Source organism: Pelodiscus sinensis, chromosome Z (genome assembly GCF_052426305.1).
Source record: "Pelodiscus sinensis isolate ZL-2025 chromosome Z, ASM5242630v1, whole genome shotgun sequence".
In the NCBI taxonomy this organism is placed as follows: domain Eukaryota; kingdom Metazoa; phylum Chordata; order Testudines; family Trionychidae; genus Pelodiscus; species Pelodiscus sinensis.
The window spans coordinates 32,655,660-32,898,214 of NC_143085.1; the positions used below are offsets into that span (position 1 = coordinate 32,655,660).

At 45.6% G+C, this 242,555-nt stretch overlaps 8 protein-coding genes and 1 non-coding gene across 12 annotated transcripts; 6 read left to right on the forward strand and 3 right to left on the reverse strand.

Moving 5' to 3' along the window:
• Positions 1-248: 248 nt before the first annotated feature.
• On the reverse strand, positions 249-24,510 carry BRAP (BRCA1 associated protein). Its single transcript, XM_075898735.2, has 12 exons — positions 24,378-24,510; positions 22,788-22,949; positions 21,847-22,051; positions 19,995-20,184; positions 18,307-18,420; positions 17,354-17,502; positions 14,090-14,165; positions 9,768-9,906; positions 9,153-9,262; positions 7,323-7,412; positions 5,845-5,948; positions 249-3,531 (listed from the first exon to the last, which is right to left on the reverse strand). The coding sequence occupies exons 1-12, from the start codon at positions 24,457-24,459 to the stop codon at positions 3,174-3,176; spliced, it is 1,779 nt and encodes a 592-aa protein (XP_075754850.1). The 5' UTR covers positions 24,460-24,510; the 3' UTR covers positions 249-3,173.
• Positions 24,511-24,518: 8 nt separating this feature from the next.
• Positions 24,519-75,912, forward strand: ACAD10 (acyl-CoA dehydrogenase family member 10). Of its 3 annotated transcripts, none has more exons than XM_075898733.2 (21): positions 24,519-24,651; positions 26,057-26,254; positions 29,312-29,460; positions 30,284-30,478; positions 41,672-41,830; positions 42,632-42,791; positions 46,492-46,633; positions 48,321-48,389; positions 50,780-50,961; positions 52,154-52,304; positions 58,080-58,225; positions 59,814-59,987; positions 64,065-64,453; positions 65,751-65,891; positions 68,272-68,409; positions 69,082-69,172; positions 70,133-70,291; positions 71,504-71,676; positions 73,358-73,501; positions 73,842-73,919; positions 75,043-75,912. In XM_075898733.2, the coding sequence occupies exons 1-21, from the start codon at positions 24,528-24,530 to the stop codon at positions 75,175-75,177; spliced, it is 3,297 nt and encodes a 1,098-aa protein (XP_075754848.2). In that variant the 5' UTR covers positions 24,519-24,527; the 3' UTR covers positions 75,178-75,912. The 3 variants fall into 3 exon arrangements, with proteins under 3 accessions (XP_075754848.2, XP_075754847.2, XP_075754849.2); XM_075898732.2 differs by lacking the exon at positions 24,519-24,651 and adding an exon at positions 24,945-25,139; XM_075898734.2 differs by lacking the exon at positions 24,519-24,651 and having other exon boundaries at positions 26,113-26,254; positions 29,312-29,393.
• Positions 75,913-84,379: 8,467 nt separating this feature from the next.
• ALDH2 (aldehyde dehydrogenase 2 family member) lies at positions 84,380-106,969 on the forward strand. Its single transcript, XM_075898738.2, has 13 exons — positions 84,380-84,605; positions 88,788-88,892; positions 91,938-92,078; positions 93,111-93,190; positions 95,517-95,628; positions 97,242-97,370; positions 98,531-98,644; positions 100,394-100,496; positions 101,731-101,915; positions 102,756-102,920; positions 103,271-103,428; positions 104,999-105,113; positions 106,326-106,969. The coding sequence occupies exons 1-13, from the start codon at positions 84,474-84,476 to the stop codon at positions 106,356-106,358; spliced, it is 1,572 nt and encodes a 523-aa protein (XP_075754853.2). The 5' UTR covers positions 84,380-84,473; the 3' UTR covers positions 106,359-106,969.
• A 5,538-nt stretch (positions 106,970-112,507) lies between these two features.
• Positions 112,508-155,362, forward strand: MAPKAPK5 (MAPK activated protein kinase 5). 2 transcript variants are annotated; one of them, XM_075898739.2, is made up of 14 exons: positions 112,508-113,259; positions 118,520-118,593; positions 121,433-121,508; positions 127,685-127,782; positions 129,634-129,742; positions 134,141-134,230; positions 135,408-135,503; positions 135,932-136,012; positions 139,235-139,422; positions 142,327-142,447; positions 143,130-143,260; positions 150,038-150,159; positions 151,038-151,142; positions 151,503-155,362. In XM_075898739.2, exons 1-14 carry the CDS (start codon positions 113,224-113,226, stop codon positions 151,595-151,597), a joined length of 1,422 nt encoding a protein of 473 aa, XP_075754854.1. In that variant the 5' UTR covers positions 112,508-113,223; the 3' UTR covers positions 151,598-155,362. The 2 variants fall into 2 exon arrangements, with proteins under 2 accessions (XP_075754854.1, XP_075754855.1); XM_075898740.2 differs by having other exon boundaries at positions 112,511-113,259; positions 150,038-150,153.
• Positions 155,363-155,507: 145 nt separating this feature from the next.
• LOC102444800 (disintegrin and metalloproteinase domain-containing protein 20-like) lies at positions 155,508-163,239 on the forward strand. Its single transcript, XM_006114434.4, has one exon. The coding sequence runs from the start codon at positions 158,766-158,768 to the stop codon at positions 160,980-160,982; it is 2,217 nt and encodes a 738-aa protein (XP_006114496.3). The 5' UTR covers positions 155,508-158,765; the 3' UTR covers positions 160,983-163,239.
• Positions 163,240-163,248: 9 nt separating this feature from the next.
• Positions 163,249-179,484, forward strand: LOC102445040 (disintegrin and metalloproteinase domain-containing protein 9-like). The gene is made up of 3 exons (XM_075898737.2): positions 163,249-164,611; positions 170,967-171,024; positions 178,750-179,484. The coding sequence occupies exons 1-3, from the start codon at positions 163,249-163,251 to the stop codon at positions 178,880-178,882; spliced, it is 1,554 nt and encodes a 517-aa protein (XP_075754852.2). The 3' UTR covers positions 178,883-179,484.
• TRNAC-GCA (transfer RNA cysteine (anticodon GCA)) lies at positions 171,035-171,106 on the forward strand. Its single transcript has one exon. It is a non-coding gene; the product is annotated as a tRNA-Cys (tRNA).
• Positions 179,485-182,545: 3,061 nt separating the features above from the next.
• On the reverse strand, positions 182,546-216,769 carry TMEM116 (transmembrane protein 116). The gene is made up of 11 exons (XM_006121773.5): positions 216,566-216,769; positions 215,842-215,888; positions 215,212-215,275; positions 210,364-210,495; positions 200,476-200,580; positions 191,719-191,768; positions 190,795-190,878; positions 190,557-190,695; positions 187,706-187,850; positions 187,514-187,587; positions 182,546-182,876 (listed from the first exon to the last, which is right to left on the reverse strand). The coding sequence occupies exons 1-11, from the start codon at positions 216,626-216,628 to the stop codon at positions 182,676-182,678; spliced, it is 1,104 nt and encodes a 367-aa protein (XP_006121835.2). The 5' UTR covers positions 216,629-216,769; the 3' UTR covers positions 182,546-182,675.
• A 13,273-nt stretch (positions 216,770-230,042) lies between these two features.
• Positions 230,043-237,863, reverse strand: ERP29 (endoplasmic reticulum protein 29). Its single transcript, XM_006121775.5, has 3 exons — positions 237,674-237,863; positions 233,474-233,612; positions 230,043-231,122 (listed from the first exon to the last, which is right to left on the reverse strand). Exons 1-3 carry the CDS (start codon positions 237,797-237,799, stop codon positions 230,620-230,622), a joined length of 768 nt encoding a protein of 255 aa, XP_006121837.2. The 5' UTR covers positions 237,800-237,863; the 3' UTR covers positions 230,043-230,619.
• Positions 237,864-242,555: the final 4,692 nt, after the last annotated feature.

Below are 242,555 nucleotides of genomic sequence, written 5' to 3' on the forward strand. Positions count from 1 at the left end.
AGCAGCCAGTGGAGACATAGCCCTAAGGTATAACATGGCCTCTGGCTACAAAAGACTGAAAAAGGCAATTGAAATAAATCTGGACTCTGCTTCCAGGTTAAATTAGTGACAAAAAGAGACAGATAAGAGGAATCCCCTCCCTTCAGCTTCATTTAGTTCCTTCAGGCCACATTAAAAGATTTTTCTGGAACATTAGCTCGATACCACTCCACTGTTACATCTTGTACAAATGCAGAGAGACCATTCACCCGAGTTCCAGCACTTTTATTTTTCTCTTCAGAACATAAAAATCTTTTGTTTCAGATATTACAGGACAGAATCAGTCTTAGTAAGAACTACATCAAAGGCTGTATCTCAACTATTAAAATGTAAAGATGAGGGATTCTAATTTATTCATTTACAAAGGCTCATCTCATTCTGTGCAAACACTTGGCAAACTACCTTAAAATGACTGAGTGCCTCTGAAAGGTGCTATTCCTTGTTAGCTATAGAAATAGAATAGAGTGAGCAGTAACATGCAAGCTTCCCATCTCCCTGTTAGCTGCCAGCATGCTTGTAGATAGCTGGAACATGGTTAGGACAAAGAATAGTTTAGCCCCTACTTCTATTACAAGAATGTTAATTCAATTGCTGGCCTTGCAACTTAGACTTGGAGAGAGGTGATTGTCAGATACAGATATCTAGCCAGTGATATCAACTAGTTTCATAAAGGCTCCTGCACAAGTCTTAGATACAAGCTAGAATTAAGTTGATTTTCTTATCTTTTACTTTACTAATGCCATTTCCTTAGTTTTACTGCCAACACCATTCTGTTTCATAGTTCTTTTGCTCAGGTTTCCCCAACCAACTCCTCCTTCCTTGATTAGAGATTTTCCCCCCTCAATAGTGTGATCAGCTACAAAAGAAAAAACAAAAACACTGCACACTTAAAATTAAGTCATTTTCTAAAAAAGAATGCGAGGATACAGTGTTCTACACACAGCAAGCTTTCAGCAATAGGTAAGAGGATCCTAGCTGGTGTAAAAATATATTTTAAATAAAATAGATTTTCTATAGGAGAGTAAGCTACATTGTAGGTCTCTAATCCTTTAGGACTATTTTACAGCAGCCAGAGGTGCGAGTGTACAGTTTATATCCCACAGAAAGATTCATTTACATCATGCTTCAGAAGACAGGGTCAAGTCTATAGAGCAAAGAACTGGATGCATCTGGTACATCAACAAAAAGTCACTTATTTTACATGTAAGAAAAATGTAACCTTCTTCCTAAAATTAAGCCTGACAATTAGTAAAGGCATGAAGCAGATTTAATGGAATTCTAACCTTACTCCTATGGACATGGCTACTATAACTCACTCATTTCTGAGCTGACCAAAAGAACAATTTAGCTTCATAAAAACCTAATGTTAGTTTCATTTTTTGGTTCTGCTTAGCGACTGGATAAGTCCCAGCTTCAGTTGCATTGGTTTTGGCCTAAACTGGTGAAAGAGCTGTAGCTGAATGCTGAACAGGAGCTTATCCAATGGCGAGGACAGCGTCACAAGATCCCCCTTACTCCTTCTTGGATTGTGTAAGTCAGCATTTTTAAATGCTCCCGACAAGTCATCGGACATATTCAGGTCTTCATTTAAGGGAGACATTGTGAAGTATCAAGTTTAGTGTGTTCTAGAACAAAAAAAGCCAGATTTGAACCACCGCTTCCCTAAGGTTGCTTGCATATAGATGGCTGTAGGGCAAACTGGTTTCAATCCTTACTCACCAAAAACAAGAGGGAGGTTAAAGGAAACTAAGCTATCCTAGGAAACGCGGGCAGGAGGTGCACCCAGTGTGGAGAGCTTATACTACATCATGACACCTCTCTGTACAGACTGCCTGTGGAGTGTTAGCAGCTCCTGAAGTGTATAGCAGCCTTAAGTGGTAGCAAGCTGGCAACTAGCCTGAAAGCTGCGAGTATTTGGGCCATCTATGAGAAGTGACAGTTTTCAGAGAGGGGGATGTGAACATGTGGCTTTCACACAACACACATCATTCTGCCTCACTCTGGGGACTCAGGTTCCTAGTGCCTGCACGACTGAAATATGCAGAGGGCAAATGCATAATGCATCTTATTCTGCGAGCAGAATAGGGTGACAGTGTTAATTTGTGAAACAGATACTAGTCTGTGCTATATTGTTGCTACTTAATTAGGAGGAATGCTTATAAATAATTATGGAGACAAGGGGGTGTGAGAAATTTTATTGGACCCACTTCTGTTGGCAAGACAGGCTTTCAAGTTTACCAATGCCTGAGGAAGAGCTCTGTGTAAGCTCAAAAGCTTGTCTGTCAGCAATAGAAGCTGGTCCAATAAAAGGTATTTACTGCCCCCATCTTGTGGCTCTAGTCACCTGGGGCCAACACGTCCATAACACTGCACATAAATAACTATGTTCAATTATTTCTATAGCATACTACTGTCACATTTCCTTGTACTTTTAAGCAGTTAGCCCTGCACAAGACCACCTTCAAAGAGGACCGCATGTTAACTGTTTAACGTGTACTCCCTTATAGCAGTGGGCACCACATTAATTCTCACTACCATTTACATGGTTTATTATTTTTAAATACTTCAGTCTGTTTCATTGTCCATTCTAACTTCTCTATTACTACCCTAATTCTGCACTGGCAAAATGCTGCAGTATTTAAGTTGTACACAGTAAGTGGGATGGGGATGTTTACCTCTGAATCAAACTTGCCATTTAAATAAAAACTCTTTAAGAACATTTAACATCTTGGTTAGTAGGAAGAGGCTTAAAAAAAAAAAAGACCTTAAAAACTTTGGGTCACGACCCTTTAAGGATAAGATTCATTTTGTGTTTCAGATGTGTCTAAAACTGAACATAATCTAAGGAGAAAATAATGTGTAAAGTGGAATTTAGAGAAGGTAGGAAGGCAAAATGGTGTTTAAAGTCAGCCTATGATTAGCTATCTAATGCCGTGAAATGCTTTTAAAATACTGTAATTTCCCCATAACTGGCAGCTAGCTTTATGAATAGCTCAGAAAACAACTTCTAGCTGAGCCTCACAGGACTTGATATTTAGTGTTGAATCTAACATTCAGCTTGAGTCCCAAAACATGTGCTCGGTCACTCAGAAGTGGCATCAGTTGCAGTGAGGATGATCCACTTGTCTCAACCTTCACTTGCCCCTTTTGCTCCGGCCTCTCCGAGGCGGCTTTCCTGTGCTGCCCGCAGGGGAACTTGCAGAAGATGCCACTGCAATGTTGATCTGTCCTCCCTGAATTTCCTGCCTGGTCTCAGCTGGGAGGTGGTTGATTTTCTGTTGTGTTTCTAAGTAGAACATGACATCCCGCAGCTGCTCCTGTATCTCTGTGATCTGCAGGTCCTTCTGCTCACAAGTTTCCTTGAGCACCTTCTCTTCCTCCTTTAGTTTGTTCTGCAGCAAGACCTGGTTGGCTCGCAAACATTTGTTCATTTCCTGCTCCTCCTCAAGTTCATTGGAGAGCTTGGCCACCTTGTTATTCAGCTGCATGCACCTTCCACACAAGAGAAGTGATTAGGACAAAGCAAATCAGACCATGCTAAAAAAAGGGAATAATGCTCACATATTGTTACTTTACTTTCTACCAGTTCTGGAAGCATGCGAGCTGTCCTGAATTCACAGACCTTTCCTTGTACCACCACCACCCAGCACCTATCAATGCACACTGGCAGCAGGCTTGGGTCTTGGCAGCAAGCATGGTCAAGAGGTGGTGTTGCTTAAGCCAGGTCTACACTAGTGGGGGGAGGTTAAATTTAAGATATGCAACTCAAACTACACTAATTACAGCAGGAGGCAGATGGGAACACTTCTGTTGGCTTCCCTTACTCCTCAGAGGAGCAGGAGTATCAGCATCAAGGGGGCATCCTCTGAGTTTGATTTAATGGGTCTTCACTAGATCCACTAAATTGAATGCCAGAAGATCGATTGCAGCAGTATTAATCTTTCACTTAGTGAAGACATGGCCTAAGAGAAGAAGTGAAGTTCTGATGAGCAGCCACAATCGACTAATTATCAGAGGAATTAAGCTATTAGTGGTATTATATGAAAGTTTACAGAATCTCAGCAGTGTAGAGCTGGAAGAGGCCCAAGAAGGCAAGTCAAATCCTCTGTGCTGAAACAGGACCAAGTAAACCTAGCCCATTCCTGACAAGTGATCTCAAACACCTCAAAACCTGTTCCAGAGCTTCATTAGCTTTAGCATTAGAAAGTTGGATAGTTGGAAGCAAAGTCTCCCTTACCACAAATAAAGTCCATTATTTCTTGTCCTTGTCCAGTGGGCACAAAACAATTCATCAACTGCCTCTTTGACAGCCCTTAGAGTTGAAGGCACAGAAATCAGATCCCTGCTAAGACTTCTCAGAACTAAAGGTGCCCAGTTTATTTACTCACAGATCAGGTTTTCTACCTCTCTCATTTTTCTTGCCCTCTTCTGGACATTTGCCAATTTATCTATAACTTTCCTGAAGTGCAGTGCCCAAACTTGGGCACAGTATCAGCTGAGGGACCCTCACCAGTATTAAGGAGATCAGGACAATTACTGTTTATATTTTACATATGGTACTTTTGTTAATAAACTCTAGAATGATATTAGCCCTCTTCTCAGTTGCATCACATTCCTCTATAATCCCCACATCCCTCTTCACCACTACCGAGCCAGTTATTCCCCATTTTGTAGCAGTAGATTTGATTCTTTCTTCCTACGTGAAGTATTTTGCGTTGGTTTCATTGAATTGCATCTTGTTGGTTTCAGATCAGTTCCCCAATGTATCATTTTGAATTTTAATTGTCTTCTGAAGTGTTTGCAGCTGCCCCCTCCCTGGCTTGATATCATCAGTAAATGTTATAAGCATACTCTCCATGCCATTATCTAAGTCATTAACCTGAATATTGACCAGTAATGCAGCAGACAGCTTAATTTTTCCAGATTTCTTTTCCTTTATTTCTATATGGCAGGAAAATACTCTTGGGTTAAAACTGAGATCTAGGCATTAACTAGATGTTAGATACAACTGATATCTCCATTAACTAGATGTTAGATACAACTGATATCCTGGCAGCAAGCTGTAGTGCAGAATAGAAGCTTCACGGGTTAACAATCTTGTCACATAGGTTTTCCCATCCAGCCTATAGTTTACTGGCAATGGGATCACCCATTTGTCTATAGAAACACATTATGGTACAGTGGCTGGAGCAGGACTCCAGCTTTGATACTGACTTCCAGGATTATTATGGGATAATCACAACCTTTGTGCCACAATTTAAATCAAGTGTGTATGACAAGGGTAATGCTTGTCTAACTTCCATGGATGACCGGCGCTGTGCAAGAGTGCCAGGGATCGCTACTGAGGAAGACACTGCTAGACATTAACTTAGGTGCTTCACAGTTTGTTTGAATAATGCATTGTTCAAGTGGAATGACTCCTTGCAACTGACTTCCTTCCTTCGCAGGTTGTATTCCTGCTGTCTCCACAGCTGTCTGGCTTCCACTTAGGTGTGGGCTTGGAAGAAGAAAGATTTAATGAACACTAAGCAGGCAAACTACGTGGAAAGAGCAGAAGCTTGAAAGCTGCTTTCAATGCTACAGCCACTTCAGCTATTTAAGACACCCACAGAGATGGGACATAGGATTTTTAAAGTTAGGGTCCTTACCATACCAGTTGAGGATATTAAATATTCATATTCAAGAAGTACTGAAAGCCTGATGAAAAGGGTTTTATAGGTCAGCTACAATTTGAGTCTTAAAGTTGCATGTATAAAAGAGTTAGGATACTTGTTAAAAATTACTTTTGTTTAGAGACAAACATACTTTCTTTCCAAGGATTGTTTCTCTTTAAGTAAGTTGTTCAGCTTGTGCTCCAAACTATCACATTTCTCAATGGTTTCTTTAAATTTAGTCTTCATGTTGTTAATCTGTAAAAACAAACAAGACATTTCAAACAGATCAAAGTCCTGTGCACTTTCATTATTGAGAGTCACATTTTCTAGGGCATTTACTAAACTTTGACCAATTACTGAAATTGGGTGAGCAAAGAGTTCTAAAAGCTTTAAACTAGCAGAAAAAAGCCTCATCCTCCTTTAAAAAAAAAGAAAAAAAAAAGAAAAAAAATCCCCCTATATCAGTGATGGGCAACCTAGGCTAGTGAGTTGGCCACATGAATGGCCCTCCCATCTCAACAGGCCACCAGACCGTCATAAGCAAGATGTTCTCCCAGGATAGGGTAGTTTTGCTAACTGTGTTTGTGTACCTAAAATTTGTGGGGTGGCTGATTGAACAGCAGAAGCGCTTTGATTGGATGTAGAGGGAGTACATGGTTCTCTCAATGTTGTGTGCAATCAGCACGTACCTCACTTCATGTACTCTTGCATTAAATGCATGTCACTAATACTGGTAGGAAAAAAACCTACACAAATGAAAGCAAACAGACTATCATCATACAAAATTGCCAGTACTAAACAAAATGTCTTGTGGGCCACACATGGACAGCCTGAGGGCTGCATGCCCAACACTGCAGTAAATGCTGCTTGCCAGAAAAAAAAAATATAAGAATGAACAAAAACACTGACAAGAAGCTGATTGCTATGGCATTTGCTTTTAGAAAACCATGACTAAGCTTGTAGATAGCATGGGGACACCATCAGTGGACACTAAATAAGCCTGTATCAAATCCCTAACTTGCTGGCTTCCCTTTTTGCTTTAAGTTTAGATTTAGAAAGCAAGTTAGCTTAGCGATTCACACTCAGCTGTTGATTTTGGCAGCTATTTGATTTTAAATAGATATAAAATTAAGATTTAAACCTGCATCTTTAACCACAGTGGCAAAAAACTTTGAGATCTACCAACAGGAATAGAAAAACAAACAAAACAAAAAAAACACGTACTGAAAGCTTGACGTGGTTTAGAATTATTTCCTGCCTGATCAGAATTTGAAGACAGACACAGATTGGGATAGTTCCATTTCAGTATTACTAAGCAGCTGCAGACCTCTGACATACAACAGTGGCCTCCTGACATTATCTCCCAATCAAACATAATACCCAGACTCAGAATGTTGTATAGGCCAGGGCAAGGATCTCAGAGCCAATTCCCCTGTAAAGAAGAAAAGGACCTCTCCCTCATACATCAGTGCAGTTCTCCAACACTAAAAGCACAGTAATGGCCTGGTTTTTCCAAGGTGCTGAGCAACTGCAACTCCTTCTAGAGTCAATGGGACCATGGGCATTCAGCACATTGAGAATCAGGTCAAGTGTTCAATTAATAAGATCAGAGAAGAAAAAGAAGCTTACTTCTTCAGCTGTATCCTTTTCTATTCGAACTATCTTGTTTTCCCAGTAGATGCGCTGAGATTCCAGCTGGCTTGTAAGCAAATACGAGTACTACAATCATATAAGACAGATGGGGAAAAAAAAAAGCAGCATAGTTATGGCAGATTACCATCATTTCAAAGATGCCAATAAACCCAAAGGGCTCCAGAGGTCTAGGAGGCACTCTAAACATTTCACAGAAGGGTACAAACTGCAGATTCAGTGCACAGACGATGGGGGTGGGGGGGGAATCAATTGTGAAGTCTTTACCGCACACTCATGGGGTTACCCCTGAGTTTTAGATGAGACATCACAATAGTATTTATCACACAGGAAAAGGACAGTAAAAGGGTAAGCCTTTAGCTTTTACCTTCAACAGGAACATGCACTTACCAATCACACCCATTATTTGCATTTGATCTCCTGAGGCAGCAGCTCAGCAGCCACGGACTGCAGCAGTTGCCAAAGCTTAAGTCAGCTGTTTACAGCAGCTCAGCTCTGGCAGCCATGATGGCTGATGCACAGCAGGAGGCGGCAGAGCAGGAGAGGCCTCCCTCCCTACACTAGGCTCAGGGAGGAAGGAGGTGCAAACAAGGAGGGTGCATGTGCACTGTGAATGGCTGCTCCCCCTGCCCCCGTAATCACTCTTGCGAGGGTGGTACTAGGGCTGAGGCAGCACCTCCCCCTACCTTTCTCCCTCAATGGCAGCCAGCCGGGGCTCTGTACTCTGTCCACGTGGCCACTTTTGCTGCCAGTGGCGCTGAGGCAGTGGCAGAAGGTGGTGTTTCACCCCCTTCGTAATGGTGGCCACGTGAGGGTGCAAGACACGATTGGGTAAAGACGGGGTGCAAAGGAGGAGGGAGCGCACATGCTGCCAACAGCCACTCCCCCTGTTCATGCAGCAATAATATCCATGCTCCCCAGGGGGGCAGCCTCATTCTGCGGAGTGATGGGGTGGGAGGGTCAGGGGGTGTTGGGATCACAGGGCAAGAAGGTGTTGGCATGGGCTGTAGGAGTCAGAGGTTAAAGGGTCAAAGGGCATGGGGCATAGGAATGGGAGGGGAGGGTTCAAAGGATGTTAGGCACTATGGTCCAAAGGCTGGGTTCGGGCTAGGCAGTCAAGTAACTTTGTATCTGAATACATGAATATTCTGAATTTACATAATGAATATGCAAATGAAATGTTGCCATTCCATCAAAAGAGTTTGGGAATGGGTTTGCCGGCATAAAAAAAAGTTTGGGAACCATGTACTGAAAGATCCCTGAGTCAGTCGCTGTGTTTTCCATTTTCAGGTTTAACTCTACAATTGAAGAGGCATTTAAAACTTTAAAAAAAAAAAAAAAAAAAGGATGAAGTGCAAATCTCATATGATCTGTACCTTTGGGGGAAGAACTGATCTTCAGAGATCAATAAATATCAGCCCAAAATACCTGAGTTCTGACCAGGAATGCTTATTACCAATGCTATTTTGGTGCTTAAACAAGGACTTACTGCTTTACATCTCATCTTTTCCTATTTGACTGTCTAGTAAATTTATAAACAAAGAGTCTGGTAGCATTTTAAAGACTAACAAAACATGCAGATGGTATCATGAGCTTTATAAATTTATAACGAGGATCTGCAAAATAATCTGATCATTTGCTTAGCTACACACTCACAAACCCCAAATTAGGATATAAAGTGCAGGATGAAGCAGGAAGACAAAACCCTTAAACATTTTCAATAATATTCAAGAGACTTTTTAGTCCTGTTTAGAGTTGATGTTTACATAGCCCATCACAAGTGTCTCTGAAGGAAGCTAAAATATTTACCTCTAGCTGTAAGGAATCAATCTTTTCCTCCTGACACATATCCCCCTCACACTCATACTGAACTATCTTCCCATCAGTTTTACTTGCAACCAGTCGATGGACGTAATTATCTAAAGAGAAAAAAGCAACAAAATCAAAGAGTTCCAATTTGAGAAGTCTCAGGTGTTACAACTTGACTGGAACTACAGGAAACACTTTAGACAGCACAGTTAATCATGCAATTTAATACCACAGAGTAATACCGAGGCAAAGAGGTTAGTAATTACTTCATGTATTACCCACATTTCACAGAATCTGCACCAACGCTAGCTAAGATAGTTATAAAAGTTCAGTCATAAGTCAGGGTGAAATGATCAGCAGACAGGAAGTTCTCAATTTCACCAATGCTACAGAGCTGCCCCATGGCATTATGGGTTTATGGCCTCTCTGATGCATCTGCAATGGCTTTACTAGAGAAGAGAGATGGTCCTGGAAGATGAGATATTAGCACTGTAACAACTCTCTTCATGTTAAGTTTATGACTAGGACAGAGTTAAAAATGCCACAGCAGAAAGATTCAGAGAATGATGTCCAAGCAAGCAAGGTTACTAGGAAGAGCAGAAGGGAGAGGTTTACCTCCAGCATAATCCCAAACTCTGTGGTTGGTTAACTGCATTGCATAAGTGTGTTGAGTCTCCTCAAAGTGCTTGTAAGCGTGCCGGCTCACATAGCGGCCACATCCAATGTGCCCACATATTAAACAAATCCAAAGGTTCTGTCAACAGAAAGAGATTTTGCACATATGTAAAAGTACCACTTGTCAACATGAAAAGGGTGCAAATGTAGCTTCAGAGGTTGGAGAAAGCACGTAGCAAGGACAACTGCTGGCATCCTCCCTCAACAGCACACTCTACTGCTTGTATTTCCAACCACCTACCTACAAAATCAAAAGACCAGAGGAGATTTTAACAGGTCATCTAATCAAGTACCCTGCACTCATGGCAGGGCTGAGCTCCACCTAGATCAGGGCTGGGCAAGATGTGGCCCAAGGGACAGATCTGGCCTGCCTAACACTTTGATCTGGCCCTTGACTGCATCTGGCTGCTTTCTATTTATATCCTGCTGCCCATGCCACCAAATTTCCAGGCAAGGTGGGATCCTATTTAAATGGCTGCTGCCTCCAAGTTACAGTGCTACCCCAGCAGGGGCCTGAACCATGACCTTTTTAAATACCTGTAGCAACTCCAGGCCAGCTGCAGTGCCAGGAGCTGTGAGCCTTTTGCTCTGTTTACTTTGAAAGCCTCCAGCCCCAGAGAACTGTGGGGGCAGGCTAGTTCCCAACCCCACCCCTTCCTCCCCAGGCCCAGCCCTTTCTGGGAGGGAGCGGATGGTTGTGAGCTGGCCCATGACCATATACCAAAATTCATTAAGTGGCCCCCTGTGAAAATTATTGCCCACCCCTGACCTAGATAAATCCTAGTATGTTTTTGTCTAACCTACTCTCAATCTCCAATGGTGGAGATTCCACAACCTCTCTAGGCAATTGATTCTAGTGTTTAATCACCCTGACAGCTAAGAAGCTTTTCTAATGTCCAACCTAAAATCTCACTTGCTGCAATTTAAGCCCATTGCTTCTTGTCCTATTTAACCGGTTAACTGATTAAACAAGATTTCTAACCCGCTAATTGCTCAGGGATATGGGGTGAAGGGCCGCTTAAGCTGGCTGGGACAGTGGTTAATGGGCAAGCATCACCCAGTAAGAATGATAATTAACAGTTAATCACTGGCATCCTGTGTCATATCCTCAAAAGTTAAGAACAATTCTTTTCTCTCCTCCTTGTAACAATCTTTTATTTGCTTGAAAGCTATTATTGTGCTCACTCTCAGGCTTCCCTTTCCCAGACTAAACAAACCCAATTCTGTCAATCTTCTTATTTTTTTACTCTTCTCTGGACTTTTTCAGTTTGTTCACATCTTTCCTGAAATGAGATGCCCAGAACAGGACACCGAACTCCAGGTAAGGCCTAATTAGCCCATAATAAGAGTGGAAAAATTCCTTCTTGTATCTTGCAACACTCTTGCTAATGCATTCCAGAATGATGCTTGCTCTTTTTGAAAGTGTCACGCTGGTGACTCATTTAGCTTGTGGTCCACTATGACCCCTAGATCCCTTTCTGCCGTACTCCTTCCTAGACAGTCACTTCCCATTTTGTATGGCTGTCTAGACTACAGTGTTTTTTCATAAAAAGTGTTTTTTCGAAAAAACTTCACCTCTGTCTAGACTGCTGCCGTGTTTTCTAAATTAAATCAAAAGAATACGGCGGTTTTTCTGACAGCAACAACCTCTTTTTACAAGGAAGAATGCCTTTTTTCCCCAAAAAGGGCTCTTTTGAAAAAAAAAAAAAGCATTCTTGACAGCAAACAGGGTTGGTTTTTTTTTTTTTTTTTGGAAAGAGTGCATCCAGACTGACTGGGTGCTTTCTTTTGAAAAAGCAGATCACTTCTTTGAAAAAAGTTGCGGCTCTCTAGACCAGTGGTTTCCAACCTTTTTACACCCAAGATCACTTTTTAAATGACAGAACAAGCCAAGATCTACTGCCCCACCCTCTGTTCACCTCCTCTCCATCACTTGCTATCCCCAACCCTTACACTGCTGCTTCCCTCCCCCCCCCCCCAATTCTTCTGTAGGAAGAAGTTTTTCCAACCTTTGGCTTGTCTAGACTTGACCAAATGTCAGAAAACCCCCTTCTTTTGGAAGCCCCCTTATTCCTCGTGGAAAGAGGAATATAGGGGTTACCGAAAGATCATGTTTGCTCTTCCACGAAAAGAAGCAGAAGAACAAATGCATCTCCGGAATCCTGAAAAACTCCTGGGCTGCATCCCGACTGGCATGATTTTGCGCAAAAGTGGCTGCTTTTGTGCAAAATCTTGCTACCTATCTAGACTGGCCACGAGTATTTGCGCAAGAACACTGACTTTGTACTGTATAAAATCAGTGGTTCTTGCGCAAATACTCCAACGCTCCTGCTCAGGGATAAGCCCTCTTGAGCAAGTATTCTTGTGCAAGAGGGCCAGTGTAGACAGACAGGTTGATTTTTTGCGCAAGAAAGTGTCTACACTGGCGCGGATGCTTTTGCGCAAAATCATCTGTGCCAGAAGAGACGCTCTCTTGCGCAAATACTTTTAACAGAAAAACTTCTCTGTTAAAAGTGTTTGCACAAAATCATGCCAGTCTAGACACAGTCCTGCAGTCTAGACGTAGCCTCGATGGGTTGAGACAGGATGTGTAGGCTCCGGGGTGGGAATGAGGGATTTGGGTGTGGGAAGGGGTGAGAGGTGCAAGCTCTGGATACAGGAGGAAGTGGATAAGGGAATGCTGACTTGGGGAGGGAGTTCCAGGCCGGGCAGTGTTGGGTTCAGATGTAGGGTTAAGGTACTAAGTAAGCCACAGACTTCTTGATGTGAGGGTTCAGGAATTTGGGTTGGGGTATGTGAGGGCAGGGGGTTCCGGTGTAGGATAGGCTGAGATGTAGAGTCTGGGAGAGAGGGGAGTGCAGGAGTGTCACAATGCTGTGGCTGGATGGGGGTTTGGCCCCAATTGGGGGTTTGGCCCCAATTGGGGGTTTGGCCCCAATTGGGGGTTTGGCCCCAATTGGGGGTTTGGCCCCAATTGGGGGTTTGGCCCCAATTGGGGGTTTGGCCCCAATTGGGGGTTTGTTGGCCAGGCTTCCTTTTCAAATAAAATACTATGTCAAACACAAAAAGTTTCTGCATTGTCTTTATTTATGAGATGGGCAGGGAACCTGTTTGGACAGGGTACCAGGGGGAAGGTTTCTGCGGCTGGGGATGGGAGAGGGGACAGGGAGCTGGAGAGAGGGGACAGGAAAGGGGGGAGGAGGGGAGTGGCGACAGAGGGTCTCCTGCTATCGCCTCCTCCCAGGATTTTCCCCTGCACGCCCGAGGAAGCCGGCACGTGCCTCCTGCAGCGCAGCCAAACCCCCGCAGGCGCCTGCCCCAGGGCCAAACTGCCTCTCCCGTGGCCAAGCCAACACCCCCCCTCTTCCCCACCCACAGCATGGCCAAACCCCTGTGGGTGCCTGCCCCGGGCCAAACCCCGGGGCTGACCCCCACTCCCACAGCGCAGGGAAACCCCTGCACTCAACTCACCCCTCCTGCGCCAGGGAAGCTGCTCCAGGCCCGATGCCCCCTCCCCCAGCACGCAACAGAACTGTGGTAGGGGAGCAGCCCACGCACTTCTGGAACCCTCGGAAGTGACGTGGGCTTCAGAGAGGACTACCCCACAGGAAGCCAGCACTACAGTAGATGTAGTTAGTGGGGCTTCTCGGGGGTAGGAGGAAAATGGGGATGAGGGGGTGCCCGAATGCTTCGCGGTCGATGGATTTGTGACCACGGCTCTAGACAATCTTTTGAAAGAACCTTTCAAAAACTTTAGAAAAAAAGCGTGTAATCTAGATGTACCCAAAGTGTAAAACTGATTGTTCCTTCCTAAGTGGAATACTTTGTATTTGTCCTTACTAAATTTCATCCTATTTCAGTCCAATTCTACAGGTCATCCAGATCATTTTGAAAGCGTATGGTATGCATGTTGTGAACCACCTTGAAGACTAATGGCAAAACAGCAGAAATACAGTATAAGCCTACTGAAAGAGGTCTCAATAAATCAGATGCAAGGGCAGCCAGAAGAGTGATCTTTAAACACAAGTGAGAATATGGAAAGCAATCTCTGAACATCTGCTATGCTTCTTAAAGGCCCTGGGAAGATTTTTCACACATTGGGATATCTTTGTGGGACAACATCCCATCACAATGCAAAGTGTGTGCATTAATCCAGCCAGAAGATGGATTAACAGCAGCATTAGGGATTTAGGAAATGACAAAAAGCACCATTGAGATGAAAAATAATACATCTGGATCCATCTCCCAGCCCACCAACTTACCTCTTGAACTCCACATTCAAAGCATTTATTTTCTTCCACAGGCTCGGGTGTTTGGCAGTACCTGCAGACAGGACACCTATAACCATAAAAATCAAGCAAACACTGTTAGATTCATGGAACTTGATGGTTACTGCTAAAACTGAGGAGTTTGTTGCTAACTAGACATGAAGACAGATGTGGCACCCTGGGATTTTGTGGGGTAGTCCCTCCAAAAAACCCCACAAGCCTTCTTTTGGCTTTTTCCTCACTAGTCTGACCTAAATTTGCTTCCCTCCTACACAAGCCAGCAATTCTCGCATTATTTATTCCTGTAAAATAGAATTCTTAAACTGAACTCAAGTCTTTTCCATGGAAAATGCAATACAAATTAACAAATGTCTGACATTTGTCCTCAACATTAAAAGAAAAATCATCCAACACCACACTTCTGGACAGTTATTTTGGACTGGTTATAACAATCCAGTTATTTTGGACTGGCTTATTTAGTACTTCCTTCAATTGATCATCATGATGATTTTGATCTCTGAAGAGAGCTGGAAAACACAAGGCTAGCACTTTCACACACCAGGAGTGGGGCTAGCCCCCTAGATCATCCATCTCACATTTCATGTTTAAATTTGTAATGCATCTTGATTTAGGTCTGTATCCCGCCTGTGGCTCTTGCGAGAATCAAGAACTATGTCAATAACTAGGTTATCACTAGTGGTCTGTGACAGTCTGGAAGATGGGCCATGGGCTTGGAACTCGTCCTCCCTGCAGTGGGGAGCTTGTGCAGATGTTCTAGCCCTGAGCACCCGCACTCTGCTGCAAGGTTGTTGGACCAGCACCGGCTTGCTGCTGTAGGGACGGTGGGAGGCGTGAGCTGGGGAAGTCGGGCCAGTCGAAGGAATGGCAGCTCATGGAACTGATTGCCTGGGATCTCCCCTGCTGCTCCCATTAGCTGAAATCAGGGCCAATGGGAGCAGCAGTGGGAGATGCATGGGAGCAGTGGAAGGCACAAAGCCAGGCAAGCGCCTTCTATCCCCCTCATCCCCAGAAACCTTTTCATCCCATCCCCCTCAGACTCCATACCCACAGTCCTCTCCCCGCACCTTCCGTTGCACCTGGACTCTCCACCTCACTCCTACATTCAACCTCCCTCCCAGTCAGATCCCCACACCCTCACCCCACTCTTACACCATCCCTCCTGGTCAGAACCTCCCAGCCTCCTCCTGCATCCTCCCTCCCAGCTAGATCCCTACCCCACTCCCTCCTATACCCATTTTGTCATCATGGGTTGGCTGGTGGTTTGAGAACCACTGATAGAGTGAGAAGCAACCTCCTGGTTGGAGGCCTGTCTCAGAATCACCTGGTTGGTTACATGTAGAATTTTCATTTCAAGGAAAGAAAAAGCTACCCTTCTCCCTACAGGCACTTCCTAGTTAGATACTCAATTTGAGACAGAACATAGATTGCCTTAAAACCTGCAACAGGGTTCCATGGAGAGTTGCACATTCTCATGGGAGGATCCTATGAGTATGCATTACTGAAGATATTCTAGTCTAGCAAAACAATGTAGTCAGAAAAAATAATAATGAAAGAGTATTAGTTTTACTGATGAGATGTTTTATGCTTTGATACTGTGCCAGGTTTTGGTTAAAAAGGAGCCAAGAGACGTGGATTAGTCAGTTTTTGGCAAAATCCCCTTTCTTTAAAATTTAAAGATTTTGTGATTGATGAGGCACCCAGCTATTTTTATAGACTAGTTATTAATTCAGTCTTGATGAAATTCTGTAAAGAATTCACTTTTGGACAAGACCAACCAACTCTGCTGAAACATGACCTGCAAAAAAAGGGTATGTGTGAAATGTTAACTGTAACAAAGGAACTATGCCTTTCTTTTCTGTAACATTTCAGGCAATCCCAGTTATTGCAACAAATGGCAACTAATTACTAGGAGGAATGCAAAATATGTATGATATATAAAAGTACTTTGTTCTCATTGGGAGATTCTCTGAAGAATTTGACTGCATTATCTAAATGGAATGCATAGAACAAATAAGAGCAAAAATACTCTAAAGGATTAAGGTTAAGTAATTAAAGGCAAGAATGCACAAGCTTTAAGATCTTTGGAAATCTTCAACAGCACACATTTATAATAATAAATGGCAGTTATGAACTACTTCACTCTTTAGTGAAAATCTAATAAATTTGGCACTTAATTTTGGGTGCAAGATTCCCTGCAAAGCCTCAAATGCTACGCCAGCATAAGTAACTGTAAAGGAATACAATTATGACTCGCTCCATCTCCGATTACTGCCTGGGCATATCACAGCCTCAGCCTCCACTGGATTGAGCAACAAAGGAGTGGCCAATATTCTGTCATGATCTTATGCTTCTATTCTTAGGTCCTACTCTCCCCTCACACTTTGTGTTTTTAGAAACTGGTAAGTAAGGGGTTCAGCTACAGTCAGCTGAGTACAACTTTAGTTCACACACAAAGTCTCTAGAAAAAACAATGTGGTAAAACCCAGTGATTATTATATGGTGGAACTGATGGCAGCTAGCCGTGCTGCATGCAAGGGATTGGTCTGAGTCTGAAGCTTGGTCCTGTACTCCCCAGTTAGAAACATGAGTGCATACCCTCTTGGTCTCAGTCTAGGCCATGATTTTTCCAGCTTGGTGCTATGACTGAAGCAGCCTCCTATTTCCCATTTGCCAGGAAACCTTATCGGCTTGAGACCCCTTTGCTTAGCATTACAGCAAAGAACTCTCTTTGGACTCTCTTTAGAGAGCAGGCCCAATTCTTTGTTGTTACTGTAATGTCTAATTTAGATTGCAATGGCCTGAGAGCAGAGTATTGGAAACATCAAAGATAGACATCTATGGCACAACACTTCTCCTACAGCCTCAAGTTATCCACATGTCACCAGAGCGGACACTGGTCAAATGTAGATAAGAAGCTGAGCCATATAAAAGTGAACAAACTATGGGGCCTCTGTGTCTGAAACAGTGATAACTGACATCTCTGTCCTAAGTATTTTTAGTTCTTCCGGATGCTCTGCAACAAGCTCAGGCCTTGAGGAGCCAGAGGGAGCTTTATCCAACTGTCCTAGCCAAGGACAGTTATCTTCTGCAACTCCTAACAGAGAAGGTGAAGATCACTTGAAGCAGCTCTCATCCCCTCATTAGAGACAACGAGCTGGTCCCATCAATATAGACAAGAGCTCGACCACACCTTCTTAAACACACCACTTTGAATCAGGGGAATAAAAAGCCTCTTACGTGGTGTCTTCCCAGCGCTGCAGACACTGGCTGTGAAAACTGTGGTTACACACCGTAGTAAGGATCCCGTTCACAGACTCATCCATTCTTTCCAGGCACACTGTGCACTTTGGAAGCTCCGTCAGATCCATTACGGGAAGGCTGGCTCCCTTCACAAGAAGAGGTGCACAAGCTTATTGCTGCACACACCATATTCTTCAGGTAAGTTATATTTTGCTACACAACTTCTTACTCCCTAGCCCCAGCAGTAGGGTAAATAAACTGTTTAATATTCCAGTAAGATGAAATGCAGACAAAAAAATTAACAGTGGTTAATCTCATTCACTATTTTTGATTATTCGTCTTACCCATGACAGTGCAAAACTAATACCCAGTTAGATGCAGGGCAGGACATTTCAATGACTTCTAAACATCTGAGACAAGCTATGCCAGAGATATGACTAGGAGCGAGGCCCTCAGTTCTACTCCCAGTTCTGGTACAGTCTGTGATCATGCACAAGTCACTTAATGATCCCTAGGGGGAAGCTAAAGCAGAGCAATTAACTTGTAACACCTCTCTGTGTTGGAATAAGGATGAGGGTGAAGCATCACTGTAAAGATACCAGTTTATAAATACGAAAAGAAATTAATTAGTTTGGGGAAATCCTTTGCTTATCTCTAGTAGGCCCAACATTGATTCCAACTGCCTCAAAAGCACAGACGTGACATGGTAAATTTATCTGCACTAGGCCCAATTTTGGGAATCAGTAATATCTACTGCAAGAATGAAAAGTTTGGATCTGGAGAATTTTCAGTAATTGCTTATTAGGACTAAGCCCCATTAGTTCAACAATCAAAGGCAGAATTGGGTTTATGCAAGTAAGTATCCTCCAGGCCCACAGACCTACCTGCCCTGTCCACTCCCAGATAATCCTATTAAACCACTTGTAAAAATATCAGAAAAGGAAACTCACATCTTCTGATTTGAAGACTTCAGCCCTCTCCACATACACCAGCTGGCATACATCTTCCTCTATCGAGTTGAATTGTCGACCATTGCAAGCCATGTAAAAGCTATCAGCATCAGCCTATGCACAAACCAAAGGAAGACAGTTGAAGAGGATTTTCAAAGTACCATTATGCTACCAAAAATAAAGATATTTCAAACTCTCTCCTGCTAGTCAGGAACCTTTCATTTCCACATTGGTTTCAGCAGAATAGTTTTCTGCTTGAATTGTCAGGACAAACTGAAGTGCATTGAGGACAGCTATTAAGATTTTAATATTCAACAGGAAAAGACAATTTCTCTCTCTAGCATCAGTTTTGTCCCCAGATCCCAATTTCAGAATAGGTAGGAAGCAAATATTGTATCTTTACAAAAAGATGAAGGAAGAGGCTTGATGAAGCTAGTGCTATTCAAAAACATACAACAGTCATGTAAGTGAAAAAGATGGCATGTAACTTAACTACTGAATTCATTTCACTCAAAAGCAGCTCAGACATTTGAGCCACTAATGCCAGAGTAGAAAGAGGCACTCCGAGACCTCAGGCCCAAAACTGTACCTGCCTTTGAATGACTAGCTAAGCCACTTTCTCAATGGCAACACCAGCGGGTGTTAAGATTTTAACATGCTGAAATATTCCAGTGAGTGATCCTAACATCAAGTGAGGTGAGCTAGATTTCTTTATCCCTCAGTGCTATGAATGATAAAATATAAAGTTATTCTTTCCAGTCTGTCCATGTGACTATTTCAAGTCACTTCATATATACAAGTCATACAGCTCCATAGAACAAAATTACGTAGTATAATTCAAATGTGCTTTTGCTGCATGCAGCAATTGCCTCTGAGGGCCTACTGAAGCAGAAATCAGCAGGTTGATAGACAAATGAGAAGTTGCCAAGTCAATTGATTCTAGACCTTTCTGCTAAATTAGTGCAAGGTTGCTCAGAAAACGTCTAGTGCAAACAAAGCAAGTTGATATCAAGTGGGTTTTTCTGCCTTTCTGGGTACATCTATAACATGTACACAATACATATAGGGATTTTATCCATGTGACAGGCATAGAGGAGAACTACAGTATTTGGTCAACTAGTGCACCTCACCCAGTTTTGAGAGAAGGAAAGCTTAATAGACAGTGTATGTTTAGGGGTCCTGTGGATCTTGACAAACACCCCACTCATGAGAACAGTGGACTAGATGTATTAAAGGGTGTTCTCAATTCTTAATTTATATTAAACTACTACTGCCACATTAATCAGGCTCTTTCTGCTGTGATCATGAAGATATCAGATTATTTTTATAGGCATGCTATGCACTTCTCCTCCATCCTTGTCTATTTACTAGAAGTACAACCATTTTTGAAGCACCAGCAATTTCACAACACTGTCTGCTGTGATGAAGTCAGGATAGAGAGACGCTTGCATAGCAACCATTCAAGATGCAGGCCTAATTCCAGGCCTGTTAGCCCCAGAGACACTTTAAAGGAAGCATGAATAAGATATTTCAATTTACACAAGAGCATAAGTTGTGTATGATTTCAGGCAACAAAGTAGACTACTAAAGCTGGATAACACCTTCAAATAGTATCTACAGAGCAGTATGCAAGCCAATTCTAAAGTACTTCCTACTAAGGCACAGGAGTCTCATATCTTAGGTTTTACCTGTGTACTAAACTTTATCAGCACCATATACTGATTTGGAGTGGAATCTCTGATGATTTTCATATGTTCTATTACTTCATAGAATGAGGCCACAAACTTCATAAGGTCATGACTGGTCATTGTAGCAGGGACTGTGAGAATACACAGCATAGCACTACGCCTTACATCTTCTTTTAAGGAAGTCATCTTACTAAGAAGACAATAATTAGACTGTCAAGCTGAGGTCAAGTTAGACATCCTATTATAAGACAATACCATTTTACATAGATGTCAAAAGATAAGTCAGTGCTTCTTGGTTCAAATGGTTCTATTAACATTATTTTAAACACTAACCTCACTGCTTTGTAGCTATTTGCAAGCATTTAAGAATTAAGAGGTTGTGGTAACACGTATACATATGTCCAGGCAAGTTTTGTCATCTTCAGCAAACAGTTCATATGTGCAGCTCTGAAGAGACACACGAGCCCTTTAAAGGTACACCTGTAGTTCCAGGAAAGTAGTTGGAACTTGAAACCACAAATGCTCAAAATATTCCTAAGAACAAGTGAGCAACTGTTATCACTAAAAATGGAAAACGCATGCAACATGTCATTGTGTCCTGGTAACTTTCACAATGAATACTGAGACTGAAATTTTCATTCTGCTTCCCAATGTATACAATAGTGCTCTCTCAAAAACAAAAACCCAATACATTTGGAATGAACAGGTTTCCTATTTTCGCTGTAGCAATTTAAATCCTGGGATATCCTTCAACAAAGTCTTCTCAAACCCAGTCTTTGGCAGCCACTATTTTTAATTTCTCATCACTTCTAACTAGGTATGCTGACAGGAACTCCATGCCCCAGGACAACACATTAAAGAGCCCCGTTCCCCCCCACACCCTTCACCTTCCTTGGCAGGGCACAAGCCAGCCCTCTCCTTGTCCAGAGAAAGAGGGTTGGTGGCAGAGCACCGCCACTCAAGAGTACCCTCTGGTCGGCCACTGTCCCATTTCTCACCTGCTTGGATGTGCCCCCTTCTCCTCTCTAACCCCCTCTCCCTCAACAGTCCTATGCCTCCCCGCCAGCTTCTCTTCCTACTCCTGCCTGCATCTTTCTGCACTTTTGCCTTCTCAGGCTGGTTCTCCCCCCCCGCCCCCAGCCCTTACTCTTTGGGAGTCCCATCTGTGGCTCTACCTCTAGAGCTTGGCTTCCTCACTCTTCCCAGTCCAGCTCTCCCCTCCCCACTTCTCCTAGCCTTGCTGCTCCACAGATCTGGGCAAGGGTTCAAAGCAGCAAGAAGCTCCTGCCCTCTCCTCCTGGTGGCTGCGCTGCCACCAACCCCATTCTGCTGACCTGATCAGAGCTTAAAGCAGCAGGGAGTTCCTGCTGCTCTTCCCCTGCATTGCCACCACCCCTCTGCTGATCTGAACCCGGGACTTAATTCAGTCAGGATCTCTGGGGGCTCACTCTACCTGGCTGCTGAATGGATCTGAGCTCCCCTCAAGTAAGGATTGCCGAGCAGCAGCCCCAAGTTCCCTTTAATTCCACTGGGCCCCTGTGCAATTGCGCCCTTTGCCCCCCCCCCCCCCCACTCGCTTCTAACCTTGGCACAAACAAGCACTACCAGAAGTGACCTTACCCCATGGCTGAAAGTCCTGGACCTGCCTCAGATTCTACCATTACTACAGCTAAAAAATTCAGATGGCACTTCAATTTTTTCTGGATGCAAGTATATTACACTACCAGGCTGTCACTGCTCTGCCAGTCCAAAGAGCAGCAGCTCCAATGGTTACTGGCTCACCCTTCTGGATGGCAGCTTAATTCAGTGGCACTGTTCCCACTAAGTTTATAATTAGTTAAGCATGTCTTACTTTGTTTTGTACAGGTGCATAATGCCATGAACTATTTCAACTGATGGGTTCCCACTGAAGAAAGAAATCTGGTCAGGAAGTTGCTTAGATGGCGAGTCTGGAGCAGCTTCAACGCATTCTTTAGTTTGCCCATCACATTTACTTTTATCATCAACAGGTGAAGCCTCTGGAGTTTTTCTTCCTTCCATTGCAGCTTGTGTCTCATCTTTTTCAAATCAAAAGCTTTCAGATTACATGTCACGCAACAGAAAATGTAACCGTCATCTTAATGTACATCAGAGCCAGACATCAAATAGTTTCCCTCAAAACAGAATTAGACAATGTCTACAGAAAACAGCATTAGACAAGACTTTGCGCAGCTAAAAATACCCCCACCCACCACATTTTATAAAATAAAACTATGTCGTCAGGACAATTTTCCTTGGGAATTGTTTTGATATAGAATTTACCACCACCTAGTTTTCATATTTTTCCTCTATTCTGAAGTCAAATTTTCCCCAAGCTATAGAATTTTATATTAAACAATTGAGAGTTTCAGTACTGCCTACTAATCGCAGCAAGTAGGCAGTCGCTCAAGTGACTATAGGGAACACTGGTAAGCACAAGGATAGGGTATTCTGAGGCGCATGCACAACAGGTGTATTCTTTGCATTTACTGCCAAGAGGCTGGCCTGCTTTGCCTTGGCTTGGCTTGCCTTGCCATGCCAAATAGGTTTGCCTACTGTCCCCAAAAAAGCTAGTTTAATATTTCATGCCCTTATTTATTACACAGTAGATTTTGGTCAGTGGACATTCCTGCATGCCCAGCAGTTGGGAAAATCAGCCCAGTTATACATACTTCTGAGAGACAACTTAAGCAACAAGGTGTAGCATAGCCACACAGATGTACCAGAGAAATAAACAGGTCTGAAATCCTCCTTTGAACGTTATGGAATAGGTACCTGGATTGGATTTTATGGTCTCTATGATTATATCTGTCATCTCTCTGCGACCAATATGCTGGTGAATAATTGCTGCTTTTTCCATAGGTGCCTTTCCTTCCAAGCAGGCTGCAGCTGAAGCCAATGACTTATCTTTGATTTCCTCATCAGACATTTCAGTGGCTAAGTGGAAACAATGATTAATGTAATTGCAATAGCTGCCCAGAAGCAGAAAAACAACTCTACCCAAGCAAGGGCAAAACAGACCTGTGTAACAACAGCAATTAGGGCATTATTAGCTTATTAAATTAATTATTGAAACTGCTTTTATTACTTCTTCTGGCCAGCAAAAACATGAATCAGAAAAGTATTGTTGAGAGTGTACTTTATTTCCAATACAATAAACATGTGGTCTGTCACTCTTTAAAACAGGGCTACTCAACTTTGGAAGCCTCAAGGGCCACAGTGATACTCACAGCATATGCCAAGGGCCGCAACTTAAGTGTGATTGCATATGCATGCAAATAGCTTCTTTTACACTGGTGGGCATGAATACAAAAATTAAGGCAAGACTACAAAACACACAGGCCCCATTTAAATCAGTTCTGCTGATATTAATACAATGCAATATTTATCTGATTTCCACCCATATGACAGCACTTTTAATGAGCAATGACAGTCCAGGAATTTAACTACTAAAATGCATCTGAATAGAAAGCCATTATATTAACTACTTTTTTGTTTTGGCTTCACAACTGTCCAAGAATTTAACAGTCCATATCAACCTAACCTGCACTATAAACCCAAAATGCACCATGGGCAGCATGAAGCCTGAGGGCCAAGTGCTGAGTAGCCCTGATTTAACAGAATTTCTGTATCTACTTAAAGTTAAACAGATGTGAAGCTAAAAAAGGTCAAAATAGGGCTAGATATCAGGAAGCATTAATTATGCCCCCATTGTACTTTAACTCTGGAGTCATATAACTGCCATCACTGCATATACATTACTGGCAGCATATCCAGATCAGATTTCACAAGAGATTTTAACTGGTAACAAAGGGAGTCTTGATTTATTATCTTTTATACAGGAAAATGGTTCCTTTTTAGATGACTTCATTTATCTGCCTTCACCCCCATGCACTGGGAAAATACTTTTAATAACTGTAGTAGGTGCCTGCTCTAAGAATCACTGAGGAGATGGGTATGGAGAGGGGCACCCCCCCAACACACGGAGAGGGGCACCCCCCCCACCCTCACACCCATTTGCAGCTACCTCAAATTTTAGTTTCTTCTGAGCAAAGTTTTGTTTTAGAAACTGCAAAACAAAGTGAAGCAGCTTTAAAAGCACGTGCAAATGCCCCTCCCTCGAAGGGCAGCGAGGCACCTGCTTTTGCACCCACCCCACCACCCTTCAGAGACGGGCCGACACCCCGCTCCCTCGCGCCACCCACCCAGACCGACACACGGGAGGGGGCGGGCGCCCTGCTCCCCTCCCCGCCCCGCCCGACACACGGGAGGGGGGGCGGGCGGGCGGGCTGGCGCCCCCCCCCCCCAGCCTCCTCGCTCCCCAGAAGGCGGCGCGGGGCCCCCCAGGCCTCCCTCCGGACTCACCGGCCGCGCTGTAGGGGAGGCCGGCGGGCGGCGCGGAGTGCTCGGCCAGCTCCAGGCGGATCACCACCAGGGACACGCTCATAGGGGCCAAGGGCCGGGCCGGCGGGGCCCGCGCGGGACCGTGCCGGGCGCAGCGCAACGCCGGGGATTATGAGCCGCTCGCTTCCGCCCCGAGACCTTTGCCCTCTGACGTGCGGGGTCACGCAGGCGTACGCGGGAGGGGGCTGGTCACGTGAGACTCAAGCCGACGGCCCGCTGCCTGCTGGCGCCGCAGGTCAGAGGTCACCGGGGGTTTGGTACCTGCGCCCGCGGGCCTAGGCGCGTGGGGGGCGGGGCGTTGGGGGGAGGCTGGGGGCAGGTCTGGTCTGGGGGGGGTGTTCGGGGGTGGGGCGTTGGGGGGAGGCTGGGGGCAGGCCTGGTCGGGGGGCGGTTTTCGGGGGGCGGGGCGTTGGGGGGAGGCTGGGGGCAGGCCTGGTCGGGGGGCGGTTTTCGGGGGGCGGGGCGTTGGGGGGAGGCTGGGGGCAGGCCTGGTCGGGGGGGGGTGTTCGGGGAGCGGGGCATTGGGGGGGCAAGTCGGGAACAAGCCTGGGTTCCCTGGTGGGATGCTGGGTGCAAGGCGGGGCAGGGAGTGGAGAGGTCTTCCGTAGCGGGAGGAGCCCAGGGTTAACTTCTTGCCTGGGTTTAGCCTGGGCGAGGGCAGGACCAATCAGCATGACCGAGAGATGCTCAGACTAGGGATGTAATAGTGTAGTCGATTAACTGGTAAGCAGAAACGTACTGGTTAATGCTACAGGCTACACGCATTCCCTCCCCGCCTTCCCTAACCAGGACATTTTTTAGTGGGCTGGCCAGCAGCCCAGCTCGGACCTGGCTCATGTCAGGTCCCAGATCTAACCTGCTGTAGCTCTGCATTTAAAGTGTCTTAGGAGCTAGGCAGGCAACCAGTCTCAGTTCCAGCTTGCACCATGTCTGGTACCTAACTCCACTGCAGCTCTGCATTTAAAGTGTAATAGTTGCAAAAGGGCAGGCAGCCTGGCTCAGTTTCCCTCCCCCCTGGATAGGGGCTGCTGCCTCTATTAGAGGCAGCTGTGTGGGGCGACAGGCAGCCAGTCCATGGTGGGGGCTGGTTTTTAAACTGGCTCCTCATGGACTTGCTCCCATGTGGCACTCTGTGTTGCTGCTTCTGATACAGAGGTGGCAGATGGCTCCTCTGGAGTGGGGCCAGAATACACTGTCTGCCGTCCCCACCTCTGAGGATTATAAAATAGTCGAGTAACTGATAAGAATTCATGAGGTTAATTGACTATTCAGTTAACTGATATTTAACATCGATAGCTGAGACTATACAATGAAGGGGAAATTGTATCTACTGTTGCATCCCATTGATGAGGGGAAGGGGGTCTCTTGCTTGATTGAGATTCCTTCTCACATCTCCCATCTGTTTCCCATTGGTTAGAGCTGAAGGGCAATATGGTTTTCTGTCGGGCACCTATATGTTATATGTGCTCAGTGTTGTACAGGGTGCCTTTGAAAAGTGCACAATAAAACTGATATTAATAAAACTCAGTCCAGAGTGAAAGTCATGTTCTGCAAAGAGCTTAGTACAAATACTTATAATCCAAAGAAGAAGCCAGAGATCCCTAAATATGTACATCTAAAACATATTCCCTTCTTCACAGAGTTTTGCAGAATGGGCCTTAGGAGATTTATCCAAGTTTCTTATTTCCGATGTGCCAGAACATCAGGAATTCTAAAGCATGTACGATACAAGCCTCCAAGTTTGGTACAGTGGAGGCATTCTGGATCATGTCTCTATAAAGCTGTGATCTTTGACATGGGAGGAGTTCTTCTCCCTTCCCCTTACAGAGTGGCTGTAGGTGAGTATTTTTGACTGCACATATTGACTGGAGTAGCTGATCAGTGACCTCCTTGTGCATTTAATACAAGTATATTTCACATGTGTTTTATCTTTCTCGCGGGTGGTTCCAATTCCCAGTGAACACTTATATACATTATAAAAATTAGTAGAATTGAAATAGTTTGCAGGTGGGAGGTCCGGGTTTGAATGGGGGTGAAAATTAAACTGTCCTGGATAGGGATGTGAAGAGGTGGGTAATTGACTGACTAATCATGTGGTAGATAATTTGTATCGACTACATGATTAGTCAATAAGGGAAGGTGCTCTGTCCTAGCTTGCGCCGGTCCAGGAGCTACCCCTGCTGTGGCTCTTCAGTTTAAATGTAGTAGGAACTGGGCATGCAGGCAGTCTAGATTCTACTACATTTAAACTGCAGAGCCATAGTGGGGGTAGCTCACGGATCCAGGACTGTCCAGTCCTGGATTGCGTTGGTCCAGGAATGCTGGAGCTCTGCATTTTAAATGCGGCGAGGAGTCCTGTGGCACCTTATAGACTAACTGAACTAACTTTCAGTTAGTCTATAAGGTGCCACAGGACTCCTCACTGCTTTTGCAGATTCAGACTAACACGGCTACCCCTCTGATACTTGCATTTTAAATATAGTAAGAGCTGGGCAGCTTTGCGGCTGCCTTCCCTACCTCCTCACTGCTGCTGCTGCTGCTTCTGACTTTTAAGCCAGATACCCCTGCATCAGCTCCTGTTTCCCCCCTTGCTGCCTCTTACCCAACTACCCAATAAGCCAGCAGTAGGCAAAAGCTTTGGACTTTGATCCGACTGCATTGGGCTTTGATCTGGCCCACGAGGCAACTACAACTCAGCCCCGCCCCTCCACACAGCTGCTGGAAAGGAGACACCACTGGGGATGAGGCTCCTTAACAGGAGTGCCTCCAGCCTCTGGGGCTGGCCCCAGACTGTATAGCTACAGTAGCGGCGCCTCCAGAGCCAGCCCTGGGCCAAGTGCCCACGGTAGCAGCACCTCCCAAGTCCAGCTCTGGGCTGCATGGCTGCGGTAGCGATGCCTTTGGGGCAGGTACCAGGCTGCATGACTGTGGTAGCAGTGCCTTTGGGGCCAGCCCCAGGCTGCCTAGCCGCAGTAGTGGCATCTCTGTGGCCAGCCCCAGGCTGTGGTAGCGATGCCTCCAGGGCTGGCACCAGTCTGCTTGACTGCGGTAGCGGCGCCTCTAAGGTTGGCACCGGGCTGCGGTAACGGCGCCTCCGGGGGTGGCACCAAGCCAAGCCATGTGGTCATGGCGGCTCCAGGGTGGCCTGTGGCTACAGTGTCTTCAGGGCCTGCCCCAAGCCACATATCTATGGCAGTGGCGCCTCCGGGGTAGCCTGTGGCTGTAGTACCTTGAGGCCAGCCCCAGGCCGTGTGGCTGCGGCAGTGATGCCTCTGAGGTGGCCTGTGGCCGCTGTGCCTTGGGACCAGCCCCAGACCATATGGCCGCGGCAGCTGTGTCTCCGGCCTCCAGGATCGTGTGGCCACGGCAGTGGGGCCTCTCGCTGGGGTGGCCGGGACAACATGGCTCCAGTCATTACTGCAAGAGGGCATGAAGCCAGGTTGGTTCCCCTCATGCCCAGAACCCCCACTCTGTGAGGCTTGGGCACCAGAGAAATGAAGTGTCTCAGTTGGGGGCCACATTAGTGAGTGTTGCGGGGTTTTGGAGGAGTTTTTTTGCTTCTCACTTGTGTGGTCCCCAACGTTTTTTAGTGGGTGAGTGACTGCTGACCCAAAAGGGGTTCCCCACCCCTGACATAAAGAAAACTTTTAAATCTTTTGTGTTGGACATAATTTTATTTTATTTAAAATGAAGTTTTATAAACTAAATGAGAAAGTTAAAATGCTTAATCTGTTTCATGATTTAAATTAAACTGTTCTTACTAGCTGCAGCTGGTTCAGAAAATATGGTCACTGTACCCAGCAGGGTAGTTCTCAACCCTGCCTCTTCTGCCCAAGACCCCACCCCTTCTGGGTTGGCTCGCGGCCACATCTGAAATTTGTGAAGTTTCCCCCCTTCCAAAATTATTGCCCAGCCCTGCGATAAGGCTAGGCTTATTGGGTAGTTGAATATTTGACTCATTGCTTACATTACTAGTCCTGTAGCACTTCCTACTACAATATAAATATGAACTAATTCTCTAGTGTAGAATTGAGGCACACTGGCAGGATGGCTGCAGGAAAGCTGTTACTGTATCTCTTCTGTGGGTGCAGAGGACGTCTGTTAGTTGGTCTGTCGGTTCAGCATCTTTTAAGAATGCTAATATTACCTCTTTTGTACTATAGTTCATAGTAATGCTAACTGGTGCTGAGGTATTTCAGTTCAACCAGTAAGGCTCAGATTTAGTCTCAGATATTTTAGTAGAAGTCATGGATAGATCACAAGAAATAAAAATTAATATCTCATGACGTGCCCATGACTTTTATTTTAGTCCAGGACCCCTGACTAAATTTAGCAGCTCCTGAGGTCCCTAGGTGCCACTGTCACGAGTTGCCTGGGGCTGATGACTTGCCTCTGCACTGGCCCTGGGGGCTGATTGCCCCAAGCCACCCACTGCTCCATAGCCCTTAGGACTTCTGCTTGGGTGCTTCCCAGAATCAGACACCTGAACAGTGTCTGGTGTGGCTAGCCCTGCCTGGACTGCTGCGTGGGTGCTCCATGGGGCCAGACACCTGGGGTCACCTGAGCTGCAGGTCGCCCTAGGGCCACAGCCAACAATGCTTGGATGCTCCCCAGGGCTAGCCACATTGGCTGCTGCCTGAGCATCCCGGGCACCTGGACTTTGGGCTACTTTAGTAGCAGTCAGTGCGGCTGACTGTAATGCCTTGGAGCTAGCTGCTCTGGTGGCCCTGACATCAGCTGCATCAAGTACTATAACTGCAAAAGTCAAAAAGTTACAGAAAATCACAGAATTTGTGACTTCCATGACACAATCACAGCCGTATCCATTAGAACTTTCCCATTCTTGACAACATTATAAGTACTGTCTCCTCACTCTGTTACCTTCTTTTATTTAGAATGGGAGGTGCGGAATCGTATTCCACCTGGCACTATCAAACAGGCCTTCATATCTGGAGGGATGAACAGGCCCTGGATGAGGTACATGAGAGGGGAACTGACATCTGCAGAGTTTTTGCAAGAATTTGGACAGCAGTGCTCTGAGATTGTAAGCGAAGCTTCCAGCTTTCCTACTTGATTCTTGCTGACCCCTCACAGGAGAACTGGGTCTCATTAAACTGCATAGAAATATAGTGCTAACAAAAGCGCAATTTTTAAAAGAGCCCTCTCTGTAGAAGGTTCTGTTACTGCTTCCACTGTTGCTTTATGTGCAGGGTTGCGGTGGGTGTGGATTTTCCTAAACCGACTTCTCATGCATTTAAGAGCCATAGGTGTTTGCTTTATCTGCCTATTTAGATTTTTACATTGCAGTCATTATTCTCATACTTTACTGGAGTACATTTTATTATGTGTACCAAGGCAAATGCAGATGTGCACCACCAGTAGAAACACCAACAGGCAGTGGGTGCTCTGCTGATCAGCTGGGCAGCATTTGAATCTCTCATGGTGGCTGCCCAAGTGCCCAGCTTAAAGGGAATACAGGTCGCCTTCCTTTAATCTTTTCCATCCACATGTAGACTTTTTTCCATCCATATGTGGAACAATTTTTTCTATGTGCTCCTAGGCATGTGCAAATGTGTACTACCAGTAGAAACAAAACCTGTCTGTGGGCATTTTGTTAATCAGCTGGGCATCATTTGAATCTCTCCTGGGTGGCCACACAAGCACGCAGCTTACAGGGAACCACTGGACCCTTCTGCTTTATTTATTTAAGTTTTTCTACTTTTCTACTTCCACTTCCATGAGAATTATTGCAGATATGTGGTATCTGTGTCTGATGAAAGGTCAGCAGGGAGAGAAAAGCATAAAAGTTTCACATTTGCTTCCATTTGCTAATGATGATCATTACTGGGTTTTCTCTCATTTCTTAGGCAAACTTCTCTGTTCCAGTGGACTCTTTTCTCTCTGAATTAACCAGCAGTCAGATGTCGAAACAGCTCCCCATTATGACTGAAGCATTAGCGTGTATCCGGGCAGAGGGTCTTAAGACAGCTGTTCTAAGCAACAACTTCTACCTTAACAGTGGGATGAGCTTTTTGCCCCTAGACCGAAACCAGTTTGATGTGGTAAGCCTAAACAGATTAAAAATGTGTTTGTGTAGCTAGATTTATAAAAAAAAACAACTCAGCAGAGTTCTGTAAGTGCAGGTACAAATTAAAGACTGCAAAACAGCAATAAATATACTGTGAGGTAGTGTAACACATGGTGTGACTTCAGCTACATATCTCTGTAGTGACTAGTCCATAGCAAGGTTCAGAGTGTGTTGCAGTCACTTGTGCATTTTGTGGATTCATTTCAAACGGGCCCACAGTTAGCATACATTACATATATAATGCCTGTAAAAGACTTAGGAGATTGAAGACCCAATACACATTATTTTTAAAAGCCCCAAAGTTCATTTCATTTCAAAGGGGCCCAGAGAGCACTTCACACATAGCCCCACTGAAATGCTGTCATATCTAGGGACGTGGATAGCAGCCAACCAGGTACCCATCTCAGCAAGGAGGGAGGGAATATTAGCCAGGAGCACTGGGCAAGCCTTTGGTCTTATCAGAGGTTGAACAAGGCAAGCTGGTGCTGATTCAGCAACATATTTATTTGTATTTATTATATGTTTTTATTTTTTTATTGTATTTAGTTTAAGATGCTGCCACTTGGTGCTTTAGAATCTAAGCTTAAAATAGTGGGGAAGTTCTTGCTCTGCCACGGACTTACCAAGAAGGATGGATTTTAATACAAAGCATTTTAATTATTTTTGATGAATGTTCTCTCTCCTGTGCTATAAACTAACACAGATGCTAAGTGTGAGCAAGGAATGTGGACAGCGCTATGAAGTCTGAGCCCTCTGATATTAGATGTTAAATCTGTTCTATATGACATAATTAACCTTTTCTCTGCTATTGAGTAGTTGGTGGAATATTCAGTCATTGAATATTCCAGACAGAATAGCTTCATTTTCAGCTCTCAGATACACATTTTCTTATCATATACATAATTGGCTATTTACTTTGGGACTTTTCTTTTAAAATATAAGTAAATTATCAGATGTTTTGCTAATCTATTTTTAAATGTGGCTGAGTTTTCAGCAGATTCGAAACTATACAGTAAACAGTATACTCCCAGTTTCCTTGCATTTGCTTTAGTTACCAGGTGTCTCTTTGTTTTGCATATTAAGTGTGCAACAGTCATTGCTGCAGCCAGACTTAGAAACAATGCCAGTTTAAGTTGTACAAGATTTCACAAAATCTACCGTGAATAGAACTCTTTATATGTATATATTGAATCCTAACCACAGTGTTGATGTATATGGAGACCCAGATTATGAAACTGACTTCATAAACAGATAAATATAGTGTCCCTAGCCTGCCTGAGTGACACGCAACACTGAAGCAAATAGGATAGAGGAAAAGGAACTCTAAACTGTACAATTCTCTGGCTTTCAGTCCTCTAAGATGTTGTTTTATAAATAAGGAATTTCTTTTTAAAAATTTTCTGTTTAACAATACACTTTTCTCTATGTGCCAACTCACATTTTTGGACTGACAAGTCCAGAAATTCACTCATGACTTAGGCTTGTTGTGTAGACCTTACTGAGGAAGGAAAAAAAAATCATACATGAAAATAATCAGATTAATGTTTTTAAAAGTTATGGCTATTTAAAATCATTTTGTTAAAATCTGGATATTAAATAATTTTCTATTTACTTTTCCTTGTATGTGTTTTACTAGCAAAACTGGACTCTTTTAAGATACCTTTACTGTTACAATAATATATTATTTTGCTAAAGTGCCTTTCATCTCAAAGCATTCTCAAAACATTTTAATAGCAATATACCCTCTATATAGGATACACCTAGCTGTGAAATGTCACCCCCTCTGGAATGTGGTTGCTATTTAACAATGCATAGCACTATGAAGCAATAATTTAGGTCAGAAAATGAAGGAAAATGTCTGTGTATGTTGAAAGTACCCATCAGTGTGGTATCTAAACTACTACTGTATCCTGTTGTAAGTGAAATATTTATGTAAAGTGTTTGACCTTGTCAAAATTAGAATTTGGTCAGGATATTGGGGTTAACATCTATACTGTTGTGAAAATTGACTTGAGTTTGATGATGAGCATAACAATCAAGACCTCAGTTTTGCATTTCAGCTGCAAGAAGAAACCTCCAGCAATTCAGCCTCACCTGCCTTTAGCACAATATCAAGCTATTGGGCTAGTATCGACTAGGAAAAGAGTATCACCTATGGAGCCACCTGTACCATGAGTATTCCCTGAAAGCCGCCCATCCAAGTACTGATGTGACCACGCTTAACTTGGTTGATCTGAGAAGATCACAGCTGAGGCACTATGTTTGCATAGGGGGAGGGATAGCTCAGTAGTTTGGGGTAGATGGAAGGGTAAGGAAGAAGAGAAGAGTGGCTAGTCCCATAGATAAAGGGGAAAACTTAATGGAGACAACACCAATAATGAGCATTAGGATTACAAGGGAAAATAGGAATGGCAAGGACTTGCAGCCAGAGGAAGCTAGAGATAGACCAGAGAATTGCACTATCACTAGGAAAAGGCAGGTCTATGTGATTGGGGACTCCTTATTGAGAAGAATAGATAGGCCTGTAACCAGAGCTGATCCAGAGAATAGAAGGGTGTGCTGTCTGCCAGGTGCTAAGATAAAAGATGTGGAACTGAGGTTGAAGAGAATTATTAAGGGAGCAGGAAGGAATCCATTGATCATCCTTCATGTAGGAACAAATGATACGGCTAGATTCTCGCTGGAACGAATTAAGGGAGATTATGCTAGGCTGGGGAGGATGCTCAAGGAAATTGAGGCTCAGGTGATCTTTAGTGGAATTCTGCCTGTTCCTAGAGAAGGGCAACTAAGATGTGACAGGATTTTGATGATCAATAGATGGCTTAGGCAGTGGTGCTATAAGGAGGGCTTTGGGATGTATGGTCACTGGGAGGCATTTATGGACAGAGGACTGTTCTCTAGAGATGGACTTCACCTTAGTAGGGAGGGAAATAGACTTCTAGGATGCAGGCTGGCTCAATTTATTAAGAGAGCTTTAAACTAGGAATTTGGGGGAGACGCCCAGGTAATCTCTGTGCCAGATTTTAACACTGAGAGGGAGGAAAACGAAGTAAGAAAGGATGTAGCTGGGGGTAGGAGAATGAACATGAGGAAGGGTGGGGTGGATACTAGTCTAATAGGTCATATTGGAGGTATAACATCTGTGCCAAATTGGGTAAAGAATGTGAATGAGGCCAAACAGCAAAAATTAAGATGTTTGTACAACAATGCGAGGAGCCTAGATAACAAAAAGGAGGAACTAGAGCTATTGGTCCAGGAAGTGAAACCAGATATTATAGGAATAACAGAAACATGGTAGAATACTAGGCATGACTGGAGTACAGGTATTGAAGGGTATGTGCTGTTTAGGAAAGACAGAAATAAGGGTAAAGGTGGTGGAGTCACATTGTATATCAAAGATGAGGTAGATTGTAAAGAAATAAAAAGTGATGGAATGGAGAAGACAGAGTCTGTTTGGGCAAAAATCACATTGGGGAAGAAAACTATCAGATCCTCCCCTGGGATAGTGCTTGGGGAGAGTTATAGACCACCAGGATCCAATTTGGATATGGATAGAGACCTCTTTAATGTTTTTAATGAAGTAAATACTCATGGAAACTGTGTAATCATGGGAGATTTCAACTTTCCAGATATAGACTGGAGAACAAGTGCTAGTAATAATAATAGGGCTCAGATTTTCCTAGATGTGATAGCTGATGAATTCCTGCATCAAGTAGTTGCTGAACCAACAAGGGGGGATGCTATTTTAGATTTGGTTTTGGTGAGTAGCGAGGACCTCATAGATGAAATGGTTGTAGGAGACAACCTTGGCTCGAGTGATCATGAGCTAATTCAGTTTAAATTAAATGGAAGGATAAACAAAAATAAATCTGAGACTAGGGTTTTTTATTTCAAAAGGGCTAACTTTAGTAAATTAAGGAAATTAGTTAGGGAAGTTGATTGGACTAAAGAAATTATGGATCTTAAAGTGGAGGAGGCCTGGAATTATTTTAAGTTAAAGTTGCAGAAGCTGTCAGAAGCCTGTATCCCTAGAAAAGGGAAAAAATTTATAGGCAGGTGTGTTAGACCAAGCTGGATGAGCAAGCATCTCAGAGAGGTGATTAAGAAAAAGCAGAAAGCATATAAGGAGTGGAAAGTGGGAGGGATCAGTAAAGAAAGCTACCTTATTGAGGTTAGAGCATGTAGGGATAAAGTGAGAGAGGCTAAAATTCAGGTAGAGTTGGACCTTGCAAAGGGAATTAAAACCAATAGTAAAAGGTTTTATAGCCATATAAATAGGAAAAAAAAAACAAAAAAAAGAAGTAGGGCCGCTAATTACTAAGAATGGAGTGGAGGTTAAGGATAATCTAGGAATGGCCCAATATTTGAACAAATACTTTGCTTCAGTCTTTAATGAGGCTAATGAAGAGCTTAGGGATAATGGTAAGTTAACAAATGGGACTAAAGATAAGGAGGTAGATATTACCATATCCGAGGTAAAAGCCAAACTTGAACAGCTTAATGGGAGTAAATTGGGGGGGCCCAGATAATCTTCATCCAAGAATATTAAAGGAACTGGCACATGAACTTGCAAGTCCATTAGGAATTTTTTTTAATAAATCTCTAAACTCAGGGGTTGTACCATTTGACTGGAGAATTGCTAATATAGTTCCGATTTTTAAGAAAGGGAAAAAAAGCGACCCGGGTAACTTTTGGCCTGTTAGTTTGACATCTGTAGTATGTAAGGTCCTGGAAAAATTTTTGAAGGAGAAAGTAGTTAGAGACATTGAGGCTAATGGCAATTGGGACAAATTACAACATGGTTTTGCAAAAGGTAGATCATGCCAAACCAACCTGATCTCCTTTTTTGAGAAAGTAACAGATTTTTTAGATAAAGGAAATGCAGTGGATCTAATGTACCTCGACTTTAGTAAGGCATTTGATACAGTACCACATGGGGAATTATTGGTTAAATTGGAAAAGATAGGGATTAATATGAAAGTTGAGAGGTGGATAAGCAACTGGTTAAAGGGGAGACTACAGCGGGTCATATTGAAAGGTGAACTGTCAGGTTGGAGGAAGGTTAATAGCGGAGTTCCTCAGGGATCAGTTTTGGGGCCAATTTTATTTAATCTTTTTATTGCTGATCTTGGCACCAAAAGTGGAAGTGTCCTAATAAAATTTGCGGATGACACAAAGTTGGGAGCTACTGCCAATTCAGAAAAGGATCGGGATATCATACAGGAAGATCTGGATGATCTTGTAAATTGGAGTGATAACAATAGGATGAAATTTAATAGTGAGAAGTGTAATGTTATGCATTTAGGGATTAATAACAAGAATTTTAGTTATAAGCTGGGGACACATCAGTTGGAAGTAACGGAGGAGGAGAAGGACCTCGGAGTCCTGGTTGATTATAGAATGACTATGAGCCGCCATTGTGACATGGCCGTGAAAAAGGCTAATATGATCTTGGGATGTATTAGGCAAGGTATTTCCAGTAGGGATAAGGAGGTGTTAGTGCCATTATACAAGGCATTGGTGAGACCCCATTTGGAATACTGTGTGCAGTTCTGGTCTCCCATGTTTAAGAAGGATGAATTCAAACTGGAACAGGTACAAAGAAGGGCCACTAGGATGATCCGAGGAATGGAAAACCTGTCTTATGAAAGGAGACTCAAGGAGCTTGGCTTGTTTACTTTAACCAAAAGAAGGCTGAGGAGAGACATGATTGCACTTTTTAAATATATTAGAGGGATAAATACCAGGGAGGGAGAGGAATTATTTAAGTTTAATAGCAATGTGGACACAAGAACAAATGGATATAAGCTGGCAAGTAGGAAGTTTAGACTTGAGATTAGACGAAGGTTTCTAACCATTAGAGGAGTGAGGTTCTGGAACGGCCTTCCAAGGGAAGTAGTGGGGGCAAAAGATCTATCTGGTTTCAAGATTAAACTAGATGGGTTTATGAAGGGGATGGTTTGATGAGATAACATGATCTTGGTAACTAATTGACCATTCATTATCAGTGGGAAATAGGTCAATGGAGGGATGATAGGAGTTACTATAGAGAACTTTCTGGGTGTCTGGCTGATGAGTCTTGCCCACATGCTCAGGGTTTAGCTGATCGCCATATTTGGGGTCGGGAAGGAATTTTCCTCCAGGGTAGATTGGCAGAGGCCCTGGAGGTTTTTCGCCTTCCTCTGTAGCATGGGGCACAGATCACAGCTGGAGGATTCTCTGCATCTTGGGGTCTTCAAAGTATTTGAAGGCTTCAATATCTGAGATATAGGTGAGAGGATTATTCTAGGAGGGGTGGGTGAGATTCTGTGGCCTGCACTGTGCAGGGGGTCAGACTAGATGATCATAATGGTCCCTTCTGACCTTAAAGTCTATGAGTCTATGAGTTTGAGCATTGGCCTGCCAAACCCAGGGTTGTGAGTTCAGTCCTTGCGGAGACCATTTAGGGATTTGGGGCAAAAATTGTCAGGGATGGTACTTGGTCCTGCTGTGATGGCAGGGGACTGGACTCGATGACCTTCAAGGTCCCTTCCAGTTCTAGGAGATAGGCAATCTCCATTAAATGATTTGTCAGGTCAGGTCATATCCTGTCTACCAGCACAGCTCTACCACTGTTGGGATCACAGAATCATAGATTGTGCATTAAACATTTAAATGTAATCACTGACCTCACTGTCATACATAGAATCATAGAACACTAGAACTGAAAAGGACCTCAAGAGGTCATTGAGTCCAGGACCAAGCACCATCTAGAATGATCATCCTTGATAGATGGCTATCCATCCTTTTTCTTAAATTTCTCCAGTGATGGAGATTCCATAACCTCCTTAGGCAATTTTTTCCAGTGCTTAACCACCCTGACAGGAAGTTATGTCCCACCTAACCCTCCCTTGCTGCAGTTTAAGCCTATTGCTTCTTTTCATCAGAAGCCAAAGAGAACAATTTTTCTCCCTCTTCCTTATAACACCTTTATAGATACTAGAAAACTGCTGTCATGTCCCCTCTAAGTCTTCTCTTTTCTAAATTAAACAAGCCCAATTATTTTAGTCTTCCCTCATAGGTCATGTTTTCTAGATCTTTAATCATTTTTGTTCGTCTTCTCTGGACCTTCTCCAGTTTCTCCACATGTTTCTTGAAATGTGATGCCCGGAACTGGACACAGTACTCCAACTGAGACCTAATCACCACAGAGAAGAGCAGAAGAATGACTTCTCGTGTCTTGTTCACAACACACCTATTAATGCATCCCCCAGACTCAAGTTTGCATTTTTTGCAACGGTGTCACACTGCTGACTAATATTTAGTTTGTGGTCCACTCTGACCCCTAGATCCCTGTCTGCAGTACTCCTTCCTAGACAGTCGCTTTCCATTCTGTATGTGTGAAATGGATTTTCCTTCCCAAGTGGAGTACTTGCATTTGTCCTTATTAAACTTCATCCTATTTACCTCAGACCACTTCTCCAGTTTGTCCAGATCATTTTGAATTATGACCCAATCCTGCAAAGCAATTGCAACCCATCCCAGGTTGGTATCATCTGCAGACATAATAAGCGTACCCTCTAAGCCATCATCTAAATCAGCAGTTCCCAACCACTGGTCCACAGACTGCTGCTGGTCCATGACCCACTGCTTGTTAGGCCACAGTGGCTGCCAAAGCTCAAGCCGGCTGTTCACAGCAGCTCAGCTCCAGCAGCCATGGTGGCTGAGGCATGGCAGGAGGGGATGCCTTCCTCCCTCCTCAGTAATGGTGGCCCAGCCAAGGCTCTGGACTCCCTCACCACACCCATGGGGTCACAAGATGCGCTTGAGGAGGGAGGCTGTGCATCGTCAATGGCTGCTCCCCTTTTCCGTGCAGCAGTTACAGCCATGCTCCCTAGGAGGCCAGCCTCACTCTGAGGAGTGTTGGGGGGGGGCAAGGGTATTTTGAGTGAGAGCGTGGTAGGTTAATGGGGCAAGAGGCTGTTGGCATGAGCTATAGGGGTCAGAAGTTAAAGGGCATGTGGCGTAAAGGTGGGGGTCAAAGGGTGTTAGACTCTGAGGAGCAAGTGGCTGGATGGGGTAAGGCAGTCAGATAACATTTCATTTGCATGTTCTTCATTTGCATAATGAATATACAAATAAAATGTTAAAGGTCTGCCAAAGTCTGTGAATGGGTTTGCCAGTCCCCGGCATAAAAAAGGTTGGGAACCACTGATCTAAATCATTATATAAGAACATAAAAATGACCATACAGGTCAATCTAGCTCAGTATCTTGTGGCCAGTACCAGATGCCCCAGAAGGAGGAAACACAACAGGTAATCCTCACGTGATCTGTTTCCTATCACCCATTTCCAGACAGAGCCTAGGGACACCATTCCTACCCATCCTGGCTAATAGCCATTGATGGACTTAACCTTCATTAATCTGTCTAGCTCTTTTTTGAACCCTGTTAAAGTCCTGGTCTTCACCACATCCTCTGGCAAAGAGTTCTACAAGTTGACTATGTGCTGAGTGAAGAAAAACTTCCTTTTCTTTGTATTAAACCTGCTGCTTATTAATTTCATTTGGTGACCGCTAGTTCTTATATTGTGGGAATAAGTAAATAACTTTGCCTTATTTACTTTTTCTATACCAGTCATGATTTTATAGACCTCTATCATATCCCCCCTTACTCTCCTCTTTTCTAACATGAAAAGTTAGTCTTTTTAATCTCTCTTCATATAGAACCCATTCCAAATCCCTAATCATTTTTGTTGCCCTTTTCTGAACCTTTTCTAATGCCAATGTATATTTTTTGAGAAGAGACCACATGTGTACACAGTATTCAAGATGTGGGCGTGCCATGGTTTTATATAGTGGCAATAAGATATTCTCTGTCTTATTCTCTATCCCTTTTTAAATGATTTCTAACATTGTTTGCTTTTTTGACAGCCGCTGAACACTGAGTGGATGTTTTCAGAGAACTATCCACAATGACTCCCAAGATCTCTCTCATGAGTAGTTGTAACTAAATTAGTCTCCATTATACTGTACATGTAGTTGGGATTATTTTTTCCAATGTACATTACTTTACATTTATCAACATTAAATTTTATTTGCCGTGTTGTTGCCAATCACTAAGTTTGGTGAGATCTTTTTGAGGCTCTTCACAGTCTGCTTTGGTCTTAACTATCTTGAGCAGTTTGGTATTGTCTGCAAATTTTGCCACCTCACTCTTTACTCCTTTCTGTAGATCATTTATAAATAAGTTGAATAGGATTGGTGCCAGGACAGACCCTTGGGGACACCATTGATTACCTCTCTCCACTCTGAAAACTTACCACTTATTCCTTCCCTTTGTTTCCTGCCTTTTAACCAGTTATCAATACATGAAATGACCTTCCCTCTTATTCCATGACAACTTAATTTACTTAAGAGCCTTTGGTGAGGGACCTTTTTAAAAGCTTTCTGGAAATCTAAGTACAGGCAGTCCCCGGGTTACGTCAATCCGACGTAAGTCGGACCCCTAGTTACGAACGGGGGGGGGACGGGGCGCAGCTAGTGCGGGGTGCCTCCCCCACTGTCGCTGCCTCCGGCGGCACGGGGGGGCCTTCCCCCCAGAAGACCAGGGAGACGCGGAGCTAGCCCCCCCCTCCAGCAGACCAGGGAGACGTGGAGCGGCTTTTCTCGCTGCGGAGAACGTGGGCAGCGGGACCGCGGTGCGTCTCGGCGGTCTCGCCGCCCGCGTCCTCCGTGGCGAGAAAAGCCGCTCTGTGTATCCCTGGTATGCTGGGGGGGGGAGGGGCACAGCTAGTGCCCCTTCCCTCGCCCCCCCCCCCCCCCAGCAGACCAGGCTTTTCTTGCCGCAGAGGACGCGGGCGGCGGGACTGCTGAGACGCGCCGCGGTCCCACCGCTCGCGTCCTCCACGGCGAGAAAAGCCGCTCTGCGTCTCCCTGGTCTGCTGGGGAGGGGGGCGCAGCTAGTGCCCCCCCCCCCCCCCCCAGCAGACCAGGCTTTTTTCGCCGCTGGTCAGTTTCAACAGCGGCTGAATCTGGACGCCAGTTCCGACTTACATACAAATTCAACTTAAGAACAAACCTACGGTCCCTATCTTGTACGTAACCTGGGGACTGCCTGTATACTATATCTACTGGACCCTCCTTTTCCACACTTTTGTTGACCCCTTCAAAGAATTCGAGTAGATGAGTAAGGCATGATTTCCCTTTACAGAAACCATGTTGACTTTCCTCCAAAAAATTATGTTCATCTATATGTCTGATGATTTTCTTCATTACTATAGTTTCAACTAATTTGCCCAGTACTGACGTTACATACACCGGTCTGTAATTGCCAGGATCCCTTCTAGAGTCCTTTTTAAATATTGTCGTCACATTAGGTGTCTTCTAGTCATTAGATAAGGAAGCTGATTTAAAGGATAGATTACAAACCCTAGTTAATAGTTTTGCAATTTCACATTTGAGTTCTTTCAGCACTCTTGGGTGAAAGCCATCTGGCCCCAGTGACTTGTTACTGTTAAGTTTATCAGTTTGTTCCAAAACCACCTCTAATGACACCTCAATCTGGTACAATGCCTCAGATTTGGCACCTAAAAAAAATGGCTCAGGTTTGGGAATCTCCCCAAAATCCTCAGCCATGAAGACTGAATCAAAGAATTCATTTAGCTTCCCTGCAATGTCTGATTGCTCCTTCAGCAAAGGGCCCCTTCATTGTTGAAGAAGATATTGAACAGAAATGTCACAAAACAGTCCCCTGTGCAACCCCACTTCTTATGCCCTTGCAGAATGACTGTGAACCATTAAGAACTACTCTCTGAGTATACTTGGATCTGGACTGTTTATACTCCGGTCATCTGAAGAAGTGGGTTGCGCCCGAGAAAGCTCATGATACCATCTACGTGTTTTGTTAGTCTTTAAAGTGCTACTAGTCTATTTGTTGTTTTTAGATTTTTCTCTGAGAATGGTTATCCAGCCAGTTATGCACCCACCTTATAGTAGCCCCATCTAGGTTGTACTTGCCTAGTTTATGGGAGACTGGAATGTATGCAGCAGATTCATGGTCCTTTGTTTCATTGATTGCACTGCATGCCAGTTACATGCTCATTCATACTTGTGTCCTCCATGTCCAAAACTTTGCTGATGTTCATGAATGAGAATTACAAGGGCTTTGTGCTTTTCATGTTGTCATAGGTAATTGAATCTTGCCGGGAAGGGATATGCAAACCAGACCCTCGTATCTATATGCTATGTTTGGAACGCTTGGGTGTTCAGCCAAATGAATCCATCTTCCTTGATGATATTGGGGAGAACTTGAAAGCAGCTGCCCAGCTTGGCATTGAGACTGTGAAGGTACAAAGCAGAACCGTCAGGGTTGAATGGGGACAGTTGTTGGTAAAACATTTATTGTCTGATTTATTTTGAGTTTTTAAAATCCAAATTCTGCATTTAATGTGAATGTGCTTAGTATTTTCACATAGCGGCATTAGATACAGATTGCCATGCTTCAGACATTGAACATGTCCATTGTCCTGTCTGACACCAGTAACCCAAATAATCACAGGGTTAATGCAGGGGGAATTGTGGATGCCAAGATTGCAGGGTTCCATGTTCAGACCTGCCACCAGCTCCTTGTAAGCTTTGGGCAAGTCACTCCTCCCAGTGCACTTCAGTTCTCCGTCTGCTAAACAGCAGTAATGTCATCTTCCAGACATGGGATTGTGAGGTTTCATTAACCAGCCCTGTGGAAGTTAGATAAACCTCATGTACATGTCTCCTGGGGGTTGTCTAACTTCCAAACCCCAGGGAGGAGGAGGCAGGGTAGAAGGTTAAGGACAGGACTCATTGATGGACTGAGTCCTGACCTCCTTCTGCCTGTCCCCGTGGGAAATCCCACAGTCATCACAGCCTGGGCTTGCAGTATGATCATCCTCTCACCATTGGATTTGCTTCCCCTTCCCCTTGGACAGAAACCAGACAAAATGTAGGGGCTTAGTTCAGGGGAGAGAGGGCAGTGTTGGTGCTACCTTCCGTGTAGTGTCATGGCAGATGTGACTTGAGTGTTGCAAGGATGCGCCTGAAGAGCCCTGTCTCTGCCAGGAGATCAGGACCTTATTAGCTATTTACTGTACAACTTTTTCTCCCTGGTATCAGGTTGATGACCCAGAAACAGCTCTCAAAGAATTAGAAACCTACTTGGGCTTCCCTTTGCGGGGATTTGTTCCGCACACTTGCTTAGTGAGACCAACAATGGAAATCCCAAAAGATCCCCTACAGCAGTACCTTGAGGAGGTCCTAGGTGGCCCGAAAACAGGTATTTAAGCTTTTATACTTTACAACTTTAAAGGACACTTGTTCTGGGTCAGTTGGCTTTTCCTAGCATAAGATTGTAGCAGGGTGCTAGTGCAAGAGCACCTACTTAGGCCCTGCCCTGTCAGCTCCAATCAAAGGAAACAGATTGAGGCTGATGGAAAGGCCTGAGATTGGCAATACCTGCAGCCGGATGAGCCAAGGGCGATATAGGCTGGGAAAGAGATAGAAGTGGGGGTTGTCAGTAAGGGAGAGGTTAGTGAGGGAACTGGAGTCCTTCTAGCTGAGGACTGACTTGCTGCATAAGAGAGAAACAAAATCCTGTTAAAGACTGTAGATAGTTTGGTACTTGTGGTGGGACAAACTTGGGTGAATAGAGACATAGGTGTTGCATAACACTTGAGGCCTTTCTCAACCTAATTTGAGAGGGCAACCAGCACCTAAGTGGGGGAGAGGACTGGTCATGCATCCTGTTACAAAGACACATGGATTTTAAACAATATCAATAGTATTTACTGCTGCAAAGCCACTCGCACAACATCAGTGTCTTTCCAAGCTCTTTGTGAAAAGCTGAGCTGTTTAAAACATTATTAGCATTTACCTGGATAGTTAGAGGGGAAACCTACTCTATGACTGTCCTGCATACTGTGTGCATGCATCTACCTATACAGTGACTAGCTGTATTGTGTAATATTGTGCTCCCTAATCAAAAACTTTTAGGCATTGCATCTCTCTTAAGAGGCATCTGTTGTTTATATATGGTGGTTCTTCTCCAACACTTGTAAATTTGGTAATAGCAGGAGGCCACTTCTCTGCTAGAGGTTTCCAGCTGCTGCCTCAGCCACACAAGTATGACATTGCCATTTAGGAGTACAATATGAATACCTCATTAGATTAAGTTTTAAAGCAGCCATGTCAACGTTAAAGTCATGTTTTAATACAAGCAGTTACCTTAGCTGGACTATTAATGACTATTAAAATTATTTGAAGAGTAAGAATTAAATGTATCTGCTTTCCTTTTCATTATTCGTGCTTTCTATTTACTTGCATACTTTGTTCTTCTTAGACAGTGAAAATAGATCAGTTAACTTTGCTTTGATTTCTAGTCAGTTTCTTTTCTCTGTTTTCTTGCACTTTGTGGTTCTTTTTCTTGTGCAACTTTTGGCATTGCATGGGTAATGTTTAAGTACAGGCAGTCCCCGGGTTACGTACAAGATAGGGACTGTAGGTTTGTTCTTAAGTTGAATCTGTATGTAAGTCGGAACTGGCGTCCAGATTCAGCCGCTGCTGAAACTGATCAGTATCAACAGTGGCTGAATCTGGACGCCAGTTCCGACTTACATACAGATTCAACTTAAGAACCCCAGGCATCCCCAAGTCAGCTGCTGCTGAAACTGATCAGCGGCTGATTCCAGGAAGCCCGGGGCAGGGGCTTCCTGTAGTCAGCCACTGGTCAGTTTCAGCAGCGGCTGACTTGGGGATGCCTGGGGCAGAGCAGCTGGGGTGCTGCTGGGTTGGTCCAGTAGCGCCGCCGCTCCTCGGCGCTACTGGACCAACCCAGCAGCACTCAAGCTGCTCTGCCCCAGGCGTCCTGATTCAGCCGCTGCTGAAACTGACCAGCAGTGGCTGAATCAGGACGCCTGGGGCAGAGCAGCTGGGGTGCTGCTGGGTTGGTCCTGTAGCGCCCAGAGCGGCGCTACGGGACCAACCGGCAGCGCCCCAGCTGCTGTACCATAGGCGTCTGGAGCAAAGCCGCGGAGCACGGGGGCAGCGGGACAGCCTAGACACGTCTGGGCTGCCCGCGTGCTCCGCTGCTTTGCTTCCTCTCCCTGGTCTGCTGGAGACCAGGGAGACGGGCCCCATTCGTAACTGCAGATCCGACGTAAGTCGGATCCGCGTAACTCTGGGACTGCCTGTACATTTATTAAAAAAAAACACCAAACCCTCTTTAAATTAAAAAAACATGAAAACGTTTCCTTTGACATTGGTCTGGAAAAACTTTATATATTGAATTTCTGCTTCCTGACAACCTTTTGAGTACCACTTGGCACATCATTTTACAGAAACCCAGAATCCATTTGCGTGTCTAAACCAAGCCTGATATTTTTTTAAAGCTTCGTATTGATTTGGATTTTAAAAAGCAGTATTTTTAAAACCTTAAGATAGTGCCTGTTCATTGAGTCAACTTGCAACTAGTGCATAACTAATATTCTACTTTGCTTCTTCCTTCTACCATTCGTTTTCCAGAAACTCCCCTCTGTTTCAAGCCAGCAGAGGGCTATGTTGTTAAATTAATGGTATCATTGACTTAGAGGCCATGCAGGTCATACTATGTATAATATATTGTATGAATCCAACAAAGACAGCATTGTTATGAAAATTTTACCGAGGTGCTTTTATATGGTATTTTGAAACATGAGTCTCAAAGACTGAAGATCACATGTGAACAGTTTGTAAGAAAAAGGGATGATTTTCTAACTGCAATCAGACCCTGAAATCAAAGCATCAAATGGGTCTTTCCAGCATGTGTATTATCACCTTTAATAAAGATGTTGAAAATAGATACTAGTGAACAATTCTGTTGATTGAGACAACATAGAATGCCTCTTACGTGTTGGCTCTGCAGGAGTAAAATGCAGTAAAAAATGATTTTTGTCACTAAAATCAGCAGCTGTGACTCTGAAAATGCACAAGGAGCAGATTTGCTGAGCCAGAAGGGACCATTTTTACACATTTTTTTAGCTGAAAATTGAGAAGAATTTGGGCTGTCAGTTATTACTGTAGTTTACAAACTCAGATTAATCAGATGACTGCTAATTAGTAGTTAAAATGATAGTGGAGTGTGTTAGTGAATAAAAGCCAAATGTGCTGCTAAGAGACAGGATCAGAGTTCATGAGCAAGCTTACACCTCTGTGCTGAGGCCCATCTCTTGTGAGACAGGAGTGGTGCAAAGCTGTGTGGAGTCCCCAGCTGACCTCAGATTCTGGGCATATGCCACATGGAACCAGGGTCAGCTGAGGAGTTCCCAGCTGACCCTAGGCTCTGCGTGGCATTTCAAAGCAGCAGCACAGCATGGAGCCTGGGATCAGCAGGGGATTTAGAATCCCCACTGACGCTAGGTTCCATGTGGGTGCTTCCGCTTTGAAATGCACAAGAGCCCCCACTAGGGACTCCTGTACATTTCAAAACTAGCAGGCCTGCATGCAGCCTGGAGTCAGTGGGACTTCCCGCTAGCCCCAGGCAGCACATGGAGTTCTGCATTCCTCCAGCAGGGGCTCTTATACATTTCAAAGGAGGAATGCGGAAGTGCCTATTGCCTAGTCAAGTAGTCAATGGAAATTCCATCAACTACTTGATTAGTAAATTACTCGATTTTTAACATCCTTAGCCTGGTGATTTAGAATAATAGCTCCTATCTCTTGCTTTGGGAAACAATCTTTGTATAGAACTTTCTGATTGGGGAGGGGTGAGAGAAAGAGGAATACTGGGCAAAAAATATAGAGCAAAGGTCAAGCAGATTTCTGGCCCTCTGCCATCCTGGAGTGACCGTGATCACTGATCCCAGAACAATGGAGCAATGCTCAGGCTTCTGCTGAGGCAAAGGATAGTGTCTAGCTTTGTCCATTTTAGAGTGAAATTAAGCATGGAAAAGAGATGAGAAATAATTTTGGTTTCTGTTCTTTTCTCTACTTCCAACTTTAAGGTCCTCTGATAGTACGGCAGTTCAGTCATGGACAATCTAACCCAACTTACTATATCAAATTTGGGGATCGTCACTTAGTCCTGAGGAAGAAACCTCCTGGCAAACTACTTCCATCTGCTCATGCTGTGGAGAGGGAATACAGGTGAAAAGGCACAGTGTGCTATAGCAGCATTACCAGTTCTGGCTGGTGTTCTCTGATTATTATAACATAGTTCCAAAGGAAAGGTGCACAACATATGGACAGTGCTGTTTTCCGGTCTCACCTTTCCTATTCTGAACCCTGCTGCATGAGAGTAGCTGTCAGTAGGAACCTGGAAGGCTTAGGACACAGGAAGGAGGGGAGGGGGGGCGCATATTTCTCTTATCACATTTAAGGAAGTGCTGCATGTGCTTCAAGAGGTGACCAGGTTCAATATCAGTTAATACCGCATCATGACTCAGCATGGCATTACAAGGCACTGTGTGGCAGGAGTTGTTCCCTTTGGATGATGCATAAATCTAAGCTCCACTAATTAGAGCCGTCATAGTGCATATTGCAAGCATTGGAGGGCGGTAACCTCTTTGAGTTAGTCTGCTTCCATCAAGGATCATTACATTCTGTTTTGTTAAACTCATTCTGCAACTGCAGTAGGACATAAGATGTCTTCACTTCATGATGATTCTGTGGATGTGTAGATTTCACAGTCATCAAGAAGCTGCCAGCTTCTTATTTACAGCGTCATCTGAAAGTGAGAACAGATATTCACATGGCACTTTTGTATTAATTGCAATTATTTTTTTAATTTAATTGTGTGACTTTACTGCAATTAATCTACAGCCCTAATAGAAAGGGAACCATGCTAACATTTAGCATTCATCCCCACTTTATTACTGGCTTCCCTGAATACAGCACCTTTCACCTTGCAGGATCTCAATGCACTTTAGCATACACATATAGAAGAAATACTTCATCCCCCATTGAAATTCAGCCACCTCTGGAGTGGAACATAGCTCTTTAACAGCACAGAACATTACCTAACCAATATACTATAATTCTCTGTCTAAATGGTTAAGTGTATATGTGTTCCTCTTCCCCTCTGCTAGACTTGTCAGACTTGCATCTGAGTTTAAGGATTGAGTGAACTTGTAGACTCTAAAGTTTTACATTGCTTTGTTTTTGAATGCATTTATTTTTTGTACATAAGTCTACATTAATAAGTTCAACTTCTATGATAAAGAGATTGCACTACAGTACTGTATTAAAATGCTATTTTATTTTTACATTGCAAATATAAAATAAACACTGTTCATTTTGTATTCTGTGTTGTACTAGAAATCAATATATTTGAAAAGATGATAAGCATTCAAAAATATATGAATGGTATTCTATTATTGTTTAACACTGTGGTTCCCAACCTTTTTCGGTCCCTGTACCTTCTTGGCTTTTAGTAAACCTTCCCGTACCCCCTATTCAATATGAAAGGAAATAAATTCTAGACTCTAGAATCCACAATTTTTTTCACTAACAGTACTATTTTCGGAATATTTCAGTTAGGACAATCTAGTTATTTACCACATATTCCCCGTACCTTCTTGACAAGCTTCTCATACCCCCTGGGGTTACACGTATCACAGGTTGGGAACCCCTGGTTTAACAGCATGATTAATCTCAGTTAATCTTTTGAATCACTTGACAGCTCTCTTTTCTATGTGTCCATCTAGCTTGCTACATGTGTATGTTAGTGATTGATTGATGGGAGCGTATTTTTTTGAAATCACAATATGGCAGGCAAAAGTTACCCGTCTTTTACTTTCCTGACAAATTCTCTCTGGATTGTTTGTCCTGGCAGGATATTGAAGGCTCTTGCTGAGGCCGGAGTTCCTGTTCCTAAAGTACTTGCCCTATGTGAAGATTCAAGGTAACGTTTTTCCTCCAGTTTTCATCAAAAGTATGTAACAGTTGTTGCTAGATACTTCCACTCCCAGTTTAGAGCTGAGCAGAAGAGAAGGCAGCTCTCACACTCAAAGGTCACATAAGCTGTGGAAGAACATAGCTAGATAGAACTGTTAATGTGGAAAGGAGCACCAAAGGTGCAGTAACTTCAATGATTGCATAATACCTGCATAGAAGTATTGAAATTAACCCAAAAAGAAAGAGCCCTGTCTTGGCTATTTGAGGAGGAGACATATAAAAGGCACAGTTTGTGGTGGTCGGTGGAGAATGTTTGATCTTACTTACAGATATGCTGAAATATGGGGCATTTGTGTTTTAGATGGCCCTGCCTGCTTGTGGCCTCAAATGATTCACTAGCACTTTTTGCAGGAAAAGTGTTAACTAAGTGTTCTGACCAACTTTCCATTCAGCCTAGCAGTTGGGTGTGTGTGTGACAGGGTTTGGTCACAGATGACCCTTTGGGGGTGCTTCCCGGGATGCTGACATGACCACTGCCACTCGCCTTCCTGCTCTCTGGGGCTTCTCACCACCTGGTCCTGCTGGGCCAGTTCTGTTGGTCTCCCCCAGCCAAGGCCCCAAGCTGAGATCCCTGCCCCTTCACCCCCTGATAAGCAGTACAGACACTGAACCTCTTCGGGTCCAAGGAGAGTGCAGTTTAGGACCCAGCTTGCTGGGATACCACTCCCCCAGTGGAATCAGACCCCAAAGAATTAGGTAAGCCACTTTTATCAATGAAAGGTGGAATGTATACACAGGTTGTCCCCCCAGGTAACAATTACTTTCACTGGGTTTGATTAAAAAATAAAAATGATGTTATTAAGTTGAAGCAGTAGGATTTAAGTGGTAATAAGTGAAAACAGGCAGAGCAAAGAAGATTACAAATCAAAAGAAACAAAAATGCTTGGCTAATTCTACACTGAAACCTCAGAACACTCTTTAAACTCACCTTAAACCTCTTTTCCAGCTGCTTCTTCACACCAGGGCTGTCTCCTCACCCTGGGGTCTTCGGCTCCTTTCCTTCAGGTGCCGCCCAGCCAAAAGACCAAGTCCTCTGCTTTTCTATTCTTTTTGTTAAGGAATTAAGGCTACCCCCTTCCAACCACTGCTCAGACTTAAAGACAAAAGAGATGGTTTAACAATCAAAGATAACACCTTCCGTGTCTCTCATTCATACGTTTGAAACCCACAAAGTATTCCCCACTCCATATGTCTAACTTTACACATAAAAATGATACACACAGCAAAGTAAGATAAACAGCACCAGCGGATCGTGACATGAAGATTGATGGGTTATATGAAATAATTTGCTCAAAGCACCTTTGAGTTATGTATATTCATGTCCATAAGTCCATTTCATAAAGCATTGGGGGAGGGTGTCCCATCACAGCATGGATTTGGTTTCCTACTCTAAACTGTAGCATTGCTCTGTGTTGGTTAAACAGTTGCCATTATGTGCTCTGGATCTTGCTGCAGTTCAGTGATGGATAATGCTTTACCTGTGCATTGCTTGCTCATACATCACTAATGCCTTTTGAAGATTAACTAATCATTATTGTGAAGCACTTTGAATTCTCCAGATGAAAGAGGGTTTAGAAGTGCAAAGCACCATAACATATTATTATTCAGCTTAGTTTGGGTGTGTCTTTATTATTTAATTTTTTCAGGTAGTTAAAATTGCTCTTAGGCTCTGAAAAGAAACTGTACAAGTACTGGAGCTCCCTGTATGATTCCCTTGGATGGTCCCAGATCAAATATGCTCAGATTCCAAGTAATAAGATTATTTTTCTAGCTGCCAGGCCTGCAAATTCACCCTGAGAGCTAAAGCTAAGTTCTTGTGGGCTTTCTCATGATCATCAACAAAGATTCTACAACTGGAACTTGGTTAACAATTCTTACAGGTTCTTGCATGAGAAGGAATAGAATCTCTTTTCCTTGACTTGGCTGACTTTGAAGGATTAATTGGTGTCAACAGTAAAACAAACTGGCTTCTGATCCTAAAACCAGCTCCTCTGTTGAGAAAGGTGTTATTCTTACATAATCCTGTTTCATTTTAATCTTAACTGTACTTTTGTTCTGTATTGATATTTACATACAGGAATATTCCACTGATCTGAGCAGGGCTGGCTCAAGCCATTCCTGCGCCCCGGGCAGCAGGCGCACGACGCATGCGCAGCTCCGCTCCTGGGTGCATGGCGCATGCGTGGCCCCGGCGCACTGCGCACCTTACAGCTGCCATCAGACGCCCCCCCATAGGTTGGCGCCCCGGGCAGCTGCCCGGCTAGCCTCCCTCTTAATCCAGCCCTGGATCTGAGATCTGTCTCTGAAATATCTGCTGTTTCAATCCCATCATTCTAGTATCATTGGCACCCCATTCTACCTGATGGAGTACTGTACTGGCCACATCTACAAGGACCCCTCTCTTCCTGGGCTGGAGCCTGGCCAGCGGAGGGCTATTTACATTGCTATGAACAAAGTCCTCTGTAAAATCCATAGCGTAGACCTCAAAGCGGCTGGACTGGAGGATTACGGGAAGCATGGTGAGAAGGAAATCTACTGTCATGCTCTTCCTGTGTGTTAGTTTTTAAAGGGACATGGTAGCATAAATTCTTAAAGCAGTAGTGGGAAAGGGGAGCTGTCCAACAGCATGATGGCTCCTCAGGCCAGACAAGGTTGCATAGAACAGATTTTAGGGATCTTCCAGAGGTCAGTGTTTTTGGAAATATTCTCTAGAGCAGTGATTCCCAACCTTTTTCGCATGGAGGAACCCCTAAAATAATTTTTCATATCCCGAGGAACCCCTACCTATGAAAACGTTTGCTTGGCCAGAAAAAGTTGACAGCGGGGAGCGCAATTCAATTACTGCTAAATTATTGTCAAGAAAATGTATGTGTAAAGAGCTGTTATATATGTGTATATATATACATCAGCTTACATTGTAAGACTTTTTTTTTAATGTATTTATTCCACGATTTCTTGCGGAACCCCTGACGATGGTCTGCCCTGGTTGGGAAACACTGCTCTAGAGCTTCATTTCTTTGGCTCTACCTGCAGTCCTTTCTGCCAGTAACTTGTTTGCTACCGTCATGATTGGTCTTCCTTAGATCCTGTCCCGCAGAGGTTCAACAGTACCCCCGGCAGAGTCGCTTTGGGGGGCCAAGGTGTCCTTGTGCAGCTGCACCAGGATTTGGCCTTTGTTGGAATTAGATTTTCGTTTAGAATCCCGATTATCTGTAACTAATCAGAATATCTAATCCACTCCCCTGCAAGGAAACAATAAGTGCCCAGCTAGAGAATTTATTGGGTCCTTAACCCATACCACAGGCATATCACTAGTACAGGAGGAGACTCCCTTCTTGAGACAGCAATAAAACATTACCTGAGTGACCATCTTATCATAAGCCACTACCATGATGCTCTCCTTATCTGCTCCTCCTAAAAGCTGCTAGCTGTAAGAAGAGGTGATATATTTCTGCTTCAACAGATTTACAGGACCAAAGGCAGCCTGAGCAGAACCAGGCAAATCTCCTGGGCCGCTGGGAATTCTGCCCAGTTATTCTGGGTCTGAATGTGGCCCAGGGCTGTAGCAAAGTGCTCTTTTAGAGAAGCATACATATGTCTGGTTGGGTGGAAACAGGCTTTATTTTTGGCTGTTAGACCATTTTCGGATGCAGCTGTTTTGTGGTTATTTTCAAAGGCCTCCTTGTATTTGTAACTGTACCCCTGCTTTAGGTAACTATGTTCAACGGCAAGTTCAAACTTGGACCAAGCAGTATCGAGCCACGGAAACTCACGCTATTCCTGCCATGGAGAGACTCATTGAGTGGCTCCCATTGCATCTCCCCACAAGCCAGAAGACCACAGTTGTGCATGGAGATTTCAGGTACAGAAAACTTGCGATAATCCGGCACCTTTAGGACCCAGGGGGTGCCGGATTATCAGATATGCCAGACTATCGGAAGGGGGGGCTATCAGGGCTCTGGGGTGGGATGGAGGGGATGCCACCCCAGACTCCTCATAGCCCCTCTTCCGATAGTCCAGCCCTGCCCCAGTCGTCCCTGATTCAGCTGCTGCTGGTCAGTTTCAGCAGCGGCTGAATCAGGGACGTCTGCAGCAGAGCAGCTGGAGTGCTGCCGGGTTGGTCTGGTAGCACCGACCCTTGGCGCTGCGAGACCAACCCGGCAGCACCCCAGCTGCTCTTGGGGACGCTTGGAGCAGAGCAGCTGGGGTGCTGCCTCAGCGCTACTGGACCAACCCGGCAGCACCCCAGCTGCTCTGCCCCAGGCGTTCCCAAGTCAGCCACTGCTGAAACTGATCAGCGGCTGACTCCAGGAAGCCCGAGGCAGAGCTGATCTGCCCCGGGCTTCCTGGAGTCAACTGCTGGTCAGTTTCAACAGCAGCTGAATCGGGATGCCTGGGACAGAGCAGCTGGGGCGCTGCCGGGTTAGTCCCCGCAGTGCTGCACCTCGGCGCTGAGGGGACCAACTCGGCAGCACCCCAGCTGCTCTGCTCCAGGTGTCCCCAAGTCAGCTGCTGCTGAAACTGATCAGGGGCTGATTCCAGGAAGCCGGGGCAGAGCAGCTCTGCCTTCCTGGAGTCAGCCGCTGGTCAGTTTCAGCAGCGGCTGAATCGGGGACAGCTGGGGTGCTGTCGGGTTGGTCCCACATCCCCTAGGGGCAGCGCTACGGGACCTACCCGGCGGCACTCCAGCTGCTCTGCCCCCGGCTTCCCCGATTCAGCCGCTGGTCAGTTTTAGCAGCGGCTGAATCAGGGAAGCTGGGGGCAGAGCAGCTCCAATGGTCCGGCTGCCTGGAGCACTTCCGGGTTCCTGATGGTGCCGGACCATCAGGAGTGCCAGACCATCAAATGCCGGACCATTGGAGTTTTACTGTACTAGTGAGCTGCCAGTACTCATTTGGAAAAGACTTAGAGAAGAAAAAAGGGGAATCACAGTAAAGCCCCCAGCACTATGGATAAATGCTTTTTAAAAGGAAGTTACAGCTCTACTCTGCTCAGCACCCTGAGAGCTCACAAGAACCATGTTGTTGGGAGAAAGTCAAAATGGTTTCTGTAAAGGGAAATCATGCCTTACTAATCCACTAGAGTTTTTTGAAAGGGTCAACAAACATGTGGACAAGAGGGGGTCCAATGGATATAGTGTACTTAGATTTCCAAAAAGTCTTTGACAAGGTCCCTCACCAAAGGCTCCTAAGTAAAGTAAGTTGTCATGGGATAAGAAGGAAGATCCTTTCATGGATTGTTAACTGGTTAAAAGACTGGAAGTACATGGTGGGAATAAGTGGTAAATTTTCAGAGTGGAGAGTAGTAATCAATGGGGTCCCCTAAAGGTCTGTCCTGGGACCAATCCAATTCAGCTTATTTATAGATGATCTAGAGAAAGGGGTAAACAGTGAGGTGGCTAAATTTGCAGACAATATCAAACTGCACAAGATAATTAAGACCAAATCAGACTCTGAAGAGCTTCAAAAAGATCTCACCAAACTAAGTGATTGGACAACAAATGGCAAATGAAATTTAACGTTGATAAATTTCAAGTAAAGCACACTGGAAAAAATAATCCCAACTATACGTACAGTATGATGAGGACTAATTTAACAGCTACTACTCAAAAGAGAGATCTTGGAGTCATTGTGGACAGTTCTCTGAAAACATCCACTCAGTGTGCAGCGGCTGTCAAAAAATACAAATAGAATGTTAAAGCAAAATGCAGGACAATGTAGCACTTTAAAGACTAACAAGATGGTTTATTAGATGATGAGCTTTCGTGGGCCAGACCCACTTCCTCAGATCAAATAGTGGAAGAAAATAGTCACAACCATATATACCAAAGGATACAATTTAAAAAAAAGTGAACACATATGAAAAGGACAAATCACATTTCAGAACAGGAGGGGAATGTGGGGGGGAGGGGAAGGAAGGTAAGTGTCTGTGAATTGATGATATTAGAGGTGGGGAGAGTGGGATGTCTGTGAGCTAATGGTATTAGAGGTGATAATTGGGGAAGCTATCTTGGTAATGGGTAATGCCCACAAAACAGATATCAGACAAGATCACAAAGAAAAAACAGTTTCTTGCCATTTTAACCAGAAAGGACACTCTCTCAATGACTTAACCACCTGCATTCTGCTACAAAGACCTTTTACATCTGCACTTGAAAGGGAATCCTCTGAACTGTCATTCATGTTAAAATTCGACACTCTCCGGGAAGGAATGAACAAATACTGGAACTATCTTACCCATTACCAAGATAGCTTCCCCTATTATCACCTCTAATACCATTAGCTCACAGACATCCCACTCTCCCCACCTCTAATATCATCAATTCACAGACACTTACCTTCGTTCCTTCCCCTCCCCCCCCCGCAACCCGCTCCTGTTCTGAAATGTGATTTGTCCTTTTCATATGTGTTCACTTTTTTTTAATTGTATCCTTTGGTATATATGGTTGTGACTATTTTCTTCCACTATTTGATCTGAGGAAGTGGGTCTGGCCCACGAAAGCTCATCATCTAATAAACCATCTTGTTAGTCTTTAAAGTGCTACATTGTCCTGCATTTTGCTTCAGCTACCCCAGACTAACACAGCTACATTTCTATCACTATTCAAATAGAATGTTAGGAATCCTTAAAAAAGGGATAGAGAATAAGAAAGAGGATATTTTATTGCCACTATATAAAACCATGACACGCTCACATCTTGAATACTGCATACAGATGTGATCACCTCATCTCAAAAAATATATATTGGCATTGGAAAAGGTTCAGAAAAGGGCAACAAAATTGATTAGGGGTTTGGAATGGGCCTTATATGAAGAGAGATTAAAAAGACTAACTTTTCATCTTAGAAAAGAGGAGAGTAAGGGGGGATATGATAGAGGTCTATAAAATCATGACTGGTATAGAAAAAGTAAATAAGGCAAAGTTTTTTACTTATTCCCACAATATAAGAACTAGCGGTCACCAAATGAAATTAATAAGCAGCAGGTTTAATACAAAGAAAAGGAAGTTTTTCTTCACTCAGCACATAGTCAACTTGTAGAACTCTTTGCCAGAGGATGTGGTGAAGACTAGGACTTTAACAGGGTTCAAAAAAGAGCTAGACAGATTAATGAAGGTTAAGTCCATCAATGGCTATTAGCCAGGATGGGTAGGAATGGTGTCCCTAGGCTCTGTCTGGAAATGGGTGATAGGAGACAGATCACGTGAGGATTGGAGATATGGTAGAGGTCTATAAAATCATAACTTGTGTAGAAAAAGTAAATGAGGAAAAGTTATTTATGTATTCCCACAATAAAAGCACTAGGGATCACCACATGAAATTAATAGGCAGCAGGTTTAAAACAAACAAAAGGAATTTTTTCTTTACTCAGTCAACCTGTGGAACTCCTTGCCAGAGGATGTTCTGAAGGCTTTGCCTTAACAAGGTTAAAAAAAAAAGCAGACAGATTAATGAAGGTTAAGTCCATCAGTGGCTATTAGCCAGGATGGGTAGAAATGGTGTCCCTAGCCTCTCTTTGTCTGGAAATGTGTGACAGGGCAGGGATCATGTGAGAATTACCTGTTGTGTTTGTTCTCTCTGGGGCACCTGGTGCTGGCCACTGTGGGCAGACACGATACTGGGCTAGATGGTCCGTTGGTCTGATCCAGTATGGCCGTTCTTATGATCACATGCAGCTTTTCACTCCCCATTTCATCTGCCTAGTGCATCTGTAGCCATTTAAACCAGTGTGCAGTTTAGTGCAGAGGAATTTTAATCCAGTAGTCAGAGTAGGAAACTGGAAGTCAGGACACCTGTATTTTAGTCATAGCTTTGCTTTTGAAACAGCGGCTTGCATTCTCTTGGGCACAGCCACATTGCTGATCTCAGCTGAATTGAGACCTAACATTGTGGATTATAAAAGTTTTTCTGATCCACTCTTAGCAGTTAGAGAAAGAACCTTGGGATGTGAAGTTTAAAACAGTGAGGCTGTGTCTACATTGGCATCCCTTTCCGGAAAAGGGATGCTAATGAGACACTTCGGAATTGCAAATCCGTGGGGGATTTAAATGTCCCCCGCGGCATTTGCATTTACATGGCTGCCGCTTTTTTCCGGCTCGGGGTTTTTGCCGGAGAAAAGCGCCAGTGTAGACGCGATTCTCCGGAAAATAAGCCTTATTCCTACTTGAATAAGTTCCTTGAAGGGATCCTCCGGAAAAGGGTTTATTTTCCGGAGAATCGCGTCTACACTGGCGCTTTTCTCCGGCAAAAACCCCGAGCCGGAAAAAAGCGGCAGCCATATAAATGCAAATGCCGCGGGAGATATTTAAATCCCCCACGGATTTGCAATTCCGAAGTGTCTCATTAGCATCCCTTTTCAGGAAAGGGATGCCAATGTAGACACAGCCTGAGTGTTTAACTAGATCTGTGTTTTTGATGGAGCCTTGCCTGACAGTGGCATTTAGTTTACCTGCTACCAGTATTACAAAGTAATTACCTTCAGTAATACGTTGGCTGCATGTGGGGAGGTCAAAATCCTGAGTGGTGAGAATTATTTTTATCCTGACCTAAAAACTGTGCATGGAGGAAGAACTTCATTTGTCTCATGGGTGGTAGACAAGCTTGCAGATAGGTGACAGGGGAGTGATCATGTGAGGATTACGTGTTGTGTTCCCTCCTTCTGGAGCATCTGGCATTGGCTACTGTGGGCAGACAGGATACTGGGATAGACGGACTATTGATCTGACCTAGCATGGCCTTCTTATGTTCTTGCAGATCTGGGCACCACATTTAAAAAGCAGTGGTGCATTGTCTAGGACTTGAGCGCGAGCTGGGAATCAGCTGATTCCTGGCTTGTGCCAGTCCCCTGCTACACCTCTGCCTAACCTGCGCGGCCCCCTCCTCCCCCCAAGATGGTGATGGGGGAAACTGGCTTTTAATCTGGCTTCCCCCAGAACTGGCTTCTGCTCCCCCCCTTGCTGCCTCTGAGGCAGCAAGAGGGGGAAAGCAGCTAATCGAGTCACTACTCGACTACCCGATAATACTTATTTGGTAGTTGATCAGTCGCTTACATCCCTAATCCATATGGCAGATCACTATCACAGTTTCCTTTGCCAATAAAACTCCTATGTGGAGTGGAGCAAGTAGGTTCTTTGCATCTCAGTAGGAGCGCTTCAAACTTCCGTATCATAGCCAAACTCCATGCAAACTTTTGGAAGACTCTACACCCCAGAAAAAGTCAACAGACAACTGTATGGGATCCTGAGCTACTAACAAATTATAAGCATTGAACATAAAATTGCCAATAAATCCATTATGAAGCTGATCTGGAATATGTCATTTTCCAGTTGGCACATGCCATATTTTCTATTAATGATTTGAGACCCTAATCTGTCATCTTTTTTTTTTAAACCATATGTCAGTTCACAATCAGCCAGAAGGTTGAACAATATAAGCCTCTTCTGTGCACTTCCCAGGGCTGAGCTCTGACTTTTACAGCCCTCCAAAGGGAGCTAGTTATAGGGAATCACTCCCACAAATAGTACAGCACTCCAGGTCACTTGTTCAACTGAAACTAAATGATTGTCAGGAAACCATCTCCTTGTAAGTTTTTTTTTTTTCTATTAGGACTTTTTTAACACCCTCTCCTCTCTGATCCAGGCTGGATAATCTGATTTTTCATCCAGAGGGTCCAGAAGTCCTTGCTGTTCTCGACTGGGAACTTTCTACCTTAGGAGATCCCATCTCAGATGTGGCATATAACTGCATGGCCCACTATCTACCTTCTCACTTTGATCTGCTGAAAGGTACAGTGTATCCTCCTGGGGAAGGCACAAATTGCTTCTTGTTTTGAATGACAACGAGTTGGAAAACATTGTTTAGAAACTGCCAAGATGTTGTCAAGGGTGCTCAGCTAGAAATGTGACTCAGTGCTCTGGAAAAGGACTCTCTTTCTTATCTCATCCCATCACTCCCACCTCTACCTTTTCTCACCTCATAAAAGAATCCTTTTCTCTCCTTAGTGTTGACATCTTCGGATACATGTAGTTGATTCTTATGGCCAACTGCGTAGCATCACTGAAATTATTTAGGCCCTCTAATCTTCTCAGCACTCAGTTCTGAAAAGTGCCATTTTGAGAGGGCTGGGAGGCTGGCTGCAGCTGTGCATACTGGGATGCTGCTTGCTTTTCTTCCTCTTCCCCTCATGATCAGGGAGTGAGGAGAAAGCACATGGTGTGCATGCATTCCTCTCACTGCCAGCTGGTGAGAGGAGGGAGGCAGAGAAGTAAGCGATGCTAACTATGTACTTTCCCCTTACGATCAGGGAGTGGGGGAAAGAGGAGCAAACAGCATTTCCCCACCCACCCTCCTGAAATGGTGTCTTTGTCAACCCTCTAGAATCCTAAACTTCTTTGTTACTGTTCTTTGAACTTCCTCCTGTTTGTCAATATCCTTTTGGTATGAAGGTGCTCAGAACGGAACACAGTGATCCTAACATTGTTCTGATTGTGGAGTCATTGAAAGAGCAATTGTTGCTATTCTGCTGTGTAATGTAATGTCTTTGTATTTAGCCCTAAAGCACTGTGGGACTAGGGATATTCAGGTGATAGGGCCAGCACATGGAGAGTTTGAGGAAAACCTTAGTTTGCAGATTGTAAGTTCCACATCACAAAACAAACCAAAAAAAGTTTTGGTTCCCCTCTCCCCCCACACTGCTTTATCATCATCAGAAACAAAGTAATCTTAAAACTCTGGAAGTAATTTTCTGCAGAAATATAGCAAGGCAAAAAAAAATTTCGGTCTGAAATTCTGCAAGTCACACTTAAGACTGAAAGGATTTTTATCTCATTAAACCCCAGGAATTTAAAGGCTTTTAAAAGTAGTGGCATCAGTAGTGGTATTGCAGAGCCAGAGATTAGAAAGATCAAAAAGTTACTGTTGTGTAAAGTAGGAAGATTAACAGGAAAAATGGCCCCTGGTTAAATTCAAAACTGCCCAGACACATCCAAACTAGCTAGTGATTAATGGAGGAAATTGGTTCTGTATGTACTCAGAGTCCGTAGAAACCACCATGACTGGCAGTGGTTTTCTTCTTTTACAAGAAGAGTGGTTTTGGATAAAGGTATTGCAGTCACATGCTTCCTGCCTAGGAAAAAGCTAAATCGCTAAAGACACTTGTCTGTTTCCTTCTGCCTATGTAAATTCAAATATTTGTTAGAGAAAGAGTCATTCACCCCATTTTAGCTTAATCTTAGGTAGGCTTGGATTCAGGCACATCAGAGTTTGGAACTAGACAGCAGAAAGGCCGAGCATATGTGTCATGAAACTCATACTGTTTGAATCCCTTTAAGAACACTGCCCGCTTACCCATTGTTATGCTGGATTCTCTTTCAGGTTTGAGGGAATGTGATGTAATCCAACTGGGAATTCCCACAGCAGAGGAATATTTTCGGATGTATTGTGAGCATATGCGAATCCCACCCATTGAGAACTGGAATTTCTACATGGCCTTTTCCTTTTTCAGAGTTGCTGCTATCCTGCAGGGCGTGTACAAACGCTCACTCACAGGTGAGAAAATGAAACAAGCCAGCCCCTGAATGTTCAATTGATGCCACATGTTTTAAAATGGAGGTTTATCTATCCTCTGTATGCTGCAGCTTTGAGAGTTGACAGGAATACACACGCTGTCCATCTACAACCCCACTGAAGAGATGTCAGTGCTGCACCTACTGTGGTATTGATTACAAAAGTGATCTCAGACTTTACAGATATCTATACAAACAACAAGGAGTCCTAGGGCACCTTGAAGACTAACAAATTGATTAGGGCATAAACTTTTGTGGGCTGCAGCTCGCTTCGTCAAAAGCGTGAAGTGGAAGCTTCAGTTTGGCAGGGACTTATACAGAGATGGGGGTGCTACATTGTATTAATGTCGCTAATTTAGTCAAACTGGAAGTGGCCAGTTTTCCCTCTAATTTTTTCCACCTATGTGCAGATTTTTTCATCCATGTGCAGAATAAATTTGTATGTGCACTGAAGCATGTGTGAATGTGCACCACCAGTAGATACAAGAGTCCTAGCTGTGAGTGCTGTGCTTATCAGTTGGTTGGCATTTGAATCTCTCCTGAGTGACCACATATGCACAGCTTTACAGGGAACACTGGATGTGGCCTGTTTCCAACAGTTGATAAGAAGGTGAACATATCTGAAGGAGATGTCAGTACAGTAAAGGGCACCATAACTTTATATTTTAAGAAGCTCTGAAATTCTGGATCATAGAAGGCAATAGTGACTTACACAGTGGGTATGTCTACACTACAGAGTTTACTTCCACACTGCAGTCACATTCTTCAGAAAGTAAATCAAAAGAACAGATGTTTTTTCTGGCATTGGTAATCCTCTTTCTACGAGGAAGAAGCCTTTTTCCAAAATTGCTCTTTGGGAATAAGGCGTGTGTGGACAGGGAGGAGGAGTTTTTTTCAGAAGAAGCCTCCAGGAAATAACACAGGTGCCCTGGTGGACACTCCATCCAAAGTAATCAAGACTCTATAGTTCCTGTGTCCTGGCCCTTCTTAAAGCTTCAGGCACCCTGGACAAGCCTTGTGGTAGGAAGCCACCTGAGAGCAGCACCTTACTGTGCTGCTCTCCCTGCCACAGGCCTTGCCACTCATGGCCCAGCCTCAAGGCCCCCGCAACCTGCCTGGCCTTTGCAGGGAGCAGTCCCAGGATCCACCCACGGGGACCAAGAGGCGCGCACCCTCCTGGTCCAGAGCAGAGATCCTGTTCCTCCTTGAGTGGTGGAGTGAGGAGAAAATATTGCAGGATCTTCTCTCCAAGCACCAAAATGCTGACATATTTGAGTGCATGGTCAAGTCCCCGGTGGAGCACGGACACCCACCATGGACCTTGGAACAGGTCTGGAGTAAAGTAAAAGAGCTCTGTCAGGGATATGTCCAGGCCAGAGAGTGCAGCTTGCGCTCAGGGGCAGGACCCACACTTGCCCCCTTAGCTGGAGCTGCACCAAATCCTGGGGGGTGGAGAAACGTGTCTCCCCCCCATCATTGTGGACTCCAGCCTCGAGACCCCCGTCATCACCTGGCCAGAGGTCACAGCAGAGGAGGAGCAGGAAGACCAGAGCCAGCCAGAAGAGGAAGGGGAGTGTGGGGAATGAAGCAAGTTCTTTTAGAAGGGCTAAGGTGGTATGTGGCCCCAGCATAGAGCTGGGCATTAGATCTGGGTTCAGATACCAGTTTTGTGTCTGAATCTCTTTGTGAAGCTGAGCAAGTCACTTGGGTAAGTTTACAGTCAGATGGAGCACTGGCTCTACCTTTTATAGACAAAGTACATACCAACAGAGCCTACCCCTGCAAAAAGAACGTAATTGCAGGAGCATATCTTCTGCTTTGGCTCAGTCTGCAAGGCTCTGCCCCTTTGGGATTTGCTTTGATGATGATACTTGCATTTCAGTTGTGGGCACAAAAGGTTTCTTGAAGGAGTGATGGGGGACTTCATTCCTCACTGTTTGTGGAGTGTGACTGGGGGAAGGTTATTATTCAAAGAGAAGTAGTTAAGCCTAAGAACAGTATCACAGAACAAATCCTTGCATAGACCTCAGAAGGCTTTGGAATGGAGGTTAGCTGGAATGCCAGTGGGCTGTGTTTGCATAGATATGCATCCGTAATAAAGGAGTGGTTTCTGCAAACAAACACAGAGCTGGAGAGAACAATGTGTTTTACTACCTGTTGCTTTTTGCTGCATTGCAAAGCCTGATCTGGTTACTGAGCAGAGCTGCTAGGAGGTGCCTGATTGCTGCCCTTTACTCCAGAGTTGGCTGCTTTTCAGCTGGCCTGCATGTATATTGTGAGGGGCTTTGGGACTAGTATTAACCAAATCCTGAGCCACACCCAGCACCTGGCCAGTCATTATCAATGAAGCACATGCCAACCAAGTGGAAAATCAGGAAACATAACTCAAAGCTTGCCTAACTTACTGTGCCATGGAGGAAGGGAAGTGGGGTAACTGCTACTGCAGATCAGTAAACAAGAGGAGAAATGTTTGATGGCTTTGCAAGAGCTCACAGAAGCAAAGCCCAGGACTTTTGTACATGTGCTAAAAATTTAGTACCCATACTGGGTATTCTTGCATGTTCAATTGGTACAAGGAAACTATGGAAAGTGATGGAAATGATTAAAAATAATGTGCAGCCAAGCCTGTTAGTCTAAAAGAGGATTCTGTAACCCCCTTCACTAGAGCACTATGCATTCTCTGCCTGGGCTTAGCTCGTCCCGCTGCCAGAGAATGTGCCACTTGTTTTACTCATTCCAGGCTCACTAAAGGAGTATTTAGGGCTGATTCTAGGGACTTTGTCCTCCTCATAAATGATCTGGAGAAAGGGGTAAGCAGTGAGGTGGTAAAGTTTGCAGATGATACCAAACTGTTTAGGATAGTCAAGACAGAAGCAGACTGTGAGGGACTCCAAAAAGATCTCACCAAACTCAGTGATTGGGCAACAAAATGGCAAATTAAATTTAATGTGGATAAGTGTAAAGTAATGCACATCAGGAAAAATAACCCCAACTATACATACGGGGCTAATTTGGCTACGACAAATCAGGAAAGAGATCTTGGAGTTATCGTGGATAGTTCTCTTGAAAACTTCCACACAGTGTGCAGCGGCGGTCAAAAAGGCAAATAGGATGCTAGGAATTATTAAGACAGAGATAGAAAATAAGACCCAGAATATCTTACTGCCCCTGTATAAAACTATGGTACGCCCACATCTTGAATACTGTGTACAGATGTGGTCTCCTCACCTCAAAAAAGATATTTTGGCCTTGGAAAGGGGTCAGAAAAGGGCAACTAAAATGATTAGGGGTTTGGAACAGGTCCCATATGAAGAGAGGCTAAAGCGACTGGGACTTTTCAGTTTAGAAAAGAGGAGCCTGAGGGGGGATATGATAGAGGTCTATAAAATCATGAGTGGTGTGGAGAGGGCTGATAAAGAAAAGTTACTTATTAGTTCCCATAATAGAAGAACTAGAGGACACCAAATGAAATTAATTGGTAGCAGGTTTAAAACTAATAAAAGAAAGTTCTTCTTCACACAGCATGTAGTCAACCTGAGGAACTCCTTGCCAGAGGAGGCTGTGAAGGCTAGGACTATAATAGAGTTTAAAGAGAAGCTAGATAATTTCATGAAGGTTAGGTCCATAACAGGTATTAGCCAGGGGATAGAAATGGTGTCCCTGGCCTCTGTTCGTCAGAGGCTGGAGAAGGATGGCAGGAGACAAATCACTTGATCATTGTCTTCGGTCCACCCTCTCTGGGGCATCTGGTGCTGGCCACTATTGGCAGACAGGCTACTGGGCTAGATGGACCTTTGGTCTGACCCAGTACGGCTATTCTTATGTTCTTATGTTCTTAGGCCAGCCCTGCTCAAACTTTACCCTAGGGAACAGATAGACTTGGTATTTAATCCGAAAAACTGTGACATCATCATATCCCTTACAAAATAATTCTCCTGCATCCTGCAGTGCCATCACTGAGCACTAGGGTATGCTGGTGTTTTGGGCTTTTGCTGGAGTGGTTTGCAATGTAGACTCTCTAAGAAGATGGGTGATAATTAACCACCTTCATTTCATGTAGGTCAAGCAAGCTCAGCCACAGCTGAAAGTGGTGGAAAGCAGGCAGAGCGCATGGCCAACTTAGCATGGAACTTTGCTACCAAAGAAGGATTTCGAGTGTTTAAAGAATTTCCAGATGCAAAACCTTTAGCAAGACCTTACAGTACCTGCACCCAGCCTGGGGCATTCCCTAGAAGAAACTATGTCACCATGGCACCTTCTTCACCAGCTCACACTTCCAAAGCTCATCTGATTCTTTCTCCTAATGACCTTCCAAGGAGAGCCCAGGATCTTTACCACAAGTTGAAGAAATTCATGGATGTCAGTGTCTATCCTGCTGAGCAGGTTCTGAGAGATCATCAGGTTTCACAGACTAGATGGACTCCACATCCTCTTATAGAAGAGCTGAAGGTAAGTAATGTTTCTTGCTTAAAGTAGCAATGCCTCCGTAAGATGGTGTGTTGACTGTACATGTCAGCTCCCAGGGAGTCTCTGAGCCAGACTCTCAAATATCAGCTTCTGTTAGAAAATAGATCCAATACAGCAAGAGAGGGGAAGCTAAAGTGTGGCTTGCATGCCATCAGCTCAGTTCTAACTGCAGAATCTTTATTATGGGAGGCAGTGATTGAAGTGAGGAACCAGCTTGACTCCCAGATCCTAAGGAAAGTTTACAGGGCTGGGAATGAAATCATGGAGAGAGACAGTAAATACAGAGGCCATATCATCATGTAATCTGACTGACTAAAGCAGCATTTTTCAGGGAAACATTTGTCCTGGGTGTCTTCTAGTCTTTTTCTTGTGTCTCCACCTTATGGATAAAAGCCAGCCCCAACTTCTGACTAAGTTGTCTGGCCTGCATGAGCTCATTGACTTGCTCTCTTAGAATCCTATTAACCTGCCTTTGTCCCTACACAGTTCCTGACCTTACGGGTGTTGTCTTCCGAAACATGTCACGTTGGCTGTCTCCTGAGTTTGCTCTGGAGCTGTGGGAGGAGGGTTGAGGGAGGGAGTTTTATCAGCACAATGTAACTGTGATCTTCACTTTTGTACCAGAGGGCCTGAACCTCAGGAGGTTTGTCTTCGGGTGTGAGTCTGATCTCTCACTGCTGTGTCCCCATTAAAAGGCATACACCTGTTATGGGGCAGAATCAGGCCCTTCAAGTCCAACTCATTCTTTACTCCAGTGCCATCTCTCTACCGTGACACTAGCGTTTGTCCCTCTTATTGGCTGCAAGTGATGTTTCCATAGATCTGCTGGACTAAATTCCCCTCTGGTGTAACTCCATTGATCTCATTAGGCCAATGCCAAGCTGAGTCTGATGTAGGGATGTACATGAGTAACCAGTTAACAGTTTACCCGGTAAGCATCACCCTTACTGAGGGATGGTTATTGGTAACCAGTGCCTGGCCACACCTGTAGCTGTGATGCGGTGGGCCAGTTAACCAGTTAAACAGATACCAGTTAACATTTTAAACGGGATTTTACATCCCTAATCTGCATGACATTCAGTTTGTTTCTTCCTCACAGCTTTGGGTGTTTGTCAGTCTATGAGCGGGAAAGGCAAAATTTGGGCCTCAGATCTGCTCAGCAAATCCCAGCACTACTGAATTCTCATGCCCATTGAGGGGTCTTTTTGGGCAGAGAACTGGCCCCTTATACATGAGAAAAGAATTGTGCCCCAAGTGTCATGCTCCTCTATTCTTTAAGGACAAGGCGAAGTCTGAAGGACTCTGGAATCTTTTCTTACCCCTGGAGAATGACCCAGAAATGAAATATGGAGCTGGCCTCACAAACCAAGAGTATGCCCATTTGTGTGAGCTCATGGGAACTTCACTGTATGCACCTGAGGTACGTGCTTTAAGCCTTTGCTAAGTCATTGGAAGTGGCAGAGGGAAATCATGCAGTCCAAGTATGGGATTCTTAGCTAGACTTCCATTACTGGAATATTTATAGGTTTCGCCTCTCCCTGCTGTACTGCTGCCTCCAGTACATGTCCCCCTCCACTCCCATTGCGCCTACCCTGGCACCTGGCTGTTTTGAACCAGAATGCTAATGCTGTTTTGCAGTGTGTATTTATGCTATTTGGGGAGAGCTCTGTACTGGCAAGAATGTGGCCCATTGTGTGCTGTGCTAGTCAACCTGGCACCAGCCCCTGATGGAATAACATTTGTGAGGTTTCCAGGATAGTATGCATCTATTTGTGGTGGCATCCTGTGCTGTTGAATTTACTTATAGCCATGCCTACACAGACTTTCTTGAGCTTTGCGTTACCTATGGCTTGGGGATAGGAGTTTTTTCTCTGCTCCTGTATGCTTAAATAGGATACTCACCAAATACTTAAAGGAAGAGTTGGCTGCCGCACAGACCCCACACCCAAGGAGGTTGCCAGTAAGGAAACTTGGTCTGCCAACTCCAATGTGATATGCAGTCCTTCGATTTGTGTAGGTTTCCACTTAGTAGCTTTAAGATAACAAATTCAGCTGGGCTGTATGCCTTAAGGTTTGAGTCTCCAGGGCAATTGTAGATCATTTAATTGAGTAGAGGAGTGTGAATGACACACCAGGTGATTAAAATTAAAATCTGTATTTATAGTTGGCCAAAGTCAATAGGCCTTACACTTAAACCACTCTGCATTGACACTCGCATTCTAGGTTGGATTAATGACTCTAGGGTGTCAGTCCCCTGGCTGGGAAGAACAGGTTTAACCTTTTCTCTAAGGGTATCTGGATGGTGGATGGGCAGGCCTAACATCAGCTTGCTGCCCTTTTTATAATCAATTATAATAATGGCCCTTAATTAATGACCATTCAATTCATCTTGTTGCTATAATTACATATTTTCTGTTTTCTGACTGTTTAACATTAGGCATCATCTCAATTAATGTGTGTAAATGCCAAATCAGACACTATAGAGAGAATTTTTTTTCCCCCAAAACAATAACATTTGCTTTAAAACTCTTGTCAAAATCAGTTAAGACCAAATCATCTTAACATGACCTAAGGGGTCTGCCATAACTCATCTCCAAGACCAGATCGACTCTTCTGTGGGCCCAAGGTGGGGCCAGGAATAAGGGGTTCAGAATGTGGGAGGAAGCTCCAGTCTGGGCAGAAAGTTGGGATGTGAGAATGTGTGAGGCTCTGGCTGTGGGTGGGCGCTTTGGGGTGGGACCAGGGTTGAGAGGTTTGGGGTACGGGATAGGGCTTCAGGAGGGGGCACAAAGGTTTGGAGTATGGGAGGGGTTCGGGGGGTGTGGTGTTTGGGTGGGAGTTAGTTATGGGAGGGGACTCAGGGCTGGGGAAGGGGCTAGGATGCGGGATCAGGGCAGGAGTTAGGGTGAGGGAGGGAGCTGGGGCAGGGTGTTATGGGGCTGGGTGTTTACCTGAGGCAGCTGCCCTTACGTGGCACAGGCCTCAGGGAGCAGAAAGGGCAGGTGGCTCTGCGCACTCCCCTTCACTTGCCTGCAGACACTGCCCCCCACAGCTCCTAATGGCTGCAATTCCTGACCAATGGGAGCTGCCAGGGCAGAGCCTGCAGGTGAGGGAAGTGCACAGACAAAGCTCCTGCTAGTTGCACCTCTAAGCCGATAAGGAGTGGAGGTAGCAGCATGTGGAATCACATCCCCCTTCCTACAAGACAGGCCTGGAACTTAGGGGCTTTAATGGCTGCTGCCCAGCCCGAAGGGGTCCTACAAAAAGATCTGCATTTTTGTTGGCCCAGAGATCTTTTTGCTGCATCTCCCTTAACTACGAACCTGGGCTCAAGCCCTTAATGCCCCCTTCTTAATCCAGCCCAGTTCATCTCTAACTGGCTCCTAAACTGGCTCACTTCACTTTATCATTTTACCAGGTCTCACTTGAGTATCATCAAGCCTATTTTAAGTAAATGGATTTTGGGGCACATTTACATTTCTGTGTGACATAAGCAGACGTTATCTGTATAGGCTGCAGTAGCCCCAGGTGCCCATTGCTTCCCTTCAGCATTCTTCTCCCTGCTCGTTCAGAGACTTGTCTCTGTAGTGCAGCTTCCTTCCACTGCAAAGGCAAAATCTTGCCTGTAGCCCTGCCTTTGGAAACCAGCATGAGCTTGTGTTGTCTTCACTTTCCCCATGCTTTGGAATGGCTTTTGGCAGTCAGAAGTAGCTGTGCAGTTCAAGGCTGACCTACAAATTCCCTTCCCCAGCAAACATGCCTCTCCTGTGCTGACTGGGGCTTGGCTTTCCCCCTTTCAGATATTCAACTGCTCTGCCCCCGACACTGGGAACATGGAGGTGCTGGTTCGATATGGGACGGAAGAGCAGAAGGAACGCTGGCTGCAGCCTCTGTTGGATGGGAAGGTCCGCTCCTGCTTTGCAATGACTGAGCCTCAGGTCAGTGTCACTCTCCCACGAGGCACACAATGGAGTATTGCAGAACCTCACCAACTGCAGTTATGTCTGTTCTCAGTGGTGGCAGTCATTATAGCCACCAGCCAACGTTTTCAAATGTGGCTCATGATTTTGGGAGCTCAACTTGAGTCCTTCAAAGGGGCCTAGTTTTTAGAGGATGGGAGCTTAGCAATGTCTGAAAACCACATTGGTTTAAGGTTTCACTTGGAGCACTCAGAATCAATCCAGTAATCTTGGCCGCCTTATTTCTTAAGCTGTGCTTTTGTGTGGCTAGTGGTAACTATGAAGTGTAACAATGTGTTTTCATTAGATAGCTGTCTAGTTGTCAGTCTCAGCCAGCTGATGGCCCAACTGGTACAGGGGCTGGTCACCCATTTCCAAGGGAGCTATAAGTGCTCGGCATCTCCCAGACCTTGGCTGGAAGTCCGTTGTATGACCACCCAGGTTTGTTTTTAAAGGTGTTTGCTCACTCATTCAAGCTATGGCCCCCAGACTTCGGTGTATATTGGCAGGGATATGCTGAGCTCTGCCAGCTTCAGGAGATGACTTCTCTGTTCCCAAGTCACCTCGCTAGGATGTCTGAAACTTCTTTCTAGCCCCCCGCCATGACAGAGATCAGATGGCAGATTCTGAACTGAAAATGTTTCTATTTAGGTTGCTTCATCTGATGCCACCAACATTGAGGCTTCAATCATAGAAGAAAAAGGTTTCTACATTCTAAATGGGCATAAATGGTGGATTTCAGGTACAGCCCAATACACACACACACACACTGTCCTGTTCACAGGGCCATGTGCTCCCATGGCTGCCTGCTGTGATGTGAAGTTGTCTTGTTGGACCTTTTCTCCAGTGTGCTGATCTAAAACAGTTGTTCTAGAAAAGAGCCCTGACCCTGACTTGCTCTCAACCCTTGCTTATGGCGAGTCAGATTCTGATCTCAATTACACCAGTGTAAATCCAGCATAATTTCACTGTCTAGAATGGAGTTACTGTGGATTTACACTCATGTAATGGAGAACAGAATTGCTATGTGGCCCCTTTGGGAAATGCTTTTGCTATAGTCTTCAGCTTTGTGTTAATTATTAGGAAAACATCCCCTGTGTGGGCAAGGTAAACAGAACACACACAGCGTCTGGGATTGCTAATGGGATAGTGAGACTTTCACTCAAAGTTCAAATCTCACCTGGGTCAGCAGTGATTGCAAGCTGTTACCATCCACTGGCTGCTGGCTGTGAAATGAGTCAGGTGGTCTCAATTCAGTTCCTAGTATCTGGTAATGAGCACCTATACTGGCAGTTCCAGCGGGAAGCTGGAATGAGCCTTGTGGAGTCTTCTCCCCTCTAGGTCCTTGTCACAGGGAAGGTGGAATGATGTGGGAAAGCTTGAATTTTGCCTGGTACTGTTTTTATCCATAATTATGGTGGATAAAGAACTTGAGAGGCTTTATCAGAGCCCCAAGTTCTGATGTCAGTTCTCTCATCGCTTCTGTTAACTCTTGAAACAAACTATCAAACCAAATAATCTCATCCTAAATGAACTACTGCTACAATGGCTAGATTTGCTTTGCTCTGTTAAAGGGCTGAGTTAGAGACAGGCACCAAAAACCTGATGTGCCTTTGCTGCAGTCAGTCATGTGCTCGGGGATTGATTTGGCCTGAGTTTCTCAGCCAATCAGTCTAGGTTTCATTGTGTGTTTTCCTGGCAGGGGCTCTGGATCCTCGTTGCCAGCTCTGTGTGTTTATGGGGAAGACTGACCCTGAAGCCCAGCGCCACAAACAGCAGTCGATGCTATTAGTTCCCATGGACACTCCAGGCATAACAGTCACCAGGCCTCTTAGTGTGTTTGGTGAAGAAGATCCGCCAGGTGAGGCATGGAGCTAGCTCTGTTGCTAACTCTCACAACTTGACAGCTCTTCTTTCTCCACTAAATTCTTCTGGTTTGGAGCATGTTGTGGGTCCTCTGAGAATCTGGCCTTTCCTTCTGTGGGACCCCACTGTGGGACCCCACTGTGCTTTGCCTCTCAGTACCCTGTGGATTGGGCATTATAGCCCTCTGTGCTGTTGATCGGAAACTGGTGCCCAAAGCATGGAAATGACTTGCCTGAGGTCGTGGGGGTGGGGTAGCAGAGCTGGGACTAGAACCTAGGTCTCATGACTCCTAGTTCTTTACATCACTCTCACACTCTCCCGTTGTCTCTGGTGGAGAGTCAAACAGAGTTGTCAGTTTTTCAGAGCAGTGGACTCTTGAGACCTCTCCTGGTTCTGCCTCCAACTCAGAGTGGGTCAATCACGTGACTTCTTTGTGCCTCAGTTCAATAACAGCTTCCTCCCAAGGGGCATCAGTGCAGATTACTGACTGGATGTAAAGCTCGGGCAAAAGGGGTAGTGGAAATGGGCAGACCAGGGGTGTGAGAATTAAATCATTTACAGGTTATGTTGTGATGCTACCTCCTCTTAAAGCAAATGCTGGAATCCTGGGCTATATTCCCTGCTACTGCCCATAGCACATTGTTAAAATGTCCTAGTGTCATTAACGTCACATTGCTAGTTACTTAATTAAAACCCTGTATGTAGATGATCTTTTGAGCTATTGAGTCTTAAGTGATGTTTCCTGGCTCTTGACAAAAAGAAACCACAGCAAAACCTGTTTTTCCATCCATTTAGCATTGGATGCACTATCTTGTCCAGGATCTCTGCATGGGAAATTACAGGAAGTGGCACTAGTGGAGTGAGTTGGGAATAACAGGGAATTGGTTGGCTCTGGTAGGAGGAGGAGCTGAAAAGTGCTGAGAACAGACCTGGAAAAACCCTCCCATCCCCCTTTCTGCCTTGGCTTTGACTTTTTTGTTCAAGCCTCAGAAAGAAAACAGCAAACCTCAATGTTTGTGAATCCATTTGAGAGACCTGAGCTGTTGGATCACTTGCCTGCTTCTGGCCAATGAGACACAATTTCAGGGCTGTGTGGTCTCTAGAAGAGCCAGGAAGAGAGGAGTGGGGAGAAATTACATCCTGCACACGGGGATGTGTCCAGTGAATGACCCACTGAGCTCTGTGCATTCTTTCCCTGCCTTTGCAGCTGGCCATGGGGAGATCTTATTTGAAAATGTCCAAGTGCCCAAAGAAAATATACTGCTGGGACCTGGCCGAGGGTTTGAAATTGCACAAGGAAGACTAGGACCTGGACGGATCCACCACTGCATGAGGCTCATTGGCTATTCTGAACGGGCGCTGGCTCTCATGAAGGGGCGAGTGAGTATCGTGGCACCTTTAATCCATTGTAGCTGCATACCTTCCTGACACCCACAGCACCACTGGTAGCATAACAGGGGAGTGGGAAGCAATCCATTATCCAACCTTCTTTCAAAATCAAATCTTCATGCCCGTAGCAGTGAGAGCTCTTGTCAAATGTTAGAAGTCAAACCACAGTGAGTGATTAGTGGAATCCTTAGATCTCTAGCATGTAAGAGTTCAGAGCAAATAAATAGTTTACAAGAACAGCCTCACAAAACATAGACGATCAAATGGGTTTCCCTGCCTGCCTGGGTACTCTGTTGCCAAAGGGCTATTTCAGTCCACTGCTTAGCTCCTTCCCACAGGTGGGGATCATCTCTTATGATTAGAGATATAGACTCCCCCTGTTTGCAACTCTGGTCATCCAGATAATGCCCCCAGCACACCTTGAATCCTTCTCCTCTTTTTCCTTATAAGGGTTGAACTCTTCCTAACTCTGATTCTTTTCCTAATTGTCTCCAACATCCATATCCATTTTGAACATGTTCATAACAGCCACTAACTAGGCTTTCAGATCCCTGGACTGAGGCCCTGCAGTGTTCTCTGATACTCCAAGGCCAGTAGGCAATTGGGTCCCAGCACTGGCCACAGAACCTTTGTGGTCATCCAAAGCCTCCTTTTTAATCCCTTTTTCAGGCTCTACACTCTTCTGTTCCTCTGTCACACCCCACAGTGCTTCATTGTACCTCAGGGAGGAGAGGTATCTGGTCCAGGTGGGTCCTGATAGTCTGGGAGTTGGGCAAGATATTAAAAACCTAATTGCAGGCTTTTGTGAAATGTCTTAATGCAGATAGTTTGAAGGCAGCTTTCAGTATCAACCTGGTAACTTCTGAGCACATGCTTCTCTACTGACCCTCCCTTCCAAGCATGTCTGCATGTGTTAGGTGGCACTGAGATGCAGGGAGATATACTTTCTGTTTCTAGAAGTATGGGGTTCTATCAGCACTCGTAATGCTCTTTTCTACTTTAGTAAGGATGTTCCTCGCTGATTTGCCTTTTTCCTTCCCTTGCTCTCAGAACCTTGCTGAATGTCTCTTTGCCTTTTTCAGTCTGTGGCAGTAATGGCAGGGGTCAGGTAGTCCCTCTGCTTGCAAAGGGAGTATTACACAGTGTACCTGCAGCTGTACAGTGTTGGCTGGTGATACTTTGGTGCTCACAAGCTAAACAGGGTGTAATCTAGTTAGTATTTGGCTGGCACGCTGTCCAGGAAGCACTGCAGGAATGGGGCTCAACAAGGAATCAATGCTAGGGGGTGCTGTGCTTCTTTCTGATGATCTGGAAACTTGAGATTCTGACAGCTATTACCCTCTTGGAAGGACTTGAATCCTGAGTCCTGGTTAATGCCATTTTAGGCAGGGTGTCAGTTTCCCTTCTCAGCAATTCCCTGGGCAATCTGAGACAGCATTCTTCACTTCCTGACCCAAACTGCCACGTCATGTCACTGTGCCCTGCCAAATAGCAGCCACATTGCCTCCCAGAGCTGACTGCATCCCAGCAATGGGTGAAGTGTGTCCTTGTGTAGGTAGCTTGGAGGGCAGACAAGATGCCTGCTTCTCTGCAGATGTGAGATAGTATCACCAGCAAAACTCTCTCTCTCTTTGAGCTCAGAGGCCCTTAGCCATGTGTGCACCCGTTGCAGGTGACGTCTCGTGTGGCCTTTGGGAAACCCCTAGCTGAGCAGGGCACGATCCTGGAAGACATTGCCAAGTCCCGTGCCGAGATTGAGCAGGCCCGGCTTCTTGTCCTAAAGGCTGCCCTCCTCATGGATACAGTGGGGAACAAGGTGCGTGACTGGGGCCTTCCAGAGACTGAGTACATGTACAGTAAGGACTGCAGCGCTCGGCCCAGTGCCTAAGCCTTTCCACAGGTTCCTGATCAAAACTGAGTTTGGGCCTCTCCTGCTTCGATGTTCGTGCCCCTCAGCATGGAGCTCAGCAGGATGGGCTCTCTGTGTGCAGGAGAGGCCCATGACTGGGATAACGCCGAGGCTGTAGGCCTAGCCTGACGTATATTACCACAGTTATTTGGGGAGACCAAGACTTCAAGAGCAGGGGCTACAAGCTAGGATGGGGGGGTTGACCAGTCTGGCTGGTGGTGATGTATTTGATCCTGTTTCTATACAGACAGCTGCTTTAGAGATTGCCATGATCAAAATGGCGGTTCCATTGATGGCTCTGCGGGTCATTGATCGTGCTATCCAGGTGAGTGGGGAATCGTCATCCATCGTTGATTTCACTCCTATTCCAGGAGGTTGGGGTTTAGCCTAAACAAAGCAAACAGCTGATTTATGGCTCCATGGTTCTGCTTTCAGCTAGCTCCTGTAACTCATGGGGTTAGTCCTGTCCTTTAGGGATATCAGCTATCGGGTATTTAAATAGTTGTGTAAATGCATGAAATCTTTGCGGTTACATGACTATTCGATCGTCCCCAGGGGTGGGGCTGGCAGCCAGTGCACTCCTGGCCCCACTCCCGAGGAGCCCCCTGCCACTCCGTGATGCCGCCTCTGTCTCGGAGGCAGTGGCACGGGGTGAGTTGGTCTGCAAGGGGAGCCAGTTTTAAAAACCAGCAGCACGGGCTGGCAGCAGCTGTCCATGGGGGTGTGGTGTCAGTGGATTGCAGAGCAGCTTATGTCCACAGGGAGCCCGGACCCCCTGCAGACTATGAAACACAGGCTTGCTGTGGACAGAGGCTGCTGCGGGAGATGTGGAACAGCCACTGTCCACACGGAGCTCGGTCCCCCCACAGACAGGGCTCTGATAGAGGCGGCAGCAGCACTGGAGAGGGAGCAAGTGGCACTGTAGGTGCTGGGGGGAGGGAGGGAACTGGCTTTTAAGAAGGCTACCCACAGCACTGGCCCCTGCTCTCTCCCCTGCTTTGCTGCTTCTAATACCGAGGCAGAAAGTGGCGGCGGGGGGAGGAAGTGGGTAGTTGACTAGATTAACAAGCTACGTTTATCAGTTAATTGTCTAGTTAGTCGACTGCTTGTTTGACATCCCTGCTGTCATGGTCTCTGGGATGAGGAAAGTGCTGCTAGAGCTCTTCCTCCTAGACATGAACCCTTGGGGTCAGGATTTAGGCACATTTGCAGGGGCTGGCATGGGGCTACATATTCTGTTACCTATGCGCTGTTCCTGTTCTTTGGGTCAAAACATGCCGTCCATCTCCAGAGCTGTCAGGCCAGAACCCGTGTGATAGGAAGCAAAGCTTCTCCAGCCTGTGACTTTTAGCACTACGGAAGCAGGAAGGCAAGTGTTCCTGCTGTGCTCTGCTGCTCCCATCATGGCCCTGTTGTGCTTTTTCATGTTTCCTATGGGTTTGTTGCAGGCCTTTGGAGCGGCTGGTCTCAGTAACGACTACCCTCTGGCACAGTTCTTTGCCTGGGCACGAGCCCTGCGTCTCGCTGATGGACCTGACGAAGTTCACAGGACAGCTGTCGCTAAATTGGAACTGAAACGTTAGCTCTGGCCTGTTGTCAAAACCAATCACTAGGAGGTGAAGAGGAATTCCCTTGGGATGTGTAAATCTGAGGGGGTTAGGCTGATTAACACAGTGTTTTTGTGGGTGGCAATAGCCCATTAATTTCAATGTCCCTGCAGATTGCCAGATCCCTTAAGGCAGAGGCAATGCACTCTCCAGTTGGCTTTAATTTTGGGCTCATTTGGTGGTGGAACAAAGTGGAGAAAGTGGATCCTTGAGCCACACAGAGTGACTATGTTCTGGTCTGTGATGTCTGGCTGCACCCTCCCTGTGAATCTGAGCCCTGCTGCTGGGCTTCCTGGGCTAGCAAGCGGTCAGTCTTCAAGGATGGAAAAGACAGAGGGTGCTTCTTGTCACTCAGCAGGAATCCCTTAAGGGGCCTGCTCCTGAAAGGCTCATTGATTTCAGTGAGTGTGAGAGCAGGCCCAAGATACCTGAAAGGCGCTGTCTGGTTTGACAGGAACCTGCTCCTCCTTGGAAGGGATGGATGCCCAGGCTGGGCTGAAGTGGGAGGGGAATTGGGTGGCTCCTGAGGACTCTGCCAAAGAAACAAGCTCTAGGCCTGTGCTTTGCTGTTTGAGGGGCAAGTGGGTGATCATATACCACCTGAAGACACTTGATCACATGTCTGTAATTTGCACTGCTCTGGAAAGAAGAGAATCATGGAGGGAATCACACTGATTCTTCTGACACTAGTAATAAAAATAATGGATCCAGTTCCTTGTGTGTGCCGCAGTTGTGAGTCCTTACTTGCTGCAGGGCTGGTTTAATAGTGTCTCCAGAATATTTTATACCTTCCCCTGAGAAACAGCAGTTCTTCTTCGAGTGGTTGCTCATGTCCATTCGAATTAGGTGTGCGCACCGTGTGCACCACGTCTTCCGGAGCATTTTCCCTAGCGGTACCTGTAGCACCGGCAGGGCGCCCCCTAGAGTGGCGCCGCCATGGCGGGGCATAAGTACCCCTGCCAGCGCTGCCCCACCTCAGTTCCTTCTTACTGCCCGTGATGGTCGTTGGAGCGTGTCTCTCTCTTACATCAGTTAATGGTTCCCATTTCTCTTAGTGTGGTAGATAGTTCTAAATAGTTCAATTAGTTAGTTAGTGTCTCTTTGTTTTTTCCTTTTCCCCCTTCGGGGGTGAGGAATGCCAGGGCCGCAAGGCTTTAAGGCGTGCGCTGTCTGCGCAAAGTTCATGCCCAAAGGAGACCCTCACGACAGTTGTCTGAAGTGTCTGGGTGAGGCCATCTTACAGACGCCTGTAAGATCTGCAAGTCATTTAAGCCGCGCACTAAGAGGGAGAGAGACTCTCGTATAAAACTTCTCCTCATGGAGGCAGCTTTACAGCTGGCACTGGCTGGGTACTCCGCGGCGCACAGCACACCAGCGTCCACACAAGATGCCCTATCCCGAGACCGGGCCACAGCGTCGAGGGCCCAGCACCGGTCTCACTCTCCAGCACTGAAGAGGTCAAGAACGTCTCATGGTAGGTCTCCGAGCCGGAAATCCAAGTCGAGCCTACACCGCAGAGCTAAGTCACCGCTGCACACGTCCTCATCCTCCACGGTGCGGCGTAAGCGAGCGGGACGTCCGCCCAGTCCTGGGCAGCTACCCTCACACCGCCCTTCCACACCGGATACCTTTGAGGCGGCGCAGGACCTCATTATCCTCACTACCTCCCCTTCGTCGTTGGTTGAGGTGGAAGGGTTGAGGTCACCTACGCTGGAGGCCGTGTTGGCTCAGGCTTCACCTTCGCACCGGCATGACCGGACAGCTCCAGCCACTTATGCAGTGGGACCGTGCCCTGTGGGACCAGTACCGCTTGCCTCCTCGTTGGTGCTGGTCTCGATGCAGGCCGCCAGGCTTCACCCAGTGCCCGACTGGGCTTGACCGTCCTCAGTGCTGGGACCTCCCCCAGACCCCGTCTTGGCTGCACCGGTGCTGTACCAGTCTGGCCTTGTGGCAACGTCTACGGCACCGTCATCATCGACGCTGGCGCTGAGCAGCTTTCCAGGGGTGCCGTTCCAGTCGTCTGCACCGGGCCATTCAGCATCAGCCTCTTCAGCACCGATGCACGTTTTGGCACCGTCGCAGGCACCGGCATCGACCCTGTGGACCTTGCCGGTACTGCCATCGACGGTGACGTCGGCTTCCTCGGGGTTCGTCTCGCAACCGGTATGGGCTTCAGCAATGCAGCCATGCTCCGTATCGGCATTGCAACCAGCATTGGCACTGGGACCGGTTCTCCCGGTGCCGCAACCGGCTCCACACCGGGGCTTGTCCCTCTGGCACCAAGTCCACTCCTGGCACTGGGACAGGTTTTCTCGGTGCCACAATCGACTCCACTCCCAGCACCGGGACCAGTCTTCCCGGTGCCGGCACGCCCTCATCGGGCGCACACGGGCAAACCCGAGTCCATGGCCAGTTTTGCCCTTCCATTGGTGACAGGATATTCGTCATCTGTGCCTCCCTGGCCGGTGTCTGACTACTTGTTGGATTTGGATGCAGCATTGTTCAGGTCAGAGTCCTCAGGAGCTTCCTCGGCTCATAGATCCCGTTCCCGGCAACGACGTACACTTAAGGACACAAGGTCTACCCTACGGTCCTTGGGGATTCACACGCTGGCCCCTCAGCGTCATCAGCTGCCCTACAGGCAACAGGGGAGAATGCAGTCCCAGGTTCCCCGTGGGGATTACTAGAGACGCCGTCCTCGTGCTCCCAGTGGGGGTGCTAAGGCAGCTGCGGGCCCCTCGTCCACAAGGGGTTGTCGACGTCGCCCGAGAGGGGACAACCCCCGTGAGGTTGGTCAAGGTCCCTCCCAGCAGCACAAGCACCAATTTTGACGGGCTGCTAGAGAGTCGCGCACCAGCCTCCCACCCTGGCCCCCCGTTTGGGGCCAGGTTATCCCGGTTTGCTCAGGCCTGGGCAGAAATCACGACCAATGCCTGGGTCCTAAGGATAGTCAGGAGTGGCTATACCATCCCTTTTCTGTGCTTGCCCCCTTCCAACTCGCCTGCCCCGTCCTTTTTCAGGGACACCTCTCATGAAGACACCCTCTGCCAGGAGGTGCTGTTGCTCCTCCAGAAGGGAGCTGTGGAGAGGGTCCCTTTCCATCTGGAGGGTAAGGGGTTTCACTCCCGATATTTCATTGTCCCGAAACCCAAGGGTGGGGTTCGTCCCATCTTAGATCTCAGGGACCTCAACAAGGCGGTCGTGAAATCCAAGTTCAGAGGGTAACCCTGGCTTCTGTCATTCTGATTTTACAGTTAGGAGACTGGTACGCAACTCTCGATCTCAAGGACGCTTACTTCCATGTGGCAATAAGACCCAGCCACAGGAGGTTTCTCCGTTTTATTGTTTCCTGATGCCACTTCCAATTTACAGTGCTCCCATTTGGCCTTTCAACAGCACCAAAGGTCTTTACAAAATGCATGGCAGTCGTAGCGGCATTCCTCCGCAAAAAAGGGGGATACGTGTTTCCCTACCTGGATCACTGGCTAATTCGTGGTCGTTCCTATGAACAAGTGGAGGCCCATGTGTCTCACAAGGGCCCTCTTCGTAAGGCAGGGACTCATGCTAACCGAGGAAAAGTCATCGTTGACTTTCTCTCAGCTCCTCAAATTCGTAGGTTCCCTCCTGGATGCCAGGGTGGCGAGAGCACTCCTCCCCAGAACCAGGTTCCTGGCCATAGTGGAGCTGGTCTCCAAACTAACTTGGTTCCCCATCACGACCGCTCAGGTCTGCTCAAGGTTGCTGGGTCACATTCCACCAGGGCACAGGTGTCCTCTGTAGCTTTTGGGGCGCAGGTTCCAATCACTGAAATCTGCAGGGCGGCCATGTGGTCGTCGCTTCATACCTTTACGGCGCACTACGCACTGGCGCAGCAGGCCAGGGAGGACACAGGGTTGGGCTCTGCAGTCCTCAGCTCTGTGTTGTAAATACGTTTGTTTATCTGTGTCACATTGTACTTTCTATAGTTTCTGTGTTCGCTTGGTTGAATAAATTTGTTTGGATTGTTCAACTTTCGTGGACTTCTCTTTCTGAGTACTCCGACCCCTCTTCCTTGAAGTGGGGCTGGCTTGGAAGTCACCTAATTTGAATGGACATGAGCAACCACTCGAAGAAGAAAAGAACGGTTACTTCCCTGTAACTGTTGTTCTTCGAGATGTGTTGCTCATTTCCATTTGACTCCCCCCTACCTCCCCTTCGTCAGAGTGTCCGGCAAGAAGGAACTGAGGTGGGGGAGCGCCGACAGGGGTACATATGCCCCGCTATAGCAGTGCCACTCCAGGGGGTGCCCTGCTGGCGCTATGGGTACTGCTAGGGAAAATGCTCCGGAAGACACGGTGCACGCGGTGCGCACACCTAATTCGAATGGACATGAGTAACACATCTCGAAGAACAACAGTTACAGGTAAGTAACAGTTCTTTTCTTCCAAATGGAGAGAGGTGTGTAAGCATGGCTGATTTCCCTTTATCTTTTGGGTGGTCTTGAGTGATTGGCAGGAGGCACAGCATATGCATGTGCTGCAGCTGGGCGAGGACCTACCTGCAGTGTGGATGTTGCCGTATAGTGGTGATCAGTGCTCCCTCGAATGTTTTCCATCGATGTGCGGATGTTTTCCATTCATGTGCAGAATAAGTTATGTGCACCGAGGGATGTGTGAATGTGCATCACCAGAAGAAACAAACCTAGCTGTGGATGCTTTGCTAACCAGATGGGCAGCATCTGAATTTCTTCTGAGTGGCTGGACAAGCACCCAGTTTACAGGGAACACTGGTGGTGACTTGGGTTCAGGTGGGCTTGGATTTGGGTAGCTAGGCTGAACCTCACTCCTAGCTGCAAAATAGACATACCCACAGGATGCCCAAAAATCTTCTCCCCATCACAGCTCACATACAGCCCTGGTGCAAAATGTGCTGACCAGGATCCTAGAGCATCCTGTGCACCCAAACACTCCCATGTAGTCACTAGGAAGTATAAAGGTAACCTGGTCAAAGCTGCTTCTATCCAGTGCTTCTGAAACAGTGCTGAAATTGCAACCAAACCATGTGTGGCATTATGTCATTTCTGTAGGCTAGAGGAGCTCTGAGGTGAGAGGGTATATGGAATGGTGGCAGGAGATCAGTGAGAGGCCTCATGAAGTGGACAGAGAGGCTACAGAATTGTGTGATAGAGGCAATGCAGCCGCTGACATGCTCCTCCAGCCAGCTGTGCTGTTCCTGGCCCCAGCTCTGTAGATCAGTGGCTTCTGTGACAGGTCATTCTGCTGAGCTGGTGAGAACCTGGTATTCTGTAAAAACAACAGTGACAAGCCCTGAGAACAAGACCTCCCAGTTCCCCAGCAAGAAACTGTTGACAAGCAAGTGGCCAGTGGGGCCAAAAAAAGCAGTGCCTTAGGCAGCTACAGCAGGGGACACCACCTCACGAGGGGTACTCCAGGTGCTTACTCACACCAAATATGTCCCTGAACCATGGCACAAAGAGATGTCATTCTAGCTGTGGATTGTGGGACTGGCAGCAAATTGCATGGCCTTAGCTCAGCTGATACTTCTCAGAATCTAAGGATGGAATTCCAGCCATCTTGCATGCAGTTGGCTTTATATTCTCCACTTGACAGAATTGTGGCTCTCGGCCAATAGCTCACACGTACAGCCAGCTTGGACAACTATCCTGGAGAATGCTAGACTCTGTAGCAACACTGCAAGCTTTATGCTTAACTCATCCTTTTCCTGACCCTACCATGTTTTGGCTTTGGTTGGTACTAGATCCTGCAGAGCCCGCTGTGATATACCAAGGTACAGCTCAGTCCAGCAAATTACGAGTTTTTAATTACCTCACCAAGAAAAGTGTACCAACATTATTAGAGTGGTGTGTGGGGAGGCAGGTACTGTCTCTTCTCCCTCCCCCTCCCCCTCCTGAGGAGAATGCTTTGGCCAGTGAGTAAGGCACCCAACAATGGGTCTGTATGTATGAATTTAGTCTGCTTTTATGGTTCCTCAGAGAAGGTGTACAGAGAAAGCCCCAAACAGCCACTAGCCAAGAACACAGAATCCCAGTCTCCTGCCCCCAACCTGACAGCATCTCTTGTATTTACATAAGCAGAATGGCACCATACCCTGGATAGGTACTGCAGAGATAACACAGAGATAAAGCCTTCCTGGCAGCAGCCACTGCTTATATCCACATCCACCCACAGTTATCAGCTGATAAGGGAAACTTGCAAAGTAGCACTCAAGCTTCTCCCATTAAATCAGGATTTGATGCTGTAGTTCAGCCTTTGGACTAATCTGGTGCACAGTCAGAGATGTGTAACCCAGCCCATCCTGTCTGAGACAGATAGGTCAGCAGGGGCTTCCCAGAGCTAAGAACAACTTGAGCTTGACTAACACTTGCTGAAATCAGAGGACAGTGTCATGGGGCTTGGCTTAAATCTGCAGGCTTCGAAGAGTGTCTGTGCAGCATTTTAGAACAAGCTTCTCAGCCTGTCCCACAGATCCAGGTTAGTGAGGCTCAGTGCTCCAAAAATAGCAGTGTAGACAGTGCTTTGGGGTGGGGGCAAGGGCTGCAGTATTGGAGCTATTTCGCATGGGCAAGCTGCCCTAAGGATGGATCCCTTGCAGCAATCAGTAGGGCTCAGGAAAAAGGTGGAATCAACCTATGTGGCACAGGATCAATCAGGTCCTCCGTATTATCATTGTGCATATGCAATGATTTCATAGTAACATCAATCTAGTAAATTGTAATTTATTTCATCATTTTAATGTTCACAGAGAACTATTTTAAAAATTAAACAGAAGGACAGAATTTCCATTATTATTGAACATTACTGCAGTTAGAACAGAAAGGAATGTATACATTGAGTGGTATTTGCTAAGGTTAGCAGCCAGGTGTTCAAAAATCAGTGATTTAGTATTACTTTAACAGTAACAGTCTGCAACAAATACACCAACAAATACTTGTGATATTCCTTTTACAGTCTTATTCAAACCTATTACCAAATTTTTCAAGCCCAATATAGGGATGTAAGTGACTAGTCAACTATCTGATAGTCAAGTAGAGATTCGACTAGTCACCCCCACTTGCTGTCTCTATCAGAGGCAGCAAGGGGGGGGGGGGAGTTGGAGCTGGTGCTGTTCCCCCAGCATCATCTCTGCAGGGGGAGGGGGAGCAGGAGAGGCAGAGGTGACACAACAGGGAAACAGTGCAAGCAGGGACTAAAGTCCCCACTTGATCCGGTTCCCACTGCAGTGCTACAGGCTTTGAAATGTAACAAAAGCCCCAAGGGGCTCTTGCTACATTTCAAAAGCATAAGTGCCGCATAAGAACATAAGAACGGCCGTACTGGGTCAGACCAAAGGTCCATCTAGCCCAGTATCCTGTCTACCGACAGTGGCCAGCACCAGGTACCCCAGAGAGGGTGGACCAAAGACAATGATCAAGCGATTTGTCTCCTGCCATCCCTCTCCAGCCTCTGACAAACAGAGGCCAAGGACACCATTTTATCCCCTGGCTAATAGCCTTTTATGGACCTAACCTCCATGAATTTATCCAGCTTCTCTTTAAAGCCGCAGTGGGAACACAGGGCACGCTGGACTGCTTGAGTCCCTGCACGCCCCACCCCCACCTCTGAGAGGCAGCTAGGGGGAACCATAAGCCAGTGCTGGGAGAGCCGGCTTAAAGGCCGGTTCCCCACAGCACTAGCTTTGGGGTACCACCTGGTCCCCTCCTTGCTGCCTCTATCACAGGCACCAGGAAGGACAGGTGAGGCTGCTGCAAAGCAGCTCCTGTCCACAAGAGTTCCAGTAGGGAGCTGGGCTCCCCTGCAGATGGGCTGCTGACGCCTGTTCATGGCAATAAGGATTAGCACAGTAAGCACAATTTAACAGCCCTAGTCCCACACAATACATACTCTTTGGCTGTGCCAATGTAGACATAATCTTGTGCCAAAGTGGCCGCTTTTGCACAAAAACATGCTGCCTGTCTACACTTGTGTTCTAATGTGTGAAATCAGTGCTTCTTGCGCAAGAATTATGACGCTCCCACTCAGGAATAAGCCCTCTTGTGCAACCGTTCTTGCGCAAGAGGCCAGCATAGACAGGCAACATGAATTTCTTGTGCAAGAAAGCCCGATGGCTAAATTGGCCCTTGGATCTTTCTTGCGCAAGAGTGCATCTACACTGGCACGGATGCTCTTGCGCAAAGGCACATGCCAGTGTAGATGCTCTCTTGCGTTAAAGAGTATTTGCACAAGATCATGCCAATGTAGATGTATTCTTTGTGGGTACAGGGTCTTCAGGATCATGACTCGTAACATGGCAGAACAGCCTGGTTGCTGACTGGCCTTCACTAAGTGAACAAATACTGACTCAGCTGCATCACTGGCCTAGCTGAGCTACTGAGAATGCCTGAACTGCACCCCTAGGCAGCAAATGCAGGTGCCACTCTTTTGAAGCTATGCCATGACACATTTTAACTGCATTTCACATACATAATGTGAAATAAATATCACATCTTCTGACATGGCAATGATGCACTGTTTTACCAATACAATATTTGATACTTTCCTGTGTAGAAAATATTGATATGAACATTTTTAAATAGAAAAAAAAATCACTTCTTTCTAATGTGGTGCCCCTTATAGCCTGTTGAGTGCCAGGGCTGGGGAACCTTTTTTGGGTCAGGGCCACACCCAAAAGAAAAGCTAAAAAAAACCCTAAAGAAAGAAAACAAAACAACCCTCACTGACATGGCTCCTGAGAAAGACTCTCCCCTCACACACCAGCGCCTGGGGCCCCAGCCTAGTAGATTTTTTGTGCCCCAGCCTTGCAGGTGGCCTGCACGGTGGAGCCAGTGTATCAAGAGAGACCATAACTGGACGCATGGGATGAAGCTTGTTCAGGCCAGCGGCCTCTAGACTTGGGGGACAGACCAGAGGTCCCGATCTGATAGGGGCCGTCCCGGGATTCAGGGTTGGTTTCCTATAACCGGGGCACCTAGCTCTTCCCCTCCACATTCGTGGCGCTTGCTCTCTGCTTGCCGGCGGCAGTGCCAGGCGACCCAGGCATGAAGAGTCGCCAGCTCGTAGCCAGCCCGGCCGGGGGCGGAGCCAGGCGAGCGGCGGCAGCTGGAGCGGGGCCACTGGCCGGAGCCAGCCCCTGCCCCGCGCACACGTGCTCCCGAGCCCGGACCCTCCCCCGGCCGCTGGGTGGGGCTCCGGCTGCTCCGCCGCGCCCCAGCTCCAGGCTGCGTTGGCGCCGCTCTGCGACTCCCCAGCGCCAGGATGCTGCGAGCGGCTGCGCTGGGCTCCAGGCTGTGGGGCCGGGCGGCTCCGGGCCGGCTCGGCTGCCGCTTCTCGGCCGCTGCCTCCGCCATCCCCACCCCCAACCCCCGCCCGGAGGTCGCCTACACCAAGGTAGGGAGCGGGGCGGGCGGGGTCCGGGCTGATCCGCCTCCTCCATCCCCTTCGCGCAGGAGAATCCCCCGGCCAGGCCCGCTCCGCAGTGGCGGGCTGGAGCGGGGCTGCAGCGACTCGCGGGGATGGGCGCCCGCTGCCGCAGCTGGGTAATGCCCGGACCTAGGTTTTACTGCAGGTCACATTTGGGGCTGGCCTAGCAGCTGGGCCCGGACTTTCCTGTGAGCTGAGCGCTTGGGCGGACACCCAGGAGAGGTTCAGATGCACCCAGCTGATTAGCCCAGCGCCCACCGCGGGCAGCCTGTGTGTCTACTGGTGGTGCACACCCCCGCATGTGTCGGTGCAAGCAAATTTTGTTCTGCACCCGGATGGGGGGAAAAAGGGAACATTGGCTGGGCCCCACTGGGATTCCCAGCCTGAGTGGGTGCAGTGGTCTTTCTGCTCCCCTGGACAGTCCCCATCTCGGGGAAATTTGGCACCTGCAACCACTGCCCCAGCTGTCCCTGGAGGCCTTTCTTTTCTTACAAGTCTGCTATGATCCCCAGAGCCTGGTGCCACAGTTCTGGTTGTGTGCTTAAAGTGTAGCCCTTAAAAGAACATCAGAGTGCCTTTAAAACGTGTTTGCCCTCCCCCCTGAGGTGGGCTTGGTGGGAAGAGCCTGTACTGATTTACATGCTAGTCTTGCCTGCCTGCCTCTACTAAAAACAATCCTTAGAAATGTTTTTTCCTTCGCAGTCAGCCTGGGCGCTCCCCTTGCAAGGGAGTCACTGCGTTTTTTCCCTGTGCAGCCACAAGCCTACTGTTGCTTTATTGTTCTGGTTGTTTTTAAAGCAATAACAATGCCCTGGGACCAGCCTGGCATTGCAACTTGCACTGTGGGATGGAATGAGTTCGCAGGTCCTGAAGTATTGTCAGTTCCCAGAGTGCCAGAAGTGGAGGATTACATAATACTTCACTTTTTTTGTAATTTGTCCTTTAGATAGGGTTGGGTAAATGCCAAGTGCAAAGCAAACTGAAACCTGCCTCCTATAGCAGAGACAAACTCCAAAATTATCTCTTTGCATGGTGCTGGAAACACTGTGCCTCATAAAGCTAGGGGGACAGCACACAGCACTGTGAACTGACTGTCTTCTGGAACTGCTTAGTCTTTGTGGATTAATGTTATTTACCAAGGTGCTAACCTTTGTATTCCTGTATTTAGTCACCACGGATACACCCATGGGCACTGCCAAACCTCATTTTAGAAGCTGCCTTACATGCTTTCTTGATACCTGAGATTAGGTTGAACCACATTAATGCTGAACCTTGATATTTTCCCCCTTCCCCCTTTTTCTCATCTTTCATAATGAAAGTCAAGTCACTCTTGGTGGGCCTCAGGTCTGAGCCCGAAGCTGCCTTGGCTGGGTTGCAAATGCTACAAGGGAGAGATAATAAAGTCAGAATAATACCGTTTTCTTTATTGGTGATGAGCAGGAAACTGAACAAAGCCTTCAGGGAATTTAAATGTTCTGTCTTTTGCTGGGAAGCCTTCTTTTTTAAAAAAAAAAAAAAAAAAAAAAAAAAAAAACAGCCTTCCTCTATCCCAGGTTGTTATCCACTGTTTGTGTGTAAATTCTAGTCTTCTAAACTTCATTATGTCAATTGCTGTTACCAGTGCAAATGAATAAAGAGAAAACAAGCTAATCCATTGGCTAGGATTTAGCATGTTCCCTGGGTATGTGGTTTGTGGTGTTTTGTATAGACTTATCTTCTCCTCTTCCTTCATTAGTACCTCAGGGAATGCTGTTTGGTTAGCTTTAATGATGAAATATGAAAAATGACCAGGCCCAGAAAAGTATAAACTTGTAACTGCTGTGTCACTGTTCTTGAGTAACAGCTGTAGATAATGAGTTACTTCTGTAAGGGAATTGGGTTTGCTTTCTCTTATTATGCAATCTTGGTTTGATTAAAAATGCTGTGGTCTTTGCACTGAGACTTTGCTTTGGCTTCTCTCATGTCAGTTAACGTGACACGCTAGCATTGAGTTTCCTGTGCAAACTACATCCCACGTTGCGCTGATAAAGCTAAAGTAACAGCAGAGGGAAACCAGAATTATTTTTGTCCTTTTTAAAAAAAATGGTCACAGTTCCTCTGATCAGGGACTGCCTGGAAGAAATAGTGGCCCTAGTATAGTGCAGGCAGGCTCCTGAGTGGGGCTTCTGTATAATGTGCCAATCAGCCTTGCAAACTGATGTCTATGAAGATAGAGTGGATGAGGAAGAAACTGACCCAATAGGTCCTTGGTTGGCAGGAGCTGCCAAGAAAAATGTGGCCCTGTTTGTGGGGAGGTGGTGTGAAGGGACATCAGGAACGTGGGGGAATTGAGAGACTTAAGTGATGTACCCTAGTAAAATATGTCCTGAAATCTTCCTAAATGAAGTTTGTAATTCTGTGTCTGGCAACCTACTGAAGTGTACAGGTGCCAACTTGCTTTATAGTGCCACTAGGAGTTGCACGTGTTCGTCCTCGCTGACTAAATGCAAAATGAGTCTGTTTGACTGCTGCTTCTCTAGTTCTAATGGGAATTATTTTGGGGGCCACGGGGATTTTTGTATGGAAAATTTGTTTATAAACTGTCTTAAATGGACAGTAAATCAGTAGACCAAGATCCAAGGAATCCCACTCTGAAGGGCATTGCAAAGTGGCCAGTATGGGAAATGCAGTGGAGAAATGGTTTGGCCTTCCTAAACATCTGGGGTTGACAGCTATAGGCTGTTCTAAGCCGCTAACAAACAAAGCAGCTGCGTTAAAGTATGTATGGCAGTGGCGTGTAAAAAGCCCTGATCAGGAGTGGGATTTCATAGTGTTACCTGTATGACACCTGCTGCAAGAGCAGAGTAGTCACAGTTCTTACCCTTTGAAACTTAGTCTAATTTGAGGCAAGATGGAACAAGTGAATGTGGCAAAGAGAAAGGGGCAGAGAGGATGAAAAGAGCTGTCTCGTGTTTGTTACACAACAGTCATAATAGGAAGAACCCACATGGCATGTAAGATCCAAATACCCCTGTCTATTCACAGTATGCAGGGGCTGGAGGCTTCTGAAACACTGAGGAAAGCATGAACTAAACTGAGAGCATGGTCCCTATTGAAAGAGGTGTGACCCTATTCCTACAGTCTACATGGGCCAACACACTATGGCGTTCATGCAGCTGAATAGGTAGAGGTTGCAAAACTTGGTAGCTGTGTTTTGGACTGGAGAGGTTGATCAACATATCACAGCAGTCAGGATGGAGAAGGAACTACGTAACCTTGTGTGTATCTTGGGAGTCCTAATCTGGGCATAGAATTGTAGGACTGGAAGGAATGCAATTAAGGTTAATAAGGGTGTGTTTTGTTGTCTTTTCTGGTGGCTTTTGTGTGTTCTGTTTGTCACCTGCCCTCTTCCCTGCCTCACTCTGCTCCTGTTCATGCTACTTGCACAAAATATGTAGGACTGAGGGAAGGAAAATGTGTTCTCCCCCCCAATATGCAGAAGATCTTTCTGGTGGGTGCTGCTCCCTAGCTTGTCTCAGGCAGGAGGTATGCTAGGCGCATGCCCATGGCTCTCCAGCAGAGATGGCTGGGTGAGATCTGTCCACAGTCCTTGTTCTAGTATCTAGGGGTCTGGAGGAGTTTTCCAGCTCACTCCCAAGGGTATATGCGTGGGCTGGGATGCCTGGAAAATGGTAGTTAAACAAATGGCTACATTACCATGGCAGAGTCTAGCACAGGGGAGTCAATTGTTATCCGGTTCCAGGGCCTGTCTCAGTCTTGTGAACCAGTCAGGCTCTCTTTCCCTAGAATGAGGGATTTGATGCTGTCCTCACTCAAGGATTGGCAAAGAACACCTCTCTCGCCCCGTATTGCTTGATCCAAAATGCCATGAGATTATAAGGCTGAATGACTGCTTCTCAGAAACCCTTTGCACATGGCACATCTCTGCGGGCTTTTCTTTTTAACAGTAGCTCTTCTATGACTGTCTAGTTATTTGCATGTTAAAAAGTGTGTGCTGAGCCACAAAACTTTAATCTGAACTGCTTAATGCATGGAGCTGTGCTTCCAACTTCCTGCTAAGCCTGGCACCAAACAATAGAACGTCCAGATTATATGGCTCTGGGGCCTGAATATCTCTCTCTCTCTCTTTTTTTTTTTTTTTAATCACAGATTTTCATAAACAATGAATGGCATGATGCAGTCAGCAAGAAAACCTTCCCTTCTGTCAACCCAGCAACAGGGGAAGTTATCTGCCAGGTTGCTGAAGGAGACAAGGTAAACACTGTCCTTATAAGATTGTTTATAAGGACAGGTATTGATAGGTATTGATAAGATATACTCTTTATAACCCACTCCAGAAACATGTTTGCTTTCCACCCTGTATCCTGCAAGTGCCTGAACTCTGTTATATGGAAAACTACTACATTTACTGTATTAGGGATGCACTAGTGTACACGGGATGCTGGTGCTCATTATTTAATCTTCATGGTTACACTCAGCCCGCCTCTCCATGGGAGCCAGTGGTCCGCGGAGAGCCAATTGAAAACTCAGCTCCCTACGACTACCAGCTCCATTCTGTCCCCCCAGTACGTTTCTGCCTCCCCTCCACATGTAAACTTGCAACTGCTGAATTTTTTCAGCAATTACACATTTACTTGAATGAATACTTTTTAACATCCCTGTATTGTATATAAAGCAGGGTCAGCATTGTTTTCCTGTTAAATTGGTTTCTCCCCACCCCAAACCTCAATGAAACTCTCTAGTCTTGCTCTTAATCAAAGGTAGGAAGCCAAACAAATGGGGAGCGTAGTCGTCTGTCATATGATGCTTTACTGTTCTCTGCCCCACTCCCGAAAGGGGGTTGTTTTAAACCTTAGAAGACTGAAGCAGAAAGGTGAAGTAATGTGAGGCCACCAATGAGTAAGCATCGGAGCCTGGGTTGGAACTGCGGAGAGGTAGGGAAAAACGAGCTCTGCTCCCAATGTTGCAGTCAGGCTTTACAGAAAGTTCTTAGGCTAGGAAAGGACAGAAGCCAGCACTGCCTTATGCTAGGGGATTGTCTGTCTGACGTAGGTGCTGTAAAGCAGGCCTGGAGGTTTGGAGTGGTTCCAACGAACTGGAAGGGCTGGACATTTTCTCAGCAGAACAAAAGGGACCTGATCACTTCCAGCTTTCGTATTTCAGTGGTGCCTAAGGAGTAGGGCTGTAAGAGGCTAGTCGACTAGTTGACCATCCGATAAGCATAAGCTTACCGGACAGTCGACTATTGATGCGACTAGTCGCTTCCCTCCCCCTTGCCGCTTCTATCTGAGAGAGGCAACAAGTGGGAGGAGAGCAGGAGCTGGTGCTGGAGGGAGCCAGCTTAAAAGCCGGTTCCCTCTCCCCCCTCTCTCCACGCAATGTCTCCGCAGGGGCAGGGGAGGAAGAGGCACAGCGGGAAATGGCGTGAGTGGGGACTGAAGTAGTCTCCGCTTGGGCAGCGTCTGCTGTGATTCTGCTTTTGATCCCCTGCTGGCCCCGCGGTCCTTGCAGCACCTCAGCCTTTGAAATGTACAGGAGCCCTAATGGGGCTCCTGTACATTTCAAAAGGAAGCCAGGCGCTCTCTGTGGGGCTTCGGCTTTTGAACTGTAGCAAGAGCCCAGCAGGCGGAGGCACCCTTATAGACTAATGCAGTGTTTCTCAAAGTGTGCTCCTCAGAGCCCCAGGGCTACGCGAGACATCTCCAGGGGCTCCGTGAGGTTGACAAACTGGAAACATCGATAGGTACAACACATACAATCAGAGGACTGCTGGGGCTCTGCATAAATTTTTACGCATGTAAAGGGCTCCGGAGCCCAAAAAGCTTGAGAACCAGTGGACTAATCGAATAGTCGATGGAAATCCCATAGACTATTCAATTAGTTAATTACTCTAAATTTAACATCCCTAGTAAGGAGCCTGATGCAGTACGTGCTGTAGAGACACAGACTAAACCAGAGACTCTTCCAAAGAGCTGCTAGCCCAGAAAGATGGGAGAAGATTTCTCTTCACTTTTACAAGTGGGCAAGACAAAGTGACTCACCCAAGATCACTTGGAGTTTAGGCAGGGCCGAGGACTGAACTCAGACCTCCTGACTTCCTATTCAGTGCCTTAAACACAGGCCCAGCCTTCCTGTCTAAGCTGGTCCTGTTGGAGGAAGGAGAAGAAATCACTTGGATTTCTGCATGGCCTGCAAGTTGGTTGCTTTGTTAGGTCAGCGTGTGTGCCAAAAATGAGAGCTGACTCGAAACAATAAATAGCATGAAAAAACAGAGAGATCCTGGATTTTAAATTGAATCAGCTATGTTAACCCTAAACAAACTCCACTAAGGTGTCAGAAGTCAGCCCCCTTGTTCTCTCCAGAGGATCTAAAGTAAATATGAACATAGCAGAGACTGTCACTGAAATATGGCTCATGTAAACATACTTGATGTTTCCCAGGACAGCAGCCTTTATGTAGTAATGGTCGCTCGCCTGCTACAGCCATTCTTCTCAAACATAATTTCATAATGTTATCTCTGAATAGCATGCAGCCCTGGGAAGGCTAGAGCTGGGTGGGTAAATAATGAGTCTGCAAAACCTCCGCAGGCTGGAATCCATCTGCAGTTGGCCAAAGGTCAACTGACATCAGGGCTGGGTTTTCATGTATGAATGACGCCTCCTGTGCTTATGAAGGAGATAATGGGAGCTCTCTGGTGTCCCTTGGATGGATGTTCTGTTCCCTCCCAATCTAGGGACCTTCTCAGCCAGTGCCTGGCAGCTGTATGTTGACAGGGGAGTTTTTTTTTTTTTAATTGCATGAAGTTCATGAATATGTGTCTGGTTGTGAATTCTCTACTGTAATGCCAGTGTTTGGCAGTGCTGATGAGGGATTATTCAATTCCTGGTATGGGACTTTTGCAGCTTCCCCCCCTTCTACAGCTCCCTTCAGATGAGCCAAAAGAGGGATAATCTGACCAGGGCTGTGCTACATACAGAATTCAGCCTCCCATCGCCCTGGGAGATGGGTCTGTTTGAACCCCAAGATGAACATCAGGCCGAGGGACCTAATGCAGAAACCAAGCGTACAGCTTATACCATGCACCAGGGACCCAGAAAGCCCTGACTCCAAATGCAGGCTGCATTTCAGCTTCCTCTTTCTTTCCCCTGGATCAGTACCCAGTCACCTCTCTGATTTCTTGTAGCCTCTGGTCTGGAAAGCTGGTTCCCTCTGAGCACAGTCTCCTCCGTCCAGCCTCAGATAGCTGGTGGCGGAGGGGAGCACCATCCATTCAGCCTCTCTGTCTGCCTTCCTCCTCAGGCGGATGTGGACAAGGCTGTGCAGGCGGCCAAGACAGCCTTCCAGCTGGGCTCGCCTTGGAGACGGATGGACGCCTCTCACCGGGGGAAGCTGCTGAACCGCCTTGCCGACCTGATTGAGAGAGATCGGGCGTACCTGGCTGTGCGTATCGTGCTCCCTGGGTGTGCTGTTTCTCCTCCCTGGGGGGCTGTTGTCTGACAAGAGTGCTGTGGGGGACACGGCTGGTCTGGTTCTGCTGGAAACAGGAGGGATTCTGGCAATGGCACCAGAGGTAGTTCAGCTGTCTCCGAGGCCTTTTTGGGTGCTGCTGTTGACTTGAAGTGGCTACCGTTAGACACAGGGATTACAGTGCAGGGCAATGGCTCTCACCAACCCCACTGTAATAGCTGTTCTAGAGCCCGTGTCCAGAAGGAGGTGATGGCAGGGAGTGAGGCTCACCTGTGCTCTTGGCTGTGTATGTGAAAAGGAGCTGCCACTTAGGGTGGGAGGAGCTGGTTGTTGCCACCTTATGCACTGAGGGGCACGCAGGGTAAACAGGCAAGCCGCTCTTCTTGTTTGGTGATCCGTTCCTGCCATCAGGCCTGACGGCTTGTTCCTTTTGTCATGGCAATGGCCCAGGCTTGGAGCCCTCTCATCCTGCAGATCCCACGGGGCCTTTCTCCGCCTCGACTGAGTGCTCAGTGCATGGAGCAGGAGTGACCTCAGCTAGAAGGGCCTTGCAGCCTAAAGGGCTGCCCTGCTTCTGCCCGGACAAAGACAAGGGAGCTAAGCTGTTTTCCCTGGGAGCAGACTTTCAGTCTCACTGACTAGAGTCTCACCTCATGCTGCTACTAGTGCAGTACATGCTGAAACAAACCCTCTAGCCCAGCTATGGGCCTGGCCTGTAGCCCCATTGCTTCCCCTCTTGCTTGCAGGCGTGAGGATATTGATCATAGCTACATAACTCTGTCTCATTCTGCCCCCTCCCTCGCCACTGTGATTTACATATCAGTGAGGAGAGAAAGAAATGACTGTCCAACTCTACCTTCAGCTGCTCCTGGGGGTGTCTAGTGCTAGGACGAGCTAAATGCAGAACCTGCGCAAAGAGCAAACCCAGAGTCTGGCTCATCTTTGGCTGTGGCTGGGAGTGAGAGCTGGGACTCTACAAATACAAGTTTGTATCTCTGTTTGTAGGAGCTGGAAACTCTGGATAATGGCAAACCGTACTCCATCTCCTACTTAGTGGACCTGGACATGGTAACAAAATGCATCAGGTAGGAGTTTGTTTTCTTCACACAAGAATGAGAGGAAGGCACAGCAGGAAGGGCGATGAAGTCTGGCATTTGATTGATCTGTGGGAGCTAGAGATCTGCAAATTCTGCCCTGGGGTGGGCATAATTGTCTGGGTGCTGCTGTAATAGGACGGGGCAAGCTGGTTAGATTTGGTCTGACCTGTGGCACTGGGTGTCCTGTGCTGCTGTTCTGTGGAAGGGTGAAATGCATCCCAAGCCAGTGTCTCTCGCTTTTAATCAATTCAGACAAGTTAGTGCTGTCAGTTGCTTCCTTAGCATGGCCCTGGAATGTACATCTCTAGATCTGGCTTTCCTTTAGCCACATACTAGCCCTGAAAGAGCCTATTGATGAATCTCAAAGATGTAGCGAGGGTGTTTTGTGTCCGGAGGCAAAAGCAAAATTTGTGCCCCTGCTGCTACCAGGGCCCTGAACCTGGAGCACGGCTGAGCCCGAGTCCGTGAGGAATGGGGGGGAAACTTGTATCACATCTTCCCCCACTCCTTATAGTTTGGGGCTGGATCCTGCATGCACTAAGCCTCTGGCTGAGATGGAGTAGGGCTGAGGGTGGAGAGGAGGCTCCAGCCAGTGGCAGTGGGTGGAGGAGGAGCAGGCGAGCTGAGGGATGATGGGAAGAAAGGGGAGAATAAATTGGTGCTCTCCTAGCATGGCACCCGGGGACAACTGCCCCTCCTCCTCCCCCACTGCCTCCTCTCTATGCCCCTGGCGAATCTGACACTTCTAGACTTGTTAAACTCAGTGTAATAGGCCACTGTGAGCCTGGCTGGATCTTAACAGTCTGTTTCTGTTGTTTTTATGCACAGCAAGGTGAGTCTGGTATCTAAAGACCTGTCTGTGTTAAGGTGCTGGCTAGAGGGAGGCTTCCTATGAGGAGTGTTTTACAGTGGCAGAATCTGGTCCTGGGGGCTGGTCCAGTGTTTGAGCTGAAGTGAGCTCAGCAGCATAGCTCAGCGGAATGCATGTTGCTAAAAGTGGCCTTGTCGAATGCTCAAGGAGTCCTTAATCGAGGAACATGAAACCTGCTCTTCCAGCCCTCACTGTGATAAGGTGCATGCCAGGGATATTTTTTTGGCTGTTAAAAAACAATCTTGCCAGACTAGTGGGTTTCCATAGTTAGAAGTGGGCGTGCCATGCTGGGAGCTAAAAAAGGCTCACGTTCCATGGAGCTTACAGTAATTACTGGGCCTAGGTGCCTTTGAAGGGGCTCTCCTCACACCTAACACACTGAATAGTTACAAGGTTTCAGGTAACCAGTGCTGTTGCTTTCCATTCAGGTCTCTTTAAAAATCAGTGTTTGAGAAGAAATGTTCTTAGCCGTGGTCCCTATCTGGATTCCAAATATAGCTGCATATGGTGCATCATGATCTAGAGCCAGATTTTTTTTATAGCAGTGTCCGTTGACCCACATCTTCATTGTGCGTTGTTTTGTGTATCAGACAAGATCATATTGGCCCATGGGGGACAATGCCTCTGCAGTTCCTCTTACCGCTGCCTGGCGGAGTGTGAGTCCCTGTGTGAGATGTCAGGAAAGGTTTGCTCTTAGACTATGTCTGCACTGGGAAGGTTTGGAGACAAAAGTACTGTCGACATGCAAAAGTGAAAATTGGTCAAAACAGGTTTTCTGCCTCCCATTGTTGACGTTTCACGGCCATATTGCTAGTTCCCCTGTCCACAGCTAGAGCAAAGCATTGTAGGTAAGCATCCCACAGCACAGTGTTGTGGGCAGGCAGAGCTGATCCCTGTGCTACTTCGGATTCCCTCTGACTTCTCCCACCGCATTCCCAGCTGCTGGGAGCAGCATCATGAATAGCTCTGTGAGCTCTCTGTGCTGAGGAATGTCAAAGCAGTACAGCCGTCCTTCCAGCCTTCCCCCTGCAGCAGCTGTCTGCCTGCTGCTGTGTTTCTAGCAGGGCAGAATGGCAGTATTTCATTGGTTTTTCTGTTTTAGTTTGTTCTCCAAAATGGAGCAGCTCTCTCAGCTGTTAGATACTTCCCAGAGCTTTGAAAGTGAAGGGGCACATGCCTGCTGGGCAACAAAGATCACAAAACAACTGAGCAAAACCATCAAGACAGGCATTGTGGGATACAGGTAGAAGCCAGTTTCCTTGATAAAATAAACATCAGCGTCCACACTGGCTCTTGGAGGGGGTTTTCTTTACAAAAGTTGCTTTGCACTGTAAACATTCTTACTCTTTGGTCACCAAGAGGCATTTTTGGGTGACTTAATGTGCCATTTAGACAAGGAGATACGTTGTCCAAAGCCAATGGCTAAAACAATGTGATTGTCAGGTACTACGCTGGCTGGGCTGACAAATATCATGGGAAAACCATTCCTCTTGATGGAGACTTCTTCACTTACACAAGACATGAGCCAGTAGGGATCTGTGGACAGATCATCCCGGTAAGTAAAATGTATCCTAGTGCTGCAGAAATGCACTTTGGCATAGAAGCTGACCTTAAAATGCAAGTTTCTGGCCTCTGCTAGGCAGAATTTCCCTTTAATGCTGAGAGGAATTATGCTAAGTGGGCTCTTTCTGTTGCTCTGGCAGAAGTGACACAGACTTGGTGTAATTATCAGTCAGTCTCTGTGTATTCAGCTGTGAATTATAACATTTTAACTCTCGTTTACACTTACAGCTCAGATCTAACAGTTTGGAGAACAGAAACTGTTATCAAACCCTTTCTCTACTAGTCTTGTTAATAGAAGCCAGTTTAGGCAAAATATTAGAACAGTAAATAGCCTGTGTCTGATAGGGAAATGGAGCCCAGCTCATTCAAGTCTCATTTCCATTTGTATCTAGTCTTATTTCCATGAATTGCTGGTGGACATAAAATAGGGCATAAATATTAGGTTGTTGGAGCGAAGACATTTCTCCATGGATAGCATAACACGGATGTTAGAAGCCTGGCTGTGAGGCACTATGCTTTGTGTGCCCACTAATGAGGAGGAATTGGGTATAAACTTTTAATTCTGGAATCTTATCTGTTCATGAATTAAGTACAAGCCTTTTCATGGCAAACTCTTGCAGATGCACCTCAAACTAACTTGTGCCGAATTTGAACTAGGCCTGGTTTCCGGCAGTCAAGATTAAAGCTTTCAAAAATTAGACTTAAGCTTTGTAAATAGATGGCCCACCAAATCTCTGTGGCTCCATTCCACATCTGTGACATGGGAATAACACTCTTTGCTCCTTAGGGGTGTTGAGACTAAACTAATCTTTTTGTAAAGTGCTGGGATCCTGTGGTGGGGTGTGTGATTACATATTCAGTAATTAAATGAATAAAAACTTCTAAGGCTAGGTCTACATTGCAATGTTAAATTAGAAAAAGATATGCAATTTGCAGCATGCAAATTGCATATCTTTTTCCAATTTACTTTCGAAAGAGGCACTTTCAAAATCTGACGTGTCTACATGGCGCCAAATTTCAAAAGAAAGTGCTCTTTCAACGCATCCCTTATTCCTCATAGAACAAGGTTTACAGGGATGGCCAAAAAGCATGTCCACTTTTTCAAAATTACAGGGATGGCCAAAAAGCATGTCCACTTTTTCAAAATTATTTTTTGAAAAAGCAGATGCGTTCCTTGGATGAGTTGCGGTATCCCAAAAAAGCAATGCAGTATAGATGTAGCCGAAGAGACCAGGCCAGAAATCAGGCCTATAATGCAGAATAATATAGGTAAGATTTCAGGAAGTTGTTTTAAGTGTCAATAAAAAGGCTTTACACCTTTTTTGTATAAAAATGTAAGCTTCTGCAGTTCCCCCTTACAAGTGCACAAATCAAGGGTAGAAATAGTGAAAGGAACCACAGATTTATAATCCAGGATTTTGTAAGACACAGATGGGAAGGGAAATAAACATGGGGCAGGATCCACAACTGGGGAAAGTGACTTCAATGGAGATGAGCCAACTACAGAAATGGGGGATCTGTCAGACTTTTATTTATGTCCAAAGAATTCAAAGGGAGGGTCATTGTTTTCAAATTTAGCTTACAAGGTTTCCTTGTGCCTTACAGTGGAATTTCCCACTCCTGATGCTGGCGTGGAAAATCGGGCCTGCCTTGGCCACGGGGAATGTGGTTGTGATGAAAGTGGCTGAGCAAACACCCCTGACGGCTCTTTATGTGTCCAATCTGATCAAAGAGGTGAGCAAAAAAGCTGGTTCTAGCCCAGCCTCCTACTTGCACATCAGTCAGGGGTTGTACAATGTGCTATGACTATGTAACATACCTGAGTAAGTTGGAGAAATCTATAGAATATGGTAGTGGAGGAACAGCTAGAGCAAAAAGTTGCTAGAGCCAGAGAGGAAAGATGTGGAGTTTTTTGTTGTTTTTAAAGAAATTCCAGTCTGTAGCCTAACTAGATGCCATTCCAGTCCCTGCCCAATAGAGAGATGCTGCTTTTGTATGGGATGGGCGATTGCAGTTGACTTCAGTGGGCTAACTAATCAAAACTGAGTTGAGTGACTTGCTTCAGTTAACTTAGTGTGTGCTATAGCAAAGGCTTAAGAAGGCTGCAGCATGGAAGATGTATGTGAGATGGAGAAGCATGTTAGAGAAGAAACTGGTGACCCAGGAGTGGATGGAGTAAACAGAACCGCTTTATTGCTCACGCATGTTTACCTTGGATGTCCAACACAATGTCTGAGTGGCAACAAATTGGCATTAATCAGACCCTTTTATCTATTTTAGTATGTTAATTCACAAGTCTATCACTACTTTTCCTAAAACCTTATTTAGTAATGTTAATTCCCATAAAATGAATATTAATAAGCGAATAATGAATACAGTTATACTCACCTCTAATTACTATTTACATCATTTCTAATTAAATCAAAACTTTTCTGTACTACAAACTTTCTAAATCAACAGATTAGAGAGATTACAAGGAATTTGACCCTGAAGATATGTTATACAGCGCCAATAAGGATAAGCAAGAGACTTAACAAAATAAAGCAACTCCATACTTACCTGGTTTCTTAGGCTACAAGAATGAAGAGAAAAAACATGTTTATACAGCAGAAAGGATAATACCGGTTTTGACTGGACTTTTAATCTATCTTCCTAAATGACACCAAAAAAAAAAAAGGAAAAAGAATGTTTAAAGTGTAATATTGTGGCTGACCCCTGAACCACTAATGTGGAGCCATTTCAGACCCCTATTAATTTTTACATATCCCAACACTGCCCTATTTTCTGGGGGCAGAGCTTTGGAGATTGGTGTTACTGACATGGTTACGGAGCCTCTTGATTTGTAAAGGGAATAATAAAGTAACCTGAGTTTTCTTTGGCTGGTGAACTTGCAGGCTGGATTCCCGCCAGGGGTGGTTAATATCATTCCTGGCTACGGGCCCACTGCAGGGGCTGCCATTGCATCCCACATGGAAGTAGATAAAGTGGCCTTCACTGGCTCCACTGAGGTAAGACACGGCATGACTGTATCCTTGTCAGCAATCTCATGGGAGTGACCATGTGTCTGTGTAAAATGTACTTTCTGTACCAAGTACTAAAAACCGGTTTGCCTTCATTTTAACAATGCAGCTGTCTTTAAGCACCAGGACTGATTTGTAACAAATTAAGCCTTACTCTGTTCAGATGGCCGTCTTGGAATGGTTCTTACAGAAGATTCCCTTTGGGCTGCACCTTTGAAGATACAGTCTAATCTCAGGCAGGCTTCTATGACTCAGCTAAAACTCCATAGTGAGCGGATTATAAGGAAACCGCTGTCAGACACCTAACACTAGTAATTCAGCCAGGTGATGAAATAAGGTCTAATGGGTGCCAAAATAAGGTCTAATGGGTGCCAAAATAAGGTCTAATGGGTGCCAAAATAAGGTCTAATGGGTGCCAAAATATATAGAGTGCTGGGAGATGCACACAGTTTTTAATTTCTGTATATCTCTGTAAAATTAAATCAATACAAGCAGAAAGGACACACTGGGTCAGACTGTTTGGTGATAGTAGCCAATGCCAGATGTCCCAGAGGTAATGAACAGAATGGGATGTTAAAATGAGTGTAATTGCATAAAATGTCAGCGGGTACATGTGGGGCAGCAGCCAGCTCCTTGGGAGCCAGCTTTTAAGTCGGTTCCCAGTGTGCACTGCCTGTCACCTGCCATACCACTCCCAGGGAGCCAGCTGCTGCTCTGCACTATATCAGAGGCAGCTGTGCAGGATAGTGGTCAGCTCCCTTGGAGCCAAGTGTAACTGTTCAGGTAACCAATAAGCTCATGCTTATCGGTTACTCTTGTAAACAGCTGCACTCTGATAGCCCTGGTAATCAGGTGATCCATTCTCATTCATAGCTTCTGATGAACAGAGGCTAAGGACATCATCCCCTGCCCATCCTGGCTAATAGCCATTGATGAACCTGTCCCCCATGAATGTATTCATGCTATTCATCTGTGTCCAGCTGTACTTGGTCAGAGGTTCTGATGCCTGTCATTACTGTTGATTTTTGTTACCACGAGGAGTTCCTTAATGAAATCGGAATGGAGTACAGTAACAGGATTTCTTTTTCTATTTATATTGTATATCCCCACACAAGCTAATTGAAAAGCATTAGGATAAAATAAGGCCCTTCTCTATAATGCTCTAGGGCATCAGAGCAACACAAAGTGGCTACAAAAGTTGCTCCGTATAGTGGTTCATAAACTTTTTTATAAGGTGACCCACCAAAGGTCCAAATTTTGGGGGCAAATCATAGGCCAGTGATATCCTCCACTGCCATCACCTTATTGCATCACTAAGGATGCTCTGATCTCCTATAGCAGCAGCTTATGTGCTGGCACCACAATGCTAATCCCAGATTGGCAGGAAGACCCTGTGGTGGGGAAAGGGAGTGGCCGGTGTTTGGTTTGGAATGACCCAACCCTGCAGTGATAGCTCCTGTCCCACAGGACTGGGCACAGTTCCTCACTCTGGGTGTTTCAGTGAATGGAGTTGAAGTGCCATGCACTCAAATTTGGCCAGGTCACTGCCTCCATTGTGACAGGAACAGCTGTCGTGGGCTGAATGGAGAGCAGGCTTGTTCCATTCCTCTATCCACACCTTCTAGGGCTTCCACAACCAGCAGGAAACTTCCATCAGTTAACCTTTGGAAATAGGCTTCGTTTAATAGGCTGAGAGGTGGTTATTTCCTACTATTGATTCTTCTGTTGCCAATACAGGTTGGACATCGGATCCAGAAGGCTGCAGCAGAGAGTAACCTGAAGAGAGTGACGCTGGAGCTAGGAGGGAAGAGCCCAAATATCATCATGTCTGATGCTGATAGTAAGAACCAATTCAGTGTTATATTACAATTTGTAGCTCTTAAAATGACACTTTGCAGCCAGGATTTGGTAGGAGCGGCAAGTTTCCCTCAAAGCTGTGCGGTAGGCTTGGCCATGCAGCTGTTTAATGAACCCTGCCTAGCCAGGGACTCCGGGCTCTGCACTTAGAGCTCCCTGGCTGGGGGAGAAGCACTTGGGACACATCCCCTCCCTACTGGTTGAGAGAAACTCATTGCTCTGCCCTCAGCAGGGAGCTGCTGCTGTAGCTAAGAGAGAAGTGCCCCTCCCCCAGCCAGGCAGCTCCCTGGGCAGGGCTCATTATACAGCAGTGGGGGCATTTTACCTTGCAGCTTAGAGGGAATCTTGACTGACTGGAAGTTTCTAAGAGTTATTCCCTCATAAGCTCTTATACCAAGGGATTCTCTGGATTACTGTTGATGCCTCCAAGCTAATGTCATACACAGTGCATCTTGGGAGGAGTATCTTACACCAATTTGGTTACTTCATTATGTGCAAGGCTCGACAAATAATACAATCTACTCACCCGTGGCGAGTAAATTGAAACCTGGAAGAGCCGGGTTCGGGTGATCTGTGCATGCACAGATTGCCGGACAGCGTGGCTGGTGAGCAGGGCTCACCATGGTTCGGCGAGCCCTGATTATGTGTATCACCATTTCCTCACAAAACAATACACATCAAGGAGGGAACTAATTTATCTACAAATTATACTTGTTAGTTGTTTTCCTGTAGACCTCTCACATCCTTCATTGATTCTTCTGGGCTCTGTTTCATTATCATCTGTATTTAGTAGTGTTTCCTCCCGTTCTTTCCTCTACTACGTTTTGCTTCACTTCTGTGCTTGCCTCTTTTTAGTCTCTTGCATTTTTTTCTTAATTCTCTCTCCTATTTCCTCTTCCATGTGGATTGGTATATGTATCTGTATGCACCTCTTACTGGAGGAAGAAACTGGAGCACTCTGCAAATGGTAGGGGGGAAGGAAATTTCACTGGATCCAAAACAACTTTTCCAATTTGGTTAATTTCAGTTTGGGTAGAATCTGATTTAAATTAATTTGTCAGCATGTATACCCACATTCACAACCTTGCTAGAGCATCATACCCTTCCATTGAAGTGACTGCATGTAAGGAACTTTTAAGTCCTGATGATCTTGTTGTTGGCATGGGGAAGATTCTCCTCTTAGTCATCAGTTGAGTTTTTTGCCATCTCTTTTCTAGTGGACTGGGCTGTTGAGCAAGCCCACTTTGCCCTGTTCTTCAACCAAGGCCAATGCTGTTGTGCTGGATCCCGGACATACGTCCAAGAAGATATATATCATGAATTCATAGAGAGAAGCGTTGAGAGAGCCAAGTCCAGGGTGGTTGGAAACCCATTTGATTTTCAAACTGAACAGGGACCACAGGTGAGAGCATGATGCTTCAGTTTTACTTCTGTTAAGATGCTACTTGATTATGCTTTAAAACATGGAACTGTATCCATGAACCAGTAGGCTAGAATTGAAGGTAATTGGCAGTCACATGCCTAAATTGTGCTAAATGTTGCCCATTATCTAAATGAAATAGGGATGAATAAACTGCTTTAGATCATCACTTTGACCTCAGAATATTCCCTCTGAAATTATTAGATACAGCAATTTGGTTTAGGAATCTGTCTAAACACAGCATTGTTATTCCCTTAACTGCTTCCTAACTCCATGTAAAGATCTGGTGTATGTAGACCAAGATAGGCAGAGTCCTTTTCTTCCTCCATGAGTATCAAACTGACGTACAGTAATTACTCGTTTAACACGTGCCCACTTAACATGTTTTTGCAATAGCACCATTTTTTTGGGGGTGGGGGAGGATTTTTCAAATAACACGACCGTCCCCAAAATAACACGAAAATAATCAAGTAGCAGACTACTTCGAGCGGCAGTATAAGTTGGCGAAAACAGTGGTAATATGCATAAGCGGATGAAATCACATGGTCACAGCGCTCCTCCGCTCACTCAAGTTTATCTTTGTGTTTTAACAAACCGCGGCAACTTGTGTTGCTAGATATCTAATGTTGACATTGATGACCCAGCACCAACAAAAAATTGACTTTGCCATCAGCACCTGAAATGCAACCTTCTCCTTTTCCATTATTTTTAACGGGAAAATTGACCCCGCATAGCACGTTTTCGCTTAGCACGAACATTTTCAGAAATGCATCTGTAGTGTTAAATGAGGAATTACTGTATTGCTATTCTTTTTTATTTTAGGTAGATGAAGAGCAGTTTAAGAAAATCCTTGGTTACATTAGCACTGGGAAGCAGGAAGGAGCCAAGCTACTCTGTGGTGGCAATCCTGCTGCAGACAGGGGCTATTTCATCCAGCCGACTATCTTTGGGGATGTGCAGGACAACATGACCATTGCTACAGAGGAGGTCAGAATGATTGCTTTGTAATTCTAATTTTCTGCCAGGTGGTGGTGGTGGTGGTTTACCTTCCTCCTCCTCCTCCTTGCTAGGGACTACAAGTATCAAAATTCCATAGATTGTTATCTGAACTCTTAACTCTTACAAGAATCAGAGGAAAAATGGACAAGCCATCATTCAGACATGTTTTTCATTTAGCTTTTTATGGCTAGAAGGGACCAATTTGATCATTTAGTCTGGTTTCCAGCATAATACAGGCTAGTGATCATCACCTAGTAGTTTCTGCATCAAGCCAGTAACTTCTGTTGGAGCTATAAGTTAGACCATGGTTTTTAATCTGCTCTGTTTTGATTTCACAGATATTTGGGCCAGTCATGCAGCTCTTGAAGTTCAAAACCATTGAGGAAGTCATTGAGAGAGCAAATAACTCGAAGTATGGTCTGGCGGCAGCAGTTTTCACAAAAGATCTTGACAAAGCAAACTACGTGTCCCAGGCATTGCGGGCTGGAACTGTCTGGTAAGTCTACACACAGGATCTCTGTTGTTAAATCCTTCATGGAGATTTTAAAATCTATGGCTTTCGCATTCCAGCTGCTTCCTTCATTAAATGTATAAACTGTGTATTATTGTACACCTCACTGTAGGTAAAAAAGTAAAAACATAAAATATCAAAAATATCAAACCCTCTCATAAAGTTCCCAGCCTACCTCTGGCAAAATGTGTACAGACTGATGTGTGAGCCTTGAGGCACAGACAAAAGGCTTGGTGGCCTTGGAACTAATAAACAGGCTCCAGCATTAGTTCCTTAGATGCAGTGGGGGAACCTTGCCAACTCCTGGCTACCAGACTCAACCACTGGAATTTAGAAGCTCTTAGTTCAACAGAGAGCTTTGTGCTGTCTTGACTCCTGCAGCAGAATACTTTTGGGGTATATAAAAATCAGTAGGGTCTGAAATGGCTCTGCATTAGTGGTTCAGGAGTCAGCCATAGCATTACCCTTTAAACAAGCTTTTTCTCTTTGTTTTGTAGTTTGGGAAGATAGATTAAGAGTCTGGTCAAAACCCAGTATTATCCTTTCTGCTGTATAAATGTGCTCTTTCTTTGTTCCTGTAGCCTTTATTCTTGAGCCAATGGAGTTGCTCTGTTTTGTTATGTCTCTTGCTTATCCGCATTGGCTCTGCATAACACATCTTCAGGGTTAAATTCCTTGTATCTCTGTAACCTGTGAGTTTGTAGCATAGGACAATGTTGATTCAATTGGAAATTATATAAATAGAAATTAGGATGGGTATAATTGTATTCATTATTTGCTTATTAATATTCACTTTATGGGAGTTAACATTACTAAATAAGGTTTTAGGAAAAATAGTGATAGGTGTGTAAATTAACATACTAAAGTAGATAAAAGGGTCTGATTAATGCCAATTTGTTGCCACTCGGACATTGTGTCGAACATCCGAGGTAAACGTGTGAGCAATAAAGCGGTTCCCGTTTACTCCATCCTCTCCTGAGTCGCCTGTTTCTTCTCTAACAAAAACAAAAAAGAGAGGTATGTCTAAGGTTGTCAGGGCTTTTAGTATATAGGTTTAAATAAACATCTTGAATTGTACTGTAGACAGAAACTGAATTTAGTGAAAACTCTGGAACACCAGCATCTCGTGTTCCCTTCCAGAAATGGCCTGGAGGAAGCAGGTAGTCAGTACTTAAAGTTTCAGGTAGGGAGAATTGTTGCTTGGTGTGCTCACAGGTAGGATACCTGAATTGGATTCCTGACCCTGTCTTGTTCTCTGGGTCAGCAGAGAATGAGGTTAGTACACAACCAGCAAAGGAATAATTGTTGTACCTTACATTCCCTCACCTCCCATTCTCCCTCTCTGACTCTGATGGATACTAAGTTTTGTCTCCCCTGAACCTGCTTGGCCAAAAGAGTGGTATGTGGGAGAGAATCCTGGTAGATGTAGACTACTTGTTGTAACTAAGTTTGAGGAAATGTTCATCCCTTAATTATGGAGACTTTCAAGAAAATCCTTGCTATTGTAGATACTTTGGAGCAACAAACTGTTTCTAAGGTTTGGTTTCCATTACAGGGTAAACTGTTACGATGTGTTTGGTGCTCAGGCCCCATTTGGTGGGTACAAAGCATCTGGGAATGGGCGAGAATTGGGGGAATATGGCTTGGAGGCATATACAGAAGTGAAAACGGTGAGTATCAATGAGTTTGTCCCAGGATATGGGACAGAGGTATGGGTTTTGTATCTTTTGACACTAGACTGCCAGAAAAAGGCAGTTGGCCCTCAGTTTTCAGTATCACAAACCTTTCTCTTTGAATATTTAATTATAATTGTAGTAGCTCTGAATGTTATGCTTCTAAAATAACAAGCCTTGTGGCACTTTGTTAGCATGTTTCATTAAAAAACGCCAGAGTATTTCACAAACAGTAAATAAACTTCACATACTTCTGTGAGGTGGGACAGCTAACCTTTGCCTCTGAGATAATTTTAGAGGTGAGGAAAAGTGACCTACCCAAAGTCTCATAGTGAGGCAAGGGTAGCACTTAGGATCTAGAATGCCTAACTAGTAGTTTATTGCCTTAATTAACACTATCTTCAAGAAACCTCTTAGGATCTGTTTATTTGCCTTGTGATTGTAAAGAATGAGTGGACTAGTTCTGACCTCTTTTAGGGAAGGAATTTAAACCTGCATTTCTGAAGAACATGTGCATTTTTGGAAGCTTGAATGTCAGTAGTCCATTTATAAACCAGCCACTGAATAGCTGGAGTGTAGTTTATTATTGGAATTGGAGACCTCCAAGTAGTGCTGACTATTTAAATGCCCTCTTCCATCCAAATCAAGATTGAATCAATGTGATACTGAAAGCAAGGAAATCTGAAAGTCCAGAAACGTACCAAAAGTGAGCTCCACTACAATGTAAAATCATGGTAAAACCCTACCACATGACTAATTAAAACAGTGACTGGCACTGGAGCCCCACACTTCCCACTCCTCCCTCTCGCTCCTTCCATGAATCTGCTGATTTAGACTCTGTCCCCAGCTGCTATGTCTGCCTCCCAGAGTTTGAATAGCTGATTCACCACATTCATGCTGTGAAAGGGAGGGGGAGGAGTGGGAATATAGCATGAATCAGCAGATTCATGGCACTCTGAAAGTGCTGGGAGGGAGGTGGAATTTGAGGCTACAATGCCCAGTATGTGAGGCTCATTGGGAGGAGGGCCCACAACAGACATAAACTAGTGTAGATGAGTGAGACATAAGGAATAATCAGTAATCAAAGACAACTTAATATCTCTTCCAGTTCTGTTTTGTGTGGTATTTATACTTCAACAATAGTATGACATTTAGGAGTAATGGGAAAGGAACAAAGTGATTCTTACTAACAATCAACATTCTTTCTAGGTAACAATCAAAGTTCCACAGAAGAACTCTTAAGGGACACACTAATTGCTCCATGCATCTGAAACCTTCTATGCAGTTGAAGTTTAACAGAGTGAGTTGGGAAAACTCTTCCGAGAGCAAGCAAACCTGAAGTCCATATGTGCAAAGCACATATAACTTTTTTTTAATGTTAAACAAAAATTCTTTAGAAAGTGCCTGTGGCAATTTCTTGTTCTCTGCTTGTCTGAAATTTCACTTAGCTTTAATTTTTTTTATACCAAATGTAATTCTCTGGGTAACCTCATTTGCATTTATCTGAAGAAACCAATGTACTTTTTTTGGAAGTCATTTGAGTGTTTTATGAAAATACCATTACTATAGATTGCCAATTGTTTATAACTGCTTTATGGAATATTTTTTTGGAATAAATCTATTTCCCTGACTTGAGAGTGTTATCACTGGCATGCATGAGCAGAATTTGGCCCTTTAACCTAGCAACAGACATTGTGTAACACTGTACCTTCCTAAACCATTGTTACTCTGAATGTATGACTTTTTGATTATCTACAGTAATTCAAATTAAGTCTAAATGTGTCGTCTTACAGAGTTCTGTGAAATTTCTTGTACTATGTACCTTTTCCTAATAAACATACTAGTGCATAACCTGTCAGACTACAGTAAAATTAAGCTTACATTTTGGTTTAGTCTATGGGTGATTATATTTTAAAACTGCTAACCCAAATTAAAATACATGGAGAACTTAATGTTCAGATACACAAGGCATAATCCTTGAAAATAGTATTGAATTTAGTATCACAGATTGAGTAAGTCCATGGAAAACAAAGCTGAGTGTCCTGGTTTAACATTAAACTCCGAGAAAACTCAGTCCAATACCTATAGGCTTCGTCTAGACTGGCATGATTTTGCGGAAATACTTTAACTGAAAAGTTTTTCCGTTAAAAGTATTTCTGCAAAAGAGCGTCTAGATTGGCAAGGATGCTTTTGCGCAAAAGTATCCATGCCAATCTAGACACGCTTTTGTTCAAGAAAGCTCCGATGGCCATTTTAGCCATCAAACTTTCTTGTGCAAAAAATTAAGGTGCCTGTCTACACTGGCCCTCTTGCGCAAGAATACTTGTGCAAGAGGGCTTATCAGAGTAGGAGCGTGAAAGTATTTGCACAAGAAACACTGATTTTATACATTACAAAGTCAGCGTTCTTGTGCAAATTCAAGCGGTCATTGTAGACAGCTGGCACGTTTTTGCGCTTTTGCGTAAAATCTTGCCAGTCTAGATGCACCCATACTGTTCATCTTTGGTTTTCAGCAAAAAATGCTAAAGAGCAGAATTCTCTACCAGAGAACGCTTAACCTTTATTTTGTACAGGTGATAGGGTAATATACTGCTGCCCCATGCTTAGAAAAAGTAATAACTTAACTTCAGAATTTCATTACAGAGGCTATTTCTTGATGCCAAGAAGTTTAATAGTTCAAAGTGGATATAATGCAACCTCTAAGAGGGCCTGTCAACCTTTTCAAACCAAAGAGCCAAACTACATCAAAATTCAGACTAAGTGGTCAACAATGAACCAGTATAAAAATGACCATTTGCATGACTGAAAATATCCAACTTAATATTATTGGCTTGATGATTAATAGCATAAACAGGGCTCGACAAATCGCTATATCTACTCGCCCGTGGCAAGAAGATTTCAGCTGGTCGCCCCGTTCACCGGTGCTGTGCTGTGTGGGGTTGGTGAGATGATCTCGCCATGGTTTGTCGAGCCCTAAGCATAAATGAAACATTGTTCTCACAGACTTTATTTAATGGGACTTCTGCTGCTGCTGCGGGTGCAGTTTGTGGATGTGGGGATGCAGAAATCAGGGTTGGGGTGGATGAGGGGCTATGGGCAGGGGATGGTGTGAGAGATGCAGGAGACAAGCTGTAGATGGTGGGAAATGTATAGGGGGCATTCTGGGGCAGGATTATCTTACCTGCTGGGACTGGGTTGCTGCACCCAGCAGTGACTGGACGAAGGGCCAGGCCAGGATCACTAGCCAGATTGTGGCCTCATCTCCTACCCACACTGCAGCAGAAGGGGGCTGTCACTAGCCCTTCCTGTGGCCAGACGGAGACAGAACACTGTGGCTAGATGGGGGCTGGGCTCAAGTTGGGGCCTTGTTGGCCAAACTTCATTTTAAATAAAGTAAAATGTCAAACACAAACGATTTGCTGAAACAAAAGACAGGACTATGCAGCATTTTAAAGACTAACAAGATGTTTTATTAGGTGATAAGCTTTCGTGGGCCAGACCCATAAAGACTAACAAGATGGTTTGTTTAGGTGATGAGCTTTCGTGGGCCAGACCCACTTTGATCTGAGGAAGTGGCTCTGGCCCCACGAAAGCTCATCACCTAATAAACCATCTTGTTAATCTTTAAAGTGCTGCATAGTCCTGGCAAAAGGTTTCAACATTGTCATCTTTATTTATGGCAGTGGTCAGGAACCTTTTTTGGATTGGGAGCCACTGACCCACAGAATTATCAGTCCAGGACCACACAAGTGAGAAGCAAAAGCCAAACCCTCACTGATGTGGCTCCCAACTGAAACACCTCACTCCCCTGCTCAAGCCCCGTGGTGGGGGAAGGGACAGGAAGGACAGAGGTTCAAGGCCTCAGGCCAATTAACTCTTCTGGGTTCCAGGGTTAATGGATTTTGTGGCCACCCCCTAGGCTCTGGAGTGGGGCCAAAAATGAGGGATTCAGTTTGTGGGATAGAGCTGCCAGTGAGTGGGTAGGGATGAGGGTGATGGTATGAGGTTGGGGTGGGAGGTAAGGTGCAGGGGCAAGCTGGGAGTAAGGTGTCTGGCTAGGGGGTAGGAGCAGGCTGGGATTGATAGGGTGTCTAGCCAATGGGGAGGTTCAGGAGTAAATGAAGGTGCACAAGCAGGCTGGGAATGGGGTGTCTGGGCAGGGGAGTGTGTGTAAGAGTAGGGATGTAAGAGACTAGTCAAACTATGATAAGCAACTTACCATCTAGTTGACTAGTGATGCCACTAGTCCTCTCCCCATTGCTGCCTCTATCAGAGAAATATAAAGGGGGGAGCCGTCTTAAAAGCCAGTTCCCCCCCAGCACTGTCTCTGCAAGGCACAGCGGGGACTGAAACAGTCTTTGCTTGTGCTGCTTCTGCTGCAAGTCTGCTTTTGAAATGTACAACAGCCCCATCAGGGCTCTTGAATATTTCAAAGGCTCAGGTCCCTGCAGGGCCAGCAAGGGAGTCCCCCAGTCCAAAGCTCCCTTCCAGGCTTGCTTTTGAAATGTACAAAAACCCCACTGGGCTCTTGCTACAGTTCAAAGGCCAAGGCACCCTTATAGACTAATCAAATAGTCAATGGAAATCCCATTGACTATTTGATTAATCTAAATTTAACATCCCTCTGAAAGAATGGGCTGGGCGTGTGGGGTCACAGTGGAGGGTATACATAAGGGGCCCAGGGATGTAGGGTCTGGGTGTGAGGGGCTGCAGGGGCACTTACTTGACTTTACACCCTGTGCCACTCAGCACTGTGTTCCAGGCATGGCCTACTGCTGCTCCCACTGGTTGGATTCCAGCCAATGGGAGCAGAAGGGAAAACCTCCAGGTAGCACACTCATGCACTGCTTCCCAGCCAGTGAAGGGAACTGGCAGCCACAGCACACTGAGTCATTTCCAGCTCTGCTATCTCGCAGGCTGGATCTGGCCAGGAGGCTCAGGGCTTTCTCTCCCTCCCCTTCCTACTCCACAGGAAGCCGGCACTGGTGCTACAATATTGCAGGAGCCTGCAAGACCAGAGCACAACTTCGTTGCTACAGGGGAAGCTAAGGGAGGGGCTGAGCTCAAGCTGTAAGAGAGCCATAGATTGTCAATCCTTGCTCTATGACATATTGCATTTCTGGCCTGAGCTAAATGGATGAAAAAATTGATTTTTTTAAATGGTTGCGTATGCTGCTGGTGAATGGCATTATACTGCCACCTCCAGGACACTCAAGTATTTCCATTCTAGTGGAGATTTGCACCTGACTGTAACCCCATGGGCGGTTAACTACAATTATTCACAAAATATTATGCTCTACACTGTTATTTTTCCTTTTCCCTGAAACTAGCTGGATGCCAACTGTACTGATGATTGTGGATGGTGAGGCCATGTTAAAGCTAGACACTACGGCTATGTCTACTTTGGCAAGATTTTGTGCAAATATTTAACGCAAGAGTTTTTGCGTTAAAAGTATTTGCGCAAGAGCGTCTACACTGGCATGTGCTTTTGCGTAGTGTAAGCATCCAAAGGCTGGAAACCTTAGTTCTTTAGCAAGATACTAATGTGTACAGGACCAAAAAGTAAATTCAAATTACAAAACTTGTTATTCATTCATAACTTACTTTTTTGGGGGGGAGGGGGAGAGTAGCAGTGAGGCAGAACTCATGAGCAAGATAGTCTTGTGTACTATTATTCCCCAAGTCCCTTTTGTACTATTCCCCAAGTCCCTTTTATCAGTTGGTTATCTCATTGATTGCTAAAACTGGTCCCACTAGCAAACTGCCACAGCAATACAAAAATATTTTATTATAACACCATATGTTATGCTAATATTTGTAAGGGTGTGTGACATTCCTTTGTAAAATGAAATAAATGGAGATTTTTCCATTGATCTATTGTCTTTCAGATCAGATCTGCAGAACGCAAGAGTTTTTGCATTAAAGTATTTGCGCAAGAGCATCTACACTGGCATGTGCTTTTGCACAAACATCTATGCCAGTGTAGACGCTCTTCACAAGAAAGCTCTGATGGCCATTTTAGCCATCAGGCTTTCTTGCACAAGAAACTCATGTTGCCTGTCTACACTAACCTCTTGCCCAACAACAGTTGCACAAGAGGGCTTATTCCTGAGCAGGAGCATCATAGTTCTTGTGCAAGAAGCACTGATTTCACAGAAAATCAGTATTCATGTGCAAGAATTTCCCGCCAGTGTAGACAGGTAACATTTTTGCGTAGACACAGCCTGCTTGTTCGAATAGCCCTTAGTGCATGCTGCTTTGTGATCCACTAGGCCTTGCAAGTAGGTGCAACAGCAGCTTGAGATGCAGCTGTCTAGGGATGCCAATGTGCTTATCCAAGTCAATGTGTAACCACTGAAAAAAAAGTCAGCAGTTACATATTTACATGCTAAAGAGGGTGTTGGCTCCCCAGCTCCAAGAGCTGGGGCAGAAGGGGACTGTGGTCTGGGAAGGTTGATGAGTACAGGCAGAAGACAAAAGATTGAGAGATGTAGAGTAGGAGGGAAGAGGGTTGGGGCTCCACTGCCAGATGCAGGTTACAGCCAGTAAGCTTACTAGCCAGCAGCCTGTTCCTGAATCAGCCTATTTGCCCAGCCCTGCAGGCTGCAACCATGTGCACTATTACTGAGCCCCTTATGCTCCCTGGTTACCTGTTATTGAAAGAAGCACCTCCCATTTGCCAGTTTCTGGCCAGAAGCTGGGCGAAGGGATTGCGCTGGGTTAGCAGGAGCAGCTCCTCCGAGCTCAGTTTATAAATCCAAACCACCTTGCACCTGTGTTTGAGCGGCGTGCGGCGGGGCAGGCAGCGACCGTGGGCCAGATCTGACGGGCCGTAAACAGCGCGCCCAGGCTAACGCGCTCAATGCTCACCCCGGGGCCAGCACCGAGCGCCGGCGCAGCAGAAAAACCGTTGCCCGGGTAACGGGCGAGTCTGGGCCGGGAACCGCCAGGACACCCGCTAAGCCTGCCCCGGCCTCTCCGCCGGGCTCGGACCGGGCGACGGGGGCAGAGCCGGGCCCTGAGCCCTTCGGCGCGCCAAGCCGCCCTGCCTCCGCGCGCTCGTCACTGAACAAGGCAGCGGCCCAAGCTCAGGGCGCCTCTGCCCCGCCGGCTGGGTGAGGCCTAAGGAATTCGGCCCCTTGGCCTCGCCGCTACCCCACACCCAGCCTTACAAAGACACCTCCGCTCACCCAGCATAAAATGGCCGCCGACGGTACCCGCGGGCATTACATATTTATAGGGCTGAAATCCCGCGAGATCTCGGGGGGGGGAGAACTTGCCCTCGCGCCACCCGTCTCGCGGGTGCAACCTCTTTCAGAATACTGTCGCGCAGAGGGCGGAGCCGAGATGGCTCGAGGGCGGAGCTACACGAGGTTGGTTTGCTTTCTGATTCCGCCACGCCTCTTCACCTTCTGCAATCCGTTCCTTTCCTCTACGTCATCAAAAAGCGCCGTACCTCATGGAAGGCCCTCTAACGGGGGCCTTGGTGGTGGCTGTCGCCTTCTTAGACGGGGAATGCGGGCGCCTGTTGATTATATAATCGCCGCGGAGGCGGCTTCAAAAACTCCCCCAGTGTTGTGGGGAGCTAGCGGTGGCCGCGGGTCCCCGAGCTGCGATGGCGCGGGTCGCGCTCTGAGTGATTCTGTGCGCTGCGCAGCCTGGCGGGGCTGCCCCGCTCCAGGGCCCCGGCAATGTCTGGCTCCCAGGCGGCGCTGGCGGTAGCGGAGTGTCGGCTGCGGCGATTACCGGGTTAAGCGGCGGCCTCTGGCCCTCCCCGGACACGCCTCGCGGGCTCCTCCCAGCGCCCCCTTCCCCGAGCCCCCGACTCGGCCGAGCGGGGATGAGGCGGCGCAGCGGCACAAAGGCTCCCCGGGGGCTGCCCGTTGCCTAGTGCGGGCGCGGCCCGGCTTCCCCTCCCCGCATCCGGCTGCTCCGCGTCCCTCTGGTTCCCCCGTCACCGACCCCCCCCTCCCCTTCCCGTGTCCTCCGAGCTCCCCCACCAGACAACGGCCCCGGGACCCTGCCCTGCCCCCCCGTCGTCCTGGGGAGCGGCAGGCGGGATTCCCCGCTCCCTCTCCACGCTCCGCCCGGGGCCCTGTGGGGGAGGATGTCGGAGGATCACGACATGGATAAAATGATTAAGGTAGGAAAGAGGCGCCGGAGCTCGGGGATCCCGACCCCTTCCCTGCCTTTAGAAAAGCCCTTTTCCATCATCCCTCCCGCCCCCGCCGCCTTTCTGCTCGGGGACCGCATCCCCTAAAACAGCTCGCGCCTTGGGGCCTTGGATTCCATGTCCAAAATCTCTTGGGATGGCGGGGTGGAGGTGGAAAGGGGAGTCGCCCACAATACTGGGTGCAGCCTCGGCAGGGAACATAAATCTATTTTGATTAATATTTTGGGGAATCTATCTGATACTGTTTTACTCCGACGTCTTGCAGTTGAGAAATCAGCACTCTATTTCAAGTCTTATTTCTCCTCCTTATTCCTTTCATCAGCATATTCTTTTACACATGCTGTCTCTCTGAAAACAAACTTCAGCCATCTGTGTCCTTTGATGCTGGGAATAAAGAGCTAAAATATTTAAATATTAGTTACTTTAATTATAGAGCTGTTAAACTTGGCAATGGAAATTTAACCAGCTGGCAGAATAACTACGTGTTATGGTTACTGTCTGATTATTGGTTTGAGTGTTGTTGGGGTAATAAATATGTAGGCACTCTGGTACTGCTATCAGTATAAAAACTTGTATCTGTGTCCCACAGATTGCAGGAGCAAGTCTCTAAAGTATTTTGTCTTGTAGTAGACAAAACCTACTCATATGGTTTTGTAGACTTACTACTCAAATTGAAATGCAGGAAATCTGTCCACTTTAAAAGAAAATGCTGCTCCCCTTATGAAAATGAACTTGGTATGAGGCATATTTGCTTTTGGGAGAGGGCACAGAACAGCCTAAGAGTTATACAGCAAGAATTATTATAAGAACTTAATACTTTCTACTGAATCTTCCTGAGAAAATAGTGAAACTCAGTGAGACAAAATAAGAGTAAATATGTAGTGGAGGATTTCTGTAACTTTTCTGTCTCGCTCCAAAAGTTCACTACTGTCAATTAGAAGTTTAAAAAACAACAAATAGTCTGGTAGCACTTTAAAGACTAACAAAACATGTAGATGGGTGTCATGAGCTTTCATGGGCACAGCTCACTTCTTCAAATGACTGGCTGTAAGTTTGATTTCCTTCATAAATTCCTAATGACTCAGGAAGGGATTCTGTTATTAGCCTAGTACTTCATAATCTTATAAAAGTACTACTTTTGCTAATGAAGCCACAAAGAGGAAATAGACAAATTACAAAAAGGCACCAGAATTAAATATAAGTAGTACCTGGAGAAGGGGGAAGCATTTTGAATGTCGTCTCATTAACCTTCCACCATCCTTTTAAGACTTGTGTGGTTTCTTAGATGGCACACACAATGTGAGCCATTTAAGAGTTGTATAACTTTGTAACATTGGAGTCTGGATTTATTTGAAAATGTGTTGCTGGATCTTGCTTTTTATCAAATTCTAGCATGGCCATTTAGTCTGAGCATCAGGTTGGAAATATCTATATGCTTCTGAAACAGTACAGGCAAATACCAACAAGATACCTCATTCCTTGAGTTAATAAGCTGAGTATAGTGCAGTAGTTGTCCATCTGTCTGATTTGCATAATTATAATCCTATGGCACAGTTTGTAAGAGTAAGTGCATGCCTGGATGTCCTTTGTTTAAAAATCCACAACCCTTCAATGCATTCTGTGGTGTCTGCCAGCCATATACTTGGCTGCTTTTTTTCAGGGTAGCTAGGTAGGAGTGGATACTGTGAGGGCCTTTGGGGGTGAAAGACACAATATAAATTCACAATATAATTCAATTTTAATTAAAAGCATGAGGTTGAACTTCTCATTTATCAAACATGATTATTAAAGTTTGATTTCATTCCCATTGTTTCAAGTTCTGTGACGAAATGTGGAAGGGTATTGCTGTGCCAGCATAAACTGGCAGAAGTTGGAAAGTACATTAGAGCAATGTAAATCCACTCAAGTTTCGAAGAACAGGCATTACTCCAAATAAAATGTTAATTTTTGATGTTGAATAAGAGTGATTATTAAAAAACCAAAAAAACCCTCCTCTGTAATTGTTCACTGGGTCTATGTGCAAAGTATTGGGGAAAATGAACTTGGGAGCATGTAGAATTTCCCATAAATAGTTGCTACATGTCCTCATTTGTGCTTAAGAACTGCTTGGTGAAGATGACTCAAAGGGGTTCTGCCATTCACTTGCCATTAGGAATGTTAAATATTGGTTAATTGAATAGTCAATTAACCTCATGTATTCTTATCAGTTACTCAACTGTTCTGTAATCCCTGGGAGTGACATGGCCCCACTCGCAAGGAGTCAACCTCCACTCTTCACTGCTGCCTCTGTATCAAAGACAGTAGCATGGGGTGTCAGCTGAGAGCTGGTCCATGAGGGGAGCCAGTTTAAAAACCAGCTCCCCTTACAGATCAGCTGCTTGTTGCCTCATGCTGCTGCCTCTGATGGAGTTAGTATATAGTGTTTGGGGAAGGGTGCCTATACCATTATTTTTAGATGCCCTCTCTTACTGAATGGAACTCTTGGCCACAGAGAAACAGTAACAGACGGGGGAGGGAAATTGGGGAAATATATTGCAATGCAAGTGAATTCCAGGAAGCAGACTTAGTTCATCCTTAAACTCAAAACAGTCAAAGGCAAAACAATCCCACAGATATAGGGGAGAACATTTAATCTCAGAATACTGCTACATTCAGCCTCTTTGCAAAACTGGTATGAATGTTTGGAGGGATTTTAAGATACAACGTAGAACCTTTAAAATCTCTTCACTAGCAGCAGAAGCACTTTTATTCTGAGCATCTGCAAATTAGTTCCTGCTGACCTGGCAGTCACTTTACAAGTTCAGTTTCGCTACACTGTTACTCCACATTACCAGGCTTCACCAGCTGGAGATATAGATAGAAAAGGCAGCTATCTAGATGTGCCATCTCAGTTCCTCTAGAGCAGTGGTCTCCAGCCTTTTTAAGCATGAGATCACTTTTTGAATTTAAGTGCAATCCAAGATCTACCTCATATATAAATACCCTTGCCCCGCTTCCTTCCTACCCCTTCTCCAAGGCCCTGCCCCTGCTCCCTCCATCCTCACTCACTGTCATCAGCCTGCGACAGAGGATTGGGGCGCAGGCTCTGGTCTTGGATTAAGGGATCTGGAGTGTGAGAGGGGCTTTGAGCTGCTCTTGGGGCGGGCAGTTGGATGTAGGAGGGGGTTCTAGGTTCAGGCTTTGGGAGGTTGTTTGGATGCAGGGGTGCTCAGAGCTAGGATAAGGGCTTGGGGTACAGGAGGGGGTTCATGACTGGGGTGGGAGTTTGGGATGTGGGCTCCATTTGGGCACTGCTGGTGGTTCCTGGATGGTGGTGCAGTGGGGCTAAGGCAGGCTCACCCGTGCCCTGGCCCTGAACCACTCCCTAAAGCAGCCAGCAAACTCCCTCCCTAGTCCTGTTGTGCCCCCTCTCTGCTCCATGGAGAAAGGATACAGAATGGGAGAGGGGGCACCTTAACATCAGCACCCCTCTTTTCCCTCCCCTGCCCTGCACAGAAAGCAGGAGACTCCCAGGGGGAGGGGCAGCTCCAAGTAAAGGGCAAGAAATGTGCAGCAGTGGGGGTAAGGGGCAGCTGAAGTGTAGGCACTTGATAGCCTCTTGGCCAAACCCATCAAGATCACCGGTCAAAGGCTCCAAGATCTACCAGTAGTTCCTGATCAACTGGTTGGTGACCACTGCTCTAGAAAATCTGTAGGTTCTTTTCAGAAGCTTTAAGATAGCATTTATATAAGCTCATTGCTTTAGACTGCACCTTTCTCCTTTCCAGGTCTCTTTGTCCTATGTAAGGCAAAAAGAAATAGTTGTCTTGCTGGGCTCCTTTGAGGCAGGGTTTTTAATTCCTCCTTGCATCAAGGAAATTCTGGGTTATTATTTGGACAGGGTTTATAGACATGGTGAATGTTATTATTTGCCAGGGAATGTGCAGAGGAGTCATAGTGACGTGTAAGTCTTTATTTAAAGAAACCCTATCTATGCTTTGTCTTTCTAGAAGTAAAATGCATTTTTAACCACCTGCACTCATTATACAAATAATTGCTCACAGAATAAAACAATGGGATAAATCTGTTCCTTAATATATACCTTTCTAAAATCATTGCAACTGATAAATTGGTAAGAGAACTACACTTTGTCAGCATTATTACATGAAAACAGTAAACCATGTGGAAGACACCTACTCTAATTTTCTCCCATTTCTCTTACTGGTTATAACTGGGACATTTGAATGTTGCCTTTGTACTTTTGTTCATGCCACTTATTTAATTATTAGCATCCCACTTTACTAAGTACTCCACAGATTATATGGAGAGAGAAGCTCCCTGTCCTAAGCAGCTTACAATATAATTGTAAATTCACATCTTCCCCTTTACTCTGGGAATTATTTTATCTTTGTAGTAGGAGGCTGTGCCCCCTGCTTTCTACATTCACCAACCCCACTCTCTCTGGGGGTAAGCAGCCCGGCATTCCCCCCGGCCACTGGGAGGGCACCAGACTGAGTCATAGCAGCCCTTGTCAGCCCCAGCTATTCCGCCTCCTGGCTGCTGGGCAGAACTGAGGCTACACTAGCCCCAGCTCTTTCCCCTTCCCGCTGTCCTTGACAGCCACGGCTCTCTTCCCTCAGCCACTGGTAGAAGTTTTAGCCAACACTCTATCTACACTAAGGCCTCCCCACATACACAACAAATGTCATGTCGAGGAACATGTTTAAGCATGATTGATATGCCTCAGGAACGTAGTGGTGTTTGGTCTTGTCTTTGGAACTGGAGTTTATGTATTGGCTCCACTGTTTAATTTGTAGTGTAAGCATCCAAAGGCTGGAAACCTTAGTTCTTTAGCAAGATGCTAATGTGCACAGGTCCAAAAAGTAAATTCAAATTACAAAAGTTATTATTCATTCATAGCTTACTTTTTGGGGGGGGGGAATAGCAGTGAGGCAGAACTCATGAGCAAGATAGTCTTGTGTACTATTATTCCCCAAGTCCCTTGTATCAGTTGATGGTTATCTCATTCAGATTGCTAAAACTGGTCCCACTAGCAAACTGCCACAGTAACACAAAAATATTTTATTATAACACCATGTTGTTATGCTAATATTTGAAAGGGTGTGTGACGTTCCTTTGTAAAATGAAATAAATGGAGATTTTTCAATTGATCTGTTGTCTTTTGGATCAGATCTGTAGAAATGTGCTTTTCAGAAATGTCTAGTTATTGTTTTTTTTCCTTTTTGAATAGGAAACCTCCATTTTAGAGGAGTATAATATTAACTGGACTCAGAAGCTGGGAGCTGGAATCAGTGGTCCGGTTAGGTAAGAGAGTACACATGCTGATTTGTGTATGCCAAATTATCCTGTTAGAGCAGCAAAGTAGTGAGTATATATTTTAAGTATGTTAATAATAGAAAGATGGGTAACTCAAGAAGTTTCTCTCAGTTATAAGGAAGTAGGAGAAATTTGTGATTATAACAAGTTCTTGACTCTGATGTAAGGTGCCATGTACATGGAGTGTATATGTGATTTGGGTACTCTGCTACTATTGGGGATGTTTGAAATAAAAGTAAACACATTTCATCTTATCACTCCTATTTTGCCCCATTGTTCACCTTTCTGTTTCTAAAATAATCTAGGAATAAGTTATGTGCTTGGGAAAGATGGTCTTAGAAAAATTCTGTTCCAGCTTCTCTTTCTCTTTCTAAAACATCGTTCAGCCAGCGCCATACCCCTCTAGGATATTGCCAGTTGGTTATTCAGGACTACTTGTCTTTTAGCTAATTTTACCAGCTCGTTTTTCATGTTATATGAAGCCAATGCAACTAGTCCAGTGTCTGTTATCAGAACTGCCTGAATCATTAATATTCTCACCACTGACATGCAAGAACTGGTCCCTGCCTGCGAAAAACTTATGACGACTCACCACTGGAGTGCCCCTTCAGGGATGGGTCTCCTCTAATGTCCCCTGCTGATAGTCATACTTGTCCACTTGCTTCTTGTGGCTCAGTCCTCTAGTAAAGTTACATTTAGTCCCCGACCCCTACAGCGTAATAAATTCAACTTGGGCATAACTCTTTGCCCCTATAGAGGAGGGAGCCATACTAGATTCTTTTAGCTGAAAATCTAACTCCTAATGCTACAGTCCTCCCTGCATTGTGTTAGTATAGGGAACCTTTCTCTAGACTCCAGTTCAGAGACTTCATGGTGAGTTACCAAGGCTTGTTCCCTTTGACTCTTGATCCTTCCTAGAATTCTCTTTACTGTGGTTTCTCTCAGGCCTCTTCCCCTAGGGTTCCCTTTGCCACTCTTTAGGTAATTCTTCACTCTAACAACCAAAGATGGACTAAAAAGAGGGACTCCTATTGCTGTATCCCTTTTACTTGCTGGGCTTCCTCCAATACTGAGGCCATGTCTCCATTTGCTGCACCAGAGATCGATCTCCTGTCACGTGATTTAGTGGGTCTAGTTAAGACCTGCTAAATTGAATGCTGAGGGCAGCTCCAGTCAATGCTGGTACTCCTCACAGTCATGAGGAGTAAGGGAAGACAATGGGAGCATTTACTCCTGTTGGCCTCCCACTGTGAAGACAGTGCCAAGATTGGGTTCAAGTAAGCCCCGTATTTTACGTATCTGGAGTTGTGTGCCTCGAGCCGCATCTAATGTACACATCTAATGTAGACTTGGCCTAACCACCCAGCTCCTCCCCCAGTTGGGCTTCATCTTGTTGCACTGATGAAGGTGCAGCCAGGTTTCTTAATTGAGCTTTGCTAGCTCCCGTTAATGCTTTTAATGTAAATGTGGAGAATATACCCCATCACAATCCTGGAAAACAAATTCCACTGCTTCCATCACTGGGAGGTTGAGAGGGAAAAACTGTGTTGGACCATCTCATCTATTTCCCTATCCAGGAAGGATAATTTCTTAGATTTTCTATCACTGTGTCCCATCTAATTTGAAATGTCCCTTTGTTCTTTATTTGTTTATATTTGATGGCTGCCAATTAGGCCCAAGATCTTTTCCTCTGAAGCAGTCTAATAATTAATATTTATATACATTGCACAAATAATTTGTTTCAGTATGGCCAGTGACTTATCAGAACAATGGCTTTGCATTGGAAACATTGTATGTATTATTGCTGATTCGACCCTGCATTCCAGGTGTTTGTCACTGAACTTTTAATAAAAAAACTACTGACCTAATAATTAACATACAATATATTGTACGGGATGAACCTCCCAAATTTAGGACTCTCTGGTCCAGCAACACTCATGGTCCGGCATGGCCATGGATGTTGCTGGACCAAAGAGCTCTGGAGGCTGGGAGCAGGAGTCAGCCAGGAGAACCAGGGGCTGGGGAGTCCTGGGTCCCACTGGGGAATCCCTGGTGTCAGTGAGGCTGGCAGCGGCAAGGCGGCTCAAGCTGGGGAACTCAATGACATCTCAGCATCTGTGGGGCTGAAGTGGCTGTTCAGCCCCAGCTCAGGAACCCTGCAATGGGCAGCAGGGCCTAATGATGGCTGGGGAGTCCCAGCGTTGGCCAGGATACCTCGATAGCAGCAGATGGCCCTGGCTAGGGAATACCAGGAACCCACCAAACAGTGAGGGCCGGAGGACCCTGGGGTACCCCCAGAGGGAGTGGGGTTGGTGGGAGCAGTCTGGTCTGGCAAGGGAACCCCCAACAACAGGGTGGGGAGCCCCATGGAGAGGAGGCCAGGAACAGAGCAGCAGCCAGCAAGGGAGTATTGTCCTCCCCTGGTCTGGCAAACTCCTGGATCCAGGACCGCTCAGGTCTCAAGGGTGTCGGACTATGGAGGCCCAACCTGTACTTGTAATCTACATAGCTATTGACAAGTTTCAGTCCTTGCCTTCTCTTGAAGCAAGATACACTGTGTATTGTTGAGAGTATATGTTCTCTGTAAAATGTCCATATTTTGAGTATGTCTTGTGATTGTTGTGGAATTTGATAATGGCTTGTCATTCCTTTGAGGCTTTTTAGTCTAGTTTCTAAACAAGAATTAGAAATTGCATATTACAAATAGCCTACTTTAATCTTAGCTCCAATTTAATGGATTAATACCAGTAATTATAAATAAATAAGTTAATTAAAATATCTTTTTCACAATCCTGCTGATTGAATGATTTTGTTGCTATGATACTAGAGTCTGCGTGAAAAAATCTACTCAAGAACGATTTGCACTGAAAATTCTTCTTGATCGTCCAAAAGCTAGAAATGAGGTATAGTCCATTTTTTAAAAACCTGTGTAATTATTGAAATGTACAACATCTCTCCCCTTTTGCAAATTATTCCATTTATATTAAAAAGAGTTAGCTGAGGTACAATGTCTGTCAGCCATTGGCAAAATCCATTAAGATATCAAAAAAAGTGGTTTTTGAAATACCACTTGCAAAAAAGCTCTTTGCTTTTGACCCTCTGAGGTCCCTGTGTTTGGTTTCTACTGGGTACCATATACTGGTCTTGCTAGACATGCTAATCTGCTGTTTATGTACAAGTGCATTTCAGAAAGGTGTTTTATGAATTTACAGTGTCCTTCTTACTCTCTACTTGTAACATAATAGGAATAGTTTAGAGGTAACTTAAGTTCCAAACATCTTGCTCCTAGAATAATTAATGTAATAACTGTTCAAGTTGCATTCTAACTGGTTTAAGGGCTATTTGGCGTAGGAGATCTTAGATGAGCACTCTAGCTTAATTTGTGATTGACAATAAGATGGGAAAAGCCATGTGCAATGCATGATCTTTAGATGTCTGTTAAAGGTTTTTATGATTTTGAGAACAGTTTTATGTTCTTTTGAAAAAAAAATTGGTTCAATCAAAGTAGATGTGATGTTTCAGGCAAACACTTTATCACTGTATGTTAAAATGTCGCTACACTTGCCAACCCTCCTGTCTCTGGGGGTAGACAGGCACAGCTCCTCCCCCCCGGCTGCTGAGGAGGGCTGGAGCTGTGCCAGCCCCTGCCTCTTGTGCCCCTGTACTGGCCACCAGGAAGGGTAATGCCAGGGCCGCACCGGCTCCAGCCTCTTGGACATGCTTCTCAGCCTCTCTGCCCCAATCCCTCTCTTCCCCCTCCATCCCCAACCACCTCCCCAGTTGGGGTGTGTCTAAACTACATAGCTCCATTGATAGAGCCATGTAGATTAGGCTGATCGGCAAAGGGAAATGAAGCTGCGATTTAAATAATCGCGGCTTCATTTAAATTTAAATGGCTGCCACGCTGAGGTGACAAACAGCTGATTAGCTGTTTGTCGGCTCAGTGCACTAGTCTGCATGCTCCCATGCCGACCTGAAAACCCTTTATCGACCTCCCCGTTATGCCTCGTAGGATGAGGTTTACCGGGGAGGTGGATAAAGGGCTTTTCTGTCGACAGGGGAGCGTCCAGACTGCCCCGATCTGCCGACAAACAGCTGATCGGCAGAGCGGGGCAGCCGTTTAAATTTTAGATGAAGCCGCGATTATTTAAATCGCGGCTTCATTTCCCTTTGCCGAACAAACAAATCTACATGGATCTGTCAACGGAGCCATGTAGTCTAGACGTACCCTTGCAGCCCCAATCTTTCTGGCCACCAGAGAAGAGCAGGGCCAAGCTAGTGACAGTGGGGATGGCATCAGTGGCTCCTCGCTGCTCTCCGGGGCCCCGATGCTTGGGAACCCAGCAAAGAACTGCTGCTTCTGCCTATCAGCACTCAGGCCACTACCTGCCAGGCACTCCAGCCTAAGATTACATTGCCAGCTTCCTGTGGGAGAGGGAAGAGGAGGAGACCCCGAAGCTCCACACTGGATTTGGCTTGCAGGGAAGCGCACGTGCTGCTTTGGGGAGAGGAGGAGTGAGGTGGCGGGAAGAGCTGGGGCTTGGAGCTCCATGGCCCACACCCCACTCCTCTCCTTCCATTTCTACACCCACTCATCCTCTCTAACCTCTTTCCCTCCACAGATGGCCCATCCTCCTCCTTCCATTCCTATCCCCACAGCCCTGCCTCCATTCCTACATCCATAAATCCTCCCTAGTCTCTCCCCACACTTTGTATTCCTATCTCCGTCTCTTTCCTCCATTCCTACAACCCAGTCCTTCCCTGGCCTTCCCTAACCCCTCCCTCACTGCACGCACATGCTGCCCATCCGCCTGCCGCCGTTCCTATATCCCCCTCACCCTCCATCCCCATATACAACCTATCCTCCCTCCCACAAATGGGCAACCTAACCAGCAAGGTAACAGCACCCAGGGATTGGCAGCTGCTCTGAACGCTGCTGGGCCTCCCCTTTGTGACACCTCAGGGGCAGTGGGTCAATGGGGAATTAACCCCCTGACTCAAGCCACACGGAGTCTGTTGGCAGCGTATGGGGGAGGGGGTTAACCGTTGGCCCATGTGGCATGGAGTCTGGATGGGGGGCAAAAGCCCAAGGGGGGTGGTGCGAAACGGGGAGGGTGTTAACTCCTTGGCTTGTGCCACACAAAGCCAGCGAGGTGGGGGTGCAAAACCCAAGTGTGGGGTTTAATACCCTGTTGGTGCGGAGCTGGGAGAGGGTGGATGAGGGGCAGAGGATGCAGACAGAGCTGAGGGAGCCTGGAGTGCCCTGTGTGTTGTGGGACTGGACTAGGAATCCCATTCGCAGGAGAAGGTTGAGGGCCAAGACACCTCCCTTCCCCTATCTGCAGCCAAAGACGCTCGGGGGACACAGGCACCTCTACAGGCTCCAAACTGTTTCAGGCTATGGTGCAACTCTACCCAGGGCCCGATCCTGCAGAGCCACCCTGGCTCACTGAGAGAGAAACAGAGGCCTCTCCTCCCTGTGTTCTCAAGTGGATCCCAGCTGTGACGCAAGTCGCCCAGTACTGAACGGACAGAAGCAGGCTGCGAAGTGGCTGCCACATGCGGAATAAAGCTGCCCTACTTCCTGACACTTGGCCCAGCCCAGCCATGCCACTGCCCGCTCCAAAGCAGCCTGAGGCGCCGTGGGACAGACAGCTCCCCCCCCAAGCCTGTTCCCTACAGCCCCGCTTCTCCACAATGCAAGAGAGAGAGAGTTCTCTCACATTCAGCATAATTTTCTTTTGGTGGTGTCTCATTGAAAAGTATATCAATCTACATTCAGTTACAAGCAATAGTTTACAATTTTAATGCATTCTTCTCTAAAAAGAAAAAAAAGAGAGGTAAATTATGCAAGTTCCATATCTGCTACAAAACAAATTCTCATTAAATTTTCTGAAAAGGCTATGTGAAAACTACATCAAGGATCTGGTTTGATCTTTCAAACAGAGGGTATGTCTACACATCAAATTTAATTCAAAATAACAGCTGTTATTTCAAATTAACTTTAATAGCGTCTACACAGGCAAACTGCTATTTCGAAATAAATTCAAAATAGCGGAGCGGTTATTTCAAATTTGGTAAACCTCATTCTATGAGGAATAATGCCAAATTCGAAATAGCTAATTTGAAATAAGTGCTGTGTAGATGCTTATTTCGAAATAGGGGGCCTCCAGCCCTTCCCGGTTTCCCCTGATGGCCACTCTGGGCCAAACCAGGAAAACTCCTCTCCTCTCCTCTCCTCTCCCCCAGCCCTGGAGCCCTTAAAAGGGTAGACTCTGGCCACAGTGCACGTACCAGAGCCAGGCCTGCCAGCAGTCGCTGCCCTTGACACAGCGGCCGCACAATGAGCCGGGCAGCCAGTGCCAGCCAGCTGTCCACCACACAGTCCCCCAGCTCCTAGGAGCCAGCCAGGGGCCAGAGACGCCGTGCGCCCTCCTGGACTAGTGTGGAGATCGTGGACCTTATTGAGGTTTGCGGGGAGGCCTCCAATGTCCATGATCTCCTAGACAGAGGAAAGCCGCCGTGTTCGGTCGCATAGCTGCCACCGTGACCACCAAAGGCCACATGTGCACCCAGGAGCAGGTGTGCCTGAAAATTAAAAAGAGTTGCACCAGGCGTATGCCAGGACCACACAGGGCAGCTCCCCAACAGGGGCAGACACTTGTCCCTCTTTTGACGCCCTGGACTGCATAATGAGGGCAGGACAGTCCGTGCCACCCCGAGGGGCTCCGATCCAGGAACAGAGGGCCCTGACCAGGGCGCAGAGGAGGAGTCGCAGGAGCCACCATAGAGGGTGCCACGCCACCAGGACCCCCAAGCTGTCCCAGCAGTTGAGTCACCAGGATCAGCCGGGGAGGACAAAACATGTGAGTGCCATCACTATCCCCTTCCTGGCGGGGGGAGGGGGCGGGGAGGGAGACCAGGGACCGCGCGCATGGGCCTTGCTTACCACGGATCATGCAGAAACTTGTGCATGTGCGAGCATGGTCCGTGCCACCCCTGGGCAGGTGGCTTCAGCTGAGTGCCACACAGGGGCCGTGGCCTGATAGCCACATGCATGTGCGAAGAGACCTGACGTGCTCCTGACCCTGGGGCGGGACACAGCAGGATGCCTCCCTTCAAAACCCTCTCTACACAGAGGCAGGGGACATCTCCCTCACCTCACCCACACTATACACAGCACAGGGGCCTGGGTGCGGTCTCGGAGCAGCTCCCGCTCCCAGAGATAGCCGGACATTCCGACCATGGCCTCTGTGCAAGCACTGCAGCTCTGACGGTGCAGGGAACCGTCATCCTCACCTCACAGAGGAGGGCTGGGTATCATCCACTGTGTCCCTAGGGAAAACTGACCACTTCTCTTCTTTCTTCACAGCTGCACCAGCTGCGCGTGCAGGGCGCACCATCCCGCCTGGGACATCCTCCTGCACCCGAGGGCTCAGCAGGTCCACCCGCACACTGCAGGGGTACCGAGACCAACAGCTGGGGACCCTGCGAGCCCTGCACTGCACCGTGGAGCAGTGGGTGCAGGATGACTGGGAGTTCTGGCAGGAGCTGCTTGCCCAGGGTTGCGCTATCTGTGCCCATCTGCAGACCCTGGTGCAGAGCATGTTGCCTCGTGCCGCTCCTCCTCCCACTCCTTCTCCCATTCCCGCCTCTCTCTCCTCAACCTCCACACTCTCCTCCCCATCCTCCCGGGGATGCCGAGGCCCCCGCACCCACTGTGTTGGGAGACAGTTGGCCCAGCGAGACCCTGACCTTTCCCTCCCCCTTGTTCCCCTTGCTTCCCCCTTCCAGTTTTCCCCCTCCCTTCTCCCACTCTTTCTCCTCCCCTCTCCTGCCTCCTTTCCCCAGTCTCCCCAGAGTTTCATACCCCCCAGTTTTGTTAAATAAACACAGTTTATATTTTTGAAAATGTATTTTATTTAACATCAGGAAGAGGAGTTAGGGAGGGTAAGTGGAAGGACACGAGGGAGGAATGAGACACAAGCCCCCAGTGGGGCAGACCAGGGAGGCTCTGAGTGCTCCGCAGGATGGACACTCTCCCTCAGGGCCTCCTGGATACTGACAGCCCCCTGATGGACCTCCCAGATGGCAGCCTGCAGCAAATGCAGCCAGGCTGATAGCAACATGTCCACGAGAAGCACCAGAGTGCCCAGGGGCAGCTCTGGCTCCATGTTGCCGAGTGCTATGGTGTGTCGAGCGAGGGCAACCAGAGCACTCCAAGACACAAATGCTTTGCTGTCTCTCAGCGAGGCAGGCAAGCAAGCAGGGACACCTGAAAACCGGCTGCCCGGGGGAGGAGAGGGGAGGAGGGAGTCCCTTTAAACACAGGCCTTAGATAGCCTCAGGCAACAGCCACACAAAGACACTTCTTGCCCTAACCCTGACCTGGTTCCGGCCAGCCTTAAATCCAAATCAATGTCCACTCAGTGTGGATGCGATATTTCGAAATAGCGAAATGCATTTTGTGTGTAGACGCATTATTTCAAAATAGCTATTTCAAATAACTTTCGAAATAAGCTATTGTGAAATAACGCTATAGTATAGACATACCCTAAGAGCTTTACAATTAGTTGAAACTTGTCAACTTCCAGTATGACAGAATATTTGAAGAGAAGATGACTTTCCATGAGTCCTATTACATCTAGCCATAAAAGGAAACAGAGTATACCGTTTCAACTTTTATTGATGGACTTCCACATTTTTGTCACTACAAGCCATATTCTTATTGTTACAATAAGATCATTTATTAAAGAAAATATTAAAAACCTTTGAGTGGTTTATTAGTGTTGATTCCATAAGCTGTAATAATTCTTGTCATGTAAATGAACTGATAATATTGCCTTTTTGTCTTATTTATTTGAGTATATTGTTTGCTTGATTGATCATATAAATGCTTTTAGGCATCATTTTGAAATAGAGTGGGTTATATAATTTTAGCCTGTGGATAATTTTACATTGAAGCAGTTAAAAGGCATTTCGACTTATTGGCTCCTGTAATCTTAGGGAATATGGGAAAGAATTGAGCTGCTTGATGCATAACATTGTGTACAGTAATGTTTCTTACCTTCTCTTTAAGGTACGTCTGCACATGATGTGTGCAACACATCCAAATATTGTTCAAATTATTGGAGTTTATGCTAACAGTGTGCAGTTCCCTCATGAATCCAGTCCAAGGTAAGATTACATAGGGTGATTGATTCCCACAGCTTGCTTTCCATGTTTAGGCCCAGGTATAGTGGAGACTTTTTCTTTTAAATTAATAATGAACCTGAAAGGAGTCCCCAGCTGGGGCTTCAGTGCATGATATTACACTTCACATTTAGCTGTATCCAATTTTCTAATTGGAGTGCCCTGGACAGATACTGTATACATTGAATTTCATTTTCTGATTAAAGTTTGATTTCTTAGCTGCCTATTTCCAGTCACCATCTTGTTGAGTAATACCATAACTTGGGATGCATACATTGTCTGAGAGAAAATAGGCTTCTGTCCTGCTTTAATATATGTTTGACATATAAGAGCTTCAGAGTCAGCATTCTTTGAGTTTTCAATTGTCAAACCTACATTAAAACGGGGTAGACATTTTTCCTCTCTGACACTGATACTTTCCTTTTACATGTAGGCTCACAAATGAGATCCCTTTGTAAATAATTGGTCACTTGTGGTCAGGAGCTGGTTCAGAAATGCCAGTGTTATTAATCATAAATCTTTATACTGAACTGCATTTGAGAAATAGTAATTCTGGCCTTGCAGAAGTCAAAATGTAGCCATGCCTAAAATCGATGCAGCAAAAACATAAACGTGAGTTTATGACTTTATATGACTTAGAGCAGAGATGAGCAGTAATTTTTGGCTGGAGGCCACTTCAGTAATTTGGAAGGGGCAGGACCAGAATGCTTCTGGGTTTCCACACCCCTAGACCATAATTGGTCTGGGAGTGGGGGAGCCCCTTTGCCCTCCCCTTCTCACTAGGTATCCATGCCCTTGAGAAGGCGGGAAGAGATTTCACACACTCCCCTGTCCCAGGCCCTGATTGGCCTGGGAGTAGGGGGAGCTCAAGAAGCCTCCTTCCACTCTATCACCCACCCTGCGGTTCAAAGTGTCACGTGCTGCTTGCAGGGGGGAGGAGATGTCACACGCTCCCCAGGCCCTGATTGGCTTGGGGGCAGGGGAGCTGTGTGAAGCTTCCCTTGCCCTGCTCCCGCCTTGCATGAGTGTATGGCACTTTGAAGTGCTGTGCGCTCCTCTCAGGATGGATGGGGGGAGGGCGGAGGAAACTTCTCACAGCTCCCCCTGCACCCAGGCCAATCATGATTTGGGGGCGGGGGAATGCGTGACGTCTCTTCCTGCCCTGTGAGCAGCGCGTGATACTTTAAAGTGCTGTGTGCTGCTCGCAGGGCGGAAGGAAGCTTTGCGAGCTCCCCTGCCCCAGGCCCTAATTGGCTTGGGGGCGGGGGAGCTGCAGGGCCTCCGTGGGCTGGATCAACCCTCTTGGTGGGCTGGATCCAGCTCATGGAGGCTCTTTTGCCCACTCCTGACCTAGAGGAAAATGCTGGTATTAATATAAAACATGGGACTGCTGTCCCCCGTCTTTTGTTCTCAGGAGGATTGGCAATAAAATTCTAATTAAAACTAGGAGACACAATATGATATTCTGGCTGTAAAGATGGCTGTCCGCTTCCCGTTTGTAAATTGCTGTGAACTCCTATAGCTCTACATAAATAATCTCTAAAGTCATTCACTTCATCCGGAAAGCATGCAAGCCTAATGTGTAGTCTCCCGTGTGATAATACAATGCACTATTCAGTGAGTCAGATTATGCAGGGGACTAGTAGATATTGTATTTGACACTGTAAAAACCAAAATTATTACTACTAAAGTAGACAGAACAACACTATGAAACAATTACACCATCTCTCTTTTGGCTTGCATCACCAGCTGTAATATGTGAATTACTAGATTAGCAACTTTTGTTATATTTTGACCGTTTTTTTTAACAAAATGAAATGAAATGCTTTTAAACAGGGCTCGGCTTCTATTTGTAATGGAGATGATGGAAGGGGGAGAGCTATTTCACAGAATCAGCCAGCACCGGCACTTTACTGAGAAGCAAGCAAGCCAAGTAACAAAGCAGGCAAGTTAATTCCCATGTATAAACAAAACCATGAACAATAATGGTTAAAATAGTTACAATTTCATGGGGGTGCGGGAGGAAAAAGGAAGCTAAAATAACCCTCCGTTCTGATCCAATGATCATTGCCTGCTTTGTTATAATCTGATAATACCAAAGTTCTGATAGAACTGAAGAATTGTTAAGGTTTTTTTGCTAGTCTTTCTGGGTTGAGATCTTTATACCTTTGAAGTCTTTCATATTTTGGTTCTCCAATTACTTCATTCTCCTGAGCACTTCATGAGAGATCCCCCTCCTGGCTAGTCTCTCTGCCCTGTCCCTGGCTTTGTAGTTCTCAAAACATTAAATTCAAGAGAGCACCACAAAATGTCATCATGGGGAACAGATGGTCACTGGACTACTGTTTGGGTACCACTGCTAAATATCAGATAGTGGGAGATAGCAGATATACCATACAGTATGTATATGGCCTTAGCATTTATTTTTCTCAAAGTCTGGAAAATTCCAGTGTTTTCTTTAAGCATTAAGGATTTGCTAATATCTTATGGAGGACCTAAAAATTAATTGAGTTCCAAGATAAATCAACCAGCATATGTAGCACATGTCTTCTATGTTCCTTTTGTCTCACTAGCCAGCTATAACACACTCAGCACCACGGTATCTTACCCCCTTCCTCCTCCACACGGCTTGTATTACTAAGGACTTTTGCGTCCATTAACTGCTTTGTTGCTTAGCAGTTCATCTACTTATCTCTGATCAGAGGGGCCAGAAGTGGTCAAGCTTGAAGGAGGAGCTCAGTGAGATGGCATTTCTGCAAGGATCCCCTTGGGAAATTCCCTGCATCACTCCTTCGGGGGGTGCAGAAGGGGAATTGTTTCTTATTTCTCCCACCTTTTTGAGTTTTCTGTGGAGCCCACCAAGAAAAGCCCAGATTAATAAGAGGGCTGCAGAAAAAAAATAGAGTTAGGTTGTGGTCTCACCAGAGAACCACTGTGGGACAGGGAAAGCTTCTACTAGCAGCCACAGAAAAGGCAGATATTGCTGCAGAAATGTCTGAGTCCTTCCAAATGCTGAAGGACACTTCTGTATGTGGGTATAGGAGATTCAGTCCTCCTCCCCTGGTTTGAGGATTATGACATTCCAATAGGGAGTTGCATGAATTGAGATGGAAGATAAAAGGAGCAAGATTAAATAAAAACACTAAACTACAAATATCCTGGTCCCTGAAAATGACCATAGTGGATTTAAAAAGAAAAAGCAGCCAGGGATACCACAGAATTGTTTTTAAATAAAATGCTTTAAAAGATTTTCCACCATGTGTTTGGCTCTTCAAGCTGCTGATATGATTGCATAGTGATATCTTGATGTGGTAATTGTGCTTCTGTTTGTGGGCTCCTAGAACATTTCAAGTGGAAATTAGGATTGTTAAAATGTGTTTAAGTACCGTATATTCCGGCGTACAAGACGACCTCTGAAGTTAAAAAACATTCCCCCAAAAATCGGGGGTCGTCTTGTACGCCGGATGCCCCGCCGCCGGAGCCCCTCCGCGGCTTTGAAAGCCTCGGGGGAAGCCGGCGGGGGGGCATCCCAGGCGCGCATAGGCTCCCCCCCCCGCCGGAGCCCCTCCGCGGCTTTGAAAGCCTCGGGGGAAGCCGGCGGGGGGGCATCCCAGGCGCGCATGGGCTGCCCGCCCGCCGGAGCCCCTCCGCGGCTTTGAAAGCCTCGGGGGAAGCCAGCGGCGGGGCATCCCAGGCGCGCATGGGCTGCCCCCCCTCCGGAGCCCCTCCGCGGCTTTGAAAGCCTCGGGGGAAGCCGGCGGGGGGGCATCCCAGGCGCGCATGGGCTGCCCCGCCGCTGGCTTCCCCCGAGGCTTTCAAAGCCGCGGAGGGGCTCCGGCGGGCGGGCAGCCCATGCGCGCCTGGGATGCCCCCCCGCCGGCTTCCCCCGAGGCTTTCAAAGCCGCGGAGGGGCTCCGGCGGGGGGGGGAGCCTATGCGCGCCTGGGATGCCCCCCCGCCGGCTTCCCCCGAGGCTTTCAAAGCCGCGGAGGGGCTCCGGCGGGTGGGCAGCCCATGCGCGCCTGGGATGCCCCTCCGGCGGGGGGGAGCCCAGGCGCTCCTGGCGGCTTTGCTTCCGGTGCCTCTGGTCTGCTGGGGACCATCTCCAGCAGACCAGGGACACCGGGAGCAAAGGAGGCGGAAGGGCGCTGGGGTATAAGATGAAACCCTATCTTTTAATTAAAAAGATAGGGGGTCATCTTATACGCCCAGTCGCCCTATACGCCGGAAAATACGGTAAATGTGAAGCCACTGAAAATTATGTGGCAGAGGGCAGGCACGCAGGGAGCTGGCTCCTGCCTCTCCCCCACCCCTGTGCTGCTGCTTCTGATACAGAGCCCAGGCTCATCAGTTATCTATGTACATGGTTATACTTCCGCATCCCTAATGGAGATGGGAACCCCTTTGGAAATTTTAGGCATAGTCTGTGGACCCTCAGGGTGCATCTACACTGCACCTTTAGCTTGAAATAAGATACGCAATTTGCGCTATGCAAATTGCATAGCTTATTTCAAGTCTATTGTGAAATAGGTTATTTCGAAATTTGGCTCTGTCTACACAGCACCATATTTCAAAATAAAGTGAATAAATGGTGAAATAGCGCATCTGCTATATTTCGAAATTGTGGATGCATTCAGAAGACGTGAGGTAGACCTCTGGTATCCCGAAATAGCATTGCAGTGTAAACATGCTCTCAGGGATCTATGGACCAGAGGTTGAAAACCATTGCCTTATATTTGATACATTGTTTTTCATGAAGTGTTAACTGCAGTTACCTTTCTTGCTTTCCATTCTGTGCTATGGACCAGCCCGGAAATTAGATGAGTGCAGGATTGTTCTCTGCAGTAAATTTACTAGTGTTTTATGAAGTTTGATTTTGAAAGACAGCATGCTTTCTGATCAAGAGTCACCAGGAAGAACTCATCAAAAGTATTTTTATTTTTATGTTTTGATTTGATTTGATTTGATTAGTCATATGGATGGAATTCAGCTTATTTAGGTCCCAGTCTTACAACCAACCATGTTTGAAGTCCATTGATTTCAGTGGGACCACACACAGGCATAAAAGTTACTTCTGAATGTATTAGTGTCTACAAGACTGTGGTTTTAGAAACTGTTTTAAAGTGTTATTCTTATGTCTGGTATTTCCTGAATAATATCTGCAGCTAGAGAATTTTAACCCTGTGTTCCTACTTAATAAACCCTTGGTACAAATCTTTCCTGAGAACCCACATTTACACTTGTGCATTTGTTTCTGGGTTAAGTTAATAATATTAAAGATCTCTCACTGCACTGGTTTTTTTAAAGCACTTGCCATCCTATCCGAACGCCTTAGGTGGGCAGAAGTCCTGTTGAAATCAATAAATTTCTCCCCAGATAAAGACTGTTTGGGCTTTAATTTTGTTTTATTTCCTTGATTTGATATAAATATTTTAGTTCTTTTCCTTGTTTAAATTAAGTAACTTTCATATGTACAATCTATGGAGTTTTAAAACTAGGCAACAATGTAAAACTATCATCCTTTTGCTTGGAAGGACTAGTAATAGTTTTTATGTATTATATTATCATATGGAGCAGGTAAAATGTAGACAGTTCATTAACATGTTAAAGAATAAAGCTGCCTGAATGTTGACTCTTAAGTCATGAAAGCAAGAAACATTGGCTGAAATCAACCTTCATAGCTTAAGTCCTGAAATGAGAACTTCACTGTTGAAAGTTAAGCAGAGTGTAACTGCCTGAGTACATGCAACCATGTGCGTGACACTGCTGATCAAGTACAGCAAATAAACAGACACTGTCATGACGAAACCCCAGTATTGAAAATGCATTGAAAATGCACTTGTCTCAGAGGAGTAGCCATGGTAGTTTGTATCTGCAAAAACAACTAGGAGTTCTGTGGCACCTTAAAGACCAACCAATTTATTTGGGCATAAACTTTCATGGGAAAGCTTTTGTGCACCACTTTGTCAGATGCATGTATTACATACCTGGTTAGTAATACTGTTCCAGATTATTAACAATTAAAATAAATTGAGTATTTATATAATTTGTTTTCCTTTTGTCTAAACTTAATGAAATGCATCTTGAATAGAATGGTCAAGTATGTCTACTTCTAGGCTGTTTTGCTTCTTGATTTCCATGCACTAGGGCAGAGTTCTGTTTGGGTTTCCAACCTTGTACAGGAATGTCTGGAGCTAAAATTGACATTTATTAAACATTTAACTTCTCCCTGAAAACATTTTGGACCTAACCTATGTTACAGTGACTCTTCAAAGTGCAAAAATACTGCCAAGGCAAAAAAAGGAGTTCTGTAACTGTAGCTGATTTATTGTGCCCTTTTTCAGATAGCTTTGGCTTTGCAGCACTGTCACTCATTAAACATTGCACATAGAGACCTCAAGCCTGAGAATCTCCTCTTCAAGGATAACTCTTTGGTAAGATGAGGACTTCATTTCTTCTTTGGTGAATTTTGTAACGTAGTTCAAAGATGAAGCTTAGAAAAGTAGAAAATAATAATAATACTTAGTTCTTGTATTGTGATTTTCATCAGGAGTTCTCAACATGCTTTACAAAGAAAAGTCATTGTGCGTAGAGATCAGTCCAATCTTTTGGTGATAGCACATGACTGACTCCTTCAGTGTCCTACTTTTCAATGCCCCAGTGAAATCCTTTGTGATTTGTTCAGAACAAGTCCTCACCACTGAGATCTTACCTAGGGCCAAATCCTGTGCCTAAGCATGAAAAGGTGATAAATGGGCCTTACATGAGAGATATTTTCAAGGGTTTGGATAGGACAGAATTCTTCCTACACCATGTTATCTGTCACTGCATATCCATCCCTCCCACCTCCAACACACACTTGAAAACTTACACCAGAGTGATGTTTTGACTTGAGCATGGGTGGCTAAACTGCAGCTTGCAAGCCATGTGGAGTTCTTTTACAGTTAGCGCAACTCCCAGAGCCCACTCCCTTCCCTGCCTAACAGATTGGTAGTGAGGGGAGCTCAGGGCTTCTGCCTTCTGTCAGGGCTTCAGACCTGTGGGGTGCACCTGCAGGACCCTCAAGCCTTGGCAGGGACCTCACATGGGACAGAAGCCTCAAATCTCACCAACTTTTCGCAGGGCGGAAGCCCCAAACCCTGAAAAGAGAGCCCAGACAGGGATGATGCCCTGAGCTGCAGCAGGTACACTCAGCTCTCAAGCATATGATTATTGTATTCAGCTCATAGGGTCGGTAAGTTTGGCCACCCCTGGTCTAGAGGATCTGTGTAGTTGTGGTATCTCTGTTAGTGGCCCGTCACATCCCTCCCACCCTGCACATACAATGGAACCACTGCAGTTTTATGAGTAGGGTCTGCCAGACAAGGGAGCTAAGATATACTTTGAGTTTGGATGATACAGGGTATTTGTTGCTCAAGTATATCAATTTGTGATGCCACGATAGCAGCCTTGCATCAGCGGGAAGAAAATAGCTAAAAAAGAGGAGGAAGCAACAGAGGAGTTAGATGAGAGTTGAATGCAAGAGAGAGGGAAGAACTCTGCTCTGTGAAGTGAACACATTCCAATACATCATGATTCCATAATAAAAATCCCTCCTGCTGCTTGTTTCAGGATGCTCCAGTTAAGTTGTGTGACTTTGGATTTGCCAAGATAGACCAAGGAGACTTGATGACGCCCCAGTTCACGCCGTACTATGTAGCACCTCAGGTAATACTTTTGCTATAGGGAAATAATACATGCCACATTTACTGGCCATGCCTTCATACACAGCCCAGTATAATACCCTTTTCCAGGCTTCTAAGGGACTCTTGGGAGGAGAGGGGGGGAACCATGAATAAATAGATCATGTAGATAGCTTTTCAAGAGTAAGAGCCTACATCTACTGATTACAGCCAGGGACTGTGAGCTAAGGGCTCTAGAATCTGTTTCTAGCCTAGGGTACCTGGTAAGCATCCCCCTTACCAGATTTAAATTCAAGAAAGTTCAGCCTGAACAGTTTGTTTGGCAAAGATTCAAGCAGCTGAAAATTGAGTCCTATAGTGGAAAGTGTCAGGTAGCTTTAACTATAAGCATGTGGTTTAGATTTGTACTGTAATTTCTAATATGGATTCTTGCTTTTGTCTTCCCTGCAATAGGTCCTAGAGGCACAAAGACGACATCAGAAAGAGAAATCTGGTATTATCCCTACCTCACCAACACCCTACACTTATAACAAGGTAAACTTTTCAAAGAATCTTGAGTGTTTGCAGCTTTTAAGGAAAGTGCTTTTTCCTTATGCAGGTAGATACCATCATAGAAGTAACCATCACGCTACCCTGAAGTGGGAGAATTTGTGATTAGGAGCAATAAAAAGGTTCAAACTCTAGGTTTTGTGATACATAAAAGGAACCAGGTATCCCACACTGAATTTCATAGTGAAAAGTAACAACCTTAGGGGGAAATGCCACTTTCCCAAATGACCCTTTCTATAGCAGGAATGGAATAATTTGAAGGATAGAATTTTTGATTTGGCTACTTTATAATGTAACAAGTGTTTGAAAATAAAAAATAAATGAGCAGGTGATGCAATGGCAACACTATGGTTACTCTTCCTTGGGTAAATGGTGGTTCTGGTTTTATTAAGTGGTCTTGGAGAATTGTGTGCATGTGAGAATTATGATATGGAAGAAAGCAAAATATTGCTATAAAAATGCTATTCATTGCAACTTAGCTTAATAGTTCAAAATACATATGTCCCTGTTTATAATTGCTTTTTTCAATCATCAATTGTTATTTTAGGGCTAACATATTTCAGAGATGTTATGGATAGTGTCTGCTTGTTAACTGGGTTGTGCAGATAGCTATCTGAGATCTAGTGATAGGAGATATGCTTAATTTTAAAGCCTGCTAACTTGAGCTCTCGTTCATACTGTTTTCTTTTTTTAAGATTATAAATAGTTTTATTATACAATGGGAAACTACTTTAGTGTCTGTACCAGTAAGGGCTTCTCCTAAAAACCAAGTATACTTATGTGCATCTTTCCTTCCATTGTTAGTGGTGTTTTGGCCACTTAAGGTTTTCCTATGATGTTTGCAGCTATGACTGAAGAAAGCCTAGGGTTCTTAGGTTGTAAGGAAAAATGTTTACATTGATCATTCCCAAGGCTAACTTATCAGCTCAGCATATGCTGAAGGAGTCTTCAGTATACAGAGGTACATCTGAGTAGACTATATCGGAAATGGCAAAAGTGATCTCTGTTGCATTACCGCAGTGTCTTGCTTACTTCTTCCTTTTCAGGGGGAGTCACTAAAAAGTAGCTTGGGCAGAGTTGAGCAGGAAGACACCAGTACTTTCCAGACACTTACATAAATAATAGAATAGACAGAGCAGGTCTCCAACAGGAATTTCTTTCAGCGAAGTAATTTGCACACACTGGCACTTTCACACCTTCTCTCATCCATTTGCCATTGAACCTCAGTGATAGGAAAGAGGTCTCAAGTGCTTTTTGATAAGCTGTTAAAGTCACAACAAAGAAACATGGGTGCGCTTGAGTGGACTGCAACAGGTAGACTATCCATAGTGGGTAATTTCTCTCTCTGTCGGCATAGAAGTGTCAAATGCAACTCTTGCAAGTCCTGAAAACGAAATACATTTTTGCTCTCATGTTCATACAGAGTTTTAAGACCGTTTGGTTCTTTTAATGGATTAAATCTGTACCGTAACAAAGTAGGGAAAGAGTCATGAGAACAGGAGTGAACTCCACAGTATATTCCTTTACTGACAAGGTTAACCAATTTGCTGCCAACGCGTTATTCCCCCTCACCCTGTTTACTGGTTGTCTTGTCCTGTAGAACAGCGGTTCCCAGCCACTGGTCCGCAAACCAGTGCCAGGCTGCAAACTGCTGGCTGCCAGGCCATGATGACTGCTCAAGGTCTGGCAGGTTGGCTATGGCAGCTGTGGTGGCAGAGGCAGGGGTGGGGGGCAGGGGCAGGAGGCACCTCCCTTCCTCCTCACCCATCTGTGATTAGGGAGATGCACTTGGGGAGGGAGGAGGTGTGGAGGAGGATGTGATCGTGCCACCTAGAGCTGCTTTCCCTGCCTATGTGGCTGATTTTGCTGAGGCAGCAGCAGGAGGAGATAGAGTAGAAGGTGCTTCCCTCCCTCCTTATCCCCTCAGTAATAGTGGCTGGCTGGGGTTCCACACCCCCCCCTTCTAACCATGAGGGGGCGCAAGACATGCTTGAGGTGGGAGAGTGCACACTACCAACAGCTGTTCCCTTGCCTGCACAGCAATGATGATCACGCTTCTTAGGGAGGCAGCCTTGCTCTGGGGAGTGCAGGGATGAGATGCGGGCAAAGGGTGTTGGATGAGGGCTGGTGGGGTCACTGGACAAGAGGATATTGCATGGGCTGTAGGAGTCAGGTTAAAGGATCACAGGGCATGGAGCATAGAGTAGGGGGGTCAAAGGATGTTAGGCACTGGGGATCAAGGAGCTGGGTTGGGACTAGGTAAATAGGTATTTGCATCTTTGAATATTCATTTGCATAATGAATGTGCAAATATGCAAATAAAATGTTACCAGTCCACCAAAAGTTTGTGAATGGGTTTGTTGGTCTGTGGCATAAAAAAGGTTGGGAACCACTGCTGTAGAATCATACTGTCATATAGCAGCCTTTCTTGTAAATGATACTAATCACTTAATGAACTGTTCCAGCTCTTTCTTGAACAGCTTTCAGTCATGGGTTCATTAATTAGCTAGGAGTGGGTATAAACTGTTCTTACCTCTGTCTTTCTGCCAAGTATGACTCATTGCCACAGCCGCACCTAGCATATGCCCAACTCTCTGAAATGGACTGTGATAAATTCCCATTGCCTTTACGTGGTAATGCAGGGCCATTCTGATTATTTAACTATCCACCTTCATGAGTAATAAATGCTGCTTATGTCTTTTTGCTACAGAGTTTAATTGGAGGAAAAGCCCTTCGCTTGACCCTTTGAGTGTTTGCTGTTTGGTTTTTTTTAATGTTGTGTGTACTAGATTGGGGGTGTGTGTGTGTGTGTGTGAGAGAGAGAGAGAGAGAGAGATTTGGAGGGGGATATAAGTACCAAATTGTTTGTTAAAAGGTAGACTAAGGGTGTGTGTACACAGCAGGATTTAACTCGAAATAAGCTATGGAAATAAGCGTTGCATCACTTATTTTGAGTTTTGGTGCTGTCTACACAGCACTTATTCCAAAATAGAGCATTCTTCCTCCGACTTCCCTTACTCTTCATAAAACAAGGGTTACAGGAGTTGAAGTAAGAAGTCCTCCAGTTTGACAGTATTTTAACATTATGTCAAAATAACTGCCAGCTGTGTAGGCGCGGACTGTGTTATTTCGAAATAATGTTAGTTATGGCTACACAGTGCTTTGCCATAAATTGTGCCCCAAAAGTGATAATTTCCTTGCTTTCAGAGCTGTGACTTGTGGTCCCTGGGTGTCATTATTTATGTGATGCTGTGCGGATACCCTCCTTTTTACTCCAAACACCACAGTCGGACAATTCCAAAGGACATGCGGAAAAAGATCATGACAGGAAGTTTTGAGTTTCCAGAGGAAGAATGGAGCCAGATCTCAGAAATGGCAAAAGACATTGTGAGAAAGTGAGTCAGTTGAGGAAAATGTTATATTACTCTTTATTATTTATATCAAGAAATTGGAAAATCACTTAATATTTTGTCACTAAAGGCTCCATTTTCAAAAGGAAAAAATTGTCTGCTGTGTATAAAGCTGGAACATTGTTCATGCTGAATATGAAAAACAAAGGTTGGTAAATGTTTTCCCTTGTTTCTCTTTTTCTAAACCACTGTCTTCAAATTTTAACAGCTCCTACCCTTAAAATAGTTAGAGGTTGCATGGAGATTTTCCCTTTTACAGGAGTAATATGGCTAAATCCTCATGCAACACTTTTGGAAAAGTATAGCTCTTAGTGCCTAGTGCATGTCTATTTAGTCTAAAAGGAGAAGCTGCTCAGAAAAGAAAGCACTTAAGTACAGGGCAAAAAAATTTCTGATATGTATTTTATCAAAGGGACGCTGTCAGGGTCACATTCTGCCTAAAATTTGAGCAATAAAATCTGTTTATGCCTAAGATCCCAAAATAAGTATTTCCGTAGGTTTTTTTTTTAAAGAAGTAGTGAAAGCTAGTTAAATAAATATTCCCTGAAATGATTGCAACTCAAACATTGTAGTCCTCTGGTATTGAATGACAACCAGAAAATGGAACTGATCAGAATCCAACTGCATTTTTTAAAGTGCAACTGGCTAGTTCCATCTTCACTGTTTAGTCAGATAAATTTAAAAAAACCATAAATAGTAAAAATCAAAATCAGTTTAATGTTTTAACCTGACATTGTCACCAGACACTAAAGCACTGTAAAAACTCCTGGAACTTAAAGCCATGGCATATTTTTGTCAATATCAGACAAACCTATTTATAGTGGTATAGAGAGAGTCCAGATTTGTTTTGACATACTAATTGCAGTTATGATTCCACTGAAACCATTGAGAATGAAATCAGTTTTTTCTATACTACAGCTTTACTCTAAGACCATTCCACTGCATTTCAAAATGGCCATAATTTGGATTCCACAGATTGTCCAAATTAGTGACACAGTCAGTTTTCTTTCATTCTCTTTAATAAACTATCGGAACACCTTTTCCTTCCAGGAAATATGTCAAACCCTGTATCTATGGCTTGACATGCAATAAGATATTTGCCTGTATAGGGATCCTCTTGGTTGAGAGAGGTTCTTAGTCTGTATGTGTGCTGTTTGCTTATTTAAAAAAAAAACAAAACAGATTGTTATTCACATGAGCCTTTGCTCTGAAAGTCACATTCTGCCTCCAAGTGGCTGCTTGCGTCGTAGCATGTTTTAGCTGATTTGTGGCCTTAATCTTTACATGTGACTAAGTATATAAATTATCCCTTTTAAATCTAAAGTTAAAAATCCATATGGCTTAGGGCATTGAATCAAATCTGAAATGTAGGTCTGTTTGCCATCTATGTCTTGCATCTAAATCTACTGACTAGCCTGGGGTACTGCTGACACAGTTGTGAAAGTCCCCTACTTTTTCTTTCAAAATAGAACAATTCTGCTGTACAAGCAGATAATCAGTTTACAGTATAGTAGTGCAAGCAAGTTAATTGTGGCTTAATTTTACCTTATTGTTTTGTCGATTTCCAACTTAACCACTAATCTTTGATGATCAGTAACACCAATAATGTATCAGCCATAATACTGACAACTTATTTTTTATTAAACTGTTGTGCTTAATAGTGTGAGATTTAATTTACCCGCAGAATCTCTTCCAGACTGCTCTTTCTAGCAAATGTCTAGTGATTTTGTCTTTCTCTCCCTAACAATTCATAAGGTTTTCACAGAATTTCATAATACAGCTCTTTTTTTTTTTTTTTAACAAACCTGTCTGGGACTGTGTAGTCATTGCGTAATAGTACAAGTATGCTTTGATTGTTGTTACTAGTAAAAAGCAAAGAATAAGCAGATATCGGGCAGTATAGCCAGTACTAAAACGTAGGTAGAAATGGATAATTTATACTGTTGGCATGGGAGAATCAAGTATTCTGGGGGCTATGCCATCAGTGCCAGAGACAGAAGGGAAGCCTGTCCATTCATGTGTTAAGTATCAGAGGGGTAGCCGTGTTAGTCTGAATCTGCAAAAGCGACGAGGAGTCCTGTGGCACCTTATAGACTAACTGAAGTGTAGGAGCATAAGCTTTCGTGGGCAAAGACCCACTTCGTCAGATGCATGTCTGACATGCATCTGACGAAGTGGGTCTTTGCCCACGAAAGCTTATGCTCCTACACTTCAGTTAGTCTATAAGGTGCCACAGGACTCCTCGTCATTCATGTGTTGTAAGCACGGCCATTAAAATAGTTGACTAAATTAATATATTACTGGAAAGCTCTTTATACTAAGTGTTGCTAATTCACCAGAGAGAGAAGTTGTCTCAGTTGCAGGGGTTTACATTATCCATCCTTTGCTGAGGAAATAGTGCTAAGAAGTTGCATTGTAAGAGATAAGTCTATTCAGTAAACAAGTACCTAGCTTTGGAATTCTGCCTTACTCCTCTGTGCACAAAATCCTTGACTGAGAATGTTCCACTACCTGGCAAATCTGGAGGAGTGCATTTCCAAGGAATGTTGATCCTTTCTGCTTTGGGTATTTGTTAAAGGAAGAGAGATGCTCCTACTACAGGATCTGAAGGTACAAGTTAACTGAATGCAGTCATTACAGGATCCCTTTCTCAGTTTGTGTCACTGAAAATACCCACTGTAACTAAGCAGTGCTAAAATAACTCTCCAAAAAGGATCACTGAAACAAAATGACTGATGAGGGAGCAAATCATTTTGTTAGCATTGTACTCCAAGGAAAACTCTTATCTCTAGGGATGGTAACTGCAAAATTCTGATTCTAGGGAGGGCAGCAGGTTGTGATCTAGAAAGAATAATGCATCTTTAAGGAATGATTTGTTTTCTTTCTCAGGCTGCTGAAGGTAAAGCCCGAGGAACGGCTGACTATAGAAGGAGTCCTGGATCATCCCTGGCTAAACTCCACTGAAGCGCTTGATAACATTTTGCCCTCTGCCCAACTGATGATGGACAAGGTTTAGATAACATTTTATCATTTCAAAAAGGTCAAGTCTAGAAAGGGGCCACATTGATGTTTAAGCATTCTTTTTTAAAACTGTCCTGCATATTAAGAGCTCAGAGATTGATGACCTTCATAAAGACAAGGAGAATTTTTCTTCAACCAAAAAGTTTCATTTAAAATTGGGCTAGAAAGAAAATGCTTATCAGCTGTAAAGAGCAAAGCTGACCTAGTGAGGCTTAGTAAGAGATGGACAGTTGTAGTAAATATGACCTATTTGGCCCCTTCTGCCTCTAGGAGCTTTGCTCACTTCAGTATTGCATCCTTTTCCTCCTTTGTTTACCCTGGATCTGCTGCTGAGGGTTGATTGGCAATTGGGTCAGCTGTGTGGTCTTTCAGTGATTTACGTGGAAAACCCATTTACACAAAGCTGATTGTACACTCTGGTGTCTAAGAGTGTGGAGGTTAGAGATGGAAAAGGACCATTAGATGTAGTCCATGCCTTTGCAAGGTCAGGATATTCTCCCCACTTGGTCATTGTGCAGTACTGAATTGGTCTTATGTAGCACAAGCCTGATTTTATTGTGCATCTCTGAAATGTGTACAGGATTTGTAGGTACTGTTTTTGTTCTGGCTTATATTGGCCTTTTATACACAAAGGAATTAATTAAAACTTTGTGTAACTTTTTCCATTCCAGGCAATGGTTGCTGGGATACAGCAGGCTCATGCAGAGCAGCTTGCTAACATGAGAATCCAAGACCTCAAAGTCAGCCTCAAACCCCTACACTCTGTCAACAACCCAATTCTGCGCAAGAGGAAATTGCTAGGGTAACTTTCTTAACATTTTTAATGGTTTTTTTTCCCAATCTAATCATTCCTAAGTGTCTGAAGCCATGGTGCTTCAGTCGTTTAACACTTAAACCTCTGTTAAGGTTTGTTGACTGAAATTCCTAAAATGTCTGGTTGGTTAGCTAGTTCCTATTTCCTGTGCTGAAGCATCTGAAGTCAAAACTAATAATGATAATCCATGTATGGCATGCTGTGTTTTCACAGTTCCTGCCAACACCTCTGTGAGGTAGGAAAATGGTGGCATTATCCTCATCTTGTATATCGTGAAACTGTGGCAGGTAGGAGCAGCAAAATGACACCCAACAAGTCAGAGGCAGAGCCCAGTTTTGACCTCTCATATTTGAGTTCTGATCCTATTCTTATTTTTCTAGGCCAGGGGTTCTCAAACTTTGAGTCACGGCTTATAAAGGTAAGCCGCTAGCTGGCCACGAGATGCTTTGTTTATATGAGCATTCATGGGTATGGCCGCTCTTAGCTCCTAGTGGCTGGAGTTCACCATTCCTGGCCAATGGGAGCTGCAGCTGTTTTCTGCAGCTCCCATTGACCAGGAATCATATACTGCAGCCTCTGGGAGCTGCAAGCAGCCATGTCTGAAGACACTCAGGTAAACAAAGCATACAAGCCACAACCCAAAGTTGGAAAACTCCTGCTTTGGATCATGCTGTTAATCTTTACTAAATCGTTTTTGTCACCGTAATCTTTAGCCCTGTTTATTCCTTTTTGCCTTAATCAGATCCTTGATTTTAAAAAAATCTTTTTCATTCTCCTGGCAAAGGAACATTATCAGTACATAGTGAAATACATCAATATTGCAGGGCACAGGATGAGTCTGAAATCTAGTCTGAAGAAGAATCTTTCTTAGTTCTGGACTTCAAAAAGCTATTGGTCAGTCCTGCATATATTTTATAGTTAGAGCTAAATAGCAGCACAAAAGTTCAAAGATTCATATCACAGCAGGGCACAGGCTATCCAATAAGTTTCTGTACTGCATTGGAGACAACTTTCTATTTCAGAAGGTTGAAAAAGCTACCAGAGGAGAAGCTGTTCTGGATTTGGTTTTAACAAATAGGGAGGAACTAGTTGAGAACTTGAAAGTGGAAGACAGTATAGGGGACAGTGATCATGAAATAATAGAGTTCATGATCTTAAGGAAAGGTAGAAGGGAGACCAGCACAATTGAGGTAATGGATTTCAGGAAGGCAGATTTTGATAAGCTCAGAGAACTTGTAGGTAAGGTCCCATGGGAAGCAAGAGTGAAGGGAAAAACAACCGAGGAGAGTTGGAAGTATTTCAAAGGGACATTGTTAAGGGCCCAAAAGCAAACAATTGCGCTGTGTAGGAAAGATAGAAAATATGGCAAAAGACCAGCTTGGCTTAACAAGGAGATATTGCATGATCTCAAAATAAAAAAGGAGTCATATAAAAAATGGAAACTAGGACAAATAACAAAGGATGAATATAGGCAAGCAACACGGGAATGCAGGGGCAAGATTAGAAAGGCAAAGGCACAAAATGAGATCAAACTAGCTACAGGCATAAAGGGAAACAAGAAGACCTTTTATAAATACATTAAAAGCAAGAGGAAGACCAAGGACAGGGTAGGCCCACTGCTTAGTGAGGAGGGAGAAGCAGTAACAGGAAACTTGGAAATGGCAGAGATGCTCAATGACTTCTTTGTTTCGGTCTTCACCGAGAAGTCTGGAGGTGTGCCTAATGTAGTGAATACAAGCAGAGAGAGGGTAAGTTTAGAAGATAGGATACACAAAGAACAAGTTAAAAATCACTTAGGAAAGTGAGATGTCAGCAAGTCACCAGGTCCTGATGAAATGCATCCCAGGATACTCAAGGAGCTGATAGAGGAGGTATCTGAGCCTTTAGCTATGATTTTTGAAAAATCATGGCAGACAGGGGAGATTCCAGAAGACTGGAAAAGGGCAAATATTGTGCCCATCTATAAAAAGGGGAATAAGAACAACCCAGGAAACTACAGACCGGTCAGTTTAACGTCTGTCCCAGGGAAGATAATGGAGCAGGTAATTAAGGAAATCATATGCAAACACTTGGAAGGTAATAAAGTGATAGGGAATAGCCAGCATGGGTTTGTGAAGAACAAGTCATGCCAAACTAATCTGATAGATTTCTTTGATAGGATAACGAGCCTTGTGGATAAGGGAGAAGCGGTGGATGTCATATACCTAGACTTTAGTAAGGCATTTGATACGGTCTCGCATGATATTCTTATTGATAAACTAGGCAAATATAACTTAGATAGGGCCACGATAAGGTGGGTGCATAATTGGCTGGATAACCGTAGTCAGAGAGTTGTTGTTAACGGTTCTAAATCCTGCTGGAAAGGGATAACAAGTGGAGTTCCTCAAGGGTCTGTTTTGGGACCCGTACTGTTCAATATCTTCATCAATGATGTAGATATTGGGATAGAGAGTACGCTTATTAAGTTTGCAGATGATACCAAACTGGGTGGGGTTGCAACTTCTTTGGAGGATAGGGACAAAATTCAAAATGACCTTAGCAAGTTAGAGAAATGGTCATAGGTAAACAGAATGAGGTTTAATAAAGAGAAATGCAAAGTGCTCCACTTAGGAAGGAACAATCAGTTCCATACATACAAGATGGGAAGCGACTGTCTAGGAAGGAGCATGGCGGAAAGGGATCTAGGGGTCATAGTGGACCACAAGTTGAATATGAGTCAACAGTGTGATGCTGTTGCCAAAAAAGCAAATATGATTCTAGGTTGTATCAACAGGTGTGTTGTAAGCAAAACTCGTGAAGTCATTCTGCCGCTCTACTCTGCGCTCGTTAGGCCTCAGCTGGAGTACTGTGTCCAGTTCTGGGCGCCACATTTCAAGAAAGATGTGGAGAAATTGGAAAGGGTACAGAGAAGAGCGACAAGAATGATTAAAGGTTTAGAGAACATGACCTATGAAGCCAGGCTTCATGAACTGGGCTTGTTTAGTTTGGAAAAAAGAAGATTAAGGGGGGACATGAGAGCGGTTTTCAAATATCTAAAAGGGTGTCACAAGGAGGAAGGAGAAAATTTGTTCCTCTTGGTTTCTGAGGACAGGACAAGGAGTAATGAGCTTAAAGTGCAGCAGGGGAGGTTTAGATTGGACATTAGGAAAAAATTCCTAACTGTCAGGGTGGTCAAATATTGGAATAAATTGCCAAGGGAGGTGGTGGAATCTCCCTCTCTGGAGATATTTAAGAATAGGTTAGATAGACATCTGTCAGGGATGGTGTAGACGGAGCGTGGTCCTGCCTTGAGGGCGGGGGGCTGGACTCGATGACCTCTTGAGGTCCCTTCCAGTCCTATTATTCTATGATTCTATATTCTTTGATTCCAAGTCCAGGATATTGAACTTCCCTAAAATTATTCCTAGAACAGAGCTTTTATGAAAAATATCCCATCTTGATTTCAGAATTATAAGTAATGTAGAGTCCACCATAACCCTTGGTAAATAGTTCCAGTGGTTGATTGCCATGAATGTTTAAAAATGTCTGAATTTGTTTACCTTCACCTTCCAGTCATTGAATCATGTAATATCTTTCTCTGCTAGATTGAAGAGCCCATAAATATTTGTTTCACATGTAGATACTTACTGTAATCAAGTCACCTCTTAACTTCTGGTTTAAGCTAGCTATATAGAGCTCTTTGAATCTTTCCCTGTAAGGCATGTTTTGTATCATTTAATCACTTTCATGGCTTTTCTCAGAACCTTCTCCAATTTATCAATATCCTTCTTAAACTGTGAACTGGACACTGTGTTCCAGCGGTGGTCTCATCAGTGCCAAATACAGAGGTAAAATAATCTCTCTACTCTACTCTAACTCAAGAGTCTCCTGTATATGCATCCCAGGATCACAGTAGCTCTTTTTGGCCACAGAATCATGCTGGGAGTGTGTGTTTGGCTTTTTATCTGTCATGACTCCCAAATCTTTTTCAGGGTAATTGCTTCCCATCCCCATCCTGTAGGTATTGATTACATTCTTTATTTCTAGATGTTACATTTACATTTGGTTGTATTACATTTTTGCTTGTGCACAGTTTAAGTGATTCAGATTGCTCGGAATCAGAGACTTGTCCACTACGTTATTTACCACTCCCCTAATTTTTGTCATCTGCACACTTTATCAGTGATAATCTTATGTTTTCTTCCAGGTCATTGATACTGTTAAATAGTGTAGGCCAACTACTGATTCCTGCATGGGCCCACTAGAAACATTCCCACTCAATGACCGTTCCTTGTTTACAGTTACATTTTAAGACATGCTATATTAATTTTATACCATTCTTTTTCATGTGGTACCAAGTAAAAATATATTATGCCAACATTATTTTCTTTGTCAACCAAACTAATAATCTCATTAAAAACAAGTTCGCTTGAGAGGCTATATTTTTTATAAACTCACGTTGATTTGATTAATTATGTTAGCCACCTTTAATTCATGATTAGTACAGTTCCTTATCAGCCTCTGCATCTTGCCCAGGGTTGATGTTAGGTCTGTTAGCCCCTATAATTATCCAGTTTCCCCTTTTTAAAAATTAGCACATTAGTTTCTTTCAGAACTTCCCCAGTGCGCCCACGCTTACTGAAAATCAAAATTAATGACCCAGGAAGCTCCTCAGCCAGTTCTTTTAAAATTATTTGGATCAAGATTTTCTGGAATTGCTGATTTAAAAATGTCAAATTTTGCCAGCTTCAGTTTTACATCTTCCAGAGAGATTAATGCAAGGGAATGAGTGTAAACATCTGTATGATGAGAACATATAATATTTCCCCCCCAGGTACACCACAGAAATATTTCTGCCATTTCTACATTATTGATAATTCTATTATTCTAGTAAATTACCATTACCAGTATATCTTTTGTTTACAGTATATACTTAAAACTCATTATTATTCTTAACACTGTTGGCCATAGATGTCTCCTTGTGTCCCTTAGCTTCCCATATGAATTTTCTGCAATTCCTAACTTTTGATTTGTATTCATTACTGTCAATCAGCTTACCCCCTTCTTCCATGTGTTGTCTAATTTTTATTTATATGTTTGATATGTTGTATTAGGAATTTATGGACAGGGCTTCAGAGGCACTTCACAATCTACTAAAGCCTTCAAATTTAAGCTTAACAAGACAAAAGTGTTCTTTTGAACACATTTGACACCACTTAAAATGAGAGAGATTCAAATTAAGGCTAATAATCAAACTGTGTGAGCTACAGAACAGGTAATACACCTAAAATTCAAAAATGAGAAGAAACAGACTAACTATATCTTGTTATGGTATTTTGGCTAAAATAACTTTCCATGTGAGTAACACGCAGATGGAGTGTAAATACCAAGTTCAGTTTCTTCAATGTACTGTTAATTGGGAATATATATATATATATATATTTGCTGTGATTAGAAACAGAGTATCTACTCTTTTTTTTTCTTTTTTCCCAAATAGTGTTTGTATTCAGGTAGTTGGGATCTTTTATTACATTGTATTATGGCATTTTGTTTGGAAAAATAATTGAATTTTTGTTTTTTAAAAAATCTTTAGTTTTAAATATATTGAAGGGAATATCAAGTGGGGCTCTGAAGGGATCAGTCCTGGGTCCAATTCTGTTCAATGTGTCAGTCAATGATATAGATAATGGCATGGAAAGTACATGAGTGACAGCTTTGTGGATCTCAGCCTGACAGAGCTGGGATACTCAACGGGTAGTCATGAGGGAGCCGCCCAGTAGTGCCAGCATGGGTGGGAGAAGAACGGATTTGTGGGGCAGCTGGTTCATGGCCTGGCTTGGAGTGCCCAGGACTTCTCTGCCACAGCCACCTTCTAGTCAGTGCTGGCCGTGACCACTGAAGCAGCTGGTCCTCTACGTGGCCCCACCAGCTGAGCTGCATAGCAGCCGTCAGAGCTGGAACTGGGGCCACTGTGATGCTGCCTCAGTACGGACAGTCTCACCGTGGCCCTGGCTCCAGCTGCAGTGTGTCTGGGTGCCCACCATGCTGCTCACCCTGCTGCTGCGTGGTAAAATGGATGGGAAGAGAAATTTTGTGTGCACTCATTTAAGCATGCTGCAGTTTCATTTTTTCCCCCTGGCTGGAGGCTGCTGACATGAGGGTTAAAAGCCCACAGCCTTATCCTGTGCTGTCATTGTTTTTTGACAAGAAAGCTCAGTCCATATTTTAGGTTATATTTTGCAATTCCTGGATACTACTTGCCTGTCAGTGGTATAAAAAACGTTGGGAGCCACTGGACTCGATGATCTCTCAAGGTCCCTTCCACTCCTATATCATTTATAGTTAGACTGGAACAATCCTAGCTATAGGAAATTGATTAGAGCAGGACAGCTAATCAGGGCTTTAAGATTTGTTCCAGGTTCTGTCTGATTGACTGGGCAAACCACTTAATCTTGCTCTGTTGCAGTTTACTCCTCTGAAAATTGGGATATTTACTTACCTCCTAGGACAGTTGCACAAGTTATTTGATCTTCTGATCTAACATGCCATCATAAGGCATAGCATTATGCCAGAACTTTGATAAATCTATTTCCTTTTACAGGTTTTCATATCCCGTAAGAGAAATATGCCTGGGTTCAGAATTCTGAATTGAATAATGGATACAATCCAACTTCTTTCCAAATTCAACTGCTAGTGATTTTCTTCTTCTTAGATTTGGCTTTTGGTTAGATGGCTGTATTGTGTTCAGACTGTAATAATGTTCCTTCTCACTCCAATCTGTTACAGTACTAAGCCGAAGGATGGTGTCTATATCCATGATCCTGAAAATGGAAGCGACGATTCTAATGTGGCACTGGAAAAGCTCAGAGATGTGATTGCACAGTGTATCCTGCCACAGGCTGGTAAAGGTCACTGCTTTTAAGAGCGCTAATGAGCGTTTACCCTGGTTCCTGTTTACCTCCTGTCTTAGCAGTGAAGGAGCATGTCCAGCCTTTCTATTTGATATAGCCAGTCTTAGGAGATAGAGAGCTCATTGTCTGACACAGAGTCCTAAAGGGGCTTGCTTTATAGCTATAAACAAACAAGTTTCCTTGTAGGAAAGCCCAACAGTCTTTGAAATTGTCCCTTTTTATCAGCTGTGAACACAACTCTGACACACATATGAATCCATGCCTCTTTGCCCTAGAATGAGTATCTCTATGGCACCTTATATAAGAAACTGAATTGCAGAAGATTGAGCCATATGCATAACTTTGGTGCAACCCTTTGCTGATTTATGTGTGTAAGGCTGTCTAGCTAAAAGAGCCTTCCAGTGCTTGGGTATCATACATGCCACTGTAGGGGATCTGCGGAGATTGTCAGTTGTGTGGCCATTTAAAGGAAAGCATCACCCTATTGGTCAAAAGGCAGGAAAAGATAGTAGATAGATCTACAAAGCCTGGGTTGCTGCTCAGAGCACTTCCAGGATTTTTCTTGACACACAGTACATTGGACTCCAGGCAGAAGGAGGGATTGAGATGTAGAGACGATCACTGCTGAACTTTCCAATTACAAGAATAGGATTACTCTTTGAAACTCTTTGTAAGTTTGATACCTATGTAATAAAGTGTTAACGCTTTGTTTTAGAAGTGCCATGTGGTGCTATTAAAGTGGCTTTCAAAACAAAGTCTCTGTTCCCAGAACCAGTAAGCAGAAGAAAAAGCTAGGAGCATCCTTTGTTTAAGGCGTCAGGAAAGCTGAGCATGTCTATGACAGATCTGTTTTATCTTGTCTTTCATTTAAATAGGAGAGAATGAAGATGAGAAACTGAATGAAGTAATGCAGGAAGCATGGAAATATAATAGGGAGTGTAAGTTACTGCGAGACACTCTACAGAGCTTCAGCTGGAATGGTAAGTGGCACCTTCTCTTAAGACAGAAATTGGTGTCTTATGCAGGGCATGTTTTGAAACTCTTAATAAATCAAATTCAGCCTTAGAGGGCCCCACATGGTTTCAGTTCTGCCAGCAGGATCCTCAATTAAATGTTTTTTAAAACCTATCTAAAATTTGTTTGAGGCTAAGGGTAAAATTGTGAAAAAGTACCTAAGCTCTATTTATGTTTGAATGTGGGTTAGGTTTCTGAGTCACTTGGGTGCTTTTGAAAATGTTATTGTGAAGGATCAAAGCATCAGTTTGTATTCAGCCTATTATTACTATCTGCTTTCCACCCTGCTCCACATTGAAACTGACTTGCTTTTTCTTTAATTTTAGGCAGAGGGTTCACCGATAAGGTGGACCGGCTGAAGCTGGCAGAAATAGTGAAACAAGTTATCGAAGAGCAGACAAACTCTCATGATTCACAATAGCTAGAGCTTCTTAATTTTTTTTTTACCATTTGAGAGTTATTCTTTACATGTAAAATATTTTTATGTAAATTAATAAATCATAATTATTTCATTAAATTTCCACACTGCTTGAAAATGCTGTATAGTTGTAGATACAAAAATCATTGGTACTGTAATATTTTTTTAAAACTCAGTTCCTCAAGTTATATATGAACACTCACATGTTCTGTTAATTCATGAGTCCCTTGCTTGGAGCAAATTATATTGTTAAAGGCTGTTTGTTTTCTTATAATCAGCTGCAGAAGTAGCCTTCCATCTGCTATACAGTCAGCTGCAATGACTAAGTATGTGAATGAGACAACCACAGTTTCTTAGCCTTTTACTCAGTAAGTATTTGAAGCAAGTGCTGTGTAACAAACTTCATGGACACTTTTTCAGTTAAAACCTGCAGCATTGTAGGGACAGCAGAATAACCTTCACTTCTGCCAGATAACCTAAGAGCCACTATTTAGCATTACAAAGGAGATGTGAACTCAAATCCATACACTTGCTATAATTTTCAGTTCTGATTGATAATTCTGTATCTTTTCACCAGCTCCCCCTCTTCTTCCTGGCTTCACCAGGACTGGGCTGTTCAATAAGAGATTCCCCTTCATTTTGAAACAGCAGGGGAACACTTTAGTGATTTATGCTTAGTATTTTTATTTTAATGGGGATAGCTCCTTCAGGCAGCAATGCATGGGTGGTTGTTTGTTTTTCCCCAGATGAATAAATGAGCCTGAAGGGTTTTTTCCACCACTTTCCCATTTTCCTTCTGGAATATATAACCCCACAGAAGCATAGAATCCAGCTTTTCCTCCTGCGTGGAAGGGTTCAACCCTTGTCTAATCACAATGCTGCTCTGCAAGTTGGCTAGCAGTCCCCCATCTGTGTCCATCATTGGAGTCCAAGCATATCAACACTCTGATTTTCTCAAGCTTCATCTGCCTAGGAAGGGTTAGAGCTGCCTCCAACTCAAGTCCCCATGGTGCAGCATATTATGAAGGCTATCAAGGGCAAATCCATACACTAGCCTAAAACTTTGGCTCAAAAGTTTAAAAAGAAAAAGATGCTTTTTATTTAAAAAAATCTGTAAATATATCTAGTTTTCTATCTTCTGATACTTTCCTTTCTTTTGAGACTCGTGGAAGGCTTTTTATAGAGATATTTTTGGTACCATACATGTGCAGACATGGAGAACGTAAGGTCTGCAGACAAAAGTGCCAATTCCAGGGCTATTAGGAGTAATTGCTCTTGAACTTTGTTACATTTGATAGCTCATTAGTCTTGGATTTACTTTTAACAACCTGAGCCATAAATCTCCCAGTGTACTCATTATGGCAGTTGGGCCACATTCAGTCTTTTTTTAAAATTAGATTTCCTCTTAAGTCTTTGCTTTGACTGGCTTTGCCTTGTCTGAGACTTTTTGTATGAATTTGTAAACAGTAACTTAGTTTTTCCTACAAGGCATTGTTTCAGTTTGCACTCTTTTCCAGTGCAGACATTATCTGTGTGTTGGCTGTCTTTTGATCTTTTTCAACAGAACTTCCACTGCTTAAGCTTTAAACTGCCTGATTATTGCAATTTTAGGAGAGTCTCCTTACTTAACTAGCACCTTCCCTGACTGCAATGGGAGATTTTTGCCTAAGTAAGAATTGTACCCGTAAGCTCTACATAGAATACTTCTGCACTGACCCATACTAATGAGAGAGGTAGTGAACTAGCAGGCAATGAATAATGGATTTATGTTTCCATGATGGAAATCTAATTTTGTGGGAAAGTGAACTTAATCTCTGGCTAATTCTGGTCGGTTACTTTTCTGCCCCATAAAAATACATGAGATGGGAATACCTTGCAAAGTTGTGCTCCATAAACATGGATACTGAAGCAGTCCTTCATAAAAAGAGATGACCTCTTCTGACTGAGGCATAAGTACAATACAGTAGAAGAAATGAGCATTCTTCACTTCTCTATAGTAGCAGCTGCAAGACCTCGGGCTTGTACACCTTTCCTTTGCACTAATCGCCAGCTTGTGTCAACATCCATAGTCTTTTAAATAGTCAAGTTTTTTTAAACTTTCCCTCAAAGTCTGTTTTTCCTGGGACAGCTTAATTGTCAATTTTTAAGCATGGTGCATAGAGAATTGAAGAAGGAATTTGTGTTGAAATTTTTATTGGAATTATTGCTAATACCCCACAAACTGCTTTGGAGCTTTATCTTGTAAGCCAGGAAGCCCAAATCTTGCCCAATTAGGCATCACAGAGGCCTTTTTCCAGGAGCCCAAGGCCACGTGGTTGTCCTCCTCTTTAATATGGAATGCTAACCAACAAAATATACTGGTCCCAGAATGCCATGCCAACCAATTTCTGTTTTGTCAGCAAGATGGAATAGAGCATGCAGGGATCTCTTCTCTCATGCATATTGCATATTTAACTAGGCTTGCCATGTGCAAGTCCATTGGCCAAACTTTGGGCACTTCTGCCTTACCCAGTGACCTGGTATTTTCATCTTGCTTTGTTTTGGAAATGAAACCAAGATGAGATTCCCCAAAACCCTTTTGGTGCTGCTATTGTGTACCCATCTCTAAGAAATCACTTCAAACAGTTCCCACAAGACAAAATATCCATTTTACCAAAAGCCTTAGTGTGTGTGGTAGCAACTACTACTAGGAGAAATCCAAACCAGGGCTAGAAAATGGCAATGAAAACCTAGAACTGGCTTATCAATTACTGAGCATTGTGATTTGAGTTCCCTCCTCCATTTATCTGTTTTAATGTAGATAAATAACAGAATGGATTCATGCCATTAGTAATTGCAAGATGGGTAAATTCAAACCTGACTTAGAATTGTTTCAGTATTTTAACAGAACAAGTTTAGAGGAGGAGAAGTCAACTTTTCAAGTCTGTGGTGGAAAAACTGCCTTGTGTAAGTTTTCTTTGATTATATTGTCCATGTACTAATGAGAATAGACTAATTTTTTAAATGTGTGTAGGAAGGAAGGAATTAAAATGACACTAGTTGAAACAGAAGATCAAATGGTTTTATAAAACTGATTAAAAATGATAATTTTGCTTTTTAAAAATTGCCACGTTTTTAATTCAAAATTAAATACACCGATATTATTTAAATATTTTAAAGTCAATTTTTATGTTTTCTGCCCTATATTTGTATTTCTTAGTGGATGAAACTGCCACTATTTTTATCTTCTGTATGCATATTTTTATTTTGCAATATACTTCACCAGTCCTCGTTAGCAGACTGTAATAGTTTTGATATCTTGAAAGTGTCTGATGAATGGAATCCCAAAAAAGAACCCTTCTTTATAAAAAGATAAAGGATAAAGGAAGCTATTTTGGGTGGGATCCTTTTGGTTTGTAAATAAAACTAAAATGAATCTTTGCCTGAAATTTCCTGACCTTTAGGGTTTTTTAAACATATAGATGGCTTATCTTGTGACTTGACTATTTGGGGCTATTAAAAAAAAAAAAAGATTAGAATAACTTTTCTAAAAAGAGACCGCATTGGTGTGGAAATAGCAAGATGTAAGTTTTGATATCATTACCTCGTTTATCCTTTGGAACTCTTTCTTGGAGCCCTTCATATGCTATGTTTAAGTTCCGTGTATTAAGAATATTTTCATTTCTCCTGTTCAGTGCTATCTGTAATATTTTAGTTCATTTTGGATCAGTATTAGATTGTAAATATTATTCATCAGTGTACATAAAAATGATTTTACTAAACGTATAAGGTATCTGGCTTTTTTGTTTGGATCAGGGCAGAATTGAAATCCTTCTAGGCCGAAGGGGAGAGGTGGACTATCCTGTGGTCAATGCCGAGAACAAATGGTTTCTTTTTTCTGACTATAAGTCATCTGGCCTCTCTGCTTCGGTTTTACCTGCATGTAGTAGAAGGGAATAGTTTAATCCCTTTGTACCTTACAAGAGTGCTGGAAGGCCTAACTTACTCATGTTTTTAAAGTGTTTTAAGGTAAAATGTCACATTTAAGGGCATATTACACAACTGGGCTAGACAAAGCCTCAGACAAAGAGATACAAATACAGATAGTCTCTTGCTGACAGTAGACAAGGTAACCTACATCTCTTTAGTAACTATGGCTAGGTCTACTCTACACCCCTCTGTAGGATGTAAATAAAGCACATTGAAAGTGCAAATGAAGCGGGGATTTAAATATCCTGCGCTTCATTTGCATAATCACGTTCTGGCGCTGTTTCGAACAAGCGCCATTTTGAAACAAACTGTGGTTGAGACGTGGTTCTGCCAACAGTGGGGTGATTTTTCAACATATCCTGTACTCAAAAAACGAGGAGTTAGGTGGCAGCATTACGATCAATAAAAATACAGCATAGCCTCATCCTCTCAGAGTATACACTCCTCAGAGTTACAAACACATCAGGAACTGAAGTTCATAACCCTGAACAAAGAGTTACAGTTGTTTTTATACAATTTACATCATCAACAGCCCCTTGATTTAATGCGGCTTTGAAACTTAACCGTGCAGCAGAAACATGCAGGTTGGTTGGTTGATTTTTGTAGCTTACACTTACACACAGCACAGTATCTGCTTTTTTTTTCTTGTTTCTGTTGCTGCCTGATGGTGCTCTTCTGGTTCCAAATGAGGTGTGTGGTTCATGGCTCAGTTTGTAACTCTGAGGTTCTACTAAAAGGGTCTCAAACTTACAGGCCAATCGCAGCTGGAGTGATTACACAATCAGGCCCTAGAGTCCTAACAGGTCAGGTCAGGGGTACCAGTCCCTTATCTGCCCATAAGCCTGCTATCTGACCCCCCCTCCCATGGTGCACCACCTCAAGCACACAGCTTTGAGGATCACCAGGGGAGAGTGGCTTGGTGCCATGCAATGACAACAGTTGCACCCCTCGTGGCAGGAGCTGCTGATGGAGCAGAGCACACTGGGCAGGTGCACTCACTCTACTGAGCATCACTTCCTCTGTGGCTCCTGCCGTTGCAGGTGGGCATGGCTGTTGCTGCCGTATGGCACTGGGCCCACACAGGCATCCCCACAGCTGCATGCTTGGGAGGATGGACTGCTATGCAGGGAGAGAGCAGAGCAATGGCAGGAAGGAGAGTTGTTTTGGGCCAGTAATGGCTTGGGAGTCCCGGGCCAGATTGCGTAATCATTTCAGCTGCAACTGGCTGAAGGCCAGGAGTTTGAAACCCCTGTTCTAATGTATATCTTACTGTAGAGAAAGTTGATATATTTCTACTATGGTAACTAGGACTCCATTTAATATTTTAAAACTCATGTCTCCTTTTACATTTGGTGATCCCATGCTGTACGGATATTCTTGGAAGCAGAAACTAGTTATTCTTATTTTCTTAGAGTTGTATAAAAGGAAAACTTCCTAAGGCACTGCATTAAAGAAAATGGAACAAGCCAAGGAAAGCATTGCATGGTTTGAGTTCGCTTTGCTGAGATTTCTAGATGGAATGTGAACGAGGAGTTCCGTGCACCAAATAGCTGGAATGATGTTGCTTTTATAAGAACCTTACACAAAATGGGAACTGTCCCGAGATTTCTCATAGAATTTTGTTCAACCTTTCAGCAAAGGAACCTATACTATAAGACTGGTAGCCTCTTGGGCAGTTAAGTATCTCTTATGTCACAGTGTTACAGTCTGCATTAGATATCATTCTGCTATCTTCAGGATCCTGGTAGAATATGGCAGGAAGTCTAGAAAACAGTGACTATCCAAAGGTATGTTCTAATTGTCCTTGATGCTACACCTTGACACAAACCCGACTAAAAGCTCATCAGTAAAAAATTCTTAATAAATTTCTGCACTCCTGAAATTGACAGGGAGTAAAAGGGAGGATTCAGTTCTAAGAGCTCCACACCCAGGAAACCAACTACCAAATGGGACCAAACCCCCTTCCCCCCCTACTAATGTGTCTTACCCTGTGTAAAAATTTTACATAGGTAAAGCTCGTAATGTTAGGTCAGCCCTCCTTATCAATGAAAGAGAGAGATGCACAGTGGTTGTTCTCCCCAGATAACAATTATTTACACTGGACTTGATAATAAAAACTTTTGTTTATTAAGTATAAAAACAGGATTTAAGTGGTTGCAAGTGAAAACAAATCCAAGTCACTAAGTTAAAATAAACAGATAAGCTAATTCAAATCCATTAAGAAACTTGTTACAGGCAAATTCTTACCTTCATGGTGGTTCTTCATATTTCTACCTTCACATTCAAGAATGATACATACACAAAAATAGGATATACAGATCTAGCAGCCTGTGACATTAAAATAGATTACATGAGTTATTCAAAGCATCTTTGAATTATGCATATTGATACTCATAAGCCAATTCTCATAAAGCATCGGGGAGGGGGGGGTTGCATAACCCAGTATACGCTAGCTAGCAGAGAGTCTATATGAGTCCTTATTTACACTTACAGATGCAACATATCCCATTAGCATCAGTTACAAAACCTTCCTGCTCCTCTCTGCATAGGGGAACACATGGCTGCATTCTAAGCCCTTCTGAGCTTCCTGCTGTAGAATGTTCACATTCAAAGATGTACAGAGAGAAACAGACACTGTCTGGGCCATTCCATTGCAGCAAAAATTTTGGGAGTAACATTTTAAAACTCTTTTCCTCTTCACAGCACAGGAGCCTATGTTTCCTTTCACAATAGAGAGATGTGTTAGTGTTTCAGTGCTGTATAATACAGCCAGATAGGCGGCTCCCTGGCTGGCCTGCTGCTTTGTTGGATGTGGTATTGCCCTGTCAGACAGAGAGCACCCGGGAAAATACAGAGGTGACACGCCCATAAAAATGTATGTGAAAGTTGGCAGGCAGCTATGGTACTCCAGGCAGATCTAGCTGGTGATACGCAAGGAGAATGTGGGGAAGATAACTTGACCATTAAAATGTTTAGAGGCAAGAAGTTTGTAAGGGGGTACGGGCAGTGGCTAGAATTGGAAAGAGGGACATTACCTGTGTCTTTTTATGATGCAGGACTGTACTAGGTGAAGGAGCTGCTCTGTGATTTAATTACTGCTGAGTTAACACCCCCCACCAATTACCTTGTCTGCACCAGTTTGGGCAGCAGCGACCATAAATCGGATCCAGAGAGCATTCAGTTTAGTCCAGTGTTAATACTGATGAGTCTGATGGCAAGGGATGCAGTGCTGGGACAAGGGCTGCTCCTCAGACTGGGTATCTCCGTGGTGCTACTGGGGCCTCTTGTGCCCAGCACAGACGGTCGTTCTCCTCCACCGCCAGGGTTTGCTTCCTATGAAGTGATAGTTCCAAGGAAGCTAGCGCCAAAGGAAGGCAGCACCACTCAGGATGAGGTGTCCTATGTCATCAAGGCAGAAGGAAAGAACCGCGTTGTTCACCTAAAGCAGAAGAAAGGATTCCTAGTAAAAAATTTCCCAGTCTTCACTTATGATAATAAAGGTCAACTGAGGGTAGAGCAGCCCCATATTCCAGAGGATTGCTACTATCATGGACATGTGGAAGGTACCCCAGAGTCACTTGCGGCCCTCAACATTTGTTCTGGACTCAGAGGGTTTCTCCAGATTGGGAGCTTAAGCTACGGCATTGAACCTGTGGAGAATTCCTTTACCTTCCAGCACCTTCTGTATCGATCTGATGAGACGGAACCCATGCCTGAGACATGTGGATTGACAGCCACAGAAATAAAATATAAAGCTTCTGAAATGGAGAGGAGACTCATTCCCAAAGCGGAAGCATTTCATCCTTGGTCGCATACTAAGTATCTGGAGCTTTTTATAGTGGTGGACAATCTGCGGTTTGAATATTCGGACAGAAATATATCTAACATTTCGATGCAAGTTGTTGACGTCGTCAATATGATAGATGAGCTTTTTTATGCTCTTCGTCTTCGCATACTACTCACTGGCCTAGAGATTTGGACAGAAAACAACCCTATCACAATTACACACAATATAAATGAGGTTCTTTCCGATTTTAACGTTTGGAGAAAACGTCATCTTTATCCACGGGCATCACATGATGTAGCACACCTGTTTGTATATTTGAACTTTGGAGCAAATATTGGAAAAGCGTACTTGGGTGGTGTCTGTGATAAGCAACGGGCAGCAGGTGTCGAAGCATTCATGCATGGCCCTTCCAAAGAGTTTGCAGTGCTGGTGGCCCATGAGCTGGGACATAATATTGGTATGAAACATGATGACAGAGACTGTGTGTGTGTTAATGACAGTACCTGCATCATGAATGCGCATCGTACCCAAGTCCATCAATTCAGTAACTGCAGTGCTAGAGACTATTATGATCTAATAGTGTCAGGGAAAGCACACTGTCTGAATAACATTCCAGACATTGAAAAACTATTTCATCTGCAGCATTGTGGCAACTTAATAGTAGACCCAGGGGAAGAGTGTGATTGTGGCTCCAAAACACAATGTAAAAAGGACCCTTGCTGTGATCACACATGCCAATTGAAGCCAGAGGCTCTTTGTGCTGTTGGACAGTGCTGTCGCAATTGTAAGTTTCTTCCAGAAGGAAGAACATGCAGACGGAAGAGAGGTGAATGTGACCTGCCTGAGTATTGCAATGGGACGTCTCCGTGGTGCCAAGAGAATGTTTATGTGCAAGACGGGACTTCATGTAGTGATGATGGCTACTGTTTTCATGGGTACTGCTCCACTCACAATTTACAGTGTCAGTACCTCTTTGGCAAAGCAGCAAGGGCGGCTCCAGAAAGTTGCTTCAAAGAAGTGAATACAAAAGGGGATCGGTTTGGCAACTGTGGGGGAGATGGAGGAGAATTTAAGTTTGAGAAATGTAAACTGGAAAACGTATTGTGTGGAAGGGTGCAGTGTGTGAATATAAAAAGGATACCTCGGTGGGAGGATCATACAACCATAATTCAAACTCCGGTGGACAATCTCTGGTGCTGGGGTACAGACTTTCACTTGGGGATGGAGCTCTATGATAATGGTGTAGTAGAAGATGGCACCAAGTGTGACACAAACAAGATTTGTTTTAATCATACATGTGTCAATGAGACACAAGTGCTGACATCAAACTGTACTGCAAAGAAGTGTAGTGGAAGAGGGGTTTGCAACAGTAACGGGAACTGTCACTGTAATAATGGCTGGGCCCCCCCGAACTGTCAGTTTGCTGGTTTTGGAGGGAGCATTGACAGCGGACCCCCACCACTTACCAAAATTGGCCTCTTTAACTTTATCGGTACTATTTTGGGCATAACCATTGCTGCTGCTATCATCACAGCAGGTATTGCTGTCATCCTTAAAAAGCCTGCATCAAAAATGATTCGCAGAGCAGCTGAAAGAATTAGGCAAAGAAATCCAACTACCAGGAGCCAATAGAAAAAAAAGTCAGAATTAGCTTCCAAAAACCAGCGCAAAGTGGGAAGTCTGTTGTTTCTCAGAGCAGCTGTGGAAATTTCTAGGGATCCCTGCGAGAGAATCAATGGGTATGGATGATTACTTTCAGTAGGACTCATGTACATTTACTTTACAGATGCACACACACACATGCGCACACACTTTGGATGATTTGTTCTGGGTTTTTTTTAAATATTTAAATAAATTTGGTCTTGGAATCAACAGCGAAATGGTCATTGAATTTTAAAAAGGGGATTTAAATCTATTAACTTCCTCCTCCAACCAGGCCCTAAGTAATTCACAACTTGTCTGTGCCAAGGTTTGAAACTGAGCTCTGACTGGAATGCAGGACCCTCGCTTCCCACTTCATTGCCAATGTGTCTTTTTAAGAAATATTGTTGAAGTTACTTAAAACCTGGCAGAGGAGGGGATGAGATCCAACTGGGACTTTTAAAAACTAAGTATTTAGGGCTAAGGTTTTGCCATTTTTTTCTTTACAACCCCCTGGTTTTCCCCTCAGCAGACTGGAAATATTGTCCCCTTCAGCAAAAGTCATCTTTCCAAGTGGTTGCCATCTCTCCTTTTTTTCAGTGAGATAGAAGCCCCAGGCAGCCCTCGGTTAAGATGGCTGCCATTTCTCTATAGGCTGTGATGAAAGATCGTAGGCAGTCTTTCACAGAAATGGACATTGTCCAAGTCCCCCGTTGTTACCCGTGCGGCTAAAGTTCTGCTGCCCAGAGGAAAGGGGGTGGCCTCATATTCTGTGAGGCAGTGGAAAGGGGCACTGTGAAAAAAGTTTGTGGAGTGGGGGGAAAGGGAAGACCATCGGTATAGGTGCATGCACGTGGCAGAATACGATGAGTGAAGGAAGAAGCCAAAGAGGGTTTCCAGAGAGTGTCAGAGGGGAGGTGGGTTATTGATAAAAGCAACGGCTAGAGAGGGATAAATAGCAGTGACTCCCATCCTACCCCACCCCAGGGTATAGGAGAGGGCAAGTGGAGTTCCCTCCAAACAGCAAACAGTGTGGGAGAGGGCAATTCAGTTTGAATTTTGAATCCCACAGAAAATCACTCAATGGTCTGAAGGCAGACCAGGAAAAAAAAGTAGTTTTGTTTTGATTCATGACTCTTCAAAGTGACAGTCACAAGCCTCTATTTCAGGCTTCCCCAGCCCTCCCTGCCATGTGTCAGAATAGGAGCTGCTGGCAGCCATCCAGCGCCCCATTCTCCAAATTGTCCCTTTCCCGCACATCAAAGTGTTTTGCCAAACACGCATACCTCAATTTTCTTAAGGAAAAGGCAGCAGTGGATGACTGACAGCCATGAATGGTTGGGATGTGTGGTCTGGGATTTTACAGGAATTAGGGCGATGCTAAATGCTAGATACCATTTAATTTCTGTCCTATGGTTGGGTCCCATATGCCAGGTGCAGCAATATTTTACCCGCGACATAACGAGGACGTCTGTGAATGGTAGCTTGAATAGCTACATCAGTGCCTCTCAGAGATGACTCATGGAACAGGGCATAGCTAGGCTTTCATGGCGCTGGGTTCTGGCATCACTTGGAAAAGTGTCACCTAGCCCTTTGACAGCCAGGGTATTCTGAACAGGCAAGCCCTAAAATCTGTCTCTGCACAAGCCCCACCTGGCGGCATTCTAAGTCCTCCTCTACCCAGAGCCGTGGGCCGTAGAATGTTCACATTCAAAGAGGAACCAAAACAATCAACCGCCGTCCTGGCTATTCCAAGGCAGCAGGAATTTCCAGGTTTCAATATAACCTGTTTTTGGTTTTGTCTGTTTAAAAGTCTGAATTTCCTTGCATACAGAGGTTTGAAGGTGGGGCTGTGCTTCCTTAGATGGGCTTCTTGGCAGACCTGTTGTACTCGTCATTGCCCAGCTGGTGAGCCCTTAATGTGACAAAAGAGAGATGGGTGAGGCCCACAGAGATGGGGGTGTGAATGGGAGCCAGCCCTCTTGACACTGATCTGGGGTGTCAAGTATAAAGGGAGAAGTTCACTGTCTATACTCTCTAAAGCTCAGAGAGACAGTTGTCAGAGGTCATGGGTAACAGTTGGGAGTGGAGAGAAAGGCATTACCTGTTGCTTTTTAACATGTTGGGCTGTTCTGGGTGAAGGAGCCGCTCTGCTGAGTTAACACTCTACCAAGATTTCCCTTCTCTGCACCAGTTTGGGCAGCACGACCATAAATCGAATCCAGAGCGGATTAGCGTTCATGCTGAAGTGTCTGAGATGGCAAGGGATGCAGTGCTGGGACAAGGGCTGCTCCTCAGACTGGGTATCTCTGTGGTGCTACTGGGGCCTCTCGTGCCCAGCACAGACGGTCGTTCTCCTCCAACGCCAGGGTTTGCTTCCTATGAAGTGATAGTTCCAAGGAAGCTAGCGCCAAAGGAAGCCAGTGCCCCCAAGGACAAAGTGTCCTATGCCATCAAGGCAGAAGGAAAGATCCACATTGTTCACCTAAAGCAGAAGAAAGGATTCCTAGTAAAAAATTTCCCAGTCTTCACTTATGATGATAGAGGTCAACTGAAGGTAGATCAGCCCCATATTCCAGACGATTGCTACTATCATGGGTATGTGGAAGATACCCCCGAGTCACTTGCGGCCCTCAACATTTGTTCTGGACTCAGAGGCTTTTTCCAGATTGGGAGCTTAAGCTACGGCATTGAACCTGTGGAGAATTCCTTTACCTTCCAGCACCTTCTGTATCGATCTGAGGAGATGGAACCCATGCCTGTGACGTGTGACGTAACTGACAGAGAAAGCAAACGTCCAGCAGCTTTAATGGAGAGTAGGAAGGATTTAACAGGGAAAGACCTGACTATAAGATTCAGACACACCAAGTATATTGAGCTCTTTATAGTGGGTGACAAAAACCTGTTTGACCATCATGGGAAAAATCAAACCAATGTGACATATTTTGTTGTTGACACAGTCAATATGGTAGATAGTCATTTTCAACCTTTAAAAATACGTGTCCTTCTGATTGGGCTAGAAATCTGGACACAAAGCAACCTCATTAGAATTCCTCAAGACATTAGGTTGCTTCTTCAAGGTTTTAATGACTGGAGAAGACTTAATCTTGCTCAACGTGTGAAACATGATGTTGCACACCTATTTATTTATAAAAATTTTGGAAAATTAGTTGGTAGGGCATATGTAAGTGGGATCTGTGAAAACTATTATGGAGCAGCAGTTGAAGCCTACATTTATAAGGGGCCAATACTCTTTTCAAAAGTTGTCTGTCATGAACTGGGTCATAATCTTGGCATGGAGCATGATCAAGAAGGCTGTATGTGTGGCAATCAAAAAAGCTGCATTATGAGTGAAGGAAATTCAAAAACAAGTCTATTCAGTAACTGCAGTAAAGAAGATTTTTTATACCTAATGGATCAAGGAAAAGGAAACTGTTTGTATAACGTCCCTGGACCTCACAAACTTTTTACCATCCAGCGCTGTGGTAACAAAGTAGTGGACCAGGGAGAAGAGTGTGATTGTGGGGACCGGATACAATGCAGAAAGGATCCCTGTTGCCATCACAATTGCACGCTGAAGCGAGGAGCTGTTTGTTCTGTTGGACAGTGCTGTCGAAAATGTAAGTTTCTTCCATCAGGAAAAACATGTAGAGCAATTTCAGATGAGTGTGACCTGCCTGAATATTGCAATGGGATTTTTGAATGGTGTCCTGAAGATGTGTATGAGCAGGACGGAAATCCATGCAGTGACAACGGCTACTGTTATAAAGGGAAATGTGCCACCCATAATTTACAGTGTGAAAGTATCTTTGGAAAAGGAGCTAAGGCTGCTCCCAAAATGTGCTTCAATGAGCTGAATTTAAAAGCTGATCGGTTTGGCAACTGTGGGGGTGACGGGAAAGAAACTGAGTTTGCGAAATGTGACTTAAACAACAGCTTGTGTGGGAGACTGCAGTGTGTGAATGTGAAAACCATTCCTGTTTTGGAGGAGTATGAAACTATTATTCAAACACCTGTGGTTAATGGGTGGTGCTGGGGCATAGATGCAGGGATAGATATCATTGATATCGGGATGGTGATAGATGGCACAATGTGCGGCAAAACAAAGCTGTGTCTGAATCGGACATGTACTGCTGCTTCAATGATCAAAAAAGCTTGCAATGAGAATATACATTGCAGTGGAAAAGGAGTTTGCAACAATAATAAAAACTGTCACTGTATATGGGGTTGGGCCCCTCCAAACTGTCAGTTCCATGGCTTTGGAGGAAGTATTGACAGTGGCCCTCCCCCATCTAAGCTGCATTATGAAATCTGGTGGGTATATTGGGCAATATTTGGTCTGGGTCTCCTCCTTCTCATTGGTCTTATTGCTGCTGCCATAAGATTTAGGAAGCGTATCCCATCATTTCTGTGTTGTACATCATTCAAGAGGGCTCAACCAAAAAGTCATCTTTCAGAGAAGAATATAAAGAACTCTGCAGAAAGAAACCAACATCACTGAAATGCAAAATGGAAAGGCCATAATGTAGAAGTTTCCACTGCTGCCTTAAGTTTCCACTGCTGTCCTAGCCTTGAACCAGTTTACTAGTTACAAATTCTTAGCATTCACATTATATCTCCTGTAAGGAATACCTAGACTTTAATAGGTTTGGTTTGGGTATAAATAAAGATAATATGTAAAGCCAAATAAACATGAAAGTTTTAGTTTTCAGCTCAGCACAGGATTTGAACAAAAATTATAATGAAACAGGTTCTTATTAAATTGAGTGGCTGGAAGATCACCCTGCAAATTACTTATTTAAATTCATGAATGGTTTTTAAATTACTCAGCTAAGACTCTGGGCTCTTTCATATAATTTATAAGATAGGTGACCCAAGAGGCCCAGCAAAACTACTTATCTCTATAAAACTACACCTCTATCAATACTAGCAGTTTGCAAAAGCCAGGTACTTCTCCAGAGATTGATCTACCAGGGTTTGATTTTGCGAGTTGAGTAAGAACCCACTAAATTGATCACTGATGGCATCCCCGTCAACCCCCCGATATGCCATGGAATCATGAGGAGTAAGGGAAGTCAAGGGGAGAATTTGGTTTGTTGATAGTGGGAGAATCAATAGTGTTGTTAGCTAGTTTTAAACACATGTTTTCCCAGTGTAGATCAATCCACTGAGAGTGAACTACTCCTCCATCCTATTACTTTCTCTGCCCTCTTCTATGGCTTTGGAAAATCGCTGACCATCTCTACCTCACTTGCCACTCTCAGAATCTCTGTCTGTAAAATGGAAACAATAATACTGATGTGCCTACAGCACAAGAGTGGAGGCTGTGGTGATAAATGAGTTAATTGATTTTAAGGTGACTGTGATCAGCTACTCTGACCTGCTGCATAATACAGGGCAGAGAAGTTTACCAAACAATTCTGAATGAAGTCCATAAATTGTTTGAGCTAGGGTGTGTCACCCAGTCATGATTTACAGTAGGGATGGGGAGCCTTTTTTGGATCGGAAGCCATAGACCCACAGAAAAATCAGTCGGGGACCATGCACACACAAAAAACAAACAAAACAAAACAACAACAACCCCCCTCCCCAATCCAAAAACAAAACCAGACCCCTCATTGACATGGCCCCGGACTCCCCACATTCTGCTTGCACACCAGAGCCAAGGCAGGCCCAGACTAGTAGATTTTGTGTGCTCCAGCCTCACAGAAGGATAGCTGGGGGCTGGAGCACCAGTGCACTCTCCCCAATGCTGAGGGCAAGCTTAGGTTCCCCACCTCTGACTTACAGGCTTCAAGTGAGGTAGAAACAGGGCAACCAACAGACAGGCTGGGCCCCTGGGCAAGACAGTGAAGGGCCCAGTTTTGCACCCCTAAAAGGGGCAAGGCGGGTGTTTTGCCTCCCCCAGCAAGTCCTTCAGTGGTGCCTAGAGTGTACTGCTCAGGGCTCTGGCAGTGATTTAAGGACCTGAGGTTTTTGGCAACTGCTATAGTAGCAGCAGCTATGGTGAGGCCCTTAAAATGACCAGACCCTGGGGCAGCTGAAAAATATTCCAATGGTTAATTAAAGTGCAAAATATAACAGGGTTATTTCTCTGCACCTGTTTACCTTCAACTTTCAGCTGTTTCATCTTATTTTACCATTGTCTGTGTAAGTGCTTTCTCCTCCGAAATCCTCTCCCTTTGCAATTTCTGATAGGCCACAATCAAGTCACCACTCAACCTCCTTTTGGATAAGCTAAATAAATCAAGCTGCTTCAGTCTCACTCTATGGTAGGCTTTTCAGGCCTGTTATCATTCCTGGTAAAGCGGTTTCCTGTGTAAGTGCTAAAATTCACAAACATATGCAGTAACCCAGTGACTACTCTCCTCACACCTCTAACTTATTTGGAAACATGTCCTTGAAAACCCTTTTAAATATTAAAACAACAAGAAGTCCTGTGGCACCTTAAAAACTAACAGATTTATTTGGGCATTTGTTTTTACCTATGAAAGTTTATGCCCAAATAAATCTGTGAGTCTTCTCGTTGCTCCTGCAGATACAGATTCACATGGCTTCTCCTCTGAGACTTTTAAATGTTTGACCCAGTGGTTTTCAAACTACAGTCGTGAAAAGTTGCGCCCTGGGTCTTATGGCTGCAGGGGGATCAGGTATCCTGGCAATGCAGACTGTGCTGCACCCCAGAAGTAGCTGGCAGCAGGCCCAGCTCCTAGGTATGGGTGGGGAAAGAGAGCACACAGGGCTCTATGCACTAGCCCCCGTGCCCTGAGCACTAGCTCCTTGCTCCCATTGGCTGCTGACTGGAAGCCACTCAAAGTAAGCCCCTTTGCCCCAGACCTGATACCCTCAAAGCCGGAGTCCCCTCCTACATCCCAAAGCTCTCATTCTCAGCCTCACTCCGGAGCCCATGGTGGTCTCCAACCTTTTTAACCACAAGATTACCTTTTCAATTTAAGTGCAATGTAAGATCTACCTCAAACCCAAATACCCTTCCCGGGCTTCCTTCCCAACTTCTCTGAGGCCCCACCCCTGTACCACCCCTTCTCCAAGGCCTCACCCTGCTCACTCCATCCCCCTTCCTCCCCGAACCTCATTCACTTTCACCAGGCTGGAGTAGAGGTTGGGGTGCAGGCTCTGGTCTTGGGCCAAGGGGTTTGGAGTGTGAGAGAGGAATTGAGTTCTAGGAGGGGATCCAGCATGAAAGCTCTTGGAAGAAATTTGGATGCAGGAGAACTCATGTCTGGGGCAGGAGGGAGTTCAGTACTGGAACAGGGTTTCAGGGGGCATTCTCTGGGTAGGCACTGTTTAACTGAGATGGCTTCCAGGTGATGGAGAGCTTACTCTTGCCTGGCCCTGTATCACTCCTGAAAGCAGCTGGCATGGACAGCAATGACTCCATGGTGCCATGTGCAGCCCTTCATCTAGAGGCCCTGAGCCCACAGCTTCTACTGGCCACGGTTCCTCATGACTGATCAATGGGAGCTGCAAGAGTGGTGTCTGCAGGCAAGGGCACCATGTGGAGAACCCCTGCTCTGACTTCCTTAGGCGCTGCAGGGACACACCAGCCACTTCCAGGAGCAGCAATTACCACAGGGATAATGACTCCAGTCATGACGGGTTCAGCATTTTAGATGACTCACTCCTCAAAGAATTAAACTTAAGCGTAAGAGAGAAATGAAAGTTATGAAATGCCCAGACCAGTCAAAAACCAAAAACAACCCACTTTGCAAGCCGGGAAAGAAGTAACAACAACCCCCCGTGTACCTGTTGGGTTGGGAGATGAGAGTGAAGGACAGTGTGTGTTTGTCAGAATGACAGAGACACACAGTGTATGAGTATGACAGAGATTTGCGTTGCCAACAAGGGTGGCCTGTGACTATAGGCGGACTCGGCCGCCACCTAGGGCACTGCCTTCAATGGGGCACCCAGGGCGCCCAATGATTACGTCAGTCCATTGACGGCCCTGCAGGTGGGGGGGCTGATTGTGCGTTCAGCCTGGGGCGCCAGCTGCCACAGCCCGCCTCGGGCCTCTCCTGGTTGCCAAGCTCCCTCCATCCCCTTCTTCCTGTGTGGAAATTAGGGATTTTAAATATCAGTTAATTGAATAGTTGATTAACCTCATGAATTCTTATCCGTTAGTCAACTATTCTATTGTCCCCGGACAGTCCCTCTCTCGGGGGAGGAATCTGAGCTCCTGGACCCGGCATGAGCCGGAATTGAGCTAGACTGTCTGCCTGCTTGGCTCCTAATACACTTTAAATGCTGAGCCACAGCAGGGGTAGGTCCAGGACTGGCTGTAAGCCAGGACTGAGCTGGGCTACTGGTTAGTCTGCTAAAAAATGTACTGGCAAGTGGCAGAGGGAGCAATGTGTGTAGTCTACAGCATTAACCTATAAGCTTTTGCTTGTTGGTTAATCATCTACACTATTACATCCCTAGTGGAGATAGGGCACAGGAGTGGTGTAAGGAGGGACATCCTGAATCAGCATCCCCTGTTCTCCATCCCACATCCTGCTCAGCAAGCAGGAGGCTCCCAGGGATGTAGCTCCAAGGCAGAGAGCAGGAGCAGCAAGACAGTGGGTGGAGGGGCAACTGAAGTGCCAGCGTTTGATAGCGTCCTGGCCAAACCAGTCAGGATCACCTGACAGAAGCTTCAAGATCTGCTGGTAGATCCCGATTGACTAGTTGATGACCGGTAGTCACATGATGTTTGATCATGGCATCAACAATTTTCTTCAACTGGATCATGAGACTAAACATGTGAAAACTGCTGACCTAGTTACTTCCTCCAGCCTTAGCAGCTGGGCTCTGCATCTCACTCAATGGGAGGCCAGGCACAGCTTGTAGGTACCTGCAACCCTTTTTCATATATGTTCTCAGACTGCCCCAGAACATTATTGTAGGGTAAACTAAGGCAGCCCTAAATGTGCTAGTAGGCCTCTAAACAGCATGACTCCATCCTGGGATCAACCCTGAAAACACCACAGTCAGGATAAGAGCTGCAGGCAGTAAAAAACCCTGGGCACCATAGCAACCACGTTCTAAAACACTCGAACAGGGTCCCAGTTGGTAACATAACACATTTTGCTTAAAATAACATTCATAAAATTTGCTTAAATTGTCTTGCTTCACTCCTAAATAATAAGCCTAAAAACCAAGCGCTGCACCAACTCAAGGCCATACCCGCCTGCAATAAAAAAAATCATCATCTATGCAAACTAAAATGTTATTACTGTTTTGCTGACATGTTTTGGCATTTAAACAATAACCACCTGTATATTAATTAATAAGTTGTTACTTTGCAATGGGCGGAGATATTATGTAATCTTTAGTAGTTCTATTGGCTTATGTGCTCATTTCGTCTTGCTGCTAAACCTATCAAATCATTTTTCCTCCGTCCACCTGCTGACTATATAACCTATTGTATTGTGTTAATTAACCAGTGTTCACCAGGGTAACCCCTGAGTGTCACTCCATCAGCTGGTGTATAATAAATCCTCTGCTTGTTTTCACCTGCATCCAGAGTGTCCTGGATTATTTCCAGCAATTATCATGCTGTTGCGCTCCGAAATCCTAGCGTTAGCACCCTGCATGCAGAGCAATGTGATCGCAGTGGGAAAGATTCTTTCTGATTGAAGGGGAGGGGAATAAAAGCCCCACACACAAGCCCATCCAAAAAGTGATGCAGCAGCTCTGAATAGTAAATGTTTGCTAGCAAGAAAGTCAGAAACATCACTGATAGAAATGTAGCCGTGTTAGTCTGGGGTAGCTGAAGCAAAATGCAGGACAATGTAGCACTTTAAAGACTAACAAGATGGTTTATTAGATGATGAGCTTTCGTGGGCCAGACCCACTTCCTCAGATCATTTGGGCTGTCTGGACGCCCTGTTCTTAGTGGGACACTCATGTATTTAAGCCCCTCTGCAGGCATGCTGACTTTTTTTTTTAATGGGCAAATTTCTCTCTCTCCTCTAGTGTTGGTGGTGCCTGTTGCGCTCTGGATCCATTCTTACCTGCTATCTGCACAAGCACAGTAAGTGATAGGACGTATAGCTCAGTGGTAGAGCATTTGACTGCAGATCAAGAGGTCCCTGTTTCAAATCCAGGTGCTCCCTAGCTTTGTTATTTTTTAAATAGGAATCAAGTTTAAAACAAAGAAAAGGAAGTATTTCTTCATGCAATGCACAGTCAATCTGTGGAACTCCTTGCTAGAGGATGTTGTGAAGGCCAAGATTTAACAGGGCTCAATAAATAGGGTAGAAGTGATGTTGCTAGCCTCTGTTTGTCAGAAGTTGGGAATGGGCGATAGGGGTAGGATCATCCCTGTTCTGTTCAGTCCCTTTTAGAGCACCTGGCATTGGCCACTGTCAGCAGACAGGATACTGGACTAGATGGACCTTTGGTTGGACCCAGGCTGGCTATTCTTATGTTGTTAGCAATGAGTGGAGGGAGTGTGCAGTGGCTGGTGATGGGGTTTGGCATGCAGGGCTGATGGCAAGGCACAGCGGCATTATGAGGGGCTGGCTGCCTTCTCTGCTGGTCTTTCAGCACAGCCCTACTGGAGGGGCGGGCAATTATTTTCACAGAGTGGCCACTTTATGAATTCTGGTTAAAGTTGTGGTCCATCCCCCCAGAAAGGATGGGGGCCTCTGGCTGCAGGGTGGGCCTGGGCTACAGAGAGAGACAAAGGGAGTGTGTGAGCAAGAAAGAGAGACTCTGTGTGTGTGAGGCAGACTTTGTGACACAGATTGTGTGCAGCAGTGTGTATGTGACAATGTGTGTGGCATAGAGACAGTATGGCCCTGACTGGGTGTGTGTGACAGTGACAGAGCATGTGTGTGTGTGCTGACTGCTGCTGGGTAAGTTTCTGAGAGAAGGCACATTCTGTCTCTTTAAGAGAAATCTGTCCTGATCTGTTGTTTTCCCTCACCCCCACTCTGCATTCCTCTGTGTCACTTACCATCCCTAGTCAAACTCCCCTTTCTCCTCTCTGCACAGGTAGCAGGAGAATTCTGGGAGCAGCTGCCCTTTAGTCTTTTACTAGCTGGACTTACCGAGCATTGCTCGGGAAACCAGAGGGACAACATTTAGGAAATTTAGGCAAGGAGGGGACCCTGAGCCAGGGGACCCCCAGAGCCACAGACCCTGCGGGCAGATGGCTCCTGGCCCACACCTGACCCTGGGAGAGCAGCAGGACCCTCCTCCCCCCAGGACCGAGCAGCCAGCCCCCAGGAGAACAGTACACAGCCATGCGGCCAGTAGCAAGGGGACTTCTCTTTGCAAGGTTGGATCAGGGATCCACCTGCCCTGTCTTGGTAAGCAAAAGCTCAGAGCTCACCTCTAACCCCCTCACAGTATGAACAGCAGCCGGCTGGCTTCACAGTAGTGTCAAGCATCGAGGGTTTAACCGTCCCTCCGCCCTGCGCTGTAGCAGGCACATGGATTCCTTCTGCTTGGATAAGCCCAGCGAGCTGAGCAGAAAGGCTGGCCAGCTTTCATTTTGGTTTTCGGAGGGGGAGGATGGCAGGTGGGGAGCGACCCCGGGTGGAGGGGAGGTTACATGCAGGAAGGGGTGCCCCAGCTTGCACCCGGGGCTGCAGGTGCTGCTGGGGGCAGGGCGGGTGCCTGAGCCATTGTGCACATGGGGGTGGTGGCACTGTGTGCCAGCAGGGGGGGGGCGGTGCAGAGAGTCAGTTATGTAACCTCACAGGTGTGAGGAGGCGAGTCCAGGGAGGCTACACACGGAAGGGGTGCCCCAGCTCGTGCCCGGGGCTGCAGGTCCTGCGAGGGGCAGGGCGGGACCCCAATTGGGTCCAAAAGTACCTTAAAACTATCTCCTAGATGAAAGATTATCCCATGGAAAGTTTGGTTGCGGAACCTCTTAAAGCATCCAAGTTATTAGAGCACAAACTCACAAACATTCTCCTTTATCTATTAGATAGGTGGGTACTTGGACAGATGTGGTGGAAGAAAATCAGATTCTCTGTCTATGTGGGGCACAGACTGGCAGTTTGGGAGATGGCAGAGGAAGGGTGGGGAGGAGCGGGGCGCTGTCCGTGTGGGGCACAGGCTGGCAGTTTGGGAGGTGGCGGGGAAGAGGGAGGGTGGCAGCATTCAAAAGAGACAACCCTGCTCCCCCTTCTCTCTCTCCCCCCCCCTTGTATTTGGCCCGGTGCCGGTTTTAACCATCAGCGACCTTTTCCACCCAGCTGCCCGCCGGTTTGCACGCTGGCTGAGGCGCGCCTGCACTGCGAGGGTGGTCCTCCGCACGCTGCCTCTGCGCAAGTGCCACAGGCCCAGAACAGCAGCAGCCTGGCAGCGCATTGCCGCCAGCGGAGCTAGTGCAAGGGGGGGGGGGAGTGGGGCCTCTGTCACACCCTCCCACAGTACCTTAAAATGTTCTCCTGGAGCAAAGCTTATCCCATGCAAAGTTTGGTTGCGGTAGCTCTTATAGGGTCCAAGTTATTGGAGCAGAAACATACAAACATTCTCCTTTATAGATTAGACTAGCCAATTAGCCCATCATAAGACGGGATTTTCAGGTCTGTCCTCCATGTCAGTCTTCTCTCCTGAGCCTCCGATCTCTTGCTCTGTGTCTCTTTCTTTCTTTCTTTCTCCTCCTCCTACTGCCTCCCCCTCTCTCTCTCAGCTCTCTTCTGCCTCCTGCCTCTCTCTCCGTCTCTCTTTTTCTCTTCTCCTCCCCCTTCTGCCTCTCACTTGGGGGACTGCGAAGCCCAAACGGCCGTTGGGCTCTGTAGTCCCTGTGCTGCATAGGGGGTGTGGAGCCCAAATGGTCGCTTATGCCACTTGCTCCCGTGTGGCAGCCCAGCTGAGTGGTGCAGAAGTCAGCCGAGAGCCACAGCAGGAGGCAAAGGGGGGCAGGGAGGTGACGTTCACAGCCAGGGGTTGAGGCCTGGAGCCGCTGTCACACCGCACGTCACCGCCCCGCCCCCTTTGCCTCCCGCCATGGCACTCGGCTGACTTCTGCGCCGCTCAGCTGGGCCGCCATGGGGCTGTTTGGGCTCCCCCGCGGCAGCCTGGCTGAGCAGTGCAGAAGTCAGCCAAGCGCCACGGCTGGGCTACTATATATATATGATATGATAGGAGGGAAGGTTGCTGAAAGGGTGGGGTCTCTGAGGGAAGGGGCAGGGTCTCTGGCAGAAGGGTGATTGGCCCTCAGGCAGAAGGGGTGTAGCTGGACCTCCACCACCAATGCCCCTTCCTTCCCCCACTGCCGCTGGCTGAGTCAACATCCCAGGAAAGCCCAAGTTCCTCCAGCCCAGGGTGCTGGGCAGGATGAGCCAAGCCCTGCATGTGCCAAAGCCCCACACTCCGCTGTCACAGGGAAGTGTCTCCACCCCTCAGTGAAGCTCTGGAGTAGTGTGGGAGGGAGCAATTTCCAGCCTGTTCACACCCTGAACCTGCAGGCTCCACAGCAGCCCTCAGGCAGGGACTTAGTACCCTCTTCACCCCCTTCCCAGGGGTGACGTGGGGATACACGAGGGGGTCGCATGCATTCCCCAGAGAGCCAGTCTGGCAGCAGGCCCCTCCCCAACAGTCACTCACCAGCAGTGCTACAGTGGGGGGAAAAATCATAGCAAGATGGCCCCAGCTTGTGCTGCTCTCTGAACTTGCTGCACCACTTCCCGTGGTGAGTGAAGGGGCGGTCCCACCATTTCCTGGGATTGGCGCAGCCCAAGACAAAGCTTTCCTGTTGGACCTTCCCTGCCACAGTGCTACCAGAGATGGGGGGGGGGGGGAGGGGACAATGTATGGACCCCTGAAGGGTCAGGCAAGCAGCCATCGGGAGTCTAGCAGGACCTGTGCCGGCAGCAGTGTTGCGGCAGGGAAAGTTCAGCAAGGCGGCCTCGCTGGAAGCTGTGCAGTATGGTCAGAGGAAGGGGAGGGGGGCATGAGCAAAGCAAGGGTGCGGGAGGGGCTTGAGGCAGAGGTGGGGTTCTTCTGGCCCTTTCCCAGGCTGGGGGGCATGTGGCTTGTGTCCCCCTGGAACCTCTTCACCAGTTGTCTTTGCCCACCCCTTTCCAGGCGGGTCCCGCTCCCAGGGAATGTGGGGCTGCTCCATCCCTGAGGCACCCTCCTCTGCTGAGCCACCATCCTGGCTAGGTTCACTGAAGTCCCTGTGGTCAGGTTCCTGGGATCCTGGTACACGATGTATCCTCAGGGCGTAACTGCTTCCTATAACTGCAATAGCTAGGGGACTGGAGGTGGCTGGGTTATGCTGCTGGCCAGCAGCAGCCTGGAAATGTTAGCTACCTTTTAACAGTACATGGGTAGGAGGGGATTAGCTGCTTCCAGCTACATGGGAGCAGTCATGGAGTGGGGGGGGGGGGGGGGGAACGACAGATTAGCTCTTCCAAATCAGCCCTTCTCACCTTTTCTTCCCTGTGGCCAAAAGCAGCTCCCCATCCCTTCCATTGCATGAAGTGCTGCTGCTGGCCGTATTCTAGTGTAAATCCTGGCAGAAATCTGGGGAGCAGGTCATGTGCCCCTTTGTGCTCCTCCCCATGTTGCCCCAGGAGGATGCTGTACCAGATACCAGGAGAAGTAGGGTCCATCCTGAGGGCCCAACCAGGCTTGGAGGGCAAGAGCACCAGGCAGGAAATGCTGGGTCAGTCCATCACATCCCTCCCGTGGGGGAAAGGTGTCTGGGAGTGTGTGTGTGTGAGACCTCTCCCTGTTTGAACCCTAAAGCCTTAAAGATGAGAAGGTAAAGAAAAATAATCCAGTTAGGAAGTACAGGTTGGACCTCCCAGGTCCGGCATCACTGGGATCTGACTGGTACTGAAAGAGGGAGTTTGTCAGACCAGGGGAGTTCAGTCCCTCTGCCAGGCTCTCCTGCCCGTGGGCCACTAGGCTCCCAGCTCCCTGGCCAGCTCTGGGACTCCATTGCCCCAGGACCACTGGAACTCAGCTGCTCCGCGGCTACCAGGGCTCTGCTGCTCTGGGGCTGCCAAGCTCCATAGCCAGCGATGGGCCACCGGGGTTCTTCTTCTCTGGGCCACTGGAGCTCTGCAGACAGCCCCAGAGTTGCCAGCACTCTGCAGCCCCAAGGCTGCCCCGGGGTCAGGGCCAGATTACGGTCTTTGTAGGCCCTAGACACTCTTCTCATTATAGGCCTTTAAATTAGATGAGGCTAATAAGGGGATGTAAGGAGATGTTGCTGCTGCAACTGTATAGTTTGATTTAGCAGGTTTTTTTCTTACTTGCAAGTCCCTTATTAATTTTTTTTAGGCCCTAAATTTGTTCATAGGCCCTATGGAACTGTGCCTATAGTGCCTAATGGATAATCTGACCCTGCCCAGGGTGCCAGAACTCCACTGCCCCAAGCCGAGGCTCTCCAGTCCAGGGGCTCTCTGATCCAGCAATATCCATGGTCATGCCAGACTATGGATGTTGCCAGACCAGAGTCCCGGACCAGAGAGGTTCAACCGGTATTTCTTTTTAATAGGACCTCTGTCAACTTGATGTTACTAGCCTGTTTGTACACTTGATTGCCATTGAACTCATTCAGGGCACATCTAAACTACATTCCTTTTTCAAAAGAGGAATGCAAATGAAGCCGATCAAAAATTCAAATGAAAAACCCCTTTTTCGAAAAAATGAGGTGTACAGGTTTTTTTGAAAAAGGGTGGGTTTTTTTCAAAAAGACCTGTCTAGACTGTGGTTTCTTCTTCGAAAAATCCTTTTTCAAAAAAGCGCTCTTGTGGATTATGCAAATGAAGGGCAAGATTTGTAAATCTGCGCTTCATTTGAATTTTCGATCAGCGTCATTTACATTCCTCTTTCAAAAGAGGAATCTAATTTAAACATAGCCTTAAATATGAGTAATTTTACCAGGTGTGCCAAATTCAGCACAGGGAAATATGGTCCCACTACAGACAGTCCCTGGGTTACGTACAAGATAGGGACTGTAGGTTTGTTCTTAAGTTGAATCTGTATGTAAGTCGGAACTGGCGTCCAGATTCAGCCGCTGCTGAAACTGACCGCTAGTTCTGATTTACATACAGAATCAATTTAAGAACCCCAAGCGTCCCCAAGTCAGCTGCTGCTGAAACTGATCAGCAGCTGATTCCAGGAAGCCTGGGGCAGAGCAACTCTGCCTCGGGCTTCCTGTAGTCAGCGCTGGTCAGTTTCAGCAGCGGCTAAATCAGGACGCCTGGGGCAGAGCAGCTGGGGTGCTGCTGGGTTGCTCCAGTAGCGCCGCTCCTCGGCACTACTGGACCAACCCAGCAGCACCCCATCTGCTCTGCACCAGGCGTCCTGATTCAGCCGCTGCTGAAACTGACCAGCAGCGGCTGAATCAGGACCAGAGCAGCTGGGGTGTTGCTGGGTTGGTCCAGTAGCGCCCAGAGCAGTGCTGCAGGACCAACCGGCAGCACCCCAGCTGCTCTGCCACAGGCGTCCGGAGAAAAGCCTAGTCTGCTGGGGAGGGGGCGTACTAGCTGCGCCCCCCCCACCCCAGCAGACCAGGAAGACACGGGCGGCGGACCGAGACGCACCATGGTCCCGCCGCCTGGGTCCTCCACGGCTTTGCTCCCAGTCTCCCTGGTCTGCTGGAGACCAGTAGACCAGGGATACTGGGAGCAAAGCCCCTGAGGACGCCGGCAGCGGGACAGCCGTGGGGCGTCTGGGCTGTCCCGCTGCCGGCTTCCCCCGCGGCTTTGCAAAGCCCCGGGGAAGCCGGCAGCAGAGCAGCCCAGGTGCGCCTGGGGTGCCCCACTGCCCGAGCCCCCCCGCAGCTTTGCAAAGCCTCGGGGAAGCCGGCAGCGGAGCAGCCCAGGCGCACCTGGGCTGCCTCGCTGCCCGAGCCCCCCCGCAGCTTTGCAAAGCCGCGGGAGGGCTCGGGCAGCGGGGCAACCTAGGCGCGCCTGGACTGCTCCGCTGCTGGCTTCCCCGAGGCTTTGCAAAGCCGTGGGGGGGGGGCTCGGGCCCCTCCGCGGCTTTGCTCTGTGTCTTCCTGGTCTGCAGACCAGGGAGACGCAGAGAAAGCCCCAGAGTACACGGGGGGCAGGACCGCGAGGTCCCGCAGTCCGTGTACTCCGGGGCAGCCCCGTTCGTAACTGCGGATCCGACATAAGTCGGATCCGCATAAGTCGGGGACTGCCTGTAGTACTGTCATGTCTTCTTTATACAGGGCAGACTTCACGGTTCTGTTTATACTGCGCCACCTAGTGGCTATATATAATATAATTTTAGCATGCCATTCCAGACATCTAACCTGTTTAGAAACGAGTAGTTCTATGGCTTCTTAGAGGCTAACAAATGATATAGATATAGATATAGATATAGATATACGGTATCATGAGATTTTGTGGGCACAACCCTCTTCTTCAGACTCCAGGTCATCTGAAGTGGGTTTTGCCCACAAAGCTTATGATGCTCTACATATTTTTCTCAATATTTAAGGGGTCACAAGACTACTCGTTATTAAAGTTACAGACTAACATGGCTACATGGCTACCCCTCTGAGACTTTTGAATACCTCAGGCATCTATCTGCAGCTTTAGCCAACTAAATAAATTTGGAAATTTGGCCCTCCGTGACCATTTAACTAGCCTGCAGGGAACAATGGTATAAATATTATAGTGGTGCTCAAATCCAGAGACACTCCAGTGAATAAAGAGGAATCGTATGTCAGTGATAAATTAACCAATTTAATTTCAGACCTTTGCCTTCCTAGGGCCTGTACCCACCACCCATGTATATTCCTGATAATTTTTTTGCTGTCTTTCTCCAGTGGGCAGTTAAGATGGAGTGACCCAGTGCCGCAGCTGAAGAACCTCTACACGTGCATCCAGTTGCTGGATTGGGGTCTTGGTTTTGGAACAGAGCTATATATATATTGGGTATTGGAGCTGCTTGCACTTTGACAGAATCCAGCTAGAAAATTCTAATGTAGTCCATTAGCACTTCCACTGTAGGAGGGATAGTAGATGCAATGATTGCAAAAGAATAGTGGATTTTGGGATATGGTGAAGAAGCCAAGAAAGTTGACTCACAACTGTTTGGATCTGACAAATCAGTAATTTGCTTTAACTAAAAACATGTTTTTCTGCTGTAATTTGTTGAAATATGGCTTGGAACCAAGCATTGTCTATCTACTTTCATCTTTTTGAATTGTCAATGTCAGTGTGTCACAAAGAAAGAAAAGTCAGAAACAGTCCACCCAGAACTAACCAGTGGAAATGGTGCAGTCTAGTGTTCAGAGCACAGACCTGGAGCCAGATCTCTGCACAAATCTTGACATTGATTTGCTACATTGTCTTGATCACAGCTCTTAGCCGCTCTGCACCTTGGTTTCCACATCTAAGTCTTTTTCCACATCTTTTTTACCTTTCAAGGTGTTATGAGGACACATTTATTAGTTTGTGCAGTATTTTAGTCCTGATACTAAATAAATACCACTCCACTGCCATAGCTTGTGTGTATGTTTGTGCTGCACTGTCCTGAAATGGATATAATCAAATCTGCACATATGTGTGCCATTGATGCTATAGTGCTCCCTGTGAAGGGTGATTCTCCTTTAGTCCAAATAGAAGGGGCCTGTGATTGTGGAAGTGAAATGTGTAAGAAAAAGAGGTACTAAGGTAACAGTGATGGGCCAGTGTTAAAAATGTAGCTAGATATCCTGCTGTTGCTGTAAAATTCAGCATCTAGATAACAGTGAAGTCATAGTTAAATCTGGATTTGCCAGAAATTTGGGGTGTGTGTGTGAGGAAACAAGAAATTCACAGTTCTCAAAAGTCCTTTCTCTCTCTTATGGGATAGTACGAATTACAGATGAAATATTAGCCTAACGTGTGTTTACTAGATCTTGTTATCTTTTACCCACAGTTTTAATGCACATCAGCCTAACCATTTATTAGGATGGTGTTATACTTCCTCCCCGTTAGGAAGGATGTTGTCACCGTGTGCCTGACCTAACCTGTGCACCCCAGCCTTCCCGTGCTTGGCCATAGTCTTTTTCAGGGTCCTTTTACTAGACCAAGACTCCTCATGCACCCAGAAGGAAGGGAGACCAGGGCCCACCCTCACTCCAGGTCTCAGCCCAGGACCCTAAGAAAAGGTACAATGACTACCTGTTTGGCCACTGGGGCTGTACCACAACTCACCGTCCCACGGGCTTTCCTTTGCCCTGTCCTGGGCTCCTTCCTTTCCTCTTGTCGGGCTTCGCTGTCCCTGTCATGACTTTGGTCCTGTCGTCAGTTGTTCTGGCAGGTTCTTCCCCCGACTCCTGTCTCGCTCTCCCCTCTTCCTCATCAGCGCTCTCCTCCTCCTCGTCCGGGACGCTGCCTCCTTGTTCCTCCTGGGCGCCCTCTTTTTCAAAGCTGATGCCCTCTACTTGGGATGCCGGCACATGCGCTGTCCTGTCTCTCGGTGCAGCAGTCTGGGGAATCACCGTACATGCGCGTGCCATGGCCACCGAGCACGCCCGGCACAGCCGCTTGCCTTCCCCGGCGCTGGGGCCAAGCGCCATTTCGGTGTGGGTCTTTCTCCATCCAATCCCACCACCCTGTCACAGATGGTAACATGGAAAATACCAGCATTCCAGTGGTTAGTGTTACTATATGTAGGAAGGTTTGGAGTTTCTTAGTCTGGAAATGGCATGGGTTCAATGACAGCTTTTCTTCTGTAGTTGAAAATGAATCAGAGACTGACTTCCTGCTGTGTGTGGACGCCCTCTTGCACAAGAAGTTTTTGCAGAAGATCTCTTCTAATAAGAGCTTCTTGTGCAAGAAGCTTTCAGACTAGAAGTAGCCTAACTAACACATCACTCCTGATGTATCAGGTTGCCACCCTCTGACATTACCTAAATCCACCCATGACCCTGACCATGGAGTTGAATCACTATCTGTCATGTTGTCAGCTTAGACCCTGAACCTGGGTTGGTATGTATGTTATTTGTGGAGAGGCAGTTGGTACCAAGGTGTTTCTTAATGAGGTGTTCTGTTATGACCATGCTGGATTGTGCTCATGGCCTGTGCCTACTATTTTTAAGTATGAGTATTTCTGTAATATCAGACCTGTTCCTGACAACTCCTGCCTCTCGCTCACAAATTCTCTTTGCTTTTTATTAGCAAAGTTTTGACCATTGCTGTCTAGGCCTCAGGCCTCATACCTGGCTTGTGATACATGAACTTATGTTACAGACCTTACCTGCAGAAGATGGGGAGCTGCTCCAGCCTCCACCCGTTAAAATTAACCAGAACATCACCCTTAAAGGTGATGGTTACCAGTTAACCTTTCACATCCCTAGTCCCCAGGTCACCATCTGAACAATGGATATAACTGAACTTACCTCACAGGCATAGATGCTGGCAGGATGCTGCTACATCCCTTCACTGAAGGGGTTTTATCTTATAGAGCAGGGAACCTTTTTTGGGGTCAGGGACCACTGATACACAGAAAAATCATTAGTGGGCTGTACACAAGTGAGAAGCAAAAACAAAAACAAAAAAACCCAAACCCTCACTGACATGGCCCCCAACTGAGAAGGAGAAAGACATTCCACACATTACCCTTGCACACCAAAGCCTGGGGTAAGGGGGCAAGCCGGTAGATTTTGTGTGCTCCAGCCCCACAGGGGAGTGGCGGAGGCTCCTCAATGGTGGGGTGAGGGAGCCCCAAGCCTCAGGGGCCAGATCCAGGAAAGCTGGGAGCCAGGCCCTAGGTTCTCCACCCTTCATATAGAAGGTGTACAGTTGAGTTCAATGGCTCTCAGCACCTCCACTATATAAATTGTTCCCACATCCTTGTTCACAGGGATGTAGTTGGGAGTTATTAGCTAATGTCTGTAAGATGCTTTGAAGATGCTCTGGAGATGTGCTACATAACACTATTACACATGGACTACAGGTCAAATCTTGCTCACTGTACTAATGCAGTGAAAAAACCCTATTGACTTAAATGGGGTTACTCACCTACCGAGTGTGATTTGGTCTTTAGGGCAGAAATGAATCAAATTAGTTTGTTTGGTATCAGAGCCAAATGATGCTCAAAACAGTAATTGAACGATGTCAATGATTAAAATTAACTACTGTTTTCAAAGTCATTACTGTGTTAATTTGAAATCAAGGAAATCTATTTTAGAAAAACGTGATGTAACTTCAATGGGTTTAGAAGGCATAGGGATGAAACTGGCTAGTGATTTTTTAACCTGACAGTATGACTTTAAAGTTTAATGCATTTAGTTGCCAGCGTTGGACTCATCTGAATTTTTGCATGGCGGTAGAAGGGCATGATTTATAAATAGTCACCTTGTCTTTATTGTGCATTTGTAATTACAAATATCTGATAATCACTGAGGTAAGAAAAACACTTCCTGGTTATCTACTCTTATGAAAAAGGTCTTTTTGGAGCTGTAAAGGGTTTCTGACCTACAATTCCCAGCAAATTCTGGGGATGTTTTCATAAGGAAAAAACTGTACAGAATGGCTTATAAAGGTAAAATAATCCATGAAAAATCCATAAAAACTATAAAATAAATTATGATCTTCACAGAAAGCAGCTGATTTCCATCTGGATGTGCTCAGGTTTTGTTAGCCTTATCCTAGCTCTGTGTGTCTATTACTCACAAAACAGTTCAGAACAAGCAAGTGAGCTGATTGGCTCTGTATGCTGCCTCTCAGGCTGACCATTCCTTCCTTGCTCGGCGGAGCGTTGTCACAACACCGTGGATGTAGATACAGTGGCGTCTTGGGTGCTGGCATGAAACGTGCTGGCATAGTGCTTCTTCTGGGAACGTAAGAGAGGTGTCTGAGTGTCGACGTCACGGCAAGCTTTGCGTTTCATGCAGCGAAACATGTGCTGGGTCCACCCATAAACGATGCAGTTCAGCAGCCCCTGGGAAGCCGCTGTTAGAGCCTAGGAGAGAACCCAGAGCATAAATCCCTCTTCAGCCAGTGCAGAATGGAAACCATGCACTTTTGCAATTTCCTGCACATCGGATTTACTCACTTTTCTAATCCAACCCCCCATGGTTCCCCAAGTAAGTGTGCTCTGGCCAGCCGGTGGAAGGAAGGGATGGCTTGTTGCCTGAGCCTCCCTCCCTCATGGTCTGGCCAGCCGGGGAAGACTGAGTATGATTTCCCGCCGCTTCCCACGCTCCCAACCTTTCTGCTGGCTGGAGTATGGGACAAGGAGCTCAGGCAGGGAGCTGCTCCTGCCTTCCCCTGGCCAGTGGTTTGTTCAGAACAGCTCCCTGTGTAGGACTATACCATGTAGGGAGAATTTAGGATTACTGAGCATGCTCAATAGCTCTGCTGAAGCCCCTGCCCTTCCTATGTCTATGTTTCTGCTGACTACATTTTACAAGGGGCATATAAAGGGGGCAAAACAGAGGAAGTGGCCAGGGTCTGAAATGTACTGGCCTGGGGGAATCAAGCCACTTTAGTGTGAGGCAGAAGAGGAGTCTAGGGGGGAAAAGCAGGAAGGGAGGAGTAGGAGCTGGTGTTCTGCTCAGGGTGGAGACACTGCCAGCCTCTGAGCAGGGTTTTTGCCCCACACAGAGAGGGGCAGAGGGGGTAACAGCTACCACAGTGGGATGAGCCACCTGCTGAGTGTGCAAAGGCAGAAGTGGGGCAGAGTGGGGGTTTTACCCCTCTTTGGATGCTATGTAGAAGCCCAGGGCCGCTTCCTGGCAGGGTTTTTAAAGGTACAGCTGTCCTAATTAATTGGCTCTCACTGCTGGCCCTCCACAGCCCCTCTCTATCTGCACTGCTATGCAGACAGGAGACAGAATGCTGTAAAAATCCGACATGCAGTTTGAAGGAGCGTGTCACACATTTGGAGTATTTAAAAGACTCTTATTAGTCCTCATCCCCCCCGCCTCTCCCTCCCCGCTTCCTGGTCCCTAGCCCTGAGTGTCTAGGACAGACAAGTTCACAAGTCTTGTGGAAGGGGGAAAGGAATGGTTAACATAGTCTATCTTGATTTTGTTAAGTTCTTCATACTAATGTACCCTAAATGAAGCTACAATAAGGTGGGTGCAAAACAGGTTGGAAAATAGTGCCCTGGGTGTAGTTATCAGTAGTTTACAGTCATGTTGGAAGGGCATAATGAGTGGTGTCCTGTAGGGACCAGTTCTAGATACACTTCTGTTTAAAATCTTCATTGATGCTTTAGATAATGGCTTTGAGACAGGGGTGAGTTGGGGGAGACATGAGTGCTCCCCCAAAAATGCCTGGGCAGGAGCAGTCACAGGAGCCAAGAGAGTTGGAGCTGCCTTGCTGCGCTTCTTTGCTGCTGCTGCCAGTATGTATGGGGATGAGGCAGACCAAGGACAGAGCAGGAGAGGGGACGAGCAGATGTGGGGGTTGTCCTGGCCCTTGCCCAGCCCTCAGGGTCTCCCCTCACCAGTCCGCCCTCTCTGCTTGGAGAGTGCACTTAGAAAGGCAGTGAATGATGATAACACATTGGGGCTACGTCTACACTGGCATGATTTTCCAAAAATGCTTTTAACAGAAAACTTTTCCGTTAAAAGCATTTTCGGAAAAGCACGTCTGGATTGGCAGGATGCTTTTCCGCAAAAGCCATTTTCGCGATCAGGGCTTTTTTGCGGAAAACAAATCTGAGCTGTTTACACTGGCCCTTTTGCACAAAAGTCTTTTGGAAAAAGATTTTTGCCCGAACGGGAGCAGCATAGTATTTCCGGAAAAGCACTGACAATCTTACATGAGATCGTCAGTGCTTTTCCGGAAATTCAAGCGGCCAGTGTAGACAGCTGGCAAGTTTTTCTGCAAAAGCAGATGATTTTGCGGAAAATCTTGCCAGTCTAGACACAGCCTGGGAGGGGTTTGCAAGTGCTTTGGACCAAAAGCTAAATATCAATCAACCACGCAAAACTCTTGCAAAAAAAGCCAATCTCAGCATTGTAAGCAAGACACAAGAAGTAATTTGTGTGCTTCACTCTGCGCTGATTAAGGCTCAACTGGAGCCCTGGGTGTGATGACTGAAACATGATAACAATCATGGGTCTATAGGAATGTGCTAGATGCTGGTATTAGTGTTTTACAATTACAGTTTCCTACACTTCATACGCATGTACCTGCTCTCTGTAGGACTTTGCTACTTCTCGTAGCAATATCTTACAGCAGCATTTCCTTATGATCCTACAAATTAGTAACTACTACTGGTAGCACAGTCCTACAGGGAACAGCTCTGTACAAACCGCTGTCTGGAGCACAGTTACTTGGGACACCATGGGGTGTGTGTACGTTTGTACCCTTTCAGTCCATATTTACCAAAAAAATCACACACATACCTGATAAATTCCTGCTTTCGGGCCTGGATATTTATGATTTTAAATGACCCTCCTCACACTAAGGCAGGCCTCACTCCGTGAGGTGCTAGAGGAACGCTGTGCTGCCGGAGTTGCTTTCTTTTGAGCAATTGCTCGCTTTTGTCCTGATCACTCCTGGTTATAAAAGCTCCATTGGTTCTTTTCACAAATGGAGAACTGTTAACTCTGATGTCCTGGTCAAATGTCAGTCAGGGAATTAATGCTGTCTCGCTGAGTTTTCTCTGGACCTTCAGTCGGAGACAGGATTCTTCATATAAGGAGGTTTAGGTTGGACATTAGTAAAAACTTCCTAACTGTCAGGGTGGTGAAATGAATTGCCTAGGGAGGTTGTGGAATCTCCATCTCTGGAGATATTTAAGAGCAGGTTAGACAGACACCTATCAGGGATGGTCTAGACAAGGGGTTCCCAACCTGGGGTACATGTACCCCCAGGGGGTACGAGAAGTTTGTCAAAGGGGCATGGGGAATATTTGGTAAATAACTAGATTATCCTAATTGAAATATTCCAAAAGTAGTAGTGTTAGTGAAAAAAAGTTGTGGATTCTGGAGTCTAGAATTTATTTCCTTTCATATTGAATAGGGGGTACAGGACGGTTTACTAAAAGCCAAAGGGATACGGGGACCGAAAAAGGTTGGGAACCCCTGGTTTAGATGATTCTCGGCCCTGCCATGAGGGCAGGGGACTGGACTTGATGACCTCTCGAGGTCTCTTCCAGTTTAGTATTCTATGATTCTATATCTTCCTGCCCTGAGGTGCAGCATGGTGATGTTCTGGGCTAGGAAACAGCTGTTGGGTTCTACTTCAGGGGCAGCTGCCATTCAGTAGAGGGGAAATGATTCCTAGATATAGTTTATGATCAGGATGAGTCTGCAAAAGTGCTTTGGGGAATATAAAAGGGAAGAAAAGGACAACAGAAATGTAAGATAATCATTATCTGGCCCTAAGAGATTCAACAAGTGGCAGCTTTGTTCATAAAACTGTGCTTTCATTTTTCTTTATGAGGTTTTAGTCTGTCTGCATTCCTGGATGACACATGAATTTTGGAATTTTTTAGTGCCCTATGCTTACTGCAGCTTCAAGATACAGCCCTCTAAGAAAACTACTGGTTAACAGCATCATAAACCAAGGTTTTACATTCAGGTTCTATAGAAACTCAAAGAGTAGTATTCAAGTTGTTTATATCAGGGTCTACATTTGGCTCTGCATTACAAGGGTTTTTAATGCCTCACAAGTCCATTTATGGACCTAGAATAATATAAGATCTGATCTTTTCTAAGTATTTCCAGCACCTAGATGCCCTAATACATAAGGAGCCCAGCTTCTTCTGTTTGGTTCCTGAGACCTTGCAAAGCATGTAAAGAACAAACATAAGGATGACTACAGACATCCTTCCCTAGTTCCATTCATAAATTGGACAAAGGCTCCTCTGCGCATGGTCTGCAGGGGAAGAAGCAGACTGTACATTTTGTTTGGCGTACTTGAGCCAACAGTGTGATGCTGTTGCAAAAAAAGCAAACATGATTCTGGGAGGCATTAACAGGAGCATTGTGACCAAGACACGAGAAGTCATTCTTCTGCTCTACTCTGCGCTGATTAGGCCTCAGTTGGAGTATTGTGTCCAGTTCTGGGCACCATGTTTCAAGAAAGATGTGGAGAAATTGGAGAAGGTCCAGAGAAGAGCAACAAAAATGATTAAAGATCTAGAAAACATGAGCTATGAGGGAAGACTGAAAGAATTGGGCTAGTTTAGTTTGGAAAGGAGAAGACTGAGGGGACATGAGAGCAGTTTTCAAGTATCTAAAAGGGAGCTACAAGGAGGAGTGAGGAAAAATTGTTCTCCTTGGCCTCTGAGGATAGGACAAGAAGCAATGGGCTTAAACAGCAGCAAAGAAGGTTTAGGTTGAACATTAGGAAAAACTTCCTAACTGTCATGGTGATTAAACACTGGAATAAATTGCCCAGGGAGGTTGTAGAATCTCCATCTCTGGGGATATTTAAGAGCAGGTTAGACAGACATTTACCAAGGATGGTCTAGTCAGTATTTGGTCCTGCTGTGAAGGCCAGGGACTGGACTGGATGACCTTTTGAAGTCCCTTCCAGTTCCAGTGTTATATGATTCTACAGAACCAACCAAAAACTCACATGACCAAAAAAGGAGAGAAGAGAAGTTCTGAAAAGGTTCAAACTGGAGTACTTTACCTGAAGAATATAAAGAGCCATGTAGATTCTGCTGTTCACTGATACAGTCAACTTCACTATTCCAAGGATAACGGCTGTGAAAAAGGATTGATAAAGTGATATTGCTTTAGCCTTCATTATTTCCAGTTACCATGCCAACTGGCCAGAACACAAGCATGGAAACTGGCAGATATAACATAGCTCTCTACAAACCTGGGCCCCAACAACAGAAGAAAGCAATAGGGTAGAACACTACTCGTTGTTCCACTATTTTTATCATTGCCCATTGCTGATCGCCCAGGAATCCTGTTGAGTTTATGAACCTTTTGTACAAAGCTCGGGCTTTGATGAGAAGAACCTAGAAAAGAAAATGCAACTGTATAATTCATTGTGTCTCATGTACAGGCTGATTTAAGAAGTGTACATCAAAGCCATGTACAGGAATTGTGCTGCTTGGTTGTTCTTTGTGGGGTACTTATTTAATCTAAGAAATAGCTGCAAAATAGACACTGCCGTGCCAAATCTGAGCAAGAGTCCATTTAGTTTGGTGTCCTGCCTTCATCAGTGGCCAGCAAGATACTTCTGAAGAAAGTATCATGGACAACTAATGGCATAACTCATCTATGAGAGAAGTGGTGGCTGATGTATGTTTTAGTGCATGACAGCAGATGTCAGTTATGATTTTATTCTAGCAGCAGCTAATACAGCTGGCATGGAGGGGCAGGAGGCTGGACAAGGTGAGGGAGTTGGCTCTGCACTTCTGGAAAGGGAAGGGCTTGTGATGGAAGAGGTGGGGCTTGGGCAGCCAGCTCAGGAGCACCACTAAACTGCGCTGTGCACCCCATGCTGGCCCTCTAACCCCATCCGGACCATGTAGCTAAGGGCTCTGTAGCATGCTGTGCAGCGATTTAAAGGATCTGGAGCTCTGGCCAGTTGCCACAGTAACAGAAGCAGCAGCCAGGCATCCAAGGCCCTTTTGAATCACCAGGCCACAGGGTAACCTCCCCCTTTGCCTTTTCCTCCCTCTCCCGCAGCTGGCAGGCCTCATAGCTGGACTCCAGGAAACAGTGAATCATTCCTAACATGTTTTAAAACAAATTATCCCTCTTTTGAATGCAATTCAAGACTGAAGCCTTGCCCACTTGCGGTCATTACATATCCTCTGGTACATGTGTTAACCCTGGTATCCCAGCCCAGTTCTCAATCATATATATTGTGCCTGTAATTTCAGTTGGATTCAATAGTTTTCTCCACTTTCTCCCTTATGCTGTTGTATAACGTTGCTGTATGCTGTTAAATAGTTGCTGCCTTCCACTTCAGAGGAGTGCACATTTCTGAGCTGGGTGGAGTAATTCCTGTGCCCAAAAGGGATAGGATTTTTGGTTGGAACATCTACAGATAGCCAGTGGGAAGAGGACAGTCACACACAAACTAAATAAAATGTGTTTTTATTTTAGTAAATTATAAATTGCTCCTCACAATGACATGTAGGCAAATCACAAACAAAAGCCAGCATCTGTTTATAACTACCCATAGGGTGAAGCAATACAATCCAGCGTCAGAGGAGGTTAGAAGAAAGGAAAAGAAAATGTCTCTATAATTCTGACCTGGTCAGGCAAAGGCCTGGCCCAGAATAATAATAACAACAATGCCTACATCTTATATAGAGCTTTATATCTGCAGATCTCAAGCGCTTACAAAGGAGGTCAGTATCACTATTATTTTATAGATGAAGAAACTGAGGCACGGAGTGGCAGTGGCAGTGCCTAGAGTCCTCTACTGAAGGGGGTGAATCTAGGGCAGAGGTGGGCAATAATTTTTTATGGGGGGCCACTCCAAGAATTTGGAAAGTGGTTGAGGGCTGCATTCTCCCATGATATTAATGGAGGAGGTGCAGGATCTGGGATGGGGATAGGGTGCAGAAGGGAGTTTGGGGTGAGGGACTGGGGTGCAGGAAGGAGAACGGGGTCTAGGAGGGAGTTTGGGTGAAGGAGGCAGGTGGTGACCTAGGTCAGGGGGCTAGGATGCAGGATTTTGGGATGTGACCTAAGCTAGGAGGGGCTTGTGAACGGGGGGCAGAGGACTGGGATGCCAGATCTGGGATGGGGTATTGGTGCAGGAGGGGGCAGAAGGTTTGGGTATGTGGGGCAGAGAGTTGGGGAAGGGAGGCACTGGGGTGCCAGAGTTAGGTTCTGGGTGGAGCTGGCTTGGTGCTCCACGTGGCTCTGCTCTGGTATGAGAAGGAGGGGAAGGGGGAAGGCGTTCTACACTGCCCTTGCTCCCGGCAAAAATTCTTGGCTCATCTTGGCTGGAAACTGAGAGATTGGCCAACGGCAGCTAAGAGATTTTGCTGGGGGGCGGGAACAGTATGAGACTTCTCCTTCCCCAGCCCTCCAGAGCAGAGAACAGCTGGATTTGAACTGATCTCTGCCTAAGGGTTCCAGCGAGGGGGCCACTGGCCATATCTGGTGGCTTGGGGGGCCAGATCTGGCCCACTGGAAGCCCCTTGCCCACGCTGATCTAGGGACTGCTGAGATGATTGCCTGGCAATTTGCCGGTGGCAGCTGGAGCCTTGGGCCCTTTAAATCACTATCAGAGCCCCATGCAGTGCTAAGAGCTGGGTGAGGGGGTGCAACTTGGTCCTGGCAGTGCTGAGGGCTGGCTGCCCCCAGACTCACTCCTTCTACCCAAGGTCTTGGCCTTTCCAGGAGCTTGGAACCACCCTCCCCCTTCTTTCCCCGGGGGCCTGGCAAGCTGTGTTCCCAGTAAGCTGTGTGCTTGTGTGGTCACTTAGGAGAGATTCAAATGCCACCCAGCTAATTAACAGAGCACCCGCAGCTAGATGTGTTGTTTCTGCTGGTGGTGCACATACACACATGCCTTCATACACATAACAAAATTTATTCCACACACTGATTGAAAAAATCTGCACATGGATGGAAAAGAGTAGAGGGAACATTGCTGGCAAGTCTGTTGCCTCTCCTCTCCCCCCCTCACCCCCCGGTCACTCTCATCCTTGGCATCTGCAACTCACTGTTTGAGGAACAGGAACAATATTTCTTACCATAATGGCGATGAAGCTGATCAAGAAGGCGATCAGGAAGACTCCAATGCCATAGAAATACATCACAAAACAAACAGAACCGCAGTGGTTTTGCAGTTGGCCAATGAGCATGGCCGTTTCTGTGTGCATCAAGAGACACCTGCCGCCAGAAAGGGGACAAAAGACAGCCTGAGTGTTTACTTCTGGTGACTCCTTTCATCAGTCTCAGAGGAAGCCAGGTGCTCTGGGGGCAGCTTACCCATGTTTCTGGCTGAAGTTCTGGTAGCAATTATGGGTGTTGCCCAGACAAAACACAGGAACCATTAAGAGGAAAGGGATCAAGCTGAGGGGAGAAAATAACAATAGCTCAGTCACAACAAGCAACCCTCCTATCCTTGCCCTCTTTTTTGCCACTACTGAGATGTTGTTTTGCTTTTTATTGAGAACATCTTGAAATAGTAGTTTTCTAGAACTTAAATGTTAATGCTTACAGCTTCTGAGTGGCACACGATATGGCATAATGTATGGCATAACATAGGGGTGGTATAACATACGGGTAATGGGAGGAATTATACCTGGTTAGCTGAGAACAAAATTTGTTTCAATGTATTTTCAGATTCTATTACTGAGTACCTCAACAGGACGCTTTCATACTACTGTTAGCATTGATAATACTTTATGTCTTCAAAAAACTTTAGAAGCATTAATTAATCCTTCTAAGACCGGCAAGGGACAACAGTAACCATTTAATGGCCATCCAGGGTTTCGTGGCTATCACCCTGTTGCACACCATGGCTGCTTTAATGTCATGGTGATAGTGAAACTACAACCTTGCTCCTACAAAAGGAGAATCTTCATTAGCTATATTGTCAGAGGGGCCCAATGACATGCAAGTGAGCAAAGTCCTGGTTCCATGCTTTGGAGGGAAGACATATATACACACGTACACTCTCATGTGTGCATAAAGTTGGCTCATTGCAGTTTGAGTCAATACAGCTCACTTGAATGGAGCTCAAAGAATTTACACCTGAGGATCTGTCTGTAAATTTTGTCAGCCCAGGATATCATGATTGCCAAGTCACGGGATTCACAATCAAGTTTTAATAAGAATTGTTTCTAAACAAAGAACAGTTTGGGTCTAAAACACCCAACTTTACTGTAAACATCCAGCACTAAAGCCTACCTGGACAAAATTGTTGCTATTCGGCCAATGCGATTTGCATAATCTAAAACCTGTAATGATGAAAAAGTTTAGTTACATGATTAATCCTTATATATCTGTACAACTGTAACCCACATGCCTGCTGCAGGTAGTATACTACTCCATGTAGTGGCTCTAAGACCACTTACAGAGAGAGAGATTAGGGCTACGTCTAGACTGCAGGCTGCTTTCAGAAGAAGCTTTTCTGGAAGAGATCTTTCGGAAAAAGGCTTCTTCCTCGTAGAAAGAGGATTACCAATGTTGGAAAAAACCCTCTGTTCTATCGATTTTTTTTTCTGAAAGAACATGATTGCAGTGTGAACATAAGTGAAGTTTTTTCAGAAAAAAAAACCCAGCCATTTTCCCAAAAAAACTCTTTAGTGTCGAGTTTGCTCTGCAACCTTAGTTCTCATCTACACTAGGGAGTTATTTTGAAATAACCCCCCTTATTTCAAAATAATAAGTGGAGCATCCATACTACCAAGCCTGTTATTTTTAAATAATGGACTGGTTATTTTGAAATCTGTACTCCTGCTTTCCTCGGGGAATAAGCTTATTTTGAAATAGTTATTTTGGTAGTTATTATTTCAAATGTGTTTATTTTGAAATACTTTCCTAGTGTAGACATGTGCTTAGCTGAAGGCCAGCTGTCTTTTAACTTAAGCAGTATAGGCTCATGCACTAAGCTCCAGAGATCCCAGGTGTGGTTCTGCCTGTCAAGGATACACAACCACCATTTAGTTACATTTTAGCCAGCCTCATCAAAACAGGCATTCTGAAGAGCTCAGTGCATGAATTGGACACAAAGCTGCAAATTTTGGTTGGACAAATTAATCACAGGACACAATCTTTAATTCTTAGAGACTCCAAAATAATCCTGGGAAATGACTGGAGGGAAAATACCAGATGACTATTGCAAATTTAAAATTCAGCCAACATTTTGGCATGTTGAGAGCACTAGTCCCTCATGACAACTCCTGCATTCTGCTCCAGGATGATTCCCACTTAAACATTTTCCTTCAGAAAAGTCCTTGGAGAAGGGGCATACAACCATGTGCCTGTCAGAGAACTTTGACTGCTCTGAAAAATGTTACAGAGAAAATGGGCCAAATTCAAAGTTCGGTAACATAAAGTTTAAACAACACATCTGTAAATGGGCATCAACTGTACAAGTGAATGTAAATTGAAAAGAAGAAATGGAAGGCAGGATTGCACCAGGAAAAATCACAATCAGGTGTACATACAATAAAGCTGAGGGGTGCTTTATTTTTAAGCTTCCTGAATTTCCTGTCTTAGTTGTTCTTTTCCTTCTATAGGCCCATCCTTTCACCCTTCTAGCTCTCATTCACAGGGCCAAAGCATGGCTCTAGTGAAATCAAAGGAGGTCTGTTCCACCAACTTTCATGGACATACCAATACATGAATTTCCTGACACTTGAAGATTTGTCCCTTGTGTCACTTTATCATGTCACGTTAAGGAAAGGACAAGCCATATGGACGCATGTTTAGATTTGATGCTCTTTTCCTTAGGAAGACTATGTGAATGTGAGACTTGGGTGTTCCAGAGACAGCTATTTGCTTATGCTTGCCAGATGCTGTAATAAATATTATGGTGAGAATCCATGAAAAGGGCCAGAAAACAAATTAGAGCATCTCATGATATGTGGACTAACATTTTCCTCCTTTGCAGAATGAGTCATTTTTTAATACTCAGCATACTCTGAACCAAATTCCCCTTTATTCCCAGGACTCGGTACTTGCCCAAAACAGAAGGAAGTTATGAATAATAAGACTTAGAAACCTTCTAAGATCAAAATGTTTTAAACATTCATTAATCTCCATATCAAACCTCTGAGAGAGGTAAATATTTGAAATCAGCTTCTCCTGGCTTTCAGTACTGTGTTCAGATCACCTTTCTTTGGTCATGCTTACAACATGTGGTTCACCACCAGCTCATGGGAAATAACTTTTTATTGAAACAAACTGAAAGGTGCACATTGCAATGGAAATTAGTTTGGGGGGTTGTGCAGTTGCTTCTTCCTCCAATTTATTGACTGGCTGCTCCTCCAAAGCTAGAGGAATCCAGTTTCCAGAAGCAAACCAGAAGAGTAACAAAGTCCTGATGAGATCTTTGCATGCAGGTTATTTATTTTGTGAAGCATAACTTGGCACAATCCTGCAACAGTATAATGAAGCTCTGAGGGAAAGCACAAACAATTGTGACTATGAGGGACTCTACTAACTAGGAATTATATTGTGGGTGCTGGTACTGGTCTGCCTTTAGGAAAGGTAAACTGGTCCCACTCTGCAAAGACACAACACAATCCTGTGCTGCAGACATGGAAAAGCAGTACCACAAGTAAAAATCCTCAAACAAGAAACTGTGTTTTGAATAATACTTTGCACATTTTGAGCACCACTCTTCTGAGCTCTGAAAGCTCATTACACATGAGGTTCACAACACTTTTGTGGACAGATCAGCATTCCCATTTTATAGTTGGAAAAACTGAGGCACATGAATACATCCTCAAAGTGTGCTTTCCCCTTTAAGATAAATAATTTAACTGGCATCACTCTTTCCTCTTCTCCTATGACAGTCTGTGTGCCTGTCAGGATGGCTAAAATCAATTATTAAAAAAAACAGATTTTTTTTTTATTTAAATAATATTTTTTTAGATCATCAATAAAATACTAACAATCAGCTATTGCTTCTTATAAGTTCTTATAAGCAACAGTGGAGTAGCCTGGAAAGAAAATGGGAATGAAAAATGGAAAACATTATTCAGCACACACACAGCTTCCTAAATTCCTCCACCTTTTTGCCATAGAAAAGCTGACATGGCTCCAGGGTGTAAAAGAGACCCTATCTGAGAATATTTTCAAAAAATTTATTCCCCAGGTAAAATAGGAAAATGTGTCACGTGTAAGCAGTGCAAGAATATGTTGCAGGACCTAGCTGAAAGAATGAAACATCATAAAGAAAACTGCTCACTGGGAGAAAATGATGTGGATGAAGATGTGGAAATGTTTGAAGAACAGTGCGGATCAAATCTGTAGATAAAGATTGATTCACCAGCCAATCACAGAGAGAGTCTGCAGAACTAGACTTTATCCACAGATTTGATATCTAACCCTGGGCCTAAATAAAGACATTACAAAGACAATTTCTCCTGCCATTAACATTTGCATTTCTACCTCAAAAGCTATGGGACACATCTAGCCCACTTAATTAGCCTAATTAACATGGGTCCTACAATTGACGGGTACTTCTGCTACTATTCATCTGATGAAGAGGGTATTGCCCACGAAATCTCATGATTATATAGATTTTGGTTAGTCTCTAAGGGCATGTCTACACTAGGAAATTATTTCAAAATAACTTATTTCTAAATAACTCCTGAAATAACTTTCAAAATAGTGTGGCCACACTACAGGGAAGCCTTGAAATTAGTCTGAGGTAGGCTCCTTAATGTGGATGCACTACCTTGACTTAGAGCCCTAGGAAGCACTGGGGGGAAATTACTTTGAATGACCTCTGGGGAGTAGTTATTTTGAAATAGCAGCAGTGGAGCGTCCACACAACTGATATTTCAAAATAACTATTTCAAAATAAGCATTATTCCTCGTGGAAATCAGGAGTTATTATTTCAAAATAATCAGCCCCTTATTTTGAAATAACTGGCTTGGTAGTGTGGACGCGCCACTTGTTATTTTAAAATAAAGGGAGTTATTTCAAAATGACTTCCTAGTGTAGACCAAGTCCAAGGTGCCACAGCACTACTTGTCTTTTTTATTGCAATATCTAGCAATCCTTGGGCTGATCACAAAAACCACTTGGAAATTGTGCTGCCAAAACTCAGAGAGACAGGCCTACCTATAAAAGCCTCTATTTGTAAAACACAAGCAGCCAGAGTTCCTTATTTGGAACACTGAGCAGAAGGAAGTCAAATATCCTCTGGTAAATGTTCTCTTTAATCTTTTACATTCTTGTGCATATTTTTCCCATCTATGTGCAGAATAATATTTAAGTGCACTGAGGCACATGAAAATGTGCACCACCCACAGAAACAAAAAACCTAGCTGCGGGCACTCCGCTAATCAGCTGGGTAGCACTGGAATGGCTCCTGAGTAGCCACACAAGAGCATAGCTTATAGAGAACACTGGTTCTGATCCCCTAAAAAGTGATGACCTAGAAGTTGAGACCATTGTAAATTGGACCCTGCCTCATATCATGGAACAGGTCCAACTTTCATAAGTCTGGTAAACTATTCCAGACACTTTGTGTGTGGGTTCAGTGACTTTGCATCTGTAGTCACTGATCTATATAAAAAGACTAAACCTAACAAAGTCATTTGGACAAAGGCATACTAGGAAGGCTTTGATAAGGTAAAGGAAAGCTTGTCTGAAAAGCCTGTTCTAGCTAGTCCAGATTCTGACAAAATGTTTGACCGAGGTGAACACTTAAGGATGTCATAGTGCAGTAGATTAACTGATTAACCAATAAACAAAAGCTTAATGCTAGAGACTATATGCATTTCCCCTCCGCCAGTAAATTTTTTAGCAGCCTGGTCATCTGTCTGCTCAGTCCTGGCTAATACCAGGTCTGGGAACTATCTCTGCTGTGACTGCATTTAAAGTGTATTAGGAGCCAGGCAGGCAGGCAGCACAGCTCAGTTCCAGCTCATGTTGGGTCCAGAAGCTCAGTCCCCCTTCCTGGACAGGGGCTGCAGCCACCCCGTGCTGCTGCATCTGTATCAGAGGCAGCAGCGGGGAGGCAACAGGCAACTGATCTGTGAGCGGAAGTTGGTTTTTAAACTGGCTCCTCTGGGGGATTAGCTCCCGCCTTGAACCCCACGCTGCTGACTCCTCAGGCGTAGGGCTGGGAGTGCCCTGGCTGCCAGTCTCACCCCCTCAGACTATAGAATAGTCGAGTAACTGATAAGAATTCATGAAGTTAACTGACTATTCAATTAACTGATATTTAACATCCCTAGTGCTGACACATTAGACATGGTTTTAGGTGTTGTGCTGATGCAATCAGGGGAGACTAACAAGAGCAAAATATTGATACCCACCAAACAGAATTATTGTGTTTTTGGAAGGCTGTGCTATAGTGTAATTAAACTTTACCTTTTTAACAGAAAGTGCAAGGTCCTAACAGATCATTCACCATCTGGTTAAACAACACTGAAGACTCAAATTCCAAGCTTCTGCGCTGGAGCCTGATACACCAAGAATTTGATATTCAAATTGTGTCTATGAAAGTTTAAGGAAAACATGGTAGTAGATGACCTGTTCATAGGGGCATGAGGGGTCAAATGCCATGGACTGGTAAGGATGGCCAGCAGCCAGTGTGGGGAGTAGTGGGGGGACTAGCAGGGCGGGGGCCATGGCACCTGCAGCAGGGGTCTGCCCCCCATTCCCTCACCAGAAACAGTGAGGGAGAGTAGAGTAAGGGGGCCCCAGATGCTTTCCTCACCTGGCTGTACCACTCTGGGAGAGGGGGCAAGACTGCCCTGCAGGGAGCAAATGAGCTGGGGTCATCTGGCTCTGCTTTCCCTACCACTGCCAATGAGTGCAGGGAGGAATGGACCCCTGCTGCCAGTCCCAGCGTTCCAGCACCACTAGTACCCCAGGGCCTCCTCAGGGGGAGAAAGAAGCAGGGAGAGAGCAGAGCAAAAGTAGAGCGAGGTGGAGCTTGAGGCAAAGGGGGGGTTGTGATCGCCCTTCCTCAGGCTGGGAAGGTTACCAGGCTGGTCCCCCCACTCCGTTCCCTTCTCACCAGTCTCCTCTGCTTATCTGCTTATCAGGCCACCTAACCTGCTGACCCCAGACACCAGTGGTTAACCCTCGGGCAGCTTTGTTATAATGGAGCTGCGACTGTCTGTACCTCTCTATTCACCCCTTGCACACTATGCCTTATGAGGTATTACGGCAAAATTGCATGCAGTCACAAGATTTCACTGTAGGGTATTACTAAGACAGGTGCCAAGGCTGGGAAGTGGCTAAACCATTTCCTCAGAGACAAAAGACAACCAGATGCCTCAGCCACAGGTGTAAAAAGACTAAATGGTCCCTTACCTGCTCAAATGCCCATTCTATGGCTGGAAAGAAGTGTTGGGTGAAAAATCTACATCTTAGCAAACAAACAGCATGGGATTCTTATCCACAGAGACTATTTGGCTCCTAAAGTTCACCTGGAGAAGCTTCTTGAACCAGGGAAAGGCCAAGAAGAAGGGATAGCAGACCCCCAAAATGGCATCTCCCTTTCTCTATGCCCAAGACGTTCACAACATCCAAAGAATAAAGGAAACAGCATGGGACTGGGGGAAGGATCCCAAATGAAAAATGTTCTCCTGAAATGTGTTTTGAGAGACGGCTTTTAATTCATCCATATTTGTTAAGTTAGGCATTAGTTACATTTTACATTTATTTTTTCTCTAAACTCTTCTTTGACTTTTATGACTCATTACTTGCATTCCTGTAAAATCTCTCTCTTTGCAGCTAATAAACTTGTTTATATTTTGTCTAAACCAGTGTGTTTGAGCTGAAGAGTTTAGGAAACTCCATTTGGGACAACAGAATTTGTGCATATCATTTCTGATGAATAAAATGCCCAACTTTATATGAGCTGGCATTGTCCAGGAGGGAGCTGAGCAGTACAAGACAGACATTTCTGGGGAAAGTCTGGGACTGGGAGTTTGCTGATGTTGCCTTGCAGTGTAAATCCAAACTGGTTGGCTGCAGCACTCACAATGTAACTGGGAATAATTTAAATGCTGGAGGCTGTGAAAGAGCAGATCAGGACTGTTAATGACCACTGCAAAACCAGTGTAAAAGGCAGCCCAGTTAGAGAGCTGAGGGAACACAGCTGCTTGTCAAACCAGATTGTGTCCTGAATATATCACATCTTCAGAATCTGTCTTTTTCAGAAACGTGTAGGCAGGGAAGAAGGGAGAAGACTGAGCTCCTTTGGTTTTTAGGGAAAAAAGAGACCCTTAGGTTATGAAAAACTTCCTGTCAGAGTGATTAAGCACTGGAATAAATTGCCTAGGGAGGTTGTGGAATCTCCATCTCTGGAGATATTTAACAGCAGGTTAGACAGACATCTATCTGAGATGGTCTAGAGATGGTACAGGGTCCTGCCATGAGGGCAGAGGACTGGACTCGATGACCTCTCGAGGTCCCTTCCAGTTGCAGTGCTCTATGATTCTATGAATCTATGATGGAGTAGTAGTGAGATCAATCCAGGTGGATTGAGCCCTAAATCTGAAATAAAGGATTGGAGATGACTGCAAGTCACAAGACTGAGACCTAAATTTCATATAATCCCAGAGTTTGGGCGGCTGATTATTAGAAATAAAAGGTTTGAAAAGAAACTGGGATCTGAACATAAGGACTAATGAAGAAAGAAAAATAATGCCCTCATGAGCTAGTCCAAAATCTAAGAACGGAAGTTCTTAAAAGTGTCAAGTTTGCTGCTCTCCAATAGAGACACAAAATGGGAGCCCTCTAAGGAATTTAACACTATGTTGTATAGGGTGAAGTCTATGCGAAGTCTCAACTAAGAAGTGGAATGAAATGCAGAAATATAGCTAGTGTGTTTACTGAGATGAGCCAAAGAAGGTATATAAAGAAATTGTTGTTCGGTAACAATATGCCACAAGGAATTCTCAGACAAATAGCAGTGACTCAGAGTGCAGCCAAGTGCGAACAAGGAAACTGCTCTGAACAGAAAGATTTTGGTCACAGGGTGTGTGAAGTGTTTATTTAGCTTGCACGCAAAGTGTGTTTTTCTGAGGACTATATCCTTGTTTCTCTGTTCCTGGGGTCACGCGTGATCTTGAAGAGTCATTTTTAAAGGCTAATGACGATAGTAGGACCCCTTCTCCACAGAGCTAATCTGTCCCGCACAAAGTATGAATAGTACTTTAAATGCCAATTCACTTCCATCACACTGCTCACCTGAAGCTCTTAAAGCACTTCACAGAAATAACTCACTCCTGTGAGATAGCCAGTAAGTATTATCCCCATATTACAGGTGTGGAAACTGAAGCATCAAGGCATTATGGTCAATCTCTGAGCCTTTTTCCATGCTCATGCCCAAGTTGCCTCCCCAGCATTCTGGCTTGTCAAGACTTATTGCTTTCCTGAAAACCCCTCCGGAAGGGTCATTTCTTCTGCAATGCCCACTAGAAGTAGGTTAGTGACAATAATAATCTACTCAGGGCCAGAGGCTCAGCTGGTGTCAAAAGTATAGTGACTTTAAGAGAGCTATGGGCATATATATCAGCTGAGAATCTAGCCCTCCTGGTTATTTTATGAGACCCATTGGGCAGCTTGTCTTCTCTGTTTTGGACTGGGGCAGCAGTGGTGGCTGGAGCCCCAGGTTCTTTAAATAATCACCCGAGTCTGGACAGCACACTCCAGATGGTGCTGAAGGACTGGCTGATGGAGGCTGACCCCAGCCCTGCCCCTTCTACCTGAGGCCCCTCCCTTTCGAGAGTTCAGAGCTGCATCCCTCCCCCCCTCCAATTTTGTCCAGAGCACAGCAAGTCTGTCAGACGCTCTGGGCACAGGCACCGGCTCAGACAGAATCAGAGGCAGGATCAGGGCCTTAGAGCATAAGCTCTTTATGGCAAGCATTGTTGTTGAGTTTATTCTTGTATAACACCATGCACAACATTAGTTCTTAACACACAATAAATAATATAAAAAATTATCCAGGTAGCACTCACGTGGGGGGGTATGCTGTACAGGTTCTGATTGTATTTCACCTTTAAATCCATGTACAGATGCCAAGTATAGTTGACAGTGTACAGAAAGGACGCTACATAAAATATCTGAAAAATAAAAACAGGCCATATGTAATTCCATCAAATTATCGTTTGTACCTTAGCCCCTTTTAGCTCCAATGAACCCAGAGCCCTTGAGAAAACAACACCATGCAAGTGATAAAAACGAGTCCTGAGAGAGGGAAACACAAAGCGCTCAAGAGAAATTCAGAGTGCTGAGCCTGGTAGAAATGCCTAGAGAGCCAGATACAAAAATCAGTACCTGCCAAAAATTAAGAGGCGATTCTGGCCCTCCCTCTGAACTTGCAGGCTGCTCCAGCTGCAGTAAAGGAGCTACAAAGGGTGGAGGGGGAGGGAAGGAGAGAATTTTCTGGAGCAGCACAGGGCTGGAGTAAGCAACCCAGCATTGCTTCCTTCAGAGGCCCCCAGTGAAGGGGCTAAGCTGGCGGGCACAGGCACTGACTTCCTCAGTTCCTGGGGTGTGCTCAGCCCCTCTGCCCAGGGCCTTCCCCTTTCCACCCTGCTCCCACTCCTCCCCTTCCCCAAACCCACCTCCACACTTCCTCAAATCCACCCCCTTGTCTCATCTCTTCCTGCACCCTCTTCTTGCCCCTGTTCTTCCCCCTTCCTCAGCACCATGGGAGGCACTGGGAGAGAGGGAAATGAGCAATCAGCAGAGTCACCACTGGGGGTGCTGAACACCCACTGTATTTTCCATGGATGCACCAGCCCCAGCGCCCATGCAGAGTTGGTGCCTGTGGCTGGGAACGGAGCTGGGATCAGAAGACCACATGCCCATCACATTCCAGCACCATGGGCACAGCTCACAGGCACCTGAGGGGACCCTGTCTTACATCAGAGCAGCTCCCCAACAGTTACATCAGGGGCCAATCTGATCCAACTCCCCAGCAGTACAAAATTGAGACAGTACAAAGATGGCTGAAACCCATGTTGGTCCTCCTGTCCCTAAGCTATGCCTTCTACGTTGTCTCTCTCATGAGACAGCACAGACTGCCACTTAATTTGCTTCCATTACACTGTGTGTGTGTGTGTGTGAGTGTGTGTGTGAGAGAGAGAGAGAGAGAGAGAGAGGGAGAGAGGAATGCCTGTAGTCTATAACATTAACCTATAAGCTTTTGCTTATCGGTTAGTTGACTCTATTACATCCCTACATGGGAGACCACTGAAGAAATACAAGAAACTGGGTTTCTTGCTTCATGAGATATGTCTATGCAGCAACTAGTTACCCACAGCTGGCCCATTTGACTCAGGCATGTGGGGCACTGGATTTAGGGGTGTTTTATTGCAGATGTCTGGGCTTGGCCTGTGGCTCAGGCTCCAGGACTGTGTGGAAAGGCCGGGACCCAGAGCCCTAAGTCCAGAAATCTGCACTGCGATCAAATATCCATGCGCTCTGAGCCCCATGAGCCAGCGTCAGCTGGAACAGGTCAGCCATTGGTTATTCTTTGCTGTGCAGACAGCCCCACTGCAGACACAAATGTTTTTAGCTATCGGTAGGGAGATCAAAAGAAGTGGCGATTACTTAAGATGTGCTTGCAGTGACCCTCTGGCTCATTGTAGGATTTTTAAAGGAACCATTGCCTTCTCAGTGCCTTCCATGGGGAGCTCAAAGCTCACTACAAACATAACCCATTTACCTATCTTCCAGCCCCAAGGGAGCTAAGAAAATGTTATTACCCTCATTGTGCAGGTGGTGGTGCTAAGGCACACACTCTTAGCGAAGGCCTCTCACTGAGCCTTTGGTATAGCCATGACAACCTAGGCTAGTAAGTAGGCCGCACGAGTGGCCTTCCTTTATCTCAGTGGGCTGCAAGATTGTCATAACGACAGTCTCCCAGGGTAGGGTAGTTTTGCTAACTGCGTTGATATACTTAGATCTTGCAGGAGGTGTTGATTGAACTGTAGCAGCGCTGTGATTGGATGCAAAGGGAGCACATGGCTCTCCCAGTCAGTGCTGTGTGCAGTCAGCATGCACCTCACTTCACCTGCCCTTGCTTTGTGTGTGTGACATTTTAGCAGTACCAGTAGGAAAAAAACTGCTTTATGGATGGAAACCAGCAGAATCTGGCAACCATGTGCATGGACAAGGATAGACAAAATATCTCACAGGCCACACGTGGAACCCTGGTGGGCTGCATGTGGCTCACAGACCACAGGTTACCCCCCCACTGCTTTGGCAGAACCAGGAAATCAGCCCTGCTCTCCTAGCTCCCAGCACTCAGCTTCTGTGGTGTCGAAGATAATCCAGCAGGCAGGCCATGGTCCCCATCGGAGCCTGGCATAGAGAAATAAAGCTGGAGTGTAGGAGAAAGCAGGAGCTCTTTGTTTATCCCTTTTCAGTTGTTACTTATAATCATTCTGTGATTTTCCATTGTGCAAGCCAAACAGAGTGGAATCTACCAGGATTGTGATTAGGTCATTAGAACTTAATTGGGGAGACGGCAGATGAAGTGTGCAATTACAGCATGTTACCCTCTCTGTGGGTTATTGCCGCATGGAATCCAGGGTTACAATGAGAAAGGGGCAGCTGAGGAGAAAGCATGTAACTTTGTCATTTCATTTGTTCAGCTAAGTGCTGGGGACTGCAGGGGAGGAAATCCTCAAGGAAAAGGAAACAAAGTGTGGTCCAAACTCATTTGTGGTCAATCATAGATTGAAACTCCCAACCTGTAACTCCACTGACCACAGTGAAGTTATGCTGAGATAAACATAGCCTTGCATTTGGAGAGAGGACCTATGATTTCTATAATTTATAGGGGAACATTTTAACCTGCATGGACACTCAGTCATGGATTTAAAAGTAGCCTGAACACAAAGGAATTTCACTACCCAATTACAGAAAGAGAATGTTGAATTGGAATTCATTTACAAATTTGGTATTGCTATCCTGGGCTTGAATAAAGACATTAATTGGTTATCACACTAGAAAGCCAATTTTCCCTGCCTTTGATATTTGCATTTTCACATTAAAAGCTGAAAATGGGACACCTCCAGCCCGCTTAATTGGCTTCATTAGCACTGGTCCTACAATTGACAGATAACTCTTTTGCTATTATATATATCTTAGATTCTGTTATTTCCACCCCAACTCATCTGATTAAGTGGTTTTTATCCATGATCCTATATATTTTTGTTAGTTTCTAAGGCATCAAGGACTACTCATTTTTAAAGTTACAGACTAACATGGCTACCCCTCTACGATTTGTATTATCTTCCATTTAAGAAAGTAGTAGAAACTCTATGAGCCCCACTGGTAAAGCAGAGCATAATTAAGATGCTTGTTTTTGTGTGAAAACACAAACAGTTCTAGACAGGTTCAAACAGTATCATAATAGAGAAACAAGCCAGTGAAAAATAATACCAGAATTATTCCTGATAACGCTGTGTTCCGAGAAAACTAATGAAATCATGGAAATGGGAAGAGGCTAGGTCACTCAAGAGACTGATAATGGATTTAGTCTTAGAGCCTTTAACTTTTAGATTGACATTTCAAATTTGGGGAGGATGGTCAAGACACAATTCTGGCACAGTCTTCCTGTGTGACTTTGGGCAAGCTGTGTCAGCACTGTGTCTCAGTTTTCTCTCTGTAAAATGGGGATCCTACTTCTCTATCTCATGGGATGTCGTGCGGGCCTCAAAGTGATGAGCACCGTTGAAAAATGAATAATCCAGTATAGGTTGATCGTGACTGAGAATGCTTTTACCATTTGACAGCTGTTCAGTGGTTGATATGATGAAATGTGTATGGTCTCCGTCTGGCTTTAACCATTCCTATAACTGGCATTAACTGAGCTTCTGGTTCTCAAGACAAATGCCGAAGAGTGAATGGGCCATGCAATCTAAAATCCTTTTATTTTTGTTGGTAATCCTTCCAGGTCACATGGTGAGGCAGCAGGAGGGACCTTGCACTGCTGTCCCTTTGCACTTATTCTAAGAACAGTAATAAATAACCATCTGTTGCCCATCTCTGCTCCTAATACACTTTATAAGCATTTATCTGTGCCAAGGAGCATTCTGACAAAAGGAATGTAATGTTGTTGTCGTTTACTGCATGCCTACAAAATGCAGCACCCCTGAGATTCTTGGAATAAGGACAGGGAAGGGATTGGAACAGGACCATTGATGGGGGAGGGGAGAAGGGGCAACTGTCCAGGAGCTGGCGATTCAAAGGGGTCTGGGACTCCCAGCCACTGCTACGGTGGCAGTGGTGGCAGCTGGAGTCCCAGGCTATTTAAATTGCCGCCAGAGCCTTGAACAGCACACTCTGGGCAGCGCTAAGGACCGGTATTGGGGGTACATAGTCCAGAAGCCTCTTCTGCCCAAGGCCCCACCCCTTCCAAGAGCATGGAGCCACAACACACCCACCTGACCTAAGGGGCTGGCAAGTCTGTCGGCCTCTGCAATGGAAGTGTGGATGAGGGAAAGTTTACTTTACACCTCTCTGCTGAGGTGCTGTTCAAGCTGTCTCCTATGTGCCTGAGTTCTTGCTCCTCCTCTTCCTGCCCAGCGCCTTATCACACATCCCACCCATGTGAGGCAGGGGTTGCTATGGCAAGCACTTGAGTTGTTTTAATTCTGTCCTAGAGTAAATAGCAGGAACAAATCTTGCCAGAGTGCAAGTTGGATCTGCCAGACCTACATACTCTCCCATCAGACAGGCATTGCCTTTGTCCTTTCCTGGGTACAGGCTTGGGGGGACTAGTGAGTGCCGTATAGCCCCCTTCCCTGGCTACCTTCACCTATGTAACCATAAGTGTTCAGGATAATGATTCACACGTGGTCACTGCATTCAGGAGGTGGCAGCAGTAGCCTAAACATCTAAACAGGAGCTCCCCCACTGCCATCTCTCACGTTGGGGCTAGCCAGGTGCTGATGGATCCCTCTCATCAGGACCCCAGACTTGCTGTACCTGATTGCCCTGCAAGTCTGTGTCATCCAGCGTCTTGCCTCCTGCACTGGCCAAGACTTCATGCTTCCAAGGAACACCAGCCTCCCCCATTTTGCAGCTATTCTTTTAGGTTCCATTTCCTCCAGTTTCTTGCAGAGGCTCCCAAGCTGCTTTGCCGTAGACCGGGGAGGCAGACAGGGCCACCCCCTGAATTCAGTGGGGCCAGAACTTTGCCTCAAGCTCACAGTCTCCTTCATTGCCCTTCAATCACAAAGGGAGGTGTCTCTGAAGTCACTGCCAAACCCACATCTCCTGTGACGCCAAACAGCACCTGGATGCCAGGCAAACTTGTATTCCAACCTTTACTGGAGTAAACAGAACCAGACAAACAGCAGGCATTGTCACTCCTCAAATAGGTATGTGCCAAGGCAATCTAATTCCAGCTCTCTTTGAGCCAGATCTGGACGATGGGATCCTCACACCACTCATAAGAACGATGGCCTCATGATAGTTTTCCAACAGCAAACTTACCTATGTGGCCCATGAACAGGACCTCCTCATACAACCTTCAAGTTGACTATATCCTCATTGTCAAGAATTATCACCATGCCTTCCCTAATGACTGAATTGCACACAAAACCTTTTGTTCCTTACCGCAAGGTGAACACATATCACTGTTTTTACAGCAGCGCAAGAGGAGCTAGAAAGATCAGAGATAAGCTAGAAGTGGCATAGCTGCTACCTAATACAGTACTTGGTGTCATGAGTAATAAGAATTACCCATGTGTACTGAGGTTTAAAAAAAATCCAGCACAAAACTGTGCCACAAAAACCTGGCAACCAAATATAAAGCAATGTGAGCACTCTCACATACTGTACATTGAGTTACTCTCCTGCCCTCTCCACCAGATATAGGTGACCGTATTTCCCTGTGTTGAATATGGGACACCATGTAAAATTACTCTTATTCAAGCAAGTTCAATGTAAATCAATTGGAACTACGCAGTACAAACATATAAAATAACATGAAGTAGACTGAGCCCCTGTTAAAAAGGAATGCAGTGTTGCTGGAGTCTTTTTATTTGCCTTCTTATCTCTAAGGTTTGCCTAGAGAGAGGTGACACACTCATTCCCGTACACCTCTCTCATCTGGGAATGGGGGTGACTGACCGACCTGACCCAACCCTCCCTACCGGGTGCCCTCTACCTGCCAGGCCTCACTGGGTCCCCAGGATGTACCCCCCTCTCCTGGTACCTGGTGCCACACTGTCTCACAGCAACATGTGAGGGGCATACAGGGTCACAGGCCCCCAGATTTCAGTTGGGGTGGCGAGCAGCAGCCTCTGGGCGCAGCGCAGGAGGGAATCGGTGGGATCTGCTTGGGGGGGCATAGTGGTGGGGAGGACGTGGTTTTCCAGAGGTCGTCTCTTCCTCTCCCCCACTCCTCTGTGGATAGAAGCAGCCTGTCCCTTGTCACCCAAAGATGTAGGAAGGCAGCTCACACCTCCAGGCTGCTGCTGGCCTCCAACCCAACCCAGCTGCCCCCTGTCCCCTGGCTACAGCACAGGCAGGAAGGGGTTGAGGCCTGAGGGTGCATTGAGCACCAGAGCCCAGGGACCCCGGCTGCAGGGGCTTCAGCCAACCAGGCCAGAGAGGTGGCTCAGCAGGGGAGGGTGCCTAGGGACAGAGCAGCCCCGTGCTCCCTGGGACAGGACCTAGGGTGGGGGCAGCTTATGAAGGGGGGCCGAAGTGCCCTTGTCTGGGGGCCTACAGGCTGGAAATCACTTCCTCCTCGCAACTCCAGAGCTCAGCTGAGGGGCAGAGACGTTTTCCCGCGCCAGGGCTTTGGCACATGCAGGGCTTGGCTCCTCCTGGCCAGTGCCCTGGGCCATAGCGTCTTGAGCTTTCCCTGGGTGCCAGCCCAGCCAGAGGCAGTGGGGGGAGGAAGGGGCCTGCCAGCCAGGCTGGGGGTGAGCTGAATGATGGGACCAGCGGCTGGGTCTCTGCAGGGGGGCTAAGAAGGAGCAGCAGGGCTGGGTGGGGAGGGGGAGGGTGAATAGGCACAGAAGGGAGAGGACAGTGAGAGGGGAAGCATGTAAAAGGCCAATGGGAGGGCAGCAGAGGTGACATAACCAGCCACCCCCTCCTTGTGCTCACCAGCCAGCACTGGCTGGAAATGGAGCAGGGTGGGGGGAGAGGAGAGGAGCCTGCTGACAGACCAGCAAGGAGAGCGGCCACCCTCTGAACACTGCAACTTTCCCTGATCACCAGACTTGCACACTCCCCCTCATTGTCAGTCACTGAACATGTGGCTTACAAACTAGAACAAGCCCTAGTCACGTCTGGATGGCAATATAGCAGTTAAAGAAATGAAAACCTATTAGGTCATTTTTTCCACCACCCCAGAGATTAATGTAACATTGCTGCTTACAGTATGTTGCCTTCTCCTGTTCTAGAAGGCACAACCTACTAGCCCTGTGTCCAGAGAACTGCACTCTAATGGACACTGCTAGGGAGGACATAACAGAAGCTTTATGGTTTTCAGCCTTTGCAGGTTGTTTTTTTAAAGCCAATTACTTGACTCTATATTCTATATTAGACATAAAACTGAACTCCTGGCAGCTTGTGACCAAAGATCCCATGGCACTGCCTGTAGGAGCCATGGCAGTAACACTGTGCCTTGCCCAAACGGAAGATCAAGTAATTAAAAGCTGTCTCCCTGGATTCGCCCTGTAGTTTCAATGGGATTTCTGTGTTCTTCACTTCTCACCGTATCATGGTGGCCTTGCATTGCTGAGTGTGGTTAGCCAACTGAAGTGATGGGTGAATTGATTTCTATCAATTCCTGATGTCATCCTCACACAACCCAGCGATTCCTTTATGTAACTCACAGAGACAGTGTGAGAGTTAGTTATTGTAGATGAAGTTCTTTGCCTTAGCACTGACACAAGCCAGCGTGGGAGTTGGGAGCTCCTTGGGACAGAGATGAAGGATTTATCAACTCTAGGCACTGAAGTGAAGCAATTTCATGACCACCACTCTTGCCTCTGGAGCACAGTGGTTTTCACAGCTAACAGGCTGCCTCTCCACAGTTATAACAGATCAGTCAGTCCTTTCTCTTTCTCAACCCCAAATCCAGTATGCTCGGGGGTCCCACAGAAAGGGGTCTCTGGAACAGGCAAGAACACCCCATGTGCAGCTACCCAAATCTTTGCATCTGCTCCCCTCCCTGGAGTGCAAGCACATCAGCTCCTCTGCATCTGGGGATTTTCCTGGCCATGCAGGCAGAGGCAGGGTTTGTCCCACTAAAAGGCACTATTGTACTTCCCAGAAGAGGTGACAGTAAGCAGGTGCACCCTATTGCACAGCTCCAACAAGAGCTGATTGAGCTGTGGCAAAAGCCAGCAGGGAGCTATTTAAAGAGTTGGCAGGAACCCCGGTTGTGATAGGACAGTGCCTGTGAGAAATTTTAAGCTACTTTCACCGCTGCTTCCCACTTAAGCTCCTTCAGCTCAGTTCATCTTTAATATGACCAGACCTGCTTGAAATAGCCTCAATGTCCTAAAGACAAAGTACTTCCTAAATTTTCTCCCTTCCTTACAGCACAAGCCATTCCAAAGCCCTATTGCCATTGCGGGGCAATGGGTTTCTGCACGGATCCATTGCTACCATCCCCACAGCCTGCCTGCAGCCCCTCACACATTTCCTCTCCTTTTGGTCATTACCTGGTATGCTTCAGGCAGCTACAAATTGAGTCTGGCCGGAGGAAACCCTAATGATGCCACGGCAACCCGACAAGACAAAGAGAACTGTCAGGAAAATGCTTCCACTTCACTGAGGCTCCTGCACATGAATTCAGCACAGAATAGGACATACAGCTGACCTTGAGAGTGTATCACGAGCACAGCAGCGCATAGAGTAATCCAGTGGGACTGCTTGGGAGACTATTGGTAGAAGGGTAACAGGAACAAATCCCATGGGGGCTACTCATATGAATAAGATTTACAGGGCTAGGCCCGAGGGGAATACCAGGGTTTGTTTGTTCTTTTACAGGAAGGAGAAGCATGGAAATACAGCAGTACAGTCACAGAGGCAGCTTTGGGTACCTGCTCATCAGAAGATGAGATCAATTCATTTGACAAAGACAACAGAATACTCCCCAAGAGTGACCCTAAAATGCTATCTGTCTCTAAGCCTTGTCTACACTATGCAGAAAATCTATACTGCCCCATTGATCTACCGGAGTTCGCTTTAGCAGATCTAGTTAAGACCTGCTAAATCAAACTCAGAAGGTGCCCCCATTGGCACTGGTACTCCTACTCCTCATAAGCAGGAGTGGCCCGTGAGCCTAGGCAGACTAGGCGGTCGCGTAGGGTGCTGCCGGCCCTGGTGCCTGATGATGACGTCATGGGGCGCCAGGGTGCCCCGTGATTACATCACGGCCATTGACGGCCGTGCAGGCGGGGGTGCTGATCGTGTCTTCCACCTGGGGTGCCAGCTGCCACAGCCGGCCTCGGGCCGCCCCTGCCCATAAGGAGTAAGGGAAGCTGATGGGAACATTTGCTCCCATTAGTCTCCTGTTGTGTAAATGGCACAGAAACGTAATGTCAGATATGTCAAGTCCAGCTACGTAATTTAAGGCCTAGTCTACACTACATCGGAAGGTCGAAATAAGATATGCAACTCCAGCAACATAGTTGCATATCTCACTTTGACCTTCCAAAGTAGTGTAGGCCAGGCCTTAAAGACTTTGCCTTTGTGAGATAGGCCTATACAAATATCATTTTACAGACCAGACACAGGGTTCTTACCTATTAAGGCCACTCAGCAAGTCACTGTCAGAGCCAGGATCAGAGCCCAGGATCACTGTGTCCTGTGCAAAGCAACCTGACCTCACAAGCTGATAACCCAAAGTTACTCACCTGACCAGTTGTTTGAAGATTATAGCAGACAACATCTTGATTTGTGCTGGGGGTGGTATAGAGAAGTGCTCCAATGAGCCAGCACATCCCCAAAAACAGGTCAGAGAGGCTCAGGTAGAAGAGAGGACGCACCTAGAAAATTTGAATTGATCATTTTGCATGGTGAGCATTGTATGGTCAGCTACAATGAGGATTTCATTTTCACCATCCTTTCCTGATATACTTGTGTGCCAAGCCAGCCTTATAATGCGGCTGTCGCTACATGGAGGAAGTTGGATTGACTTGTGTACTCAGTACAGGTTTGCAATAGAAGCACCCAGATTTAATTATCTTGGGCCGCATTTGCAACTGCCCAATAACCTGAGAGCTGCTTCAAATCTAGCTCTGAAAATTCAAAATCTATGGTTTAATACCATACATTCCTTTTGGTGTGTTATTAGTAACACCCAGGGTGACAAACACAGAAATATTTTGAAAAATCAGATGTTTTTCTGACAATGGGTGTTTGTTTCTCTGCTGCATAGCATAGCTTGGAAAATGGAATATCACTTTAGTTAGCCAATTTCAAGTTCTCATGCACTAGCACAAGAGTCATCCATTTGAACAGGGCCACCCCAAGGGTTGTTTTACACCTTTGGGGAATTATGACTTAACCCCCTCCCCTCTCCCACACACACACACTCAATAACTTGGGAGAAGCAGCAGGGGAGCCTATGCTAAAGCCCCTTCATGGCCAGCTCTGCCTGGCACAGAGAGGAAGAAGCGCTGCATGCTGCTGTTCCCACTCTCTTCCCCATCTCTGGTTGGAGGAACAGCAGTGCGGGGAAGTGTTCGCCTGCAGGCTTATTCCTGCCTCTCCCACTGGCCAGGTTTTTGACACATCTTAAGAGACTGATTCATTCGCCTATATGGTTAGGCCAGTCCTGCATTTGAGTTGTAAACACTGCAGGGAAAGATTTTCTTGTTTAAAAATGCTGAACACATTTTCACTGACATAGTAAGTTGTAGGTGAAACTAGGCCTACAGGCATTCCCAGGGTTACGTACAAGATAGGGACTATAGGTTTGTTCTTAAGCTGAATTTGTATGTAAGTCGGAACTGGCTCCAGATTCAGCCGCTGCTGAAACTGATCAGCGGCTGACTACAGGAAGCCCTACGCAGAGTTGCTCTGCCCCCGGCTTCCTGGAATCAGCTGCTGATCAGTTTCAACAGTGGCTGAATCTGGACTCCTGGGACAGAACAGCTGGGGCACTGCCGGGTAGGTCCCCGCAGGACCAACCCAGCAGCACCCCAGCTGCTCTACCCCAGGCGTCCCGCAACAAAAGCCTGGTCTGCTGGGGGAGGGGGGCGCACTAGCTGTGCCCCCTCCCTCCCAGCAGACCAGGGAGACCCGAGCAAAGCCGCGGAGGCGCATAGGTCCCGCCGCCTCTGCGGCTTTGCTCCTGTCTCCCTGCTGTGTACAGGGGACTGCCTGTATTATCTAGGTGCCTATATGTGGATTTCAGTGCCTAACTTTCAGCATTCAGGAGTGAAAAAATTAGTCTTTTTTTTTAAGAATTTTTAAAATTAAGCAAAACATGCAAACATTTATATAAGTTTTAGATTTGGGAAACCTTATTTATTTCTTGGAACCTACTTGTGGGCTGAATTTGGCCAGACATTGCTTTTGAATTGAAAATAAATGTGCACATCACTATATTTGCTTGAACTTGTCTTTTTCCTGACCTGTTGATTTAGTCAGTGCAGCAGCAATAAAAATCTACTAGCAGGCTGTTTTATCCGTACTTATTAGTTACAGATAGTGAAATCTGTTTAAGCTCTTTCTAAGGTATATTTTTCCTTCAGGTTTTATAGAGTGGCTGAGACTGCAAATTTTTATTTTTATCTTAAGATCTCTATTTTTATTAGCACAGTGCATTGACCCGTCACCTCAGCAAACCTATGAATCAAATTTTGTATTGCTAAGTATCTTGAGCTAGTTTCCCATCATTAGGTTCATTGCATTTATTAATCCCTCTTAAAACATTTTTGAAACATTGCCAACCATTTCTCCATGCAGAACCAAGCAGGTGTACAGCAGTGTCGCATTCTATGCATGATTGATACTATGGGTATATTAAAAACAAATCTGGAAGAAGGCCGATGATCAATTTTAATGGGTGGACAGATGACCCAAGTCTGTACAAGTGTAGCAAAACTCAACTATTTATCAAGCGGGTTATCTAGGTAAAGGTATATACAAGGAAGTTGGAGGAGTAGGTGATGCTGTGGTTAACATGGAAGGCAAGCCAGTTCTTTCCTTCAGGAAGAAAATCCAAATCATTTATACACTGAAGGAAATAAATGTAATGGCTCAAAATTGCTGGTTAGCTGAACAAAATGTATAGCCACTTTATATATGTTTAGATTAGGCTGGGGACACTTTAAAGCACATTTGTTTGCATAAAAACCCTTGGCTGTGTCTAGACTGGCCAGTTTTTCCGGAAAATGAGCCGCTTTTCCGGAAAAACTTGCCAGCTGTCTACACTGGCCACTTGAATTTCCACAAAAGCACTGATGATGATCTCATGTAAGATTGTCAGTGTTCTTGCAGAAACAGTATGCTGCTCCCGTTCGGGCAAAAGTCCTTTTGCACAAAACTTTTGTGCAAAGGGTCAGTGTAGACAGCTCAGATTTGTTTTCCACAAAAAAGCCCCAATTGCAAAAATGGCAATCAGGGCTTTTTTGTGGAAAAATTGGCACGGACGCTTTTCTGCAAAAAGTGCTTTTGCAGAAAAGCATCCATGCCAATCTAGACGCTCTGTTCCGAAAATGCTTTTAACGGAAAACTTAGACATCTAGACGTAGCCCTTGTTTCTTCAATGCTGTACCCATAGAGGCACCAGGGTTTAGCTCTGCTTATATTTTTGAGTCACCCTGTTCTTTTTTATCACAAAACAGGCAAAATTGTTTTGTTAGCATGTCATGCCTTAAACACAATTTAGTTAATGTAGAGGATTTTCTGGATTCTGTAGATCCAGAAAATGTGTTTCAACAATGAAACATTCAGCTGCCAGTTCTATAGTGTGGAAAGATAGGTACCTATGATTCCCATACCTTTCAATAACTGGGAAAAAAATCTTCCTATTAAACATATTACTCTTTAAATATCAGGGAATAATCTGATCCTGACAAGCATCAGGAAGGATTCTCCCTATGGCTTTCATTTACAGAACTGTACAACCAGTGGGGGAAGTGGGAGCATACTGAGATACGCAGCTTTTGCTGAAGCATCAGGAATTAACTACCATGCCAGGAATTAACTTTCATACAAGTCTCGAAGCCTGCCGCACAGTTGCCAATGCTGTGTTCTGATGTAATCAAACTAATGATGTCACTGTTCTTGAAATAAGACACTTTTTGACACAGGTGGGGTAGTCTAATCACCTCTAGCCATTCATGTTGAAATACATGGGCTCCCTAGAGCCAGTGCCTCCAATCCTAGCAGGGATAACCCAGCCATCATTCTTCCAAGGTAAATCAATTTGAGTTCCAGGAAGTTGATTCTGTGTTTAGGGTGGGCTTTTTCTATGAGGTCTTATATACCGAGGCCCTATCTGCTCTTTGTGGATAAGTCCCCTAAGTTTACAGTGGACTCTGCAGCTCACACACACTATGTTCCATAGGAGTTTTGGGTGTGTGGGACTCATAATATGTGACATACTTTGGAGATGAGGAAGATACAGAACTAGAAAACTTTGATAAATTATAACAGAATACTGGTTTAGAAGTACAGCTCACCTAATTTCTGACACAAAATACTATTCAGTCGCCCTCAACTTTCCATTAACTTTGAAGTTCTTGAATATTATTAGTGCACATTCTTGTGAAAAGCAAATGTTATGCAAACATTTTAATTGACAGTGAATTGTAAATTATTTCTGACTGGAACATTTGCAATTTACAGTTTACTGGTTACTTCCAGTGGTCATTCAGTCAGCAAAATGAAACACCATCTGACGTGCATAATTAATTAAACCATTGGAATTCTGAAGTTTGAATCTCAAATATTTGCAGTAAATATTTTGAGGCTATTCATATTTGGTAGAAAAGCGAAGCATAAATCAATGTATCTTTTTGAATCATGAGTTAATCTAAGGGTTTACAATCTGCTAAATCATCAGAAAAGGAAGTTCAATGAACAAATTGTTGTGAAACATTTGTTCAGCTGCAGTCATGATAATGCTTATAGTTTTACATGTAATTATATTTGGTCAGAGGTGCGGAATCCTCACAAAAGTCAATGGAAGTTGAATGTGGGTATCTGAGTGCAGAATTTGACACAATAATACTCATATCCTTTGACATGCTCCTATATGCTCTTAATCCTCGCAACTATTTTCCTTCATCTTCTGAAGTAGTTTTAGTCTTGTTTCTATTTAGCCAGACTGAAAAAAATCCATGTGAGAGGCAAAGTGACTGTTCCCCAAAAAGAGTCAGTGTCAGAGTGAAGTGTTGGAATGAAGGCTTCTTGGTTCTCAGTCTTTGACTTAGACTATATAGGCACAATTTAGCATTATCCACTTACATACATGTTATGGGGAAGGATTAAAAATCATTGAAAGCACATGTGCTTCATGAAGCAGTGCATAATTACAGCAAAGCATATACCTGTGAGTTGTTTATTCATCTACCCCACAGTATTAAGCATTTGGTTTGTTCTGGTAATAATAAAAACAGTGTGCCTAAGAATTCAAAGCCGTCACAGTGGAGAACTCATGCCCACACATCTGTTTTGTTACATAAAACATGATTTATCCTCAGGGTAGTAAACATTCAGACTTAAAAAATGAAAGGCAGAATCCTTACCTCTGGGGATCTCACCACATTTTGGAAGACAGCATAGGCAATAATTGAGCTGGAACCTATAACACTGAGAAAATGAAGAGCAGGTCTGTTGGAGAGTGCTACTTTGGATTTTGTTTCACTTGATCTGTGTATGTCTGGGTTGTTATTCTCTTTTTTATGTTCTTTCTAGAAGATTGACCTGGCCTTTCTTGGGTTCTTTACTCAATTAATTGTTGAGCTTTGGAAAATAAAATGAAAAGGTCCCTGCTTCATGTAAATCATTGCTCTGGGGTGGGGGTGGGGATAAGGGGTTCCGTTTGCAGGCTGCCCCAGGGACAGAGAACTAGCTCAGTCCTTTTTCACCACAGCAGCTTGGGGCCAGGTGAGAAGTGCCTCCTCTTGGCTGCTGTAGCTCCAGCGGGCACAGCCGGGAGAGAGTGCATGTCCGTCCGCTAGGGGACAGACACACAGGCAGACAGATAAACTTACTCAAATATTCAGTAGATTAATAAGAAGACAATAATCAATAATAAATTCCTGTCTTGAGTTCCAATGAAGGAGATTTAAAGGGAGTAATACACCTTCAAGCAAGCTACAGGGAAGGCTCTCATTCCTGACATTTGCTTACTAGTTTCAAACAATATACTGTACCTTAAAGTGGCCATGACAAACTGTATCCATTGTATAGAGGAATAAACCTGGGGGGTACATAAAAAAGCGGGTGGTAAGTGCAGCTGTAACCATACTCTCCATTCCCATTCTCTATCTCTAATAAAAATGGCTAAATTGTCCAAACTCGATCATAAATACAGAGGGGCAGGGCACACCCTGGGTGCTTGATGGAAAACCTCAAAGCCATGTCTCTACCTTAAAACTGAAAGAACCAGCTCCAAATTTCTCTTAAGAAGGTTTTCTTTACTGAGGGCTAGGTTATGCAAGGTGCCGTGTCATCACAGAGGCTCGACATGAGCTGCATGGCTCCAGAGCGCAGATGGAAAATTAGAGAAGGAGGGATTAGAAAGATGGAGAGAGGGGAGAAGGAAGGATGGTAGCAGGAGAAGGCGATGTTTTGCTATCGCCAGAGGAAGCATTGGGCGGAATGGGTAGAGAGGGAGCTAAGAGGGGACGGCGGGGTAGAGGGATTGGGTCGGTGAGAGGGAGGCTGTCTGAGTTGGCAGGGACATCGGAGGGGACGGATGGAGAGACTAAGGGATAGAAGAGATGAGATCCGAGGAATGGGTATCTGGAGCGCACGGACGGTGCGGGCTGGCCAGGGGCTCAGAGGGCTGGGTGGGTGGTGAGACCAAGGAATGGGTAGCTAGTGCTGGCTCTGGGCTAGGCTCGCTGGCGGAGTCCTAGGGACTCGCCCACTCACCTCCTGCCAGTCCCGGTCCAGCCGGGTGACATTGAGCCCGGCTGTCTGCGCTGCGAGAGCCATCGGGCGCCGGCAGCCCCTTGCCCGGGGCACTGCGCTCAGTGCTCCAGCCAGAGCCCCTGCCCGGCTCCTCCTCCCGGTCCGGCTAGTCCTGCCCCTGGCCGCCGCGCAGCTTCCCCACCCAGCTGAGCACGGGCAGCCCGGGGCAGGGCAGAGCAGAAGGGGAGGGCAGAGGGAATGCGGGAGACTGGGAGGGCGGAGAAGAGACGGCGCAGAAGCCCGAGCCGCTCGGAATGGACTGGGAAGTGAAGCCACCCCTGGTACATGGGCAGCTCTCCCCCTCTGTCGCATAAGCACCTGCCGCTGCGGCAGCCGGTCCCTTTGGATGTGTCTGTGTGAACGCTCCCCTTCTCCGTTCCTCTGCTCAATTCCTTCGAGAGTCATCCTTCGCATTTTCTTGTCCCCCTTCCCCCCCATTTTCCGTCCCTTCCTCTGCGCTCATGGGAAAGTGTTCTTCAGCCTGCATTAGTTCAGGAAGGCTTCATGCAAAAGTGGCTCCTGCATCTTGCTCCGCAAATGGGCCGGATTGGGACCACCGTGCACGAAGGGACAGCAGTACCGAAGCCAGCAGAGCCCTTTCCTGCAGTCAAGGATAATGGAGAGCCCGGAGCAGTCACCGGCAGAGAACGGCGCTGGGGAAAAACCAAGCCAGCGGCTTGTGGAAATGTGCTCGTAGAACGGAACCTATTCCGGGAGCAGCGTGAATACTAAGCGTTCAGGGGACAAGTACAGCTTAAAATCGAAGCAGGCTGCGTTACTTAGCGGACTAGAAGTAATAATGATAATGGGGTGGAAAATTCCCTCTAAGGAATTGGAAATCATGGGAGTTTTAGTCTGTGGAAATTCCTCTGAATTGGGAGAGGAGACCGTTTGCACTGGAATGGGTTACCTGAAGCACTGGAATGGGTTACCTAGGGAAGTAGTGGAGTCTCCATCCCTAGAGGTGTTTAAGTCTCGGCTTGACAAAGCCCTGGCCGGGTTGATTTAGTTGGGATTGGTCCTGCCCAGAGCAGGGGGCTGGACTTGATGACCTTCTGAGGTCTCTTCCAGCTCTCTGGTTCTATGATTCTATGTTTGCTAGTAATTTATATAATTGGGCTCCTTACATTGTGGTAAGTGTTCAAGGGCAAGCATCTGCGTACACAAAGGGTCCAGCCCAATGGTGGGCAACCTGGCCCATCAGGGTTCTATGTATGGCCAGTGAGACATTTTATTTACCATTGCCCATGCATGGGGTTGCCAGATTCTGCTGGTTTCTCTGCTGTGTAGGTTTTTTCCTGCCGATATTATTGAAGTGACACACACACAAAGGGAGGGCACGGTGAGGTGAAGTGCGTGCTGCCTGCACACAACACTGACCATGAGACCCTTGCGCTCTCTCTGCATCCAGTCACAGCTGCTACCCTTCAGTCATCAAACCCCACAAATCCTAGGTGTGCAAGCACAGTTAGCAAAACAGCCCTTCCCTGGAAGACTGCCTTGGTTACAACAGTGTTGCAGCCCAGTGAGATGAAGGAGGGCCTCTCATGTGGCCTACTCACTAGCATAGGTTGCCTGTTGCTAGTCTTCCCTAGGTTGCTCCTTGGTAATCCAGCCCAGGTTGCCTATAGCTAGTCTAGCCTAGGTTGCTCACTGCTAGGCTAGCCCAATGGAGTCCTGAGCCTGACTCAAATCTCCTGGCATTGCTGCACTAATAATGATAATTCTCAAGACATCGGGGCACCCCTTGGTCATTGGTGTGGTATGTTAGGCCCAACACAGAGTAACTGCCACTGGGATTAAGGCAACTAAATACATTTGAGAGTCTAGGCCAAAGCTCCCTGTCTCCTCTATTCTGCATGGATTATCAATCTGCAGCAAGGCTGATCCGCCAGCACTTCCTCCAAAACATGAATTATATTGGTTTAAATCCTTCTTCTACCAAGGGCAAGTGGTATTTATGCCCATTTCAAGGGCTGTTCACATTTTACACCTTCTTTATAGGAACAAGTCAGCATTGCAAGAGTGGGGCTACTGTTCCCAAAGGGCTAGTCTACATGAGAAACAGTACATTGGTGCTGTTGGAGTGTATTTACAGTGTTCTCCTGTGGGCATAATAAATCCATGTCTACAAGTGGTAGCTAGATTAGTAGGAGAAGCTCTGCCACCAACATAGGGCTATCCACCTAGGCACTATTGGTGTAACTTATATACCCCTGAGTATATTAAGTTATTCCAAAGTAAGAGGTAGTGTAAACCTGGGCTAAGATTTGAGCCTATTTTATATTTACAAAAGATTACAGAGTTACTGTCTGGACTCCTACCTTTGCATTATAAAATAGATTTTGATGGATGTTTTATGGGATAGAGAAGTGGTACAAAAGAGCTGATCAGTAACTGAAATTCTCACAAGTGTCCTCACCTGATCTGTACCATTGAAGAATAAAGATACAAGGCACAACAAAGAGCATGATTCTCCATAATTAATATAGAGCTATGGAAAACATTGAGGAACTATGGAAAATATTGAACGTGAAATTCACCCATAATCAGAAAGCCTGTCCAATGCCCTTTGCTCATTTAAATCCTATGGTGCCTTTATAGGATCTAAACAGTGCAGACCTTGTGCTGTTTCTCTGCACAGGAGTAAGTTTCACCTATTGAGAATAGAAAGAAATAATCAGCTCAATCATAGATCATGTAGTCACTCTGGGGAAGATTGATGCTGCCACGATCAATCTTCTGGAGTTCAATTTAGTGGGTCTAGAAAAGACCCACTAAATCAAACTCAGAGGGCACACCTGTCAGCAGCCTGTACTCCTGCATTTGCTCCCATCAGCTTCCTGCATTTGCAAGTTTCCATGGCAGGGAAACTTGAATCAAGGTACATTGACTCCTGCTGTGTAATTAATTCGACCTTCCCCTTTAGAGTAGACCTGACCTTAGTAAACACTATGAGGACTGAGGCTGCGGGAGTCATCTTGTTCTCTACTTTTAGCAATCTGAGTTTATCATATTCTATTGCCCAATGATAACAGTCAGTAACATCAGATCACATTTATTGGACCAATTTTCCTTTACCAAGGTGGATCTTGCGTATTTATGCTAATGAAAGAGTGGGTTACTGGCCAGGCACAAGAAATTCCAGTTATGGGGGATAGGGGAGTAAACGAGACTTGTAGCTGCAGAGATCACAGCTAAAAAGAAAGCTTTTGTTGGCCATGCAGTATTTATATAAGGCAGAAATCAAGAATTATACTGCTTTATTCCATATGTGTAAAGTTATAGTTAATTTTCCACAAGTTAATTACCACAGATCTATTAAAAAAATCATGCTCTGTGTTCCTAATCATGTTGAAGGTTACTAATGCTGAAGTAATATTTAAGATATTATTTACTTTTCACTGTTAATGCTGTTTGATCAGTTTTTTTGCATTTCACTTGGTGAAAACAGAATGGTCAGTTTTAGTTAGTGGCTTTCATGCCCTAATAGAGTGCTGCAGTGTTTGGGTGACAAACACTGCAAGAGGAGTTGAAATCCAAAACAAATACTTTTAAAATTTCAAATCCTTTTTTAGAGAGAAAAATTAGGAATCTCCAGTAATATAAGGATGGATATGGATAGGATATTTACTAGAAGTCTTGGGAATTTGAAAATACCACTGACAAGCACATAGATTCATAGATTACTAGACTGGAAGAAACCTCTAGAGGTCATCAAGTCCAGACTCATGCAGTCACAGCAGGACCAAGCACCATCTAGACCAGTGTTTCTCAATCAGTGGTATGAGTATCCTTAGGGGTACTTGAGAGAAGTCTGGGGAGTACATCAACATAACTGAAATGTGGAGAAAACTGAATTTTTGTTTTAAGTTTTACAGTGCTTTATTATTTTTGTACTTTTTACACCCCAAAATTTTATCGCCCACCCAGCTACAATTAAGCTGTTTAAACAAATGTGTTGCACTGGTAGAAAAAAAATGTGTGTGTCTGAAAACTAGGTACCAGGGGGTACTTGTAATTGGTTTTTTTTTTTAAATAGGGTACTTTTTTTTTGTTTGAAAAAGGGGTACTCTATAAAAAAATGGTTAAGATACACTGAACTAGACTATTTCTGACAGGTGTTTGTCTAACCTGCTCTTAAATATCCCCAACGATGGAGATTTCACAACCCCCCTAGGCAAATTATTCCTGTGCTTAGCCACCCTGACAGGAAGTTTTTCCTAATGTCTAACCTAAAACTACTATGCTGCAGTTCAAGCCCATTGTTTGTGGTTCTATCATTAGTGGTTAAGAAGAATGATTTATCTCCCTCCTCCTTGTAACATCAGAGCCCCACCTCTCCAGCTCATAGATGAAGCTGCTCCAGGGCTGGCCTTACCATGAGGCAAACTGAGGCGGCCGCCTCAGGTACCAGACTGTGGTGGGGTGGGGCGCCACTAGGACCCAGTGTATAGAAAATTGTATCTTCTGCTGGTGCATATGTATTCTATCTGCTCTAGATGCACAGAGATGGTGGAGTGCTGTGCTAGAGGAAGGAGAGCACAAGAGACATAACAGACAGGCAGGAGAAAAGGTGGCATGGGAGCAACTTTTAAGCTCCTCGCCTCAGGTGCCAAAACGTTGTGGGCCAGCCATGAGCTACTCCAAAGGAAAGAGGGGGATCATACATCCATGTTAGAGAATCTGATAGAAGATGTAAAGTGGGCAGCTGGCTCCTCATATTTTATTCCAGTATTCTATAACAGCTAAAAATGGCTTGGTGGTACAGTGTACTGGAGCGTCCACCTAATTTGCAGTACTGAGACTTAATGTACTAACAGAGAGTGTTCACTATATGCCTGATGGTCACTTTGGGTTTATGCTGGAGATGAGTTGCAGTTAGCTTAATGAGATTAATATGTGTCTTATGGGACTCCCAGGAAATGAATGAACCAGTGTCTTACCCTATCATTATAGTCAGAAAAACCACTAGAGAGAAATGGGGCTGTCATTTGCACTCATTCAGTTTGAGCTCTAGGAACAATTTAAACAGTTAATAAAACATTTTACTAAGTTCAAGTGACTCATTTTTCTTGGCCTTTTGTATTATGGAGAGTTGCTAGACAAAGGTGTTCTTTGTCTCCATTATTGTTCATAAGTTCATTGAGCATAAGTAGAGTTTTCAGGGGTGGAACCATAGAATCAAAGTAACATGAAAAGAATACAAATTGGACAGATGGCCATAAGATTCTGCTATGTGCTGAGCCATCATCCTATGATATAAAGTTATGTGACAATGCAGGTTTGGGGAGTATTATTTAGGATAATTGTACACAGGATGCAGGTGAGGCATGAAAGTAAAGGCTGAGAAGTTTCATAATCTTACATACAATTATATCAAACTGTGTTAATACACCCTGCCCTGTCTTTCTACTAACACAGAAAGTGAGTGATCTTTTCTCCAGTAAAGAGCGCATTTGCACTTCCACAAAAAAAGCGGAAGATCAGACATGTTCTCTGGACATGGTGGAGTTTTTCTGATATACTTCTGGTATCCCAGAAAAACCCCACAGTGTAGATGAACCCCTATTGATGTTATATATCATCACATCATTAGAAATATCACATGATAGCAGACTTTCTGGGGTTCATGTTTAGTGTTCATGTATATTTTTAATAATGTAAAAGGAAGTGCCAGACAAAAGAAAAAATGTTAAAATGAAATTAAGACTAAAAATATACATTAGTATTTGAAGAATAAAAACATGACAGGGATGCCCAAGTCTCAGCATTATAAACCAAGAAAATTAAGTGTAAACACATGATGCAAAGAAATTGAAATAAATTAAGGTAAAGAAAGGCCAACAAGGCACCTAAACAACCTTAACTGTGTCTTCTAGTGATGCCACAAGGCAAAAAAAAAAAAAGTGTTTTTAAAAATAAATTTAATCTAAACCAGGGCCATAAATATCTGAGTCAGAATCAAGGTTATTGGATGACATGACCTGTTTTAATACAAAAGTAATAATAAGCTACTCTGTTGAGGTATGTCTAGACTACATGGCTCCGTCAGCGGAGCCATGTAGATTTGTTTGTTCGTCAAAGGGAAATGAAGCCGCGATATAAATAATCGCGGCTTCGTTTACATTTAAATGGCTGCCCTGCTCTGCTGATCAGCTGTGTGTCGGCAGATCGGGGCAGTCTGGACGCTCCCCTGCTGATATGAAAGCCCTTTATCGACCTCCCTGGTAAACCTCATCCTACGAGGCATAACGGGGAGGTCGATAAAGGGCTTTCAGGTTGGCGCGGGAGCGTCCAGACTAGCGCACTGAGCCGACAAACAGCTGATCAGCTGTTTGTCGGCTCAGCGCGGCAGCCATTTAAATTTAAATGAAGCCGCGATTATTTAAATCGCGGCTTCATTTCCCTTTGCCGATCAGCCTAATCTACATGGCTCCATCGATGGAGCCATGTAATTTAGACATACCCTTGCAGAGTGGCAGAAGAGAATTGGCTTCTAGAGCACAGGCTGGAAGAAACAAAGCCTCTCAGAGATAACTGATCTGCCCTGGAGGAAGGGTGCATCAGAGGTGGTAGAGACAAGAGTTGCAAAACACCTGACAAACAAAAGGACCCTCAGCCCAGACTACCAGAAGAGGGTCACCCACAGAAGAAATGTGAACATGAGGACAAAGCAGAGGACAAGATCAGCAAGTGATGGTGAAATTGAGTTGAGTAGCATGCACTGGGGAATAAGGAAGAGAAACAGGTGGTGAGAAAGAAAAAGAAGTGAAGCCAATCCGGGATGAAGAGATGATGAAGATAGTGAGGGGGACAGATCCTAAGGAAAAATGGGAATGAGGCACAGGAGTTGCCTTTCTCTACATCAGTTATTTTCAAAGTGAAGTCCACAGACCACTACATTGCCTTGCAGATGGGCCATGGCTTAAGGCTCAGCCTACCACATCCCTCCCTGCAGCAGGGAGACCATGCTGGTGCTCCAGGTCTGAGGACTCCCCCCCATAAGGTTGGAGTGCCAGTGCCAATTTCCTGCTGGAGAGGGGAGAAATCCCCGAGCCTCACCTTTCCTTGCCACTCCCCTGCCCTGCTTCCACACCCCCCACCCTCTACCTCCCAGACCTCACCCCCTCCTGCACTCAAACTCCCTGTGAGACCCTCCACTCCCAGCCTGCTCCAGCACCTTACCACCCACACCTTCACCCTCACCCACTCCTGCAGCCCCATACTAACCCACTTCCTGGCAGCCCTCTCCCACATACTGATACCCTCATTTTTGGCCTCGTCCCAGAACTTAGGGGCCTCATAAAATTTACTAACTCCAGGACCTCAAAAGAGTTAACCTGCCTGTGGAAAGCTCTGAACCTTGGTCCTCCCTGCTTCCTCCCCCCGCCCCTCCATGGAGCTGGAGCACCAGGGAAGTGAAGTATCTCAGTTGAGGGCCACATCAGTGAAGACTGGGGTTTTTTGTTTTGTTGGGGGTGGGGAGAGAAGGTTAGCTTCTTTTGTGTGGCCTCCCAATTGATTTTTCTATGGATCAGTGGCCTCTAACCCAAAAAAGGTTCCCCACCCCTACTAAATAAAGACAATGTTGAAACCTTTTGTTTTGGGCATAACTTAATAATGTACTTTATTTTAAATGAAGTTTGGTAAATGAACATGATCAAGTTGAAGCACTTAATCTGTTTAATTATTTTGATTTTTACTAATATTATTTCCTTTATCAATTATATATGTCCCTTTATGTTATAGCTTCAGTAGCCTAATATGAATAATTTAGTATTTAAGGTATTTAGAGCTAAGCAAAGGCATTTTGTCATCATGGGTGGTGGTTTGCTTTGAGTGGGATGGGCTGCAGGCCAAAGAGTTTGAGAACTGAGAACCACTACTCTAAATACATTGGTGGGTAGATACCAGGGATGTGAAGAGTTATTTAAGTGAAAGGACAGTGTTGACACAAGAACAAATAGATATAAACTGGCCATGAACAAATTCAAATTGGAAATGAGGAGGTTCCTAACCACCAGAGGGCTGAGGTTCTGGAACAACCTCCCAATAGGAGTTGTGTGGGCAAAGTTCTTTATTAGTTTTAAGAGTGAGTTGCACAAATGTATGAATTACACGAGAGGGTTGCTTGTGAAGGTAGGGCTCAAAAGCCCTGGGTCTCACTCTTGGTTTATATCTTGTATTCCTAAACCTCATGCTTCAGGGTTTAGATGGCCACTGTCAGGCATCAGGAAGGGATATATTTGCCCCCTTTCTCCCCCAGTGTATGTTGTAAGTTTTTGTTTTGATTTCTTCTTCAGCAGCATCACTGATGGAGATAGGACACTGGGAAGTAGGCCAGGTTTCTGAGGTGGCACCAAGCGTCCTCTCTTTTAGGTGCTTGACTGTCTGTTTCTTATTCTGGATAACTGATTGCCATAGATGGGGCTGGACAGCAATTTTGAAGTTGGCAGTGATTCAGGGAGAGGATTTTCTTCCTTTGCCATTGTGAGGACAGGTCACTTGCCAGGATTATCTGGTATATCTCACTTATTTCCTTGCCATTGCAGGAGCTTCCGGGAGGACTGACAGAATTGCCTAGGGTTACCATACGTTCGGTTTTTCCTGGACATGTCCTCCTTTTCACTTATTAAATCTCCATCCAGCTGGGCTTTTTAAATGGCTAAAAATGTCTGGGATTTTGCCCTGCAAAGGTGAACGGGGAGGGAGGTGGGGCACATGACTATCAAACTGAAAGTTCGGAGCTGCTCTGCGCATGTGTCCTCAGGGCCTGGCAGGAAAAGCACAGCGGCGACAGCTTGTGAAACCCAGGGCAGGTCTGATGTGGCCAGGGTGGACTCCTCACACAGAATCACCACATAACTTAATGGGACAGAGGGTAATGTCCCCAGCTCTGTGGAAGGGGAAAAGCACTGGGTTAGAGCAGGGAGACTGGGGGTGCCCTGACTCTGGGGGAGGGGAAGGATATTGGTTAGAAGACAGGGGCTGGTGGGTGCCTGGCTCTGGGGGAGGGGTGGGTACATTGGGTTAGAGCAGAAGGTTCTGGGGGGTATCTGGCTCTGGGGGAGGGGAGGGGCATTGGGTTTGAGCGGGAAGGCTGGGGGTGCCTGAGGGTGTCTGGCTCTGGGGGAGGGGTGGGTTAGAGCAGGGGAAACTGGGGGTGCCTGGTTCTGGGGGAGGTGTGGGTGCATTGGGTTAGAGCAGGAGGACCAGGGGTGCCTGTTTCTGGGGAAGGGCATTGGGCTAGAGTGGGGGGAACTGGGGGTGCCTGGCTCTGGGGGAAGGGCGGGTTAGAGCAGGAGGAATGGGGATCCTGGCTCTGGGGCAGGGGTGGATGCATTGGGTTAGAACAGGGGGCTCTGAGGGATAACTGGCTCTGGGGGAGGGGAGGGGCATTGGATTCGAAGGGGAGGGCAGGGGCACTGGGTTAGAGTAGGGAATTGGGCGTTAGGACTTCTGGCTTCTTTCCTTTCCCAAAGGTGGGCAGTGGGTCTGTTGGTTAGATTTGGGGTTCCAGTCTCAGCTCTGTGAGGACTGGTGCTTGGTGGGGCGAGCAGGGGAGAGGAAGAGATTCTGGAAAGCAGGATTCCTAGGTTCCTTTTCTAGCCATGCCACTTCTCCCCTCGGTGCCTTTAACTTGAGGCCCCAGAACAGGCCCAGCCAGCAGCTTCCCTAGCCCCCACTCTCTCCTCCTCATCCTGCAGCAGCCCGGACTGCCGGCTGGTTGGACATACCGCTGAAGCCTGCATCTTGGGGCAGTGTGGTGGGGAAGCGGGAGCCTGGCATGCAGTGTCCCCTCACATCATAAGCACCAGTGGGAGCAGCGGCAGCCCCGGCAGCAGTAAGGCAGCAGCAAGGCAGCAGCCAGAGCCATGAACTTGGTGTGCGCGGAAACGAGTTTGCTGGCTCACGAGCCCGGACTCCTGTGCGAGTGGAGCTGACACCGCAGCGGCACCCGTTGGCACCAGGTGTCTAGTGTTTGGAAAGTTCAAATAGGGTCATCCTAGAATTGCCAGCCTCTAGGCAAGCTTCATGGTCCCAGAAGGGGCCAGGCTTTGGGCTGAAGGGGCAGGGTTAGGGCTAGCTTCACTCTGCCAGCCCTTTCACGCCACGTGGCATGCACTGCCCAGGGCTCCGGCAGCAATTTAAAGGGCCTAGGGCTCCAGCTGCCACCGTAATGGCAGCTGGGAGCCAGGGATATTAGCAATCGCGTAATTAAATAGTCATGTAACCAACCACATGACATTGCAGTGGTCACACAACCATATGATAGCCCCTGGGGGATGGGATTGGCAGCCAGTGGCCCCACTCCCGGCAAGCCCCCTTTCACCCCACGCTGCTGCCCCTGCCTGAGAGGCAGTAGCAGGGTGCCAGGTGGGAACTGATCCATGAGGGGAGCCAATTTAAAGACCTGCGCTGCTACCTGCCAGATAGAGGTAACAAAGTGGGGTGGCAGAGCCTGTCTGCGGGGTGGCCCCAGCTCTCTGGCTAGTGATACTCCCCCTGGCAGGAGCCACTCAGTGCCACCACGTCCCGCCCCCGCAAGGCTCTCCCAAGTCCGCCCGCAGCCTGCGCAATAAATGCTGCCTCCGTCGGCCGGGTCACCCATTACAGGGCTGAACCCAAGAGCCTCTGCTTAGCTTCCCCAAGCCCGCCCCCGGCCTTTACAGCCCCGCCCCCGGCGAGCCTCCGAGATGCGCGTGCGCCGTGCTCCGCCTCCCGCGACCCCCGCCAGCGAGTAACGCGCGGGCGCGGTGGTTGGCGCAGGCGCCTCCCGTCCTCAGCCTCGCTATGAGCCCAGGCGGCGTGAGGCGAGTCCGCGGGGCGCCGCTCGTCCTGCAGGGGGCGCCTCCCGAGCTATCGGGGCCTAAGCGGGTGTGGTCGGGCCCCCTCCCCGCATGAGCCGCGGTCCCGCCCCGAGGGTGGCGGGCGGTTGGGCCAGGGCCGCCGTTGGACGAGATGCGCTGGGCGGGGCTACTCCCCCTCCGCGTGCCTGCAGGTCGCGCGCCTGCTCCAGAGCTCGCGGCGATTCCGCCCACCCCGGCGCAGCCGCTGGACCCGGGGGGAGGGGGCGCGAGGTAACCTCCTCCGCGGCAGCCGCGTGAGAAACCGTCGTGCGCGCGCAGTCTCACATGGTAACAGCACATTGAGCGGGGCAGGAAGCTCAGGCGCTGGGGCCACAAGTGGGGCCCAGGTTGTCTGGCTCCGACCCCTGAGGCTCGGGGACTCCCAGCACTGCAGGGCTGGAGCACACAAAATCAGGCTGCCCCAGGCTTTGGTGTGGGAGGGAAATTGGGGCAGTGTCTTCAGTCAGGGACCACGTTAGTGAGGGTTCCCCCCCCCATAGTTCTCACTTTTGGGTGGCCCCCAATTGATTTTTCTATGGGTCAGTGGTCCCCACTCAAAAAAGGTTCCCACCCCTGACATAAGAATAACAACTTGCTAGGGCACCAAAATCTGCTGCTTCAAATACAATTATCTGTGGAAAAGGTATGTAAAAATATAGAGGAAGGGCTTGTAACATTGCATATTATTCTAGTTGCCCAGCTGTTTCCCTTATAAGACTGTATGTGCATTTACAAGTTCTGCCATTTGGGCTGAACTTTTCCACAAAGAGCATCTCCTTCTGCTTGACTTGTGGAAAATTTAAGCCGAAACACTTATTTCTCAGAATGAGGCTTATAAATCAAAGTTGTTTGAGCCATGTTGTTTCTGAAATGTTCCAAAAGTCTGCCACGGTGATGGGATTGGGAGCTGAAGGAGGCTAAACTGGGAATGATAGGTAGTCAGTAGAAGCTGGAAGAGGCAGGAGGAAAAGCAGGAGGCTACTGAGAACAAATAAGGCTCTGATGGAAATTGGATCTAGGACCCAATGTATAGTAGGAGGTGGGTGAAAATGGGGGTGAAGAAAGATCTGAGAAAGCACTAGAGTGCAGGAGAATACTGGGACTTGCCAGGGAAGCACTGAGACTGGGATGAGACTCCTAAAGAGCAGAGACTAGAAAAAGGAGTCAGCAGTGGAGCAGAAAGAGGTAAATTTGGGGTAAAAAATTCTGTACCCACTAGACCCGATTTCTCTCGGTGTCTAGGATAGAAGTCAAGATTTCTGGATCTCACTCACGATTCCTTGCTGTCAACAAATATCTGAAACTCACTGGCAAAGTGTATCTTTCACTCTAGTGCAGGTCCACAGAAAAGAGGACAGCCTATTAATTGCTGTCACTTATTATGTCTGTATAGTGGACATAATGGGTTCTCTCTAAGGATGTTAAGGACTAGTCCAGTCAACTAGTCGATTCCTCCTCCTCCCCCTGTTGCTGCTTCTATCAGACAGAGGCAGCAAAGAGGGGGTACTTCAAAGTGGCAGCACTGCACGAACCATGTACCCAGGCTCCATGCAGAGCTGCTGCTTTGAAACACCATTGAAACAGCTAAGCTCGGGCTCTGTGCAGCACTGCCCCTTTGAAATGCTGCTGCAGTGTTTCAAAGAGGCAATACCACATGGAGCCCAAGATCAGCTCCCTATGGCGCTGCCCCTTTGAAACTCCGAGGCAGTGTGTCAGGGGTAGCACTGCACAGCTGATCCCCGGCTCAGCTCTAAGGTGCTGCCCCTTTGACAAGCTGCCACAATGTTTCAAAGCGTCAGCTGGGGACTCCCCAGCTGATCCCAGGCTCCATTTCCGCAGAACCCAGGATCAGCAGAACTCAGGAGTCCCCAGCTGACAACAGATTCCAGGGAAATGTCGCGTGGAACTCCGGGTCAGCTGGGGAGTCCCCAGCTGATCCTGGGTTCTGCAGAAATGCTGTGCGAAACCCAGAACCCTAGACTCTGCATGGCATTTCAAAGCAGCACAGCTGCATAAAGCCTAGGTCAGTGTGGGACTCTGAGGCTATGTCTACACTACAGGGTTTTTCTGGGATACCAGAGGTATCCCAGAAAAAAACTCCACTGTGTCCAGGAAATGTGTGTGCTCTTCCACGTTTTTTGCAGAAGAGCAGACATGCTCTTTTGGAAGCTCTGTCTTCCTCCTCCAAGGAAGAAGGGCTCTTCTGAAAGAGAAGGCTTTTCTGAAATTTGGCCCAGTGTAGTCGGGCCAAATTTCCCAAAAGCCTCTTCTGCGAAAACTATCGGAAAAAGTTTGCATACCTTTTTCTGATACATCAGTATAGTGTAGACATAGTTTGAGTCCCCTGCTGGCTCCAGGCTTCATGAGGGCACTTCTGCCCCTGCTGGGGACTCTTGTACATTTCAAAGCTACCACATACAGCCTGGAGCCAGCTTTTGTACATTTCAAAGAAGGAATGTGGAAATGCCTATCCAGTAGTCAACAGAAATTCCATCAACTACTAGACTAGTAAATTACTTGCTATTTAACATCCTTAGTTCCCTCTTGCTGCTGAACCGTACAAATGACAATATAACACTACATGGTAGGATTTCTGCTTGTTTGCTTTTTTTTTTTTTAACTAGAAAATTACACACACACAAAATATGTTAAAAGATTATTAAGATTGCAAAGTCAAAGACTCACAAGTTAGGAAACACCAGAATTCAGGTTGCCTGAGTTCAGCCTCATTATGCATGCGCATTAAGATATAGCCTTTAATTACATGATCACACTATTTCTTTCCACAGGATCTCTACCCTGTTCAGTGCAGTGGAAGGACAGTTCTATAGAGGCAACCTTAATCATGTAATTTCCTAAGTCTTTGAGTGCTTGACTTGGCAAACTGAAGTCTGTTTTTAATTATTTTTGTGTATAATAGTATTTATCAACTAATACACAGCAATTTCAATTCAAGAGGTGATTGTTTGAATCCGTACTACAGAATACTGTCATTTTTTTTTTAAAAGACGACATGCCTTTTCTCTGAGTTTTCTAAAGCACCAAGCACACTAGAAGGAATTCTGCTGTTCTCTGGAGGTCAAAGGAAAGTTTGCTTGCATAAGGAGAACTGGATAGAACTTTGTGCCAGTATTTCACAGCTTGTAAAAGTTTTCCAGACTGTTAAAGCTCTTCTTTTTCACTACTCTTCTTTTGAAAAGAGGCAAGGATGTTTAGGCTTTTCTGAAGCTCCTCCTTCTTCCCATCACTCATTTTGTTCTTCTCAAGCAATTTTGTAATCCGGACAACTTCATTAGCAGCAAACTCCTCTCCTTGCTCCAGGATTTTACTCATGATTTTCAAGTACTGTTCAGCCCGTTTTTTCTCTGTTTCCTTGGCTTTTGCTAAGCTCTCCTGCCCTTGTTTGAGAAGAGCTTGACGCTCTGACTCTTTAGTGGTGCCCACAAATTTACCTGCCAGGATGTCATATTCTTGTAGGCAACCTGGCATCCCCAGATAGATGCCTTTACTCTTCAGCCAACGCTGAATAGAACTGGCTTTTATTTGGCCACTATAAGGTAAGGGATTGTCAAAGTCCCCATCCTGGAACAAGTAAAAAATAGGATAGTTGTCCTTATCCAATTTATATTTCTCACCCAGCTCTGTATTCAGTTTATCACCATAATCTGAGAACAGAAATGAAATATGAAAAGGATCAGTGCATTAATCATAGAAAAATCAATAAGTAGGATCCTTTCCTTTCCAAAGCAGTTAATGTTTGTTTGTAATTACAACTCTACAAGCACCCTCTCTCTAAGAATTGCCCTAAGATGAAACAGCCCAAAAGTCTAGCAAATCCACTAGTTTGCTTGCAAGAGTAACCTCTGTTGACTGCTTCAGGGGAAGATGCAAATCCCACATAATTTATAAATCCCCCATATTTAACTTTGCTTTACTCCATCACTGATTTTGTCTCTTAGACTTGGGGTAGGATGTAATGACTCTTTCCTGATCCACTCAGATTGCCTTGTAGCCTGAAGTATAGAGACTGATAATATCCATTGAAATTTTGGGCCTAGCAGATGTTCCTGCAGGCAGTTTTCTTCTTGAGAATATGCTAGATTGCAAACAAATTAGTAAAATGACATCTGAAACAACATAAATCACATGTGAATTCCTGAAGTTAGAATACAAATATAGATATTTCTGATATTCTACTAAGATATAAAGTGTTTACTTTTAGATAGACTTCAGTGTCTAGTACCATATGCAGCAGGGAACTCTGTAGCGATTTAAATCCCATTTATCTATATAATAGGCAACAGCAAGGGTGATGGCAATTCAGTCTTCTCTGCTTATACAAGCCTTAGCTGAAACACTATCCCAGAGGATACCACTGCCAGTCTGATGGCAGACCTATGAAACTGTGTTCTCACCCACAATTATTTCCAATTTGGGGACAACTTATACCTCCAGATCAGCGGCACAGCCATGAGTACCCACATGGCCCCACAGTAAGTTAACATATTTATGCCTGACTTAGAACAATGTTTCCTCAGATCCCATCCCCTTTTACACATCTCTGTTACTTAACTCTTCTACTACAAGTACCAATTAGTGCCAGCTGTGGTGTGGCAATATCAATCGTAATGTTGTCAGCAATGAATGACAAAGCTCTCTAAAGTGAGGGGTTTGGAACGGGTCCCATATGAGGAGAGATTAAAGAGATGGGGACTTTCCAGCTTGGAAAAGAGGAGACTAAGGTGGGGATATGATAGAGGTCTATAAAATCATGAGTGGTGTGGAGAAAGTGAATAAGGAAAAGTTATTTACTTGTTCCCATAATATAAGAACTAGGGCCACAAAATGAAACTAATAGGCAGCAGGTTTAAAACAAAAGGAAGTTATTCTTCACACAGCGCATAGTCAATCTGTGGAACTTCTTGCCTGAGGAGGTCGTGAAGGCCAGAACTATAACAGGGTTTAAAAGAGAACTAGATAAATTCATGGAGGTTAAGTCCATAAATGGCTATTAGCCAGTATGGGTAAGAAATGGTGTTCCAAGCCTCAATGTCAGAAGGTGGAGATGGATGGCAGGAAAGAGATCATTTGATTATTACCTGTTTGATTCACTCCCTCTGGGACACCTGGCACTGGCCACTATCGGCAGACAGGGTATACTAGGCTGAATGGACCTTTGGTCTGACCCAGATGGCCATTCTTATGTTCTTAACCATGTAACACTTCTCAGCTAGGGATGTAAGCAACTAGTGACTATTGCGCCTCTCCCTTTGAAATGTACAAGAGCTACAGGCAGCTCTTATACATTTCTAAGGAAGAGATGCAGGGAGGAATCCATGTGAGCAGGGACCAAAGGAGTCCCCACTCATGCAGTTTACCAGTTGCATCTCTTCATGTAGAAAGGTGTAGCAGTTGGGATCCCATGTGAGCTGGGACTGCTTCGGTCCCGTCACACAGATTCGCCGCTGCGCCTCTTCCATTGAAATGAACAAGAGCCACAGGCTCGATTCATTGATTAATCGAAATTTAACAACGCTATTCTTTGTTGGGAGCAAAATTATTGCTGAAGCAGTTCTCATAAGGCATATTCCATAAACGTGGGCTAAGAGGCTAAGAAAAGGCCCAATATCCTTTTCAGCTTGCAGCAAATAAACTTTTAATTTCATAATTGTTGAGAGACTGCACCAACAAGCCCACCGGAGTTAGGTATATTCAGCACTTCTGCTCCCACCTCACATGAGGCTGTAAGGGTAGTCACCTCTACTACTAACCAGGGTAGAGGGGCATTCGGTTTATTAACCACTAAAAATGAACTTGTCAGTTGTTTACTCTTCAATCCCTCCACCAAAGTTATGCCAGGCCATCTTAATTCCTCTGTGACCTCTCAACATGCCACCTGTACCAAAATTCTGCTAGAGAAGAGAGCTAGGTGACTTTATAGTACTTAAGAGGTCTGTTTGTGCCAGTGTTTTATTTGTTCCCTCACAAATGATATATTAGTCTATTTACAGCTCACCTGATATTCCCACTTCAGCTATGAGCAGGTCTTTGCTGGAAGCTGAGCTTTCTGCCAGTTTTTTAAATTCATCTTGCTTCTCACCGTAAGGATATTGGGTGTCAAATTTCACCAGGACATACTTATTCTTTGGAATTACCTGGCCCAAGAAAAAAAAACCCAAAAAGATTAATGGAGGAATTATTGAATACAGGCAGTCCCTGGGTTACGTACAAGATAGGGACTGTAGGTTTGTTCTTAAGTTGAATCTGTATGTAAGTCGGAACTGGTACATATTGTAGGGGAAACTCTAGCCAAACATTTCTCCAGAGCTCAGTTTTATTCTCCCACACCTCACTTCCCTCAGTCCTTTATTCTCAAGCTGAGGTATCTGCTGAGAAAAGCCGCTCCGCGTCTCCCTGGTCTGCTGGGGGGAAGCAGCTAGTGCGGGGTTGCCTCACCCCGTTTGTAAGTAGGGATCTGATGTAAGTCGGATCCATGTAACCCGGGGACTGGCTGTACATCATAAACATGAAGTTTACCAGTACACAATAATTTGTTGGTCAGTTTTCACTATTCCTGTGAAATGACTATTTGAGTATGAGGCACCATGGGCAAAATGATCAAACATTATGACTATCAGTGTCAAAGGAAGAAGTGGATGGACTGTGCATGCATTCCTGTATTAGCTGAAGGAATTCTAAATTGTATACTTTTGTATTTTATTAAAATGGCTAATTATACCCCCAAAAGATTTTATTTTCATTTTGCTTACCTAATGTAAAATTCTGATTGACATAATTGGCGAAATTCTGACTTGGAGATCAGTATCAGCCCCAGCTGACTTCAGTGGGACATCTCAATTGATTATGCAAGTAGGGTTTTAGGCCAAATAAAACGCTACTTTAAAGTCAATCAGCAATAGGACTAACAGTATTTTAAATAAGTGTGAAATTTGGAAGTGAAATAAAGTTTGTTGCTCAGCAAATAGGAGCATCTTACATTGTTAAAGTTAAGGTATTTGGAAAACAAATCATGCCATCATTTGTGCTATTGGTTTTTAATTCCACTTTGGACAGTGAAATTGATCTTGTCAGATTGGCACCGAACACATTGGCTCTTTGAGGTGAGCTTAGACATGGATGTGTATTTGCTTTCAATCAAAACTTATATTAGAGGGGTAGCCGTGTTCGTCTATAAGGTGCCACAGGACTTCTCTTTGTTTATGCAAATCCAGACTAACAGATTTATTGGAGTATAAGCTTTCGTGGGCAAAGACCCAATTTGTGACATGCATCTGACGAAGTGGTTCTTTGCCCACAAAAGCTTATGCTCCAATAAATCTGTTAGTCTATAAGATGCCACAGGACTTCTCATTGTTTAATCAAAACTTGGTTTGTATCTATATCTGACGTGTTTTGGCGCTTTCTAAGTGGGAAGATGGTACAGCAAATTCTTCCTAGGAATGGTGTGAGATTACCATAGCTGCTTCCCCTACACATGTAAAGGCCATCCCAGTCATTTTTTAAGCCTTCATAGTAACATATGCAACACCTGAAACAAAGTGTTTAGTTTTGGTCCTCCTAATCAGTGTAGTCAGCATTTCCTGCCATCTCCTCAGTATGGCTGAAATTGCAAATACTATACAGGCAGTCCCCGGGTTACATGGATCCGACTTACCCCGTTTGTAAGTAGGGATCCGATGTGAGGCAACCCCGCACTAGCTGCTTCCCCCCAGCAGACCAGGGAGACGCGAAGCTAGTGCCCTCCCCAGCAGACCAGGGAGACGCGGAGCGGCTTTTCTCCGCAGACACCTCAGCTTGAGAATAAAGGACTGAGGGAAGTGAGGTGTGGGAGAATAAAACTGAGCTCTGGAGAAATGTTTGTCTAGAGTTTCCCCTACAATATGTACCAGTTCTGACTTGCATACAAATTCAACTTAAGAACAAACCTACAGTCCCTATCTTATACGTAACCCGGGGACTGCCTGTAACTTGACTGTGTCAGCCAGTATTTTTAGCTCCATCCCACAATGTGGTGCTTCACGTTTGGAAATAACCCCAATATCCTTGCTTCTAACAAGAGAGCTACATGCTATGGAACAAGTGCTTAAGCAGTCCCACAATACAAATACACCAAAACTGGACTATCAAAATGGACATTAATTTCAAGTAGAACTGTCAAGAACAGAAAACCTCCAGCCATTTGCAGTCAGTACCTCTACTAGTTACTTGCTATGATGGGTTCTTCCTTAGATGCTAGGAGAAACAAATTCAGTAAGTTACTGAGTCAGTGTCATTATTGCATGGACCTACAGTAGGCGCTAGTTTAATTCTGTTTTTCACTCCCAGGGCAACAAAAATGATTAGGGGTTTGGAACGGGTCCCATATGAAGAGAGGCTAAAGAGATTGGGACTTTTCAGTTTAGAAAAGAGGAGACTGAGGGGGGATATGATAGAGGTCTATAAAATCATGAGTGGTGTGGAGAGGGCTGATAAAGAAAAGTTATTTATTAGTTCCCATAATAGAAGAACTAGAGGACACCAAATGAAATTAATGGGTAGCAGGTTTAAAACTAATAAAAGGAAGTTCTTCTTCACACAGCGTGTTGTCAACCTGTGGAACTCCTTGCCAGAGCAGGCGGTGAAGGCTAGGACTATAATAGAGTTTAAAGAGAAGCTGGATAAATTCATGGAGGTTAGGTCCATAAAAGGCTATTAGCCAGGGGATAAAATGGTGTCCTTGGCCTCTGTTTGTCAGAGGCTGGAAAGGGATGGCAGGAGACAAATCGCTTGATCATTGTCTTCGGTCAACCCTCTCTGGGGTACCTGGTGCTGGCCACTGTCGGTAGACAGGATACTGGGCTAGATGGACCTTTGGTCTGACCCAGTACGGCCGTTCTTATGTTATGTTCTTATGTTCACTTGCAATATGGAAATTTCAGTTCCAGTTCAATTTCCCTTCCCTTCTGAAATCTGGTTTTTGTGATTAAACATTGTCTTACAAATGCTAAAAATCTATGTCTTTAAATGAAGTGGGGGGAAAAATCAGGAAGGTATTTCCATTTCTCCTGGGGTCTGAAAAATCCTTTCTTGCAACCTAAATTTGGTGTGTAAGCTACTTGCCTTTTCTTGGTTGGAAAAATTGTTTTTTTTACTGATCTGTCCAGTGAACTCAGGGGCACAGTTCACTTCAGTGTAACTGATTGCATACCCTGTGCACAGGGTAAGACATACCAGATAAGAGCCAGAGGCTCACTTAGTCCCCCTGTTGCATACCCGCACAGAAGTGGGTGTTTCTGGATTTTCTTGCTTGTGGCAACGTCGCCCATGCGCTTTAAATGTTAGGATCCTGGCTGGAGCTGGATACTGAATGCTCTCCTCAGAAGTGCTTAGTGTAGGCTAGGCAGAGGTGCCCCGCACTGCATTAGTGAAAGGCGGGTGCTGCCCTAGCAAGACAGTAGTAGTCTTTGGATGGAAGGAAATCTGACCGATGCATGCGCTATTTAGCTGCTGAGGACAGCGAGGGGTGCAGTAGCAGAGCTTCTCCGAAGTGCCCAGGATCCCGCCTGCCCTCCCGAGACCGATGCCCCTCTTCCCCAGGTGACCACGCTGCACAGCAGCCTGGGCAAAAACGTTCAACCACATTCGGGTGCAATTGAGACACTTGGATGCCGGTGATTGGCTAGCTACTGGGGCCGCTTCTCTTCCGCCTTTCCCCATTGGCTACCTTAGTCCAGGAGCACACGCTTGAGCCATGCAACTGTAGCTACCATCCTGCGGCTTCTGGAAATGGCCCTTGTGCCTGTGGAGGAGGCAGGCGCGCTGGCCGCGAGCCGAGACCCAGGGTTCCGATCGCAAGAGCTCTGTGGGGCTGAGCGCTCCGCTCCAGCTATTTTACCCGCAAGTGCCCGAGCTTCCCGGCCTCAGCGGCGATAAGGGTTCGTGCTGTGAAGTCTCCCGTTCGCCCTTCCCAAAAATCCTCCCCCAAAAGCTCAGCGCCCAGAACACGCTCTTATTGCAGCCGCTCGACAGCTGCGCCGGCGCTGACAGGTCATTTCACTACAGCGACCCAATGTTCCTGAGAAGGCCCATAAGGGTAAGGTCCTTCCCCACTCCAGCAGCCACGGACTGCGGCCCCCCGCGCTAGTGCAGCACCTGCCCGAGCAGAAGCCAGCCCGGGAGAGAGGCAGGTCCATGCAGCCAGCAGCGTCCCCCTTACCTTGTAGAAGGTGATGCCATCCAGGGGCAGGGAGCCCTTGGTGTGCAGAGCGCTGCTGCTCTGCCAGAAGGAAAGCCAGCACAGCAGCAGGGAGGAGACCGAGACAGCCTTGCTAACAAAAGCCATGTTGAGAAGGCTCTAGATGGAGAGGACTCGCTTTGCGCGGTTCACGTGACCTAATCAGTTGTCACTGGCTCCCCCCAATGGGGGAGGGAAGCGTCGGGAAGCGCTGCAGCTGCGGAGCCAAACGCTAACCCTAACCTTAGCCCCAGGGGCCGGAGCCACCGAGAAAATGGACGGGCGGGGGCTGCCAATAGACAATATCGCCAGCTCCTAATGACACGCTAGTCTGACAGGCCAGCACCTCCATTTGACCGCCCGGTTGCTTCCCCTGTCTGCTTGGCTCCCCTGGTCCACGGCACAAGTAGCTCCAAGAAGCCAGCCCAGTTAAAATTAATTAGCCTAATATCTTTGTCGTCCAGCTGAGCGTGTCTGGTGACATCCTACCGTTCAATTCCAGAGCGGGGGCGATTAAGAGGTAACGATTTAGCCAGCTGCAAAATGTTTTTCAGCAGTTACTTGATTTAAATGCATTTTAACATCTTTACCTCATTATAGGTAAGGAAAGGGCTGGCTTCCTGGTAGGCAATTTTAGAAAAAAACCCACCTCTTCCCCCTGCACCAAAACCAAACCATCCTCAGCTAATGCTACTCTATCACTGAAACAAAAGACAGGACTATGCAGCACTTTAAAGACTAACAAGATGGTTTAGTAGGTGAAACTTTTGTGGGCCAGACCCCACTTCCTCAGATCAAATTGTGGAAGAAAATTGGCATGACCATAGTTAGTGTCTGAGAGAATGATAGTAGGGGTGATAATTGGGAAAGCTATCTTTGTAATGGGTAAGGTAGTCAGCATCTTTGTTAAGGCCCATTCGTAAAACATCAAATGTAAGCATGAATGACAGTTCTGAAGTTTCCCTTTGTAGTCTGGTGTTAAAGTCTCTTTGAAGTAATATACATGTAGTGAGGTCATTGATGCCCTCACTACATGTATATTACTTCAAAGAGATTTTAAACACCAGACTACAAAGGGAAACCTCAGAACTGTCATTCATGCTTACATTTGACACTTTATGAATGGGCCTTAGCATCTTTAACTACCTTACCCCTTACAAAGATAGCTTCCCCAATTATCATCCCTAATATTATCTCATACACAGTAACCTCCGCCTCTCAGTTCTAAAATCTGATTTGTCAATTTTACATGTGTTCACTTTTTTTAATTGTATCCCTTTGGTATATATGGTCATGCCAATTTTCTTCCACAATTTGATCTAAGGAAGTGGGTCTGGCCCACGAAAGCTCATCACCTAATAAACCATCTTGTTAGTCTTTGAAGTGCTGCATAGTCCTGTCTTTTGTTTCAGCAAGACCAGACTAACACAGCTACATCTCTACTCTATCACTGGTTGGACTGCACCAATAAGGCTCCAGTGTCTTGGATAATTTGTATCATGTTAATTGAACTGGTGCCCTAGCTGACCTGATGATAAAAACAAACAGCACCCCTTTGTCTTAAAGCTCCCTCAAGTGCAACTGGGCTGGGCATAAGCACCCATTCAAATTAACATTTTACTGATTTTTACTAAAATTCCCTAGTGTAAAAAAACCCTCTAAAATTTCTAAATTATGGTCAAGAGAGCAGACTATGGAAGATGCTTGATGTCTGGAAAGCAGTCTGGTTACCTGGTGCAGGCTCCTCTCCTAGTTTCCAGCTAGTAGATCTACTATGTAATTTGAGAGCCTGCCTGTTCAAGAACTCCTCCTAAAAGGTGAGATAGGGGACCACCCACTTCAGGATACAGCTTGCTCTTACAATTTAAAGCAAGGTAAAGGTTTGATTGTGGCAGGAAAATGGGCTATGATTGGAATAGGATTACCTCATAAAATCATACAGAAGACATACAGAATCACCAAGCAGGTGAAAAGACTGCTGAGAGTAGACCTCTTGCTTCCTGGTCCAGGACTGCACCAGGCCCAAGCTTCCCACCACTCAGGCACCCTTCAGGGAGGGCTGAAATCTCCTTTATTTCCTTTCATCAGTGAGTATGGGGAAAATGCACAGTTTGCTGCATTACTCACTCTGGCTGGGGAGTGCAGAAGGCAGATAAACTTCGACCTGCCCCAGCTCAGGAGATATGTACCCTTCCCTTGGCTGTGCCTACTGGAGCTGCAGCAGCCAAAGAGAGGTGTGTCTCACTTGGTCCAAAGCTGCTGGAGTAATCCTCTCTCTCCAGGGCAGCCTGCATACTGAACCCCTCATCCCAGCCCTAACCCAGAGCCATGACTTAAATGAAACTGGACATTTTCATTTTATTTTTCAAACACAAAAAATAAGGACCTGACCAATGCTGGGCAAATCTTCTAGTTGTATTATAAATAGCTAACATTACATATTTTAGTATGTTTCTATATGAGCAGTTGCAGTAGTCGTCACAGGACTGTAAATATGAATGGGAGAGTGGGTCTGTGTGATAATAAGTGGAAGAACATTGTACGTCCATCCTTGTTAAGATGGGGGGAGGGGGTCTACAATGAGACATTGAAGAACCTTTGCCTACAGGTGATGCTTAGAATGCATGACTAAAAGTACTTAACTGACATGCACACTAAGAAGTTAAGAGGTAGATAACTGGGTAATCATGTAGTCAATATAATTTATATCAACCAGATGATTAGTCAATAAGGGAAGGAGCTCAGAAGGAGCTACCCCCCACTGTGGCTCTGCAGTTTAAATGTAGTAAGAGCGGGGTATGCAGGCAGCCTGGCCCTGTGGTTAAACTGCAGTCACAGTGGGGATAGCTGCTGGACCCAGTGAGACCCAGGACTTAGCTGGGCTTGCTTAATCCTTGCTCATGCCATTTCCAGTGGCCCTTGTCAGAAGGGGGTCCCAACTCCCTGCTGAATCCTCCAGTGTACAGGGGCTGCTGCCAGAACAGCCTCCTCTGGCCCCCCCACACAGCTGCTTCAGTCTGTGTATGGAGGGGATGGGGAGGGATGGAGTGGCACCATGGAGATGGTGCTGGGGTGGGCTGACTTAAGTCAGCTCCCCCATCCCCAGCTGCCTCTGATACAGAGGTAGCAGGTCATGGGGGGAATGTGAATAGTCAACAAATTGACTACTCTTTTACATCCCTAATGTGCACAGAATGCAATGCTACTACAGGTTGAACCTCTCAAATCCAGGATTCTCTAGTTCAGCAAAAATCCGCGGTCCAGCAGGGCCTGGGATGTTGCTGAAAGTGTGTGTCCCGGAGCAACTGGGGAGCCCCCGCTGTGGCCCAGAACCCCCAGCATTAGCAGGGCCAGGAAGTGGCTGGGGAGCCCCAGCCAGGAAATCCTGGCATCAAAGGTGCCAGGCAGTGGCTGGAGAGTTCCTGCTAGGAATGGAGAACTCCCAAGCGCAGGGCTCAGAAACCATGGAGTCCCAGCCCTAACCGGGGAACCTCTCCCTGGAGGGAGTGGGGCTGTCTACGGCTGGGCAGCCCCAGCCAGGAATCCTGAGAAATCCTTGGTGGCAGCGGGGCTGGGATGACCAATCAGACTCTGCCAGCGAACCCCTGGCTGAAGTGGGGCTGGCAGAGGCGAGCAGCTGGAATCTCCAGCAGCAGTGGGGTAGCTGGGCAGTCCCAACTGGAAAAGCCCTGGCACCAGTACGGCTAGCAGCCTGGGACGAGTACTGACCTCCCCTGGTCCGTCAAACTTTCTGAGCTGGGATAGCTCAGGCCCCAAGGGTGTGTGACCTCGGAAGTCTAATCTGTACAGGTGACATATCTATTTTATTAAGCTGAGCCACATTTCAGAAATGGCCCTTGAGCTTTTTGGGTAATTAGGATTGATCTCTTCTGTAAACAAAGTGACCAGATAGCAACTGTGAAAATATGGGAGTCTTTCAGGGGAGGTTAGGTATAGTTGCATATATAAGACAAATTTCCTCGTACAGGGAGGGTCAGTGTACCTATGTGCACATAATTTAAGTACCTTACTTTGCCACTACAAAGTTAAACATTTTTAGACCTTGATAGTGCTGCTTTGCAGTTTCTGGTGTATTCTACATCCCTCCAAACCTTCCAGCTGAGAACTCTGAATCACTACACAAAAAAGGGGGGATAAAGGGAAACATACTGTTAATGTATTTCCCTGGATTTCTGTGTTCTTATCCACAAATACTGTAGCACTTAAATGAAAAACAAGAACTGGCAGCAGGTCAGCAAGACATCAATATGCATAAGTTTGTTAAACTGGTTTCAGTTTCAAATGGTACATTTATATAAACATGAATGAGAGAAAAGTTTAACAAGTATAACTGTCACCTTAAATATGATTTTTTAGCAGAGCACATGGTTCAGTAGAGGACAGTAACCGATTAGCCATACCTGTAAGAGAAACTGGTCATGTTGCTGCAACTTTCAATGTCACTGTGTTCACATAACATTTAAGAGAGTAAACAGACACACTAAACTGGACATTAGGTTCCGAGTGCACAACGGTCTGGTGTTCTACTTCTCTGTAGAGTAAGAGAAAAAGCAGCACAAGACACAGTTTGAAGAAACAAGGACATACTGTTTCTGTCAGTGTATTGGAAGTTGGAACAGACAGGGCAGTGATACCAACTGCCAGATGCCACATATTCTTGTTGAAGCTGTCTCTGACCACCAGGACTAGTCTACCATAATTCCATTGGCTGCAGCCAAATACTGCATATTCCTGCTTCCTTCATCTTTAAAACTTGGGAAGGGTGCAAGTGGGTAATGGAGAAACTGTCAATTTATGCAATACTGCCATTTGAACATGCCACAGAACATCTACTTCTAACTCC

Excerpts from the sequence above, each read along its gene's own strand:
- MAPKAPK5 (XM_075898739.2), top strand. The coding sequence starts at position 113,224 with ATGTCGGAGGATCACGACATGGATAAAATGATTAAG. Across the intron at positions 118,594-121,432 it reads GGAATCAGTGGTCCGGTTAG|AGTCTGCGTGAAAAAATCTA; the intron begins GTAAGAGAGTAC and ends CTATGATACTAG. Across the intron at positions 136,013-139,234 it reads CACCCTACACTTATAACAAG|AGCTGTGACTTGTGGTCCCT; the intron begins GTAAACTTTTCA and ends CCTTGCTTTCAG.
- ACAD10 (XM_075898733.2), top strand. The coding sequence starts at position 24,528 with ATGAGCCGCTCGCTTCCGCCCCGAGACCTTTGCCCTCTGACGTGCGGG. Across the intron at positions 24,652-26,056 it reads GCTGCCTGCTGGCGCCGCAG|AGTTTTGCAGAATGGGCCTT; the intron begins GTCAGAGGTCAC and ends CCTTCTTCACAG. Across the intron at positions 70,292-71,503 it reads TGGTGAAGAAGATCCGCCAG|CTGGCCATGGGGAGATCTTA; the intron begins GTGAGGCATGGA and ends CTGCCTTTGCAG.
- TMEM116 (XM_006121773.5), bottom strand. The coding sequence starts at position 216,628 with ATGGCTCTCGCAGCGCAGACAGCCGGGCTCAATGTCACCCGGCTGGAC. Across the intron at positions 190,696-190,794 it reads AACTTCAGCCAGAAACATGG|GTGTCTCTTGATGCACACAG; the intron begins GTAAGCTGCCCC and ends TTCTGGCGGCAG. Across the intron at positions 182,877-187,513 it reads TGGCTCTTTATATTCTTCAG|GCTCTAACAGCGGCTTCCCA; the intron begins GTAAAGTACTCC and ends GTTCTCTCCTAG.
- ERP29 (XM_006121775.5), bottom strand. The coding sequence starts at position 237,799 with ATGGCTTTTGTTAGCAAGGCTGTCTCGGTCTCCTCCCTGCTGCTGTGC. Across the intron at positions 233,613-237,673 it reads ATGGCATCACCTTCTACAAG|GTAATTCCAAAGAATAAGTA; the intron begins GTAAGGGGGACG and ends TTCTTGGGCCAG. Across the intron at positions 231,123-233,473 it reads AGCTGAAGTGGGAATATCAG|ATTATGGTGATAAACTGAAT; the intron begins GTGAGCTGTAAA and ends TTCTGTTCTCAG.
- LOC102444800 (XM_006114434.4), top strand. The coding sequence starts at position 158,766 with ATGAGTCTGATGGCAAGGGATGCAGTGCTGGGACAAGGGCTGCTCCTC.
- BRAP (XM_075898735.2), bottom strand. The coding sequence starts at position 24,459 with ATGAGCGTGTCCCTGGTGGTGATCCGCCTGGAGCTGGCCGAGCACTCC. Across the intron at positions 7,413-9,152 it reads TTGATTCCTTACAGCTAGAG|TACTCGTATTTGCTTACAAG; the intron begins GTAAATATTTTA and ends ATATGATTGTAG. Across the intron at positions 5,949-7,322 it reads AAAAGGATACAGCTGAAGAA|ATTAACAACATGAAGACTAA; the intron begins GTAAGCTTCTTT and ends TTGTTTTTACAG.
- ALDH2 (XM_075898738.2), top strand. The coding sequence starts at position 84,474 with ATGCTGCGAGCGGCTGCGCTGGGCTCCAGGCTGTGGGGCCGGGCGGCT. Across the intron at positions 95,629-97,241 it reads TCTGTGGACAGATCATCCCG|TGGAATTTCCCACTCCTGAT; the intron begins GTAAGTAAAATG and ends TGTGCCTTACAG. Across the intron at positions 97,371-98,530 it reads TGTCCAATCTGATCAAAGAG|GCTGGATTCCCGCCAGGGGT; the intron begins GTGAGCAAAAAA and ends GTGAACTTGCAG.
- LOC102445040 (XM_075898737.2), top strand. The coding sequence starts at position 163,249 with ATGGCAAGGGATGCAGTGCTGGGACAAGGGCTGCTCCTCAGACTGGGT. Across the intron at positions 164,612-170,966 it reads TGGACAGTGCTGTCGAAAAT|TGTTGGTGGTGCCTGTTGCG; the intron begins GTAAGTTTCTTC and ends TCTCTCCTCTAG. Across the intron at positions 171,025-178,749 it reads CTGCTATCTGCACAAGCACA|TGGGCAGTTAAGATGGAGTG; the intron begins GTAAGTGATAGG and ends GTCTTTCTCCAG.